Source organism: Sylvia atricapilla, chromosome 11, assembly GCF_009819655.1.
Source record: "Sylvia atricapilla isolate bSylAtr1 chromosome 11, bSylAtr1.pri, whole genome shotgun sequence".
NCBI classification, from domain to species: domain Eukaryota; kingdom Metazoa; phylum Chordata; class Aves; order Passeriformes; family Sylviidae; genus Sylvia; species Sylvia atricapilla.
In genome coordinates this window covers 11,702,913-11,991,270 of record NC_089150.1, presented here as the reverse complement: position 1 = coordinate 11,991,270, position 288,358 = coordinate 11,702,913, and the positions used below count along the sequence as shown (strand labels likewise).

The window sequence follows — 288,358 nt, the reverse complement described above, 5'->3', positions numbered from 1 at the left end:
TGTTCTTGCACTCACCTGCATCACCATAGTTGTTGTTTGCTTGAGCCTGGCTTCCGAAGTGCTCTGTATTCCTCCTTATCAGTGACCTCCCCTCTCCATTATTTGCTGTTTCCATCTCATCACACCACCAACAGACTACATCAGTGGTGATTTTACGCTTTCTTCCATGTCATTGATAAAGATATTAAAACCAAGAATACTGGAGGGACTTTGCTACAAACACAGCTGGCAGATGATTTACAGTTACATTTGGAGACTTGTCAGGGAGCCAGGTTTTAATCCATTTAAAGCACACCCTCTTGATTTTATACTGCTCTAGATCCTTAATCAAAATGTCATGTGGTACCCAGTCAAATGTCTCACAGAAGTCTTGTACACCACTATCACTTTTATCAACTAAACTAAAGAGAGGCATCCCATTCTATTTTCCATTAACTCATGCTGATTGGCATTAATTACAATTTTCATCCCTTAATTGCTCATGGACCCCCATGAATAAGGGCTAACTTGCACCACCCAATGCACCACTAACAGCATCTGTCTGACTTATCCTTGGCACAGCCCACGTGTATTTTGAGAACAGCAATCCTGTAAAACCTGAAGCTGGACCTGGGCACAAGCAAAGCTGGACACTGTCTGAAGTGGCACAATAGGGGGACCATGGAAACAATCATGGAAAGGCTGGAACAATCAGAAGGCTGGAAGGGCAGGTGAGCTGCTCACTGTGGACACTAAAAACAGGATATGAAGAAGGCTCTGTCAAGGGAATCAAGCACAACCAGTCTTTGAAATAGCACTGATCCACACTAGAATCACTTCCCCAGGAGTGATCAGAAGAGTCTTTTTCATGGTACAAGGGTGATACAAAATGTTTTTCACATTGCAAAGAGACCAAAGCTGTTTATTCAGCATACACGAGACAGAAACGTACTTCTAACAATAACATAGCATGTGTTATCTTATTATCACAACTATTTAGCTTTCTTCCTTGAAGGCTGGACATAACTCATTAGCTTACCACTGACTCACTGCCTTGGTTTTTTCAACTCTCCAATTGAAATATAGGAAGAAGTCCCACAGCACTTACCCACAATACTGACACATCTATGACCATAGATTGTTCTTATTTTATCTTTTAACTCTGCAAATCATTGTCTAAGGGTCCCAAGTGGAAGTAATTCCTCACCAAGAAACTACAGAGAATAGAAGGAAAAAAGAATTTTGCTTCAAACATCCAAATCATGTTGGTTTTCATTTTGATGTAGTTGGCATTTTTAAAAAATTTGGAGCAGAACAAAAGTATTGGATTAATTTTAAACTTTTCCCTTTTTTATGAGGGAGGTACTTTTTAAAATTTATTTAAATAAAAAATGGAAGGAAATTTCTAGGAATAAATGTGTCATGTTTTGTGAGAGAGGACAGAATATAAGCTGAATACAAGCTGAAGTCCTTCCAACACAATAGCACAGGCACATCAAAGTGAAGTCACAAAACATTTCAGCATCACTAAAACAGCATTTGTTTATTTCCTACAAATACCTTAGCTGAGGGATTTTTCAAATCACCAGTCTTGGTCAGTTACTACCAGAATTCAGCTGCAGCCTATCTCCATTTCAAGTGTGCACGCCCTAGTAAAGGGTAGAGATGAAAACCTCATTACTACCACAAAAAGTAATTCCCATAACAAGGCCTGCTTGGATGGAATTGAAGTACCTGATGTAATTACCTAGAAGGCCCTTCTGAATCTTGAGTTTGGAGGCCCATAAATCCAAGTGCCAGAAGCAGAGGAGGATGGGGGATGTAAGATTGCAACTCCCCAGACAGGACCATTCTCAGTGTTTTTTTTTTTTTTTTCCTTTTTCCACTTGTCCCACACAGAAGAAAATGACTGCGCTGGACAGTAGGGGTGCTTCTCTGCTCAGTGGTGATTATACACAGGCTCTTCTCTGTCCCAGGGAACAACACAGCAGACAGCAGTTTTCAGCTGTAAGACACTCTAGTTTTCATCTTTTCTCTGCTTAAGGCAAAATCTTGGCAGAACATGCTGGAAAAAAACAAAGGGTATTGCAGTCTTGGGGTTAATGGATGTGCTGCTGAAAACTTTGCAGAGACTTTGACTTATCTCATTAGCAAGCCAGAGATCTGCTTTGACATTAGATGTCACCTATGCATTTGGAACAATCCTCAACATCAATAAATCTCGGCAAACATCCCCTCACTGCAACCCAAGCGCCTGCAAGGGTGCTAATCCCCAGCCAACATTCACTTGGCTAAATTATTTTTAAAAGATGATGCAGCTAATACTCCTTATTCCAGAGAATCCTGCATTGTTCTCCTTGTAAATTGCTCCTCCAAAAGGATAAAAGCGACAGCTTCTCACTTTCCACTTCAAAATAACCCTTCTCCGCTGGAGGAGCAGCCTATGAACTTCCCCAGGAAAAGTGAGATGCATCTGGTGAGTCTGAGCCCAGTCCGCAGCCACAGCCACAGTGATGGCCAGGGGCCGTGGCTGCGTTTTATCACTCCTTGCTCTTTGCGCTGCGCCTGGCGTTTCTGTCTGTTTCCCTCCTGGATTTGGACGTCCCTTCCGCCGGTGGGGCTGGGGGGCAGGAGCAAGGCCATGCAGGAGTCAGCGGCATTGAAGGGCTCTGCACTGACAGAACAATGAGTTTGCTCCAGGCAGAGTTACTGACTTTTAACAGCTCTTTGCCAGTAACCCCATACAGGATTGCATCATGGAAAATCCTAGTGGAAAGCCAGGAACAAAGGAAAGATGTCAGGCTGCTTTTAAAAGGAACTTGTTCTCAGGGCAGAGGAAGCCCTTTGGTGGCCAGAGTGGGAGGCTCAGCCAGAGGAACCTGAGCTCTGTTAAAGACTGGAGGCAAATCTGGAGACATACACCAGATGGGAGAGATGAGAAAAGGGCAATGCTCAGGAGGCGACAGCTTTGCCTCACTTTGCGGCGTTCCTGCATTGTCTAGGGATGAAGTGTGTGTGTCTGTGTGGAAAAAATTCCTATGCAGATGTTATGTCCCTTTATTGAATTGTCCCCATGGTCCCTGAAGAGTCCAGAGTGCCGGTCAGGACAGAGGATGCAACAATGCCCACAAGCTACTGAGCTCTCATCTCTGATCCAACATCCCCAGAAAAGGAGCCAGGCCAGAGACATGTCCCTGAAAACCAGAGCTTGGGACACTGCCTGGACTCTGTCCAGGCTTGGGTAGCTGAAATGCACCCAGAGCTGACCTTATAATACATGACAAGAAATTTTGGTCTCAAGAGAAGCTCTGTTCTTCAATAGAGAAGCACAATGAAAGGTACAAACAGAATCACCACTCCATTTCTGAAGGGATCACAGCTCTAAGTGGTATCTCATTGCAAGCCCAATGAGAAACCTTTTGATGTGGGATTAGAAAAGCAACACTACTTCAGTAAGTATGGAAGAAACTGCTCATGAGAAGAAGGAAAACTCCCAAGGAGAGCCCAGCAAAGGCACTCTACACTGCCCAGCCGTATACCATGTGACTTTGGCTCTGATGTGATATCAAACTTAGAAAGACAGACCTTCTTCTCTGCCTTTCTTATTCTACACTGGTTTTTCTTTAACCCTCCAGGGACAGCATATGGAACGATAGTGCACAGCAGGTGCTTGAGAAACTCTGCTTTCTACTTTGTTGTTCTACTCAAAACACTCCATTTCTCATTGGCAACACAAAGACAACCCCACCAGCCAGTGTGATGCACTTAGATCACATGGCAAAAAGAAGGACACTTGGGTACCATCCATAGAAAGGAAGCAGCAGAGGCTGTAAGCAAGCCTGGAAAACACATTTGCATTCTCATTAGCTGTATGGAAAACAGATAGGAAGATTTTTTTTTTTTTAATACAGCTAGCCATTGACTTACTTGGCTGAAAGACTGATGCCAAGGAACAGCAAAGCAAAGCAAGAGAGTTGGCCTTGAACCAAGGGATTTCGCAGAGCTCTCATTTTGCATTCATTCTCCTTCGTCCAGGGGTCTTAAGTGTTGTCAATTTTAGGGCATGATTTAGAAACTGGATTGCAGAAGGAGCTCTTCCCTATTTGCATCAAGTGTTTCTCCCTTTCCTTTTCACTCTATCCTTGGCCAAACAGTTCAGATTTTGGACAGAAAATCCTTCCCAAACTCCAATGCTCCCATGCTTGTGAGTGTACAGGGCTGGCTGACTGGAGTAGGATGTGGAGCAGAGCTGGCCCTGCTCTGGCAGCATGGTCACATCTGCAGTGCCTGGCCAGCTCTGCCTGCTGCTGGCTGGGGATAGCTCTACTGCCACTCCTTGTCACAAAAGACACGCTCCTTGCTCAGCCAGCGCTGCTGGACACTGCTCTGGGCTGCTTCAGTCCCAGTAAAACTGGCAGTGCTGCTGGATGATAAATAATTGAGGCCACAGCTCCCTTGCCTGAGAGCCCCAGCACGGACTGGATATTTCAATCCCCTTGACCCAGTCATCTCTAGAAATGGCAGCCACAGCAGGAACAGCACACCCCTCTCCTGCCTGTACCAAACACCACGATCAGGGACACAATGGCCCCATGCAAACATCATGGAGCAGCCTATCCCAGGTTGCCAGAAGACTGGGAACGCTCCTGGTTTTCCAATATTGTGGCATTATGTGGGACTTTGTTTGGAAAGGTTTGCTGCTCTGGGTTGCCCTAAGATATCCTGATAAGAAGTTGGAAAAGAGTCAATCAGTATCAGCTGTGAAGAGAAATCCTTCTTCCAGCAACTTCCTTTAAGGTTGGAGGTGGTTATGTATCTCAAACCTTTTCCTTCCACCATCATTTCAAATAAATGGTTTAAATTTGGTCTGCCTGCATTCACAAGCTTTAATGTTTGTTTACTAATACTATTCTAACAATGGCATTTACTGTCAGGAACATTTACCGAAATGGCAAATAATAGAAACCTCAGAAATAGAGCAATTCAGACCAGAATCTGGTTCTGAAAGTCACGTACTAGTATTTCAGAGAAGAAACAATGCCGTGTGAATGTTCACCTAAGCCAAAGTCACCAGCACAGCTGAGATTTCAACCATTCACTAGTAACAGGTTCATTATCAAGATATATTGCCTGAATTATTCTTAGATGCTATTCAGAGAATTATTTCAAATAATTAATATATGTAAGAAAATTACTGGCTCTGAACAGAAGAATTGAACTTGTCATATTAGAGCTGAATAAACGCCCTGCAACTATTCACTCCTCTCTTTTGGATACACTAATTTCAGATCCAATCTTTAACCCCATTGGAGCTGAAGGAAAAGGTCTCCTATAGCTCTACTTGCTGTGGTTTGGGACACAATCCCCAGAAACTCCATCTCTCTCTGTAGGGGGACTGTGGCCTTGTCTCACGGGCTCTCCATTGTTATTTCAGGGAGGAGAGTCATAGTTTTACCTTTCACTTACCCCAGGATAATTTCTGTGGTCTTCAGCAGAGCTGTGGTTACACGTCCATGCACAGGACAAGAATTGCACCAGGTTTAATCTTGTCCACAGTTCATTGTTTCAGCACCTCAGAGGAGGTGCAGGAAACACTGTGAGCAGAGGGAGGTGCTGGCAGGAGCCGGCAGGACCTGGTGGTCCACTGCCAGATGGTGGGCACAGCCAAACCAAGGCAGGTTGGAACTTGTGCTTGGATGTCCAAGAAACAAAGGAACCTTGACTCTATTTGGGCTGGTCTTGAGAAAAGTGAGCATGACCAGTATGTCCAAACATAGATATGGGAGGAATCAGATCCAGAAGCTGAAATTCCTGATTTGTGCTGTCACAGAAAAATGTGGTGGTAAGAACCAGAGATTCTCAGCAGCCATGCATTTTGATAATACCTTTACCACGTGTTGTGGGGTTTTTTTGATTGGTGTGTTTGGGTTTTTGTGCCTATGGTACGTTCCAGACACTAAAAACTTCTGTAGCTCTCTGTTCCAACAGAGCAACACAACCCCACCAACCTGCACTTGTACCCCAGGTGACTTGTGTACCACAGTTTTTGTCTTTCACAGTCACACACTGAATTCCTGTTACCTGTAAGAGCAGCCTCATGCCTAAAATCCCTCCAGGACATATGATGGAGCTTCAGTATTAAGGATGCAGGGTCAGGCTTCACATGGAGAAGAAATAAAAATATAGAGAGACATGTAAGACAAGTAGAATAACTAAGGGAAGAGGCATATTTACATGGAAGTTGTAAATAGGTGGCTTGTTAACTGCATTGTGGCATTGTTCCTTGTCCTGTTATTCCCAAGGGCTTGATCCCTTCTCATGCAAGCCCAGGACAGGCTTAACTTGACTGAAGGCAGGGCCTAGGTTTTACCGGGCAACAGAGGTCAGTGTGGGGAAAGAGTCTGCCTAGCAGGGTTTGAAGAGGGATTTGGGTGAGGAAGGGGCCCAGGGTCACAATGGGATCTTTTGCAAGACCTCAATGATGCAGCTGATGGCATCCTGGCTACCAAAAAACACACAGAGCCTCAAGACCCAGAACTTTTCTGCATCAACAATCAGCACAAAAAGTAGTAGCAATAACTGGGAGTATCTGAAAGGGGTTCTTTGCTATTCTCTCTCTCCCCCCCCTCCCCATTTCCCCTTTTTTTATTTGCCTGACTGACAGAGGATTTAAATGCAAAGTGGATCTAATGCACACCCTGAAGTCGGCTGGCAGTATGCAAATAACCTGTCAGATTAAAATCTGAATGAAAGAGATAACAAGCTTATCTTCATAACAAAAGACTCTTACGGACAAACTATTTGACGCAGTGTTGATGTTTGTTTTAACCCGTGGACTTTGGGCAGTGCAATATTTCAGGGGCATCGCTCTCCTCACTCCCCAGTGCTTGCACGCCTGTGTGTGGTGTGTCCGTGTATTTGTATTTGCACTGGCAACAAAAGGCAAGTGCTGTGATAATAAAAGAGGGAGGGAAAAAAAAAAAAAAAAAAAAAAAAGAAGCCTGGTGAGGGCCCTAACAGTTGATTTCGGAGTCTTTTGGTGGGGGGGTGGCTCTGCAGAGCCAGTGCCAAACAAACCAGCTATAGGTCAACTCACGCTTGCGACCAGCGCTACAGCTGCAGCGAGAATAAGCAAACACAGCAGCAGGGGAAAGAATTAAAGGGGGGGCTGGGGGTGAGGCGGGCGATTTATCCTTCTGGCACGTGCAGAGGGGCTGGAGATGGATCAGCTGTATTTATACTGTGAAAAGGGGAAAGAAAAGGTGGCAAAAGAGCAAAGCAAGTTTCACTGCATCAGAGAAAACAAAGATTTTCAATAAACTCCCCATTGCCACCCGCTCCCTCGAAAAAGGGGGAGAGGAATTAAAAAAAAAAAAAAAAAAAAAAAAAAAAAAAGGGAGAAAAAAAGCTGCAGGTGTTTGCGAGCGGTCTGTATAGAAGCCGTGCAGGGAATTAGCAACTGAGGCAAGTTGCCTTTGGAAAAGGAATGTGCCCTGAATAGATTTGCATTTCTTAATTTAGGGATCATCAGCAAACAAGAGCCAGAGAAAGCACCCCTCTGCAGCACCAGGGCCTTCAAAGTGAGGCGGGCGGTGCGGCGGGCCGCCATTGAGGCCTGGCGCCGGCCCGGGGCCCTCCGGCCGCCCGCTTTATCCGCCCGCACAACAGCGGAGGGCGAGCGCCGAGCCTTCCTCGCCCAGAGGAACTGCCACCAAATCCTTCCCTGTCAGGTCCTTCCCGATCCTCTAAAGCCCCTCAGTTAATGCCCCGCTGCTCTGCTCTCTGCCTGCTGGCCTCAAACCACCAAGCAGTATTTACAGGCTTTCCCCCACGTTGCGATTCACCCTGATGCCGACCCTTTTGCTGTAGGGCACGGCGGAGATGTGCCCGTGCCACAGGGACAGTGGCAGGAGCAGAGTCCTGAGATGGAGCCTGGACCTGAACCACCAAACCAAGGCTCTCTGCTCCCCACAGTGACAATGAATTCCAACTGCATCCCACACCCAAACAATTTCCTATTATTCCTATATGTTCTTGTGTAAGGGCAGTCTTTGCACGGCACACCTTCCCATGCATGGTCTGTCGTGCTCCCCAGGCTCAATCCTGCGCTACAGAAATGTACCTGCTCCGAATTGCTCTGTGGGAAATGGACTGGAAGAGAAATCCCACATGCAGTTGTCTTGGATGAGACTGCAGAGTGTGAAACCACAGGCCAGAGAGAACCCTCCAGGGCAGGTCACTGCACTCCATGAAAGGGCCTTTCAATTCTGGAATGGAAATGCAAAAAGAAATGTTACATAGATGTTAAATGGGGAGGGATTTGAGCACTGTGAAACTTAGCCATTATACCCCTCACAGCTCTGGCTGAACATGAGATGGGACTGCAGCAGATGAACCTGCAGATGCAAGAGAAAGATGGAGTGAAGTATGTCAGAGATACAGAGCCATAGAATTATTTAGGATAGAAAAGTCTTTTCATATCACAGAGCTCAACTATTTACCCAGCACTATCAAGGTCACCACTAACCCATGTCTCCCAGTGCCACCTCTACACGTCTTCTAAATACCTCCAAGGATGGTGATTCCACCACTGCCCTGGGCAGCCCAGTTGTTCTAGTGCTTGACAGCCCAGTTGGTGAAGATTTCTTGCTAAAATCCAATCCATTGTACCTCCCTGGTGCAACCTGAGGCTGTTTCTTCTTATCCTATTGTTTGTTACTTGGAAAAATCTGCGCAACAATTATAACCAACTTTTATGGCTATGGAGCATCTACAGGTGGACTGGGATTGCTTGAAATTTGTTGGTGGCCATTTCCAACTCTCACTTGCACTGTGGCTACTGATGTGCTGCTTAGTTGTGATCAGGGATGACATGGACAGGGAAACAGCTTCTTAGCTGGATAAGTAGAACTCCCTCTCAGTCCTGTGGGAAGGGTTGAATATTCACTGATGTCAAATCTACTCAGCACACACAGGAAGTTCCAGTGAAATATGTGGGTACAAACAGACAGAGGAATCAGACAAGGGTAAAAATGCAGTCAAAAGGGGTAGTGAAAAAAATTCCAAACTTCCAGTCTTAGAACACTTGCAGCCATATTTTCCATGTTCTGGCAAATGGTTTTGCTGGGCCTTCTCTTCCACTCTTTGATTGTTGTAGCTGTCTTGAGACCACAAGCTCACAGTGAGCTTATACTACACAAGGTTTTCCTGCTGCTTCAGTTTTAGCTTTCAGAGGCAGCAAATGAAACCAGAGGGATTATCACATAAACTGTAACCTTAGTAACTAACTTTGGGAGGTTGGTCTCTAAACGGTCCTTTCAGAGGAGCATGAAGACCTTAGGAAGAGTAGTTTCCCCATTCAGGTCCTAAGACAGGTGTCTCAAGGTGAGTGCTACAAGTAACCACATATTCCTCAACAGGTAAAAAGAGTATCTACCCTTCATTGCTTTGGGAAAAGGGTGGAAATGTTATTTTTTAGGTACCCTTACGGTTTCAAAAACAGAAAGCAGGTAAGAACCGCCAGCAATTAAATCAGCTTTTTAAAAACCTTCTTGCTTGCAATCCAAGGTCATTGTTTTGCCTGAATGTTGGAATTGCAACCTCTAAATCTTGGATAGCACCACAGCAAGAAAATAACACATTTTTCAGTGACTCAACCCTAGGATTTGCAAAGAAGTGTAGACCACTCTCTTTTGGACAGGAATCCTTCACTGCCAAGATTAAGCCTGGAACAAAGGAATATGTAGGAATGTACAGAAAACTTAGCTCCAGGTTGTAGGAGGCTATTTTTGTTATATTTCCAACAGCAGGAAGAGCAAGTGTTTGACCAGTATGTCTGAGTAGTCGTAGGTCCATTGGGATATGCCCTCGCTAAAGAGAGGCACCTTAGCCAGCACAGCTCTGCAGTGCTTAGGGCTCATGCTCACCATCTGAGGCTCCTCCAGGCCAAGACTTTGCCAGCAGATCCAAATCCTGTTGCCTGCTGAAGCTCTGTTCAAGGCAAGAATGACCCTTAAACAAGGAACTTCTTGGGAAAGGGTAGTCAAATTGACAACAAAACTTCGTCTCGCTTAATTATATTCAGTATTTCATGCCACCATGTCTGTTAAATGCCTTAAAGTGCCCTACCCAACTTCAGTGCTATATAGACAGTAAAAGGGCAATGAATACATTTCTCCCCTTGTCCTTTGCATCATTTTTCTGTTAGTGATTTTGGTTTTAAGAAACAGCAGTGAACAAAAATCTGTATATTAATCAAGCCTATGGGGCACATAAGGCAAAACCTCCCTTGTTCTGGGCATTTGCTTTTGGTCTTTTCTCAGCAATAAATCGAAGCAGCAGGATCCTCAGCTGGCATGACTCAACACAGCTTATTTGAACTCACACAGTGACATGCTGCTCCTCTGCAGCACAGATCCTGGCTCCATCTACATAAGCAAGAGCCTGTGTTTGCTCCAGAAAGGTAAGATAGGATCTAAAGAGATGACACTACCAAAATGAGGGTGGGAGGGTAAAGCCAGTCAGCTGAGACAAGGCAGACAGTCCATGACAAGCTGGAATTATTATATTAATTTTCTTTTTTTTTAAGGAAGAGTCTCCACTGATGAGACACCAGTGTTTAGTTGAGGCTGGAGTTCTCTTTGTCACAGGCCCGCATGGAGAGCCCTTGAAGTTTTTGGCTGTGCTCATCCAAAAGGAGTTTTAAGATTAGTTGCTTCCAACCATATTTTTTCTGAGAAATGATCCATGTCTGGAGCATCCTGCTCCATCAGAGACCAAGCTACAAAACCTTAAACTCATGAGGCACACTCTCTTCCTCCCCTTACCTCCTATGTGCTGCTGATGTGTGTGGAGAAGCTCCATCAAGTGAATAATTTCTGGGTTGCTCTCCCATTGTCCTTGTGCATGGGGAACATCTGCCAGTGCCGTGGCAGGGGAGCCCTGGGCCCTCTTTCCAAATCCTCCACTGCTTCACTGGCTTTCTTCATTCACAAACTTCAAGACCTCTCTGTGCCTCAGTTTCCCCAAGTATAAAGCTAACAAAAAAAGAAACTCCCACTTCCCCATGTTTTTTCTTTAAATTATTATGCATTCCTTTTACAATGGCAATGAACAGACACAGCCAAGATAAAAATCACAGAGTAAAAATATACAAGAAAAGGCAGTCCTGCTCCAGACATGTCTTTGAACACAGACTGCAGTCAATTTGAACTGGCTCTGTTCATGGTTTTTTGCCAAAACATCAGCACTTTGTAAATAATGTTGTGATTCCCCGCTTCCTAAGGTTGTTTTAAATCCTCGGTCATTTTGTGTGGAAGAGCAGTGTGAGCATCAGCCTTTCCCATGCGAGGTAGTTCATACTGTTAAATCAGGGCACATGGGAATAGACTCACAAGCATTTTACCTATACCTTCCATGGATTGCTCTGTTTCCAGCCAATGCCTGTTTCCCCCCTTTGGTTACATAAGGATAGTGGTCAGGGGGAGGTTGCTGGCAGCGTAGAAACAGCTAATATACAAAGCCAGAGATAAAGAGCTTTGTGAAATAAAAAACAATACAGAAAATCCCCTTGCATTCTTGAATGATCAGGAATTGACTGGCTTATACTCTTAGCTATACAAGTATGAAATAAATAAAGATGATGTTGTTCATTTTGTGCATCTAATCCTATATTCTCAATAAAATGCATTTAGCCTTGTTCCTTTAAAACAGCTCTGGACAATCAGAGTCATCTTTACAGAAGACTGTGTCTGTTTTTAAATTAGCTTTTTAAAATGCAGCAATTCTCTCTTTCTCCTTTTCCAATTCCCATTCACACTTGGCACAGATAAACACAGACAGGCCAGAGCTAGGAGCTCTCCGAATGTTTAAATGGAAACCACACTCCAGAAGAACAGTGATTTTCCCCCACAGCAAGTACACAGTTTCCTGTCTGCCCAAGCCATAAGAGATTCAAAAGTTTTGTTTGTCAGCAGCCCCTCAAATATAAAAAAATTAGATAAACCAGCTTGCAAAACAACTACATCAGTCCATGGGACCACTCGGAACACACCTGGGAAATAGTTTTACATTCCAGTAATACCACCGAAAGCACCTTTCTCCCTCAGAAACATCACTATCAGTTCCTGGTCAGATCTATTTAACCTAATTTTTCCCTATCCTGGCTTTACATCCAAAAGTCAAGTCCAGCTCCCAGCCACATGGGGAGTTGTTCATGACACTGACCTTCATGTCAAGCACAACTTGGGAACTGGTGCAGAATTTGACCTGTAGCGTTTGTTAATAACCTCTTTATTAATCGTCTTTGTCACTTCTCCAGTGCCTCTCCTCTGGCTGCAGGAGCACCTTGCGAGCCACAGCGAACTAAAGTGATGGTGTGGGTTAAGAAGGGTATCTCCATTTTCCACCTGGGAACATGGAGCTGTGTAATTAATGCTCAGGAGATGCAGGCTTCTGGCATTCCAACAGCTGCAGATAAGTCCTGCCAACACACAAAACCCGCTCCCACTGTGATCCTGAATGCACAGGGATGTCCTCCCATGTGGGGCTGTAGTGTGGGAGAGGAGTCACAGTGGTGCTGTGCTGGATGGCTGGAAATGATACAGGAAAATTAGCTCATTTTGTGGTCAAGGATGGCATGTGCTGGGTGGGGGAATCACAACGCAGAAACCATCAGGGAAAAAGTTTCCATCCTGCAAATGCTGGAATTGAACCATGCTTATCACTGAGGTTGTGTAATGGTGCACTTGAATGATCAAATTATTGTTCTGTCTGTGAGCTCAGGTTAAAATCCCAGCAGAGATGCTGTCTAGCTTTAGCACAGGGTTTTGCACTACTTACAGGTAGCTCAGGTCAGGCAGGCACCACTGTGCAGCTCTGCTGCAGGTGACACTGGCACAGCTGATGAGACCGATGTGGGAGGATATGCCTTGGTGACACTAGCAGGAGCCAGCAGCCAGGACCCCAGTGCCTAGGGCCCCTCCTGGGCTCTGTCTCTGAAGACCTTGGACCAGCAGGTTGGAGTCAGAGTCCTAGACAGACCCAGGTAAAAGGTAGTGTTACATCCAAGTGTGTAATCCCAGTTTTACCACAGTGAGATTCCATCCTAACCCCTTTTGGTCCCGTATAGCTTTGGAAAAATAAGTGTTATTCACTTGATGTATTTCATCCTCACATTCAACAGCAAAGCAAAATCCACAGTGTGAGGTTTTCCCTTTTATTAGACCAGCTGGAAGCACTGGAGGGGAAAAGACAGACAAGTTATCAATGGCTAAGCTCCTCTTCAAACAGTGTGCATAAGAATATTCCAAACTGTGGTCTGCAACTGAATTTTTGCTGATTTAATAATATCCTAGACAGATTTATTATGTTCTTAGTTGAATATTTGTAGATCAGTACTGTTTTGCATGTCTCAGGAAAACAGCCCCACAAGTTAGCCATGGGGGAAAGTGCTGAAGGAGCCCTGGGTGGTCACACATTACATTGCACAAAACCATACTGGGAGTGAGAAAAAAGGAACCCTTACATGACAAAATCAGCTTTTCAAATAAAAATGCTTTTCAAACAAAAAGTTTAGAGTTATATTTTGCTTTTTAAGAAAAAAATTTAAAAATTATATTGTTTTCTCAGTACCAATTCCAGTTTTTAATCAAAAATTGTTTTTTAATGCTAAAAAGTGCATTGTCTTCTTCTGAAGGACTGAAAAAAATAAATGTTCCTTTAAACTTTTAGGGCAAATGCAGTATTTCCCCCCCACCCCCAGCCAGCAGCTTTCAGTACATTTTTTAAATGCAGGGGGAAGCATTCAGCAATATGTATTTTCAGTAACACTAGCTTTATAGTTCACCTTGGAAGCCTCAAATTGCTGCTCGAGGCAGCTCAGATGGCAGAGCACCAACAGCAGAGGTGCCACTTTGTACAGACAGGCTGGATCATATATCGATCAAATTGGTCTAAGTGTTCAGATTAAAATTTGTATTATAAGACATGGCAGGGAGGAAAAGAGCTCCTAATAGCCCCCAGTATTTAAGAAAGGGCAGATGATCTTGCAGAGAAGATGAGGCAGAGTATGGGCAGGGTTCTCTGGCTAAGCTCAAGCATCTCTGGGCTCTTGCACCATTTACTCAATGAGCTCCTGCTTAGCGCTGCTTTAAGGTGGAATTAACTAGGAGTTTTTCCACCCTGAAATGTACTTTTAGTACAGCAGGGTTTGCACAAACCCATGCTTTAGAAAATGGGAACAGTTGTCTGTTTTTAAGGGTTGTTAGGGTAAAACTTGGGCAACTGGATGGGTTTGATGAGCAGGGTGCCAGGGAGGTGTTCCGAGACCTGGATTTCATGGCTGACTCCACGCACAGCTGGGGGATCCCAGTCAAGTGCACACATTATCTCTGTATCTCACTTTCTGCAGCAGTAAAACAAGAGCATTTCTCAAGACCATTAGGAGGTCAAATTCACAAATATTTGAAATTTGCATTGAGATCTCTGAGGGACAGGATTGTGGCGTGCAGCACTGTGCACGTTGGATGTACGGTGCATGTTAGCCAATTAACTGCAGATTTTTATGTTTAGAGGAGTTAAATTAAATTACTGAATTCTGACCTGGTACTGCCAGGAGGGTGAAACAGTCCCTCTGCTGTGTCAATATCACCCCGAAGTCCATTAGTGCAGGGTCTCTGTGGTGCAGAAAAGCAGAGCCCCACACCAACACCATTCAACAATTGGTCATGGACAAAAACTGTCCCCACCAGAGGCTGGCTGGGGAGAGCTGGGGGAATTTGCCTTTTATCTGACCTAATTCTGAGGCTCTCAATTCTTCTCACCCCCAGTGTTTCCCTTCAACATTCTCTTCAGTATTTTGGGAGAGGTGAACATAGTAAAGAGCACATCTGATCAAGAACTGTCACCCCTAAGTATTTGCTTTTCCAGCCTGCCCAGCCACAGTGGGAGCAGTGGTCAGTTCCCAAAGGACTGGATATCTCTGACTCCAGGGGCAGGAATCAGAGCCATGCAGATAAGGCTGTCATCAGAGATAACAGCAGTCAACAACCCTCAGTGTCATTATCTCAGCAAAGGGAAAAAGCAGGCAGCCCCCCTTAATATACAAAGTGCGGTCGTTATATATGTCTCCTTTACAATGATAGATGGAAATGAATAAAGGGAGAAACCTAACAGAAAGCCTTCAAAGCCAGCCTGCTTCACATCCTCGCTCTCCCAAACTGGAGCATGCTTCCATAAAAGCAGTAAACAGCCTCCCCTCAGCCCGCACCCACGCTCGCCCAGCAAAGTGGCTCCAGCAAAACAATTTCACCAACATGGATCTGAGCAAGGGCTGTTTTCCCCTCCTTTGGTTAGCGGAATTTCTTAAGACGGAATAATGAAGCAGTGATTGTCAAACAGGCCTTACTGGAAGGCAAACAAATTGCCTGGATCAGGCCTTTTTAATTCGAAAAAATAAATAGAATAAACCGGAATTTATTTGCAATGGTTTGATTGCTGTCCGAAGCCATTACATTGTTAAGCTCCTTTTCGCCCCGTAATCAAACTACAGGAACATAACACTCTCCAGCGTGTCACTGTGCTGTGTGAGCTGCCCCAGGATTTACCCAGCTGCATCCTCCCACAGTCCAGTACAGGGGCCAGCACTTCCCTGCCACAGCTGACTATTTCCAGACAGGGACCTGCATGTCACCGTCACCAAAACCTCAACACCAGCATGACATGCAGGCCAGTTTGCAAAGCCCCAGGCGAGCTGATCCTCAAAAAAACACCTTAATCAAAGTCAAAGAGGAAGCAGGGCAAATTAATAAGTAAAGACATAAGGAAAAGTGGCAAAATCCTAAGTAAAATGTCTAGGTCTGATTTCTTTATGTGCATTTCTGAAGTGAGAAGAAGCGCACAGAAGGGCATTTAATTAAATTAAAGGGTAAAGGAAGGGGTTGCGATGCAGCTTGCTATTATGTTACAGTTCACTAAAATGAAAACTTATTTTTAAACCTCTGGTATTAATTTGAGATTATTCAGATACTTAATTAAAAGTGCAGCATGTGTTAAATATTATTTCAACAAAGATTATCTATCATCAAAACCCTATGTAATAAGATCCTTCCATGCTTAGAGCGATATTTTATGCAAATTTTCTATGCCTCCAAATGAAGGTCTCTTCAATTTTTTCCCCCTTCTTCATTTGCTTCAGCAAAATGTTCCAGGCAGGTGAAAAAGAAAAAGGTTTCTAGAATAACAAGGATACTGCAGATAATGCAGTGCAACAAATAGCAGCTCGTGGTAGTCACATTTCTGTGCTCAGCTCCCTTCCTGATACCACTCGGCAATAAAGGACGAGATCAAACAGCCTCCCGTTAGAGCTAAAGGGCTGATTTTTGCTCCCACTGAGGTTACAAATGGCGTAAGCCAGGAGTAAATTTGCCCTGGCAAAACCCTGTCAGAGTAAGAAAGGCAGGAATTTGCCCTTCATGCATCGGAAATGAACCAACAGTACATACCTGGAACATATAAAATAACAAGGTTTTCAGGGCAAAGAATATGTTTTCCTGTGTGGGATTTCTCCTGTTGCTCCTTTACTCCTACAAATGAAGTCAGTGAAGTGGATGGGAACTAATCCTGTAAGACCAAGGTTCAGTGCTAAGTTTTTGGTGTCGTTTGCAGAGTTTGGTTTTTTTTAGAGAAAAAGATTAAATACTTGCTCTAAGTGACACTATCCTTCCTGAAAACCAGCAAATGAAACCCTTAGGAAAATAATCAAATACTTACATGGATTTCACTCTTATTTAATGGCTGTGTCAGTCCTGCCACAAACTTCATTTATTGATTAGGGCCAGCATTACACTGATTCCCTAACAAACCCAGGGCTATTCCTGAGCAAAGACCTCACTGTTTAATGCAAACCTAACAGTGGCAAGGAATTGCACATATTGTTTTGAACATATAAAACACTGATACTCCACAATGCAGAACAATTTAAAAAACTGTTTTTGCTATTTAGTATGCACTCAAGACACTGTTTTTCTAAAGACTGGGAAAGACTTCCATTTATTAGAGGCTGCTGTCAAGATATAGGAAAAGCAACTACTTTCAGTTTGGGGAATAATTCAAGCCATCATCAAAAAACAGAACAAAAATCTTCCAGAGAACCAAAAATCAAAAAATAACATTTTCAGTGTATTAAAGAGTCTGCCCACATCCTACACCCCCAGCACCACACACAGCCTCTTTCATGGATTCTTCACTTTCATGGCTGTCACGCAGTTGAAAGCCCCCACTGAAACGACAAGCCATGTATTCTGCTGAAATCACAGCCCGAAAAACCTAGGGATGGGAAATGCTGAACTTATGTTATAGCAACTGTTAGCCAGCCTCAGATTGTGGTTGGATGTAAACTGCACCAGCAACACAAGTAGGAGATAATATGGAAGAATAATTAAAAATATCCAAGTCAACAAATCAGAGTAGCAGAATGCCAGCCGCGGCTTCAATCTGAGAGCCTGGAGGGGGATTCCTCTGCACTGGATAAGGATTATCAGTGTGGCTGTCCTCAGAACAAACTGCAGGAAAGGTGCAATAAAGTGCATTTAAGATGAAGAGAAAATTGTGGAGCCGAGGAGCAGTGCTCGTTTGTAACCATTTGCTCAGTCCTTCCTGCAGCTCGGTCAGTGCTTCGCCAGCAGCAGCGGCTGTGGCTGCAAACTCACGCAGGCAAGGAGCTCGCCCTTGTACTTGCCAGAAAAGTTCAGAACTGGCCAGTGATGCTACAAACATCCGAATAACAAATCCACATGGGATCTAAAAGGATTTCGGTTTAGTTTGATTTTTAAAGGATCTTGTTAACAGGCAAAGAGAGAGTTATAAAAAATAATAATCACAGGATTTTATTCCTGAGTGTGCATGTGCTGAAACCAGCAAAGTTAGAAATGATGAAATAAGAGTTAAAAGATGTTCCATCGTAAAATCTACCCATAGCTATATCTTGAAACAAAGATCTAAGCATAACACGATATATCATCTTGGGTTTCATATGGACTCACATAGAAACAAAAAGCTGCTTTTACAGGAACTTACATATTCTATATGCATATTTACTCAGATGTACTTAGGGCTATATTTTTACACAAGCAATACAATATTATTTCTAGGTATTTAAATGGTTGGGCTTTTTTTGTTTTCTTTTTAATAGGTCTTTAGGTTTGGTTTTTTGGGTTTTTTTTTTCCATTATGGGGAAAGTTACCTAGGACATCACACCAGGGCCTCCTTGCTCCGTATTGCAATTATACACGCAAACAGAGAAAAAGTAAAAAACTGAAGAAAAAAAAACAAAAAACGAAAACCCCAAAAACCAAAAAAACCCCAAAAAACCTCAAAAAAAAAAAAAAACCCCACAACCCAACAAACCCCCTAAAAACCCCCAAAAAACCAAACAACCCAACCAAACAAAAAAAAAAATCCCAAAAAACTCCACCAAAAAAAAAAAAAAATCACACACAAACTCCTCCCGAACAAACAAACAAAAAACCCCCAACTAACCCCCTTTCTTGCAGGGGGCTGTTGCGGTGACAAGCAGGGATGCCGTGGCTCGGGGCGGCAGCGCGGGGCACTTTGCGCGGCCGGCGCGGGGCTGGCGCGGGCTTTGCGCGGCCCCAGCGGAGCGCGGCCCGAGCGCAGGCGGCTGCTGCCCCCTATGGGCCGAGCCGAGCAGCGCCCCGCCCGGCGCGGAGCCCGCGGCCCCGGAGCGGCCCCGGAGCGGCCCCGGAGCGGCCCCGGAGCGGCCCCGGAGCGGCCCCGGAGCGGCCCCGGAGCGGCCCCGGAGCGGCCCCGGAGCGGCCCCGGAGCGGCCCCGGAGCGGCCCCGGAGCGGCCCCGGAGCGGCCCCGGAGCGGCCCCGGAGCGGCGCGGCTCAGCCGCCGCCAGCCGCCCGACAGGCCGGACAAAGCCAGGCTGGCAAAGAGCGGCTCTGCTGAGGGCATCGGTTTTCCCAGCCTCGCTCCCGTCTGCTTTCACTATCTGGACTGTTAAACAAAACTCCTGGCTTTATCGCGGGCTCTTTAGGTTACCGCTTTATGGTTTCAAAAAGGGATGGACACAATGCGGGAAAAGAAGATGGAGCATGAGATTACCACAAGAGCAGCTGACTAGGTATTTAAAAAAAAAAAAAAAAGGTGAAGGGGGACTTTTTGACCACCAAAGTGGTGGAGAATAGATAGAGCATAGCAATGCATAAATATTGACCTGTGAAGCCCCACGCTTTGGTGCAGTCATTTCTCAGATGGGCTGAAAGTTGCACCTCACCCAGTCCCTTGCACAAGTGTGTCCACGCAAACGCTCACCTTCATGGAGCGCAAGTGCTCCTCTCAATCCTGTCCTCATTTCCACTGGTTTTGAAAATTCTGGAGAAAAGCCACAAAATTAAGTTAAACCAGCAAGGGTTTAGAATCAGGTTTCCAAATATAGTAATTTTAAAGGGTGAACTTGCTCCTCCTAATAATGCATAAAATGTTGGTGTCGGTCCTGTTTCCATTTAAGCCCTTATAAATACTCATATAGAAATGGCGTATAATAGGATGTCTAAGTAGGAAGAGAATCATATATGTGTGTGTATCTAGACGTATTAAAGATAATAAATATGCATATTCTCTCTGCCCAAAAATGCATACTGGGGTAAACACTGAAGCATACAAGAAAGAATATATTTTTTTTCAGGCAGTAGAAGTAGCTAATGAGACCAGGCAATGAAAAGTTATGGAGAAAAATTTAAGATCATGGTTTAAAGCAACTAAGATTAGATCAATCTTTTCAAAAAATAAGTCAGATATCAGCCCCAGATGTCGACATCTCCTGTCTCTCAGGTAATAGCTGAGAAACATAAACCAAACTGTGGGGTTTGTACTAATCTGAATGTGTGCGGGTGCTTCTCTGATGGGGACACATAACTGCCTCAGTCCCAGACCAGAGGTAGTTCAGAACGAACTGTGAGGCAGGTCAGAGCTGAACAACCATCCTCTACCCAACACTGTATTTCATAAAAACCAAACCAAATTCTCTTCCTTAAGGTCTTTCAGCCTTACCTGCACCAATCTGTTAGTTCATGACCGCTGCAAGGGTAAAGGCTGCTCTTAATTCCCATGTCTGGTGTAAGGCAGAGGACAGAGCTGGTTTTAAAAAGCAAGCCATGGTGAGAGCATGCAGTGCGATGAAAACTGAACAGGGCCAGTAACACTTTGTGATATGCTTTGCAAATTTTATCCCGTCTTTTTATTCTATTGCAATTAGAAATAAATTAGCTTGCAGAGAAAGCAGGCAATGATGTGCAGCTGGCCTAGGGGGCATGGTGAAATTTATTATGAAGTTACACAAGTCAAGATTTCCATCACATGGAGGTCAGTGTGCAGTGCACAGACACTCCATGAGCATGTTCTGTGGATCATGTTTTTATCTTCCTAAATGAATGCGTCTCTACAGTAACCGAACGTTTGTTTGCTTGTATGGAGCTCACTGCAGCTGGGTCATACTTGAAATCCCAGAGTTTATGGCATTTGCAGGGGAAATAGTTTTTCATATGATCTCTGGTCCTGCTTCTCTGCAGACATTCAGAGCCACCCACATAGCCCACATCCCCCTGCCAGCCAAGCTGCTTAACACCAATCAGTTGGTGTTTTTAAACTACCCATGTCCATAAGCAGCTTGCCACTGACCAAAATGATGGCTGTTAGTTTTCATCAAACTTGAAGGGATAGCAACACATCTAAAATACATTGGTCTTTTTTTTTGTTGTTGTTGTCAGAAACAAAGCAAGGAAGAGCCACAACTCTGTTCAGAAAAAGAGAAAAACTCCAAAAGAGCAGCATGTTTGTTATTGACTGACTATGCAGTGTGACACCAGGTACCTGAACCTTCTCTCAAAAACTTTCTGTGTTCCTACCTTGTCTATTAATTGCACTGAAAACTCCTTCAGTTATTTGAAGCCCTCAGTTATCCAAAATTCTCCCCTTCTCCACCATTATGTTCAGATAATTGAGGCTGTGTGGGGCACACTTGCAGCCAGTTAGAAGAGCAAGCATTATCTTTCAGCTGATACAACTATCAATAGCAAGTGTACAGCATATACTACAAAGGCTTTATTGTGCATATGTAGGGAGATAGAGATGAGATACGGTTCCGGGAGGCAGTTTGTCTAGTGGTTACAGTGCAGAGTTGGGTGTCATGAGACCAAAGTTTTAATTACTACCTCTGCTACCAACTCTCTTACTCAGATAAACCACTCGCTGTCTCTGCATGCCAGCATCTCACCCTGCAAAAAAAAAAAAAAAAAAAAAAAAAGGTGCTGTGAGAATTACCCACCTTTGTCAAGCACTTTGATACCCTTAGATAAACAGCTTTTTATGTATAACTGCTGAGTATTACTGTCCATTTAATTGCATTTCTGAAACTCTTTGGAAAGAAAGGACTGAAAAAAACCAGCTGAAAACATTTGAGAAGCATAACTTTAGTTGTCAGAGACTGGCACAAAGTTCAGCAGAGCTGTGCTGACTTAAATCAAGGCAAACCTGGCCCTTGAGACAGTTTGCTGAACGTGACGTGACCGGTGTGAACAAGCTGTACCTGTGCTAGGTACAAACTACCAAATGCAGATTCATATGTATTGCTGCAAAAATCTTTATGTCTTACCACAAACAAGTACCAGTACTTGGTATTTGAACAAGAATAATTCAGCACTCATTAAAGCAATAATCTTTGTGTTCAGTGTGCTCTGAACAAAGTAATTTTGTTTAGAGAGTCCCAAAACTTTCCGCATAGAAAGGTCGGCACCGGTGTGTGTCCTCCTCTCAGATGAAGTCAAGCGATGCGCAGCACATCACACACTGGCACCAGGAAAGGTGCCAGGCTCAAAAAACACATCTTAAACCGTGGTGCCATTAATACTTCCAGCACACAAAATGCACAAAGATAATAGAAAACAAAGGTCTTTGAATAGGGATAAACCTCCTGATTAAAGGTGAGGGACTACACAAGCTCCTTGTACAAAGCTGTAACTGCACGTACAGTACACCCGGATACGGTGCAGACACATTTGTAATCACCATCCACCAAAATCCTTAAGAGCAGGCAGAACATGACCCTGTGAGGTAAGGAGAAGGCACCTGCCACTCTGCTATCTTTCTGCTTTGTCTTATAAGCATCTGAAATTCTGTTTTAAGGCTTTTCCATGTGGCAATTTCTATAAATCACCCTTATCGGCTGGAGTGCTGAGGTGAGGGGAAAAAATCCTGTGCTCACTTAAAGCCTTTTATTTCTCTTGTGACATGGACATCTTGGAGAGCAGATTAGCCAAAGGAGAGAAAAAAAAAGCAAACAGAATACTGTGACCTAATCCTTCCTCTTGGAAAAAGAAAGGGGAAAGAAAGCCTCTTGTGATCTCCAAGGAGTAACTTGCCTTGTAAACTAGTCTCCTGTTTGAAATGGAAACAAGAATGTGAATCCTGATACAGAGAGGCTACCAAAGGCAGGGAACAGCTTAACAGACCAGAGATTTTCCCTTTCAGTGCAATACAGGGTATTACACTGGTCCTGCCTACATTAGAAATACAGGCAGCAAAAACGTAACAGGTTACAAGATCCTTTGGCCACAAAGACATCCAAATGCTGTTATTATTATACACTAGGCAGAAGCATAATCTGTGTCCAAGTTTATAAACTGTGGGCTTGTAGTTTATTAAAAGGATTCTATTACTGGCTCTCCTGTCTTCAGTTATTGCATCCAACCTCTGTGACATGCACTTACAGCCCTCTCAAGCCTGCCCTTCTATAAAACCAGGAATGCTGCCCCTGCCCCCTACTCCCCTTAGGGAATGGGGGCAATCAGCATTAGAGTAACTAAATATTTGAAGAAGAGATCCATTTTTACTGGTAAACATTATTTGGAATAAAAGTTTGTACTTCCTTAAGTGCTTAGATAAAAGGGCACGAAGGCAGGCACACTGGCTGCCATTGTCCTTTTTTATCAGGTGAGAAAGCTGAGATCTGGGGTAAACTCATGGCAAAATTGAGAAGAACTCCTCAAAGCTCCCCAGGCCCCTTTGGAGCACCAAAGTGGACAATTGGCCCACTGAGCTTAGTCTCTTCTCCAGCTTCAGCCAGCCAGATTTTTCCTAACAGCCAATTCTTGAAACAAATTTAATTTCCCCTTCTGCATGCACATGCCCATGACTGGGCTACTTACACCCTCCATTTTTCATTGTCCAGAAATACTTGGGGTGGTTTTTTGCAGCTTTGAACATCTCACTCCATTATCAAGAAGCACTGTGAATATGCTCTGAGCACTGTGTGGCATCACTTTTGTTCCTCCAAGCAGAGGATCCGAGTATTGCTGACACATAAACACAACTGTCATGAAAATCTTCTGGGAATACTCCGGTGTTTATGTGCTTGTTTTACTCTGCAGAAGCACAAACATTAGTGAAAACCTGAATGTCAAGGAGCATATGCAAACTGAACTTCATCATGGCAACAGCTAATTCATCTTTTAAATTCCAGGTTTTATCTTCAGACTTCTTTTTTGGCATCCTTCTCCAGTTCCTATCCAAGTATCCAATGTCCATGGCTTCCTAAAGCATGGTGGCAGATGCCATTCTGATAGGAAACCAGAAATTCCTTCCTGATCCAGTAGATTACATCATGCCTCTGAAATGCAAGATCAAATCCAATCCAGCTACCTGTCCATCTCCACAGTGCCTATCAATTAGCATTAGACACTAATTTGATTAAATCAGTATGCTGAAATTTTATTTGATTCCACCTAAGGAGTGTAATTCCCCTTGCACATTCTGGGTAACCCACTAATTTTCCAATGGAATGGGAAACACAGGTTGGGATTTGGAGGCTAGTTCTTCTGCTTGTTAACATGTGAGCTTAAAACCGCAGTAAAAAATAAATCCATGCAACTTGGTAGAATGAGACTTGCCAGTTTAAGAGAAAACAGCTTTCTATAGAATAACCCAGATGGGGGAAAAGAAGTATACTTTTAACTCTGAAACCTGAAGTGTTCTTTGAGGGAAAACGAATACATTTTAGCCTTAAAGGGATCACAGACTGCAATTATATAATTCTTGTCAACTGATGTTAAAGATAGGCTGGAAAGAATGTATGCTGAGGCCCTGCAATAAAATGAGCTCCTTTACTCCTTTCAAATGTTTGCAAGCCTTGGAGGTTATCCAAAGGTCGAATACAGGAAAAGTCTTGGTGAACAGAAAACATAATCATGAGCTTTTTTAATACGAGCTCTTTTTGTAATAAAATAAAATTATGGGAAGGGAAGGGAGGGCGGGCTCTGTCTCCTCAGATCTAAGGCCAGGGGGGCTGAGTTTTAATCAGAGGCTGCTGTTCTCTCCTCCTCTCTCCTCCCCACCCTGTCACTGCACAGAGAGACAAGCCAGCAGAGGTGCACAGGCACTGGGTGCACTGCAGAGGGGCAAAGGCACAAGCCTGCCCTGAAACCTCTTGGCTTTGCTGCAACTGAAGGACATATTTCCCAAGAGGGAGATGGATCTTTGTGGCCAGCCAGCTTGCACAGGGAAGCAGCAGATCTTCCTCAACACCTTCCTCACCTGGGGTCTGTTGGAGAACAGCTCCATACAGTGCTGAAACTAATGTGCTGCCCCTTCTGGGGTGCACCAGAACAAATGGCATGTTTCCCACAGAAACACCTCTGGAAGCTGGAAGTAAAGTATATGGAGAATATCACATCCAGCTGCAACTACACAGGAGTTTGAAGATGGGTTGTCAATACACTCGTGGATTTTGGGGTGGAAGCCAGGGCTGCAGTCTTTAGTCTTTCCAAAAGTGATATGGCTTTAGTTGTGATCACCTGCTGTCAGGGAGCTGGTGTCTGTTTTACTTGGAGTACCTGGAGACATTGCCTGGTTGCCCCACATGGGCTATGGTCACGACTCACACACAAGCACTTGCATCACCTCCTGCATTTGGTTCAGAACTTTTCCATCCAAGTACAGATTTGACCCCATCCCCTCGGTCTGCTAAACACAAACTTGGAGCAGCAAACCATGAAGTATCTGGAGGGAATTCATGAAGGGGACATTTGCTGAAGGCATCATGCACTTCTGACTTGTGATCATCATCTGCAAGAAAACCATGAGACACCCACCAAGAGGGGCTTTGTTCTAATCCCACACTCTGTAACACTTTATCACCATTTATCTGTTATGGTGACTGCTCCATCATCCAACTGTTCCTAAAACATGTCTTACCTGTACTTCACAGGCTGAGAAAACAATCTTACAACAAACAATATTTTTTCCTCTCAAAAATTAGAAATCTATCTAAGTGATCTATCTGTACTGCCTGGGAAATGTCGTTCTTGCTGACAAGTCCACCAGTTTCAGGTAATTTTTTCCCGTTTCTTGAATTCCTTCTGGATTTCCTCTGCCATCGCATAATTATCAATCTGGATGGAGACACCTTTCCCATTCCATGCTTCATATGAATAAATAGAATAAGGGAGGAAAAAAAGGAAAAAGAACATACCTACCATTCCTATCTAGACAAGAAGCCCACTTCAGAGCTGGACAGAGTTAGAGCAATGTGAATTGACTGGTAAATGCACCTGCTCTGTTAGGATTTGAAACTATTTCACATTAGCAGTGCTCCCATGGACCATCTCTCAGCCTACAGACATGAAAACATGGCTGCATATTTAATGTAAATTTAAGCCTTGGGGGTATCCTGTGCAGGGCCAGGATGTGACTTCGATGATCTTAGTTGGTCACTTGCCACTCAGGATATTCTATGATTCTATGAACGTATTTCTTTTTTATGTCATTCCATGCCTGTAGTATGTTTTTTGTTTTGAACAGCACATTTTGTTCTCCCTCATCTTTGAGGAATAGATGCAGAGCTGCCTTTCACAAAACCAGGAGACGAAGACCTTTGACAGACCCTCAACATTACTGCATGCAGAATATGCCATGTATTTATTTTTAATAGTATAGTGAGTCACAAAAGAGATGTGATTGTCAGCCCTATTGCATTCCAGGAGTGATGGTACGAGCCCCCCATTAGGAGGTATGACCAAGAACATCACCTCTCCATTTCATTTCACCTCTCCCTCTTTCATCCAGTCCTCTTCCTGCTGAGCGATGTTCCTTGGCTTTATCTACATGTTCTTCCTCTTCTCTTTGAGCTGAAAAGTCAAGAGAAGAAATACATGAGCACTGGAAAAGCCACTATAAAGCAAATTGCTGATTTTAAAAATAAAGTACATATTCACAGGCTGATTTAGAGAATTGTTTTGGCATGTACCTAAATGCAGCTGATTACAACATGTAAAAATGCACTAAAACTCAGACACTGAAATTCAAACAGACATTGAGAAGCCCTTCCTGGGTGAAGCTGCTTGCCCAAGGTGAGGGATAAGTTAAGATATCCTACAGAAATTCCATGTGCTCAGGACAGCTCTTGGGCCCAAGAAGCAGTGATAGCAGTAAGCTGACCCTGCACATCAAAATGAAATCAGAGCCCAGGGAGATGAGATCCAGATTTTCCTCAGAGCAGAAGGTGGATGCTCAGTGGTGCTGCAGGCAGGCAGCTCTTCAAACGAGCGCACACATGGGAATAAACATGTCCAAAGGCCTCACACCCAATGGGAAGCTGCTGGGTGCCAAACACAGCTGAAAATCTGGTGCTCAGAGTGGGCACTGAGCCCTGGCAAATCCAACCCCCATCCCTGCTGAAAATCTGTCACCACATTGTCAATGTTAAAAGACAGGTTTTTCAAATGGGAAAAGTGCATTTATCACCCTCAGCGAACTCATGAACAACACAAGGCATAATTGCTCACATGTCAAATAAAAACGCTCCTCTGAGCAAACACCACGCATGGACCTTTTTTGATCCCCAAATATGAATGCTTTAGAACAGGATGAGCATGTGGCCAGAGGGGCTGGAATGGAGAGTGCTTTGTTAACCTTAACTACACCAGGCGTGATAAAGTGCCCGCTATCATGAAAAAAAGCTCATCTAAAAGACAGAGGGAAACCAGATGGGAAAAGAACACAAACTCTCAGCAGGAATTTCAGGGAATTTTTTTTGAACATTGCTTTCAATTTTTCCAAAGTAAAAATCTCTTCCCATTGCTTGATGCCAAGTAGAAATATGGTCTGATCCACCTGAGGCATTCTGAGGGCAAGGGTGAAAGGTCAGGGTTAGCTCTAGTGCTGGAGCTGCAGCCTCCCATGCCATCAGGATCTGTGAGCCCAGCCTGGAGGAGTGAGTACTGCCAGCCCCTCCACCCCTTCAAGCACCTGGGGCTGTAGGAGTGCCTACCTCAGCTATTACTGACTGCAGCACCTTGGCTACTTCTGATACTGCAATTCTTTCTGCTGCCATGGCAAATACTTCAGCAACCCTTTCTGCCGCTGGTTTTTCTGATGCTCCCACTACAATCGCCGCTGCTCCTTCAGGAGTGACCACCTTCCTGCCCAGACCTGCTCCCACTGGGCTTTCTGCCTCTGGCATTGCAGCTGCTTTTTCTGCTCCTTCCACCTCAGCTTGTGATGCTGTTGCATCCTTCCCTGCTTCCTCTGGTGCTGTGACAGCCAGCAGCTCCATGTCCCCTGCTAGGTCACCAGCAGCCAGTGCAGCAGGAGGACCCTTCCTTCCCTGGGGACACCACAGTCGTAGAGCCTGGAACCTGTTGGTAGAAACAGAGAGCGTGAAGCAGCACAGCTGTAAAGAAATGTGTGTGTATTCTGGTGTCACTACAAGTGGACCAGTGACAAGTCCTGGAGGCAGCAAGGACAGCTTTCCCATGGCCTGCCTTGTCCATGGCAGCCCAGAACAAGAGACTGGGACTCACAGCACTTGTGCAGTAGAACAGCTTTGAATGTCCCAGCCTCGTGTTCTCCTGTGGGTAGCAGCCACTTTTGCATCTTGAACTGAGGCCAAGCTCACACTGTATCCCAAAACATCTCAATGCCTCAAGTGGTTTGTGTAGAAATAAAATAAAAAGAAGGCTGACTCTAACCCGAGATACATTTTTGCTTAATATTCCAGGAAAATACCCAAACATTCTTTACAGAGAAAACAGCATAAAATCCGTGGAATGTGCAAGTCAAAATGTTTTTTCAATTGTCATATTCTCCTGTGAAAAGGATCTGAGGGTCATGCCCACACATCAGGAATAGCAGCCTTGGGTTAGACAGACATGGTGTGTCTTGTCCCAGGGTTTCTGCTAATGCATCTCACTTCTGACCTGCACCAGCCTCCCTGCTGCAGTCTGTGCTCCCCATACACACCTCAGCTGTTGGGCTTCAACATCTCTTCAGTCACACCAAGTTTTCAACTGGTATGTTTGTCCCAATGCCATGGGAGGTATGGGTGAAATTTTGACAATCCAGCTATCTTTTTGGTAAATACACAAGGGACATTGGTAGAAGAGACCCGTTAACTGTCTAATATGCATGTATTAATCAACTTTTGTATTAGAAATATTCTCTACCAATTGTAGCTGCTATCAGGTCAAAATATAGCTTGCAGTGAAATAAATGAGTAATTCCATAACAAACTATGAGTGGAGATGTACTGTAGATGCTGCTGCTCTTCTCTAATGATACCTACTCCAGTCTAGAAGTCAGGACAAGTCTGAGAGGTGATTCTGGATGGACTAAATTGTATGAATTCACAGCACAAGTTAAGGAATCAGAAAGAGCCATTGAATCTGCTCATTCCCACTGACTTGGGCAGAAAAAAAAATCACCATTTGATTAATTCCTGCATGTTTTGTCCCATCTCTCTTACAGAGACCAACTCAGGCACCCAATTAACACACACATAACTTTTTGGCTTTGACTACATGGCAATAGAAAGAGATTCCTGCAGCATGGAGGCATCCTCACGTTGGCTGTAACCTTGCCAGCATAACACCAGGGTTTGGCACAGCTCACAACCCCCTGCACACCTCCACAGGCCATCCTAAGAAAAGGACAAGTAACACTTGACAGATGTGCTGAGAAACTGAGATCGGTAGGGGACCCTGATGCAAGCACGAGGAGGATACTGGCTGTTCCCACCTCACACATGCTTCATAAACCACTGGCAGAAACTTGGGCAGGCCTGATGAAATAGTGATGACACCACTGTTCAATGCTGGTTAGCATCAGTAATTAAAAAAAGAGAAGGAAAAATAAGGTGAAGAGCTATGAGAGGACAGGATGGAATAAATAAGTGCTAGGGTTGAAAAAAAGACAATAGTAGAGAAAAAATGCAAAAGGAGAGCAAAGAAGGTAGAGGGGAAAGAGTGGAGAAGTGGGAAATGGGATAGAGATTGTCACTGCTGAGTTTGTGCCTAGCTGCACTTAGAGAGAAGGCAGGGGCCGAAAGCCACCTGAAATGTCCTGTCACACACACCTACATCCTTCTGGACACAAGTCAGTCACTTGCTCACTGAACAAGTTACCTGCATATCTGCTTCATTAAATAGTAACCCCGTAGGTCTGCTGACAAGAACATACTTCTCTCTCCTTTGGTAATTAGCCCTGAAGGCTGGTCATGCTCACTGGCCATGAAACGCTGCAACAAGCAGCCTTTTCATGCCTCGAGCTTACCTTTGTCCCTGTCTATTCCTGTCAGGCTGGTAAAGGCAGGCACGATGCCCACACTGGTGCTCCTGGGTGCATTCAGGCTCTCACCCTGCCCAGAGGATGCCAGCGTCTCTCAACAGGGCAGATATGAGCTCGCTGGGACAGTCATGACCACAGAAACCAGGAACTTACAGCCTTTTCCTTCTGCTTGGAAAAAACCCAAGGGCAGACTCAGGAGCAGCAATTTGCTGCCAGTCAGCTTGAGACAGCTGCAATTCGATATGCTGGGGAGAGGAAGGGTCTTACAGGGCTCCAGAGATGCAGGAGAGGAAGCACAGGGTTTTGTGTCAGAAGCTGGGCAGGAACTGGAGGCTCAGCCCTTCTGCAGAGGCTGGGCATGCTGTTTGCTCAGCAAACCTGGAACTGGGGTGGAGCAGCTTTCTCTCACTTTTGCCACCAAGGGCAGGACTTTGCTGGCACAGCTCTGGCCCCGGTCTGTGGCATAGTCATAAGAGCAGTAAGATTCCTAAACACGTTTTAACAAACATAAAATGCCTCCTAAAGTTCCTGCAATGTGGGTTGAGTTAAGCTAAAACTGACATGAGCTCAGTGTAAGGGATTAAAATGGTTTTGGGATTTTTGGGTTTTGTTTTTCTAAATTACTTTTCTTGTCAAAAAACAAAGAAGGCAGGTTACTAACACTTAGCCCTTTCAAACCCGTTAGGGGCCTGAAAAGAAGCATGCATAGCCCAGAGCTTTAGCTTTATGATCACATTTCCCCTCCAAAATATTTTGGAGATAAATTCCAGGCACTTCAGCCTGGAGAACTTCACTGCAGAACAGTGCAAAGATTAAAACCAAACATTTGCCAGTAATTCCTGGCAGTGTGTTCCAGCAGTGAGACCGTGGACCTGGGAATGAACCTTCAGCTGTGCTCTGACTCAAGATAAGACCTTGAATAAGTCACACCTGCCTCTCTGGCCTGCCATACTCTGCAGGGGCAATGACTGGGAATTAGCAAAGGTTATTCCTTATTTTATAGTGTCTGAGGTCTGGTCACTGCAAGCCTGTTTTTTCAAGAAGCTTGCTGCCTGCCTGCACAGTTTTTGTATATGTACATATTAGCATTTTGACCCATTTGCATGGGGGCCAATTTGACCTCCTAACCTCCAGTCTAACCTCATAAATTGCCTCTAAGCCACCAGAACATTACCCTGCTGTTCCCCTAGAAGAGCAGACTGGCAGGATTTTGGATCAAGCCACTCAGCTGCACCATACTGTCAAAGTCCATCACCCTCTGCCCAGCTCACTCTGATGCCAGACCTGCATTGGTCCCAACCTGACCTGCTTTTCCCAAGCACTTGCATGCCTGGCTCAAGGCTGCTATGTAAGTAAACTCCCTTGTGCTACTCAAGCACTGTTCCTTCCACCAGAGACCATTTCAAGGTCTGTTTTCTGCTCTCCAACAATTCTTTTTGTGTAGGGACACAGTTTGCAAAGCCCCTCTTTAAAAATCTCTACCACCATTTGGCATTCATCTAATCTGCCCCCAGCCCAATTGTTTATGTCTGACATAAATGTTCATTGCTTCAAAATGAGTTTGAAGCTAGTGCTGTGTCTACCAATTAAATGTTTGATGGAATGACATCAAAATCAAAATAGACAGAAAAAAAGTATTTCACTTTGATATGCTGACCACATTGTACAAAATTCACTATTATAAGACTCAGGTTGCTTAGAATTTTGACAGACTTTAATCTTTTGAATGAAAGCTTTTGATGCTGGTTGTCTGCCCTGCTGGAATTCAGGGTGCAAATTTCAGCTAATGCAGTTCATCCACTACAGGAAAGCTTTTTACCCCAGTTATAAAAGGAGAAAAACAACAAACAACTGATATCTTGTGCAAAGTTTTGGTTGAATAGTCTCAGTGCTGTCATTAGGAGCTCTGCTTTCACTTTTGGCAGGAAGGTCACAATGATGCCAGGGAATAATTTTTAGAGGAAGATTAATGCACCTTTGGCCAAGATATAAGCTCCTGAAAAATCAATTTGCATACACCCTGTAGTGATTTGTGATAGGCAGCAAAAAGTTTTTTCAAAGTCCCAGTTTCACAATCTAAATATTCTTTTTGTGCAGTTTTGGTTTTTTTTAATGTAGTCTATAAAAATAGCCAGTGACCTTTAGTGACATCTAAACAGGCTCCCAGTTTCCTTCCATGGTTTGAAGCCTTAAACAATAGTCCCAAAGAAATTACTCAATACCACGCACACATGTACTTGATGCCTGGGAAATTGCTGGCTGTTGGTCAGCAAGAACAAGGAGATTCACACAGCTCCAGTGCATGGCAGGTTCGGGGAATTTGGGGAACTCAAGGCATCAAAGGCCTGAGATGCAGGAAGCCAACACCCCCCCCCAGCCACCACTCTGCCCTCCAAGCAGTGTGAGGATGCCCATGAGTTTTGAGTGAAAGATAATGAGGATAAAAAACCTTTTGGAATTCCATGGGATGTTGTGGCTCCACTCACTGAGCCGCCAGCACAACACTTTCCACTTGCTGAGCTCCCAACTTCTTAGCACAGGCTGCTGATGTCTTTCAGTGTGGCAGAGTGGAGGATTTGTGCTCCCAAATCAGTATATTCCTGTATTACGGCAGGAGCATTAAATTACCCTTATTCTTAAAGGCAGAGGAAATTTCAGAATCCTATTACGCAAAATTCACCTGACACCAGCTTTTAACACATCTGTGTATAAACCCAGACAGAAAGGAACCTTTGACAGCTCAGCTGGTGTAACTGTTGCCTTTAGACCACAAGCAAAATGCGTGAAACCTGAGAGAGGAAATTTGCAGGTTTCTGAGCAGCTCAGGATCCTGTTAGTAGGGTCAGCCTTCTGGCTGACAGTCACAATATGGCAACCACCAGTGTCCAAGACAGTGGGCAGTTTGCAATGAATTATGTCATTGCTCTGAAACCTTTGTGTCCTAAGAACTTCTTTTAGATATACCTGCCAAAGCTGCTATTTACCCAACATAGCCATAGCCTTGGGTCATTAAACAATACTGATGGCAATGCCCAGAGAATTCCAAGCACCTATTGTACTATCACTGAATTCCTCCTTTGATCACCATGGTCAGAAATATCTGATTTTTATCACTCTTTAATAGCTTCCAATCAACCTTAAGAAGTTACCACAATGCTCATGGCAGTACCTTTGTCAGACCAGGCTAATAATTGACAAACCCAGAACAGCAGATCTCACTAGCTCCCCACTGTCAGTCATATATGACCTTCTCCATGAGCTTGAAACCCCAGGGATAGGGTCTGAGCTTCCATGTTGAAGATTACTCTGCCTGTGTCAGAGCAAAAAGAGCTGTAAATGTAGAAGCCTTTTCTCCAGCGTTCTGCAAAAGCCCACAGAGAATTATAGGGAAGAAAATTTGAAGTGCATTTAAGCAATCTCAGAAGGACACACACTCCTAAGCAAGAAATAGGAACTTTTACGTCTGTATTGTTACTAGATCACTCAAGAGAAACACCTCTTTCCCATACTAACGCACAACAGGACTCTTCCTTGTACAATTCTGCCACCCTTCACCTGTGTACCAGACCATGCTTACAAATAATCTGGCAACATTTCCCAGTCACTGTTATGACCAAGAGATATCTACTCTCACTACCTTCCCCTCACTGAGATAGTCTAATTCACACATATCTAACCCCAGGCAGCTGCTTATTCAGCATCTGCTTAGCACTGACAGCTTCTGGTTCAGATTTGGAGGGCTCATGTGCCTCAAAGTTTGCTTGAGCTCTCCAGCCTTGCTGCTCCATCTAACAAAAGACACTGTCGCTACCTACAAGCCTTGTCCAGCACTAATCAGAGAAATGAATCTTGTCTGATTCCAAAACTTGCCAGTTAAAAGGAAATGAAAACCCAGTGCTCTGATGAATACTTCTGAAAACAAAATGGTCAAAAGAAAGGAATCTGAAATCAAGTTTGTAAATTATAGAAGTTAATATTATTTTACAAATCCCTGCTTTCTGTATGCTGCTAATATTGCTCCTGAGAGGCTTATTCTTGAAACATAGGGAACCCTCAAGAATCAAAAACACTGGAAGTGAATTTAGGACCAAGACTTCTCTTGGTGAAGGAGATGTGCATCAACATCCATGACTGTTTGTTTCAGTGAAAACAAAAAGAGTTATCCTTGGGTTTGGATTTACTCTGTGAAACTAATGAAGATTATAACCCAGTTGCAACATATTTAATGAATCATAATAAGCAGATGACAAATTTGCAGCAGCCATTTGAAGAGGGAGCATTTTTAGGTAAGTTATATAATTACATGATTAATGTTCTAATTTGTAGTTAGTCAAAACATGGCAATAATACATATAACAACATGCTTATTCCAGCACCATAATGTGCAGTAGTAACCCCATGTTCAGATAAGAATTTCTCTCTTTATTACCTGCCTGCTGATCTACAACCTGGAAATTCCCGGATTAACACTGGAGCACCAGCCATTATCTAGAGGCAATACAGTGGATTCAAGGGACAGCTGTACAGTGTATTGGCCAGTTTGGGTGACTTTCTAAGGGGTTAAACAATAACGAGAATTTGCAAGACTTGGATGTTCCTGAGGAGTAAGAAAAAAAAGGGAAAATCATGTGTCTAAATGAAACCTTGAGAGTAGGCATGTTGGTGTAAGCTACCTGGGAAGATGAAATAAAAAGCGTAGATTGCATTCACCTCACCCAAGAAGTGGCTGCGTGTTCTGGTGGAAGTGTTGGTTTCCTGCCTCTAACATATGCACACATTCATGTCCCTCAGTGGCAGATCACAAACCTATTAGTCCAGTTACTTGATTTGTATAGTTCATGAAATCATAAGGGTTTTCACTCTGGTGTATTTTGAGAATTCTGCAGACTTTCAGTGCTCCTACTCAAGTCAACCACACAACTAGATGATTTAGCTAAATTCAATTAAAACAAAACCAAACTATTTTATTTGATACTTAAACAAACCCACTGAGCTCTAAAACACTGAAGTGTTATTTAATGACCACTATGGCAGTGTGACAGCCAGATGCAAGCTGCTCTGTGCTGTCCAAATTCAGGTTCCCAGGGGTGATGCTCTGCATGACACAAACGCTCCTAGCAGTGAGTCTGACAGCACAGAGCAGCTCCACAACATTTGAGTTCTTCACCCAACACACAGCCAGGGACAACATCCATCTCCTCTTGCTCTGGATGAGACAGAGGGGCCAAACTCCCCTTCACAGAAGCCTTATGTTACATTATCCATTAAACTATCCGTGGCTCTCTGCAGCAGCTCACAGAGTTCCTCTTGGGCTCTGTCTCTTCCTATTGAAGCCACTGGGCATCTTGAAAGGAGCAAATGGGAAGAGGCCTTGGACTATGCTTATGCTGTATGGCAACACAGTCCATATAGAACACACATATAGAATAACTGGAGCTTCTCCACAAAGCATCTGTCTCAGGCTTAGAAACCAATGTCTCTTTACTAATTAGCCAATAAAGAGATTGAGAGTTACTAAAGAATAAATACCCATTCTCTCAGAGAAACCTTTCTAGAATATATGGATCCACCAAGCTTTTCATTTGGTGAGTTCTAATTACTGAGCACCCCACAAATGCAAGTAGCCAGACTGTGCTTAGACTCTCTGAGAGACACTTGAAAAGCTCTCCTCTAATCACCACACTGCATCAGAGAAGCACAGTTGGAAAAATTCAAGCAAATCCCTTCTGGTTTCTCAAAGGAAGCTCTTATCCAATCCTACATCTACTGAGAAATTCTGTTTTTGAAGGAAAAGGACCTGTCTCCCATCATGAAAGTTTCCTCCAGAATCTGAGCTGAGCCAAGCGCAAATGAAACCTTGAACCTATGCCCAGAATGATCATCAAGAACTGAAACTTTTGAATTAGGACAATGTAAAATACACCAATAAAAATTTCTTTACTGCAAGTCCTGTTCTGATGTATAAATCTTGCCTCACGTCCCTCCCAGCCCAGCTAAAACCTGGGCTGTGTAAAAAACCCAGGGAAACCCCACTCACAGTATTTCTGACACAAGCCAGGGAGCAGTTGAAATTACAAAAGACAGTTCTCAGATCAAAGAAACCCACCTCAATTTGCATCAACTTTTAGATAAACACCAAAAAAAAGTTGAAAGTTCACTGAAGGACTGACTCTTTCCTGCAATCACCCTCACACAAATCCTATATTTGCCATTTGTCTTGATGGGTGGTAAGGTCTTAGGGCAGGCACCACGACTTCCTCTGTATTTGTAAAATACCAGCACCATCAGCCTCTGGTTCTAAATGGAGCCTGTGAGTCCTGCCACAGTATAAATAAAATTCATAACCTATCCAAGCCCTAACACGACTTCATGAGGACCCTCCCCTCCTCTATCCAGGCTGCTCTAAGTTACTGAGGTGAATTTTAGTGAGGTTGGAATGTAAAATTGACTCATGCATGGTATGTCCAAATGATCAGAGACTGGGAAATAAGACACATGATCAGGTCAGAAAATTTATAACAGAACTCCTCTCTCTCTCTCATCCCTCCTTTTCTTTAATCACCAGATGTTCTCCATTCAACTACCTGCTACCCTCTTTGAGATTCAAATTAGGCACACAGTACTCCTAGAGACATGATCACAGCACAGGAAGGTTATAGGAGAAACACATTTTTGCCTTGGCATCCTACAACTGGTAAGAGATATGAAAAGAACTAAAAATCCTGTGATGCAAGCTGGCTTTGGGCACCCTAACTAAGAGCTCAGAAATCTCACTCCTTCCCTTGTATTAGAGTGAGCAGCTTCACAAAGACTCAAACCCTAGATTATCTGCAGGGTTATTGTGAGGTGACTGCAAAGCTTTCTCATCAGGCTGCCAGTGGGGGGGACAAAAAAAGCACTTTCTGAATCAGGCCCTTATCATTTATAGCACATTACGATCCAAAATGAAAAATTACGTGCTCCAGATTTGATAGAATAAAGCATCTTGAGATACCACAGAAATTCCCAATTTTCAATAAAGACATTAAACCTAAGCTTCAAATAAGGAAATAATTACATCGCTTTTGCTTTGAGTTCTAAAAGTGTCAATTTATAAAACTAGGTAAACAACCACAATTCCTAAGCAGACTGCAGCTAATTAGACCCCTTTTGATCTTTTATTTTGCCTGGAAGCTTATTTAACAACTTTACACAAAACTCAAGGTTTTGACACACTAGTGGACTGGGAGAGGGAGGAGACCACAGAAAAGAAAATTTTTCTCTGCTCCTTGCTAAGGTGGGAGGCTGGTCTCTTCCTGAAGCACACTCACTAACAGCAAGCCTGGGAAACTTTCTAGCCATGAAAACAATTGCCTCTTATTTGAGCTGTCTTGATGGAGACATGATGCAGAACAAAAATATCAAAAACTAAATCAAAGCACAAACCAAGTTGTTACAAATGCTCCAGCTCTACACACACTGTTTGTGTGTGTGAGTTACTGGTTTAGATGAAGGAGAAGATGCAGAAGACCAAACAGAATGACTCCAGAGCACTGGGAGGGGTTTTCTTTACCTGCTACTGCAAATAAACTGAGCACTGGCATTGCAGTATTCCCCAAAAGGGCTGTGCAGTGCAGAGAGAGGAGGGAGCTGCAGTTTCCTACCTGAGCAGCAATGACCTGCCCTGCAGAGGAGGGGTCCAACAGGGTCTGGTGAGAGTAGGACAGGCAGTGCTGGTCAGAGCAGCAGAGCCCATCATGTGCAATGCTGCACCAAAACGAATTTTTGAGCCAGTTGACTCCATCTTGGGGCAGCAGAAAGCACTAGACAAGATCTCCATGTCCCTTCCAGCCCTCCTTCCCTAGAAGAGCTGACGCTAAAATAGCCATGGTGACACAGAAGCCACTAGGACTTGGGGACTTGTCACTTCTGTGACCACATCACATCCCCCTCCTTTCTGTAACAGGAGGGACAGAATCTCCCAGGACCTCACTGCGGCAGCAAAGTCAGGAGTGTTAAGGGCAAAAAGCTCCTTGTCCTGCCCTGAAGTTAAACAGCATCATTAGACTTGAAGGACTCGCGTCCTCGGGCTCATGCACCCAGAGAAAAGCAAAAGACAGAAACATCCTTCCCCCTCAATACAACTGAGACCCTTCCCCCTGTGATAATCCCCGCCCTGCCCGGGCATACCAGTGAGTGTCTCTGCAAACTTTGCCAGAGGATGAGAGTTCCACAGCATCCACCTGTACTGCAGCAGCCTTCCCACTCCCCTGGGGTGAGGTCAGCCCTTAAGGCAGGAACCCGGGCATGGAGAGGAAAGGGTAACACAGGGAGAGAGGGAGTGAGCTGCTTCAAGCAGCATAGCTGTGACTGCAGTGACACGCTCCTGTCTGCAGGCAGATCCCATCAAACAAGTATCTGGATAAATCTGAAACAACCATAACCATTTAGATTTACTGATTCAGCTGTGTTAATCCTCTAACAAACAAACCTGGGGCCTGGTGCAAACCTCAGTCCCATGTTAGTAACAGAGCTCCACTGTTTCCCTGTCACCACTTAACTGTCTTCAGTCTTGAGATGGGAAAATCTGAGATTACCTAGCTGAATTTACTTAAGATTCTTTGTTGAAACAGGAATAAACATGCTGATGGCAGCTCTCAGCCCCCACTGAGCTGTTACAGCATCCCCACACCCACAGCCAGGTACCACCCAGAGGATTCAGCCAACAGCCCTTGACTGTGTTTCAATTCCCCCACCCTAGGCTCACAGCCACTAAGACAACTTTAAAAATTGCCAATTTCTTGAAAAATTAGTCTTCCTCACCCAGTTCCAAGGCTGTCCTGGCTTGCAGCTTCACTTTCTTTTCTCCTCACTCTCCTGCAGGTGCATCAGCTGAATGATGGTTGAACAGAGGAAGGGGAGAAGGAAGTGTCCAGACGTGGTACCTGCACAGCAGCAGAGCTATTCCACCCTCATGCTACACATTGCAGTGTTAATGATTTAAAAAAAAAACCATTTGCAAAGCTGAAAGCTTAATGTAGGAACAAAAATCAATATTGTGCTCACTGAAGTCCCCTGATACTGGACTCTAAAGCATCATTCAGGTAGACAGCACTGGGCATTCCCTCCTTAACGACTGCCTGCAGATCATTAGAGGCAGGACAGTGCTTTAATTTATTCTCTTTGTCATACTAATATAGATCTTCCCTTTGTAAATGGAGTTTGTACTTTATACTGCAATCTGGGTTCAGAAACAGAACAAATCCTAAAAGCTGGGATCAATACATCCCACATTACTTTTCAGAAGGGAGGCAGAGAGCACAGCAAAGAGGAGAGGGCCAAATGCCCTGCTGGCAGAAATAGTGGTTTTTTTTGATGCTGCTGTTTAAAATATGAGTCAAAGTATGGACTCAAACTTAGTAGACTAAAAAAAAGAAAAAAAAAAAAGGGAGGAGTTAAAAAAACCCCAAATACCAAACCAAAACTAATTAAAAACCCCAACACAAACAAAAAAGCTATTCATCCCTCTTTTGCCCAGAACAGCTCTCTGCAAATAAGTCCAAGCCTTCTCCAAAATTTAATAATTTCTAATGTACCACTACAATAACACTGGCAAACAGTACTGTTGGGATGCAGAAACTGAGCAGAAAGTCTGACCCACGCAAAGCAACAAGCCAAAGAGATGAGCCAGCTCATTTGCCTGCTGCCCATGCTGCCTATGGCACAGAAGAATCTCTCCTCCTTTCCCAATACTCCATGCTATCCAGATACCTGAGAATTTTAAGAATCTGGAACTATTCACAAGTGAAACATAAAGGCTCCTTTTGCCTGCAAGGGCAAACTCTGTTTTAAGGTACAAAATATTAAGGTTCAGTGAATCCACAGAAATTATGATCCCTGGTTCCAGAAACTTCAAATGATGTGAGTCTGGTCCATCTCTTTTACAGAAAGGATTATTCCCAAGGTTTTCTTTTTTGTTTTCACATGCCAGACTCCTGCCCTCGGAGCAGAGGTGGAGCATAAGAAAGCATTTCCCTGTGTTTGCCACAGTGGGCTTGAAAATCTTCCTAAAGGAAGGAAGCTTTATAAGCAACAGCAATCAGTCCAACAAGCCTCCTCCTTGGCTCCCTAGAAAGGAGGTGCAGAAGGAAGTAGATTGAAAAAAGCCCATGCCTCCCAAATAAATAAGTGGAGGGAAGATTTTGAAAAAATGACCTGTCACTATTTCATTTTGGTCTGTACAACAATGAAATTCAAAGAATTTACATGTTGTGGGGTAATTCCAGAATGAAAACTCTTCTATGCGTGCAAGACTCATGCAGCTGTAATAGTTAAACAAGAACTAGCTCTGGACAGTTTATGGACACTGAAATGATGATCAGGCATGGAAGATGATCTCCAAAAGTTGCAGGGTTAGTACAAAACTAGTGCCTCTCTCCAAAAGAGACAGGTTAGTACACAGTGTTTTGATGTACATAAGTCACCCCAGGTGCCCTGAGGTGTCCCTGTAATCCAAAATCATTCATGCATTCTTAGAGGAGAGTGTGCAGCAGGCACAGAAACCTAACTGAAGTTTGTTTATTTCTGATCTAATTGATATAGGTTTCTCAAACTGACATTGCCTTAAGGGTCACAGATACTCTCTACTTTTACTACATACAGATGCCAGATCCATATAGCTCCATTCCACAAGAAAGAAATCACCAAAGATTCCAATTGTTTTAAATAAAAAAATCCAAGCAAATGAAAAAAACAAACCCTCTCCTGCCACCTACTCAACAAGCACATACAACCCTACCCAAACACTGCTGTTAATGCTTTGCAGTAACACTTGCTCAACACCAAACAAAAGCACCTATAAGTCACCAAGTCAGTTGGTAAAATCCTATCTAATATGTCAAAATATTTCAGTTTCACCCAAACAGTCTTGGTTAGTTAGTGCTAAATATTCATTCCATCTCTTAATCCTTCTGCTAGGCAAGCCAGATTTCCTGCTAGCAAATGAAGTCAAACAACGTGTCTGAGATCACAGAGGAATGTTGCCTGGACCAAAATAACCAACATCTCATCCCTCAGTCTGCCCTCCTCCAAAAAACAAGGGTCCACTCCTTCCACTTCAGGACATTTCACCTTGGCTTCTATCCACTGCTTATTCATCTAATTTCCTCTCACCTAGAATCCAAATAAATCTGCATGGTGCTAACTGAGTTCCTACAAAACAAACAGTGGAAGAAAGGCTTCTCAACCCCCTAATTCACTGAACAGCTCAGGCAACCCAGGAAAACGAGCTGCCACATGTCCCCTGGGGTCACGCATGGCCCTCAAGGTGACTTCTTTGGGGGAGCATCCACCATTTCCTCAAGGAAGCTCCTGCAGCTCACTCACTGTCCCTGCTTGAGCACTGGGGCTGTAGCCTTCTGTTGTGTCTTGCTGCACTGTCTCCTGGGTTTGATCCAATCCCTGGATATTTCCACCCATCCTTGGGAGCTGAGGTTCACCAGGGAGCATCAGGACACCTTTAAAAAGCAATGGCTGAAGAGTGTCCAGAAAGCTCTAGGAGTGAAAGTGCTTTTGTTTCCACAGGAGAAATGCCTACAGGGCTGCATTGAGGGAAAGGGCAAAGAAACATCTGTGTGCTCACAGCAGCAGCAGTACAGGCACAAGCTGCAGCTGCAAAGCCTCTCCAACTTGGCTGGTGCTCTCTGCTAACTGCTGGCATAAATATAGTAACAGGGTTGCACATGTGGCAGGCTGTTTAATTTTAGAAATCAAAACTATTGAGTGATTAAGTTAGTCATCCTTCCTCAATTTGGGACCAATACAACACTACCAGAGGCAGTGGTCATAACCACTGTGGTTTGCCAGAGAGAAGGAGAGTGCATGTGCTCCTGCAGCAGCAGGGAACACCAGAAACCCCATCCTACTCTGCTCAGCCTGGCTTCTCAAAGTAGGATCAGACAAAAGGAGGAAAATCCAATTTAAACCAGCCTTCAAATGAAAACTGAGAGCCTGCAGATTTGCACACGTGAACATGCACAGCCTGCAACATGTTCTGGATGGAGTGTAGCAGAACTGCTGCCCTGAACATGGTGCTTTCAAAAAGTGAGATGAAAGTCACACCATGCCAATTGGCCTCCAGAAGTGAGACCCATTCAAATCTCAGCCAGCGATTTGAATTTCCCAAAGAAAACTAATGAAGAGAGAAATGGGAGCCCAGTTCAGCCGGCATGGCTATCTGGGTGCAAATGCCCCTGGGTCAGGAGTAAGAGCAAGCTGTGTGCTGGGGCCCTGCACAGCCCCTTGTCACCAGCTGGCTGAGTCCTGCCGTGCTCAGCAGCCCAGCCTGTGCCAACATAAACCCACCCGTGGCCCTGATGCACCCCAAAAGTAGCTGCTCCCTCTGCAGAGCCTGTGGCTTATTCCCAGCTGCAGCATCAGTGGCACGAGGGGGATGCAGCCCTGCAAAACCAGTATCTTTCCCTTTCAGTGAAAACCAATGAATGGAGACAGCAAACAAGCCATGGAGGGATTTTCTGTTTCTCTAGACAAACATGCTAAGAACAGTTCAAAAGAGGCTAATTAAATTCCAAAATCCCTGTGCAAATACATTAATAATGATTTTGAAATTAGCAGTTAACCAGGGAACTTTTCAAGGTGGGAAGTGTTTGATACAGAAGAGCGTGTGAGAAAGAGCTGCCCAGCCTACGTTAGAGGCAATCTCTCTGCCTAGCACACGTGTTCAGAGGAGTGGGCATAGCAAATGGCCCAGCAACAGCAACGTCTCCAGGCTGCAGAGGGGCAGAGAAGCCAATCCCCTTAATTCTAAATCACCAGGAAGCCAAGCAAACACTGAATGACATGGCCATGAGTCTGAACTGTCGCTGCATAGCCTCACAAAAGAGCTCCTCTTACCCATTTCCAGGGTGGAGGAAAAGCAAAAGACCTTTTTTTCTCTCTTGCTGTCATTATAGGAAATTTCCAAACACCAGTTAAATATTTTTTGTCTTCCCACACAATCCTAGGCAAATCAAGTGTCTGCTCACCCTGTGCATGAAGCATGAAATGATGAAAAATGGATAACTTGTTATAATTGCTCTTATGGCAGTGGAAAAATCTGATATTGTTGCATGGTCTGCACTCCCACGGTTCATGGAACCGCTCAGTGTTTAATGCCATCATTCCCACAAGCAGGAAGGACAATAGTACCACTTTTCATTTAATGATGGCAAACCAAGAAAAGAAGTGATGTGAAAAAAACACAGAAGGAAGGTGATGTGCCTTTGTAAAATCCATTGCAGAGCAAGGACTTAAACCCACTGGCTTAGGCCCTGAGCACCAGGTCACCTCATCTTAGTCAAATCTCCAACCACGGTCACGAGATTCTCTCTCTTATTCTTTTCCTTTTATTGTCTATATGTCTTTTCTCAGCAAAATACAATTATGTTTTTTTCAGGTAAGATCTCATGAGATACTGATTCATATGCTTGTTAAAACCCAGGTCCATTATACCTCTTTTTGCTTTCATTCACTAATTTTATTGTCCTATTAAATAAAAGATTTTCTGGTGAGATGCATTTACTGTGCCGCCACTACTGCTAAAGGCATAGAGCTGCCATCATCTTCTGGAGACAGGTTTGTTTATTTTATAAATCCTGGTTTCAGTTTTTTGCTAAATACAGGAATTACGTATAGGATAATAAATTCCAGGATCATTCTTCCTTTGGGTCTGACAAATAGAACTGCAGTTCTTTCCTCAGCCCTGAAGTACCTCTTTAAAAGAGCAGTCAGCAGTCTGATAACTTTAGATAAACCATTTAATTTCCAGAAGGAATCTTGTCTGTATACACATGGTCTACTGGGTATTCTCCTTTCTCCCTGACTGCTCCCTGTTGGGAAGCAGAGGCTTTGGTTGAGTAACTGGCAGTCTCAGCTTTCTGCATCACAAAGCTGTCTCATTCAAAATTTAAGAATCACTTTCATGAACCATAAGAAACTGTGTTATTTACCTCAGCAGCAATCCAAGTATGCTGTTCTACAGTTTCACAGCCTAGGAGAAGAAGCTCAATGATTTTTGATGGGAGGGGTTTTTTTTGTGGGTTTTTTGGTTTTTTTAATATGAAACTAGGAGGGAAACTAGGAAATAAAGATAGAATAAAAATGACCAAGAATTGTGAGGGACTGGTTTAGGAGGGAAAACAATGAAAGAGTAGAAAAGCTATGCAGCTCTGACTTGTGTTTAAATGTTCCAAGAAAAGAGAATAACTTAGAGGTAAATCCAGTTGGTATAACTAGAAGAGAAGGAAGGAAGTTAACTGCCAAATTCAACTAGATCACCAGAAAAAGCTTCCAAGCAGTTTGATTCATTATGCCATGGTTAATGCTGTCTAGGGAGAGATTTCACATTTAAAAGCAGCTCAGATAAAAGAATCTGGAGGTGTGCTCACCATACATGAACACACATCAGCTACCTTTAGCTAAAACTTGCACATTGATAACGGCAGAAGCAGGACAGGACAGGACAGCTCAGTGCAAACCAGTCACTAATATCTCCACAACTTCAGACAGAAGTTGTCTGTCTTCCCAATACACACATTTCTATGAGAACTCTGTCTAACAAAATGCACGGAAGAGTCAAGATGGCAGAAGAACTTCAGGATGTCAAAGTTTATTTCCTTGTAACTGACTAATTCTCTTTCAAGCTTGCCCTAGGGCTGAGGCAGCTGAGCACAAGAAGGAGCTCTGCCCAAGGTGCTCAGGGTGGTCATTCCCACACACCACTTGTGTCCCCTCTTGAAATTTTATGTGGGTAAATCAACCTTTTTGCACAACTGCTGCAGGACACGCCTGTCTTGCTAATGTGGAGCTGCTGATCATCCAACCAGGAAAGTAGTCACCTAGAGAAGGGCTTGCATCATTTGGGTTTGCACTGGGGCCCTTTGAAGGGAACAGAGATCATCCATAGACAGTAGCTCACTGCCAGTGAGGGAAGGTGGGCAACAGGATTTCTGAACATGGTAATCTCTTAAAATGGCAAAAATATATTTTGCCCATGCTAATGATTCTTTTTGTCCACCTGAAAGTCACTAGGAACAGCCAGTGTTAAAAAGTGTAGAATAAGACCCTATAAAACCTCCTGTCTAGAATCTAGGGACTATTAATCAAGAACATCAGTGCTTTTGCACAAAAATGTAGTTAGATTTTGTTGTCAGTACTTTTTCATGCATCCTTGGGTAAGGATTTCCCCCCACTGTTCTCACAGCAGCTAACAGTACTAAACCCCTGAGAAGGTATGGTCACAGTGAAGATCCTCACTGCAGAGATTTTACAGTCTTTTCCAAATCAATGACTAGAGACATACCAGGTTAATCCTGATTAGTAACAAACACCTTTGCTGTGATTATATTGGTAATAACCATTTAAGGCTTCTTTTGTCAGGTGGACCTTATTTCATTCTCACAGCTGTGTCTGGTATTTTAGCCACTTTTCCATCCTTTTTCTCACTTGTCCGTTCTTCCACATATTTCTATAATTGAAGAAAAGAAAAACGGAAAGAGCTAGGAGTGATTATCAGAATAGAAGTCTCCCACTACCACTACTTCTCCCTCCAGCCAAGGATTGCATTCCTGTTGGCTCTCCCTTTCTCTAGGTGAGCTTAGGAGTGCTAAGCCAGCCTTAAAATCCTCCTTGTTAGAACAGGTCCATCATATTATAATAGAGTGAAAACATAAAAAATCCCAGACCAGCACGGCTGAGTTGCTGGGAGAATCGTGCTATGCAAACATTTCAGTACCTGCACTACACAGGTATTTATACACCTTTTGTGCTGCTCCTAGAGGCAACAACCCCAGGCTAAGTGCCACTACACAAGGCTTGGGATGGCAGGTTGATCTAGCAGCATGGTGAGTGTGCAAGCACTCAGCTAGACGTTGTGGAATAGCAATGGAAAGAGCTGGCATATGCAGAGCATCAGTTATTTGAGAACAGAGACAGCTCCTTGGCTGTGCTAAAGGTTGCCATACCTCAGTAAGCCCATTTGCAAGGTGGCTTTCATCATATGCAGTACAACAGTGTAAAACCCCAAGAAACGCTCCACCTGTCTGCAAGACGCTGTAATGAAAGAAGACAGAGGTTACTTGCTACAGACACCAAGCACAAAGAAGCATCTGCTTTAAGCAGCTGTCCTTTTTATCAGAAGAGGTCTGATGTCAGAGATGAGGTGTCTGAAGGTCGGCAACATTGGTCAGTGGGCCAGAGCAGGGCATCCTGGCTCCCGTCCTCTGCTTGGAAGGGTGCTTTGTCTCATAGTCAAAAGCAAGTGAACCAGGATCAAGATTTTGTTCCTCATTCAACACTGACTCACTCTGTAACCTTGAACAAAATCCTGTGCCACACCTTCCCCACGTGGAAATGGTACAACTTATCCATTTCCCTGTGCTTGTGTGCCTGGTGTAAGCCGTGCCCATGAGGTACTTTCAGGTCACTGGCTGAAGGGTGCCAGGCAAGAACAGAACCTGGCTGTTTGAATGCATCCTGGGCTTACTCCACACAATGTTAGAGCCTAGGTAAATGTATGTGAACTTTTTCCAGCACTCCACGAGTTCTTCTGTATAGCAAAGTTAAAGCAAGCAAGAGCGAGAGAGAGAGAGAGAGAGAGAGAGAGAGAGAGGTTCCCATTTGATTGACTGTGACTAGTTGCAATTAAAAACTATAATTTATTACCCTGGATTATGAGTATAATTTCAATGCAGAGAATTAAGGTTTTCTTCTGAGATGGAAATAAAGATTAATTTTTAATTTCCTTTCTCACTGCACATTTAAGAGCAACGGACTCCATAGAAAACTACAGGTCAAAGTAGTTTCATGGAGGAATGACAATGTTCCATTGCCGAATAATTTAATGCTCTTGCTGCCTTTTTAATATTTGACTGCAGCTCCCTCATGCGAAACAGCGGCAGCAGATGCTGTACACGTTTGCTGCAGCACTCAGGTCAAAGTGACTTTGAAATGACAAAGTTTCACTGCTCAGGACATGGACAGCTTTTGGAGTTCCCTGATACAGGCAGCTGCCTTCCAAAAGAAGGGCAGCCCTTCTGTCAAGGCAGGCAGCTGGTCTGGGGATGGGGAGAGCAAAGGTGGAATTAAAGGCTGAGGAAAGAGAAGGACACTGAAGCCTGAATGGAACAGGTACACAGCAGGTGCATCCCAGCTTGGACATGGACAGGTACATTCAGATAAAGCAAGAGAAGTATTTCCAGCCTGGAAATGCTGCTGTAGGACAGCAGGATTCTGTGGGTTTGTCTGCACACAGACTGTGTTATTCTAGTCTGCACAGCACATCAGCAGAACACAGGGGAAAACTGGGAACCATGAGATCATGAATTCACTTGGTCATGGACCATGACTAGGTGACTGCTTGCCAAAACTGCTCCCAACCCCTGGAGAAAACAGCCTGGGAAAAGCTGGGAAATCCACAAAAAATCACACAGTACTGCTGGGTGGCTTGTAAAGGAGAATCCAATGCCACATGAGAAAAGAGAGTGGGGCTGTTTGCATCCATTCCTCCAAGAACAAGCACCTCTCAGGACAGGATTTTCTGTTGCTGTTCACAGCAGGCCAACACCAGCATATGCCATAGGCCTAATATTGTACTTTGGGCAACTGGCAGTGAACAAAAATGTCACTGAAATTCAGGAACACTTTAAATCCTTGCTCTGGTAGTAGGGAAAAAAACCAACCCACCAACCAACCAAACAAACAAAAAAAGCCCAACAACAAAAGCACAAACAAACAAACAAAAAAAATCCACACAAACTAAACAATAAAACCCTGCCATACTAATTGCTTGGAATTCAGTTAATTGAATAAACCCTGTGCTGATGGAACTGCATCCTCAATAGCCTGGTAACATAGAGTATAACCTTTCCATTGCAGGGTTTTTAAAATCTAATGGCATCTTTTACCTGGCATTTTGGGTTACAAACAATTAGATGCCTAAGTGATGCAACTGCTGAGCTCTGTGCAGGGTCACCAGGAGGAGCAGCCCCCAGGGACACAGTAGTGGCAGTGCTTTCAGTGTGGACCAGATCCTCTGGGTGCCAAAGAGCCCAGCTCTCTTGGTGGCCTTCAGATGAAGTCTGCTTAAGGAGGGGAGAGAAGACTTTTTGTGAAGATCTTTTCCCTGTGTGAAATCTGTTCCCATAGAGATCTTAGGGGAGATTTGGACAGAATAATGAAACAAGTTCTCAAAGTTTTGGCAGTCCCTCTCCCTCCAGGACTTCCAGGAGGCATGTAAAGTAGATTCACTTTTAGTACAGAACAACAGCAGAGCTAGAAGCCCAGCTTAGGATAAATCAACACCTGTCTGCTACTCACATCTTGGCTTATAAATTGATCCTGTGTAAGAGGGCAGTTTCATGAGGCATTTCCTCAAAAAAGAGTACAAAAATCAAATAGTGCTGTCATTCAACCAGAAGTCTACACAAATTTTATCTCAACCTTTTCATGTTAAGTCTCAAAATAGAAGAAGTAACACCCACAGACAGAGCTTCCTATATCCCTCACTGCCCAGGCAGCAGAACTGCTCTGAGTCTGCTGCTCCTGCAGGGACAGCTCCAGCCATTTGATGTACTTCTGCTCATCAGTCCAGGGAAAGGCTCCGTGAGCTTTCAGGAAAAATCAAGATGAGCAATTATTTGGAAGCACTCTAGAGAAAGCATAGAAGCCAAAAAAATTAAGGTAACTGAATGAGGATCGCTTCTTCCTTCTAGTCAGGGCTGCTTCCCAGACAAACCTCTTGCTTTGTGTGGCAGTTTGGAAAAGAACTACAGCCAACTGCAGGGACTGGAGCTGCCCCAGTGCTTCTTGCAGCAAGGGTGCTGAGTAACACCTGGACTGATTTCTACCTTGGGCATTATCACATCCTGACACTTTACAGAATTCCCTGCAGATTTCCAGTTGCCTACATAATTTTCTTGCACTGTCTGTCCTAAACAACTCTGTCTAGATATTGTTCTCTTGAATCAATCATGTTTCTATTCCCCAGTGGCTGACTTTCAGCAGCAACTGAAGCACTCACTAACTACAAGTTTTCTTCTGATGGCTGATGACCCACAAACCCTGCAAAGGTGACACACACGAGTCTGGATGTGATCAGACTTTGGGAGCGTCCAGCTTTATTCAGCCCAAAGCACATAGAATTCTGGTGAGTTTTTCAGAAGTACTTCCCCTTCCACTGCAGGGAGCCTTATGGCCACCTTTGCCAAAAACCCCAGATACTGGATCATTTGGGACTCCAGTTTTGGAGGTCTGGGGAAGCAAAGGAGACACAGAACCACCAGCTACAATGGAACATCTTGCTCATGAGCATTCTTCATCAGCCCTGTCTGAAGCAGCCCACCCTGGTATAACCAGTGCCTGAGTGCAAAGACTGGTGCGTGTCTCCGGAAATGGAGTTTAGATGTTTGTCTTATCTGAACAAATTCAGAGACTGAACATGCTGCACAAAGAGCATGAGTAACCCTGACAAAGCAACTGCCACCTCCTTATCACGGTCTCCAAAAGGACTGAACAGAATCAAGCATCAGAGGCTTATCTCTCGAGAGATGTTCAGTGCCCATGCCTGGCTTACCAATCAGCCCTCACTCCCTTTTTCACTAGGGTTCTTTTGCCTTGTTTTTGGTCACATAGGACAGTCTTGCCACTTCCTGAGTGTGGAGGAGTCATGAGGGGAAGTGGGGTGTGGAGGATGGGGCCCTTTGCCATGCTGTTTTTTCTTGCATTTCTGGATGGTGGGATGTTTTTACCTATGACAATTTTACCAATGACAATTTTACCATTGTGATATCCATAACAAACAGAAGAGTTTGGTAGCACAGAAGAGTTCTGAAGGTTTGTATGATGTCAAAGAAACAGCAGCTGAGGACAGGTTTTCTTGAAGCCACATTAATCTGGGGTCCTTCTGACAGCCTACCCCTGCCCTCAGAGCTCAATTTGAGGTCCTGTTGCCAGTGTGCCAGCTACCTGAAGGAGAAGTGATGACCCTGAGGTAAGAGAAGGCTCCTGGTTGTGGCTTACTCCCAGCTCTATATAAGCCTTTTGGGTTATGGTATTACTCAGAAAAAGCAGAGCTATCACAAGGGCCACTCCATGACAGTGGCACACGTGTGCCAACTGGCATTTTTGTGCCTGGATCTAGTGGCTCAACTCCTTATGTCAGAACCTGCCTGCAAGAAACAGGTTGAGGTTGGTCCCATACCAGCCCCATAGGTAATACTGTTATGATGGTCAAAAGCCTCAACTGATCTCCTACATTCACAATGCCCAAGATGGTACAAACTGAAATGCAGGAAATATCAAGTGTAGAGAAGGAGGATTCTGATTTTCAAGCACACCCAAATCTTAACCAAATTGTGCTAAACCAGGTCAGAACAGCCTACATCTACACCTAAAATTTTATTTGATCTCCTTTCACTGCCTCATCCCAAGTTCTCAAATTTCTACAAGCAAATGTATTGATTTATTTAGACCTAATATACAATCTTGAGACCACTCTGAGTTTTGATATTTCTTAAACATAAACATTTTTCTTATTGACCCTTTGTTCTGAATGCAGTAAAGGTCTAAAACTAGCATCATGCTTTATCCTTAAGACCACCAGCATCTCTCTCCTCAAAATGCACGGTGTAAGGCAGACATCATGAAAAGGATGGTGAAAACACCACAGAGAGAGATATTGCATTATTACCACTAAGTTACAGGACTATTCTTATTTGTCATTTGCCCACATGGGCCTGGGGCAGTGACAGACCTATTTGGGCAAATGTCATTGCCCCAGGCCTGCTAATTAACTAGCAGACCTTTCAGTAACTCTTCCCAGCCATGTTTGAGGACTGGGCAGAGCCACAAGAGCTGCAGTCTGGCCCAGTTTTGTTCCTACGTATTTGCACGCAGCCCTGAGCAGGTCACCTTACCCCTCACCCTCCCTCCACCCAGCTGTCTGTCCTGGCTGGGACTGTCTCAAGATAATAGTAGCAAGGTATATCTCCTCAGGCATATTCTGTACCTTGTTCAGTGAAGCCCTACTCTGACCTAAGGGCTCTAAACATTTCTCTGAGATATATATTCAATAATAACATTAAACGGTTGCTAACCAGTTGTGCAAATACCTCCATTCATTTCCATATTTTAAAATCTTCCCTCCAGAAAACCCACATAATCAACACAGATGTCTGCCTGTAATCATGCAAGGCTGAATTCATAACAGATGATGTTTATGGAGAAGTCTCACTGAAGAAGCTTTGCACAGCTAAAGTTCTTTTATCAGGCACTCCCCAAGCAGACCCCCTCTCATGCTGTGCTCAGCTAAACAGATACAACAGGGGTTGGAGGGGAACTTTCAGCTGGCAGATAATAACCAACAGTTGAGTCCCTTTTTTCAAACCTGCAGATTGCAGGGGTTTGGCACACTGGTCATCACGAGCTCAACTTAGCTCATGGCTTCACATCAATCCATGCAGGACACTGTGGAGCTCTGCAAGAGTTGCTCAGACCTCTCCAGCAGCTGTACCAGAACGTGAGCTATAATAAAAACTTCTCAGCTGTTTGTCATTAGGCTTTTTCTCTAGAAGGACATGGACCAAGCAAAACAGTGCTCCTCTCATTAGGGCTGCCCATTTCAAGCACAGTCTGCCACTTCTCACATTTGCCAGCAAACCCAAATGGCCCCTTCTCCAACTGTCCAGGAAAGAATTTCCTCAGAGAAAAGTGGAAAAAACTATTTATTTAACAAACAGAGTCACTCGACGAATGAGTCTTAGCCCACAGGCTCTATGCCACAAGGTTCAACATAAAATGGCCATGCAGCAGCCTCTGCTGCATAGCCCTGAAATAAGTTTAGAGATTGGATAACTGAGATCTTAAAAAAAAAAGATTCAGCAGAGACTGTAGGGAGCACTTGCTGGCCACTGGCCATGGGGTACACATGTTTCTTGGAACTCAACAAGAGAAAGGACTTTATCACAGCTGGGACCTACCAAACAGAGCTCTGAAGAAAAATACATCTTGTTTTCAAAGATTTTCCTCTAACAGGCATTGGATGAAGAGAGGAAAAAACCCAACAAAAACCCCAAGCTCTGATGAGAAAGATAAATTCTCAAAAACAGTGACAGACGCACAGTGCAGATACGAGAGGAAAAGTGCCACCAAGATCCGATAGCTCAGTGAATCAGCACTGTGGACAGTATCTCTAAACCAAACTACTCCTCCCTTTCCCCTCCCTCACTCTTCTTCCCATCATTACGAAGTCCTCCCAGCCCATAGCTCTCACCAAGGGTCTGGTGCTGTCAGTGCTGGCTCACACCAGCCCCTCTGTTGAGGCCAGTGAAGTCAATGCTGGTGTAGGCACTGGGCCCTTGGCTTGGGGTAGCTTCCCTCTCCACATGGCTGCTGATGCCTGCTTCCAACTTACTTTAGACTGCATTTGGGACAATTTCTGAGCTCATGCAATTGGAAGGGATTGGGTTGGCATGTAGGGAAAATATCTTTATGTGCAAGATGAGAATGTCTTCTTTTTATCCAAGGAAGACATGCAGTTGTTAGGTGATGTTCTGATGCATTTTCAGCCAGGGTGCACCACATACACCAACACAGGTTTCCTCCAGCGGCTCTTGGAAGTGTCTTAAGAAGAAGGAAATAAACCTTCTAGAAGGTTTGTTAACTTCATGACTTTAGGGTCTGGAGACTTGAGTGAAGAAGTGTCCTGTTCCCTATTCCAGTGATCTGGCCCTGTGCACTGGTCAATGATGGTGATTGAAGACACCACCAAGGTATCTCTAAGTCACCCAGTGTGCCATTTGCTGTGATTATTGGCTGGATGAGGAACCTGCACCAAGCCCTGTGAAGCCACAAGTACATGGGCATATTAGCTCAGAAAAGTTATGTGATTCAGCCACAGCCAAGGTGGATCTGCTACAAATGCTTTCCATCAGCTGAAGCAAGAGAGTACAGCAGCATCCAAGTCAAGCAGCACTGGACAGGCTGCCTCTGCTCTCAGCCTTTCCCTGGGAAAAGGAAAAACTACAAAGGGTATGAAGGAGACAGAGAATATTGCTCTTCCACAGCACTGAGTTTCTTCTTATCCCAGAGGGAACAAAAAACAATCACTGTGAGCCATAGTACTGACTGGAGCAGAAGCCATGAGAGGAAAAATTATCTCCAGAATAACCAATTGTGGTAAAAGAGCCAAGAAGCAGGAAGAGGAGTGGCAGGAGGATCCTGTCCTGAGCTGACAGAGGAATTCAGTCAGGTTTTAGCTATTTACAATCCCCCTGCTAATTAACTACCAGACCTTTCAGTGAATTTTTCCAGCAATGAGGCAGTTCCCATACTGTAAGCTGAGTCATATTGCTCCTGTGACAGCCAGATCAAGTCATAGTTTCCAGACCTAAGGGGCACCATTTTGGTCTCTCCAAACTCAAGAGACAAACTTAGGAAGAAAGCCTGGAGCAGACAAATACTGCAGCCTTGCCAAACCACTGGCAGCAGCTTTCCCATGTAAACATAAAGCTGGTCTCTATTTACTGCAAGGGGGCTGCTCAAGCCCCTGGCTGTAGAGTGAACCCAGTGCCACTACACACAGCAGCTCTCCCAGGCCTCCTTCTGCTCCATTCTGGGGCCAGGATCAGCAATATTTCTATGGAAATAAGGCCCTAATAGTTGCTCTGGGTCCAGCAGGAGGAGCTGGCTAAACACACATTTTTATCTTAATGTAGGGCCTAAATAAACAGTCAAGTAAGACCTCAGTTTGAAAAATCCCGTAGTTTAAAGGATTCCCTCAATTCTCAGTAATTCTTCTATTCCCATGGCAACTCATACGAGTCTGATCTGCAGCCCAAATATTTTCTCCTGCCTCCTTTTCTAGTGTAACTGGAAACACATACAAATTTAATGTTTGCTTGTATAATTTTTGCAAATACTGCAACATATTTATTCTAAGTAATTGGTGGAAGCACATTTCATTTTTTAAAAATACATATCAACTGCACTGATGGACAAGTAGAACATCTACATAACTGAGAGACCCAGAACTACTCAAAGGCTTCCTATGCATACATCTGAAGGCTGCAGTGCAGGGACTCAGTTAACCCTTACCTTCAGGACATGACAGAGTCCATTTGGGCAGGCAGGGGTGCACAGACCAGCCCCTTGGCTGCCCACACCAACTCAGCAGTCGTCCTGTTACTTCTGCACACTGACTGCAGAGCCAGCAGATTTAGCCAAATATCATCAACGCCATGTTTCCTAATAATCATCCTGATGATTATTAGGATTATTAATCCTAATAATCATCCTCCTTTCAGGCCCCACTGCTACTGCCATGTCATTTGGCACTTAGTGCCATGGTCTGTTTGACAAGGTGGTGATCAGCCAAGGGTTGGATTCAAAGACAGAGGTTGTTTCCAACTTAAATGATTCTGTGCCTTGGCAGGAACAGCTGTTTCTGGTTCCTCTGGTTAATGAAGGCCAAGTTCAACCACAATTAACTTGCCATGCAGGAACTGGAATCAAATGGAAAGACCCTCACTTTAATTATGTGGTTTAAACAGAGATGTAGAAAACCACCATCTCAGTCTTCAGGTCATCCCTTAAGATTTTGTCATCTGCTGGCCAAACTGCCGCGCTGAGTCCTCTTCAATTCCTACCCCATAGTTATAAGGAGTTTGCAGGGCTAGCTTTTTATTTGGCACACCTACCAATTTATTTAGCAGAGTTTGGATCACTTTTCAAAGGGTCCATGCTCCTGTCACCAAAATATACATTTCCTGAGACTCTTTAAAAGCTTTGTAAAATATCTTGCTCAGCACCTCCACCCCTTGTGAGAGTTCCACATCCCTTAAATAACAATGGAACAGCTTGTTCCCAAGCTGGGAGCAGGCTTTTCCAGGGACTAGCAGGGAAGTAGTAAGGACTTTGAAAAATTGTCAGATATGTGCACCTGCTTACGAGTGGATATTTTGTCCTATATTTTTGTAGTAGAAAAAGAAATCAGAGGTTTTACCTGACAGCTTCTTACAATCCGGCCAGTGTAAGGTATAATACAGTCTTTTTTTCCCTTGCTTCTCAGATCTCAGGAGCGTGTGCCAAAAGACTGTCAACTTGTTAAAAGTACATTAATGCAAATTCCAGAGCTTTCAGTTATGTTTATGCTAATAGAAAGCCCCCCCTTCCCGTGACAGGCCCAAGTGAAGAGTCAGTAACAGGAAAATTAATTCCAGCTGTTGAAATTGATTTAAAACTAGCTTATTCATAATAATAATAATAAGGGGAAAAAAAAGAATTCTTGAAATAAAAATAAATAAGGGAAATACAGAAAGCACAAAATCGTGTTTACTGCATGAAAGCAGAAAGGGTTCTCCTGTTGGGAAGAAATCTTCCAAATTTAATCAAGCCTGGTTAGAAGAAAGCTCTAGCTTGTTATCGGGTTGTAAGTGTAGATTAACATGAAAAGAATTAGCTATGTGCACAGCCTGATTTTGCAAAGGAAACACAAGGGTTTTGTGCATGTATTTTGTTTTATATTCCTTATGTCTAATCCACAGGCATGGAGACCAAATCCAGGACCAGGCAACAGGACAGGTAATATTTTAGATGATAATGGTTGCATACTGAAAACTCTAGAGCTCTGGTGGAGAGGTTAGCTCCCCAGGACTGCTGCGTTTATTCAGGGCCTTTACACACATTTCTGCTGACTCGAGTTCTGAGCAATTTCTGTGTTTAGACAACCCCAGTCTGGGGATCACATACCCCAACTTTGCTGGGGTTTCAGAGTTCAAACCAAGATCTGGTGAAACTGCTGGCTGGCCTGCCATTTCTCAAATGGTCTCAAACATCCATATCCTTGATCTAAATATCCACACCATTTTAATCTGAGTTTTTCTTTTTAATTCCCCATCAGTGATCCTCCTAATGTTTGTGTTGTATGTGTAGCCCTAAAAGCTGAAGGAACACAACACCTTACAAAATCTAGTTTTGATGTCAAAGGGGAGGCAGTCTTTAAAAATTTGTTCAGAAAGAGACTTTCACTCATTCAACACCTACAACTGGAACCAGATTTGAAAATGCAAGGTATTCTCATTTAGCCAAGAGAAGAGAGTTTCCAAAGCACTGGTCTCAGATTACTACAATCCTTCCTGAGTATAGGATCTGCCCTTTCCTGAGGAGCACTTCTGAAAGACCTGAGGTATTGTTTAGGATCCTGCATAGAGCCTTATCTTTTGCCACAGGGGCATCATCTGGTTAGGTCCATATTCCTTGCTGCTTTTGAAGGGACTGATCCAGAGGTCACTGAAATCAATACAAACCTCTCTATTGGCTCAGCAGTTTTCACATCCAGCTTTAAGGGACAGTCTTGCACTTCATTATTGAAACAGCTTAATAACTCCACAGAGTCTGTCTTCATGCCCTCCTCTCTTAGTTCCATATCCACACCTCGTATCTATTTGCATTTGCCTCAATTTTAAACACCACACATTTTTCACAGGGGTGGATGAAGGGGCAAAGACGAAGAGATGCCATGACTTACATATAACCCAACCAACTTATGACACTGAGAAATTTACACGCGTGGGTGGATGTGAGGATAAAGTGTTGGACCAATTTCAGCGAGAACATTTAGAGAAGCCAAGTCAAACCCATAGTTATGCAGGAAGTTAATGAAGGATGCCAGCCCTAACCCTATAAGGAAAGAAATGGGCTGAGGAGTTTGCAGGAAGTTGCTTCATTTCAAGGTAAGGGGAAGAGGGAAGGAAGTGTCTCTAGAAAGCCTCTTAGAATTTCAGACATTTGCCTCTTTATTGTCAACTACAGAGGATTAAGACAAACCTTAGAGTATGCCACTGCTCAATCAAACAATGAATCAGGCAGATTAATTGTTGAAAAGGAGACACCATTGGTTCAGACACTGACAGTGCCCCTGACTCATGCCATCAGAGGGAGGGAAAAACAGCAATAGAGAAAGCACAGGCTATTTCTGAGTGCACCCCATGACTTCTGCTAGCTCATGCCAGGAAAGAAGGACACTGCACATTTTCAGCTGAAGTGTGGGCAGCTAGAACCATCATTTGCACTTAAAAGGGCCATTCAATACTTTATTTACCAAAAACAGTTAATCATGTGGGGAAACAAAGCATCCCAATTTAAGTGAAAACCTGATTAATAAAGGAGAAGGAGGGGATATCATAATGTGCAGGACTGAAAAACGAGGGAAGTATGTGGAAGCAGGAAGGATTTTCTCTAAGGGCTGGTGTTTCCTTCCATGGCACTCACTTGGTCCTTGCTGACACCATTTTGCAGGCACTTGCACACCAGGCTGAACAGGCTCAGGCCATCTACAGGCAAACCAACAGGTTCTTGCTTCTCTGTTCTAATGCAAGTCAGGCTTCTACCTGCCTTCAGTTCCTGTGGCCCAAAACCAGCAATGCAAACCCAGGAATTCAAATACCATTCATCTGGGGAGGGGGTTGGGGAGTGTTTGTTTTTAATAACAATCAGCTTTGGGTTGTTTTTCTCTGGATCCTGAGTCTTTCAAGCATAACCAAATCACACTTTCAAATTACATGGGGAGGTGCATGGTGGGGTGGGGTTCACAAAAACATAAGGGCTAGAAACATGCCTTTGAAGTGAAGTTAAAATTCTCGAACAATTATTTAATTCCCAAAGACCAGACACTAAATAATAAAAACTATCCTTATCCTCACTAGAAAGCCTTGTGCTGCAAATCTCCTCCACCTACATATTTCTTACTCACATAAAGAAAGAATGACTTGAAGAAACTGTTATGATCCAAAATCTGTAATAGGATTGGATCTCTATATAACCACAAGTCTCTTTTCCCCAAATAAATGGGGTTTGCTTGAAGGAGGCAAGAATCCTGTGCTGCAAAGATTCAGGAACAAGTGTGTATAAAAGCCCAGAAGGAATATGCACACAGGTAATATTAGGAGGGCTTCTCTGCCTTGCTTTGGCATGGCTTTTGAGCCCACTGCTCTAGTCAGGATGATGATGGAACAGGGATTTGAGGAAAAAGTAAGTATCCTCTCAGCAGCATCCTGGCTGGACCAGTCTGAAACGATTCCAACATCTTTTGGGAAGACCCAAACTTTCCGGATCCCACATCGCACAGGGTCAGAGTAAAATTCTCCATGTGCTGCCCTGTTCCCTATCCTCCTGCAGAAGGCCAGGTTGGCCAAAAAAGCGGAAGTATTTCAAACAACCCTCATACTACCCACGGCTGACCAAGTGTTTCCCCAAACCCTCCCAAGGCTGTGCAGCACAAATACACCTCCTGCTGGACCCATTCGAAAAGCTGCAGCTACAGGAGAAAGGAGCTGAGCTCTTTTACAAGGCATTAAGTTTCATTTGCAATTACTTGGGATTTTATTGTACTACTGAATATAACAGGTTCCTTAACTGGCCAGCAGCGTTGTACCCATATGCTTTTTTAACAGAGCTTTTCTGTTATTGTTTCCTTATTGGTCTTTTCCCTTTTGCTACACACGGCTGGATTTTACTGGCATCCAGCTTGTGCAATAGGCCCCAGGTGGCTCCTCCAAGAGCCTTATTTGTTAATTTGATGGCTGAACCAGTGCATGAGGAATGAAAACTACTGAAATGCAATGCCCAAAATGCTACTTCACAGCAGTGGCAGCAACCCAGGAAATGTTGCCCAGAGTAAGGCCACTGGGTGAAGCAGTTCCTTGTCCAGTTCATCCTTGGAAGCATGACACTCCTTGATAAGACACCTACTTTTTTCTGCAACTGATTTGACTCCAGTAGGATGGACAATAACTGTAACAAATCACCCTACAAGAGCCACAATGTGCTGCACAGGGATGGAGCCACATGGAGAGACAAGAGGACTCTTGCTCCTACAAATATAAACTTCAAAACACCTGCAAGACTGAAGTGTACCTTGGAGAGAGACAGACAACAAGTAAGAAAATGCAAAAAGCCTCAGCATTTCCATAGAGAACATCACTTTTTTGGCAAAGATTCAGAAAAAAAAAATCTTGATTCAGTCCAACAACTTTCATTCAGAATGCAATCACCAGGTTTACAAAGGAACTCAGCACCCACCAGCATCAAGTGCTAAGTGGATTCAAGAACTCCAGCTCCTTTGAAAACCTGGTCCCCTGAACAAGATACCAGCAGCTGATGGCAGAACACGAAGGGTTCTACCATCAGGGTTCACTGTGCTCTCGCTCTTGCCTTGTTAAATAATGCATTTCTTTCTACAGTGGATAAGAACTGAAAAGCCTTGTGGAAGGAATATATCTGAAGGAGGCATTAGAAGAGAGATAAGTCAGTGGTGGAGAAGGAGCCCTACTTGCAGAATTCCACATCCACATCAAGATTTTTTTTCTGGAAAAACACCTCACGCCTCATCAGAAATTTCAAGTTATCACAAAGAAAATGTGTGTAAGAAAATACTGATTATATTCCTGACCTGGGGGAAATTGCAGGAAAGGTTTCTGGCTTTTGTTTGCCATGACTCTTAGTTTGAATGTCCTAATTTACGCTTGGAGAAGACTTGAAATAAAAATAGCAAGAACCAAAATTAGATGTTTCGGTTGTTCAGGTCATATGTTACCTGAGCCTTTAGGCTTTATGGTGGGGAGGGCTATTTTGTTATAAGATTTTTAAGTAGAGACATCACTATCTGGATTTAGGAGATTACTTGTTTTTGGCTATTTTTCTTGTCCTGAAAAAATCTCCTGAGATGGAAAATCATGGTGAGCTCTGTTCTAGACCCAAGTACAAGGAACAATATCAAAAGTCATCACTATCCGAGAGTACTTCCTTTTGCTGAAACAGAATCCCAAAACATTTGCTTTGCCAAGAATAAGAGAAAGAATAGAAACTTGCTGAGGTTACAAGCCACCATTAACAGATGAGAGCATCTTGTGCAGCTTTACTGACTCAGGGCTGCTTGAGTTGAGCAGAAAATGCATTCCTGATAAACCACAGCAGAGATGAGAAAATTTTACCTCTCCTCAGCACTTCCCCCTGCCTTGCCTCCTGAGTTTTCCCTCATGTCACAGATAACAGAGAAACACAGAAAAGGCTTGATCCAGGGAAAACCTATCCTGATACAACCCTTCAGCCCTCCCCACAAAAACTCCTTAACTCCTCACCTCTCCCCCTTCCCAGAACCCAGTGGAGCCCTGCCAGCATCTTCTCCACTGGTACCCTGGACACTTGAGGCAGTGTAAGGTATCTCCACATGCAATTCCACACCAAATCTGAACCCTTCAGTGCTTTCTGGAACACCCAGAGCTATCTTCAGAATCCCTAACAAATACATTAATTGTTTTCAATTTATCAGCCTCAAATCATTCCGTCTAATTACCATTCATCTAGAGTTTGTGTTTTTAATGGTTTATGGGTATTGTTGGTAATCTTTTAATTTCTCATTAAAAACAATATCTTGTACCCACTACGTGTGAAAAGCCCTAATCCGATAAATCAAGCAAGAGTAACACAGTTAAAAGGAAATCAGTGGAACAATATTTGGGTTTATATAATTCTGCCAGTCAATTTGTAATTAAAAGTTGCTGCTTTAAAAAACACAGTTGTTGCTGTGAAAGCCATTATCAGTCGGCATTTTCATATGAATACTGCTTTAATTAATTAGCAAAAGTAAATACATTATATATCAAAAACCGCTTTCCCACTGAACCCATGCGTTCCAGAACAAAAGGCTTAATAAACCATACAAAAGAGGGACAAATTAGCTGATCCTACCCTCCCTTTTCAGGTTTAGAGTCTTTTAAAGTTTTGCAAGGTTTTTTTTACCCCACACTTGGGTTTTTTAATACATTGTTTGTTTTTCTTTAGAAGTGGGGGAGAAGATGCTACACAAACACAAAACATGCCATTCAAATTAAATTATTTGGAAACCAGTTTAGCTGGTTCTTAGAAAACAGGAGTGTTTATGATTATTAAAACCCAAATGTAATTACGATCACATACAACACAGTCTCTTTGGAACACATTATTTGCTGAACATTAAGGGGTTGGAGTTTGATTCACAAAAGGAAAAGAAGTGTCTGAAAAATTCTTTTGTCTAGGGGCATTCCAGGGACTGGAAACAGCAGAAGAAAATTCTCCATTTTCGTCAACAAGGTGGAGAGAAAGTGTGGATGAGTAGTGTTGTTTCAGACTAAGGCCTATGATAAGAACACCTTGAAACATCAATGGCATCTCTTATCTCCCAGGCCCTTAACAAGAAACAAGAGTCTTGCCATCTGACTAGCAAACAAATCATTCACCTCATCCTGTCTCTCTCCTGCTGAAGTGCTGCAAGCAGAATTCATCTGTGGGTAAGTAGCAGAGAGGAACAAGTGTCTCATTTGGAGATGACTGTGGCAAGGGCTGGGCTCCCTCAAAACAACAGACTGGGCAAAGGCAACCCAGTCCTGGGACCACTCACGCAGGTGTAGAACCTGATCTAAACACAGAACTCAGTAAGGCTCTGAATGATGGATAAGACAGAAAATATTTATTTACACTTACCTACTGACCTGGACTTCACAGCACAGTGATGAACAGCAACCTCAGTAGGCTGATCCTTTTCCACAGCACAAACAAATACTGGTGAACAGGTGAGGCCAAGGAGTTACCAGACTGAAAGTGTTCAAGGCCAGGTTGGGTGGGGTTCTGAGTAACCCAGTCTAGTTCAAGTGTCCCTGCCCATGACAGGGGATTGGGACTAAGTGACCTTTAAATTCCCTTTCAACCCAAACCATTCTATGATTCCATGAAGTCCAAAAGGACTCAGTGGAAAAAAAGGAATTACTCAAGGGACAAATTTCCATGAGAATACTGGAGGTTTTCCACCAAAGCATACCTCCAAAAATAAAACCCAGCACTAAGAAGATGAGAATATTGGACTGGCTAATGGTATGGCTGTGTAACAACCCATGCAAACATCCAAAGTTTCACTAACATAGGAAAACCAGGGGTGCACTCATGCAAAAGCAGTTTGCAGTCACCAAGTCCAACCCTCTCCACCAAATTTCCTCTCTCATCAGATATTTCAACACTCCACTCAGCCCCAACTCCTAGTCATCTTCCCACTTACTAAGATGCTTAGCATGCTTCCTTGCAAAGTAGATTGCAAGCAATCTTCCCTCTTGAAGGAATTACTGAATCCTCTTCCTCTAATCTTGGATTCACGAAAGATCTAACAGCCAGCCCCAATCCCATAAATTCTGCTTTTTCATGCTTTCTCTTCCCTTGTATGCTTAGACTTCAATTCTTTGGAGAAGGGACAGTTTTTCACTCTGACTTACAGCTTTGTAGAGACAGACCCCAACAGGACTCAGAATTAATGCTTCAGGATGCCTTAAGTACCCAGATGATTTTGAAGATTGTCCTCCCACTCAGTCAATTTCTTTACACCATCACATTGCAACAGCAAATTTCTTCAGCCTTTTCTGACAGGCAATCTTCACCTTACACCTTGCTTCTCATCTAAAGGCTTCTGTGCAACCCTGTGTCCCAACCTGCATCCCTCATGCCTCAACTCTGAGGCACAGTTTGGTGAGACACACACCTGCTCCTTGGAGTCCCAGCATGACCTGTACATCAGAACCCTGCCACCTTTCCAGAGAGATGAAAGTCACACTACTTATCCATTGCTGGCTTCTTGCAAGGGCTGACAGACCAGTCCTGCTGTAATCCCACTGCAGTGGGATGACTTCTTGTTGCATTTGGGTGATTACTCACCCAGACATGTTTCTAGTAAGATTTGCACCTCAATCAGTGTGAAGTCTCATTAGGAAGGAAGAATTAAATCAAGTCAGAATTCCCCCAGCAAAGGGCACATTTGGGCAGGCACAGGGGGATGAGACAGCAGGTGGTGGTGTGCCCAGAGCTGCACTGTGCTGAGCGAAGTTTCAGCACAGAGAAGTGTGTGCTTCATGCACAGACATTCTTTTCCCTGCAAATAGCTTCATTGATTTTTATCATTGTTTTATTTGGTTTAGTCGCCCATCTGGAGAATTCCTGCCTCCCCCAGCCCCCATAAATAACCAAACCCGGCTCTAACCAAAGGCAGTTGACAGAATCAGCCCCATTGCCCTTTGGCAGTTCTTCCAGGAATTTTTAGGGTTTTTACCAGTCAGGAAAATGCTTTGATGCTTTGGAATCAGGATTTTATGAAGATCACTTTGTAGGGTTCAGCCAACTCATGAAGTGTCAAATGTGGGGCACGCTTTCATCTCATTGCTGGATGCGGAGAAGATCCTCCCTCTTACCAGAATGAGGACTGCAGAGGGGGGAAACAGAGAGATGAAGGTTCATCCATAGAGGGGAGGGTTTCCTTTCGCTTGATAGAGTTCACCCACCACATTCCCATCATACTGACTGCTGCAGTCCTATCTGTCTGCTTTCCAGGCTACATCAGATAAGAGGAGAACTGCTTGTTCGCTGCGGTTCTGATCCTGTGCTGAGGGGCCTCCCAGCTGCAAGGCCAGGCTCTTCCTCACCCTCCTTTTCCAGCTGCTGTTTTCAATGGCTGCTGCATTGGGAGGGATGCTGTCAGGAAACCTGCTGCATGCAAAGAATGAGACAGTAATTGAGACCAGCCTAAAGAAATTTCATCTTCCACTTCACACTCATAAACACCCATCTACAGAAGAGAGCAAGCAAATCCCTGTTCTCTCTCAAAATTTATGTGCAAATTCCTATCCTGCCATGCCTGGGCTGTTGAGGGCTTGGCCGCCACTTCCCCCTGAACCAGGCCCACTGTGGATAGCATTCACACACGGATGGGCTGTTCCTGAAGCTTGCAGCTCCACTGCCTCAATAACTGTTCAGAAGCTGCAGACACCAACTAATGTCTATTTGGCAGAATTTAAGGCTTCTGTGGTGCTGGGAGCTACACAGCTCATCTTCATGTAGCAGCTGATATAATCCCACCTGGTTCAGAGCAGCTGAGCTGCACAAAAATTGCTTGCATCCTCTCCCATGAACGGGCATGGCTGCATTGTTTTGGTTCACCTCAGTGCAAATACAGCTCCTTTGTTTGGGTACTCTGCTCAGATCAGACCACTCAGAAAGTATTTCTTTGCTGGCTGTCTGGCAAACACAGAAAGACCAGATCCATGTTAGGACATGGAAGAAGAGGGAAAACAGCAAGTGGGACATCTTATACTCAGAGCTTCCACTCCTCTTCTGCAAAGTAGAAGCCAAAGGCAATGTCAGCAACAGTCCCAAGGGAAATGACAGCAAAAATAACCCTGATGATCCCCTTCATCTTGCTTCACTCATGTTCACAACCAAATACAAACAGAGGCCAATCCAGGGTTCATCAAACTTATGATCCAATGCAAGGCACACAGACAGCCTGAACACTGGTGGTCAGGGGGCTGCTTCTGCATCTGCAGTGTTGCTGAGGTTTGACTGGGGAGACCTGGCAGAAAATGTTTCATAATGGTCCAACATACTGCTTTCCAGGGGCACAACCTCCACCACACCAGAGAACATGAAAGAGCTACTGAAAACAGCCAAGCAGTCTCACAGCCATTTCCCAGCCAACAAAACACCAGTGAGAATCAGTGTGAAATTGCCCTTTGGTGCTGTTGCACAAGTAGGCTCTATATATTATGTCTTTTGGGTCTAGTACTAAAGGTAGAAGGCAGGTACTTACAGTGCTGGAGTAGATCTGCCTCCAGTTCCCATCTCTGTATATATGACCTTGAAAAAATCATTCAACTTTTCAATGGCTCAGCCATTCAACTGCAAAACAAGACTTTTTCAGCTTTTGGCTGTCTTGTCTGTTTAGACTGTAAGCTCTTCAGGGCAGGGACTGTCTCCTATTAAACAATCGTAACTCTCAATTAGGGTCTTCTACACGTCCAGGGCCCTCACAAAAATGTCATAAAACAAAAGCTTTCTAATAAATTCTGGGGGATTCCAGATTGGGATCCAAAACTGCTCAGTGGTTTTCCCTGCTGAATATGATGCTGAATCCCTTGTTAGTTTGTGTGTGTGTGAGGGGGGAGGAGGGAGACTATAATTTAAAGAGATTGCATAAAAGACCATTTAAGTCCTTGTGGCTGTATATTTCTTTTAATTAGTTTATGCACAGTGCATTTGCATGTGAAGCTGCCCAGCGTGTGGACAGACTTAATTAGGAGAACAATACATTCCCTCTTAAGATAATGACTTGAGGATTATGAAAATTATTATTCCAGATCCATCCATGGGTCATTCGAGGTTCAGTATCCGACGAACTTTTAAAATGCATTGAGGTCAGCAGTTTGGATACTGTCAGTAAAGTCACTTGCTTTTACTGTTGCTTAAATGACTAATTATGAACAGTGGCTGCAGGCATCCCCCAAGTTACACAATAGCCCAAGGACTCACTGCATTTCACATGTGCCATCAGCTCCTTTGGAGAGACAGATATGCTGAATGGGGCTGTAAGATCCACTGCAGGCATCTGCCAGCAAAGTCTCCTTATGAACTCTTCCAACTCCCTTTCATCCATCCCTTTGCCTTTACATTCCTGGCTGGGGAGGCAAGAACTTTCCATCTCCTCTAAAGAATCTTTGCAGCTGGAGGACCAAGACAATTAGATGAGAATTTTAGGACACAGGTCAGTACCCCACATGAGATGTCACATGTCTCATTTTAGAGCAGAGCACCATAGGCAACTGAGCTGAAGACATTACCTGAGTGCATCTCAGCCTTAGCCCAATGCTTGGTGGGTCTTTAAAAAAGGTGTTGGGTTTTTCTTTCCTGCCTCTCTCCAAAGTCCAATAAATTTTCCCTACTCTTAGGAAAGCAGGGCCATCATGACAAAGCACAACAGTCCTCTTTGGAAGAGTTTCCACATGGACCATATTTCAGAGCCAACTCAGTTCAAATAATCGGAGCACCCATCCTGCTCCCCTTCTTCTGGAATGGTTGCTGTTGGGTGAACAGACTCCCCACTGCAGCAGGGCACCCTGGAGAGGTGCAGTCCTCTATCCCAAACCTCCAGCTCTAACTGTAAAGGCTATGGAAACTACTTTCCTCAAATCTGAACCATCAGGTGCAGAATAGATAGCAATCCCATCTTTCACCTTAAAAAGCAAAGCCACATATGCAGTTAAGGAGGACAGGGTCAGCTCTTTCCACATCAGAATCCATTACTCATTTAGGAATCATGGCAATCACACCTTGGGTATCACTTCCTTCCTCTTGCCCTATAATGATAAGTTTTCCACTCAAATGCAATGACTGTGAATTAAGTCACAGCAAAAACTTGGTGAAACCATTAAGTGTGGTGTTGCTTTTAGAGCTAAGGAAGCAGCAGTTCTGGAAGCAGAGAGGGCATCTTCAGCTGTACCTCCCCCACTGAAAAACTTTGATTTAGGCTGATCAAAAATTGACATTTCACATATGGAGGTGAGAGAAAAGTAAGTTTGAAGGAAACAAAAGAAAGAGACAGTTAAGGAAAAGAAATTTCAAAGAATCATTTTGTGGATTTAGAACAACTTAGTCCAGTGATTAAATTCCTCACAGTCTTTGTACATCTCCAAAACTCCAAGTCAAGAGAAAGAACAAGATAGGATGTCTGCACTCACATTGGCAAAGGGAAAAATCTGTGACTGGACCCAGCAGCTGCAAATATCCCTGTGCTTTTCCTTGCTACTTCCATTATATTAAGGCTTCCTGAAGCCACAGTAGGTGCTTAAGGCCAACTGTGGAGAGTGAATACCACAGAAAAAACACGGTTTGTACAGCAGGACATGAGACTGTGCCCTGGAGAGGGCACAGCTCCTGTCACAGCACAAACACCAGGCAATGGCTCAGCAGCACATCTCTGGCCAGAGGGCTCAGCAAGGTCCAGTTACTATTGAGCAGGGGGAAGAAAACAAAAGCATTATTAACAATAGCATGAGGAGAGAACAGCTCCTCAGCTCTTCAGGGTCAACAGACACGATTTGAGAGCATCACCCATTACTCAACCTCTGTTGCTGGTAACATGGCACCCAAAGCATGCCAGGCACTGTGCAGGGCAAAGAGAGATGTCCCTGCCCCAAAGAGATTGCCATCTAATTCTGATTTTACAGTCATATTTCAAAAGCACAGTGAGATCAAAGCCCTTCTCTCCTCCCCCGGGCACTCATTCTCTTTGGTGGAACATATCTCAATTCATAAATCAGAAGGCAGTGATCTCAGTGAGCACTGCCGTTCAGGACACAAAAGGAAACACTGAGATGTCAGAGGTAGTCCTAACACCATGCTTGCACACAGAGAGTAATCCGAGGTGCAAGAGGAGGGGAAACAGCAATTTTTATTTTTTTTTTTTCATTACCAGAGTAGATTTTTTTTGTCTGTCTGCAGCACAGACAGCAGTAACAGCACATGACAATGATCCGTGGCACTCTAGAACAAAAAAATGTAAAAAAAAAGAGCTCATTCTAGAAATTAAATGACAGTTCAGGAGCTATCAGGTGAGATGGTCAGAAAATACCTTAAGAATGAAAACAAACATTGGAATATGGTAGCACTCGTTTGGGAAAGGACACTGAATTAAACAAGCAATCCCTGAGGCAAATCCCAATGGCCACTGCTTTCTGATTCATCCACAGATAGCACCAGTAGCATCAGGGCACACTAAAGTACACAGGAGTAAAGCCAGTTGTCTCCCAAGAACTATCCCCACTGCAATATCTACAGGTTCCTCCCCCCTGTTCCCCCCAAAAAAATCTGCAATTCAAAACCTAAATTTGCCCCTGAACTGTTTAATCTGCAAGCTCCAGTGATCTCCTTGCAATGGGTGCACAGGCAACAGATGTTCAGAAACCAAGCTGGCACTTTGCACACCTGAACGTGTGACTGGAGCAAGACAGAAAGGATGCACATTGCCTGGGAACATCTGATAAGGCTGTGCCCTTCAGAGCCTGCACAGCAGTGAAGGGGCACGAGAGAGGCTTAGAAATAACCAGAACTTTTCTTCTTCCATGAGTCATTCCTGCTTCAAGGAGCTGCAGCTTTGATTATTAACTGGGCTAGTCAGCTAGATACTTAAATGATTCCCAAAAGTCATTAAGAGCCCAATCAGATATGCAGTGCCTGACTCTGTACAGGAATGCAGAGAGGGAAGCATTAGCATAAACTGTGCTTTAGAGAAAACCTACATGTATTTTATATTTCAGGGTACAGGGGAATCTGATTTAACTGAGTTAAAGAGCAGAAAAAGAAGCTTAAGCAATTTAAGGGAGCACATTAAACATGGAAGGGAGTAAAAAATATTAAATGAAAACATCAGCTACCTCAGGGATTAGGAATAAGAAAATATAATGTCAAAGCACTCTTCCTCTCTATTCTCTAAGCAACAGGCAGCTCCTTTAGATTTCCCCTGACTTTTCAGAGAGAAAATTTACACTCAAAGTCAAAGCACTGCTGAATGTTGCATGCCTGATCAGGAGATCTCATAACCCTGCTGTCCTCTGTCCCAGACTGAGACCAGAGATGTGAGTTGATGCAAAAAGTGAGGGCAGACATAGAAAGCTTACCTTTATATTTACCTGGCCTTCACTCCAGAACCATGACACAGACTCTCCATCAGCAAAATCTCAAAGCCAATCTTCTGTAGAATGGTTTTTTATAGGAAATATGGTGTGGTAAGAAACCCACAGGATTTGGTACCAAAAGACAACACCAAAACAGAAGCAACACCAGAGTACAGGCCATTTCAGAAACAGGCAGAGGGTCACCTAACTTGTCTGCAGCTTTTCTGCTGCTTTGTAACTCACCTCACATCTCTGTACATCCAACCTAGCAGGTAGTCCCTGCCACATCCTGCATGGAACTCAGCTCCTGGGATGGTGAAGTAGCACAGGACTCTGTGCAGGGGCTCATTCAGACAAATCATACCCAGCATGTTGCATTCTTGCTGCTTCAGGTTAAAGTCAGAGCCACTACAATCAAATCTGCAAGACAAAACCGGATTCAGGGTGGTTGGAAAGATGATGGAATTTATAACAAAAGAAGAAGGCAGGCAAAAGTGGTGCTTGCAAAATTGTGTGGGGGATCATCTCTTTAGAAGCAAAGAGCAATCAGCAACTCACTTCCTAGCCCTGCATTTCAGCAAAAAACTCAATGGTTTCTCACAAGAAGTCAGTAAACAGCATAACCAGGGGCTGGTCACTGAAACTCTTTATTCATCAGTTTCCCCCATCCATACATTGGGGCCTAAAGTATTTCACTTTCTTCTTTCCATCAAGGAATGGGAGCTGGCAGATGGAATGTGCTCGTGTCTGTGATACCCTTCTCAGAAAGAGACTGCCATAAAGAGGGCAAAACTGTGTTGTGACTGCAATTAGAAACCAAAGTCCTCCCGTGCAGTTATTTAATTAAAGCATAAATACAAACGGATAAGTGTCTAATGAGCCACCCTCTACACAGTGTATTTATATTCCTCTGAAAAAGAACAATGCTTAAACTGGTTGCAAATAATAGTCCTCTCTCCCAGCCTGGTTTTCCCTGCAATCAGGGATCAGGCTGCACAGTAGTTTGCTGACAAACTGGTTCGTGTTACAAAGATAATGAAGGCATCAAATTACTCCGCACTCCTTCCCCCTGGAAGCAGCAAGGCTCTTGCAGACAGCGATTGCCAGGGTTTTATTTGTGCCTGCGTGTGTGTGTCATTTGTGAGCAAACAAGCCCCAGAGGCCTGTCAGCCAAGGCAGGATGACTCCAGCCTTGGCTTCCTGGCAAACTCCTGGTGCTGCACTCACCTTCTGGCTGTACACTTGTCAGGCTGCCAGGGAGGTGACCATGGCAAAGAGCCACAGCCTCTGAAAGGTGTTTTCTTCCTTCAGCACCCACAGAGATGCTCCAGGTTGATCTATGAGAGGTTGCATGGGTACCACAACCATTTAGTGATGCTAGGGCAGCATTTCTCTTGCTATGGTACATTCAGCTTTCCAGGAACAAAGCCTAAAGCAACAGATCCAGCAAAGCGTTTAACCAAGGAGCTGAGCAAGGTCATCTCCAGAAGAAATAAAGTATTTTGGCAGGATCACAGTCCTTTTAGACACTGGCTCTGGAATTTTTTCTACCTCTCTTTCCCTTTCTACCTGCTAAAAGGATGCTTTAACTCCTTCTTTGTAGAGGTTCCTGGAACCCAGGTGAAGAAAGATGGGAGAGAGGAAAATATTCCCATCCTGAGCTGTTATTACTAAATATACAAACAGATTCTGAACAGGTAACATTTTACTAAACTGGATCCAAATAGCCTTTTAAAGCTACTATGGGCACCAATAAGCCAAGAAAAGCTTTTTAGTGATCATAACAAATGTGTCAGGCTTTACCCTGCAATTGATTCACTTTTGGTAACATAACTTAAGCTTGAAATCTATATTTCATATATAATCAAGTAGCCAAAATGGCCTTTTAATATGGAATCCAGGCCAGCTGCTGTGTCTTTATCTCAGAAAGCAGGAGAGCCAACAAACCTACGGCCAGGGAAGTGACAGTTCTTCATTATTATCCGCCCTGATCGCACCCGACTTCTCATTTTCCCTATCAAATTTCTGGGCCTTTTTGATAAAAAATAATTTAAGAGTGCGCTCCACAGGAAGCACACAAAGGTTACAGATTGAGCAATGCCTGGGAACCCCTCCTTAAAAGGAGCAAAGAGAAAAAGGGCCTGAGAACAGGGGCTGCACACAGGGAGGCCAGCGTCAGACACTCTGGGAGAACTCTCTTCCCTTCACAGTCATGAACAGCACGTTCTGCTGCTGGAACCCAAATGAGGGGGCTTTGGAGCACTGTGCCCAGTACTCTCTGGGCAGTCATTGGTGTTGCTTGCTTTCCTCATTCTCTCCTCCTCCTGCCTTGCAAAGTTTCCCAAAATGGCCCACTTCACACTGTTCAGACAGGTTGAAGAAGACTGATCTTCAACTTTTTTCTTATGAAGTAGGAGTTCGGTTGGATTGGGGTTTGTTTGGAGGGATTTTTGGTTTGTTTCCCCCCCCCCCCCAAGTACTTTCTTCAGCAGAACAGTTTTCCCTGTTGGCTGTGTTTTCCTTTTTCTTTACACTGCTCACAGAATTTTTCTCTCCTGCTTTGCTAGGGCTACAGTTTCATGCTAGAAATTTGGTGGGAATTCCAGGTTTGAGGATTCGTTACTGAGTGCCTCTGCCTTGCAACATGCGATCCCCTCTGAGTGCTGCTGCAGTGGTCCATGACATCAGCCTGGCTGGAGAACTGATCCACTGCAACAAGAAGAACACAGGACACACAAAAGCAGGATTTTTTTTTCTTTTTCTTCTGCAGTTGGATCAGTTCCCTAAGATATTTCGCTGCACTGCCTTATAAAACCACATGGTCACCACGACAGGGATGGCTGCTGCAGGCTGGGAATGCCCCAGCCTGTGATGCCAGTGAGTTCTGCAGATGAAAGCAGAGTTTGCTGTGGCTGCCTCATGCCTCGCTTCATACTTCTGCAAGTGAATCAGAGTGCAGTGTCTCTGGATCAGCAATTATAGCTAATAATAAAACACAGTCAATTTGGTGAATCCAGGTTTTTCTTTTAGATTTCTCTTCTGGGACATCTCAGATTGAAGCTTCCCACAAGGATCAAGGAAATTTGAGGATTTGGTTTAGATGCTCTTCATAGCCAGCCACAGAAGTGACAAAGGACTCCACCCACCTATGAAAGATAAAATGGATTTATGTCCAAATTCACTGTTTGGCCCTCTGTGACTGCTCCACAAATCAGCATGTTTTTCACTTGCACAAATAACCCACAAATCAACATGCAACAGGAAATTTAGTGTTCAGGCTGGCACCTCCATCCATAATTTACGCTGCCAAGGGGAAGAATAGGAGGAAAAGACCTAAAGGGCATATTTTGCGTATCTGGAAAAAAGGGTTCTGCCAGTCATTCACAACCTTATTCCACATGGACCACGTCTCTGTTACAGACCAGCAAACTACAGCACTCGTATTCAATGAGCTGCACTCACAAGTGCCAGTCCCTGAAAGCCAGATCAGCAGAAAGGCAAGGATTTTTGAGCTTATCTCTTAGCTCTTGTGCCAATTTCCCACCACTGCATTTTGCTTGCTGCCCACTACTTAAAACTGGGTTGCTTTACAAAGTTTCTACCTTAGAATAACAATTCAGTGTTGAAGTTAACACTTTGAGATACCAGGTAGCAACACTAAAATGCCATTTCCATGAGCTGCAGGGTCCCACCACAAATATACAAGAAAAAAGTATTTTTCCCTCTAATGAGACAAAGGCATTTATTTAATTGTAGATTATTATGTTGCAGAGCAACTTTGTTAGAGTTTGAACTTTGCCAAATTCAGCCTGGAATCTTTAGTTAAATAATTTCACAGGATGTGACAATTTTAGCACTTTCTATACCCCAAGCGAGACCTCCTAACCTGATATTCACAGAGGAGTGGAGTTTGCTTGGCTGTTGAAGGTTTTCGCAGGGTTTTTGTTTTGGTTTGGTTTTTTAAGCATATTTTTAAGCTTTGCCTTGAAGTACCTAGGAAATGGGTTGACTGGCAAACACCTGCGAGTCAGGGTGATGGCTCAGAGTTTTCCAGTTCAAGCCAAATCATTTTCTAAAAGATATAAGCCACGATGATCAGAAATGTATGGAGTCAATTAGCAAAGTAGGATTTTCTCAAGTGAACTTGGATTTGGGAGACCTCAATTTTTACGTTACTAATTTCAAGCATTTAAAAATAACCTAGTTGCTTAAAAAGAGGGTTTTTTTGCCAATCTCTGAAAGGCACTCCACTCCAAGAACCCAAAAAATGAGTGAGTATCCCTATGCATTTTTATGCATTATGCAAAATCCCTATGCATTTTTTAGAATCTTAGTACAAATATGGAGGAGATTTTATTTTCTTTTTGAAAGTAAATAGTACTTATGGCCCTGTATTTGTTTTTCCTATGGTTCTCCTCAATGCACCTCCATCCTGTCTTGTAGGGTATTTTGCTTTCCCAGCTCCAGCAGCTTCCCCACATTGCACCAGGGCTGTTTCAGGCCAGGTATATTCACAAAAAAGTCTGTCAGGTTCTTGGCTGCAACACATGAAGGGTTTTTTGCAATGTGCTTAATAGGATCTATTACATAAAAAACAATGAAATTCACTTCACTTCAGCTGAAATAAAATAAGAAAAGCTTATCCCTGAGGCTTCAACATCAAAAGCAGGGGGGGCAACAAAAACACAAGAAAACCCCCAAAACCAAACAGCAAAAATTATTTCTTGGTCTTGCTGTTTACACGTAATCAGTACAAGACTGCTCACACTTTATCCAAGACTTTCTGAGAGAACTGAGCACTCAGTCATCATACATTGCATATAGTGTAGCATTAACACCTCTCCTAGGCAGATGATTAAAATGTACAAAGGCCATTTAATTAGCACCTCATGCCATGCCTTATAACTTGCAGTCATCATCTGGTAGCCACCAGACAGAGCCACAAACGTGCTTACACATCCACCCGCACTGCCATACCCCAGGAGCACAAGTTCCTCCTAAGCAATTATATCTGTGTGCCCCTTAATTCTGATCTCTTGAGCATTTAATGCGTTTGCTCTGGGGTCTACACAATCCTGCTCTAATTTTGCCAGGGGCCTTCGTATCAAAGGCCTGAGCTGTGTGAAAGGTGATTTAGCAGAGATGGTGTCAGTGATTACTTTCAAAGGAACTGCTGCAGCACCACCACGAGGGACACTGCAGCCTCCAGATAGGGGGCCCTTATCATATTTTCTATTCTTAGATAAGATTATGTTTCATTTTTTTCATCCTCCTTCCTGAATGTTCTTGATAACAATTGGGGACCAGTTTAATCACCGAGGTTGAAATAACCAAAAGAGTTCCTGAGGTAGTGGTGGGGAGGGCAGGGAACAGGGCCAGGTGTGTGGGGAGGGGGGAGAAGCCTCACTGGACGGAAAAGGGTAAGAGCAACTAAGAAATAAAACCAGCAGAAATGGGGTTATTTCAAAGGGAACAGCTGTTAAACTGCAACCAAACAAAAAGCACATGCAGCCAGTGTTCTTGTGGTTGCCCATCAAAAACAAAACAAGTTGTTCATGCACCCATTTTGTGGTCTAAACAAATTAGAGTGAAAATAGGATCAGGACAGGAAGACAGATGACCTCAACACAATGAGGACAGGTCCTTTGTGAAACAGTCCTTTCTGCTGATGGTAGGGGGTTTCTAAACACTAATATCTTTATGATAAGATGAATCACTAGGGCATGATGTGAATTGGTTCCAGGGAACCAACTCTGACCCCTGGGATTTGATTCTATTTAGACTCACCATCAGAGACCAAAGAGAGCAGTGAGTGCCCTGTGTCACTGCCCAGAAAAGGATTCAGACTTGGAGTCAGAGGGGTGCAAGGAGTTCTGTAGGTCTGGCCAAGACTGTCCATTCCAGGACAACACAGTAATGTTACAGCATGGTGATTTCCCTGGCATATGTCCAGGGAGGTTAAATGCCCAGTCAGCACTTGAATGAGACTTTAAGAAACACCCATTTGAACTCCTCCACGACACCATATCCTCCAAGTCTGGTCTGAATCAGCACCTAAATGTTCCATCAGAGGTGCCAGGCTTAGACAGTGGCAGTTGAGGGGCAGAAGGTGGGGTGGGGAGATAACATATTTCACATGGGTTACAAATCAGAACCATCCATCACCTACTGCTGTTTAGCATCTCCCCCCTCCCATTTTTCTACATTGCAAAAAAGTGAAATATCCCATTGTGCCTTGGGAGCATTACACCCAAATAACCCCTCATTCACCAGTGTCTGTTGTGTCAGTGCCATCACCCCACCTGCCAAACCACAGGGGACTGTTGGCCCATCCCTGTACAAAAGGAAATCCTTCTGTCCTTACAGACTGTTTGCAGTGAGAGGCAAAGCGTATCTAAGACACCAAAGAACCTCTCAAGGCATGCCCTATTTTTCTGAGCTTGGAATGATTCCCTAGGGGCAGCCTGGACAAGAAGAAACCATTGAGACACTGCCACCACAATATGACAGTGGTAGGGACGGGCCAGCAAGAGCCATTTTGCCCATTGTCCCTGCTCAGACCTAACAAAAATGTCTGTGTTTCCAACTGCAATGTTGGAGGAACCTAGAACTGCCCAGGGACCAGGTCACACACGAGGCTCCCAAACACAGGTGGGTTGCAGGAGCCCATTGTCCAGGTTTTGGCCACTGATGTCAGAGCTCTGTTCTCTCCTGAGCCTGGCCTTTGAGGCTGGAGCCAAACCTTGGACCTACCTTCCTCCAGTGACAACCAGTTCCAACTGCACTTGTCTTCCAAGACACTGCCATGCAGAGTTCAAAGCCAGGCCTGTGTGACCGTGAGGCAGCGGATGGCAGCTTACCACAGAGTTCCTGGTAATAAACTCTATTTGAAGACTCTCAGTGAAAAGTGTGTTCCTAATAGAGGATAACATTTCATGGTCATTATGCGATACACTTAACTTTGAAAGGAAGAAAAATGCTGAGAAAGTAATTTTCTGAAAAGGACTCTCGGATTTCATTACTATGGGTCAAGTGCCTGGGGAGAAGAATTAAAGAAAAACACGAACTTGTGCACAAATTAATTAAAGATATTTCCACTAATAAATTGTCCCCATATCCCAAGGCAGAGCCTTCAGTTTGCAAAATGGGGTAATATTCAAATTGTGGGTTTTCTCCACCAGGCAAGCGGTTCAGCAACATTTAAAATCAATGGACAGAGTTGGGAATGTGGAGTTTGGGAATGAAAGGGGGTTTGTTTTCTACTTCAGCCCATATAAAATTTAAGGTATTTTAGTGCATTTCTAAAAGAAAAAACAAAAACAAAAACAAAAAAACCCCACAACACACCACCTTGTTATTCCCCAAGACTACAATGACCATTTAAATTCTTATTTTTCCTTGATGTGCCAGATTCTCTAAACTAGCCTCCTCTCCACTCTTTCACCAAAATTGTAAAGGACTCTTCCTTTTCATGCAAAGGCAGTGCCTGTTGCTTTAACATGAGAAAATTGCAGCACAAGGAGAAGGAAAACAAAACAAAAATCCCAGAAGGGAAAACAGAATTCACCGTCAGCAGCTTTGAGGAACAGGCCTAATACAGCCCAGTGTTAGTGACCCCCTTCCAGCTGCAGGAGCAGCTACACGAGAGGGGCTGCATTTAAGCAGCTCAGAGCAGCAGTGGGATGGGGCAGCTGAGCACCCTGGGTCTAAGCTGTTTTCAATACTTGGCCAAAGCTTCTTGGTTGTCTTGAGAGGCTTAATAACATACAGATCCACTGCGGGGCAAGGCACCCCCAGCTGAAGGTCCTGGGCTGTGCTGCAGCCAGAATGCATCACTGCATGGAAATTGCTGGCTTGTGAGGTGGTTGGCACAAGGGGTAACAGCTGAGTGCTCAGACATGCCTTCTCATTTTTCCTTGTAATCACAAAAGAAAACTGAAGCTGCACTTGATGTTCTTTTATTCCTAGGACACTATCCCATTTTGTGGTGTTATTCACTTGGAGGAAAGGGAGGTGGGAAGATTTGGAATCCTTTAGTAGCACATCTTTTGCAAAGACCACCACTGTCTTAGATCACTACTGGCCTAGTGACAGATGGGAAGAATTTGGTTTCCAAAGGAGGTAACAAACAAATCAAAAGAATGAATCTCTCAGATACACAAATACAGCTAAATACTCCTATCCTAAGAGTTGGGAGAGTTTATTTGGTTTGTATTGACCTGGTCCCATTTGAACAACTCTGTTCTCACACTGATCAGGGACTGAAATGGAAGGAAACAGCTTCAAGCTTCTCTTTTCCTTTATTTTTTCTTCCCTTCTCCCCCCACCACTTAAATTTCACAGGCACCTGAATCTGATCACAGCTTCCTCTGTCCAGTGTAAAGTTTAGTCTAAGAGAGTTTAGTCTAAGAGAGTGCACATACCACAATACATTGGGATAATATTAATGTATAGTATTTGAAGCCCCAGGGCCTGTATGTTTCATTAATTTCCTCCCCATTAAAGTAAAATGAGCATATCCTGTAGAGAATTGCAGTGAACCATTTGGACTGTGAAACTCGTCCTGACCCTGCTAAGAAAAACAGACAGAAGAGGAAAGAGCAGCTGATCACAATATAGAGCCACCCAAACGAAACACAGGGGCTCCTTGCTCAGCCCTCTCTGCACCACCACCATGCAAATATTTAGCTTAACAGGATGTGAAGAGCTGGTCAGCAAGCATTAAAAAAAAGGCACTGATTTTTATTTGTTTAAAATGCAAAACATTTCCCCTACATTCTTTGCAGTGCATTAACCTCAGGCGCAATTTCCACTCTGGGATTGAGCAAGCCAGGGACCTGGGTTGCACACAAATAATTCAGATTACTGCATCTGTTTGTGTGTGGTAGGAGCCTGCATACCAATCCTTTCTCATTAACCCAGTGCATCCAGGCTGTGCCAAACCCTTGAGGGCTGCCATCCTAAAGGAGGCATCTCTTCCAGGACAGCTGGCCACTGTGGTGGTGAATGCCAGCCCAGGAATGGATGTCAGCTTCAGGACAAATCCAGCAGAGCCCAAGGCCTTCAAAAGCACAATGATATATCCACTCTTTACCATCCTGGTTCTGGTGTTGTTCCTCAGCTGAAACCCCTGACCCCCTCTATCCAGTAAGCTTGGTCCTCACACCCTACACCACAGCTTACCTATCCCCCAGCTCACTTGGCAATGGATAAAGGAGAAAAGTTCCCCCTTTGGACTTGAAAACCGGGTGTACACACATGGATTTCATAAACAGGAATGGTTTCTTTGCAGAGGACAAGAGCAGCCATTCAGCCAAGGTTCAAGTTCTACCAGTTTCCTTTTCACCTTTTTCAACCAGCTCTGTCCAAATGCCTGAGCTCCACTGCTCCATGGCAGCCAGTGAGCCAGGCGAGATGGGAGGCAGAGCTGTGACCCCTCTGAATATCACTGAACAAGTGAAGAGACCCAAACAGAGCTTGCTGCCTTCATTCTTTGGCAGGCACCTACCTTGCTCTGCAGGTTTTCCTGTTTGTCCAGCAATCTTCACGTCATGCCTGAAGTGATCCCCAGGAAGGCAAGGTGAAGCCTGGGGACCAGCCCTGCTCAAGGTACCTGCCAGAGACTGCACAGCCAAGGAACTTGCACATAAACTTTCAGTTGTTCTGGGAAACCAAGAACCTAGATTGATCTAAATTACCTTCCACTGACATGAGACATGCTTCAAAAACACATCTGGGAAATTAATTTCCTCTTTGTAGCCCCTTCCAACACCAACCCTTTGAAGACCTAATTTCAGCCCCAAGTCATGGCACTGCCCTGGTCCCAAGGCTGCAGGTTAAAAAGCCTATTTTGGAGGCAGTGTGTGTCCTGCCCTGGGGGAAGGAGGCAGTTTGAATTACCCTGAACTAGTCACTGTGGATTGCTAACAGACCTGCGTGGCCAGGCTGCAGGGGATGCCCTGACTGTGCCTAAGAGAGCACAGCTTGTGATGCATGGTATGGGTTGAACCCAGATTGGGGCAAATCTCAGAAGACTAGGAAGGTGTCCTTGACCACTCTACAAAACAACCCACAAAAAACCAAACCAAAACCAAACAAAAAAACACCCCCCTCCCATCCCCTAAAAGAAACAACACCCCAACAATAACAACAAAAAAAGAAAAATTCCTCTCCATGCTCCTGCCTGTGCATCAGGGTACAAGTCCCAGACAACTTGACCTCTCAATAACTTCTGCAAATGGTGCTGACACTCAGGGGCACAGAGGTGACAGTCCTGCAGGGTAACATGTCCCTCCAAGGCAATAGCCAGTTAAAATCATCCCCAGCAGGCAGCCCCCTGAGATAAGAGTTAAGACTCACAGAATGATTAGGGAATTTGGTTGACTACTCCCCAAAATCTTAGTCCAGCACCTCACTTGCTCCTCACAAAGGCATAATTCTGACTGATGGTCTTGACTTGCAAACCCATTGCCAATGCACCTCCCATGCCAGAGGCTCATAAGAATTAGGTATTTGTATTTGCTCGAACTCTAAAATAAATCCTATTCCAGATAAACTCTAATTCCCTTATTTCCCAGCTCCAGTTATAATTTACTTCTACCAGCTCCTTCCAACAAATCCCAGCATATTCTTCTTCCATGTCACTCCACATTTGCCCTTTGCCAGCAACTTTCTGCCTCCTTCTACCCCAGAAGCATCTTACTCTTACCCATTGCCCAGCACATAATTCAAACACTTCCCCGAACTAGACCTGGGTCTAAAAAATGAAGGTCAAATCCACATGTTGTGATGTTTCTGTGGCATTTGGCTCCTAGGCAGCCACTTGGGCCGATTTCTGCTTCCAGGGCCCTAAACAACATGAAGAATCTGACCTCTGGACATTACAGGAATGCATATAATAATTAATCACAAAAGGCTCCAAGCACAACATATATGCCTGCAATCCCATTTGCACCATTTAAGATGTGAAACAAGGACTTTTATGCTCATATTGGCTTGTACAGCGCCAAGCTCCCATCTGAAACTGGGAATGTATCATTTTCTGCACGGACCAAGCCTTCAGCCAGCTCTCATCACGGTGGGGGGCACAGTCATGAGATAATATGCAACAGTCCAATGATCAGTAATGTTTCTTAATAAAAAAGCACATATTAAAAAACCCAGCGCTAAAAAAACACAGCCCCCAGCTCATTATTTGAATAAGGAGGAGGGAAGAAGGTGTGGGGGGAAATTGTCTTAATTAAAATTCTCCCTTTCATCCTGGTAATTACATTCAAACAGGCGACAGCGGCAGCATCGCTGTTTGTCACCATGCCAAAAAAAGAAATTGATTTGATCACTGGGACATCGTGTTGCATAAAATGAAATTCTTAAAAATTTGCCAGGTGTTTTTTTTTTTTTTTTTAATCTGTAATTACTTCTAGAACACTGCAAAGAAGGGTGAAAACAGAGAAAAAAACCTAAAAGGAGACCCTGTGGCAGATAATATGCCAGTAATGATGGAAACACCTGTAAGCCAGTGGAGATCTAGCAGCTATCAGCTCTGGCTGCATTCCATATTCATTAGCTACAAGAGGCAGCTTGGGCTCCAGGAGGGTGTTAGCTCTGACAACTGGTGAAAAGCTGATGAAAACGTACCAAAGGGGCAGTCGTGGCGCTGCCATTTGATAAAGAGAGAGAAAAAAAAAAAAAAAAAGAAAAAAAAAGAAAAAGAAAAAAAAAAAAAAGACAGAGGAAAGGGAGAAGGGAAAAAAAAAAAGCCAGGAGTAAATCAGTCTAATTAATGGCTTTGCTCATTTATCAGGGGCAAATGCTAATTATTCTTTTTAATCAGTTTTCTGCCACAGTTGCTTATTCCCTCTGATTTTTTTTTCCCCTGCCAGCTCTGCTTAGTGAGAAAGTCTGGAGAAAAGCAATCCAAACCTCTGGCTTATAAATAAGGAAAGCACAAGAGAAAATAAAAGAATGGATAAAATTGTTCTATGAAATCCTACCAAGCTGATCTAAATGTAGAAACTCCCCACACCCTTACTGGTCTCCTACCTCCTTTCATGACCTACTGGGTAAAAACCAAAATGCAAGAGCAATACTTGATAGAGGCTAAAGGTCCTGCAGACAGCTTTTAAAGCCAACACTTCAAACTCTGAACTTCTGCTCTCATAAAGCACATTGCTGTCCCTTATTATTCACCAACACCTGCAGCTTTTGTTCATGTGAACCAGCAGGAAGCAACTCTCTGTGACAAACCCAAGAGCTTCTGCGTGTGAGTACCAGTGTTTAAATTTCCCTTCTGTTGTTTTATCCAGGACGCAAGGGCAGGGCTCTCAAAAGCAGTAAGCAATGGTGGTTGCTCATCTCCAGGCACCTCAAGAACTTGGCTTTGAGAAGGCAGCGAACACATCACCTTCCCAAGCCTTTTCCAACTGGTTACCCAAAAAAGCCACTAATTGCCACCATAAATCTTGATCCTATTCATCAAGTGGTGAGCAGAAACTTGGAGTTTTGGTGACCAAACAGTCCATAAACACAGGGACTGAATCTGAAACAAACCCACAGACTTAAAAAAATTCAATGAAACTACCCAGCAAATTGTCAAAAGAAGCAAAACCAAAAGCCTACATGCAGGAGCAAAAGCCAGACTGCAATCCAATCCCAACAGAACAAGACTCAATTCATGGCAGTCAGTTTGGACTAAGATGTGAGGAGCACCCATGAAGAGACAGAGGTAAACAATGACTGCCAGACATGACAGACTGTATTTGCAAGTGTATCAGAGCAGCATTGCTTAAACAACACAGACAAGACCTGAGATCCTAGTTTTTCTTGCTTTAATGTGCAGAAGGAAACAAGTTCCTAACCCCAGGAGTCAGGTGCATCAGCCTAACCACCCTTCCCATTAAGAGCAATGTTCCCCACGGCAACAGGATCTGGAGGTGAGCTGGAAAAGGAAACTCCATCTGCAGAGCAGCTTTCTTCAGTCACAGTTTAAAGGTCTCCAGTAAGAATTTAATTCAACAATCCAGTTACTGCATAGTAAATCCCCTGAGTACTAGATGTGTGTCTTGATAGCTGCTAAACCTCAGTAAGCAAGTCTTTAATCATCCATTGGTAATTAATTAGCAAACAAGAACTAATTGCAACGAGATAGCTTCTTAGATTCTAGACAGTTGTTTTATGTTAATTAAATATAGAGGTCTGTGAGCTACACAAATACATTCTAACAAACATACATGTAGGTTTCTAAAATGCATTTGGTTCCTAATGAACTAAACCCCATTAAAATTGTTCAAAGGAAGCACATTTCAGCGTGGTGCAAAGACTGGCACCTGTGACAGGTGCCCACAAGCACAGATATGCTCATCCAGCTGAAAACAAGACACCACAGAAAGGGATAAGCAAGCTCAGGAACTCAGAGCCCAGAGCCCACGACTCAGTGAAAGGCTGAAAAAGCAAGAAATGATAAATGAATGAGGAATTTGGACTCTACTACACATGTAGTCTGTTCTATGCAAAATTACTCCTGGAAAAATTGTTTGCCTGGATTTGATGCCAATCCTAACGACATTAAGTCAGACTTCTGTCACCAGTTTTGAAAAGAACCAAAGCTTTTACCCTGTGTTTCCAGACCTCACTTTATAACCCCTTAAAACAAGCAAAACCCTGGACCACGAAGTCATATTAAAACAAGAGAAATCAAACCCCCAGTTTGGCATTACCACACCAAAGATTTCATGTAATCAAATGAAAATTTGTGTCTCTTGCTCCTTCAGATTGATCTGAATTACAGGTTTTATAGACCCTTTTGTCTGTCTTCAAAGACTCTGGGACCTTCTTCTCCCAGCTGTGCCACTCACTTGCCAGGCAATATTTACCAGCAATTCCATGTGATGTCCTAACAGCCATTTATAGTATTAATTTTTAAGATTTGGTAAAATGCTGGGATTATGTCAGCATATCATAAGAGGGAGAGATCATTTTGAGTCCAGGCAGGTTATGGAGAAAATGAACTTGCACGGCTCAGAGTCTGGGGCTGCAGTGCACAGGTTCTTGGGCAGGGAGAGACAAGGAAGGACAGGTGACTCCTCATTGAAGAGGTATAAAAAAGAGAGATGAAGATGAAATTCAGGCAGATGAAATTCAACAGCTGTGATGTAAACACACAATGGAAAAGCAGCAACTAAGTGGTCTGGGATCCAAGTCCCAGATGCTGCAGCTCTTTGCTGTGAGGAGGCTCTGTCCCCTTGGCATGGCCTTCCCAGACACTGTACTATGCATGGTTGTGAGATAATTTCATCCAAATGTGCAAATATGCAAAACAGACCATCCAAAGGGCTTGAGCTGAAATGCATTAATAACTACGACATCCCAAACTCCCCCTGTGCAGCTCAAACAACAGAACCTTGCTGCCCAAACTCTTCAAAGGGACTAGCACGTAACTCCTTTTTCATGTCAGAGTGTGGGGGAGGCAAAATCTCTACACTGCAAATGCTTATCTGTTCACATTTACCCACCCAGCAAGAGCTGGACTTGAACGGAAGTGAAGGGACAGAAGGTGAGATTTTTCATCTCAGCTCGCAGATTTCATCTCCCTCAGCAGCCTCTTAGCCCTGTAACACCCCTTTTAGGCCCCTGTATCCCTCTAAAACACACGCACTGAGCGCCTGATTACAAACACACCATTTATATGTGAGTCTCACATGCTCCCAGCCAACACACCAGGAGAGAGATTTAAACAAAAAATATGTCTTTCTCTAAAGACTGTATGTTCCTCTGGTCTATTCATTTCATTCTGCTTTAGCTATCAAAAATATATTAACCCAAAAGCCTGTTTCCATCAAAGTCTCGATTCCACGAACATTTAAAGATAAGCCTTATCTTATTACTGGTGCATTAACAACAGAAATCTAAAGGGCTACTGTCAATCATCTCCTTTTCTCTGTTTCTTTTTCCTCTCCCCTCAAAACAGCTTTACAGAGCACCACGGGGAGCTCACAAGGGTTTTGGCAGACACAAACACACACAGGCACCAACAAGCACAACCCACCCCTGCTCCAGTGAAAAGTACCATGGAAAACACTGATGGTTTGACCAGGGTCAGGCATGCACACATGGAAAAGGAAAGAGAGCAGCATCAGGCAGCACCTACCCAAACCAGGAAGGAGCTCACATGAATTTCTACAGACAGGTCCTTTCATGCAGAGCCTCATGGCAGATAATCTCAAAGCAATTTTCACGAAGGTTTTCCATGAGAAATTAATTACTTGTAAAATCCAAGATCATAGAGGTCATATGCACTTCTAACTCCATTGTATCTCTTGTTTTATTACAACAATCTTTTTCCCTTGCCATCCTTAATTCACTACTTTTTCCCTCTACATTGTCTTCCCAACATAATTTTAAATTATTCTTATTAGGATATTTGCATCAAACTCAGGCATCATCCAAGTAACTTGGCAGAGATGTTTGTTTGAGCTTTTAAAATTAAAAGGTTGTAGATTACTTACAGAAAGCAGTAATCATTTTCTACAGTGATCTTCTGGGGCAGAGCAAACGCTGCAGTGGACTGCAATTCCATGCCTCTGGGGCAATTAAAATATCCACCTTAATTTTGCAGCAATGTGTTTTCCTTCCCTTGCAATTTTTTTTGCTTTCTAATTAGAAGTTTTAATTCTGCAATGAGTGTCACTAAGAGACTGAGCCAAAAATAACACAGCCTGTTCCAAAGGCCCTTTGAAAAGCTTTTATTTTTAAAAGCCAGAACAAGACAGACAATCCAAGAGTGATAAATCCAAGGTTTCTGAAAAGAGCTGAGGATAGCAGGAGGGCAAAGAGACAGCTAGGGATGAACAGCACGCAGAGGGCAGCTCATAGTAAAAACAAGCTTCTTCTCATACACAAAACTCAACTGCACAAGTAAATTTCTGTCAGAGATCCTACCAAGCCTTGTTAACAGACCAAAACAGCCATCACTGAGGACTTTCAGACTCAAGGCCTGATCCCCTCTTAACATCGGCAGCCCCTGGACTGGGTTTGCCATCTTATTTCTCCAGATGTAGGAGAAAGCTCAAACTTTGAATGTCTTTGCCTGAGGTCTGTCCCCTGAGGAATATGGGAGAGCACAATTCCTTCAGCCAAGAAAAGGAATACTCTTCCAGAAACATGGCTCTGGGACTCTCTGCCATGTCCCTCCAGCCAGATGAATGCAGTGAAAACATTGCACATGGTCAGTAGCTTCCCAGCCATTTATGTCAGATCAGTTTTACCTTTACAGGCCCAGCACAGCGAATCCACCACAACCAGAGCCACAGATGTTCAGGACTGTCCCACCCTCTGCACAGCTGGAAGCTGGGACCAGACTACAATTGCTACAAATGATGCCTGTAGGAGAGTTTTATTGCACCTTCTGTTCACACCTTTTTTCAGCAATTTATCTGTTGTATGCCCTCAGTTCCAGGAAACATCTGATCTTCAGGTCAAAACTCCCACTATAGGAGGCTAAAGAAGCAGCAATGAAACCATTATCTAAGGATGATGTTCTTTCAAGCTGCAGGGATTTCAGGGTGAACAAACCTGATTTTAACTGTGGCTGCACATGGTCTAGCAGAGATTCATAGAATCACTCAGATATTGGAAACCATCTAGCATCAACCTCTGCTTAAAGAAAAGTTATTTCAAACCCAGCGACTTTATCCAGGTGGGTCCTGAAAAATTTGCAAGAATAGAGATTCCAGAATTTGAAATGACAGCCTGGTCCAACATACATGGCTTTCCAGACTGAAGCACTGTCCTTTCCATCAAGTGTACTGAGGAGGAGAGACAAGGTTAAATTGTGTGAAATAGTTTAACAGGTCATTGCTGGAGACAGAAAAGCATTTAGGTGTTTCTCTGAAGTACTGTTTGTTATATCACATAAACTTGCATTCAGATAAACTTGTCTACAGCATCAGTCAAGTCACGGCCAGCAGCTCAAGGCAGAATTAAAATCAGGTTACATCTTATGGATTCTGAGAAGATAGAAAAATGAGCTGTAGGTCTTCCAAAAACACTGCACAGGGACACGAGATTTTAACCAGGAAAACACATCGGATATTTATGCATGTTAGGTGTTTATTTTTCAATAAGGTTCATGTGCCTGGACTGTGACAGGATGTTTGAACTGTGCACATCAGGTCTTTCACTCACTGTTTATATGAATGTCTGTTGTGTTCTGTTAAGTTATGTTATAATGGTTTCTTCCTTTCTGCCCTCTCTGGTTTTAAAGAATGTTATTTCCCCAGATTGTCCCTTTCCCTTTTCCTGTCAATCCCAATGTATCATTCCCAACCTCCTCCCCTGAATCCTGTTTGTCATTTGGTCACCCTTCCTTGCTTCTAGAAAGTTTGTGGAAGGGCGAGTGACAGCACAGGAGCAGGGGAATCCCCCCCTTACTCTCCCAGTGGATCCCTGGACAGTCCATGTTATCCTCACCCATTCCCATCTTGCCCTGATTGTTCCCTCCTTTGGTACCTCCCCCATTTATAGGTTGCTGTCCTTCCCTGTCACAGGCGCTCAGCTGGAGCAGCTCCCCTGAGACCAGCAGCTCCCTCTGGGACTGTGATAAAGGTCTTGGATTTCGCCCTCAGACTGACTCCTTCCTCCACCAGTGTGGCAATCCTCTCCCACATCAAGGGGAAGGATCCCTTGGCCTCCCCTCGGGTTCTGCCAGTCCTGAGGAGTGTCCCTGGTGTCAGGCTGGGCTGGGCAGGCAGAGGCTTCGCTCTCTCTGAGAGACAGATGACAAATATCATTTGCTATCAGGTCTCCGTGGAAGATAAACAGATTAAAGAGCGATGTGGACATATCATAATTTTGCATTGCTTCCGCCTCTAACTGTGCTCCTGGCGCTACAAGAAACAAAACCTCTTGACCAGAAGCATGTCAGAAAAAACAGAGAAAAGGCATTGGTCACAAACCAGGAGGCAGAGAATAGTGCAAATCAAAGACATCTACACCAAAATGTTTAGAGATGGGTATTCTTAAGACCATGGGACACCCAGGGCAATTTTCCAGGTGTCTGAGAGCAACAGACACAAAGTAGCTGACACTAAAAAGACTAAAAAGACACATGGCCAAAAATATTCCACATGCACACCAGAGAGACTTGCTAAGGGTACCAGGATGGCCAAATCCTTGCTGACATTTCCATCACTGGTTTTCTTCCTCACTCCAACACTTGTGAAGTTCCAGAACCCACAAAGTCAAGCAGTAGGCTTGGATCTATGCATGCTGCAGGGAGAAGGACTTAAAGTCTAATCACAAACTGCATTATTCTTTGATACTGTGCAACACCATGGTCAAATTGACAAAAAACATGGGCACAAGCTCTAAGCCAGTATTTTTTGGTGGAGACATCCTTGCCCTGTTTTTGCAGTGAATCATCCCACGGTTTCACACACACCAGAAGACAATATCCAAATGTATTCAGTGGTCTGTGCTCATGTTCTGCCTTCCTTAGATGTTTTCCCTTAATTTTTCCCTTCCTCTGCAGGAATACCAGAGTTTACTCTGTATGTGAGGAGAGGTTTAGAGACTACTGAACAGAGTATGCCCTATAAAATAGGAGGTTAAATCCATGTAATTCAGGGGAAAATGCCCTAACTCTGTTGGACCAAGGTCACCCCTGCAGCCATAACAAATCAGGTAGAGCAGTTTGGTTTGGGCTGTCAGCTGCATGCTGTAGGCACACTCCTACCCCTGAAGTTAGCCCTGAAACTCACTCTGACTGTTTTAAGAGTAGGTTTAGGATTACTGCTTCTGAAAATCCCATTCATGGGATTCTGAAAATACCATTATCTTCAAAAGGTAATGAGAATAATGACTCAACCAATGTGCCCAACCCAGGGCAGACAGCTAAGAGCAAAAGAGATATTTGCAGCACTCATTTCTATGTTCAAGCTTTTAGAGCACAAATACTATCTTGGCTGTTATCTAAAGGTCACTTACACTGACTAAAGATTGAGACGAACAAAAGGCAGATGATATGGGGAACTCTCCCTTTACACATTTTATAACATTGCCTGATAGAATTAACAAGTAAGAGGATAGCAAGACCATGTGCAATCCCTCAACAAGCTCCAAAACTCCAGTGTTACTCTTGGGTAGCTCCTAGACACAGATCGCAAAAGAAAAGAGCAAATAACAAAATAGCAGCATTTAGTAACAAAATGAGGCTTTAAGCCTGTGACAAATAACTTGATGGCTGTACCAAATAGTTTACTGAAAAAAACTGTTGGTGAAACAAAGGGAGAGAGAAGCAGCAAGGACGGGGTAAAGGTAACAACTTCTGCCTGGGAGAACCAATAAATTCACCACTCGAATATCTGCAAACTCAGAGTGGAAAGACCACTTCCCTTGCATTTGAGGTACTATCATGCATTTCCCTTCAGGCCACAATACCGTGAAAGCCCAGTGTACTTCCTGTGTGGCACACTGTCCCCTAACTGAAGGACTGTCTTTTGAAAACATGAAAACACCAAATGCTGGGTATTTCTCATGAAGCATCCCTAACCCCAGGTGTTTGAGATGCAATCTCCTTCTGCTGCAACATGGGGATAAAAGTACATATAACCCTTACTTTCTGTTTCGTGAGCAATCAGAACATCAAGGCATCATTTGAGCAGCCACATTTACTGGAAGAAAATGCTACAGGAGAGCATAGGACTGAGCCTCCTTGGGGCGGGTGAGAGGACAGTATGCTGCTGTTTAAGGCACTAATCCATGGGTAGACCCTATAACAGATTATTGCCCTCGTTAAATTAGAGTGGTAACTTACCCACACCTTCCCCAAGGTTTGGAATGAAGATTTCCAGATGCACACCCCCATGTCACTACCTGGGGCCCACACCAACACCATGCATTATTTCCCATTCCTACAGATGAGCCCCAATGCTCACTTAATGCATTGCACTCAGTGAGTTTCCCACATGCCCCTGAAGGCAACCTTGTGTCTCTGCTCCTCCTTGGAACCACAGCTGCAGGGTAAGAACTCCAAGTCCCAGTTTCAACCTTTTTGTTTCAGAGTCTCATCATTTCCCATCCCGAGCTGGGTGGGGAGAGATAAAGGCCATCAGTCTGTCTGCAGAACAGGCTGGCTCTGTTTGCCCCATGCCCCAGCCAACAGAGATTGTCGACTTTTAATGGAGCACTCAGGTTTCCATTGATGCCAGCTGCAGATAGAACAGCCCAGCAGCAAACAAATTCAGTCCTTGGGGGCTGCTCAAATTCTCCTCCTATTTGTTAGTTTACCTGTAAAATACAGTCGGGCTAATTCTTGCTAGTGTGGTTGGAAAGATATGTTTCCCTCCTCTTTGGAGCAAGTAGGGGGGAAAACCAAGCAAGTGCAGCGAGGCTAATGGAGTAAGAGAGCATTTCCCATGGCTTAGGAAACAGCAGGCATTTTCTGCTGGGGATTGTTTGCTGAAGACCCTGTGCAGAGGTGAAGTTGTGCAGCACTTTATAATAACTAAGACCTATTCAATACACACAAAGGTGCAGGAGGCATCCCAATATCTCCATGTTCAGATGGGCTGAAATACAATACCTCCTTCACGATGTCAGCTGTTGAATTTATTATATGCTTATTACAAGGTCAAGAGGGGAGAAGGAATTATCAGCAAATGTCTTATTTGATTTTTAAATGTTAACAAAAAAACTTTAATCACACCTGAAAGCATCATGATGCTGAAATGGATCACAGTGCTAACCTGTAATTCAAATCCCCACTTTTTCCATAGTGAAAATGACCCTGAATGTCTCCTCAGACTCCTGGTAGGATTCACCTTTGTCACCAAAGTGCTGTTTAATTCAACTGCAAAATTTGCTGCTTCTTAGCCCTGAAAGCCTTACAGGCTGTGATTTAGACAGAAGCCACGAGAGAGAAATGCTGCAGGGCTTAAACTGGGTCCAGGCTGTGTTCGGATGCTTGGCACCTGAGTGTTTGATGACAGCTCTGGTTAGGGACTGCAAGTGCAGAACACTTAAACCATGCTGTGGATACAGTCTTGCACGTCAAGATTAAAATGCACCTAAAGAACAAAGATAACTTGCATATTACGTGTGTACAGTGTATTTTGCACCAAAGCAGTCCATATTCCTAAGCATCCTCTTACACACTACAAATTTAAATTTTTCTAAGAAAAATGGCTTCTAGTAAAACCCAAAAATAAACACATGCCTTGGGGCAGCAGGCTCCACACAGGTCCAGTTTTGCAGCTTAAGTCAAATAAAACCAGAGTGAATAACTGAAAATATCACCTAGAACATAGGTGTAGGGAGTTTGATTTAGGAAAAACTTCTGACAGTTTTCCACAAGATATTTGCATAAGCAAGCCAGGGAAAAATCACCTAGAGAAACTCATTATAGGCTGAGCATGAGACAGTTTGGAGAACATTAAGAGAATAGTTATCGATGGTACGATGTTTGGGAGGGTGTATTAAGCATGGTTCACAGAAGCCTGTCCTTGAACTAATTCTCTTCAATATTTTCATTAATAATCTCAGTGACTCGACAGATCAGTTAGGAATGAATATGCTGGAGGAATGGACTAGAATTTGAACCCAGCAAACTGGGACAGTAGTCTGAAAATATAAGAAACTGTTTAAGAGCGGACGTTGAAATGTGTAAGTACAGAATGAGAAATGAAAGCCTATATTAACAAACCTACAGAGAGGCATCGTGATCTGAGCTCACATATTAAACTCAAGGCAATAAACTAATTGTGCAAAACCTACAGACAGGGAAGCATAAACAGGGAAGATATCCTGAGACACCCCTGAAAATAAAATCCTACTTGAATTAGTCAACACTCATGAGGTCTTAGCTAGATAACTGCCTGGCTGAAAGAAATATATTTAAGGAAAGATGCAGACTGTTTGAAGCAACTCAGGAAGACAGAAACAAGCCCAGGTCCAGGAAACACAGCCCCCAAGAGGAAAGATTGTACCAACAAAGAACATTTAGTCCAGAGAAAAGATTGATCACATCCATGCTCACTCTTCAAGCATATAAAGAATGCTGCAAAGTGAAAAAGAATAAACTGTTCTCTGTGTTATCACAGTGGATAGGGATAAATATATATATATATATATATATATATATATATAAATAGGCTTACACTGCAACAAGGAAGATACTGGGAGAAAAAAAATCTGTTCCCTTGCTCTCCCAAACAACCCTTATGATACTGAAATCCTGTGACAGCTAGTAACAAAAATCTCTAAAACCCAGCTAGCTGCACCCCAGAAAATAACATACATACAAATGATCCTTCCTTTGGGTAGGGAGAGGGATAAGATGACTTTAGGATTTCCTTCAAAACATAATAGTTCCTGCCAATCTGTGTACATCTAACAGATGACAGCTCCTCACTGAAAAGGTGCAGAGATGCTTGTCAATCACAGATTCTGAAGAGATCTTGCTAATGGAATAGAAAAAATGTTTGCTCTCTTAACATTTTTATATTGATAACAAAGTAAGCCACAGGATTCCAAGAAATATATGGAGATGTCAGAAACATAGTGGAAGCTCAATACACAGTACCTCAAATGGGACTTGGTGCTGTCTTAGGCACTATAGAATTGACATTCAACTCATACATGTAACTCCTCCTCTTCACAAACAAATGCCACAAGCTAAAATGGATGTGGCACTGCTGCTCTGTAACTCACTGTGCTATTGCTGACCACCTCTCCAAGAAAGGCTGCACACCTGTGCTAAAGTGAAGGGATTTTCTTATTCTGAAATGTGCAAGTCACTCACCTGGATCTGATATTTTGAGCTCAGAGTGACAGAAACTCCAGTACCACAAGCAGAAAAAAGTGAGATTGGCCACAAACCGAAAGACACCTAATTTGCAAGCCAGGAGCCACAGGCTGTTTACAGCAGAATGTCTCAGCCACAAACATTTAATTACATCAGCTTTTTTTTTCAATCATGGCATGTTTTCTACATCTCTGCTCATTTTCAACTTGTTGCAAAGCCTCTCTTGATGTTCCTTTTTAAGACCCTGAAAAGCTGGACTCAAAGTTACTGCAACAGGCAGGAGCCAGGAGCAGCCAAGTGCTGAACAGTGACACTGGATTTGCTTACCCACTCTTCAAGCACTGCCCACCTCAACATCCACAATATCTGCAAAAGTCCTTCCAGCAAAGAACTCATTACGTGGTGCTGACAGTCCTAGCTTAAAGTTCAGATGATAATTAAAATTTCATCTTCACAAACTTAAAACAGAATCTGCTTTCACTATCAGGTGACAAACTCTAGAATTTGTGTTTGTGATCTAGAACTGCTCAGCAAAAAGTGGAGATGCTCAATAACATTCATTATCAACTTAGTCACTTCTATTGATAGGTATAAAAATGACAAATTAACTAAGGAAGCAGAAAATTCACAATCAGCAGAAAATGACTGGAAAATGCTTCACTTATTATTGACAGCATTTTAAAATTATTTACACACTTACAGACACACATGTCTTAACTACAGTAAATTACCAGAGTTACCACTTTAAAACAGAACTTACAAGGAATTACAGACCAGTGTCAGCTTACTTCAGTGTCAGCTAAAAGCATGAGGCATCAATCAAAACCAGGCTGGCCAATCATCCTGATCAATGTCATTCACTAAACACCAAAGAGAAAAGCCAAGGAAAACTGGATACCTCTACTATACTGGAATTGTACACACACATTCATAAACCATTTCGTTACCAAAGACTTCCTGCAAGAAAAGCAAAGAAAGAAAAGGACAGAAGTAAGAATCTGGCTTTAATCAAATGAAAGATCAAACAAGTGCTAAAAAAGGTCCACACTAACTCAGTGTTGCTTAACTAGTGACCCTCCAGAAAGGCAAGAACTATAACTGGACGTGATTTGCAAAAAGCAGAAGGTTAATTTAGCTGGCAGGAAGAGGGAGGAGGAAGAACTAAAGTACCACCCAAAGCTAGGCTGAAATTGAGTACAGAGAAGCGAAAGTTCACCATCAATAACACGTAATTTGAACTATGTTGATACATTAACAGTAGAATCCAAGATGAAAGATCTGGGCATCGATGTGAACACTCGATAGAAAAGGGACCCTGCACAGCAGGACTCTGTGGGATGATCCTTAAAAGGGACAGATAATACTGAAATTATTAAAATGCTACTTATCAATCTTCATTTGGGAGAGCATATTGATTGACTAAAGCCATTAGAAGCATGCATAGCTTTCTATTCCAACAGAGGTTGCAAAGATTTGCACTTCTGAAGACAGATGACATCTGATAAACAAACTAACAGCAAGAAATAAGGGAAATCACGACTTCTGTTCCAGCAGAACATGAAATCAACTCAAAATCTCAAATTATAATTGCAGTACCGTAATTAGCTTGTGGGTTAGAGTGCCACAAGGTATCTTGGAAAATGCATTTCAGCAGTTTTTTAAATGATTGTGTATTTGTCTGGCTAACAGAAAAACCCACACTTACTCTAGACAGAACAAAATTATGGATTTTCAGGCCCAGAGGACACAAGATATCCAACAGTTGTGAGGAGACTCAGAAAACAGTCCCCTTATATAGTTTATTCCAAAATTATCCATGGCAGTTTTGTACTTTCCAGGAGTGTGATGCTGGAAACATTAAAAGTTAATGTTTAAAAATCTATCCTATCTCCCCTTGAATCTGCTTTAAAACAAGAGAGAAGAAAAATGAGGTAAGGGAGCTTGAACAACTCCAAACACATCAGCCCACAAGGCTCCCTCACACCCAGCAACTCATTATGAAAGGTGTGTTACAGCCCAGATCAGCAGATCAGGGATGAGGAGATCTCTTCAGGAAGCTCTTCTACATTACAGGACTGAAAACTGGAGCTGCAGAAGCCAGCTGCCAGCACAGCAACTGACCTCCAAAGAGAAGGAACTTTCCTGCACTGGTGGCAGCACAACTGGAGTTAAGTGGACAAAGGTGCTGCAGTGAAATACTCCAATAATTGACCTATTTGTAATTCGGGTTTGAGGCTTTGTCCTCACACCTTGTGTACAATCTGTGAATCTGCAGCTCTTCCCTAAGCTCAGGCTCCTTGGAACAGACAGGTCTGATCAGGAAGATGAATGCTTCCTACCTTGAGGAACATTTCCTGATGATCCGACTCAAGAAGCAAAACACACCTGCAGGCAGGAGGTGGGAGCTAATCCCTGTTGTGCTGCAACCCTACAGAGAGAGCTGATCCTTCTGCAGTTCCCAACTGCCAGTCAAAGCTTTAACATCTTAATACACAGCATGCTCTAATTAAAATTTCTAATTAAGGGGGGAAAAAAACCCACCCCACACTAACCAGCAAAACTAATGTTGCAAATTAGCAAGCCTTATGTACAAATTGAAGGTGGTCTTTGCTGCTCTTTCATAGAAGACTTTAATGTTAGTATTTTAAGCAAGTAATTGTGGACAAAGTCACCACAAGTTCATTTCTGCCAACTTTAGTAGTGGGACACAAGTACCAATTCCTACATGAGTCTTCTGTGTTAGGGTGTGGCAATCCGCATTTAAGCACCTCCCTTTGGAAGACAGATGAAACCAAATATGGACCATATGGACAAGCTGTCGGCATTGCCTCAGTGAAAGATAAAGCTATGACAGATTTCCTCTTACTTTTGTCGCAGGCAAGAGATGTTCTGAGGAGTCCAGACTAACTACCCTCAAGGCTGCCAACAGCAGACTCATCAGTGCCCTTCACATGGCAGCAAGGGAAATGTGGGAAGAGAAGCTGCAGGAGCCACAGTCTGAAGACTCAGGTCCACCCCCGTGATATCCTACATGTGGCAGTGGGCAACTGACCAAATTCATTCTCCCACTTCTGTACCCATCAGTTGGGCATCAATTCACTGCACAAACACCTAAGTGAGGGCAAGTTGAAGATAATGATGTGGTTTTGAGATACATTATATACCAAAAGCAAAAACTGTCAAATTGTGTCAGCACTTAGTACTGAGAAATCAAAATACTCTGTAAGAGCTTTTCTCAATACTGATCTCACAACAACTTCAGCTTTAAAAGAAATTGTATATGTTAAACTGTGATGCTTAAACATTAATATACTTGTTGTAACAACAGAATTACTAAATAAATGTACTCAGACACCATCATTACAGCAGTTCAAGGTCTCTATAAATACAATTCAGCCTAAACCCATGCCCCTCCTGGAGTTTTGTGTTCCTGACAGTTCTATTTTCATTCCAATCTGGCAAACCTCTGTGTTCTTCCACCGTTCTAAATTCAGACCTCTGTCTGAAACTGCCCAGTCGTGCCATGCTTTGCCAGATGGCAAATGAGATTTACAGCTCAATTTAGAACTGGATGGAGACCAAACTGTCCACTTACCCACTGGGGTTCTAAGCACAGATCAATCTTCACAGTTAAAACACACCCCCTCCCCCCAACACTGAGGTAAAAAGTGATTTGCATTTATCCCCAAACAAAATGCTTCTCTTGCCAGAGCTCCCCAGCAATATTTTTAAAAGGCAAGATGACACACCACCATCTCTTCCTTTTCCCTTCCACATCCATCAGCAATTGAAACCTACCTTAGTTCATCTCAAGACAAAACGAATTAAGATGCACATGAGAAAACTCACTTCTTAGATGACTGATTTTTTTGTACGGAATAATTTTAGTTATTCCTGCACAATAAGTAACTAAGTAGTCCATCTGCATTTCTACTGTCCTCACAGACAGCACGACCAGCACTCTGCTGAAAAAACCTCCCGTATCTATTTAACAGAGGCGCGTACCAATGTAGATAATATTTCAGTAACTTAATTGTCTAGAAGAGCTTCTGGAATACCTTGATCCTTCCAGGTAACAAAACTATGTTCTCAGAGAGTGCAGAGTTCAAGTCAGCTTTGGTTGAAGTGAGGATTAAGAAAGAAAACTAGACGATGGATTGCTTACTTTAGCAAAAACTAAGAAATTCAGGCAACACCTCTGTGTGGGGTCTAAGTTTCAGCTTGTCCTGATGAAATGCTGTTTTGAGAATTAATTCACCATGAGGGCATGGATCACTCCTAACTGTCAGACTGAAGTTATAGGCACTAAAATATCAGCTTTCATAGAAAATAATACAAAAGAACTGGCTCCTGCACATCTGAATGGGGGCCACATACAGCCTAATAAAAGCAATTCCGTGGTCCAAAACGGATGGAGTCTCTCTGATTGGCATGAATGAGGGCCTTGAGAAATCTCAGAATGATCAACCAAAACTCAAGAAGACTGCATGACTTCCACTCAAAGGAGAAGAAATTGATCTAAACAGAACATGCTAGAGCTAATGAACAGCCTAGCTTTCTGAAAGGATCAAAAATAATCAGATCAGTTTTAGTGCCAAATGCCAGTGCAAGGGTGTTAGCAGGCACCTCATTCACTGCTGGGGTTGTCAGTTTAGTAGTACTTGATCCAGACCTCAAATTACCTTTTGGTTAAGAAATATGAATTAGAACAGGCACAACTGGCAAGTATTCAAAAGTGAAAAAGACAGTCTTGTTTTTAAGAATGTGCCTTGCAAAGCAGTGCAGGGTAGAGATTTACCAAAGATCTTGCAGTATTTTCTGATTCTGTTCAGTAAGTTTCTTTCACAGATGACTGTGAAATATTAAAAGAACTTGACAGATTATCTCTGCTGTCCTTTACTAGAAAAAGTATACAAATGTATGCTTTGTATAATGTAACAGAAATTTATAATGCATCAGAAATGTATGGCTTAAATGCCTCTTAGAGGACTCTGAAAAGCAACAGTCACCTTGAGGGGGAAGTGGATGATCCGAGTCTTGCAGACTGATTACACCATATTGGAAAAGCACTGGTATCAGACACTCAAATGAAAATAAAGAACTGTAACACTGAGGAATGGAAACCCAAGAACTGGAACTTCAACTAGCACAGCATGCACAGCAGGAGATGTGAGAAAGACTCCATATTCTGGCATTGGCCATGGGAAATAAGCAGATCCACTGTACTCTTTTCTCATATACTGTCAACAGCATAAACTGACGTTTTTAACCTGTTTTTGCACAGAACAGCAGGAGAATTTGTGGGGAATCCCAGAAGACTGCCAGTATCTTGCTTAAACTCAGCCTCCCCAAGCCCCTGGATTCCTTCTGTGAGCCCATCATGTAGCAAAACTGGCCTTACCACAGATTGCAGTCATACAGTCGTTCCCCTTCTGCCAGGCTTGGCAGGTTAGCTCCCAGTGCTAGGCTCTATCTTAAAATAATTCTATTTATATCCTCAACAAGTTTGTTTAAAATTCATGTGTTTGTAAATGAAGAGCTTTCCAGCTCACTGTGGATATTAAACTAAAAGGGAAACATAAAGGGGTTTTGAAACTGCTAAAAAGGTAGCATTCCTCTGCTGCCTTTCATCCTTCATTTCATAAGATCCCAGAGCACTTTGCAGATGTAAACACAGAGCTGCTCTCCCAGCAGAGAGAGGCAAACAGTGCTGGGGTGGACTGTGGCTTCACCACTGCAACTCCCCAGGAGCTGTGATGGGCTCTCATTTTGCTTTACCATCCCGTGGCTGTTCAACTGCAGAGTCCAACAGGCAAAGAAAGTGCTACTGCCCAGAAGGAGATGCCTTGTACACATCAAGAACTTCCCTGGTGTAGATGGCTCACTTTTCCACAGTCAGTTACTTGCAATCAGCTAATGCAGGATTGAAGACACAGAGCTATTTTCAGCTGAGCCAGAAACATACACAGAAAGGACACTGGTGCCTCAGGCTTTGGTCAACAAATTGGAGTTGATGGGTCTGTCCCAGACATCAAATGCACTGCAGTTTTTAATAGGAGCTGTTCTTTAAGAGCTGGGTTGCAAACCTGATGCAAACCTGTCTGTCTCAGTTCCAGTGAAAACCTGCTTTTTAGGTGGGGAGACTCAGCTTTGATTCCAAGCAAAGGATGCCACCTACTGAATCCTTCCTACCATGAGCACAGCTTTGACCCTCCTGGCTCCAGACCTCTGGCATGATCACACGCCAGACCGCAGTCCCAAAATAAATTCCAAGGAAAAGCAGAAAACAGGCTTGCAAAAACAAAGCTTTTCTCCCTGCTACTCTCCCCACAACCTGAAGATGTATTGCTCACCAAACATCTGCACAGCCACAATAATTTCTAGTTTTGCAACACTGACAACCTTAACAGTATTAAATAAACTTACATTTTTATTCCATTTGGGCTTCATTATAATACAGCCTGACAATATATGCTAGTGCAGTACATTCTGCAGCATTTAACCCACGTCCCCAGTTGCCGTTCTTAACTTCACGGCTTAATGACAGAGTCAGTAGATCACAATTTGACCCTGTTAATATTTTTTTAATGCCATTTTTACAAATTGCAGCATAATGCACTGATTATGAGGATGAAAGGAAAGTCTCTACGTCTGTCTAGAAACCAAATAAAAGAATGTTTGAACATCTGTTCATCCTACAAGTATCTTTAAAAGCTTTGATTTTCCCATAATCATTTTGTTCCACCATTTCACCCTTTTTCAAATGTATATCCAACAGCCTCAGGACAGCAGCCAGAGATCCGCTGTAATAGCACATTATAATCAAAGTTCTGGGGCACACTTAGGTTCTCTCTTTGGAATTCTACATTGGGAGAAACAAAAAACTAAACCCCAGTTTTCAACAGATCACTCCCCAGCTGTGTATCCTACACAAACCTCTGGAACAAGGAGAAAATGAGAGGATGAGGCTTTGTGACGAGGCTTTCCACAGAGGATTCCAAGGCACAGGGACAGGGTAGGGTGGCAGGTGAAGGCACAGTCTGCTCCTGTGGGTCCATCAGAGCTACTCAGGGTCAAAGCCTCAACAGAGGCAGCTCCTCAGTGCCCACAGGAGCTGGGATGAGCTGTAGGGCAAGAGCCTTTCTCACCTCACTGGGCTCCCAGCAACCCTCATGGGAGCCCTGCCACAGATCCCCAGGGCAAGAGCAGAGCCAGGGCAAGCAGAAGCCATGAGCAGAGAAGGAAATGGGAGCACTGAGGAGGAGATGAGGTCATAGACTGAGAAGATGGAAGAAAAATGCCAAGTTAGTATGCTAGACTGGAAATTAAATGGAAGACCGGAAGATTTAAAAAATATGTTTACAAGAGACTGGATGAAAAAGGTATGTAGGTCCAACTCTGGAATTACTGCTGCTCACTCCCTTGAAGTACCCCAAGCAAATAAAAGCATTGGACTCCTGCACTAGGAGTCCTTTCAGCCAAGCAGAGCGCTGCAAATCTAAGTGTTCAGGATTAATGAGTTTTCAAAGGGATCAGGTTCCATCACAATAGACCTACTGATCCTGTTAAGGGCAATCCACGGTGTGGGGGGAGAAAACATTCATCTGATAGGTTTTTGTAAAATTACATACTCCCACTTACACTGACAACCTCCTCTCCAGAACTACCCAAAACTGTCTTAGAAGTGAGAAAGACCAAACCCTGTAAGTGCAAGGATAACTCTGGAAGCATCTTTCCTGATCACTCCCATTTTCTTTCCAATACTCCATATTAGCAATCCATTTAAAAACTGGCAAGGACACTAGAACTATACAGATATACTATAACTAGAACAATACAGATACAAATATAAGATCCTTAATAACTAGGAGTATTTAATTAGGTTTTTTTTATACCCATAATTTTTAGACTAACTTGAGATGATAGTAACACTGTTCCTTCAGTGTGATCTGTTTCTCTGTGTTCCATCACTGCAGTATCTTAGGCAGAGGTAACAGTGCAGAGAACAAAACAGGATTTGATAACAGCTTAGAAGAAAGATAACATTATGAATATTCTTTCCAAAGACTGCTTTTGGGGGTGTTTGGGAAGAAGAGAGAAATGGGGAGGGAGAGGTGACAGGGGTGTGAAATGCACTTTTTCATTACAGAAGGATACATTTTCCAGCAAGGCTGGCAGCACAAGTTACGTTAAGCCAGTAGCTGAAGTTGCCTGCCTAATTCCTCTGGGATCACAACGAAAGCATACCCCATAACCTTAAGGGATGTGCTAAAGCTTTGCTGCGATTCACTCAGCAGAAACAAAGCACCAATTCTGTTCTGATTTAAAGGGGGACCATCAGCCTAGTTTAGACACCAGGCTTGTTCTGTCTCACAACTGTCCAGCTGTAAATATCCTCGCAATAGCTGATAGCTTTGCCATTTGCAGCCACTTTGGCTACCTAGAAATTAAAAGACTGGAAAAAAATCAGGATCATGTTAACATGATGGACTCATGCCCATCAAGGGATATAACAATATGATTAGTAAGAATGAATGTAGCAATTATTTACCTCCATGTGCAACTAATGCTCTTACATTATACATACGGCCACCATCTGCAGCTGACTTCAGCAAACAGGTCTCAGGCTGCTACTCAGCATCAACAAGCAGGTACTCTTTCTGTTCAAAAGGCAGGAACTAATATTTGCCATGCTGCCAAGCTTGAGTCCAATTTCTGTTCCACACTGCAGCTTTCGTATCTGTTGAACTGCTGTTAGTTTTCATGTTAAGGTGTTCTATACTTTGTATGCAAGAAGGAAGGGATATCACCACTGCTCTGCTTTTTATGAGCCTAGGACACAAAATTGAGAGAAAGAGCTAAAGAAGCCATGAAATCCCTATTAAAAACTAATGGTTTCTAAAGCATCTTGGAGACACTCATTTTACAAGGCTTATGCAGCAATCTTCTATCATTATTTTAATGAAAGAAAGCTCTTGACTATTTCCAGAGGCAACTTTTTCTTTCACACACCAAAGGCATTTTAGTTACAAAAAAAAAAAAAGAAAGGAAAAAGAAAACAGTTTTGGAATAGGATTCATTGCAGCACAGGCAGGAAAATAAGAAAAGTTACGTAAAATGTCACTGAAGATAAATTCTGAACCTTCGGAACAGCAAACAGAAAAATGAAGACTCTCAATTAAACAATTATGTTTAATATGAAAAACATTTCTAGATATAAATCATATCTATACAAAACATGCATATCATCTCTCAGACAGCATCTTACATAGTTGCAACTGAAGGAATGGGAAACATCCATTTTAGGTTTCACCTATTAAATAGTGGGCCTTCTGTCTCCCACTCTGCTCAAGGAAGTAAGTCTAGAATAATCAGCTTCACTTTGTGGGTCACATGAAATTCACATCTTGACTTGATTTAGATTAATTTTGGCAGCAAACTTCTAAATCAAGAAAATCTTCAACACAATTATCCAAGAACACAGTGCAATTAGAACGTACACCCCAGTGCGATCATCTGGCAGGTGAGATTCTCCAAGATGCCATAAAGACGCACATCACAGAGATGACAAAATTAACAAATCTGAACAGAATAATATGAGATTGCAGAGATTTTGAAAGGAGGCACAGTCAGCAGAAGCTTCCAGGCTCTGTTTGTGAGGAAGGAACAGGTCTAATGTGTTTGGATATTCCACCTCAATGCATTTCAGGGTCTGGACTTTGAGGTGCAATCAGAGGCCTCTCTTGCTTCCTCAGGATTGAATCATTTTCTTCTGTGTGTCAAAAACATATCTTTTAAAGATAAGAGAGATAGTAACAGGTAGGGCTGAATCATTCTTGCTGCTTTCATCCTCTTTGGTCATATCCCCTTTCCCTCCCTTAGATTTCTTTTTGGAGGCAGCAGTTAGCACCATCTTGGTATCTGGCTTCAGCCCATCTGTAAAAGAACAAGAACACGCATGACTAACACACTCAACATCACATTTCAGAGAACTAGAAAAAATAAGCAGGCATGTTTTCATTTGAAATCAACCCAACAAAATAAGAAAGTATATCAGATGCATTAAGGAAGTCACATTTCTGCATAAGACTCCTGCAATACGGTAATCTACACAGAAAATAAGAGAAGTCTTTAAACATAACAAAGTTCACAACAGTGATACCATAAATCCAGTGCAGTATTCCGAATCCTTCAGTGTCCATCTACAGCTTTTAAAGTATTAAACACAGGCAAGAATTTAGGCAAGCCAGAGCAGCTTGCCTGGTCTAAGTCTTTTACTATTACTTAGACACCCAAAGTTCCTTGTTATCACCAAGAATATTTATAAAAATAAAAGTAATTAATAAAAACCAACCGGTAAAACACTAAAATTATAGAATATCACAAGACTAAGAAGATTCTTGAATTTCTTTAAGTTTATTTTCTGGATTTACCAGAAAGCAGACTCAGTTTTTTTATAACTTGCACTTTGTGAATTATACAGGTTTTGTGTTTGCTTTTGTCGGGTTTTTGTTTTGTTTTTATTTTGTTAAGACAAAGAATGTTTAGGGGTTTCAACCTGCTTATTGCTTAGGGACACTAGAAGTAAGCTGCATAATATTTTGGGGATCTGTTTCTCCAGACATTTGTGCCAAACAAAAATATTTATCCTTTTCTTCCTAAACGGCCAGGGTTTAGTACACCTTTATTTTTTCTTATAACTCAACACACTGGTAACATTTTAGATAAGAAAAGCAAGACAGAGCAAAGTTCAAAGAAATGCTATGAAACAAGAGATAGGCAGCTCCTAAAAGAGCATTCCTGAAGAAGCATTGCATAAATCAGAAAGCAACAAACTCCTTGGAAGCTTTTTCAGTACCACCAGAAGATGTTGCAATGTGGCTTTCAGGCACTGGGCCAAAACCAGTTCAGGTATTTTTAACCTGTGGTGTCACATAACCGTATCACAAACACTTAATCAGCCTCTCGCTCTTAATACTGAAATTCGGATGCGGATTCTCATATCACGGCCTGACAAAAAGACTGAGATGCTTATGATTTACTGGAGACAGGAGGTCTATGGGCAGAGATTAACTGCTCCAGCTCAGGCACACCCAGAGGCACTCACAGCTGGTGGCAAGGGGATCCAGCCCCAGAGCCCACCTCCTCATCTGGCTGTGTCAGGGAACAAACTGTTGCAGCAGCATTCCCACCGCATGGCCAAGGGAAGGGAGGAAATGAGGAAGTGTTGAAGCAAAACCAGGAAACTGCCCATTTGCCATTTCACAACCAGAGGCTGTAAATGATCCCTAAGGGGCTGCAGTGGGGATACTTTGACAGAGAGAGGTCCTTTTTTTGGGGGGGGGGGGACCAAACCAAACCAAACTACAAAACCACAAAAATACCCCCCAAAACAAAACAAAAAAACCCAAACCAAAACAACGCAAAAACCAACCGAACAACAACCACAACAACTCCACAAGAAAAGAGGAAAAAGTGCAAAGGTACAAAACAGGAGAAAAGCAACATGTTTTGTATATAACTGAATTACAGCCCACACTAACGCTGCAGGAGTCGAGCACCAAGCAGAATCAACTTTGTACAGTTCTGCAAGATCATGCATTTCACAGGCATGGTAGCTCCAGTTTTCTCTTTCCAGATGGCAGGACACAAAAAAGCAATGATTATTTCATTGTGAAAATAATTGAGACTGTTCTTCCTTGATGGCTGAGAAGTCTGATAATGACTATCTTTGCACATGTGAGGTTCAATTAATCAAACTAGGTAATATGGTGTGGCAGTACCACATATTTATTATATGATTTTATTACATTGTAGAGTCATGTTTGATGCAGCTGTTTTGATTTTTTAATTGGATGCTTTCATATAAATCCCATTAATATCATTACTCTTACAATCACTCCATCTTCACTACGAAAAATAATTTATCACTACATGAAAAGCAACTTATTTCCGATTAGGAAAGCTCTAAGAGCATTGTGGGTGCTGCTAGGAAAAAAAATAGCAACAGCCAAAAAAGAGGAATACAAAACCAGCAAAAAAGTGACCTCACGCAGCCCCACTTGCTACCTTCGCAGAATTTATTTAATAGTTTATGTTTTCTACTGTTTTGATCAACCTAATTGTAACTATCCCTGCACAGGGTTTCCTCCGCTTTCCTGAGATGACCATTCATTTTCTGGACAAAGAAACATTTCATTTTGGTTTCAAGTTGGTTTCCCTTTCTGAGTCTTATCACTATTACAAATGTTGCTGTTACTGGCACAGCACTATTTAAGAAAGATGTTTAACTAAATCCTTTCAGAAAGACACATTTTAATTAAAGCAAACAAATCCTAAAACACTTTTATTTATGTTAGCAGGCTTTGCGAGACTCTAATTTCCAAAAAATGCTAATTGGCGGAAAGGAGAGAGGAAGGGAGGAGATGTGGCATTAAAATTGCAGCCAAACTTTTCCCTTATGGGTATGTGAAGAACCCAGGCTGCCTCTGCAAGCCCTTGCCCACAGGGACACAGCAGTGGTTGGCCTCTCACCCTGCAGAGACCCTCAGTTGCAGCAACAAGTCAGGGAAGTCTCAGCCACGAGGGTAAAATAACCACTGTGGATAAACTGAGCTTCAAACCCACCAGTGACATCAGTTTGGATGGCCCAGCACAACTGAAACCTGCCACAGCATCTGCGGTGTTCAAACAAAGCATCTCATGGCTGAAAAATTTTGTTTTCAAGAAAAGAAGACATGCTGCATATGGAACTCTGCTGGGGAAAATGCATTTAGAACTGAGCCATTTCATGTCCTCTACCCTATCACTAACTTACACATGGAAGAAGTAAAGGTACACCTCAACTGCAGCACTTAACACCTATTTGGGCTAAATAAGGTATTCCAGGTAAGAAGTTTACAGAAAAAATGGCAGAATATGGTAGTTCCTACCAGTGAAGTGACAGGCTGACAGCCAAAGGCAGCTCAGGTATTATTAAACTCACATGGTATCTAAATTACCTAATCAGATCCCATGGCCCTCATTCTGCAAACAGATTAGGTGGCTGGCATCACAGCCTGACAAATGGCATTTTCTGTTTTTCTGCTCTGGTGCCAGCAGGTCTCAGGGCTGAGGAGGCTCTGAGACAGGGAGCAGCACAAAGGAGCAGGCAGAGAGAGACAGGCACAATCGGGGTTTCATCTACCTCCGTGGATTTCTCACATTACACACAATGCATACTTTACATTTCACAAAACCAAGGAAATGAAGGGAAATGTATCTGTCACCGAAGAAGACATCAGAGCTTTAATAGCTGAAATGATGGATATTTTTAGATGGAGGTCTAGTTTAACTTACTTACATTAAGGGTCTAATCTCTGCTGAACAATAGCTGTGTTAGCTTGAACACACAGTGAGAAATCTGTTCCATTAATTAAGTGCTGCCTGTACTACTCGAATTTGTAGCAAATGTTAATAGATTTTTTTTCTTCCTCTGTTGGACAATTACTTTATTTTGGCAAGTTGCTAATGGATTAAAATGAAAAGGTCTGTGTATTAAAAAAAAAAAAAAAAAAAAGACTTCCGCTTCAAAGTTCTAAAAAATGCCTTGCATACAACAATGGAAAATACCTATGTATTAATATTATTAATGGCCCATCCTCAAAGACACATAAGATATGTGAAAGCTTAGCAAATTCATCCCTACCTATCAAAACCATGTCTGTAAGAAGTGCCCAGACAAGGTCTTATGCAAAAGGTACTTTTAGCATCCACTAACTCAGGTTAGATACAAAAATATAGTTGTAAAACAGTGTCATCTAATTCATTCTTTTCAACTACTGTTAATAATTAAAAAATAAAAATACAGACTCTTTAATACCCTTTGTCTCAGAATGGCCTGAAGGATTTAGTCCAAACTGATCCATTTATAAATGATATTAACAAAAAAATGCATGTTCAAATTTAAATGAAAAAGAATACCACATCAGGAAAAAAATATTTTTCAAGTCTAAAAACAATTTCTCATGCACGAAATAAAGGAAAAAGACAGTATTTTATACAATTTCCACAAATAAAAAGCTAGCAGCTTAGTGATTTGCATTATCTTACACATTTAAATGAATGGTAGCGTCAAGTTTTACAATTGCTCACACAAGAAATTTGCATAGAAGCACAGAGATTTTAACCACTTCGTACGGAAATTCCACACTAGAACTCTGGACCCCTTCTTGCGTATAGGTCAAAAATCCAATTTTATCTATACACAATGACTTCAGCTGCCCTCCCTCCAGTGAAGTTACTCCCACGGACACAAGTTTTGTGCTCAGGTTAAACAGGATGTGGCAGAGGCAGGTGATGAACAGCACAGATCCTCTGGTGGGCCCAGGACAGGCTCCACATCAGCCAGCCTACAACACCAGCCTGGACACAAACCACAACACCCACACACAGCACCATCATCAGGTTTACTTTTGCTTTGTTTTTACTACTGCTTCAGCTGGAAGGAGGATGAAAGCTGACACAGTATCTGCTCTCTAATTCTTTTTGCTTACCCAACATCAGGGTGAAGGAGCAACTCTGTGCTTTTGCCCCATATGAATATTTATTTCATCTATTACCTGTAACCTTGGACTCTACTTTGCCTTTTACACTTTTAACTTCTCCACTACACATCCTCCTTCACTTAATACTGTCATTCCTTATCAACATCCCATGTCAGATTTGTTGACTTTTTTCCTTATGAGCCTTCTGCTTCCCTGCTTCTTCAAAAGGTCTCCAAGGGTGGTCTCCATTCTTTCTAAAGTCCAGCTCCTTCTTCCTTGACTCACAATTGCACTTGCTATTCAGCCCTTCAGGAGTTTTATCTCTCTCTCCCCCTTTTCCAACTTAATTTTTCAGATTTGCCATCTCTGTATTTCCATTTCCTATTTTCACAGTTCTCTTCAATATTTAGGAATAGTCCTGTCTCCTTCAAAGCTAATGAAACATTGTGTTTGAATGTAAGATTTTAAAGACTGAATGCCAGACACACTTTAGATGAGAAACAAGATAATACAGTATCTCCCTGTAGCCCAGCCAGAGACAGGAGCAATTTTTAATCAACTGATAAACCCATCATTGAAAACAGGTGTAATAATACAGGTGCAGGGCATGCTTTCCAGCACAGCCAGGGAGAATAATTTACTTTGCTGAACTTCAACAACTCCCTTCTCCTGTGCATACTTGTAAAAAAAAGCCTACTGTTAACTATCCTGGTGAACATGGAAGTATTTGCATGGATGATTAAAAAGTTTTCTTACAGCATAAGAGTTGTAATGGGAAAAATAATGTTAAAAGATTTCAATGCTCCCAACTAATGAGAACTTTGCTTTCAGGCCAGAATTAAAAGTTCATCTACCTTGCATTGGTACTTGCTATGGTTTGCTGGCAAAGCACTGGCTCAGAATCCTCACCGTGCCGTTAAGAAAAGGCACATTGAGGCTACATCAGCAGGTACCCTGGGAATAGAAAATATTCCTTTCTGCATTATATATTAAGAAATTGCTAGACTGTTTTTGACTTGCTGATACTATTGCCAAACCTCCCATTCCATTCAGGAATCCGTGAGCAGAGTTTCAGTGGGAAACTGAACTTGCTTCCCCCTTCTGTAAACAAAATATCCTATTAACTAACTTCAAATGCTGCAGGTAGAAGACTCAGCTATATGCAACTTCTTGCTTCCTGTCAAGATTCAAATGTTAAAAATTGACTGAACATTCGAGAACAAGTCAAGGTAGCATATTTAATGTTGGAAATAGTTTTTATCTGAGGCAAATGTAACCTTTAAATATGACAGACAGAATTTTTCTTTCCTCCTGAGGGAAGGAAAAAAAGAGCAAAACTTGAAAGAGGCAAAGTGTTGGGGATAATCCTCACTCACACTGGATTATTCGTAACAGCTGGTTTGCACAATTTCAGGATTTCCTTAAATTGAACTCTCAGAACCTGAACCCTAATTATCCAGTTAGAGAGTGTGTGCACCAACTCTTGCTAACAGAGAGTACAAAAGCTGGTTGACCTGAAAATCAGAAATAATTAGAGGCCCAGATGGAGACATCCATGCCACAGTCTGATGCAGAGGGGCTTCACTGGAGAGTGTACAAAGACCAGCCTCTCCCTCAGCTTACTGCAATGATGGGCTACTGAAAGGAAACAGAAACTTTTTGCCAGTACTGCAGGACTCAAGAATCCTGTATTTCAGCATAACATGATCAAAACCTACATATATTTATCCATCCTTAAAAAACACCCATTCTTAAAAAAAAAAACAACATAGCTACCTATGTCCAAAGAAGGGTACAAGGTTCAAACAGATCAGTACTCCCATTTGTTTCACATTCTGATCAACTTTAAAATAAGAATAATAAATTCATCATTGGTTTCCAGCAAAATGAATAGAAATACCAGTGTTTTAAGAACTGATTCTCAGAGTCTCACAATACAGTGGAAAGCACACACTTGTTTTTCTACTAGTCCCAAAACATGTCAGCAGCTCTACAGAACTGTTTCTATATACCATAAAACTTGAAAAGCTCATGCAACATCTCTAAAGTAACACTCCAGAGTTTTGATTTAAACAAAAGGCAGAGGCATTCCAAAATGAGAGGATCTGTTTGCCCAGCCTCTCGTTACAGTTATCTCTGCAGTCAGGCAGAAAGGACAAGAACAACAAAATAAAACATCCTGCTGCTTCAAACTCCTTACATGAGTTAGCAACTCTGCTTTTCTTCTCCTCTGCTAAAGATACCTCAACTCTTACCTTTTTACTTTATTAATGCAATTTCACACCTTCAATATCCCAGGAAGAACAAAACAAACAAAATAAACCGAACCAAAACAACAACACAAAAAACCCAACAAAAACAACAACAAGGAATAAAACCAAACAAAACAAATTAAAAAAACCCCCAACCAACCACCCACCAAACCCAAAACACCAACAAAACAAAAACCCAAACCAAAAAAACACCAAACTGATCAGGAAAAACAAGACCTTTGTGAGCCGTCCAAGGACAAAAGTACAGTGTTCCTGTACCCATAAACACCGTAGTATGGACTCAAATGCACCACATCGCTTCTAGTGCACTGGATGCTGGGTCATCTAGAGACTGCTGATCCTATCCAGCTTGGCATTACATCTGCCTATCATGAATATATTGTGCTTTAGAAAGAGTCAAACCGTGTCCCGAGCTAACTGGAGCCCAGGATCAGGCAGGAATTCTCTACCTGACATCAGGGTCAACACCTATACAACTTTTCCAGGCAGAAGATTTAAGTTCTCTTACAGGAGCCAATCTACTCTGTTCCTAGATGTTCATCACCACGATAACAAATATAATATGATTACCGAGACAATTTCAATGTAATAGTTGACCAGAGATTCACTCAAGAAACAAGGGATACTCCTTCCCTTGCTACCCTCAGGAGCTCAGGATTTGAGCTTCAATTACTTTCCCAGATGAGGCAATGAATTTTACTTATGTAAATCCCTTCACAATTCTCCAGTAATTCTATTTTGAATTCACGCCACCTTTCCCACATCTCTTGTCAGCTCTCTCAAATATTCTGTTAGAGTTTCAAACTCCAAAGAAGAGTAATTTTTCTTTTCTGGCCAGTACAAGATCAGTTATTATCACCTTACCTGGCTTGTGAATAGTAATAGGGCTACAACAAGAAGGGAGCAACCAGCCTCCAAGAAGACAAGAAAGGAGACTCCTTCCTTCCAAATGTGCTAAATCTTCAGCATGGTATTTGGGATCTACGCAAAACATCCATAATTCATTGTTTGTCTGATGACAGAGTCAAGAAAAAATAATCTTACAGCTAATTTGAGCAGAATTATGCTCCATGTCCCAAACAAACGCTGTTGTGACAGCCGGCCTGCATCCAACAGTGCTATTCCTGCAGTTTTAGCATGGCAGACTGCTTGGAAATCCTTAAATAAAACATAACTTGGGGAACAGCTGCCCTGTACCACATTAGAGGGGGCTGCAGCTCAGTGGTGAGCAGGATTGAGTCTTGTGTATCAGTTTAAGTTTATACAGACTTTTGAACTGAATGACATTTTAAGAAGTGGTACTACTGGAAATAACATGGATTTCTTTATGAGCTCCTACTTCACAGGGAAAGAGCCAATCTTCCTTGATGAGGAAGACAGAAGCTGTTTTAATTTAAGAAGCTGACTTGGGTGAAGTTCAGGCCAAAGCTGTGTTTGGAAAACTCTCCCATCAAGCTGGACACAACCCTTTCAAGCTCAGTGCCAATTCCACACAATGGCTTGAACTGCACTCTCCAGCAGTCCTTAAAGGCACATTTTGTATCTTGGCTTTTGCTGCAAGCAATCAAGAAAGAATGCAAGAAAACAAAACTGTTTCCCAAGCACTGTTTGCTGGTGCCATAATTAATATAATCAAACAATTCCACAAATTGCTTCCAATTGTTGGCGTCACTTTCATGTGCAGAGCCAGACTTTCAAAGAAGGGCCCTTCTTGTCCTACATCCTTACACTGGTAACCCTTGCTTCACACAATAGTAAACAAGACCTCACTAAATAGTAGAGGGTAATTGGTACTGTAATAGGTCCCCAAGGCACCATGGACACAATTTGAAATGCCATCTAATTTTTCTTTTTAATTAAAAAAGCAGTTACTATATTTAAGCAACAACACAAAGAGGTTCAGAGGGGACAGATCAGAGTTTCCCACAGCTCTCTGGGAGTTTTTTCAAGGTCAGGAAGTTTTATAGGCTCAACTGGTACACATTTTTTTCTTTAATTAGTCTGCCATACCTTCTACATGAAGTCAGTGTCTTGATTTTCAGTCTGATATTTTTCATATTGCTAAATTGAGCACAAACTCCAGCACCACACCGTAGCTGCTGAGTGAGTATCAGTGGTGCACTCCTCTGTGCTTGCCTTGCCTGCCCCTTCCCTCTCCTCTTCATCCTACGCCTGTCATCCACACTGAGGACACCCAGCATAACACAGAGCATTGAGTATGCCAATCATTCAGCTTTATATTTCTCAATTTCCAGCAAGATGACCAGGATATATTATCTGATTTCCCAAACTTACATAGCAGGATCACATTTTTAACCTTGTTTTTCAAAAATAAAATGCAGCTATTAAACACCATGTACAAATGGACCGCTGTCATCTAAAGTGGCATAGCAGGACAGATTTCAGAACTTGACAAATCTCCATGATGTATCACACCACAGCTCTGCATCCACCTCATTACTTAAATAAATCTACACAAGCCCACACACACTTTAGAAGGATATTTGTAGTTCCCACAGTGGGTTTTCCAAAACACACCCTAATCCAACATACCCTTCAGCCCTAAATGACAACATGAAGTGACAAAGTCTTCATTTCTTGGCCAGCTGGCCATCCTTCAGCAGAAATCAGCTGAGGCTACCAAACCTGACACCATTTTACAGGCCAACACAGCTGCTGTTGCACAGTGCACCACAACCATTCCTTAGCCAAGTCCTCCTGGAGCAACTTCCCCAAGAGTGGAGGACTTTCTACCCTGGAACACAACTATGAATTGTATGCTCCATAAAACTTCATCTTTCTGTGCAGCAGGGACTAACCTTAGTACAGGTTATAGGGAGACACCAGTGCACCATGCACTAGGTCTAGGCTACACAAATTAAGTGTACACACAATACAATGGATCAACTGTCAGAGCTAAAAGACAACCACTGTGATCATATTTCTCGCCTTAAATCCAACACTGTTCCACTAGCTTAGAGGAAATTTTCAGATTAATTTCTCCATGGGCTTTCAGTAGAGTAACAAGATTACAGTTATGCCAGCTAATGTATCATACCAACAGTTATTAAAATTCTGCTTTCATTTGATGGCCACTGAGGGTCCACAAAGCCATTGAGATCATGTGTAAGTGCTGTACTTGCTCTCCCAGTACACTTGCAGGGAGAGGCACCACTCACACTGGTGCTGGGATTTCAGTCCACACATTGTTCAAGCTCCCTGAAGCAAAAAACTGAATGCATGAAAAATGCCCAGTGCATAACTGGAGCAACTGTGAAAAATTAATGGAACTAATAAGGAATCAAATTATTAGTACATATAAATGTAATGTTGGAAGCTTGGGATTATAGGCAGGCTCTTCTTACAATTCAACAGTAGAAAAATTACAGGCAGATCATCATGAAATACCCAAGACCATTCAAAACACTCAAAGTCAGAACAGGGCCTTGAAATCACAATTACTATCACTGGATCTCCTAAGTTCTCTCTCTCCTGGCAGAGTACTAAAAAACATGCAGATATAAACACAGAGTAGAATTTGGAAGAGTCTATGACAACTGTTGAACAGCACAGATTTTCACAAGTTTTATTGTTGAGGTAGTCCTCGTTGATTAAATTCTCAGATCAGAGAGGAACTACGTCACAAACATGTCCCCGGAGAGTATAGTTACATATGCAAAAATAGATCAAGGAACCAACTAAGCTCCTGTGCTTTCATAATTTTAAAAACCATAGAATATCTCTTTGGCACTAAATTGCTATCCAGTGAGGAGTTTATCAGACAAAAGCCACTCAGCAGTGGGCCAGAAGGCACTTTGGATTGTGTTTTTGTCAGCACTCCAGTACCTATTAAACAATAACTGAACAAAACCAACAATGCTCATGTTGTGTGCACCAGGGTGAGCAGAAACAACTAAAAACAGGTTTTGCATTCAACACAAGGGACTAAAATTTCATCATCCTAGTGAAAAGGTAACAACAACAAAACCTGCATCAGTGCCCAATATCTCCCACAGCAGCATCTCAGAAACGCATACAATGCAGAAGTTCAGGTTAGCAGACCTGACACAGAATCAAAGGCAATTCATTACAAAGCAGCTCCAAATCAAAGTGCTCAATCCACAAGCCTGTCTGTAATCCTCCCACCTTGCCTGCAACTCTTGATGTGCAGTAGCCAGTTAAGCTGGACCAACTCCTCTGACATATCCCAGGCATCTGCTGCTCAGCACTGGTCTAGAGTCTAAGTTTGGTGATATTCATCTTCCCCCAGGCTGCCTTTTTGAAGTAATCCTGAACAATGGGACTTCTGAATAAAGACTTAAAACATTTAAATATTTTTTAAAACTTCTAGGCAAGGGCCTTTAAGGCGATTAGAAGGGGAGGAGGATTGGATAGCAGCTTTTGTTTTTTCATGTTATGTATATTGTGTGTAAACAAATATGCAATTTGCTTTAAAAAGATAAGGTGATTAAATTTTTGTTGGGCTTGTACTCTGTTGTCACCACAACAAAGAGAATTAGGAGGAGGAAATAAAGGCCTTTTTATTTGAATTATGCTCTTACCAGAGGTTCTCTGCAGCACAGCTGTAAAGCCACTCAATGTTCTCCAAACAGGCCCTTTGATTGCATTTTATTCAACTTGTTTGCATTTGGAGCAATCGAAAGGAAAAGAACGCTCAACATTTTGATGTCTTAATGTTCCTTAATACCTTCTTTAATTTACATTAAGCTTCTTAACTAGGGTGATGAATTCTTCAAAAACAATAAAGACCTAGTGCAGAAATCTTTCACACACCATGAAAATTGAAATTATAATGTATTCACGGCGCTTTTTTTTGTTATAAAAAACATTATTTAGAAGAAAGATTTAAAGCATATGAAAAAAAATCCCAAAGTTGTATGAAAATTACTTGATCCAGAGAAATAGAAGAAAGTTAAAACTAATTATTACAAGGGAAATAAAATGTAGGAGGTGGAGGAGAATAAATAGCACGAGAATTTTGGGTTACTATGAAGTTTTCAGTCTTTTAATAAACTACAAATTTCTTTTCTATTATGGCTTTCTACCAAAAAACCCCACCCCAAAAATCACAAAAACAAACAAGCAAACAAACAAACCCCCCAAAAATACAAAAAAAGACAAAACTCAAAAAACCACCCCCAACAAAAAACCACCCCCAAAACCACAAAACAAACAAACCAACCCCCAAAAACCAAACCCACAAAAAAAAAATCCCCACTAAAAATTCGCATAATTTTGTTTTACCAAGACAAAATCAAATGTTTGCCAGTTCTTTCTCCTTTATTATTCACATACTTCTTCCCTAAGGTGACTCTTCAGAGTTCCACAGTGTGTTCCCCTCCCAGTGTCTTTCACAGTCTGCCAACACTGAGCCTGGTGACAATCACAAAAGGGTACTCAAACACCCTCAGATGCAGCAGCTCCATGAGGCACACACAGGTTCCTGGGTGAGGTTCTCACAGCCAAACTTCATCCACAGGGGGATCTCAGTCAAACAGGAGGGAATGCCGCATGAGGAAAGCAGGGGTACCTCAAGAAGTAGAGGCCACTTGAGGGACAAGACTGGACAGGTTTGCTGTCACAGGCATTCACTGTGTTTTCCAGTTATAATGGATGCTCAAACACTAATTACCTGGCTCATGTATCAAAACTCATTCTCAACAATTCCAATGTTCTTAAAAAAAATCCCTTCTGCAGAAAATGAACTCAGCTTTCAGTGAAAGCCCATTATGGATTTCTATACACAAATTATGTACACACATACCAATGTATGCTTTTTATGCTTTACATAGAAAGCAGCCTTAGCAAGGGACATCCAAAAGGGTGTACTTTGTCTTTGCTTCCCAATTTGGCTACTATTTTATCTTTCTTTTTACTTGAAAATCATACATTCTAATTCAACTGCTTTAAGTTTTCAGCAAATTAAGTTTTAAGCAAATTCCAGGAAAGCAAAGTTTAAAACCTCACAATAAAGCCTGCCACGCTTACAAAATGTCTGTGGAAAAGCTCACTTAGCTGTACCAGCAATCAACTGGCCACAATAATTAAAACAATTAAAAACTGACATGCTGCACTTACCACAGAATAAAACAGTGCTGATACTAATCTAACACCCTTGGTACCCTGGCTGAAACGACACCTTCTGCTCCGGAACAAGTCACACCACACCAGCATGGAGCAGCAAAACCCACGCTCAAGAGTGACTATGGATCAACAGATCAAAACTGAAAAACCTGAGTACCAAGAAATTGCAGACTGTGACTACAGCGTCACAAAGCAGCTTTACCAAAAACCACACTGGTGCCTTCTGCTACAGTGGAATGTTTTCTTCACAGCTGTCCTGCAAGGCAGTCACTGCTTTTGCAGGAAACAAGAGAAAGAGATGATACAACACTAATATAAACAGTTATTGAAGCACAATAATTATTGTGTAACAGGTAACCACAGCTGTATCCCAACTATTTAAACATTCATCTGCATTTTTAAGGGAGCAAGTACAAAATCTGCATATCCCAAACAGTATTTATGTATGTAACCACTTAAGTCTTAACTGCTGTATCTATAAAAGCTTGTGCCTTTAAGCACAAATGATTCATGAATTTTAATTTGTTTTAAATGTTGAAAAATTCCATCCAAGTAAATTGAGTCAACAAGCCAAATGATGAAGACATGTATCTGGCTTTTATTTAAAAAATAAAAAACTCTAGTCTATAAATTTCTTAGTCACCCACAAATCTGCTAGCAGTAAAAAATACTTTCCAATAACTAAGTTTCCTGCATTTCTTTTAATTAAGACACTATGTTTTTCACATGCTGGTCAAACACTACTGACCCTTAACTCGATTCCCTTTGTATTATTCAACTACAATATTTCTAAATGTTCTTATAGAAATAAATTAGTCAGTGATTATTGGGAGGGGGCAGGAGGGGAAGATCTGCAGAATGGGACTCTGTAAGCTGCTTCAATATCGTTAATTTAAAAAATGCAAAGTCATCAGTCCACTCTACAAATAAAAATGCTTAAAACTGATATAAGCATCATTCTAAAGGTAATAATTTATTTATATTTCCTTCCTAAATATCAAGACCTAGTTCAATCTTTTCATGCTTTTTCTCAGTAAATACAAAGACCAGAAATAAAACTCTGAATATAAAAACGAATGTTTTCTAATAATTACTTTATAGTACTCAGGCTCCAAATAAACAGCACTGCCAACCAAATTGAACATAAGCAGTGATATGTTTATAAAGGGACAGGCACAGTAAGTCAGACTTTATATGAGATAGCACAAGCTGCAGAGATACAGTGACACAGACCTAGCACATATTAATAACTTTATACCTCTACCCATGCCACAGCAATACTTCTATTTTTCTAGGCAAGCACCCAAGGGCTGGGTTTCCTTCCTCATTACACTCTTCCTGGGGCACAGACTGTTCTAAAACCCAGTCAAGTAAAATATCAGAAAACAGGTACAGCCTCTGTCCAAGTAAGCAGATCGTATTTTAGGCTGAAGGAGATTAGCTTTCCTGAACCATCACCCCAAAAGACTCTCTTCACCTTTCTGAAATTTCCAGGTGCTGATCACATTGTTTAGAAATAAGATGTAGGCAATTCAGAGGGCTCTGATGTAGAAATTATTAACACCTCATACAGGTGGCTGGCTCAACAGAACAAATTACAGCAAGGTAATGGACAAGGTTCCCGCTACCAGTGCAAAGCTGTTTGAGTGTCTGGGTCCAAATTCAGCTGTGAAAGGGAAAAGGTTCACCACTTATATTGCAGTGTGTTACAACAGCCAACCCAGCTCCCTGGAGTGACAACCTGGAGCAACGAGCCATGGCACATTCCCGACACACCAACTCACTCTGGCTTGCACTCCAAAAAAATCCTACCCTCCCAAATAAATATGGTATTTCTAGGGAGTGCAGTAAAAGGCACCATTGAAGCAGAGGAAAATTAAATTACGGAAGATGTAATATGACCAGCCAAAACACACAAACAAGAATAAATCAGCCCCATTACCAAAACCAGAAAGGCAGCATCTTGTGTGATGACTACTGATTTCATTAAGTTTGGGTTCTAATACAGTCCACTTCAGGAGCAGAGGCTGTGAGATCTGAAGACTTATTTTTCTTGACAAATAATTGTTAAACATTTGCCATGTATTAACATATCAATGTTTATGGTATCTTAAATTACTCAAAGACAACACAGGAACATATTTAGCCTATCATTATAAATAGCTTATAAACTAAATTATAAATAGTAGAGTGACCCAATGAAAGCATGGAGTATCTTTTGCCCACCGAGTTCTAGAATACTGAATTTTTGAAAGGGGGTAATTTAAGAAATACTGCTATTCAAATTACATTTTCTCTGGTAGCTCCTCTACATCTTCCTTGTAGTTCCCATTATGACACTGTTCCTCTGCACTTCACAGCATCCAAAAAGTCATCCAGTAAAAAGAAACCTTGTCCTTTCCCATACCCATTTGTGTTCTCTATTTAGAGACCTGATGTCTCCAGTTATTGCTCACGGCGGAGTTGATCGACTGCAGGGTCTATGATAGCAACCAAGAAGACATTTACAATTAACAAGTAACAGCTGTTACTGATTTTTCACCAGAATTATGGCAAATCCGTAGTTCAAACTCTTCCTCCTTATGAGAAGGGAGAAAACAAGAACAAGCAGAAAAAAACCAACCAAGCAAACAAAAAACCCACCAAAAAAACCCTCAAAAAACCCCCCAAAACCAACCAACAAACAAACAAACCAACCCAACAAAAAAACACCCCAACAAAACAAAATTAAAAAAAAAAAAAGGAAGGACTAGGAAAGTGTCATAAATAAAAGGCACAGCCCTGGCTAATAACAGCTTTGCCTGCGCAAACCTAGGAACACAGAGACTATTATATCATGTTAAGTCAAGCCCAAGGTCCTGTCTTATCCAGGTTCCTTCCTTAAAGACAGGCAAGCAAATGGGGACATCTGTCATCTGCAGCACACCAGAATATTGAGCCTCCTTCTCCTTCTAAAGCTCTCCATGCCCTACCGACAGAGGCACAGTGCAGGGCCACCTCAGGCACTGCACAAGGGAACAGTCCAGCCAGGAATCACATCTTCATCCAGTTTAATGTGCCAGCACAAGCACCAGTTCTGGCTTTATTAGGCTATTGCAGCTTTCAGGAATCAAACGGAAGCAACAGCATTCCCTCATCCTGCATGCTGATGAAGGGAACTCATCAAAGTGTTCATAAAAGTGTTTTACATGCAGTTCATCAAGGCTATGGATGTACAGGAAGTTTACATTAGTACTTATGCTGCTAAAATTCAAGCTCTAGTAAAAACTGTAAGGAGAAAGAAAAATCTGAGTGTTTACAAAACCTACCAAATGCACTCCCTTCCAAACAGATTTAAACAATAAGTCTTAACGAGATTTTCCCGAGGACAGCTATCCCTGAAATCTTGGAAGAAATATGGGATACTGTGAGGAAGACACAAGCCTCTCTCTTTGGAAGGTAACCAGGTACTCTGCCCAAGAGACAAGGCAGGTGGTTAGAATGTGGCAGCCTCTTCAACTCCCTCCCTCTGAAATAAAGGCAGCCTCCATGTCTTGAATGCCCGTATTTCAGACAACCTGAGTGGTACCCAAGGCTGCTCAATATGCAAGAGAAATCATCAGTCTGCACACAGAAATGAACTGGTCTTATTTCCTGTAGTAGGTAAAGAAAGCTAACCAAGGTCATTTTAGAAGAAGTCAAAAGACGCACAAAACAATTATTTTTAGCATTTCGTTTGTTGTTTGCATGCATCAGCTTTGACCTGACAACTTTTTATTTAAAAAGGCAGCAAGAATAAAACAAACATTCCAGGTGAGACCTGTTCAACTTGCAACTCCAAAGTGTACTTCTAGTGAACTTCCTCAGAACACCAACAAAAAAATTTAATAAAATAGCCTTAACATTAGAAGACTCTCTCAGTCAGCTGACTTCAAATGAAGGTTAGTTTGTGCTCTGCAATCTAAAATTATAATGGACAGGCCACTCTATTCCCAGCTTTTATTCAGTCCTATTTTACTACTTCAAACATATACTACCTAAATTTGTATACTCTTTAACAGTAGTTAATCTTCAATTAAAATACCTAGAGCAGAAACTAAGATAACTGGTTTAAAAGGTAAAAGCTTATTGACAAAAAAATGTATTCTTCATATTGCCTTTTTTTTTAAATTCAGCATATTAAAAATGTCATTTTTACGACTTGGAAAAAATCTTCAGGAATAATGAAGGCTAACAAAAGACTGAAGAGCAGTAATTTAAAAAGCTCCATATGTAGCATCCTGATTACTGTATCAGTCCCATTTCCATAACGAAGGGAGAAGTCACCAAACTGCTGCCTGTCCTTTCTAATGACAAGGAAAGGGCAAAGAGAACAGCATGTTTCCAAGGCATCATCCTTCAGGCTCTAAGGGAAGAACAAGAAGTCGCCTGCAGCACAAGATGTGGGAGTCAGTGTCCAGCGCTGTTCTGGAATACGGTAACCCCAGCTTTGGTGGTCCCTGCACATGTAGTTAATTTGGAAGCAGCTGGGTTCAAAAGTTTATCCTCCCTTTTTGACCTGCAAAGGTTTAGTGTGTGGGTGTGCCTGAGTGTGTACATCATACCACACAAGCTGAAGATGTGCAACCACAATATGCACGGTGTGTGAGTGTTTATGTGTCAGGGTTTGCACACATAACATGCTGCATCTTCCTAAATACCCAAACATCATTCAGTACACACTGGAGGGATGTGTACTGGATGCAGCATTCAGCCATCCCAGGCCAAACATAGCCAGTCTGCATTTCAAAAAGCTTCTGGAATTTTTAAGCATAATTTCAAAAAAACAAACTACTGAAAAAAAATTTTAATTGCAAGATTACCTACTTAGATAAATAGATTGAACATGCTCCAGATAAAGTACACTGACCAGTTCTGCAAGCCCGACCAGATCTACACACTAACATGCCCACCCATAGGTACACCCAAGTAATGGACTCAACAGACCAGGACTTCTCTTCATGTTTACAGTGCTTTTCATCACAGACCCTGCAGGATAAAAGTGTAAATGAAGCTGGGGTTCAGTAAGACAGGCAGGAAAAGACTGGAAAAGCATGAGGAGGCTTGGGATCACTAAACACAGTAAGTTCATCAGTAACAGCAACAGAAATAGAGTCACAGATTAGTGGAATATACATAATTTGGAAGAATTAATGTGTTCTACAGCCAACATCTGAGTATCTTCTTCAATTGCTCTAAAGCACTCTACAATTGCAGGCAGAAATCTCTGATCTTGGTGCAAAGGATATATTTTTCCATCATTTGTAATTTTGAAGCTCAGAGACAGAAGCAAGTCAGCTGAGCTTCAGTAACTGCAAAATGCTCCTCAGCACCTCATATTCGCTACAAAACATCTTCACTGGGATTTAAAGAGAGATCTGAGGTTATGAATTTATAGCACATTTATGATGGGGTTCGAGCACTCAGAGTCACTATCACTGAGATAACACACAGTAACTCATTAATCCATGGAAGTAACACTATAGTTGAGTGCAGCAGTTTTCTCAGCACTTGTGTTATTTTGAAATCTTGAATCAATTGTTTACAGAAGCTCTTCACTTATGTTCACAGCACTAAGTGCTCTACATACCAGTGAATCTTTAATACTTCCTTAGTTGCAGCATGTATGAAATAGTGGTTTCTTTTATTAAACCAATAAAAACTAGCACATAATGGATAAATAGTTCATGATTAGTGTAAGGCACAATTTTTTTAAACAAAACAAGCACTTTGTATTTGTTGATGAACTTGTAACTTTCAGTCAGAATTACATAACAATAACCCTATTACAAACCAGTTCCAAACACAACAAGGGGAAAACACTCTGTATGCAACAAAAATCAAGTAAAGTATGTAGGCATAATGACATAGGAGGAAAACAAAAGTTATTTAAGAGAAGAGCCCATACCTCAGCAACAAACTGGGAATTAAAACTCAAGATGGAGCCCCAGGGGGAACACTTAATACAAAGGCACTACAGAGAGTAAGTCTATCAAGACAAGTCTGCTTGACCAATGCCAAAAAATGCAAATCTCTCTTCAAAAGTTCCAGGGACAAAGTGAAAAGTTAATGTTCAAAGCTATTGTGATTTCAAACTGTCTTGTGACCTAAAAAAACCCACAACAAAACAAACAAACAATCTATCCAGCTTTACAAGGAAATTTCCAGTTTTTCAAAAAACTGGGTGCTTTAGCATCAGATGTGATGCCTAATACATGAAAAACAAAGGTAAAAGGTCTCCAAGAAAACAAAAACTGTATTTTCACTGCTATACAGTAATCCTAACATCTAGTCAAAGAAAACACTTCCTATTTGTGTTTCAACACAGTAGTGCTCAACTACCTAAAAAATCCCCAAACAAAGGAAATAAATAATAATTCCAATATATTCCATTAAAGCAGATAAATAACACTCCCATAGCAATAAAAGAGAGAAGAACAGGCTCCCAATGCCATGCAAGGCTTTGGGCTGACAGGTTTATGGAAGGGATACCAGCCCTAAATGTGTGAGAGGGACAGTGCATTTATTCTTTCGCAAGTAAAATCTATATTGTAACTAAAAACTGGGAGTAACTCTACACATTTGATGGTTGAAATGAGAGGACAATTGAACCAGTAACTGTTGCTCACAACAAGGAAAAGAGAGGGACAGATAGTGCCTTACAGAAGCCTCCAAACTGTCACACAACTTGCTCTCAAATTCTTGTAGTCCTAAGAGGCAGACATTTAGATTGGAAATTAAGAAACCCAGGCCTAGGCAGTTTTGCTTCTTTGGCTTCCATCAGTTCATAACATTATTTCAACCCTGTCTCAGTTCCCCACTCAGAAAACAGAGTTCCTAATGCTACAGTTCTTTACATAATACCTTTATGTATTTACATAATACAAGAGTCCTTTTTCAACCTGAAGAAAAGCTCCACATTCTGCGCAAGTTTACAAAGTGTCATTGTTGATGAAACAGACTGTTCCTTTCAATTCCATATTTAAACAACTCTGCTGAGGTCTGAAGACATTGATTTATTTCTGACTTCACAAATTTTAAAAAAGGCTTTCCATGGAGATGTAATTCATGAGTTTAATATTTCATCAAATATGCTTTTGTTAAGTGTGGTTGAGCAGGCACATTACTCAAGGTAATAAACTTTAAGTCAAATCACAGGCAAATGAGCAGCTCCTGTGCTTTTTCTATGGTCTCTGCACCTCCACAGAAGGCTAATTATTTTACAACAAAACTTGAGAAGCGTATTTTTTACCTCGAAGGCATATTTGTTCCTTGTTTCACTGTTTCTGTTTCCACAGCAGGAACTCTTGCCTGCAGTTCATACTTTCCCATCAGAACCACAGTGCTTGAACCATCCAAACACCAGCAAAAAGAATCATGTTGAAGGTAAATTACATCCTTAAGAAGCATTAACTTCTGAGTTATTTAAACCACAACAAAAGAAAACACAGACACAGAGTTCAAAAGTCAAATAAGAACCAGGAGTCTCTCTCAGCTTGCCTAGCTGTGGGTCTTTCCATGCTGCTGGCAAAAAACCCAAACCAGCAAACCAAAAACCTACTATCCTCTCACAACACAATCAAAAGTTACCAGAAAGAAAGAATGAAAAAAACCCCAAACTAGTAAGTTGTATTGGCTAAAAACTTGATCTGTTTGGGTCCTTACAGCTAAAGATGTAAATATAATTATGGAAAATTATTAAATAATCCAGAGAACATCTCAATTAAAGATAGGCTATTTCCTGAAAGTACAATTTTGATTGCCTTTCCAGATGCATTTACAATTCTTACGAATTAGACAACATCCAGTTTTCTTCTGAAGATTAATTCCCAACAGAGAATGAATACAGTGGATCAAAACACACTATTATGACAAGCAATTAAAAAAAAAAAATTACCAACAGTCAATGCCAACAGGCTCCTGGCTGACCCAATAACCAACCTGAAAGACAGCACATTGCAAAAGCTTCAGAAGATGGACTTAAATTGGTGCTAAACCAAAAATAGTCTTCTTCACTCCACTGCCATAAATTTGCTGGCAACTTATCTAATATCTCTACATCTCTGCTCCATGGCTTTCTAGAGGAAAAAAAGAATAAACTCCATCTGATATGAGACAGGCACTAGCTGGGGGCTACCACTCTCAAATGTCAGTGAAAGGACTTGAAACAGTTACAATCCATTACACTCATATTTACATCATGGACATAGCAATAAAATTCGCATGTGAATATACAAAGATTCAAACTGTCCAGCTTCGCCCAGAATTTTGCTGGACAAGAACTCTGCAGATAATGTGCACATTGCAGAGCCTTTGCAGAACCCAACAGTCTTCTGGGGAAAAAAAAAAAAAAAAAAAAGGCAGCCTTAACCTCTTTGCTTGTACTGAGGTAAGCACATTGTGCTGAGTTATTTTAGCATATAAGCTGTTTGAATTTATTTTTACATTGAATATAACTTTCTTGACTCCTGTAGTTTCTTTTTCTTCATCGGTGTCAAACTTGCAGAAAAAGAGTCCTGCAAAAGCAAACAGTTACATATTCTAAGCAACAAAGCTGATAGCTACAATGAAAACCATTATTATTGCATCAGCTCCACTCTTAGGACAAGCCCCAAGATATGCTGACACGAAAAACAGAAGTCATGGAAATACAGAAACAAAAGTCTCAGGGCATTGTTTTGTACAAAAATAGATATTCCTATTTTTAGAAGGAAAAAAAAGAAAACAACAAAAAACCAGTATTGCTGAACTGTGACCGGTCTGGAAAAGGGAGTTCCCTGACTATATAAATTGTGAACCTCACCCAAAATAAAGCAAGTAGGTTGTTTAGGGTTTTTTTGATTTTTTTACATCTGTTAGGATGAAGTGACCCTCTTAAGGGAGGTGAAGTCTATTTTAATCTCTTCAGTTGTCTTGAAGGTGTTATTTCATCCTTGTCAGTTCTATAGACTAGTCTTTCACAAGCAGCCCTGAACCCAACCTTTAAGTTGTTTCCTACTTGTGGCACTTTTCTGAGTATGCCTCAGGGACCAACAATCACATCTGCTGGAAAAGGGCTTCCTGCACAGAAAAATGTGGGGGTTTTTATCTTCTTTTCTTCTGTTAGAGCCGGGATTAAATGCTTGAGAGATGCAGGTTTTGTGTTCAGACTCATATGTTCATTAATTCTTAGCTATAGTACAGTCTCACAAGTTGTGAGTTCTAGATAACAAGGTAGCAAATGGCTCTGTCTCTATCTCTTTCCAAGGTCTTTTAAGCACGAATTGTCCAATTATGAAAGGACACCTAAATTATTTTTACTTTTAACCCAATAACCAACCACCCGTGGTCCGCAATGCGGACTTTTTTAGCCAATTACAAGAAACCACCCAAACCCATGAAGAAGGAGGTGAAAAATAAGAACCTAGCTTACACCCTAAACCCTCCATGTTGCTTTACATATATTACTACATACCAAAACCTTAAAATCGAAGTTTTCCACCCTGTGCTATTACACACTTCTATTCAAACTACACACCCATAATCCCAGTGCTATCACTCAATTTTGGAAGCCTATTCCATGGCCTCAGGTCACATGTGGTGTTTTCTTGAGGATCAAAGCCTGTCAGTACAGAAATTCTGAGCTTCCAGGGTTCCAACAGAAAAAGACTCACACCCCCAAAAGATCTGGGATGAGACAAAAAAATGCCATGATACAGTATCATGTGCCAGCCATTTGCTATTCAGGAAACCAGTCTTGGAAAGTAGTGTCATAGAACACAGCTGCACAAACAAAAAAAGAAGTCCCACACTTTCATTCTAGGTATTACAACTGTCTCTGGTAAGAAAAGAAGGGAGATCAGCAACTGTACTGGGAGACAAAAGAAATCGTAACATGTAGTACTGCTCCAGGTGCTAAAAGCATTCACTTTTCAGGAGCTGGAACACATGGGGATCATACGTGGCTCTCTCAGGGCAGCCAAAACGCACACGCTGTCTCGAGTCAGTGCTTAGCAAAAGCCCATTCTGAAATCCATGAAACCTTTCTGGACACAACACAGTGAAATCAAATGGCAGGGATGCTCAAACTGCAGCTCCATCTTCCTCCAAGCACTAATACAGTGTTCCTTTGTGTAGCCTTGGCTGCAAGCCCACTGGTTAACCCACTTAATGCTTAGACGAGCTGTAAAGCTTTTATATTTGTGGAAGCACATTGAGAAAGTGCCTGGAAAGTGCCAGTACATGTCTGAAATGCCACCAGCCTGTACCATCTTAAAATTACATGCAACATTAAGAAAAAACTGGTAAGTAAGACTCATATAAAACAGGTCCAACAAACCCAATTTAATAAAAGAAATTAATTTATAACTACTGCAATCTTTCTCCTTTCATGATGACCAAATATGGGTGCACAGCATCAGCTTTCAGCAAGGCTGGGGGAAGGGGAAAGACTTAACAATTGGTCACATTTAGTGAAACAAAGCTGGAAGGAGGCAAAAGGGTAATAATTTAGTGATGAAGAAACTCCAAAGACCTAGAAAAGCATGGCAGCCTCCAGAGATGGAGCTTGCCAAAAGGCTATTTTGGGGATAGATAGGGCTACAAAGCTGCTATTAAGCTTTAAGCCTTAAAATAAGCCCATAAACTCAGAAAATATTTATCTGTAAGGGTGGCAGCCCAATAAAAGTTTTATGAATGTTTTAAAACTGCCCTGTCAAGGGGCTAGCCGCTCAGTCACCTCCCTCCCTTCTAAAAAACAACACAAGCAAGAAAGTTAGGCCCATGTGTCAAGGTTCCCAAGCACGAATGACAGAACAGTCTGAAAAATGGCTCTGCACCTCCTGCATCCTCTCATGAAGCCAGCAAAGCACACACCTCCCTGCTGGGAACAGGGTCCTGCCACAGCCTTCCCTCTGCTACTGCAAGCACGTGCATCTCTACCCCATCAGCCAGCCCTACACACCGCCTCGGAGATCTCTCCTCCTTCTCCTGACTCACTGCATGTTGGGGAAGGGGGAAAAGGAATCAGTATATATGAACAAGGAACACCACGGACAAGGGGAAAATACAAACCCAATCTGGTTTTAAAATTTAATTTCTGAAATCTTTTTGGATCCAGAGATGGTATTAACATTTGGTTTGTGCTGCCCAAATGAACTGGTCACTGTTAATTTGGCACCGGCTTAGAGATGGACACTGAGCCAAATGTAAAGGATCGAGAAAACTCCACTCTGGACTTCCCATGTGTCCCATTTTTATTAACACCTAAAAAAACTTCAGAGAAAAATCAAGCAGAAGTAAAACAAACAGAGTGAATTTAAGTAAAAAACCCATAATATTCATTTACAAAACTGTGAAGCCTGGAAACACCAGACGGAAGAGTGATGCTGCTTCACCCTCCTGCCACATATTTTTTTCCTCTCCTATTCCTCACCATCATCAAATCTAAAACTCCACATAAGGCTTAGCCAGAGCTTGGCACATTCCTCAAAATCCAGGAGAGGAAAAATCAGTGGCAGCAAAATCAAAATGGGATGACAGATAAGGAAGGAAAAATTGTTTGCAGCCAACCAGACTCTCAGTGCTCGTATGTAGAATTTGCCATGACAGTAATTAGGTCCAATTTAAAACAGCTTTTAAAAAAATGAACTATGGTTTGTTCACACTTAGTCCACTCTTCCTAAGCAGCACCATGCTACATGGTTTCTTTGTTTTCAAGTAAAATGCTTATAGATTAACACCAATACAAAATGTCCCCCAAAAATAACCCAAAGCTCTGTGGCAGAACAGAGGGCCTGATGTGCACTGAAAAATGGAGCACACACAGCTCCCAGGCTGGTGTTGCAGATGTGAGGCTGTGACCAGACCAGGGATAGTTGGCAATGCAGATGTTTCCTGTCACCAGTGTCATGTTTGTGCTGTTACAGAAGTTTTTTTAATGTATTGTATTACTCCATCTAAGTGAATTGTCCACCTTGTAAAATTCTAATTATATTATTTTCTTCTTGTTATCTGCATTATCTAAAATTATTTATACTATTATAACCTTGGTTTCAAACACTGGTTATAAACATTGTTACAACAGTTATGAGATCAGGCTTCCTATACACACACACACACACAGACAAATGATTTACTTTCTAATTGCTCTGAAAAGCTGGAACTTGATTTTGTTTCCTCAACACACTTCTCTAGCAAAAAAAAACCCCAAAAAACAAAAAACCAAAAACCACAAACCCACAACAAACTAGAGGGACAAGATCCAATCTGTCTTCCCCTGGGATCTCAGAGCAGCAGCTTTCCTGAAGATGGCACAACACTGTCTTGTATTTGAAGCTTTGTTGGCCACTTCTTTCTGGGGGCACGGAGCAGTTGCTGAGCCAGAGTTTGGCAGGAGTAAGTGCTCTGTTAGATTAAATTTCAGCATAATGTTCTTGACAGGAATCGGAGCACCATCCTTAAAGTGCAATGGGAGGGTAAAACGCCAGCCATCAAGATGGATGGTTTGTTTTTATTTTTATAGAGATTTTCTAAACCTCAACTTTCACCTCTTAGCCCCCTCCTCCTCCTGTTCTCAATCACCTCCAATGCTCCATCTGTCTGCTTCATTTAATAGAAACCTATATTTCCTAGCTAATGGATGCATTTGGCTAAGAAGATAATCTCTTTGTGTTCGCTTCAGTTTCCACATTCCTGTTATCATATTAATACTGATTAAATACGAAACCCAACATTGAAGTCAGACCCCACACATTATTTAAAAGTGACAAGATGTTCTTATTTTGGCACTTTGAAACCTCAGCCAGCATGGAAGTGACCTCTTCCCCCCACTCTGAACACCTTTCAGCTGGGATGCCATCCATATGGATTTGTACAGGAGAGGATACTTTTAAGAGCATTGTCCTGAGAACACCAGACAAAGTTCAGGTTTCCTGAGAAGCTCTAGGAGTGCACAAACTCATCTCAAGGAATTGAGGACATTGCAGGTTACAAGACAGGAAGAGTCCATATAGATCTCTGCTCACTCAAAAATGTCCAGTGGCCACTAACAGCCCTTGTTTGTGCCTCAGTTTACCCATCTGTACGAGAGGATATTTCACAAGCTGTGCTGTAAGTGTGCAGCCAGACATTTATTAGTGTCTGTTTGGGTTTGCATGGCTACAGACTGAAGGTGCTGCAGAAAAATAAAGTACAAATAACCAGACATCAAATCAGCAAAAACTAATTCAATAAATTCTGGGATTTAAGCCAACTTCATAACATGTCACATTTTATAATCAGCCAGTCCCACATGTGATAAAGCACACTTCTAACTCTGAGCAAAATCATCCTCTAATTCCAGAACAACTCTACTCATCAGAACTATACTGCAATAAGATGCAGATGAATTTGCACCATTCCTTTCTCATTTCTCATGTGACCATCATCCTCTGTGAAGGATGAAAACTGGGACAGAATAGCTATGGAAATCAGCATAATGAGATGCACGCTTTAACTCTCTGTATGGTTCAACATGAAATCATCGCTAATTTTTTTAAATAAAAAATTATTAACATAACTATTTATTTATTTGATGTTTATCCCATTCAATTTAATGGACTACCACTGCCAAGTCAATAGAAGCAGGAATTAGTAAGACAATCTCAAAGTTCTGGTGAACTTAGGCATGTATGTCACCGATTTCTCAGAACTGCAATCAGTAAGAGACCGAGTTGCACGTTGTAGGCATCTTTGTGGGCAAACATCAAGTCTCAGAATGAAAGCACCATAGTTACATACACTACACATGCAAATTATTTATGAGTTCTTGAAGACAGACCCAATATTCCAGCCACTTTGATTACATCTACGTTTCTTTGAGACCAGGTCTGAGCTGCACACTCCATTCAGGCAGTACTTTTCCTACAAGGTGATGCGACGCCTCCTGAGCAGCTTTGGAGCAGACAAGGTTACAGCATGGTCAGGAAAGCTCCCTCGGGATGTCAAGAAGGCTAAGCTAACCTTCTGAGATCCGTATAAACAAACAACTGAACATGGAGAGCCTTGAACTGAGGGACTGCTGTTTATCTAACCCCTGAACTGCAAAAGACATCAATCCCTGCCTTATTAAAGAAATGCATACGCTGGCCAGGCATGCCTGCTTGATCAGCTCTCTCCCATTCACAGCTTCTGCAGGGTTGGAGGAAGTTTCAACAGGCCCTGCTCCATAAATAAAATCCTTCTGGCTGGCGATATCTAAATTGTATTAAGACTGACTCAGACAGCTTCAATTAGAAATAATCGGCAGGGACGGACTGAAATACCCTCCACTGATTTGCTTACAGATGGTCTTTTCCTCCCCAAGCCAGGTCTACCTGCTTCAATGAAGTAGCAGGGAATCCAGAACATGCTTCCACTTATTCTCTGTGTAATCCATATGTATATGTGTCCTGAAATCAAGACCTAGCATCTAATATATAAGAGTAAAAGCTTTAAATACAGAATAATCAAAAGGTGTTTAACAGAAGATTCCCAACCATCAGCAAGCAAATCCAGGAAATTTCAGAGACTGAATAACACAGACCTTTCCCCATGTTTACAAGATTTTGCCCATTTCTTAGCCACCTAAAAAGCAATCATTTGTGTATACTACAAATCCATCCTTTCTTTATGAAGATTAGAGAAAATAAGGTTATTCAACCAAACTCATTTGCAAAACTCCACAGCATAGTCTTCTTACAAGAATCAGTATTTATTAAAGCTCAAAATCTTACAGAGAAATTACATTTAAAATCTGTTCTTAATCTACCTATTTTTTTTCCAAATGCCAAATAAAACTTTTTATTCCTGTGCTTATAAGAAATAAGTTCCAAAAGAGGCTCGCTCTTGCTTTTGCTCCAGCATACATTTACTGTGAAATCTAATCACATATTTAAGATTAAACACTAGCGAATTGCACAATGATCAATTGAACAGAAATAGCCAAGTTGTTGCATTTTCACAGATGTGAGAAATTAATTTGATTTTTTACAGGAATAAATTGTCAAATATTAAATTTTAGTATTTTCCCAAAAACCTTTCTATTTGGCCTTGGTCAATGGAAAAATATTCTTAAAAATATTCAGCTTCTCTTAAAAGGAAGAGTAGTTCAACAGAGAGCCTGGGTCAATAAATCCAAGCTTAATTTCACTGCAAGTAAAAACCAAAACCACCAATAATTTACTAAATAAGTCAATCTTGCTCTCAACATGTACAATTTCAAGACAGAAAAATAAAACACACAACTAAATCCAATTACATTATGTCCTCAAATTACTCACTTCAGAGCATAACAAGGAAAACATGAAGAAAAACTAGAGGAAAAAAGTCTGGGATTGGGGAAGCAGGCAACAATTTCCACACGAACTCCAAAGGGACTATCATCTTTGAACATCTTCTGAGGAGGTACTTGCGAGAACAATCGATTGCAATGAGCCATGAAAAGAAAATCCCCAGTTCATGATATACAGCCTGCTCTCCTGTCAGCAGGAACTTGCATTCTTTAGCACATTTTCAGTCCTCAAAAAACATCTTCCTGCTCTAATGCCTGGCACATGCTGCTTGGCCTGTGTTACCATTGCAGGAGCTTGAAAAGATAATTCATTGCAATCATAAAGAAAACAAATGCATATTCTTCAGGCTGCATTCATGTTGTAATACCAATCCTGATGAGCTGATAACTCAGCAGTCAAGCGGTCCTTTGCCTAACACATCCATACATCAACCAGCCAGCTATACTAGGGAGAGAGAAAGTTGCTCTTTAACATACAGAAAACTGAGAAGGTAAACAAATGCACTGAGGAGTAAATACATACCTGGCAGCAAACTTATACTGAATTAAAAAACTTCGGGTGCATAACAAAAGCCACACAAACAACGTTCTTCATTTACATACAATGACAGTTTAGGACAGAACAACAAAGGAAGTAAAGGGATGGCACAGGTCCATCATCTTGGTTCACGGTACTGCATATATATATATATATTTATATATATATATATACATACACACATATCTATACATGCATTTCCCTTAAAAAAAAAACCACCAAAAAAAAACCCAACTAAAAAGCAGCAGAGGCTGCTCTGGGTTGTGTAGGAAAGATCAGAGGAAGGGGCTGCAGAGGTAACAAAAGGCAAATGCCCAAACCAAGAGGGAATTGAGTGGGGAGGGGAGAGTAGAAATGGACTGGACTTCAGAAAAATCAAATGGGGTAACTCATCAGTTGTAACAGGAAAGAGTAAGTTCTCTGAAACACCTAACTGGTGATCTGGAATAGTTTTTAATCTGGAATAGCTGACAGGGATGAGGGGCAAGTGGTGAGGGGAACTGAGGGCTCAGAGATTTAAAAAAATATTGTCATAAAACCCATAGCACAAAAGCGTGAAGGTCTTGGGATTGAAGTTCCAACTTCAGATTTTACATGAAAGACTTTTCTAAGCAGGATAATGGTATTCTCTACCTTTCCTGTAACTTTCATTCCATGTATTAAGTACTTTTTAAAGTATTTTTTCAGGTTTTTTTAAATTCAGTAATACTGTAGCTACAGGCAGGAAATGCTTTTGTTGTCTATGTATAACATTATACAAAATCACATTACAGCAGAGCCTCCCCTATGAAAACAGGTCTATTGAAGCTCCAGTTATTTCCTATTCTTTATTAAACACTCAAATCTCTTTGTGAAAACACAAGCCAAAGACCGCTTCACAGAGACTTCCTTGAAATCAATGCACACTATTTAAGAACAACTATTTTTTTTTGTCCCCAAACTCAAAACATGGCTCTCAAGGTTAATGTCTTTGTCACACAACAGTTCTCATACACTGTGCACTGGCCACTGTTGCGAGTCAATACTTCAAATACTCTACGATTTGCAAACCACAAAGCTCTAGGCCTCCAGGAAGCCCCTGTGGCGTATTTTTTTACTCAGACTTCAAAAAGCTATCAGAACAAACACTGGTGGAAAGGGAAGGTGAAAGGCCCAGGGGATGAATGATCAAAATCAAGTAAAGGAGCACAAACAGTTTACAGAAAGGGAGAGAAATTTCATGGCGAGAGGGCAACCTGAATGCACGAGTGACCCTTGTGGAGACTTAAGAAGATCAAAGTTATGTAAAGGCCTGTAACCTAAGTATTTTCCACCCAAATACTGCAAAGCTGTGAGGGAGAACTGTAACATCCAAAAACTAGCATCCTGTTTTGTACACAAGAAAGCAGAAATAAAGATGAAGGAAATAATTCTTTCTTGGGTATTATATAAATACTGAGAACACAAAATTTGGATGCATGGCTTCCACTTCCTTTCTCTACAGAAACAAGAGAGCTCTTGGAGAAAGCTGCCCACTACAAATAGGACAAAGCAAATTCCTCCTGACCAACTCATCCTGAAATCTTTGGTCCACCTGTCTACAGTCATCTCTCACCAAAAAATGTAACCCTTCAAAGTAAAATTCCACCTTAAACATCGAAAGAAGTAATTTTAAATTGTGTATATCCCCTGCATTATTTTTTGGAAAATTTAAGGATCACTTTAAAAAGTTCCTTATTTGGGCAGTTCGGTCATGTACCTGAATCTCTCACATTTAGCTATACTGACATCAGCTAAGTCCTAAGCAAGAAAAAAGGCCCTTCCTATCCAGAAGGACAATGCTTAACTGAGCAGCAGTAAACCAACAGAAATGTTTATGACATTTTGTAACTCTTCAGAAGATAATGTATTTTGTTCTTTCCATATATTTTTCCAAGGCACTCAGTGAAGCATCCCAGACTTGCAAAGAACAAGTATATGAGAATGAAATTTAAAAAATAAATATACATATATATTCTCATTTGTTCTAAGAGATACAAGATATTACCAAATTATTAATTTTTGATGCTCTAAGTTTGCTCAGCCAAACTGTATAGACACATAATAAAATCCACTGTTAGTTATATTCTTTTTCAAGAAAAAAAAAGTTTTCACATTCGAAATTACAGCAAGCATGTACTGAATTTGCAAAATTAAACATCAGAAAAGGACAACAACAAAAAAAGGATAGCCAGAAGGCAGCACATGTATCCTGCCCTTATTTGCAGGATGTGTGGTACACTAAACTTCTGTACTATTTCATGAAAGTAAAAGCAATTGTGTTGTTCCATGCCATGATCTAGTCCAAATTGTTTGCAACTTCAGCAGCATAATCCCAGTGAAGCCAAAATTAAATTAACAATTTGGTCTGTAAGGAACAGGATATTTGGATTGTAGTGACTATGCAAGGCAACTCCACTTAAAATGGAAAATATCCAAATTAGAAATGCAGCAGAAATTTTAAAACCTGAATATTCTGCAGCTGTGTGCTTATGGAACTTATCACATATGCAAAACAGGGTAGAACTACTTTTATAGGGGAAATAAACTTGTTCAGCTCCTTATTTTGAATATTTAATTTTGCCTCCTACCTACGTGTTGGATTTTTCCCTCCTTTTTTCTTCAAAAAAGCAACCTTCAGTAAAGGAGCCTTGAACAAAGGACTTCCTAAGCACATGAAGCAAGAGTCACAACAACCCAATGGGCAGTTTACATAACAGCAGCATGGAGCCAAAATGTATTAGGTAATTTGGAAATGTTGTCCAAGTAAGTTAACGGTGATGTGATGGCAAATACAAGCACAGAACAAATACAGGCAAATGGAGCAGTCTGCTTGGCCACATCCATTGCAGACATGACCTGCCAGAGAGCAACAGGCTCCAAGAGTTTACAGCTGCTGTTATAATTACTCAAAATTCGGCAAAGTAGCAGCCCTAAATGTGCAAGATGCTTATTTTCTCCCAGGGAATGCAACTTCCCACAATAACTACATTCCCTCAAAATAACAAAGCCTGGATTAACTGGAAAGACTTATGATCACAAGAGACTCTACACAGAAGTAAGGTTATTATACACAGCAGCATTTCCAGTGCTCAGTTTTACCACAAATCTCAAGATAAGCGCACCTCTTTTGAAATCCCAGATCCTAAAAACATGCAACTGAGTGCTAATCTCAGTTTGTTTAATTTATGTATCTAGCTCTTGTGGCTTAAGAGAATCTTATATATGACCTGAGTTTATCTAAGAAAAGAAATAATGTTTACGGATTTTTTTTTTGTTTGCTTTAATAAAAGAAAATCATTCTTTGTGGGCTTACTATCATGAGTACTTTGGACAGCTGACTACCAATGTCACTGCCAACTGAAACAACAACTGGTCTGTTTTAAAAATACTTGTAAAAACCCACAGTTGCCTCCCAAGCTCTTCCCACACTATCAGATCCCGATTTTATCCACAAATTAAGATAAATTCTATTAGAGCATCTTTCTACTTTGCAACAGGGATTTGAAACTTAACTTCAGGATAACTAATAGAGCAATTGCTGTTCTTGGAGGCAAAAAAGGAAACTTAATTGGAATGCACTTGAAGCAGACTATTTTGGCAGCTCAATTCCCAACGGCCTCCATCTGCAGACTGGATTTTCCCTTTGGCCCTTCCTTTCAAGAGCTCACAGTACTGCAGCACCAGAACATCCCCAGGTCAGAAAAATCACCTCTACCTTGCACATCACTACAGAAGCCTGAAAATGCTGGTAGAAATATTTGAGGGCAAACCAAGCTGTTACTGGCATCCAACTTCAGGGACCAAGAAAGATGGGCAGGAGACGCAGTAGCAGATGAATAAAAAGCAGGACCAAAGAGGAGAAAAGGAAACCATTAGCAAAAACTTAGCCAAAGTGAAGGGAGGCTCCATTGAGATTGGAAGCATATAAAGGAAAGAAAATGTATGCAAGTGATTACTAAAGTGGGGTTTCTTTTGGTTGTGGGTTGTGGGTTGTGGTTTGTATTTTTTTTTATTTCCCAAGTGGTAGAATCTGTAGAAGTTAAGATACCCTATGGTCAAACGAATCCCATTTGCTGGAGGTTGGTGTTTTTTTTGTTGTTGTTGTTGTTTTTGGGTTTTTTTGTTTTTTTTTTTTTTTATTGATAGGATTTTTTTCCATAAATAGTGCAATTAATTAATTAATTTCATATTTACATCAGGACTCCAGTGAAATGCAAACAATAAAGGAGCTGATTACTCACTGAGGAGAAAAAACACCCCTCAGTACAGGACAACGGGTCAATTACAAAGCATCACTGAAACCAGCAAAGTTTTCCTTGTGTGTGTGTCAGTGTGGGGAATGTAATCACTCAATTAGACCTGGTATCATAATGCATCTCACAATGGAGAACTAATTAAGATATTCTTTTTTATATCTGAAGTTGTAAATGCTTAACTTCACCAACTTGTCTTTTCAAAGTAATTGTCTTTATAGACTGAGGCAGCACTTACATCCTTAATGCTTTCCACATTCAAACAGTAAGCTCAGAATAACATGCTCTTTGGACTTGCAGAAAAATAAAGACAAATTGAAGAGGCAGCAAAGCCCAGAGTGAAAGCTCAGTTTGCTTTGGGGCTGAGCTCACACTTTCTGCAAGTGTGAGTTGCTTTGCTACTCAGGAGAACAAAAAGGGTTCAATACAGACTGCTCTTTACTGCCATGGCAGTACTGGTCAGAGAGCAATAGCACTTCTTCCTGAAGGCCACCCAATAGCCCTGCCCTTGAGGGGAACGTGATAGTCACTGATGTGGTGTGGTCTGTAGGAAAGAAACACTGCAGTTACACCATGGGGTACAGAACCCCCAATGTTCCTTCTGTCGCACTACTGACACTCACATTAAGCTCCTCTTGCACAAGAATAGAAAGTGTGGGTTGAAACTTCCGTGGATCCAAGCCCAGATGATCAGACCCCTTTGAGTATCTTCAGGACTTGGCCCTGTGGTGACTTGATGGAGAGAGACACAACAAACAATAAGGTGTCCACTGTACTGGACCAAACCGGACCAAGGCAGTAACAAGGGGCAAAAGGTGTGGTCTTGGGTCAGACAGGGGGACTTATCCACCCCAGTGTGGGTGGGGAGTTAAGGTGGAGTCTGAGGGAAGGGTTCACTGGGGGATAATGATTAAGAATATTAAAATTCCTGCACCAAAAATTAACCTACGGTAATACAGAGAACAAGGAATCCTCTAGTAACATTTGCACACTTGAACATGTGAACAAGCTTCTTGCTTATTGCATTTTGAACAGAGTTTCCCAAGGCATTTTTCCAGGGTTTTCTTCTACCCTGGGAAAACCATCTCTACAGTGAGTGGCAGTAAAATAAAAGATAAAATTAAAAAGAAGTCCCTCTCACTCTTTTCAATGACCCAAGAACCGCTATGCAGCCCATACTGTACTCAACCCAAGGGCTTACACAGGAGCTGGACACTTTTCTTGCAGATACACCCAAATGCTGCTAACATCACTTGATGCCTGATAATTCCGTAATCCACGTCTGCTTGATCCCAGAGAAACAACCTGCTGGACAGACACTCCAATGGAAACTTCAAACCCAAAGGAGAGTCATTACCTCCCCTGGGAGCAGCATCTGCTCTAGTGTGCAATGACCTGCTGCCTGTGAAACCGATCTTACTATCAATACATCCCCCCTTCAGAGCTCTCAGTTCAGAGACTCAATGACTGTGTCATTGCAGACAAGACCAGGATCTCCCAATCCTATCATGAATGAGGCAGACAGGCAGTTGTAAGTCAACATTTCTTCATTGACTTCTGTTTTCATTCAGAAGGAACGTACACAAATTTTGACTTTGATTCCACAAGAATACTCTAAGGTCGATAAATCTGGTTATTTGGCTTCAAAGGTCAATACAGGTTTGCATGATGTCACCACTCAAAAGGTAGGCTTCCAGGCCAACCTTTTTGTGCAAATGCAGTATATATTCCTAGTTCCTATGTGGTCACCAGGACTTCCACATCACTACAGTTTAATCTGCTCAAGAGGGGATCATACAACGAAGTGATGCCTCCCTGCCAACAATCCTCTCCCAGCCTCTGTCCATGCTACACCAGCCAACTTCCATAAAAAGGAGAGAAGGAGATTTATGGCTTAAGTACCCCTTAAGGATTTTAGGTTTTGTTTGGTTTAGAGGGTAGGGGAAAAGAGACTGTGAAAGAACAAGCAGAACTAATCTCCAGCTTTTAAATAAAACACAGCTACACAGATTTATTTGCCCTTGGGCTTTTGTTTTTCCTCTTGACTGAAATCCTGCTCAGCCTCACCTGACACTGACAGGGATGGCAACCCACCAGACCCTTGCAGCCAACAATTTCTTATTTTCTTTTCTTAAAACAGAAGCTAGGCTGGGAAAACAAGGACATTAAATGTACCTAAATTCCATTTCGCCTAAGAAAAGATTATCCTATTCTAATGCAACACAAGCAAAGAATTCCAAATGTCAAGATCTCCCACAAAAAAACTATGCTGCTTAGTGACAGGATGTTTAATTATTCTCAGGGCAATGAAAAGCTTTAGGCTACCCCATTCCTACTGATGTCAGTAAGGAGTGCCCTCCAAATCACAGAGTTGGGAATGACATTTATCTACAGTCAACCATTCAAAGCTTGTCTCCTACAGTTAAGAAAAATCCAACTCCCTGAAAGTAATATTCCACAAATGACAGTTATATTGGTGTGTTGAGACCTACCTGAACAAAGTGACATATGCCTTGAATAATGGGGAAAAATAAATCAAGTATCAAAAAGAATACAATTAAGATGGCTCTTAAGGAGGAGGCTACAGATGACAATGTGATACATAAACTATTTTACAGTTGTATTTTTCAATCTTCACATAACTTTAATTTCCCTTATGCTATTTAACCTCTAGTCAACATCTTTGTTTAAGTGTAATGCTAAAAAATACTGAAAAAAATTGAATTCCACTTTTAAACCCTCAGTTTTTATCTGGAATTGAAATCATGCAGAGCAGTTCTGTTCATGTACAGCTCTTACATCACAGCTCTCTCACTACATCATTAAGTACTTTGCAAGCCAGTGTGGGATCTCACTCAATGAAAAAAGTGGCAAAACATAAAAACACCAAAGATGCACCAAATCCACAATATGCTAAGGGGGGAACATATTCTGAATTTCTACCCTTAATTTCACATGTAAGAATACAAGGAATTCTCAAGAATAAGACACTTTGCTGAATTCTGACCACTTTATCTGCAGGATCCCAGAGGTACTGTGTCCCAGGTTAGGGAGGAGATCTGTGCTGTTATTTCAGAGCAGACTTTTATGGCACATTCAATCCCTCTTACCATGACAAGCAGTGGAAACAGTGAAATGAACTTTTCTCTCAAAAAGTTACTGGCAACAAAAGATAAAGTTATAAACCAGTTTGTTTTCACCTGTTTTAAGAAACTTAAAATTTTTGTTATCCTGTATGACTAAAAAGAACAGAGAAGCCACAAAGCTTATACTCCAATATTCTCATTTTTATCTCTTCTTATGAAAAGTGTCTTTTATTACACTTAAATTTACTCAATTCAGAAATGTGTTCAGTTCTTATGAGTGTTAGATATGGACTGCTTCTTTTGCATTAAGAAATAAGGTAACTCTTAACTAAGTCATGTACAGCAATTTTTAGTCAAAAAGAGGAGAATGGCAGTCACATTGCAGTGCCTCAGAAAGGATGAACACTTCACTAGAAATTAGACAGAAAGACGAAAAGAAAGTGAACCATGCCCAAAATATTACACGTGCTCCAATTAGATTTTAAAAGTTGCTACATTTTACAAAAATCAAGCACAAGACAAATGCAATGAGCTAAAACCAAAGAAATGGGCATATCTAAAGTCAAACTTTTGAAGATGTCAAGACACACAGCAACAGATCATGATTTTGCAAATAAAGCATAGTTTTACAGGATCAGTTCTTAGGCGAGAGACAGTTAAATAAAATCCACTAGGTTATTCAAATGATTTGCTGAACTTTCCTTTAAATGTCTTACCAACTGGCACAACATTCCTTGGTGCAAGGTATGTTGAAATAAGCATCTTCCAAAGACTGCCATTGTTAGTTTTTATCTTCTTTAGAATAAGACACTTAAACATACAGTTCCTGCCTCCCCAAACTTGTTCTTGAACAATACTTTTAACTCATTTACCCTATACTGTGTTCCATTTACAACTAAAACAGCTGCCACAAATCACCCACCTTAGCAAGCACGTCCCATCAGTGGCTCACTCCCTCATCCACACAAAGCCTAATGTTAAAAGCAGTGTAGTTTAAACTGTCTTTCAAATCCTGTTCTTTTTAAGCAGCTTGTTAAACTATGCAAAATTCTCTTGTGAGAGAGACATAGAGATTATGTCCTCCTTTTTATGCACTTGATCCTGCAACGAGTCTAGAAAGGAAGCATCACCCTGTCAATTAACAGGAATTGAAACTTTGTCTTCAGTTAAAGCACAAACAGCTCCACAACTGAGTCCTACAAAACAGTAGATCTGCCAGCAAATACTTTTTTTTTTTTTCTTTTAGATGCTGCTGCAAACATTGTAGAAAGTAGGTTATACCTTGTCATTCAAGCAATAAAAGCATGCCTGGATACAAAATCAGAAGTGAGATGAAAAATTAATTGTACTTCGACCCACTATCCTACTGCCTGCCTGTCTTACCCTGCACTAGCAAACTGAACATGAGTATTGTCAAACTGGAATACATCATCTTCCTTTGCAAAGATAACATGGCAGTGCAAGATATCTCTCCTAAATAACATCTATCAATAGTCAACTTACACTTAGCTTTGTTTCATGTTATTAAGCTTTGCTTCCACCTCCTTGGACCACCCCAAGGGATTCTTCTCTGTTATGTTCTTCAAATAATTGTGGATAATGATATCTCCCACTTAGACATCATTTAGCCAAGTTTCACTCATTCTTTTCATCTTTTTTCCCTCATAAATCAATCCTTTCAGCCTCTCCAGCATTCTTGCTGCCTACTTCCCTGAATTTCTTCCAAACTACTGACATCTTTCAGCAACTGAGGAACTTCCAATTCCATGCTGTACTCTAGATGTGCTTCTTGTACTCTAAAGAAAGATAATTACATTTTTCAAGAAATATTAATGCACTAAGCCTGGAATAAATTAAATCAAGAATTTCAATATTTTGGGGTTTTTTTCCAGAATGGACAGTAATTATCCCCGTCTCACAAAGCAGAAGACCAGAGAGAAGTATCTGACCTACTGCTGCACACAAGCAGTGCCAGAGTAAGAAACAGATGCATATTCTGCCATTCCCAGTCATGGTCTGCCAAGTTTCAGCCCACAGATGACATTAGACAATGTTCCCAGGCTGATCTATAGCAAACACAAGTGAGTACAATAGAACACTTGGGGAGTCCAACACTTGCTCATGTGAGCATGTGGTGTTGGGAGCAATGGGACCACCATTAAGCACCCGAAGACATGCCATGGTCTATTATCACCTTTAGTAGTCAAGACACAAATCTTTGACACATCTTCTTGAATTTTACTGCCATGGAGAGGTTTGTTTCTAAAACCAGCCACCAGCTATCATCAGGTCAAGTAGCTGAACAAGTTAACTCTGTCCTAGAGGTTGATTGGTTTTAAATTCAAGAGGACTGATGAACTGCCAGACTGAGGCAGTACAAGGCAGTTTTCAACCTGGACATTTCCTTCCCTCCCACTCTGTGATACATTTCTGAACGAATCACGGAAAAAATAACTTCAGAAAAATTTAATAAAAGGTCTACCCAAAAAAATATGTAAGAGACTGTATGAGAGGAGGCAAGGATGAAGAATGGGGTGAGGGTAAGGGCGAGAGAAGTCGGACCAGTTAAATTTAAAAAAAACCCCAACCCACAAACAGGATGCAGACACATTAAAAAAGCAACACTGATCTAACAAAGGAATGTGAACTGCAGTTGACTCAAGCAGTATCAGAGCAATGGCTCTCCCCCTACACACAAATCTCTGAAACTCTTAAAGGGACAGGTTTTTAGGCTCTTACAAATTCTGTGCTTCTTTACCATTCCTTGATACCCTCAACCCAACTTAATTTAACTTACTATCTTTTCTTTCCAGAAAAGAAGAGCACCCTAGTTTGACCCAGGCTAAAGCAAAGCAAACTAACTTGTATTATTCTGCCTACTTTAGAGAGGTATTAAATTCTAGTATTCTGCTACATACACCTCTCATTCAAAGAACAAACCACAAAGGATCCCCTGTTTCAAGGTCTACTGTTAAACATATGATGAGTGTAACCAAGATTAGATAATGAACACCTTGGTGAAAGGTACCATTTCTTCCCACTAACTCAACAGATAGAGAAAAATGCCATTATCTAAATCTATATAAAATTTTCCTAATGTAACTGCTGGTTCACAATTACAGTTCCTGCTTAAATCCACAAGGGTGCCAGAGACGCCTTATAAGGCTTCTCTCTGTCCCACGAAGAACCATTTCCTCCATCCAAAAATGTAGAAATAGCAATGGAAATGCCATCCTCCCATCCTTATTGTTCATCGGGTTTTTGCCTCCAGGAAAGAAAAGTTACTAAGAACATTACATAATTACATTTTTAAGCAAGACACCATATTGATCTTTAGGTTTTCAGCTCTAAGATCATCTATACATCATTTCATCTTCTACCTAAAGGTACCTTAGTGAATCCCTACAATTTTTCTATACCAGAAAACTAAAAGCAAACACGAATCTGGTGCAATCTTTTTTTTAAATGTGAAGTATGCTTGCTAATTAGGCTCTCAGACCTATTTGCAAAATCTAGCATTTGGTGACAAAACTACAAGTACAGCTAGGATAGAACACATGAGATATTTTATACAGTCAGAAATTCTTATCTGTAATAGGAAGAAGAAAGGAAACTTGCAGAGGGTCAAAATTAGAGCAGTTGCATCACACTCTAAATTAAATGGAAAGATAGTCCATCTTCTGCAAGGAATCGCGAAACTTCACCTTGCTTTGAAGATCAGTTGCTATGTTGACTGTTTGCAGCCATAGAATCTTATAATTTCTTTTCTCACTTGTTCAATATAAGTAATCTTGCTCATCTGCCTAAGAGGGCAGGTGATTAGCTAGTGACAAATGGGCCAAAGACAAAACAAAAATACAAAAGTACTGCCTGGTATCCTTAAAATCTTATCCTGCAATCTGAGTTAAATGCAACACCTATTACTGCCTTTTGAAAAGGCTCTCAGAACTACTCTCCTGCCTTAAAAGAAGAAAGGATAAAAACCCCAGTAAATGACACTTATAAACTCTAGCACTCATCATTTCCCATGCTCTATCCTAAGGAAGCATAAATCCTTCCTGTAATTCACCAAGGATGAAAAATACAGTCATATATAATCTTATAAAACCAGGAGACACAAGCAATAAAAAAACTCTCAAGATGTCCAAAACCCCATTTATCAAGCAGTTTTTGCTTGAAGGCAAGTTAGGTAATAACATGCAGAACAGAGCCAATTTAAGGAACTTGCATCCAATATACTATATTTAATAAGTAGCTACAGGTAAAAATGATTGCAGGTTTGCTTTCTTTTATTTGTTCAGAAGTGCTCTGGTGCAAATCATACATACATTAAGAGAGGAGAGATTACCACAAACCTCTCTGGGCACAGCATGATTTCTGTGTTACTGCCACTTAGAAAAGTCATTTTGAGACCTGAATTTGTTGACACAGGGGATGTGGCTCCAGGCCATTTGGTCTCACACCGTCACAGTCACCATCATGTAATCAGAAGAGGTACAGCACCCACAAGATCACTGCTGCAACTGGGTATGAGCTGATTTCAAAACTTCAGGAGATTACTGGTATCACTTCACCTTGCAACATGGAAAGATCCTCTACATTTGACACAGATTAGTATTTGTTAACTGCTAAGCACCTACCTGGAATTCGGATTTTAAATTTACCACTTTGTCCAAAACCACCATCTATTATTCCATCTTCTCCTGTAGACAGTTTCACTTTGAGACCCACAAAAATCTGGATGTTTGTTTCCTTTTTAAACAATGAACGACCAATCACACTGTAATCATCCATCACCTGCAGAAAAAAACACAGGGATTCATAACTCTACAAGCTAAAGTGACAAGAAATTATCTGTGTTACATGCTGAGTTTGGCAACTTCTACCATTCCACCTTTGACAAGCAACTTACCTCTAGATGAGCAAAACTCCGGGCGAGTCATCTAAATTGTTGAGTTTAAGGCAATTTGTGTCTAAGACCATAGAAGACTTTATGAACTAACACATTTCTGCTTCTACCTCCCTTATGAAAATACAGGAAGAATAAAACCTATAGAACATGCTGTAAAGATCAGTTAAATAAAATACTTTTTCTGCTTTGAAAACTTTTCATGAAAGTCACTGAAGTACAAATGCTGACAAAAAGTTTATTCCATTATTTGTTCTGCAGCTAAGTGCATTATCACCTACATAAACATTCTTTCTCTTAGCTCCAGACCTGCACTCCAACAGCTACACTTCCAAAGAAATGACAGAGTTTCTAAATAGAGCCTTTTAAATACTCACCTTTACATAGATATTGATTTGTTAAACCAAGAGCCTTATGACCACTGTATCCAATTTTAATTTCAAGGTTTGTAGCCCAGTGGGAAGAACCATTCCAAGTTGAATTCTTAATTAAGCTATCAGGAACAAGAGACAGTGAGGTTGGTGGGTAAGGCAAGATAAACAACCCTCCCTTAGGCATTACAAAGTATAAGGTGCAGTCAAGTGAGCCTAATCCTGTAGGTGTGAATATCCTTGTACACCCAACGCCTGCAGTTACTCTACCTTGTAGACATGGAAGGAACATTTATTTATCAGAATAAATATGGGGATATTACTTAAATCTTTCCAAGATTGTTTTGTGGTAAAAGTTGCAGCTCTTCATCATATCTCAGGAGCCATTTTTAGCTACAGCTAAAAGGGTTGCAAAGATCAAAGCGACTTAGAACAGTAAAGAACTGCAATCAGTTCTGAACACTCCCCTTTACTCAGTTTAAATGAACTCAAAATTTTGCTGATTTATTAAGCAACTATCCTTCCCTGGTGCCTCCTCCATAAATTACAATGCCTATACAGGCTAACTAACAATCCCTAGGATTGTTATTATTTTGTTACATATATATGCCTCCATTTGAATGCCAATCTCAGTATGGTAGTAAATCCAGCATCAGAAATTTAATTTTTCTTTTATTTTAAACTGAGCTTACTTGCTCAGCTATAAACAGCCTCGAAAGGGCTGTGCAGTATTAGAGAGCACGGGTAGGACCCATCTGTCCCAGACCAGATGCAGGATGCGAAATACCTATAGCCCTTTTTGCTTCTGTCACATGGAGATGACAGCTCTAGGCTGGGTGCAGCCAAGGCTGTAGGCAGAAACAATCAGATGCCAAAACAACACTCACTGCCTGAACTCCTCATCTTTCCCCAAAAGGCACATTTATGTTTTTTTGTTGTGTCTGTGCTCTCCCACTGCTTCAAAATAGCTTGTGAACCATTGATGGCAGTATCATGACTTGGCAACATTCTGGCTTAAATGTAAAACTGAATAATGTCTTTTCCTAGAGCCCTTGATAATAGGTAGAGGTAGAGTGGGGAGATAAGCATTCAGGAACACTTGCCCTTCTTTGGGTCTGAAACAGAAGACTAGAAGAAAAAGAAGCTGTTAATTCCAACCTGAAGAAGCACTTACATTCGCAAAACCTATTTTTTTTCCAGTTGCAGTGCCTGGAGAAATCAAAATGTTACTTCATCCTATAAATCTTTTATTCCTGAAACAGGGATTTCAAAACTGTTCATCCCTCTTGTCCATTGCTGGCTGGTATTTCTTCCCCCTTTGTTTGAAATACAGATGGTACAATATGCTCCAGGGAGGATCTCTAATGTATCTATTATTTTTGCAATTATACCTCAAATGGCACAGGAAGCCAACTTTAAAGGCCAGCATCTTTGGAAACATCTTTTATTTTTTCAAGAGCACTTCAAAGTTATCTTTAACTTAATTAAAAATGGAATTACAGGATGAGCAATCATACTAGGCTAGCAAGGTTCAGTTTAGAGTCTCCCCAGCAAGGCTGTCAGAAGAAACTCCAGTGATTTCTGTGAACAAGTGTTACAGGCATTAAGTACCTTAGAGTAAACCAGCAATGATAACCTATAATTGAGTGTTAGAACAGAAACAAAATGTATCAGCATTTAGTTATGCCACACTCACTTAAAACCTTGGAATTAAAAACTCCTTATCTTTTATAAAGAAAGGTGCTTTTTAGGGTCATGCTCCTGTACATTCAGGATAGGAGAGTAAGCAAGGACTCCAGCTGCACTGTTCTTTTCACTCTAATGGTCACAGAACCACTAGGTTGGAAGAGACCTCTGAGACAGCGTCCAACCCATGCTCGAACACCACCTCAACTAAACCACAGCACCAAGTGCCACATCCAGGCTTTTTTAAACACATCCAGGGATGGTGACTCCAATGCCTCTCTGGGGAAGACAATTGCAGCACTTGATCACTCTTTCCATAAAAACTTTTTCCTAACATCCAATTGAAATTTCCCTTGGCGCAGCTTAAGACTGTGCCCTAACATTCTGTCAGTTCAGAGACCAGCCCCAACCTGACTACAGCCACCTTTTAGGAAACTGTAGAAAGTGATACGGTTGCCTCCAAGTCTCCTTTACTCCAGGCTAAACAACCCTGGCTCCCTCAGTTGTTCCTCACAGGGTTTGTGTTCCAAGCCCCTCACCAGCCTCGCTGCCTCCTCTGGAAGTGCTCAAGTGTCTCAATGTCCTTCCCAAACTGAGACACCCAGAGCTGGACACAGCACTCAATGTCCTTCCCAAACTGAGGGGCCAGAACTGGACACAGCACTCGAGGTGCGGCCTCAGCAGTGCCGAGTACAGGGGAGGAATGACCTCCCTGCTCCTGCTGGCCACACCATTCCTGATCCAGGCCAGGATACTGTTGGCCTTCTTGGGGGTTATTGTGGCCAAAATGCAGGACTCAGCACTTGGACTTATTAAACTTCATCTTACCAGACTCTGCCCACCCATCCAACTGTTCCAGGTCTCTCTGCAGAGCCCTCTTACCTTCCCAGCTTAGTGTCACCTGCAAATTTACTAGTGATAGACTCAATACTCTCATCCATGTCATCAATAAAGATATTAAACAGAACTGGCCCCAGCACAGACCCCTGAGGGACACCACCAGTGACTGGCTGCCAGCTGGATACAGCACCATTCACCATGAATCTCTAGTAGGCCTGGCCATGCAGCCAGTTCTTAACCCAACTTGGTAAAAAAAATCCCTCCTTTAACCAATCAATATGTTCTGTAGGTATCACCATGATTCCTTGGGCATCTCTACAGGCCATTAGAAACAAAACCACTTTGGTGGTGCTGAGATAGTAAGTGATCAGTGACTTGCCTGACTGGCTGTTTGGAATAAAACCTCTGTGACCTGAAGTCTCTGTCTCGCTCACTAAATGCTACACACCCCATCCTGTGCTATCCACGCCCTCCCGTGAGCCCATCATCAATTCATCTCTGACAAAGACAAAATAACTAGAGAACGCCTGTTCCTAACGGGAACTAACATAACTGGATCCGTCTTTGTATTAAAATAAAAGAGTGGAGCAGAGAATTGCTATGAAGGAAAGCTCATCTTCTCAACTTTAAGACTGTATTAGAAAAAAATAAAAGGAAAAATTATATTTTTGGTTTAGGTTTGCTTTGTAAAACGGCAGAGAAACGCATGTAGTTCTCTCTAACTGAAACTCAACACTTCTAATTACTTTACCAGCAATTTACCTCCAATCATGGGATTTTAAGTTAATTCACTGAGTTCTCAGAGCATCTACAATGGCAATCACTTTGCCTATTAGCTGAACAGGCTTTCAGAGGAGCTTTCTGCTTTTCTCTCAAAGACTCTTTTTTTGGTATAAAATATTATGAACTTACAAAGCCAAACGCCACAAAGACAGTAAGGGATATGCAGTCTGCTCTGAAGCAGCACCAAGGGGCCTAGCGATGAGGGCAGACTAATTTTATTAACTTCAGGGAAACTTCAAAAAGCTTTAGGGCTTTAATGCCAGACAGAGACGACCCCAAAAGTCAGTTTAAGTGCTGCATAAACAAAGGATTAGGGCAAGAAAAAGCTGAAGGCTCCTTGCATTTCTTGTTTATATTTTCATATGACCTACTAGGAGTGGGAGAGGGCTGCCTCTCTGACTTTAATCCCCCATGGTGTACAGTGGCGTTTCAGTTCACTGACCTACATTACGATAATATTTTTTTAAATTTATGGGCAGAGGTGCAGCATCAAACTCACTTAAAGACATTTGAAAAAAGAAAAGAAGTAGGATGGGAAAAATACCCAGAAGAGAAATTTTCTGGCTGGTATAGTCTTCCCCTCTCACTTAGGTTAGATCAGCAGCTTAGAAAAGGATTTCAAGTTCAAAGGGAAAGTCTCTGTTACTCTTGTTTTATGGCTTAGACCAGAGGACACAATAGCACTGAGTTTATGAAATATCCCTTCTTACTTGGCTTTTGTGTTTGCACAAAAAAAGTAAACAGTGCTTTATAACTGTAGTTGAAGTATGTGCATCTCTGGCATATAACCCTTGTGCTAAAACCAAGAAGTTCACATAAAAAAATAACCAACCCACACTCCTCATCTCTTCAGTACTTACCCTGCCTCAGACTGTTTGCAAAACCACAGTTCACGTTATGTGTTGGACTTCAGTGCAAACCACAGTATTCATTCCAAGGAAAAACAACTCCAGGATGCCCCTTTGAGCAGGGTAGCAAGCTAGGGTATACCTTCCAGCCTGTTAAACAACCCTCCTTTTTAGGATCATTTAGAAACTACTGTCATCTGAACACCCTCTCAAACAATCCATCACACACATTTTGAGAGCAAATAACCGTTATCTTTTAATGTATCTGAAGGAAAAGAAAAGTGGATCAGAACAGAAACACACAAGAGGAAACAAAGTATGAGAGGGAAATAAGGAAAGGTATGAGAGGGAAATAAGGAAAGGTTTAAGACAGAGAAAGTAAATGCACTGAACAGTAAATACTAGAAAAGATACAGAGAAAGAGAAGGAATAACCCTTCCTGATTTAATAAAAAATTACATGAGTTTAAAAAGAACATTTTTAATGGCCTAAGTATTATTCTCAGTAAACTGATAAAAAGTTCATTGGAACTAAAGCAGAAAAACAACAGGAGAGGAAAAAGAACAAAAAGAACCTGTGACTAACACTGAAAATACAAAGTATTTTTATTACTTTTTTGTACTTCAGAAAAAGTACACTTGAGACATCTTCATCATGACCAGTGACAGCTCATTTATTTCTAGAAAACAGTTTCCAGCACTTTCCATTTCTGTGTCAGAAATGGGAATATTTTTGAGGCTGCAAATTCCTGTTCTTTCTTAAAACAAAGTTCCACGCATTGAGACAATGATGGTACATGAGGCCACAAAAAGGGTGAAGGAGAAAGAAACTGATACAACTGCACCAATGATCAGGTTTACAGCTTTTTTGACTCTACAAAGATTTCTAGCTGGTTACTGAGAACTAGCTGAACAACTTGGTACAAAGAAATAATGATTTGGTCAGTCACAACTCTTCCTCCTCAAGAGCTTACTTACAGCAGCATAAAGACTTTTCTTTCTGCAACTCCCTCCAGCACTAGAAGCCCTCAGCTTCACGTCTCATTACTGCTGTTTTAATGGAAGCCATCACATTAACATCTCCACATACCCATTAACTTGGTTTTCAGACGTTCATCCCATCTCTCACCAACCTATGTCTCTTATATCCAAACTGCCTTTCTGAGTAAAGGGACAGTTGTTTGGGAATATTTAACAAGCAGCCATAAAATGTCCTTCTCTTTGCTGAGCATGGTGCCTCCACTAGAGCCTGGTAAAACCTTGCATAGCAGCAAAAAAATGGGAGTGCTGAGTACTGAGTCAGGACAATGAGTAAGAGGTGCACAACCAGACTGCTTCAGGTTCTAAAAGCTCTACACCTCCCCAACAGCATTCTCCAGGAACATACAGGGTTCCAACAGGGCACTATTCTTTCATTACGCATCTTTATAGCACAAGTTTCCTTCATCTCTGTTTAAAGCTTAGAAGAGTGGAATCCCGAAACAAACACAGGCACTGAATTCCTGACATAGTCTGAATGAAAACATCAGCTCTACCACATGAGAAGAAACTGGTTCATGCTATGAATTCATTTTTTATTAATCTATGCTGCATTCCCATTACGTAGGAAAAGCAACATCAACAGATACGGGAAAGAGGAGGCTCAAGACTACATCCTACACCGTCCATCTCTAGCCAGCCCTGGCTTGCTACACAGGTTAAAAACCCTGCGATCCATACTATCCAAGAAAAAAAAACCAAGACAATGCTGTTCTGTAGACAAGATGGTATGTGCAGGTCTTGATCTGGCTTTGTAAGCATGACACAGAGAGGACTGCTAAACTGAAGAGGGCTCCTCTTCCTGGAGAAGGTTCTGAGCAGCCAAGAGGACGCTGGTGGCACCTCCATTTAAAAACCCACAGGCAATTTCTTAACTATTTTAAAGTATTTTAACTGTGGTGATCTCAGGTTCTTAAATCCTAAACATCCAAAAGGAGACATCAGTGGGACATGGCAAGTTTCATTTCGAACATTGCACAGACCTGGCACATAGCAGGAGGTCAGCTACAGCGATAGTAAGTGAAATTTCTATCTAAAGGAAAATGCCCACAAATAGCTTGAGGAGGACAACAAAGAGCAGAGGCTTATAAAATCCTCACTGGAAGGAGGCAACAAGGACAGGACAAGCCTGGAAAGAGCTGCCTGAGGCAAATGATGCTGAAGAAGAAGAGAGAGCTGACTCTGACAGATTTGCATTCCCCTCTCACGACAAAGCATAGACATACAAATACCCCAAGTCTGTCCCCTCCCCTGAGGATCTCTAACTCCAGTGTGTGGACCCACTGCCAAAAGTCACCTCCTCTACTGGGTGGTGACTACAGCTCCTTCTGCCATTTGGCTAACAAAGGTTGTGCTATTAAGAAACACAAGCCTGTGCTACACTGTTGGATGTTTGTAACTGCAGCCCCAGTGAAGGTGTACAGTAAAGGGGTAACTATGCTTCAGCATTACGGAGGTTTACTTTTACTTTATCTTTCAACTTTAAAAATACCTAGGAAATTAAATAACTTGGGTTTTATATAAATCTAAGTTGCAGAATTGGGCACTTAAGAAGTTAAGAAATGCCAGATGTCCATACAACCTTATCCCTGTTCCTCTTTGATATGCCCCATGATATAGTCTTAACACGACCACATCCAAAAAAATTTCAGAGGAACCCTGCCTTATTAAGTGCACAGGGGAACAGAATTAATGTTGCATAAGTAACTGTAAATCTCATATTTCCTAACTTTCAAGTTCTTGATCTTGCAACCTAAGCAACATTCTTAATTTATTTTTGTATCCAATAAATAAAATGGTGTATTGGTTGCCTTGCTGACAAACTGATTCCCCCACAGGTGACTGTTACACAACCTCAGAAAAATCAAGACCAGCTGTCCACACACTTGCACGACTCAAAAGCATGTCTGCATTTTAAATTTAATAATATAAATAACCATAGGTGTTACTCAAACCTTGCAAAATTCTACTACCCATTCATGTGGAGTAAGCCATTCTTTTGCTGCTAAGCGAACAAAACCTTTTTTTTTCCTATGGGTAAGAAGGCAGATTCTGCAACTTACCTGGTACACTTTTATGACAAATTTATTGTACTGTGCTAATCCACATGCTGAGTTAGGAAATATTGGGAAATATCACCATCCTTTTCTCAGCACGGTTTAGGAGAAATGGTATTTACGTTTAATTGGCAGTATGCCCTCCCTTCTCCCTTCCCCCAAAAAGCTTCTCAAATTCTTTTACTGAAAAACTGAATGAGCCAATAAATAAATGCATCTTTTATATTCCTATTTTAACTAGTGAATGTGCTGTGCACTTTTGTCCACCTGATTGCCTTCGTCTCTGTATTATTACTGTATTTAGCATACCATCAGCAGCCAAGCAGAACCAAACAAACTCATGTTCAGACTTCAAAGCAGGAAAAACAGTAATTGTGGCGTCTGCATGTTTACAGTAGATGATGGGAGTGACATCCACCACTTCTCCCAGCTGGAGTCACACGGGGTTCTGCAGACAGCCCAGGTCACTGCTGGTGCATGCGTGCAGCACTCAATCAGATCTCACAGTCTGGCCTTGTTACACTCACATTATGCCCCTATCAGTCTGCACACCGCATCTCAGTCACCAGAAAGCACCTGGCTGATGCAGGGTTTTACTTGCTATGCCCCTGGCACTGCACTGTCACTGTAAGAAAAGAGCAGATGCAACATTAGCTCTACTAAGACAATGAAACATCCTGTACCTAGAAATAAGTCAGATGGAAGAGTCTAACTATCCAAGGTGGTAAAATTTAATTATCTTCATCCACAGCAGCACCATGCAACCATACAAGAGAAAATGTAAGGAAGTTATTTCTGTCACATATACTTTGAAAACAGTCTATAGGCACAACTCAGAAACAAATTCTGGCATTACAGAATATATTAAGATATCTGGAAAGGATTAAGTGAAAAAAGTACCAGTGTTGTTTATAAATGACCCACTAGCCAGGAATCTTTCCAGACAGGAATACTCTGGTACTCCTATACTAACCTACTGCCTCCCCAAACAAAGGGGTAACCTTCACAGAACTCATCTCATCCCTTAACTGAATCACATCAGATGTTCCTATTCACTCATGGGCAAGTCCCTTTTTCCTCCTTTGCAGACTGCTTTAGCAGTCTGCTTAAGTGTGCGGCTGAGCTACTACAAACTTGGCATGTGCTCAGTAACTAAATGGGCTGTTTCCACTCAAATAGTGCTCATAGTTTTTAAAAAACCACCATTTTTAGAACTGCTGCTTTTGAAAATGTCTAGTTCCCTAAGGGACAGTCTGGGTCATTGCTGGTCATCAACAAATTTAATATCATTTTCTCGTAGTTCCTGTAGTTGCTATACTGGCACTCACTCATCTCCGCAATACCCTATCTTTCTGAAAGGCCAGAGAGATCTGTGAAGTGATGGTGACGAAGACCTTCCCTTTGACCACTCAAGTAATGCATTTGCTCTGACAGAGCTCCTCCTATCCTGCTGGAAGAAGAGAAAAGAGCCCAACACTTTTAAAAGATGCTGAAAGACAAGCTTTCTCTCTACCATTCAGGTTTCAGAAGAGATGCACTGATCAAGATCTTGGTAACTTACCCAGCTTCCACTCCTTCCTCTTCCAACGATGTGTTTCTCCTTGGTGACACTTAGATCACACCAATATTCAAACAACTAGTAACATGTTGTTAGTAAGCAACAGGCAACCCTAACAACTAAGCGTGCTGGCTACAGGATGGCCTCTGCCCCCAGGAGAATGAGAACAGCAAGAAAACTCACTATCCAGCAACCACAAAACCAGTGAACAAAGTGGCTATGAACAAAATCAGGACATCATTGCACCGTGATTACCATCAAATAAAGCCTAAAGAGGAAAGCAAATAATGAGAAAGACCCATTAAAAAATTTGAAATAGAGAGAATTAATTCCTCAAACTGACAGAGGAAGACAGATAAAGTAACTTTATAAAAGACAAGTCATTAGGGTAGGAAAGCATTCTGCTTAAATGGAAAACCATTCCAGCCAACACATGTGTATTTTTCACTACAAAAGCCTGAAAGTGCAGAAGGTGCTGCTCACACTGTGCAAGGCAGAGTTTTCCTTCTCCTTTTGTTTCTGCCACAGAGCTACGGATTTATGAGTACCCGTGACAACAGGACCCTGTGGCAACCATCCTAAGATAAATCCAGCTCGTGCAAACATTTTCAAAACAGGCAGAATATCTGAGTCATGCAGGAAAGCATGATGCACTCCTGTGGTTCACCTTTCACTTGAAACTTTCTGCACTCCAACCTGTATGTTCATGGAAGCCAAAGAGCAAATAATGTTACAAATATAAAGGATTTATTCCAGGAACTGAGTAACTGCTTTCATGAGTCAGACTGGAATTAACCTGCAAGGCTACAAAGAGGTTCAAATACGGTATTTCAGAGATGATGTTAGGATTAGTACAAGTCTCTTTGCCCACAGAACTGTGAAGAGCTGAACGCTGAACAGCCGGTCTCCAGAAGCACAAGACCAAGGACAACAGTTGCTGCTTATATTTGTAATTTGTCTCCAACTCCAGGAGCTGCTGACCTGCTGCAGTTCAGCAAGCCCACATCCACCGCCAGCACTGAATGTCAAATCAGAGGGACAAAACTTCCTTCACACACATTTGCCCTTTTTTCAACCAAGATTCCCACATCACGGTCCTTAGAGCTGCAGTGGTGTTCACAATAGCAGTCCTTTACCTTTTTATCAGTACAAGCCACTTGTTGCCAGCCTAGCTTTTTCCTATTGAAAGCACATTTGTCAGGCAGCCAAGGGTTTGCAAAAATGAAATGTCTAGAGGGCGACAGTCTCTGTCTCCACAGCAGACATGCTCTTGACAAAAATTTCCTCCCACTGAAGTTCTCCCCTCTCTCAAGTCCTCTCTGAAAGAGAAAGCTGGACTAGTATTTCACACTGTTTTTGAAACCATCAAGTTAAGCAAATGCAACCTCTGCCACTGTCCTCTTAGTTCTGATGAAATAGAATATTTTGATTTTCCTTAAAACTTACATACTTAAACACAAAACCCCCCATGGTCTAAAGCAAAACAGCATTCACACATTTTTGTGACAGCTCAAAAATATCAAATGGTTGAATACCAGATAAAACCCATCACTGCAGTAGAACCATGCAACTTTTTAGTAACCAAGATGCAATCCCAGCACCTCAATTTCATGGACTAAGCTGCACCTCAGACAACACTGACTTCTCACAGATCATGTAGTAGATCACAGAAACGCACATTCCCCTCTACCCTCCTTCCCTCTGAAAAAATCAGTAGATGAATTAACAAGGATACACTGAAGGCAGGTAAATGCAAAGATTCTGATGAGCAACAGTAGTCAAATTTCAGCACATGAGAAAAAACAGGAAGCTTAGGCATGAAATTTCAGTAAAATGTACTACTTGAAGATGGTTTGCTAGCTAAAGTATGATTTTTTACAAATATTGTGTAGTAAATGCCATATTTTCCATGGATTTGATTTCTACGTGAAACAGGAAAAATGTCACGCTTTCTTGCAGAAAGACAAAAAAAATTTGGAGAATAAATATTCTTGTTTTATTAAAAAAAAATTACCCTTACAGTCCAGAAGGGTGCCATGCACAAGGGGCACACAAGAAAAATACTGTGATGCTGAAACTTAATGAATTTACAGTTCTTACTATTCCATCAGTGCTTGGAAAGTAATCAGAATAGGAACAAAAAGCCAAACCATAAATGCCTGATTTCTCCTGGGTAAACTCGTAGTTAAACTGCAGGGAATTTGTTTTAATTCCAGCAGCAAGCAGGGGGGCTTAGGAGACCCCACATCAGATTAGCAGCAGTGTTTTACAAATGGCACTATTGAATAATTCCACCCCATGCCAGTTGTGGAAGCGTGTTTGTACCGCGAACCCGGGGAGGAGAACGTCACAGCCCCTGCCTCCCTTTCTCCTGGCTTTTCAGGAAGCTATGAAGCTAATTTTCCCCAGCAGAACTCTCTGAAGGAGAAGTTAACTTCTTGTGAAGGTAACGTGTATTTTTTTAATTATTATTATTTTATGCCTCTCCAGGGAAGGTGAGGCGGGGGGAGCTTCCTCGCTCAACAGAGAAAGAAATTTTCCTGTATCAGTGCCAAGGATAGACACCCTAAATTCAAAAAAGTGATCCTAATCTCCAGCCATCCATCAGCAGCAGGGTGGGACCAGCTGATTCAAATTTTCTATTAGCTGGTGACTTTGTGTACTAAAATAAGTCTCTGTACCACCCAATTGTTCCTGCTGCTGTGCTCTGCAAAGCACAGACTTCACCAGCAGCTACCTCGGCTGTAAGCACTTCACCAGCAGCCCCTTCATACCTGGCACAATCCTCTACCAACCAACTCTTCCAAGTCCCTGAGTGCTCCTGGGACTTTACACCATGAGCCTTTCCTACAGTATTTGCTCCATCATCCCTTCAGAATGCATCAGAAAAACCGCCAGCTCCAAGCATCTGCAGTACCACGGGAGGCAGAATCTGGGTACAAACAAAGCTGCAGAAACTACTCAATGGCAACTGTCCCTTTACAGGACCAATTAGCATCCATACACACAGTGATCAAGGCACATATATAGGGGACACTGTGGTATAAAGGCAGGATAAAATACTAAGCCTCCCTGATCTACATGTTAAAGGGCACAGGAAGATAAAATAGTTCATTAACGTAGCATAATAAATTATTCTGTTCATCAAATATTAAATAAAGCATGTCCATTGGTTATTGTCTGTGCCAGAAAATAAAGTATGTGTAATTGATTCATGTTATTCCATTATTTACACAGTAAAATCAAGAGCAGAATATAAAAACTGGCAAACATTTTGAAAAAAAATGTTCGAAAAAACGCAAAATAAAACCAACTGAAATTGTATGATTAGGGCTAACAGCAAACTGTTAATTTCATTGCATAACTCACACAGTTGGTAGTCTGCAAGTTTTTAAGTGCCACAGATCAGTGCCACGTATTTGGAACAAAAATAAAGAATGTGAGACCAATTCACCTCAGTTAGAGAAAAGCATCTGTCTCCACGGCTCACACAAACTTCTGTTGCCAATATACCTGCTACCAAAATTGTGAAGAGTGACTGCAGATTTTGGGTGTTTCAGGTAACTCATATAAACAAAGATAAAATTCAGAAAGCTCAGAAAGCTACAGACATTCCCCTCCTACCTCCCTCCCTTTTCTAATGGCAAAACTGGAATTCAAAACACCAACACAATGCCATAGGTCTGTCATTCCTTTGAAATAAAAGGCCTTCAAAATCAGTAGTAAAAATTCAAAGGAGAAGCTCATTTTTTCTTTTTTTTTTTTTTTTTTTTTTTAAAGAGCTAAAAATTCAACAAAAACCTCAGGGAAAAAAGGAAGAAATACGAATTAGTCGAATATGAATTGATCAATTAATTTAGCGAGGCCTTTTGAAGAACCTCAGTAATCATGCCCTAGCACGGATCTTCCTACTATTAAATTAGTAAAGCGAACAAACAATATTCAGGGAGTCTGCATTATACATAGCAAACACAGTATCATATGCCAAGTGTTTAGTCTCCTACAGCAAATTAAGGAGAGATATTATGCAATCCTCAACTCAGCTTCATGGAATTTTGAAAAAAAGAATGCTAAACATTTTGTTCCAACAATGAAGTTTTGAGTTAGGAAAATCGAAATTAAAGGAGTTCTTTAATATTTAATATTAAATATTTGACAGATCACCTGTCATACATCAAGGAAACAAATGCTGAAGTTTGCATCAACTGTGTTTACTAAGGGGTAAACAATTAAGTTATTTATACATTGTACATCTCCATCTATACCATTCATCATGAAAAACTCCACTATGCAATGTACAAATAAGTGATTCTCCACTGTTGACTGAAGGGTAACCACCACCAAGGCCAAACCAATGCCAGCAGTTAACACCAACCACTACAGAGTGCATCTCTCCCAGCTCTGACAGCAGAGTACAAACAAATCCCCTTTAATTTTCACTGCAGCTCCTAACTCCTCCAGAAGGCATCTCTGTTTTCTGCCACACTGAGATGGGTCAAATACAAGCATGATAGCAGATGATGATGATGATTATCTGTGACACAGCAACAACATGCATTAGGCATGGCTTAAGTTTTCCATGTCATGAACCTGATTCCAACTTCAACATGCTATCACCTGTAAAGCACCCTGTAGGAAATTTCTTTATGCCTACTAAAATAAATGCTCTTATTTATTAAAATGTAAAGATACAAAAAAAATAAGTACTTGTGTTATTTAACCAAATCATACTTTGTTGTCCATTGTCTTTACATTTTCAATATACTGCAGACTGTGTAAAAAACATCAATGGAAAACTGGACTTTTTGTCACTTAAGAAGGTGCACAAAGTCAGTCTCTGAGAGGAACACAGTGATCAGACTCCAGAAGGATCAGTGAAAAAACAGCACCAAATTACTGAACACTGGATTGCACTGAATAAACCAGTCCCTTCAAACAATGATTCCTGTTTGCAAGCAGACCAGGTGTAATACACACATTAGAAAAACCCATGTAATGGCCCTGGAACATAGCAGTGACAATTCTACATCCCACCAACATATGCACAGGAAAAATATTTCCAGTTCCCATACACAGCACAGAGAGACAGCTTACCCTTTCCACTTGTCCTTCTTTGTGCTTCTGTTTGTACACTTTCAGCTTTGGAAGGAAAGTCTCTGTGTAGTTCTTGTCTTCCATGCCTTGGAGCAGTACCCCATGGAAAGCCAGCCTGCAGGTGTTGGCATGAATATCTGTATCCAGCTTAGAGCCAATCACAAGGCACAGTTTAGGACAAGTGACTGGTTTTTCAAACTCCAGTAAAGCCCACTGTTGTTTTGGGAGCTGGACTTCTCCTGCCTGGTCATTTTCTTTGTTCTCCTCTGAAGAAACTGAGTCCTTGGATAAATATTCCTCTTGATAAAGATAATCTTTTTCAAAATCAAAAACATTTTCTTGAATTTCATCATTGAAGTTAGCAGGGGCTGGACTGAAAAACATCACTCTTCCCATAACTGTTTCATGACCAACTGTGATGTGGAACTTGGCCTTAGTGTGAAGAGCTCCTCGAAAATACTGAATTTTCTTCAAGGAAATTATGGCAGCATGGATGGTGTGAAGTGAATCTGGGGTGCAAATCAGGCCTCGTTCCAGCAGTTTGGGATCAAACTGGGTCACACAGACACCTACTCTGTCACCCTGCATTGCGTAAGTCACAGGAGTATGGAACATCTGCATGGACTTGACCTTCTTTGTCACCTATGGATGAAAGGGGGACAAAAATTGCATATGACTGCATTATAAGTACTCACATACATGTATGTCACATGATATGTGCTTATATTGTGATATATTAGACACACATGACACCCTGTTGTCTTGTAAGACTGATCTTCTAGAAGAGTCCACAACTCAAAAAGTAGAAAGCCAATAGTCTGAGAACTCCATCACTTAAAATTATCACCTATTTGAGCCTCCTAGCTTCTTCTTCTGTTCATGAGACTGAGGATTATCAATGACCTCAGTTATGTTGACATTTACATCATCTGTGCTGCAGTACCCACAATACTATCTGCAAATAATCAGGTATACCCACACTGTGCAATAGTTTAAATATACTCCCTCAAGCATCTTCCACATCAGAAGTATAGCACTACAATACCCATTCATGCACCTAGGTGTCTGCTTTCCCACCCCTTCCATGAAAATCCTTTCACACACTTCTTTGACGTGGTTGAATAAACTGTAAAATATGCAGAGAAAAAACCCTCACATTTGCACAGCACCAAGCACAATGAACTCCCGTGAACCATCACTACAAAATAATCAGTAGTACAAAAGCCCCCCTTTTGTAGTCTACAGTATTCCATATACTAAAAAAGAAAATCCTCAAAGCTTTCTTAGGAAGATTTGAATGTTCATAAACATATAGCTAGCATTGCTGTCACTAAAATGTGGGGCTCCATATCTCAGGAATATTGTAGGAAACGGGAAACACAATCATTACTAATACTAAAAGTTCCCAGATGCTATCAAATTCTGGCCTTAATGAGCTTGCTATTGCATTACTTATTTCAAGGAAAGAATAATAATTAAGCTTTTAGAGATCAGTCTAGGCTCAGCTTGATCAGACTAAACCAGTTTAGCTTAAAAAGGATTCATTTTTGTCTTTTTTCCTTTTCCAGTTCAGCAAACCATCACCCTTGAAAAGCACACCCATCCCCTCAAGTAGCATATAACCGAAAGTTTTATCTGGTAATATATTCATAGTGCCACCTGTTGCATTTGTACTACTGCTGAATGCTTGGATAGGTAACCACTCTGCTTCAAGTCCCCACATTAGATAGGTTTTAATACTGAAATTGTATCTTTGGCATTAAAAAAATCTCCAAAATAAATATTATGTACTCAGACAAGAATCCTTAGTACAGAAAAGTTAGACACAGCATTTTTGAAGGGCTGAAACCTCAACATTCTGATCCACCAACTGAACTCTCCCTGAGAATGCTTACTTCCAAAGATAATTTTTTTAGTATGTTTTTATCTATATACAATAGATAATACTGTGATGTAACAACAACATTGCTTGGACAGATCTCAGCTCTCAGCATAATTTCTTCTTCCGTCTCCCTTTACTTAGCATCAATTCTACAGTTATCAAAAAGGCTCATGCCAAATGTTACTGTGCAACTCTCAGCATTCAAGCCTTTAATTTCTTACTCAGCTGAAACTATTCTCAAATCAATCTCCAACCACTGCATGTCCCTTAGTAGGCCATCTTCTAATCCCAGTCCACCCAATTACCTTCTAACTCCTGAAAATAAAAAACCAAAATATGCAAGCACTGATGAAGAGAATTCCAAACCAAAGGACTGGACTCAGCAGAGCTGGGCTTCATCCTCAGATGCCACACAGCTTCAGAGCCCAGCTCTCTCCCAGGAGGGAAGCCCTGCACATCATGGCTGTGCTCACTCAGAGCTCCAAGAAGTACCTGATTTCCTTTTAGCCGGGTCTGGCTTTCAGACAGGTCTGCTTGTCCTCAGACACAAGTAGGAAATGACATTGCAGCACTCAACCTACTGAGAATCACCACTTCATGCTGATCTATCCAGTACCTGCAGATTATTAATCAATCCATCTACATTGGCTCTAATTAGTGTCTATTATTGTATCTAAAGTTTCCATATACCTATCAGAGAAAGAACACATTCAAGCCAACTGTTCTCAGTGTCAGAACTGTCAAAGGAGCACACAACGCAGTATCTTAACTGACCATAACCTCTGTTACAAGAACATGATGTTTGTAGGAATTAGAATCTGACGACTAGAATGCCAGAGTGTGACTGGGGGGTGGATTAGATCACCCAAAGTGAATTGAAGTTCCATCTCCTTCAAAAGGCTAGACATGGAACCAGCAGAGAAGTGAGGGAGGGAGGTGGTCTGCACCCACTGCATCAAATAACTAGAGCCAGAGTAGCTTTAAATCACTGACTTCCTGTTTTCTGAGCAGACCATGAACATCAGTACAGCATTTCGTTCCATTTCACTCCTGATCCTGACTGACAGACATTTGCTCATGGTTTAAAATACTCCAAATGTAGGGTTTTTCTTCAAGAGACTCAAGTACATCAGTAAAATTCATCCGTATTTTGTCTGGCCTTTAAAATACAAACCCAGAAGCACTGAAAAGGGTGCAACTGACCCCCAGTATTAGATTTGTTTTTCTTATGCATATCTAGTTTCCCTATGTAAGGGATCCCTACAAGGTGTGACAGAGTTCTAAGCTTTCACATATTTTCTTTAGCTTTACAGCAATGGATTTTTCAAGCAGGCAGTTGGGGTCTGGATCACTCAGTCCACACCTCTACCACCAGAATGAGGTAAAATACTTCACAGCACTGCCCTGAAGAACAGGAATTTGTAACTGAGACCAGCTATGACAAATATCTTTGGCATGTCTTTGCATTTATTTCAAGCACCCCATTTTAGTTCTCAAAATGCTGCCTGGAAAACAACTTCTATTTTCTATTGTCCATGAAAATTATGCAAGGCACATTTTAGCAATCCACTCAAAGTGGGAAAATTAGGTCTTCAGACATAGAAAGTGAACAATATGAAGTGCAACTTTAAAGCAACAGGCTTTACTGCATGTGAAACATGTAGTTAAACATGGAGAACTTGGGATACCATTACAAAACTTTGCTAAGAAATTCACACACGTTTTCTTGTGGCACAGGGGAATAGATTATATGTCAACATATAAATCAAGAGCCACATGTTGAAATCTTACATCATTTGCAGAGATTTGCTTCCTGTTTTAAATTTTAGTTTGTATCATCACATTAATGTTCCTAAAGCATTATGCAAAAAGCCATAAAAAGGGTGAGAAAGAAGTTTATATTCAAATACAGATTGAAAAACACAAAACAGAAATCTAAAGCACCCAAACAGTTCAGTCCTTGAGATAAACAAATATATCCAATATATGAGAACCTCTTACTTTAAGACCAAAGGAAAAGCCCACTAAGATTTTCAAAGCAGTTTACTACAGACTAATAGAAAATAGGATACAGAAAAAGTCCACTAATGACTTTTTGCACTGATATGTAAGACTTTTTTCCTTTATTTATCCAACTTCCATTAAGTTATCAGCCATATGTCATTGCTCATAACTTCTTTAGATAAAAACTAGTCATCCTACTGCCTCTCAATGCTGAGTGCATCTTTTTGATATGAGATACAGCAACCATGCTTCCCTGTAATGCTGATGAGAAACTGCCAAGTTAAAATAATTAGTCTCAGTAATATGATAGAGAAAACACTGATTATGAGTGCAGTACTTAAAAAAGGAGTATTCCATATACATTATAGAAATTACCTGACTTCAATTAGGGAGGACTCCAACAAGTTTAAAAATAAAAATCACACTTCAGAGCCCAGTCACTAAGACCTGCATCTTTAAACTTACATCGAAGAAGGAACTGAAATTAAGAAAGCATCATTTCAGCCCTGAGGTTTAAAAATACACCAAGTGCAAGCCTGCGTGAATCAGTACCCAAGGAAAAAAGTATAAACTGGCCATATGTAGTAGTAAAGTGCCAAATACATGAAGCATCACCTCAGTATCATCCAGAAGTACATCCTTCTAAGCAGAAGGGGAGCAGCAAAGTTCCAGCTTCATGATTAAAATGCATCCCATATCTGCTGCTTCTGAAAGCGACAACTTCCTTCCTCCCTATTGATCTACTATAAATTCAAACAAAGAATAACGTATATCTCATCTTTTCTCTTCCAGTATACTCTCTTGGTGGCCAGAAGATAACAAACTACACTGGCCTCTTGCCTGAAAGGCTACCAAAGAGGCTGAAAATTTTTACTTTTCAGTCAGCCTGTGTTTAAGCACTTCAACTGAAATGAAGCAAAGCTCCAATTCAGATGTAAAACTGCTCCCTATGTGTAAGCAGATCTTTTTATAAATTCTCTTCTAAACATGAAGAATCTTGCATTCTTTGCTTTATGAGGGATGGCAAAGGCAAATCCCATAGATGAGCAAGCAGCAAGTATTTAATAAAGCTGGCAAACCACTCTGTTCAAAAGCATTAAAAGGACATATGGGCTGTGAAGGCACAAGAGAGCAACAATGAGCCATCAGAAATAAAAAGTCACATCCTCCATCAAAATTTAAAAAACTCTTTCATTTTAAGAAATAATGTACCAAGTATTTTCTAGATTCTCTGAGACGCCTTTGTGGTTCATGTAGTAACTAGGCAGTTCCAAAATTTTAACCAAGATTTCAAAACAGCATAAAATGGAGATAAAACAGAAGGTGTCAATAATACAAAAGCTGACAATAACACGTCACTGAACAGCAAATCACACAATGCAAACTCTGCCCACTGCCCAGGTGGTGGAGTGCTTTCTCTTCTGAGTCAACATCACAAGAACAGCTAGGACCAGCTACAAAGTGTAGAAACCTCAAAGAGTCAGAAATAATTCCAAGTTTGTGTGTTCCTGCGGCCGCGCGGTGCGTTTCTTGGGGCTTTCACCCACCTTCCCTGGCTGGCTCTGGCACTGGCACTACAGGAGAGGTGCAATTCAGTGTCCTGGAACACATCCTTGATCCAGTGGGTCCTTGCCTCGGCAGAAGCGTGAACAGTGGTGAGAAATAAAGGATGGACTTTGGTGGGGGACTTCAGCTGGGTTTTATTAATTCCATGGGACTTTGTTCCACCCAGGAGTCAGCCTGCCAAAGCCAACTGAACTCGCTGGTTCTCACCTTAAATATGGGGGTGGGGAGGATACAGCTTGGAACCAATCCAGAATGGGAAGGGAATGACCCTGAACCTAAATGAGAACAAATCAAGGAACAAAGGGGAGAGGAGAACCAGGACCCTGCCAATCCCTCGATGTCCTCATTAGAACTTTCTTGGCTTCTGGGCGAGGCTGGGAAGAGACGGACAGGACCTCTAATTGTTACTGACATCGGACAACCACTGGGGTAGACTAAAAAGGGGTTTAACATGGGGGCACAGGGAGAAACCATTGTGAAACAGTATAAACAAACAGATGCATAGAGAAAACTGGTAAAACCCTAAAACACACCACTACAGGTTCCAGCAAGATCATGTGGTTTAGTAGCAATTTGCTGAAATACCTTGAATATTTCTAGAATCTATTATTTCTGCATGGCCTCACCTCCTTGTGGGAAAGGAATATAGCATCTTGAGAAAAAAAATATTTCACATTGAATGATTCTTTTAACTTATTTTTTTAAACGTGAGTTTTAGAAGAGCATTCACCGTATGACCACCATGGTGCTTATGTAACACTACACGCATGCTATGAGATTTTATTTAATATATTCCTCCTTCTGGATAAAGTAACATCAGAGCCTGAAGAGCCTGCACTGCAACACTGGAATAAAGCAACATAAAAGGGGATACTAAAACCCATTTGGGTTATTTCTTTTCCCAGCATCTAAAATATGACTAGGCACCCAGTAAATAAAGAAGCAGGTCAATGACCTTACTCTCATGCTACTCTGCTTCAATACCATAATTTTAATTTATATTACATGTATGCTGTATTCATGCAGACAGTCACAAATCAGAAGATAAAGATTTTGCAGGTAAACTTAAATGATCTTCTGTGCTTAAGCAGTCTCCTCTAGCCTTTAAATATATAAACTCCAGTGTTTTTCAACAGAACCTAATCTCTCCCATGTACAGGCTGGACAAATTGCACTGAATAAAAACCCCTATCCTCTCTTTATTCTCTTCTCATGACTGAACTGTCCAGAGTTTATTTTTTTCCTGTAAACCATCAAATTCCCACTGTATTACATGTAGGCTATCTTACTAGAGTATTTATTTGTTAAACTCCAGTAATCTTGTCACCCTTGTGATATAACATGGCATTATGCCTCACTGCAGATAAACTCAACTGCATCATTTGTCACAATCCAAATTCTTAAGGGGAAAAAAAACACCAACTAAACAATGTCCACTTTCTTAAGAGGAAAAGGCTAATTTTTCAGAATTATTATAATGTCATAGCAATTTTCCTCATCCACAGTGAAGCTTCCAATAGACTTATCCATTTCAGGCAACTTTTAACTCCCACCAACCCTCCTGAATCCACCTCATCCCTCCCCAGGTGCCACATGAGAATGTTGTGAGATGCTGCCCAAACCTCACTCCAGTCATGACGACTCCTGTCTCTGCGTTCTGCCCCAGAACACAATCAGGCTGCTCAAGCACCTTGCAGCATTTCCCAGTTACACAAGTTCTTCACACACTCATTGGCTCCTACCCCTCACCTCTGCCAAGCCCCACTGCACTTTTATTTTCTCTGCTTTGCCTCTTCTAGATTTGGGTCAATCTTTTCACACAGGAGAGGACCATTTTAGTCCTCTGGCCAAAAGAGCCCAACAACCATACACATCAAATGTCTGGAACAGATCCCTACATTCCCTGGAAGTGTAGAAGGATGCAGAAGTCAGATACCTACCATAATCCTTTCATCTCGAAATGACTAAAATACCTCAGGGTTTTGGGGCTTTTTTTGTAACAAGAAAGGAATATTAAGATATCAAATATCCTAAATTAAGTGGTACTCTTTGTGCCACCTATCACTACAGATGGCAAAATACGCATTTTAAAAGCATAGTATAATGCTAGTGAGTTGAAGTAGCAAGCATATATGCAGAGGCTGTCAGACCCATAGTAAAACTATGACACAGAAGCAGCTTAACATTTACATTCCAATTAAAGTTTCTGCAACTTATTAAAAATATTTCAATAAAACATTTTTCAAAGGAAAAAAAGAAGTCAAAACCAATGCAAAATTATAGGTTAAAGAAAGGTTGTCTGGAATTTTCTTCTTCCAACAGAACAAACTGAATTATTTTTTTTCCAAATAGATATAGGTTTAGAACAATAATAATACTTTTATCTGAAGACTTCAAAGTCACATGCAAAAAAAAAAAAATCACAGTAAACACAGGGTTGAAGGTTTTATAGAATTTCTACAGGCGTTTTTTTTTCCTTCCTCTTTAAAAGAAATTTGTTTACTACCAGTCTTTGAAAAGCATAAAAGGGAGGAAACTATAGGGAAAAAAAGTAAAACTTTTATGTGTAAGGAACATTTGGAGCTTTGTGAGAAGGCTAGTTTTTACAGAATATGCGACATGTAGCCCAATGTGAGTAATATTATATCTCAAATAAAAATCAGCCCATGAATATACATAATCCAAAAGGTAATTCTCCCAATCTCTGAAATGTAATGGAGCCACTCTAGATCACTGAGGCATGAATATTTACTGTATTCAGGCTTTACTGCTCTCGATCTGGGTTCAATTTTGCAAATTAAAATGAAGGCTCTGTGGATAGAGAGATTAAAGAAGAGCATCCCAAAGCCTGCCTGTTTCCTTGGTGTGGTAGCAGTGATCTGGTTACCCTTCTGTTGGGTTATTTCTTTTTACTTATTGGAGTAGTTCAAAAGCAATTGAGAGTGGAAAAGGAGGTCATTATTGGGTCACAACCTTAGAGTTAAAGGCTCACTAAGGAAAACAAACAGAGAGTGAAAATAAAGCTGCATTTAAAAATAAAACCTGCAATGAAAAATAGTATTTTCAACTCTTTTCCTTCTATTTTGAATGGCCAAGAGGAGAAATAAGAAAAAAAAGTTGTTTTGCTCCTTTCTTTCTCATTACAAAGTTCTCCTGTCCTTTCTCTAAAACAAGCTTGTTAATAGAAGCCATGATTTACAAAATGAAACAAAGGTGATGAATAATTGCTGAGAGATCTGATAGGCTTCATTAGCTGTGGCAAACGTTAACATTTATTGTGATGATCTGTACATTTTCTAGGAAGCGCTTGGAATATAAATACAGCAGCACTCCACTGCAATACAGCAAACAAGCAAACACAACACACACAACAGTACAAATCAAATTATATGGTGCTATTGCTGCTAAATTCTTTCTACTAATTACAACCAAAACAAAGGCTACCTCTCCTTGGAGAAGAAAAGAAAAAGGAATTCATTACGATCAGATGAGTATTTTTTGCAATACTTTTTAGTTTCCAAAATAAAAAACAATTGGCATACAAAATCTTTATAGTTTTCCCTCGAGGAAGGATTTTTTTAGTGGCAAATTTTAAAGAGTTCAATTGGAAAGCAATTTTCTACTACAAGTCAGTAACAGTGATTAAGATTAGAGGAGTAAATTTATATCCTCTGCACTTTTGCAAGTCCTAAGGATACTTGCAGCTAAGGAAAGAACAAGTGGATTTATCCCTGCCACCTTGGCTAATTATAGTAAACTATTAAAGAAACAAAGCAGTACAGTGAAAAGTTTCACGCAGAAAAAAAAAATTCTTATGCAAAGATACCTGGTAAAAAAAAAAACTCAGGTTTACACTAATGATTCTGATTGCAGCTGCATTTACTCTATAGAGGTGCCATGTGATAGCTTAGGAAACAAGAAATTTACACTCTTTTTGCTTCTGAGCTACGTCATGGTACCAAAGGGTTACTGTGCTTTGAAACCTTCACCAACAGCCTTACTAAACATTTAATATTTTTCTTTCTGCTTTCTTAAAGGCCCCAGATGTGTTCTTGCAGATCAAAAGAGACCAACTTATAAAGTTAAACGAAATCAAGGGCTTTTGTTCCAAGGCATCACTGCTGAACTAATTATTCCTGGATGTTGTTTAATGAAATACCAGTGCCATATATTAAAGCAGTTAACAGATGAGTTGTGTGAGTTATAGGAAAGGTCTGATCTGGGATTATAAATTTTAGGTTTTCTTCAAAGGATATGAAACAAACTACTCACAACTCCCCAGTCCTTTCTGTCACTGAAAGACTGAAATAAAAGAACGCAAAAATGTATGAAAGTTGAAATATCATTCTACATATTTACCTTTCACTGAATGATAGAGAACTAAAGATGGGGGAGTTAAAAAACCTCCTGAGATTCTCTGAGATGGGGAAGATCTAGGTTATCCTATCTATTCCCTGAATGCTACAAAGCACAAGTTAAATTAAATATTGGTAAGTCCTAAAAGAAACTTCATTTTAGACATACACATGCAAAACAAGAAGGACTCCTATCTTAAAGCAACCCAACACAGTTATGAGAGCAATTAAGTGTATTTACTATCAGAGAAAAAGGCAGGAGGGTAGGTAGACAAAGAGGTATTCCAGCATCAAATTATTAGCAGAAGTAGATCTTTTACATTATTCTGCAGCCCCCTGCTGCAGTACTATTTTTATTTAACTATACAGTTACCTTACTGAGAGAAACAAAAGACCCTTAAGATCCCTAAGGACATCTCAGGCTAGGAAGGCAACTTTTCACTCTTACACATTGAGACAATAAACACTTGACTTCCCTACTGACAGTCTCTTCTGTCTTTGTATTTTACAGCCTGACACAGGCCAACCCAACACTTGACACCCAATTAACAGACCTAGGAGCTGGAGGTGTGTATATTGATCACACTAAATGGGATTAGTGTGAAATAAAAAGTTCAAAGGGTCCTGACCAAACTTCACCACAGCCCAGCTGTGACAGCTGCTATGAATTTGTGTATCCAGTGCCTCACGTTTTTATTAAGAGGGTTGTGGTGCACAAGAGTTGGCAGTAGCCTATGAGATCACGAAGGCTAACTAAAAATGTCAGGCTCTGTAACTGTAGTGACTTACCAAAGAAAAAATCCTCTTGCTTGTTTGCATAGGTCTTTTTGATTATCTCATGAAAAGGGCCCTCACCTCTGACACAACAAGCATTTACAGTAGACAAAGAGTTTTGACTTCTCTGCCTCTCGAGGATTTGTTCACTTGCTATGGAAGAGCTGTCCAATTTGAAAAACCTTAGGTTTGACTATAAAAGAAGTAATTCCTTATACATGCTGCAAGCACACCGAGTATATTCTGACAGTGACAGACAAGAGCTGTATTCAAACGACAGAAGTACAAACTATTATCTTCTAAACACTTCTAATCTTCTATTATCTTTCTATTTGCCTAAACCTTTCAGCTGTCATCAGGTGAATAAATATTTCTACATTTTGCACACAGGCACTTCTTACTGGCAGTCTATTGACATGATTTTTAAAACCTCCATCAAGATCCAAAGAAATTACAACTATCACCAGCGTATTTTAATATTTCTGAGCACCTATGCAAATCCATTTTATTTAAAACAAGCAGACTCATTTTCTAGTATCAAGTATCGCTGACACCTGTAACAAACACAGGAAATCCACTGCAGCTCAGGGAAGGGAACAAGCCCATCGTTCAGAGATGTGCAAGTACCACTCAGGGACAGTGAATGCTCAACAGGATTCTCTTGGCTGTTATGATGTTTATCAAAATATTCACAATAAACTATGAACAAAATGCTATTTTGCTTTTGTTGGTGGCTTCATTTTTTTAGAACACACTATCAGAATATTTTGTGAGAAATATCAGTTCTGGGCATATCATATCATGGATGATAAGGAAACAGTCATCAGTCAGGAGAAAGACATGATAAACAGCTGTCAATTTATAAATAATTTTAATTCATTATGGGTCTTTTAAAAGGAACCTAGATGCGGTCCATGAGGGAACCTTAATAATAGGCTCACTGGGGTTGCAACATATGTGTTTAACAGAGGAGGCAGCTTCAGAGCCATCAGCAAGAACACATGACAACAAATCACCAAGGAAAGAAGCTTGGTAAAAGTAACAGGCAACTTGAAACCCATGAAAGAACAGTAGGCTGTTGGCACATAAAGGTGTTTCACAGAGTAAAGAACAATTCTGTATGTAGTATTGCAGCACATCAAAAACCAGTTTTTCATTCCCTTTTCATTTTTTTTCTATGTATGTCTCTTCTGCTCGATTCCTTTCCTCATGGAATCTCTCACTTCCTGACCTTTGGGTCTCAGGACTGGAGCTGCCCAGTCACACCTCCTGAGACAACCTTCACTAAAATGGCCAATGACATTTCAAAGTACCACAATCAGGCTTCAAAATTAACGTTCCAGGACTCCGAGAAGATTTCACATATGACTGCTCTGCCTGCACTCAAGACTGGAAAACTGCAACTGTCACTCCCTCCCAAACCCTGAAAGCTAGAACCTTTTCTTTTTAATTTAAAGTTGAAATTACATGTAATCCAAAGTGTGCAGGGCACAAAAAATTCTATGAGATTACTAAATCCAGTCCAAAGAAGCTTATCTAGCCTATCAAGCAATGCAAAATTTTTCCATTATTAGAAACTAGATAGTTAGGGTTGGGTGTTTGGATTTTTTTCCTTTGGTGGTTGGCAGGGGGGGCAACGTGTTTTTAAAAGTTTCATCAGATTTTTTAGAAGTACTTCTTCATGATCAGGCTTCCTTATCTGCAGATTTTTTTCATCATAGTCACTAGCTCTCATAGCTCCAATATAGCAAAAAGCACTGTGCCTTCCTGTGCTATCAGTTTATTTTCTCTGTGTTAAAAGTTGCATTAATGTTCATCTACAGTAAATATAAATATGGAAAATACATCACAGTGAGACTGCAATATCATGGTGATACTGCAATGTTCAGTTACTTGGAGACTGCATAAAGATATAATTGGGATGCACTGTCTCAGTCCTGTATGCCTTTTCTAGCACAATGCAAGGGGTTTGAAAAGAAAATACAATTTCATTCGAAGTGACTGAGCACATTTTGAAAGTAAAATGTCTACTAAAAACGCCTATGACTAAGTCCAGAGTGAATCTGAAACTAAAAACCGACCGTATCATTTGAAAGAAAAACATCAATGTTAGAAGCTCTTGCTACTAGAGCCAATGTTCATTAGAGGAAATTAAGTCAGCAAGTTGGTACAACTGGTGGAAGTTTTATCACTGTCTTTCAACAGCAGGAGTGCAGGAAAGATAATTTAAACAGAGATGAGGCCAAAGATAAACATAAAAACAAGAAAAGCTTTTAACTTGGTCAGTAAGCCAAGTTTCTCAAGTCTCTCTAAGGAGACCTTTGCTTCAAACTGAAGAGGCCAAGCTTCAAGAATCAGTAAAACAAAAATGAGACAAAAAATACATGTAATATTTAAGCATACATTTATATCCCACTCTAGATTCTATGTGTAATATACGTACATTTCATATTCCTTCAGAAAATTTGATTTAGAGGAGAAAAGTTTTTACATGAAGTTCAACAAAACAGCCACTATTAGTCACTTAATAATTTCACTTTTCTATCTGTCTGAAAAAGCAAAACATCACTGTACCACTGAAATATTCTCTATTCAGCCATCACATCTTTTTGCATCCTCTTTGGATATCGTATTTTAAAGCTATGATAGTTTTATCCTTTTTCTACAAAAGGTAGGTACCACATTGCCTTTGGGGTTTTTTTTGTTTTATAAAAATGGAATAAACTGTACTCATTGTTTCGAAAACATCCCATCCCCTTATTTTTATGAAAATATTATTTAAAATCCTGAAAGGACACTAATATTTACAAAAAGCATAGGGTTAGCCTATTAGGATACCACGTCTATTTATCTAAAGTAAAGACTTATTTCAATCATTTCAGAAGAAAAACATGAAACCCCAGTACCTTACCAACCATGCAACAATAGAAACAAGATTGCAATGAATTCCAGTCTAAACCCTCCAAAGTGGATTCCAATTACCATGTTCACAGGAGAAGAAAAAATATTAACAAAATCTAACACCGTTTCATCAGGTAAAGTAGTGAATGCTGCTGCAGAAAACATTGCACAGATGTAAATTTACAAAGAAAATCAGGTTCCCACTCAAACTTCACTCTTTTTAGTCTTGGTAGGGCCCTGCTACATGAAGGGATGAGCTCTCACTCTGCACAGACACAAGGGAATGGAAAAGGGATACTAATGTGAGGTTTAGCAGCAAATAAACAGCTCTGCTGTTATAAATTTTAAGTAGAAACATTATTAGTTAAACTTAGTGGGCTTTGTGGTTTAATATACATTCAGCACAAGTCATTTTTCTACAAGCCTTTGGCTCCATCTGCTGACTTTTAATATTAAAAATAATTGACAAGATTGAAAATATTCATGTTTTTGCAACATGTAAATCACCTACATTTTTGTAAGTGTGGTTCTAAAGGTATAACTAAAAACCCCAAGTGTATGGTCTTGCAAGTTTTTCAGTTAAATTACCTTGAAGCAACAACATTCCAGCTCTGAGGAGAAGTTACTGAGTGAGCCTTGGATGTACAAGGGGTAAGTAAGTCTTGCTTGGGAGACTGGCTGGAATCAGATTTAAACAACAGGTAGACATCTGGATGTTTATGCCACAGAATCACCCAGCACTTAATTACAAACCTGAGAAGTGAGATTCTGAGCAGACTAATAAAAATAACCCTTGTGAGACCTCATTGGAGACATTTGCTCAACACCTGCCTGTGTTGGTTTAAGCTTCTCCCATTGGCAGAGAGATGTCTGCTTCAAAGAATCTAAAGCTTGTTTTATTTATGAACAAATAAAAAAAAAAGATAAAAAATAACCCTGTAGGTTCAAAAGCACACATATTTTCCCATTCCAACTCTGATTTATTTTTTATTATTGCAGAATTCTGATTATTATCAGAGCTCTACAAACTCAGTCTAGGTAGAATTGCCATATGAAAAATTGCATATGAGAAATGCATTTAATATGCTCTTTAAATGTAACAAGGGGAAAGTCTTCATCCCAAAATAAAACACATTTACGATACTTCACTTGCCTTTTTTACAATTAAGCAACTAAATCCATCATTAAATCACAGCAGTCTGCTTTATAGTAACACTGAGCAAATTATTTGACTGGTAACCGGGATAATCAGCATCTCTGGGAATTTGTTTTCCTTGTAACTTAAACTTTTAGTATCTGTATTAGAAAAATCTAACAACCACACTCTCCCAACCTGCCCCCACAAGAAAACAAAAAACCCCAACACACTCAACTTTTCAAGACTTGCTGTGGTATCACTATGCACTCTGAAACCTTCCTGTTACTATCACTGTAAGAGATAAATTCAGCCTCTCAAACCCAATCCCACTTCTTGTAATTTCTACATAAGAAGATTTTTTTCCCCCCATGCTGTTCTCAGTTTCTATATCAACCTATTGGAGTCTTAGTAGCTGACTTACAAACACAGGTAAAAAACAATAGATGGAATAAACTATGTTGGCAAGGGGATTTAAACATGGAATGAAATCTTAACTTTGTTAAAGCTAAGATTAAACAGAATCTGAAACAAATCCTAAAAGTTCAATCTTTACCACAGAAAAAGGATCATTTCGTAGCTCTCTAGAAAAAAAACAACTCTTTTGAAATGAAAGAATAAAAATCCCTCTAAAAAACTTTTTAAAACTATTAATGTTTATAATGTCTCCTTCAGATCCAAGACTGAACCTATGAATCTGAGAAATCCACTACTTTCAAAAACCTGAAACACAGGAATCCAAATTCTCAATAAAGAGTATCAATTATTGTTACTGGCCTACATCAGGAAGACACAAAATCATTTCTACGTGGCCATGCTCAAATATAGGTATGGCTCCAATATGCTTAAAACTATATTTATGCAAATACTAGGGAAAATTATCACCACACAACTGAGACTGGGGGAGACATTAATGAAAACTTAAAATATAATCACATTTAAATATAAATCTAACCTGAAATTTTGATTCTTCATATGTAGGAAAATCAGCATGTACTTTAAAGCACTTCACATAACTATAAAATTTTAAATCACATCAACGAGTTTTCTGTTGAAGTGTATCTAAATCCTGACTCAAATAAAAAGCCCTGGTGCCAGCATCACTAGATGACATGGAAAAAATGAAAGGCAGGATTAAAACTTCATTTCTGAGCTGATCAGAAGGGGACAACCTTCAGGGTTGTTCCATCGGGGACAACAAAGTAACGTAAAAGAAAAAGCAGTAATACAAGGTTTGATTTGCGGCGTTACGCTCCCTGTGCCAGAAAACATGAACATTACAGATTCAGAATAACATTAACTCAGCCCACTCCTCATTCTGGGTATCTAATGGCATGTTTTTACAACTGTTTGTAATGTACGTGTCACATGGACTAAGTCTTTCTTGTGAGTCACACGATAACCACAAAACTATGCCTGAGCATTAACTTTTCTTTCTCCCCTACTCTATTTAAATCTGACGTAAAAAATTTCTTTGAGATCTCTCTCCCCATACACGCACCTTCAAAGCATCTCACCAATCCTGAACACATGAAACCCTCAGACAAGAATTAGAACCACCCTTATTTAAATAAACAAAACAAACAAAAAAACCCCAAATCCCCATCCTCCTGAAAATTAAAAAACAAAAAGCTGCAAAAAAAAAAAAAAAAAAGAGAACCAAACACCACCAAACCTCACCAACTAAATTAATAGAACCTGTACCTTCACTTTCTTACTTGTGTGTTTTTACTAGACAATTACTGTCATTTTTCAAAAATACTGTCTAATTTCATGTGAAAAACACCCCTTCAAAAATTGAGAAAAAGCACCTCAATGTTTCTAGTAATGCCCCAAATAATTTCAGCATATATATGTTTTACAGAGGGTAAATGCTATACTGAAGCCACAATTGCCTTCCCTAAACATGTTCTCCTTACTCTTATAACCCCATTCTCTCTATTCCCAACAGTAACTCTTAAGTTGCGAAAAAATTCCCCCCTGACACAAAGACTTCAAAATCTCCAAGTACCTCTCCAAAACTGCAGCCAGAGTCTGTGAGCTCAGCTCTGACAACCAGGGATGTGCTACATGCACAGATCACACATCTGGAAAGAGGATTTAAAAATGGAAATTCAACTACCTCCACAGGAAAGATGAGTAGGCAGGAAAAGTGAAGATGAAAACAAAGCAAAGACAAGTATAAGGAAAGACCTGAAAAAAAGATTTGGTACTAAAAAAAAAGTGCTTGACCACAACTGAATTTTAGAACTTTTGATTAATCTTTTAGTGATTTCTGCAAGAAAGAAAAGCAGACACAGATTTCTACCAACCCAGGAATTTTCCACCATTTTCTTACTATTTAGGGAAATACTAAAAATATTAACAAACCAGAATAAATTATGCTGAATCTTATATAATTATATTATTATAGTATAAATCTTATGTATAAATTATGTTTAACCTATATTATAAATCTTACTTATAAATTATGTTCAATCTATATTATGAATCTTATGTATAAATTATGTTCAATCTTACATAACATCTCAGACTCAGAAGAAGCTGAGGCCTCACTCTGTATTCCTGTGTTGGAGAACTTTCTCCATCTCCATAAGAGATTAAAGACCTACCCTGGGGGGTGGTGAAGCTACCTAATAACCTCCTCTAGAGCCCAAACAACAGAGCAGCCCTGACAAGACTGGAAAGAAGCATTAATATGAGGGTCCTTGCCACTTTAATACACTTTGTACACACTGCTACTTCTCCTCTAACAAGAATGTCATGTCAACAACAGAAAAGGAACATTTGAAATAGAAACACATGTTGTACAAAACATTATTCTTATTCAATCACCACTTGACTCCAACTCTCTCCTAAAACCGAATGCAAAATAGTTCACAGTGGGATCTACTGTTGTATTTTACTTTATTTTACAGAGATTTGCATTTAGACAAAACAATCTGGTGTTGCTCTGTGCTGACTCAAGGCCAAACTGGACATTTATTTTAGTTGTATTGAGCTTTTACTCCAATCCTTTAGTGAAAATACATACTTTCAAGCTTCTGGTTTTTTCTGTGGTTTCATTTTGAGTGTTTGTGGTATACCTGCATATTACTCACTCCCTCACGACTTTAAATCGTTGTCAGCTAATCTCCACAAGCAGAATCAGTGTCTTCAACTAGGCAAGAAAATACCTCATCAATAATACTCACATTTAAAAAATGAACTGATTTATAAAAGTACATATTTTTTCCTTAAGCAACCATTCAACTTCTTGCAGTCCTGTGTAGTAGGTATTGCACATCAGACAAAAATCTCCTCTAGGGATGCTTAGCCTAACACTCTACTGAAATTCATTATATCATTAATATTAAAAAAAGCAACTACAACACAGTAACTGAAATGAAGAAAACAAAAGCAAATAACTTAAAAGAATACCAAGAAAGAGCAGAAAAACTTCTAGACATTCTGAAGCCCCACACAAAACCTACACAAACATATTTCTGACTTGTTTTCCATACCTCTACCCCTTTCCTGTTGAAGAAAAAACCTTGACAGTTGTATATATACACACCTGGGTTATTTATTTCCATGAGTTAATCTGTTCTCATGGCTGATTTCTGCCACCTAAACTGCACAAGGATTAAGGCCACCTCTACCATTCTTCTGCAGAACCTCTTACGTACCCTACATACATATATTGAGAATATATCTTAAATACAGGTTACCTAGAGTGAAACAGCTCAACTACTACATCTTTCACAAAGACCTGACAGTTTTTAAGTCTACAATTTTAGTATTTAAAATGTATTATTAGCTACAGAGACTCTTTAAAACGCTATTTGACCTTTCCTTGTTATTTCTAAAGTGTGAAATGTTTATTCTTGATTATTTATTCATTAGAGGAGCAAGCAAGAGAAGCCAATTTTATGTCATATGCTTTGAAGCTAATCTTTACTCCCATGAAGAGCCTGAGAGTTTGTAGCTTTCATTTCAGAGAGCTGCAAATGAAATTTTGTATCTAGGCATTCATATCATGTTCATCACAGTACTATCTGGGCAGCTAAACTAATTATATCATTCCAGCTGATACTGTAAATATTGGCTCTCTCTAGTATTAACTTTTCCAATTCGAGTTGCACCAGCTATTATAACATGAAGTGATGGGAATGTCTTAGTGAAAAGATGCATCTCACATTTAGTTTCAATAATACATGTTATTGTCACAGGCATACGACAACAGATTCAGGTGATGAGCTGAATAAACATTTAAAGAGCAAAGTAAATTCTCATGTAACTTTCATGGCAGTATCAAAGAATAAAATGTAGAGAGTTCTCTAAGTAAAGCCCCCTCAGAAACACAAAGTACAAGGCATGAAATCCAGAGGACTTCCTATGGTGTTACAGCAATACCTCAAGAAAGTACTCTGGGAATAAAGTAAATACAAATTTTTGGGCACTTATGCACTAATTCATTTTTTTCTGTCTCTGGGTCATATTTATTTTCAGCAGCATTGGTTAAGCAATGTTTTCAATATTCAGATCCTTTCTTTGCCAGTGGCCAGAACTGAGCAGAACTTTGTAACATACAGACCGCAGCTTAGTTACTATGCCACTTGCTGAGCTGCTCTGCTTCTAAAAGCCGCATCAAACGAGGAATTGTACAGTGTATGGATGACCAAGGAAGAAGAAGAATGACATTCCCTTCCTTCATTCTGGTTACCAAAATTTTGCCAAAGCCTCCAGCACTTGAATTTGAATATTTAAAACATGAGAGTTCCTCTCTGCCCGAACTAAGCCTTCTAACACTGTTACACTCCCAGCAGCAATGCCATGTGAAGGCTGTACCATACAGGAGGTTACCTTCACAATTACTGTTCAAGCATCCCACTAAGATTCCTGCTCAAACGGTTTGTGTACGTGCACGTGGGTCTGCTTTCAATTAAACTTCATTGAGAACAATTCTACCTGATAAATTAAAAGAAATAAAGTCAATGACCTGGCAGCGGCAACGCTTAAGCAAACAAGTTATGCAAATACAATTCCATCATCCTTTGCTTTAAGGAGTTACCATGAAGTTAAACAAAAAGGCATTTGGATGAAACTTGTGAATACTACAACGTCCATTAACCTAGTTTTAAACTGATCTTGAACCCTGGGATACACAAAACCAAGAACACAACACTTGATCCCTGGAGCTGCAATGGTTCAAAAGGAAAGATGTTACCTACTAAGTCCCAGGATAACACATACCCTTTTGTTCAGCTGCATCCCAGTCACAGCTCAAAATTGCAACAGCAGGTGAGAAAACGCAAGAAAAAAGTTTCTTCAATCTATGGTACAAGTAGGAAAGACCTATCACTTTGAAGAGCAAACTCTGAGACTGGAAAGGAAGCTAGAAATGCACAAAATAGACAGGCAGTAAAAAAAGTAGTGAGCAGATAAAGGAAGTTGAGACAATATAGAAAAATCTAGATGCCAGGAGTAATCTTAACAGCTCATTAGCTATCTAGTTTTCTTTTCAACCTCATTTTGGAGTAACAAACCTGTATATTTGTTTATCCTCATGTGTTGTTATACTACAGCCAAATTGCTCACTCATGTAGCATTGAAGAACATAATCCATTTCTTCATTTTTGGCACACTTGGGCACTGGGATTTGGAGGATTTACCATTAGATCCTGCAACCCAGTACGCTGGTAATTCCAAAAGAGCTACAGAATACTGAGCACAAGAGACTACACATGGACATCACCTCTGCCAGCAGTCTCCAGGAGTTCAAAGAAGACAGTAATGTGGCAAATTAGTGTGGAGAACACCTACATACATGGGGCAGCATGTGCAGTCACTAGTGGAACTATTACACTTCAGTGCCAAGACCAACCTCAGAACAACTCTGCCTGTATCATTGTCCTGTCTGTACAATGGCTCCTTCAGCTCAGTTTCTTTCCCACCTTGTATTTGTCACAACTTTCTTTAGCTTTTCCAACAGTTCTCAAGGGACAAAATGTTTACTGAAATATTGACAGAAAAAATGTATCTTGACTTATCTAAGAAAATTGGTGATCATATCAAATAGAAGTATGACATTCATATCACACAGTATTTTTTTCTACTTAGAATCAAGATCATCTTGCATTATTTTTTCACTTTAAACCCCACTGAAGAGTGTACCAGTTCTTAGGCAGTAACAGCTCTCTGCACTAGCTAACTATTAAAACAAAATTATCTGCATGGCAATGGCACAAAATACACACTCCAGACTCATCTCATGCATTAACCACTGCCAGTCAGCATTACAGATAACGCTGCACAAGAAAGCAGTGCCATGGATATGCTGCAGAAGTTAAATCTACATTGGAGAGCAATATTGTTTCCAGCAATGCTGCATGTCCAGGTGGAACCTTGATCCCAACAGTCATTTCAAGATGATTTAAATAGACAGAAGTAACACATAAGTTACAAATTTCTTCCTTTCCAGATTCACTGTAGGAAGAACCTCATATGCTTTGCCTTCTAATGGATGAGAACAATTACCCAATCTTGTAGCCCAACTGTCTCTCTCTGGCAAGGAGCACAGCATACACCTAGACCTCCAAGAAAAGCTGCAGATGAATTTCAGTATTTGAAGAGTTAATTGGACAGCACTGACTAGGTCACTTTTCTGCCTACAGAGATCACATTAGACACACAAGCTCTAAAAATACAATGTATGGTTTGGATTAGCACTGCTCAGGTTGGCTGCTCTGCCCTGGCTTTCTTCCCTTCTGCTCAGACCAAGTAGGAAAAAAAAAGCCCCACAACATATATCAAGACCCATTTCTATTATGTATTAACCCTAATTCTGAATGAAACAAACCTTAATGCACAAAGTCTCTTTTATCTTGCTCCCTCACTTTACTGTACCTAAATAATACTCAATAAAAAATTGCAAGTGATTTGAACTAAACATTCTACTTCGGTAACAGGCAGCAAATGAATAGCAACATGCAAATCTCTTGCTGAACACTTTCATTCCTGAGGGTTTTTTGTAAGTTTAAAGGTCTAAAGTTAAAAAAACATATGAAATTGTAGTTAATACAAACTTAAAATGGATTTTGTGCTTTGCAGTCTTCAGGCTTTGTTGGTGCTTTTTTGGGGGGGGTTGGTGTTGGTTTGGGTTTTTTTAAAATGTGAACTAAAACAGAAATGAAAAAAAAAAAAAAAGAACACCAAACCCTAAAAAAACCCAGACAGTAAAAAGTTACAAAACCATACTTGAAAATGAGGGAACTCAGAAAGAGCTCAGCATCTGCTACTCTTATTCTCTTAAGAGATCGAGCCAAAAAGATTTGAGAAGTTTTTATTGCCAGATCTACATTTCATTCCACAGGCACAGGATCAGATCTTTCATCCTTTATTTAACCACAAAGAACTGTGCAGAGCAATTTAGTTCTTCCAAAACAACTGATAATATCCTAAATGCTCAAAGCAGAGTACTTTCCAGTATAAGCCAAATCCTGCATATTTTGCTTTTAAGTAATGCCACAGCAGATGCAAAACCAGTAGGATTCACACTGATGTCTTCTAGGAAAGAAGAAAATCTCAAAAAGACCATAACCCATGCTTCAGAAGCAGCAGAAAAATAAGTTTAATTCTCGTACTGAATTAAACAGCATGTATAACATTATGTTTATACATGTAATTTATTGCCTAAAGATTTAAGATTCTTACATTTTTGCACCCACATCTTTTAATATGCACCCTGAACTGCCTTTCCACAATTTTACCAGCTACATTTAGGTGAGTCTCCTTCAACCTAATTCTCTGAACTGCCCTTCTTCACAGCATTCTAACGAAAAGAAAATGCTGAAGGCAAGTAAAACTCCCTTCCCAGCAGAGGACCTGTTGCATTTGAAAGGCTGTTTGTATCAGTATTGGGCAAGGAAAACCCAAGCAGCACAGGAAGAAACAGATGTAGAAACAGTGTTCAGACATACTATCAGAATACACAGCAAGGGTTCTCTCTACTCACAGTGCTTAAAGCAGTCAACATTGGCTGCAGTTTGGAAGGGGTGTATCAGGAAGCTCAAAGTGCTCAAAATGGTAAAAGCAAAAACTTAAGATTGCACCATGAAAGTCCACATAACCAATGTCTTCGTGATCCAATTTATTTGGGTTTGATCCAAGCTTGTTTTCTCAGATTTAAGTGTCCTCTGACAAGGCTTAACTGTGAACTCTGTGCAAAAGTCCTTAAATAAACTAAAATTAGTTCTTTCTACATGTATATACATACTAATGCCCACTAATCAGAGGTCTGGGGACATCAGATAGACTGGAGTACTTACATGGACAAAAGTAGACCTCTCTATTACAATTTTAAAGCTACAACAGTTTGAAGGAAATAGTCTTGCTGATACTACTTGAGTTATTCTATCAGACACTGGAGTATTTTTTTGTCATACTAGCCATAAAAGCCACAAAACATTTGCCAAAACACAGACCAAGGTTATCAAAAAAAAATAAAAAGCTTAGAAGAAAACATCTTTTTTCATATGGTGAAAGTATATGAAGCCATGAAGCTTCTCAGTATCATGCAAAACTATGCTTCTTTAAAGTTCAAAAAGTCAGTAGAATTTGACAGCCTTGCCAAGACAGAATCACAACTCATTTAAACTAACACTCTCATTTACTAGGAGACTTGACTAGATAAACAGAAGCAAGTTCCTTACATTTACCATATCTAAGTCTCACACAACCTCTTGAAAATTCACCTGAGTACTGAAACTATCTATATGACTATTCTTCAATACTCCCCAAATGAGGGGAGCATTCCATAAATACGTTTGCAACTTTTGAGACTGACATGCTCCACACAAATAATGGCAATTGACTACTACCAGCCTCCAGGATGGCCAAGGCTGGAGCTGGTAAGACTATTTCTCTTTCCTTTTAATGACATTTATTACACAAGAAACAACTTCTTACCATACAACACCAGATATGTTAATTCAGACTCAGCAAGGAGAGAGAAAACACCCCCCCACATGATCCCCTAGAGAAAAACATGAATGTAAATCAGTCAGCAGGAACACAGCTACTCAGCACTGAAGACACTCACAACTTCATACACAGTACAAATGGCAGCACTGGACTTTACAGAAGCTCCAAGTTTATTAACCTCCAGCAGCCACTCAGCTGGCATCAAGATGCTCCAGCATTTGTCAGCAATTCATTAAAACAGGACAGACAGGATCCTGACTATAAGACAAAGAAAAGTTTCTACTTCTTACAGTTCCTGAAATAAGGCCCCAGCAGTGGTCTTCATACTTGGCTGCCACATCCATGCTCTGGGTCTTGCACACCCAAAGCCCCAATCACAGGAAGACAATGCCAGTGAACACTTCCAGGGCAACCAGATCCATGAGCTGTGTATATCTCTCCCTGCTTCCTCACCCAATTCAGACTTGACCTTTTCTTTGATCTTTCTCACCTGGATAGGCAGGCAAAAGATACCTTCCCACCACTGAAAAGAAAACACTTTCCTTTTTCAGTTAGGGTGCTAAAAAAAGACCCAGCAGCACTGGATTTGATATTCATCCTCATTTAAACTAAAATCTGTAAACAACATATACTTTAGATATCAGTAAAATAAAAACCTATCAGTAAAACAAAATGAAACTGAATTGCAAAAAATCCTTATTATTCAAACTCCAGTAACTTAAGCAGAAATACAAGTGCCACAAGTTGTTGCAGTTTATAAACACAAAGACTACAGAGATTGAAAGACCACTGAAATAATCTTAAACGACATTCAGAATTCTGCCAACACTATGTTTTTGCTGCAGAAATCCTAGGTTCATGCTCTTCAAGGCGGATTTCAGGTGCTAAGGAGCAAATAGTACTAACTCAATTGGATAGTGAACTGTTTGCTGTGTCAAAGCTTTTTGCCAAACACATACATATAATTTTTCTTTAGCTATATGGATAATCAACCCCAGATGGCAATTTACATAGGCAAAGCATAAAGGAATCCATGCACTGCTGGCGCTCTCAGCCTCAATCAGAGCAAGCATGGGCATTTGAGAATGTCACTGTTTATTTTTAATTGCTGTGTCCCTCCTTTGTGCAGGTTCAAGCGGTCAAAGATGTCGAAGTCCATTAGTAGAACTGGAAGGTGATGCCACTTCACTTGGTGAGAGGGTTCTTCAAATTTTTAAAAAACAGCTAGTCTGTAACGTCCCTAAATGTACCAGCTGTCAATCTCAGTTACCATTGAGTCAGGGCAAAAAAAGGTCAGACAGAGTCATAAACCACAATGTGTTGTGAAATGTGCTTCCTCTGTTACCTTGTAGGCCTGAGAAAGGTTTGACCTTTTATAGGTATCCTAACCCTGCTCTGCATGATACTGGCAGGGGTAAGTACAACACACAGCTCAAACTTATAAACATTGCTTCCTTTTACAGTGCCTTGGTTTCTGTACCTGTACAACACAAAGGTGATGTCCACAAGTTGCTAGTGCCAAAACAAAACTCTGCCCACTGCTATTACTATCCAGAGGCATGGACACATCTTCTATTTCACACACAGCAGTGGAAGGTTTAATTCATTAACAGCAACTGGAAAAATAACTAAAACTGAGGGAAGTTGTTAATGCTGTAAGAGACAAGTGATCTGGCTTTTCTTTGCAAATGACCTGTTTACCTGCTAAGTTCTCCATTACTTCAGTGACTACTTTCCCAGCCACCTGGAAGAAAGCTCACTACAAAAGTCACACTGAAAGGCTTTTCCAATGTTCTTTTAAACATCAATTTACAAGTTATTTACTATATTTTTGTCATTTCATATGTATTCTCAAAATGTAGACTTATCCCTAAATATATTTCTTCAAAACATTCTTGGACTACAGATGAAAAACAGAATAGTCATTTCCAGATATAATCTAGTGATGCATTCTTTTTTTGCAAGGAATAATTACTCTCCCCTGTCTCCCCCATCTCCTCCAGCACAAAATGACAGGAAGTTTGGCAAATGCTATGCCAAAAAGAAAGCAGTGAACTTGCTACGCAAGGCCCTGTTTGGGCAGGAGACATCTCCCAATTACTTGCCCCTCTTTGGACCCCAGGCACAGGCAGGCCCAGGAGAGAACAGGTCACAACAGCAAAGGAAAGAACACTGCTAAGGGGAAACCAGGAGAGGTTGAAGCTAGAGCTTCAATCCCAGCAAGCATATTCTGTGCAGTAATTGAAAGCATGGCTCCCAAAATAGGCTGCATGCAGTAAATAAGAATATGGGCAGTGAGGAACTCAACTGGGGAAGAAGAAATGTCAGAGCAAATATCATAAAAATCACTTCTATGCAAAGGACAATAGGATATAAACTAGATGGCCACAGGTATTACTGAAGATACTGGCCAGAAATTGTCTGCTATCAGCCAAATACTTCAGGTGAAATACTTCTTGTCCAAACACTACAGTCAAAAATGAGAAAACAGCATGTTCACTCAATGAAATAGTAAGGTCCTTACAGTAAAATGACTTGAAGATAATGCTGACAGCATGAAAAGAGTCCCATCCAGGCTTGTTAGGCTAAAACTTGCCTGCCCACACAATGTAATCAGCTGGGTCCACTTTTAAGTGGTGGCTGCAAAATAGTCCTCAAGTCTTAATTCATTTGGGCAATTAATACCAAGGGAAAATCAAAGCAGTGATAATCAGCACCTGTGAAATAGATGTCCCATGTTCCAAGCATAAAGTCATTTGTTTTCTTTTACAGGATGAATATATTTTAAGGAAATTAAATGGTAACAACGTTGAGCATTTCAAAGGCCATTGGAAGGTCTCTGACTTTCTACAAGTTCTCTGAAGAGCACAATGACAGCAAGCCACCTACTACATCCCAGCAGTTCTCTCAGAACATGCTGACACAAATTAAAGCTTCAGGAAACAAAGAGAATGTGCATCAAGCATTTTGGTGCCCTCTTCTTGTCATTTCCTTTGCTTTCAGACATTTTTGGAAGTCTACCTACATGGATTCTTTCGCAAACCCTCTCAGTGCAGCATATCTCAAATGAAAGTAACCTCCCTCAAACCTTGTTCAGTCCTTGGGCACACCCCATCTTGGAAACATGCCCACTTTGCTTCTCTGAATTTGAAAGCCTAACATGCTAATCTAGATCAGTCTTCTCTTCATCCAACTAAATTATTTGAGAGGGTAACTTTACTGACTGACTTTTTTATAAATCACTATGCCTCTCACTGTTATAAGCTGGGTTATAATAGAGTACAAAAATAAAAAATTAAAATAAATGAACCATTTCAGATTGGATGAGAACACTCTCTTCTTTGTTGAGTGTCTCTCTCTATCAGGAAACCAGGGGGAATGAAAATGAGAGACTCACCTTCAGGGCAGGAATCTCCACATTGTCACCAAGGCTAACAGAGCCAGAAAGAATAGTCCCTGTCATCACTGTGCCTTGACCCTTGATAGAGAAACAGTGGTCGACTGCCATAAGGAAGTGTCCTGAGGGGTCTCTTGATGGCAGGTAAGCCTGAGACTTCAAGACCTGAAAAAGAAGATAAAAGCAGCACCATGCCTGTGTGAAAAGTCATGACAGCAACACAGCAGAATGCAGGCAAGCAGATGATTGATTGAACAAGCTTGCAATTTGACTGATTTCAGGCATCTCCCAGTGAGCTTAGAACTCACCAATGTCAAATTAACTGTGTGTGCCATAGAGGAGCTGCACACTTAGCAGCAGGAACAGTTCAATTTTCTGCCTTAGATTTGATGCTGCACATTTAGTTTGGTTAGCAAAACCTCACTGGCAATAAAGTTGCTGCCAAACTCAATATAAACACTGCAGCAAAGCAAAGAGGAAAAAAATAACCACCTGTACGTGTGTCATCTCCTCCTTTTTCCTCCCTCTCTCAAAAGTAGAATTTTACAGTGCATTTTGCTACTTCAGCTTTTTTTTGATCTTGTGAAAGTGAACTTATGTACAGATAATAGTGCCCCATAAAGCCCATCTCTGACTTCCTCTCAAGAAAACTGTAATACTGGGTTAAGTTTTCAAATTCAACTTCCCCTTCAGTTTTTTGTTTGTGCTTCTTGAAGGATCAATCCATTAAGAAAAAATTATGCAAGTATCATTTTCTAGAGAAATTCTCTGAATTTAGCATTTGTCTTTCTTAAAATATATTATCAGACAAAAGATTATTACTATAGAAAGGAAGTCAAGTACTCAACAGTGCTTCAAAGGAACTCCTTCACTCCTGTCTCAAATTACTTTTGATCTCTGTCTCTATTATATCACCTGCATACACACTTGTTATTGCCTTTAAACATCTGTTTTTAAGGTCAAAAACTGCAGTCCAAGCTCAGGTTGTAACGGCAGAACAATGGAGAGTCTCTTAGGAAGGACAGAAGGGATAATAGTTCGAAGTCCAATGACAGGACTCACACAGCATTTGCCAGTCTGTCTAATATTAGATTTCAGTTGACAGAACAGCTGCAATGAGTGTTTCCTTTAAAGGTTTTAACCCTGGAGAACATGCCAGTAAATCTAACAGGAACCAGATAAAGGCAGAAGTAAGTACCTGCATATCTCATTTCTAGAAACTGCTGGGGGCAGATTGGTCCTGGCTAAGTCTAGTCTAAGGCCATACTACATCCCATCCCCATGCCCGTCTTGTCTCACACGAGCCAGGGAGGTCATACAGCATTCAGTGCTCAGCCTGGCTGCCCAGAGCCAGGCATCCCTAGATTTTTTGATGACTAATGCTGCAACTTAACTTCAGCAATTTATGAGTACTTTAAACCTGGCAGCATCCAAAGAATGATGCTTTTGTTTTGGGACTCCTTTAGGCTGTCTGAAGTAACAGTGACATCCCTCCAGGGCAAAGATATTCCTTTCCCTAAGCTAATTACAGAAAGAGGGACAAGTCTATTGCAACCTACAAACTGCTCTCAGTTATTTTGGGTGTCCTGCCTTTCACAGTATAAACATCATGTGGTATAACTAAATGGTCTGAATATCTGAGAATGGATTCTTTGATGCTATTATTATGTTCTTCAGCAAGTACCTCAATTAATTCAGAAACACCCAGCGGATTCTCAGACTCTGGGGCTTCTGGTCCACCAGGCTTTGCTGCAACAGCAACAATAGGACACCCAGAGAACCTGAAAGAGAGAAAAAACTTTCACCATTAGACCACAGATCTTGGACACATGGCAATATAAAGAACTTCCAGGCTCATCTGAAGGCCAGGAAACTCCCTAAAACTCCAATTTATCAGCTCTTCCCTCAGTCAGTGTGACTGACAATTTCTTCCTGAATTACCAGCAAATCAGCACTAGTGAACTTCAGTATCAAATCTTCAGTCCTGTTTCACATTAGCTACTGATTCAATGCTGTAACAGTCAAATGAAAGATTCAGTTTATTTCAGAAGAAAGGTCTGAGGTTTGCATCCAAAGTCATTTTACCTGGAGACTAGCACATTTTTAACTTTCATTAAACAATTAAAATTCTAAGTGCAAAGTCATAACCTTCAAAACAGGAGCCAAATGCAAGATGCCTCATGATGCCTATCTGAGTCTGCAAGATCTGTAGACAACACAAAAATCTAAACCTACTAAAATCAAAATCTGCAAAACTCACAAATGTCAAGCATGCAAAGGTTCAGAGAGGAGCAGTACAGCCAACTGACCTCAGTCTACCTTTCATTCTACAATCAGTTTTATTCTTTTCTTCAAGTCTTTTACTTACAGCAGATTTTCTCCTTCTTCTTCTGTGGGTTTTTTTTGTTGTTGTTGTTTTTTGGTTTTTTCTTTTTTTTTTACAAATTCAGTCAGCAGATTTAACTTTTGGTCCCTAAAATACAATCTATTGGTTTTTACTTCATTTTTTCAAAAATCAGAATTAACCACATATATATTAAAGTCATGGAATAATAATCAGTAATTACACCAAAAAGTGGCTGGTTCTCATAGGAACTTAATTCTTATGGAACAGATTCAGATCAAAATTAATTATTTTGGCCATCCTCTTGACACCCACCCCTCACTGATTTTCTCTCAAAAGGGAGCAAACTGGTGGGAAGACGCAGTGCCTTGCTAAAGAAAAAATGTTAAGTTCTATAAAGGGAGCTCCCTCAGTGACCCAGCTGTAATCAGGCACATGAGGTATTTCCTTTGTTTATATGCCATAAGCCTAAGGCATTTAAGGACAAAGGGTAATAAAAATATGCACTGAAAATTCCTGTGATTAACCATAAAACTTTTGGAAATTTATTTTCATACAAGTATTTCAGAGCACTATATTGCAATAAACAGAAATAGACGCTGAACCAGATGCTTTACTCCTTTTTCCATACACCAGAACAAACTGGAGTAAGTGTATGGTGCATTTGAAGGTACTTCTAAACGTGATCCAGTCCTACTGAAACTCTTACTCCACCACACCAAATTTCTCTCAGCAGAATTTAGATCTGGCTGGACAAAGAGAGAAGCTGATGGGCAAAAAAAAAAATCTTTAAAAATTGAAATTCCATTCATAGAGACAGTTTGCTTTTAGTTTTGGTATCAATTCACTGAAAACCAAGTTTTGATTAGGTAAATTGACAAGTATCAAACTACTCAAATATACAATATTTACTTTCCTCTGCCTTTGTTGTTTTTTTGGTAGGGGTTTTGGGGGGTTTTTTTGTTTTTTCTTTTTTGCCTTCCATACAATTTCCTGACAGCACTACAATAATTTCCCCAGAATTGGCAGCAACATCTACTCTACAACTGCAACAGCCTTCAGCTTTGCTTACTGCTATGGAATTCCACCTCTGTGTGTAGTGAAAATATTTCAACAAGTAAACTACTTGAAAGAAAAAAAAGACCACAACTGCCATTAGAGGCAATTGTCAAATGGTATCGGCATATATTCTGCTAATAAGAATACTTTAGGAATAGAAAAGCACTTTAAAACCCCACATTTGGAGATTCAAAGTCAAGTGGGAAAAAGGCTGTTGAGAAACTCCACATGCCCGAGATACAACAGGATAAGCACTTTGCACAACCAGATCAGCAGTGCTTTCAAAGCACCATCAAGCACAGACTGCACATGCGAAAATTAAATTTTGGTGCTCTCTCCTCTGTACCCTGAATCCTGTTCCTTAGATTCTTCAATTCAAAATGTGACCCAACAGTTATGTCCCCTTATATCCCTGAGCAACGCAAAGATACACTGCAGTTTCTGTAATCACACCAAACAGTTCTTCATCTGAATATTCTGGCTTTGTATTATCCTATCCAAACTCCAAGTAGCTCTTTAAATTGAGAAGCTTCATTACATGAAAATATTTTTCTACACATGATACTTGTAGATGTGAATCTGGAATTGCACCTGAGTTTCTGTAAATCTTTTCACTCTTGTCTTTCTATTTTTGCTGGATGTGCCAGTATGTTAAGAAGCATGTTGGAAGAGAAATGCAGGTATTTTTTGCCAAACTAGATTTTGTGACAAGTTACCTGTTAGTATTACTATTCACTTACTTGGTATTTTCCAAGGTCTTCTGCATCTTCTTAGTCATCTTCTCAATGGCACTCTGTCTCTTCCCCTCTGGAAGGAGATCTATTTTATTCAGAACTACCACCATCTTCTGGCAGGCAATTTGCCCAATTACCAAGCACTCTGCTGACTGTGTCTGCATCCCTTTTGTCACATCTATCACAAGCATCATTAAATCGATAATCTGGGCACCTGGAGGAGAACTCACAGTCAGTATTGCCACAGCATAAAAAGATTAAGGATCATTTTCTCAAATCGTTTCCATTTAAAATTGTCAGCATATGTACAAATGCCCAGAAAGACAAACAAAACACACATCAAAGTAAGCAGTGAACGTTATAGCCCTTTTGAAATTAAGACCTTGGGAATTCAAGCTATTATAGGCTACCATCAAGTCATAAGAACCAGGGAAGAATGTGATAGTTCAAGTTTAAGGTTGTTAGCACTGTCTTTAAAAAACTACTAAGTAAATTAAGATTGTAGCAACACAGGCATGACATTTTCCTCAATTAAAAATTATAATATAAGCAGGCAAGAAGGAATCTGATACGGCCAAAGAAACACAGAGCAACACTGGAGAGAGTTGCACACTCAGAGCAATCCCAACAAGATCCAACCAGGTACACCATAACATCCACAACCCTCAGTCCCTACCTGCTTCCCACCATTTTTCTTTCCAAGTCCAAAATTTCATAAAAGTGAAAACCATGATCACCACCAGGAATAGGTTTACTGCAAGTCTAGAGAAGAATCCCTCAGTGTTAGGAAGAGGCAATTTAAAACCTGCAATGTATCACCATTCACTCCTAATTCAAATCCCCATAAACTTGAACAAGTAACTTCAAACATAGGAACAGAGATCTGATTCCTAGATCTTTTTATGGAAAGGCTTCTAAATTTTAGGCTGACATTACCTATCAAACTTATGGATTATTTTTATTTTTCAAGGCATTGTTTTCATGAACCCATAATATTTTGATTGAAGCAAGCTGAATTTCATGGATTTAAATTAGTTTTCAAGGAAGCTTTGGATGAACATTAGGCCTTTCACTAATTACATTCAGAATTTTCTTGTTTCATTTGAGATAACTGAAATACTCTGAATACCAAAATAGCAAAGTGCAACAGACTCAAGTGCTGAAAAAGTTTAAACATAAAAAAGTTTAAAAAAATTAAAGTTGAAGTCCTAGAAAGTTGTATGCCAAAAAACCCACATTTTGAAAGATGATAAAAGCTAGAAATCATGTAAAATTCCAGCTCTCAAACTTAAGTACTTTTAATCTTGGCCTTAAGATCAGAAGAAATTATTACAACTGTTCCTTGTTTCTTCACTCTCACCAGCCTTCCCCTTGCCTTTTTTTGTTTCTAAGGCTTTTACAATGGCTATGACAACAGCTACCCTTGTTCCTAATTCCCATGAACTCAGGATAGGAAATCATTCCGAGGTTGAAGTGCATGGGTGAACGAGCGGGTGGGAACTACAAGAAAAAAAAAAAAAAAACACCAAAAAAACACAGGCTACAAATGACTATTTCAACCTACCAGAGCTTTTATCTTGTAATAATGAATGTTAAGCCCTCAGAGCACTAGCAGGATAATTATGATATTTCCAGTGCTCCTGCAGAATTTTCACCAATCATTTCAAATACCTCTCCCTGACAAACCAAAGATGGGCTTTCAAAAGTAGCTTGCATTTTTATTGTTTTGGGAATTGTATCGATTTAGAGCTTGCTTAAATTTCAACACAAACATCATCAAGGCTGTACAAAAGGCTTGGACTTTATACACCACCAAAGTGCAAACCTAAAGGTCAGAAACCAAGGGAAACAAAAGGCATGAAAATAGTTTGAGTGGGACAAAGCACTCAGCAGTCAGAATGGATCCATTTTTTGTGAATACATACAACAGGACTGTTTTAAACTTAATGCACATATTGTGTATTACACTATTCTACACAGTTGACATCCTCCAAAGGAATGGGAATAAATAATGAAAACCAAACCACCAAGTCCAATTCTTTATTTATACTATAAAAGGGACATTCACATAACACAACAATGGTAACACAACAATGCTGCAGCTTGAGCCTTACCAAACATTACTGTGACCACTAAAGCAGAATGATCCTCATGCTGCAGAACTAAGGCAAAGCAACCAGACCCAAACCTGGCCTTGAAAAGGGTGACTAAAAAGATGCATTATATACAGTGTGGTATCTTTCCCTCCAAAAGAACACAGAATCTGTACTGAACTGTAGTATGTAGTTTCGGTAAAAGGGGTCACTTTACCTCGAAACTCTAAATCAATTGCTTCAAATTCATTTGTTATAAAGCAAATGCTTGCAATTGCTGTATTTATCAATCTATCACCAACACTTTAGAAGAGCCATAAAAATCATCAGTCCAGTTGCTAGAAGGTCAAGAATGTCTGCCTTGGGGCACTGCACAGCAGCAAGAAGATGAACAAAGAAAAATAGCCGTACATTCCATGGAAAAACTCCAGAAACACCAGAAGACATACCACGACACTCCAGACAAAAAACACTTCAAGTCAAAAAAGCAGCAGCACACAAGTTCACAAACATGGTCAGCACAGTCATTGTGCCTCCTCCAAAGCCTCAACGTACTGATTGGCCACAGCCCCTAAGGGATGGCACAAGATGGGACAAAAGGCATGGCTCTCATGCAGAGCTGGCACACGAGCACAGTGGGAAGCTGCTGCCCTTCAAAGGAGTCATGGAGCCAAGGCAAAGATCACAACAGCATTGACAGAAATACTTGAACTGCGTTCTCACTGAGGCATGAGGATGTTCTGTAACGGTTTGTATGTGTCTACTTGTGCGTATCAAGGCAAGAGTGGTCAAGTTTGTAGGACCCTTGAGTAATAAGGTGAAAAAATAATGCAAAAACTCAGTTCCTCAAGTTCCCTTCTTGAGATGTTTAATAAACTCAGCTTCTTCCCAATCCCCCATCATCTCCTACATAATTTTACATCTTGGTTTATTCTAGAGCCCATTTCCTTCCCTGCCCATCAGCCATGCATAAAGTTCATTAAATACTAAAATCAAATAATGTAGACAAGTATACAAGGATTCACCAATGTCATATTTCAAATGAGGAAAGTTGGCAAGATGACAAAAACTGTAACCCTTTCCCACCTACCATGGAACACCTCATTCAGTACATTTTCTCCTCATAACATATAAGTGGTAATAAAAGACTTAGAATATGTTTAATTTCATATTCTCTACTTAAATAATCTCTAGTAAACAATCAACTCACTATCATATCAGAGTTCAGTCAACAAAAGGAACAATATTTCTGAATAATCTTCTGCAGCAGAGTAAGATTTAACAAGGGAACAGAGAAGCAAGGATGGATTGTATCAGTATTCCCATGAATATAATGTCACTTGGAAAGATTTTTCAATTGGGATATAAAAATGTTGCAGATATACTATGCAGAGACTCAAAAAAAAGTAACAAGAATAAAAAAATGTGAAAATATCACTCACACCTGCACTATCTGACAACAAAATATCAGCAATGGTGTATTGTGCAAAATGGAACAGAAGAACTTAAAGAACAGAGAACTGAATTCATCAGAAAAGGAGACAGAATATGGGCCTACATAGTTAAGAAGAGTAACAGGGAAGAGATTATGGACAATTTGAATACTCCTCGAGCCTTCAGAGGAAGAAAACGGCTTGAAATTACTTTGAACAAAGCAGAGACACACGCAAAGGACAGGTCTGCATACAAGGAAGCACAGCAATCAAAAATATTTTATCTGCTCTGAAGCAGGTCACACAGAATCAATGAAAAAGTTAAACTAAGATACTCAAATTATTTCTTCTACAGAGAAAACAGGGGTATAACCTTTTATTTGCCACTTCATCTATCAAAGACATGTTCAAGAACATTGAGAAAGATAAATCCTGACATGTGATTTCTCACTTTGCTTGAAAATGAAAGATCAATTATTGGAGTACCCTTTGTGTGATGACACACAGCTCAGATGAAACCCTGTAAAAAGCGAATGAAATAAACAAGTTGTCATCAGAAAACACAAGGGGGTGGAGAAAGATGGGAATTATACTTCAAAGATAAGCAGCTAAACCACAGCAGAAATAAAGTAGATAGTCTGAGTGAAGAAAAACAAAGAAGAAAGATAAAACATGAACTGAGAGATTCTGGATGACAGCCAAATACAGAAAAAACATAAGACCAGCAGCACAGCATCACAAAGACTGCAAGTGCCAGCTAAACCTGGAGGCAGCAGCACTCATTTGTATCAGAAAAGTGACAGGGAACACAAAACTCAGAAAATAAGAAAAATACCTTCACAGACAAGATAAAGAAAAGGTCCAGCAACTGCTTAGAACATGCAACTCATGCTAGCTCCTAAATTTTGAGGAGTATCCAAATATAAAACATCATCAAGGAACTAATTTATTACTCTTTACTCAGGAGACTAGTTGAATTACAGATGTCAAAGATTATGACAAGTTTCCAAAGAGCTGAAGGCAGCAACTCAAGCTTCCCTAAAGTGGCCATCAGCTCAATTTTTTCACGGGAAGAACAAAATGATACTACTTGCAACATCATTCCTAGCTTTCACTCTTGGATCCTGAAAGAACTCACCAGCTGCTGTCTGAGTACACTGAGAAAGAATAGAATGCATTTTAAAAGTGTGTATTAATGAACTTTTAATCTTTAGGAGAAAATTCACTGCATTCTCTATATTTGCATTATTTAATATAATACATCTTCATATCTTTGCTGAAGTAGGAAAAGAAGCCTGCCCAGAGTTCTAGGCAACAAGGCTGCAGACCTTCATCCCCTCCATCAAATTCACTCCTCATAAATGTGTTCAATGTCACACACAATAAGTAAAATCCAGCTCTTAGGCCAGTGCTCACAAGGAAACATCATGGGAGTACCCAAGACATCAGATGCATTTTCAAAAACAGTAATGCACTATAATTACCATGCTTTATTCTGGAACAGAACACTGCACCTTAAATAACAAACCTCCTTCAAACCTCAACCACAGAGGCTGTTGCAGTTCTGCATGTACATGAACTCAAAACACCTTCCATTTGTGCAGCCTGTTGCATGCTTGTAAATTTTATACCTGAACTCCCAGACTGAGCTGTGTCTCTACAGCAAAATTTAATATTAACTTTAATTTAGAAAAAGATGACATTATTAGATCTAGGAAGACAAACAAACACTTTAGCTTCATCTGTTAGTTTACCAGTTCCAAAAATGTATTACTATTTTATTATACCTGCACTGAGGCCACTTTCAGAACCATCCAATTATAATCTCCAAGCACTAAATTAGCTAGTAATTCCTTACTGAAAAGCTCACCCCAAAGGTATTTCCAATGAATAAGCAGAATCAAAACTGGTTTGTCTTTACCAAAAGTAGATCAAGAATATTAGAGCATTTTTAAGTTGTATTATTTTGGCATACATAACTGAAGTATTGCATTAGATTCCCAATAACACATCAATATAAAGTTGACATGGCTTCAAAAGGTAAAACCTGGTGAGTGGAGGGAAAAAGAGGGGATCAAGTCCCTGTGTGAACAAAGGGGAGGTTTTGCATGCCACACAAACATGGAACACAGGCACAGATTCTGAGTGCTTCTTTAAGCTACTGTGTCCTGTCCTGTTTGTGGTAATCTTTTTAGCTGACTTTGCACAAACAGTACAACTCTTGTTCACAGGCAGCAAAAGGAAGCAGAAAATGGAATTTGAAAGGTAAAAATAAAATAATTGTGGGCCATGGGCTATAATTTGATTTCATGCTCTACAAGGAAATGAAAGAGGACTTCCTTAAACATACTTTTTTTTTTTTTTTAAATATGTTTTTTACCATGTTAGGATTTCCTCTAGTGTAGAAGAGAAAATAGGATTGTAGAAAATGTACCGTTCTCAAGTATCATTGCTACTCAAGGGCAGAGCTCTGTTTTAATGTGCACTTCCCATTCTGGGGAAGAGGAAATTCTTCAATTAATAAACCGGGTGGACTGAGGCGAGTTTTTAAGGCTTAATCAATTTCATCTGCTCACAGGATAAAAAGACCAACTATTCTACCATTTTTACCTCCGCTATTCCACTTCCAAAAAAAAAAAAAAAAAGAAAAAAATTAAATCAATGTTTTATTTTAAATTCTTTGAGGTTAGTATCTCCTGTCTCAGGAAATATTGTCTATATCATGCAGTGAGTATCCAACTTCCCCTTTCACAGCCCCCCCCAGCTCACTTTTTTTTTTGCTAAGAAACTTTATTCAGAAACAACTAAATTATTCTCTGTTTTCATATAAAGCTGCACCCTGGGAGATGTTACAAGTCACACAGGATTTTGCTAGTTACCTTAAGGGAGGCACTGTGATGAATAAGGAAAATGTTTTACAGGATATGGAACTCCCAAAATTCAAAGAGAAATAGGAGGTATAAGGCAGGGAGAGGCATGCACTCAGAGCGGAACATGAATTACACATGAAGAAACCTTCTGTAAAACAATGCAAATCATAGATCAAAACTGACACAACTCCTGTTAGGAAACACTTTGAAAAGGAACTCATGGAGTTCAAGCATCCCACCATCATTTCCAAAGCAGGTCAGCAGCAGCTCAGAGCACAAACAGGGAGCTGTGCAGCTTCAAACTCTGCAACATCAGATAGAACGCATCAGACTGGCAACCCACAACATTTCTAAGTGCACAGTAAAGCTGAAAATTAGAGGCATTATGTCATTGCACTAATTCTCTTCAGATGAAAACCAGCCACCATGGTTGGTCTGTAACTGAGAGCTAGAAAGGGAAAGCAGTGTGGCCATAAGGGCATAACTGGAAGACGTCCATTTCTCATATGTCAAGTAATCCATCTATGACAGTGACTTATTTGTAAATGTGAGTTCAAGTAGTAGGTGATAACTCCTTATAAGAAATAAAAGCGTTCTTTTGCAAAAGATGCCACACAAGAATTCCCTTGAATATATTTTATACTTCATCTGCCAGAAGAAACAGTGTGCCATATTGTTCTGAAGAGGATAAAGGCATGAATGCCTCTACCATCTCCTTTGTCAAGTCATCCAAGGATCTATCTTGTTTGAGTAAGTTCGAACGTGTCAGAAACAAGTCTGTATTCTTCAAAGGGAAGAAATGCCTGTAATGATTAGAGTATGTCAATAAGCTTGATCAGCCATGCTGAAGTAGTATGAACAAAACTGATACAGTCTCTATGAAGGTCATGGTAAGAAAGACTGAGGAATATCTTCCAATAATTAATTATATGCTGGTCTAGCTATTGCAATATTGTACACAGGATTAAGCTTATATGAAATGGATGAGTCATTGAGAAAAAGAGTCACAAACAAACGTTAAAGTGAACATGTTCTCAAAAAATGCAGAACAACACAGGTAAAAAGGTTACCAAGAGATCCTTTGCAAGGATTTACAGAATGTAAGGAGTCCGATGTTGTCTTCAGCCTCTTCAGAGGAAGGCCAAAAGCACAAGCCCGAGTAATGTCTGAACAGTTTGACAGTTTCCACCACTTTCAGAATAGAGTATTCTTAAACAAGGCAAGTACAGGATGCCCTTATTGCAACCAGACTAAATTCACTGGTTAAACACACATTAAAATTGCACGTAGTTTTGTAAAAAAATACGTAAAAACGTAGAGAAACCTTCCTCCAAAGACTTCCAAATAGAAATTCACTACTAAAAAGAGATTGCTATGAATCTTTTTAATTTAGGTAACATACTAATTTCCTACACTTGTCCTCCCCTCTCCCCAACAGAAACAGAACCTAAGTACACCTCACCTCCTCCCAGCCTGAGCATAAGCTAGAGCAGTACAAGTAAAGGCCACTGCTAAGGACACATCTTCTCCAGCCAAGGAAAGGCCATGAATAATATCCTTCACTTCCACTGTAAAGACAAAACACGCAAAGGAAAAAGGCAATTTTACCCGTGCGGTTTCAAGCCAGGACAATCACACGTTTTACGGTTATTGTGCCGCTCTACATCACTACCTTTACAGAGGCAGCAATCTAGAAGCAGTTGTCAATGAAATACAGTAGTGAAATGGTTCTGGCGCCTGGTCAAGGAGGAGGCAGCTCCATGAGCTGCAAAGTTCCTGCTCCCAGTTACACTTCTCCCCACCACTGTGTCCATTTAGGCTTCCCACAGCTTATGGAGGGTGTGATGAAGGGCAAAGTTGAAGCTCACACCAGTCAGTTCAACCCAGCCAAACCAGAGAGCTCTCCCTGAGACTGCTGAGGTGACCCAGCTCCTGCAGCACTCCAGGGAGAGCCAGAGCTGGCACAAGGGAGAACCAAACAGCCAAAAGCTGCAAAGGGAAAAAGGAAAGAGCAAGGCAAACCTCCGGTTTCTAGGGACAAAACCCCTTGGTTCACCAAACAGCAGCCTGAGCAACTACAGAGAAACTTAAAGCTGATTAAACAGTCCACATATTGTTAGGAAGAACTGAAAGAAACTTAAGTACATGTGTATATACACAAAATTAGTGCAATTATTTCAGAAAATTCTGAAAAGATACACTCATTAGATGCTAGTCAATGCAAAATTGTTTTAAGTTTAGAAGCAGCAAAGAAAGGTAAAGTATTAGACTTTGTCTATATATAATGTAATATTGAAATAAAATACTGCATTTTTATCTGGTCACTTTCTGGAATAGGAATTTTAAAGATAAAGTAGCTTCAAAGAAGGAAATACGACAAATGCAGTTAGGTCCCTCACAAAGAAAAGTCCATGTTAACAGCACACAGTGACAAAGGAAATCATGCTGAGCGAAAGAAGGGAAATAAAACACCTCTAATAAAAGAGCACAATCAATTATATCATTTTAAACAACATAGCAATTCAAATTCAGTGCTGCTAAATACCATTTGTCTTTAGACAAATAAAAATATAGCTTTGATATTTACACCAATAAGATTTTAAAACTATATCCAGCTAGATGAAACTTCATTTTTAATAAGACATTTATGATTTTATTCTGATTAAGAGGTATTAAGATGAAACTTAAAGAAAAAGATACTTTATTCCATCACTGACTTTCTTGGTTTATCCTTCAAAAACACTCATTTCTACCAGGTCCAAAGAAAATGCAGGAAACCAGATGAGTGACTACTAGGGTCTGGCATTTAAATTCCTGTTCTTTAAATAAATATTTCTGTCAAAAAAACCAGAAAATCACCCCAAATGAAAATCCTATAGACAATGAGGGGAGAGCAAAGCAAACAGTTCTTGTCTTGTAACATGAAATGCCATGTAATACATAGCATGTGTCAAAATGGAGGTAAAGCACCACATGAGAGAAGACGTCATCCTTCTTCCATATGTATGGAAGTTCTTTTCAGTAATATTATCTATCACTAAATCTGAATTTCTATATTAACAGGGCACAAACTGGACAGAGTCCAAAACAGATCTCTACTTATTTTAATGCTGAAAACATAAACTAGGTACAGTTTAAGAAAGCCTACATATCTTGGAAGAGCAACAATCATTCTGAGTGGACACAGATGACTGCTACAAAAAGAAGGTAGCATTTGCTGAATTACTCAACACCGTGGTATTTCAGCTGCATTAATTTCTTTCTTGGCTTGAAGTCAAAAGTGCATAAATTGTGAATTAGTTAGCAAACATTAACTTTTTAAAGTGTCATTCATATATATGTATATGCAAATACAGACACCAGTAAAAGCTGAGAGGTTAAATATTTCGGATACTGCACAAAACTACAGTGAAGTCACTTAGCATTTTAGACTGAATGTCATTATAGAGCTCATCAGCCATGGAGTACAACCTGTGGCATACAGCAAGAAAAAACTATTATTTCACAGACTTGAAAGCAAAAGAAAGCGTGGAAGAAAACAACTGGGCTATTACTATCCAAGCAGTAAACCTGGTTTTTCTGGAGGTTTTTGGTGGGATTTTATTTGTCTGTTTTTTGCACTACCAGTCTATATTACACCTAGCGGAAAAAAATTTCAGTTTCATATTTTGCGATTCAGGCAAAATACTTCAGGCTATTTCAATATTTCTAATTTCCCAAATGTCATAAAAAAATGTTACCTGTAGTTCCACCAATCCATATCAAACCCAAACTTAGAGATCCGCAATGAAGTGCCTTGTTCCTTTTGCCTGGAGTTGTTTAGTTCATAAAATAAGGTTTCTGAAACAATGTGACAGTAAGTTGTATAAGAAATCAACACTTTACGTTCATGCTTCAGGAAAAAAGCAAAAAAAAGGAAAATGGATACTTGTAATACCCTGCTTTGACCTCCCTAGATGATATTGTGTGCTCAGGGCTCCAGCAAGCTTTCCCAGTGCCTAATGAGTGATTAGTTCAAGTTTCAGACTTGTTATTCAGAGGTATTTTGTTTTGGTATCAAGGCCACATGTGTTTTTGCACTGCTCTGAAGAGTGAAATGCAAGGTAACATTACACTTGGGCCTTACATAGTGACCATAAATGGTCCCTGATGGTCCATAAAGTCTTTACTGTAAACACTGAAAAGCAAACAGGTCAGAGGACCAAGGAGAAAAAAAACCCACTCTTTTATAGTCTTGACCCATATCAACTTTACATTTGCTCTCTACAAGATCTCCTGTCAAGTTTCAAGAAAATAAAAGTAATTATATTTGCATGTGATAATGTTAAATACGTTGCAAAAATTACAACTACAAGTATGACCATTCTGTCCTTTGCATCTTTCAAAGATTACAGACAGAGATCATCTTTGAAGCTATTTCCAAGACCTGAAAGAGAATATAGTAGCTTAGCATTATAAAAAGAAACCAACATCTGGAAAAAATGCAAAGGCACTGGACCTGCACCAATGAGGACATGAGCCCATCCCCAGTTCTGACTGACTTCCACACATCTGGAGTCTTCTGCTCTATCTCTAATGACTCAGTTCACACCACACAGAAACAGACTATTGCCACCTTCAAGAATGTTACACCTGAGCTTTCTCCACTGAGCTAACTGGAGTGTGGAGACAAATACTGAGTGAAAGCCTCTGTGGTACTACAGCCATGGAAATTCCTGCTATGTCCCTGATACTACAGGATGCTCAGGCCAGAGCTCACAGCAGCCTATGCCAGTGATATGAAGGATAAATCATGCAAAACCAGGTTTATACTGGAAAGAGAAAAGCGGTACAAAAATTACTGGAATAACTTGATCTATTTTCCAAGACTGTTTAAGGGAGAGAAGCACATAAACAGCCACCAGTGCACACATGTTCCCTCAGAGGAGTGAACTATTTCAGAAAGTTAACTCCTGTATTAGCTTTTCAGAAAATTTTACACTCTGATTTCCAAGAACACACCAACTGAAATATTTTCTAACTAACGTGTTCATATTTCTGTCCATATTTGAATCTACTATTACATACAAACCCAGTACTGGACTCAGAGGGGGCAAAACCAGACTCATGAACAGTAACTACAAAGTTTCTGTTAATTCTGTTCTTTATCAGCACTACTTAACACTCAGCTCTTCAACTTTCAAGTTCTTCTAACATCTGTACAAGATGGTATCTTTCCATTAGCGTATCTAGGATTCAATCACCCCCATGCTGTAACACAAAAAGAACCAGCACATCTCAGAAATCCTCACATAAGCAATACATAACCTTAATACTTGAATCTCAGGATAAAAAGAATGTGCTATGTTTGATGACCAACTATTTGTTCTTTTCCTTCCCAGAAGATTGGAGAAACTGTTACGACAGTGCATCTATTGCCTCCCTCGTGGTGCTTTGGAGAATTACTGAATTATAAACATCTTGGCACATGTCAGAATTTCTTTAAGCATATTTTTATCAGTTTAATATTAGGTGACAAGGAGACATTTCTGCTATCTTTTGCGTTAACTTCTTCAAGTCCTGCCTAGCCAGAGGATATCTCACTGTAAATTCTTGTTCACTCTTCTGCCATTTCTTTGAAAGATCAGTCTAAAGGAAAGTTCCATGCAGCAGTTCTTGGAGATAAGGACCATCACACACCAAATGTATATATCTGAATATACATTTAGATATGCAACTCCAAACTTCCAAAACCTATAAACGGCAGTTTGCATGCAGTCAAAAACAGGTATAGATATGAAAATGGTACCTGAGAGATACTGCTGAATCACCTTGAAATTCTTGACTCCAATTAACTTGTCTCTACTTAAATTCAATGTTTTAGGCCAACTACTCTGAAAATCATGGAATTCACTGGAATCTTCAAGAAACACAAATTATCACCCTGATCACAGAGATTTGCTACAGGAATTCTCCTCTTTCCACTCCTCTGTCAATTCAAGGACACTAATCACATAGTGCACCTGCAGCTTTAGCTAGCTCAACCACCACCAGTAAGAAATTTATTTAAAACCTTGTACAGATCAAGAGCATATTTCTACAAAACTACCAAAAATAATTTTTCCTAGACAATTCTGTCACAAAGTCACCAAGCCCAAAACTCCAACTCACCAGATTCTAAATCGTTCTTCTACAAGAAAAACAGTGTTTTGTACAAAGCTGAGAAAAAAGTATGTGATTCTGCTCTTAAACCTTTACAGGCCCTAAGCTACCTTGCCCCTGTCTTTGAAATAAAATAAGCAAAGGTCTTGCACCCTGCATTAAGGAGCTTCCTTCATATTAAAATCCACTCCTATTACGTTTTCACAACACTGCATGCAACACACTGTCCTACCAAAATAGTCATGGTAGAGTATGGGAGGATATTTCTCCACAGCTCTCAGATGTGCTTCATCTAAGAACGTGAAACAAGATTTAAAAAAAAAAAAAGTTTACATTTTGCTTTTTCTTTTTTTTCTTCTCTCCTGTCCTCAAAATAAAATTGAAGATTGCTAAGGGCAATGAAAATTGTATTCTTTAATTTTCTGTTCACCCTCTACAATACTGAAATAACATCAGTCAGGGTTATAAACATCTGTAATTGCCAGGGGAATGCACAATACATTCAGAAACTCCAGTCCTACATATCCTGTAGCTCTGCACTTCACAAACAAAAGATTGGGGAAAGAAAGAGGGGGTGGGGTGCAGGGAATAAAGGCTTAAAGATTAAAGTCACAGGCAGAGACAGACGGCTCCGTTTTTTAATAACTGAAAACACTAGTTGTGCCTGAATGTGCTCATTGTTTTATGGTAGGGGGGAGAGTCTCCGCATGCTGGACTGGCTGGCGACAGAACTGCCTTTGCATCAAAAATAAGATTTGCAAAAAAAAAAAAAAAAAAAAGACACCAAACCCATGCCCTAATTTCCCCTCTTGCAATGGTTAATGACCTAAACTGCTTTTAGGTAGCAATCAACAAATTATCCCACCTTATCTTTATTAAACTGGCGAAAGCTTCATGACTGGAAGTCTTACCTGATGGAAACAGTGTAAGAAGATGGCTGAAGGTTTTATGTTGTGAAGGAACACAGACTACAAACAAGAACAGTCGTACATAATGAACAGGCACATCTAGGGAACAACAAGCTTATAGATCAATTTCTGATAGGTTCTTCACACAGTAAAACCAGTGCTGCAAGACTGAACTATAGTATAAGCAGAGTTTTATATGGTTTCAAGAAGTTTAGCTGTCATGACGAAGTTCTTAAGTCTTTACTTTTTAAAAGCATCAGGTATACTTGTAGTGAATGAAATGTTTCATGAGTTGGGCTCACTCCAGTCAGTAAAAAATGCCATTATCTTAAAATACTGCACTAGAGCATTAAAAAATTGAAAATGTTTCTTTTAGGCTTTAAAGTAATTTTTCTCTCAAAAATTTAAGAGTACATGCACTTGCACACTACATAGCTACTCAAAATCCATGATTACAAATGTGTATTATTTTTAAATTGCATAACATTACTTTTTCTATTCCAAATAATCTAATACTTCTCATGACCTATTTCAGTGGAAAAACTTTTGCAAGTAAGATCTCACTAGGGCCCAGGAACCCATCTTAAGGTGAATGTAATGAGGTCAGTTCTACTGATCAGTGCCAATGGACTACAGGCAAGCAAGCAGTTTCAACAAACATGGGTAAATAAAAAAATATTAAATCATTCTTTCACTTTTATTCTAGTCTAGACTCAGATATTACCATAAGAGAGCTTTTGTTTGACTGTATCTTTTTTTTTTTTTACCTGCCAACTTTGCTTTAAATATAGACAGAAAGGAGATAATTCAGTAAGACAACAGCTCTTTCATCTAAAACCATGAAACTCCCAGTCATAACTTCTTGGGGAAGCCTAAAATAAGGAACAGGGAGCCACACAACAGGAGTCAATGAAAAGTAGTCTCCTGCCCAAAGCAAGCATGCTGTGCTGGGAGGAATCAGTGGCCACAATACACAGCCCCTCAGCCAAAAATGTCAGACCTGGAATGCTCCCGCTATCATCCCCTCTTTGTCGATGCAACACTTTTGCATCATCAGCCACTGGACATCTTGAGATTAAAAATATCATGGAGAGTTACTGTCTGTTTAGAAAGGAAAAAAAAGACAAGAGCCCATGTCAGAAAGGGAGGCAAAAGGAAAAGCCAAAACATGAGCTCATAAGCCTGATGTGGAGAATAAAGGCAGGCTTTGTTTTACCTCGTTCATATAAGTACAAACAACAGACTCATCGCTGTTTTGAGCTTGAACTGCAGAATTTGATTTATATGCAGTATTGCCAGTCTTTTTCCTCACATAGCTCAACTACCCCTCTTTCTCAAAAATAGCTCAGGTGATGCTCCTATCAAGCATTTAAGTCTAGATGAAACCTGTATAGTAACAGACTCTCATTCTGCCCACACTACACATTCTGACACTTCAGAAGCACTTGCGAAGGCATTCTTCCATGGTGAAGACCAGCCTTGGTTATATCATTGATGCTGCCCTAAAGTCCCCATGCATTCAAACAAAGTAACTAAAATTAAAATATGGGAATATTTAAAAGAAAAATCATTTGAATGAGACACTGGCTATCTAGTCACACTAAGAATTAGGCAACAGTCATTAAACTGGAGATATGTCTTTCGGCAGGAACTATTAACTATTTTTAAGCTTCCAAATGCAGAATTCAGTTCAAAAATACAACACAATGTTTAAAAGGTACGGTCTTTGGAAGATTCGAGGTTTAATAAAACCAACTAGAAAGAAAGTCTGTCCTCTCACAGAAACACTACCCACCAGTGCTGTCCTAGAAGAGCTCATGGGCAATAGCACAAGGCAGCATGGGAAAGCAGAGTCTCAATTCTCCTTTCGTGCTCTTAGGAAAAGGCGAAGAGGGTGGTAATTTACCGTATACAACCAAATTGTACATGAAAGTTTTAAAACAGCCGATTAAAACTAACATTATGGAATGGAACTGAGGTCCGAGTGGAACACATTAGACACGCATTCCAGACAATGGCTCCAGGGTCTGCTCGAGAGACCAACACTGTACAAAGTACAAAGGGTCAAGAAGCTCCTCTCAAAGAGAGCCCCAGCTCTGACCAGGAGTCAGGACAGCTTGCCCAAAACACAAACGTGGTGCCCAGCTCCACAGTGACACCGAGGCTGCAAAGCCATCGCCTGCACTGACAGATGGCTATGGAGAGAGTTTGAAAATTTGTCAATCAAGCAAGGCCAAATCTCACTACAACTGAGAATCAAATGGTGGGGGATAACAAGGAACAAAGAAGAACACCCCTAAAACTAACAGCAATAAACGTGCCTTTATCACTTAAAATCTCTTACACATATTGCTTTCATACACTCAATTACAGCTTTGCTTCTCTTAAGCAGGTCAGTGTAGAATGAGTAGAAGAGTTACTAACACCTAGGGGGAAGTTGAAAGACAACTATCTCAAGTCAGCAGGACTATGTTACATTCTGCCTTAGACTCTTCTGTACATGGGAGCACAGTGAACCTCAATTTTGGTTAAAGTTTCTGGATTTCTGTGACAGTAATAAAGAAAACTGTAGTGTTGGTATTCCACTGCAGAACATAATCAAATGGAAATACAAAAAGAGAACAATTAGGTTACTTCTTGTGTCTTATATTAAAACATACAACTCCACACACATGCGAACTGGGAAACTAATCCATTGTCATGATACAAAATTCTGTGAGACTACCATTCTAAATCTCAAACCTTCATCATCTCCAAACACCAACAAGAACGATAATCTTTACAAGAACAGTAGTTGGATCAAGGATGAAAAACAGATCCATGTCAAAAAAGTAAGCCTGTTTCTCAAGAAAGACGCCCTGCAAACAATCTCAATTTTTATGTTAAACTTTATTTCAAGCACCCACATTACTTCACAGCTATAGCAGTGCAGCATGCAGAAAGAAATCTCAAACAAATCAGTCTTAAACACATTAAAGATGCCAGTTCTGAGAAACAGAATACTTTCATTCTCTGCAGTGTGCACAGATAATTAGAGCCAAAGTAAACAAGCAATACGTTGGAAAACAACATTTCTGGACACATTCTAGCAGCAGTCAGTTATCCTGACTTGCTGCCATGCTAAAAATTAGGTGCTTTACTAACCTGCAAATTTCAGCAGAAGGGTACTGAAGAGTTAATGTTGCCAATAAATCATTCTGGTTAAGGTTTTAAAACTTCATACTACCAAGGGAAGTTTTTATATGGAAAAATCACCACAAACTTCTCACTTGAAAACCACAGTCAAAGCAGTGATCTATTAGTTTATTCTCAATTCACTTTAACAGAGTTTTCAGTATTTGTACACAAAGGATGTAACTTCTGTTTGTCTTAAAAGATAAATTGGATTCACCACTCAAATTTCGTTGAAGATTTATTTTGTATTTAGTTCTCTGGCCTTCAGTCCATGGCAGACATCAGGCCCTGCCCAACAATTCACTACTAATCATGACAATAGCAAGCATTTTGCATAGTTTGTCATTCCACTTAGTCACATCACGTTGTGCTGGAGACCCTTCTCAGAGGAGGCCATTATCCAGCACATGGTACTATTTCATCTCTCCTGCCAGGCCAACACAAGGCTTCTGACAGTGCATATATTTTTATTCAAATTTTTGCTGACTAGGATTGCACAAGACTAGGATGGCACACACCTCATTTTGGAACAGCCCCAAGGGGTCAACAGTCATGCAAATCTCACATCCCAGTACTTCAGGACGAAACAAACTATATCATGTGGATATGCTATCTAAACTGCCAACAACACAAAGCAGTCCAGAAATTGCAGGGTGTATGATATTTGTGTCTCACATTATTACATTCTCCATATAATTAATAAAAGTCCACTAAAATATAAAAGGTGATGTTCACTGTAAAGGAGGAAAGTTTAATTACTAAATAAAACAAGGAACAATACTTGCCGGGATTAGAATTTATACTGTGTTAAGAGGGGCTCAGATTTAATGATCTGTAATACTGAGATAAGAGACAGTAGCAAAGCCTGAGTAAATGTTTTCCATAGTATTAATAGGAGGCAAGGTGAAAAATCTAAGTTATCATGATTTATAGCTGGATGATTTCTTAAAAAAATTTTACAGCAGAGTGAGTGCCAAAAAGTTATTCCAAATTTCACTGGTAGAATACTAGTTTAAAAATAAATACTTGAAATGTTTTGAATTATATAGTTTATTATTTAAAATTAGATAGTCATGTGAATGAACCTTTACAGCCAAGGAGCAAAATACAGACCTAGTCCAACTTCATACTGGTTTGGACCTTAACCCTGCAGTCTTCTTGAGTTCATTCCTACAAGGCTTCATGGATTCAGAAGACCCAGCTGGGCACTGAATTCTTACTTCTACAAAGCTGGGCACTGAATTCTTACTTCTACAAAATGTGCATGGCACCTCACGGATAAATACAAAACAAGGCCCTAGGTTTACAAAGTTCACAGACTAAATTTAGACCCCTTGCTCTGTAAAATAATTCAAGTATTTTAATCTCTGATACAACCATGTTATTTTGTTGTTTCAAGTTTTATACTTAGAAAAACATAGATCTTTGTGAGGTGCACACATAGAAACCGTCAACCTATATTTATGAGGGCTTTTATCTCTAAAAGCCCTCATAAATATAGAAAAAAAGTTTTCAATTACGTATTTTGAAGTATTTCCAAAATTGAAGTTGTTCAACACAACTCAACACAGAAATTTCCTAAGACAGCTCAAATGCTATATAAACCAGAACATGATTGTCTAATCATAGATATTTCACAATGTAATTCACAGCAAGTCCTTCTAGCATCTTCTCTAAGATGAGCAAATAGCTGCATAAAACACAAGTGTGGACACAAAGGCACAAGCATTTTACAAGCAGCAGTGGCAGTTTGTGTATGCTGAGTTTGTGAGCAGTAACACCTGTCAGGTAAGCAAAACATCACTCAAGATGAAAACCTTCCACAAGAACAGAACTGTGACAAAGGAGAATCATCATAAGCAAACTAAAGCAAGTCTCAAAGTTTTGCATCCCCCGCTCACCCCTCTGTTTCATTTAATCATTAAAACCCAGTTTTTTAATTTTCAAGTTAAAACAAAGGCTGACAGCATCCCCAGGGAAGTGGGAAGAACGCCTACAGAAAAGAAAGTCTGCTCAGAATACACATTACTCTGCCAGGCTCATGTGACTAGCTCTCAGGAATGCTGGCACTGGTCAAGTTATTCACTCGAAATAAACAACAAACAAAAATCCTGAATAAACAAGAAAATAGCATGGAGTGCAAGGCACTAATGCTGCAACTCAAAAGCTATAACAGTATATTTGCATTTAACTGCATGTTGCAAGAGAACACCAGTCCCAGCAAATATTCAGAGCAGCAAACGCAGGCACAGAGCCATCACTCTATAGCTTGGATGGGGTTCTGGAAAAGAAGTGCCCAGAAATCCAGTAAAGTCATCTGCCCTTGCTAATCTAACCTCTGTGGCTAAGAGAAGAAATTCCTAAGTATGAATACAAAACAGGATCAAAAGCATATCAAGTATACAAAGAATATTTAAAGATTGCACACTTCACTCTTTCACAAAACCCCTGCTTGGATGCTCTTGCCTTGTACAAGCCTTCTTTATATTTTTAATTATTGCTTTTCACATTTTTTTACGTCTTCCTTCCCATTCATATCTTGTAGACCAAGAGAGCACAATGGATTCTAAATTGAACTTCCTGACAGCAAGAACTAGAATTACAGAACAAGGGATGGAAAACTCAGAATGAGAATTTAATTTCAAATGAACTTAAGTAAATATACTTAATTTGTTATCTAACCATTTCGGCCTTCGCCTCTAATGATGGAGACAACTGCTGTTGAAGAATCATATAATAATAACGGAAGAGAAATACAATGGAACTTTATTAACTATATTCTTACTGACAATTTGCTGTAGACTTAAATTCTGTTAGAAGATTTCCTTAAAGTATTTCCAATAAATTATTTTTATTAATTATGTTTAAAATGTCATAGTTAACTTGCTTTTGAGGAAAAATTATCTTGCCATTTTGTAAAAATGTAACATTGAAATAAAGCATATAAAGATGAAAAAAGGTATGTAGGTACATAAAATGAAGTCATCAAATGACTGGTGTACAGAGAAGAACAAAATCAAATATACACAGTAATGGATATTTAATTTTTTTCCTCCCTTAAAAAAGCAATAATAGCATATGTGTTGATGCTTTTTACCTCTAGTGTCCAGCTAAAAGCAAGGCAGTCATTGGGGCAGGAGAGACACCTGAGACACCACACCAGGGAAAAAAGTTTTTAAAAGTTTTTTCATCTGTAAGTCACCACATTTTAAACATACCAAATATTTTCTGTTACTCAGAAAAACGAGAACTCAGCATACAATGAGAAGATTTGCCTCTCTCCAGGACCCAGATTCTGTTGGTCTATGGAAAACTGAATCACATCATCTCAAAGTACACAAGTTTTAGGAAGGGCTATACCAGCAAAATGAAAGCTTTGACATTCTCAGTCCCAAGAGATCAATCTCTTCAATCTCACCAATGTCTTCCCTCTGCAGCAGCGCGGAGCAGGCAGAGAAGCCTATTTCACTGCAGCTGTGTTAATACACTGGAACCAGGCTTGGATACTGTTAAATCTGGAAGCAAACCGATCAGATAATTTAAAAACATGTAAAGAGAAAACATGAAACAAACAGAAGTGAAGCAACATGGGTTATCAGCAAACCAACTCCTCCTGCCACAAACCACTGTAACTCTCAGTCCAACAGTGCCCACTTAAATTTAACCCCAGTTATGATACAAAACCTACAAGGGCAGTTTTTAGAAGTATCAAGATCCTTTTCTTCTCCCTCTTTTTCATACAGGCAAGGATACCATGAAAACATCAAGAAACTGGTTTTCAATCCCATTTCACACTACACTGACATCCCTTTAGGTAAATAAGATCTTTTAATTCATTTCTGGAACTGCCAGGTTATGAACATAGAGAAAAATCTATTCTAAGCACAAGCTTCCACAGTAAGCCTGCTGCAGAACTTATTACCCTGTAACTGAAAGAGATACACTATGAGCCATTGACGTTCTGCAGACAAAGCCCATGGAGATGGACTTCAGAAAGGAATTCTAAAAGTCCAAAGCAGTGGGAAAGAAAACAACAATAAGAAAACCAACCAACAACAAAAAGAACACAAACAAGACTAATTTTTTCCTTTTTTTCCCCATAAAAATCAGATAAGATTATAATTTAAAATTATGCCAAGGCTATAAACGCCTCTCTACGGCTTTCTTTCGTGTTCTTACACAGCAAGGAAAAAAATCTGCTGAAATTGCTTGGCATCAGCCAAATTCAATAAATCAACACTATCTAACTGTAAACGCAGCACTAAGGTAAATGAATGCATAATTGAAGACTACTAATCACTCCTTAATGAAATGCTGAAATCACCAAGAAAGAACACAGACTTAGTGATTAAAGCTCAATTTTTTGGGGTGCTCAGAGCTAACAGAAATAGAAAGAGAGATTACAACTCATGCATTTAAAGTATTTTACAATGATCATTACATCTTAGTGGGAAAACATTTTCAAAAATGTATTTAATTTTGAAAAACTGGCTTGATATTTTGCTGACCTATTACAAAATCACACTTGCCACCGGCAGACTATACCCAAGTACCCCATATTTCCATCATGACTTAACAACACAACTCCATTCCTATGGTAAGTTCTTATAAATGGCTTCTGGCAGCTGAGCTCACCTTGGCTGCTTTTACTGCATCTATTCTGTACAATGCTTCTGTCCCAGAAATTAATTTGTTATTGTTAGAGAACATCAGACTCCACTTTAGCATCCTCTTAGCAGAAACATATTTTTCATTCGCAGAACGTATTTATTCTGCTTATGAACAGTGCATAAAGAGGAACTGAGCCCAAAAGTATAACACTTTTACATAAAACTTCTAAATAGAATAACAACATCCCCAAAATGAGTGCATTTTGATGATTTCATTGTGTCATCCTGAAAATTTTCAGCATCCAAAACCAACAGTGAATACAGGTGCACCCGAGATGCTACAAAATCCTTTGCTCTCCAACAGAAAGAGAAACTGTCATATGCTACTAAAATAAATATTAGACAGTTTCACTTCAAACATTCTTGTAACTATTTTGTTCCAACTGTTCTTTAAAGAGCTCACAAGTTACTGCAAAAAAATTTAAAACAATAAACAAGCCTTGAAAGGATACTGTCAACTAATTTAAATTTCACGTTAGCAATTACTGGTTTTACCTAAGATTGACTCAATTATATGCAAGAATAGAACAAAATATTCCATAAACCTGACATCACTTTCTATGTGATCTATTCTCTTCCTAGCTACACTCCACCACTTTCTTAATGGGACAAAAATAAGTATCTTTTCAATGCAAAGGAGAAAGAAACAAATACAGTGACCAAAATAGCTTTCATCCAATGCTTCAATTTGACTGTAAGTCTTAAAAAACCCCAGCATTCTTTTACATAGTAAGTTTAGGACTCACTTGTTTCTTCATGCAATGTAAGTAAAGAAACAGCTAAATTTATCTTCACTTTCATTTGTTTGGCTTTAAATTACAACAAAGAAAACATTAAAACCCACAAAAGCGGGGCTAGCTGTTACTAGAATAATGAACTATTTTATAATGTAAATAAAGGAAAAAAAAAAAAGTACTCTTAGGGATATACAATGAAAGAACTCCCAAACATCTGCCTCCGCATAATTTGTTAGTGAACACAGTTCAGTAATGAAAGCACCTCTGAGACAAACTTTCTGTAAAGACTGAATTTTCAGTCACTTGTTTTGGTTTTTTGGGTTTTTTTAAAAATAGAATTTAGCTTCAGTTCAAAACTCTTTTGTTCCCTCAACCAGAAAATTATTTTCTCTACACAAGTTTGGTACAGTTCAATTTAACCAAACACACTTCTTTTTTTTTTAAAAAAAAATTTCCCCTAAAAGCACTATGCAGCACCTCAAGACAGGTGAATCTCTTCCCACAAGAGACTCCAGTTCAACACCGGTTTTAGACAGACAAAGCCACCATTGCTGGATATGGCAATGCACACCAGAGAGAGTAAACAGAGACATCAACTACAAACACACGGGCCAACACCACCAGCACCACAACTTTTTTTTTTTTAATCACAGCACCTGAAATAATGGGAGAATCTCAGTTGTTAGTCAGGTGAAATACACACTCAGGCAAAAAAAATACTCATGATGGTCCCTCCTGCAGGGTGAAAACACATCAAACAGCAAGCAAATCCAAAGGACAAAATTACTTCCTTAAAAAAAAATTATCAGGGGTGTCTGACCTGTGACTTCTTAAATTTTAGACATACACAAGAATAAATATTTATTTCAATGGTTTTATTATTTGCTTTATTCACACATATATAAACAAACATATGTAATTTCAGTGTAAAACCTGGCTTTTCAGGCTGTAAGGAAATTTTTTTAATTAGGCATATGATCATATGATTTGAAGCTATAATAGAGCCAGATAGGGGCCAGCTCCACGGTCAAATGCCCAAAGCTAGTTCCTTAGGTGAACAGCACTGCTGACACTTGGTGGCTTTTTGTTGATAATTTTTTTAATATTCTAAACTGAATATTCATCATCATTTCAGAGATCAGAGAAAGATTCAATGCTGAATGCTCTTACGAATTATGACGTTACAGGATTTCTTTAGTCTCTAAATGCAATCTGGACACCTAAAATTAGATACTATTTGAACCACTTTCCTTATTCTCTGATGAAATGTGTCTTGGTCAGTTCTTTTGATGTCTTTAAAGGATACTTCCTAAATTAGAGTACAAACTCAAAATGTTTTCTACTAAACACACAGTTCATTGTTCTTTTCATAAATCTTCAGTTAGGGGACAGTACAGTCCCAAAATCGTGTACACACAGAACTGCACACTGAAGCCAAATAACAGAAAATACTTATCTGAATTTGTCCATCACACAGCAACAGTGCTGCACACGGACATTGCAATTTTGCAGGATGGGGCAATCTACCTCTACAAAGTCATCTAATTCATTCACACTTATGCTGGGTTCCTCCACAACCAGCATCATCACACTGGTGCCATCTTTGAAGATGCTGAACACCTCCAATAAGCACTGAGGGTTAACAGTTGCACTTGCTGATGAGTCCTAAGCCCTTTGCACGGGATCAATCACAGAAACCTCCCTCAGCCCACATTTATTACCTCTTCCCTCTGCTCAGCAGGTGATCAACACACAAGACCTGCTGCTGTGCCCACCTGACAGTGACAGCACAGAGCCAGAGAGGACCAAGCTGTGCCACACCGGCACTCTGCATGTGCACTCGAAGCCACTCTTTAAATCACCTCACACTAGAATGTCAACGTGGATAACCACTGCCAGAACACGACACAGAATACCCCCGAGTCAACCACAGCTTCAGGTAATCATGACCTCTCTTTTTACAGCATAAATGCATAATTTCCGCACCACTCTTTGATGAAGGGACCACAGACTTAAAAAGAGGAAACAATTACTGTCATTAGAATTTCACCCAAGCGTGAGATTTAATCTCAGGCCATGGTCTTGCCAGTGGCTGTGGGGATCTCAATGGAGACAAAATTGCTCTGTGGGAGAAAAAAAATGCCTTGATGATGACATTAGTCAGCAAGAGAGACTGAGCTTTGTCTTCATCCAACAGCACAGTCAAATACAAGGAAACCATTTTCCCTCCCCCTCTTCTTGATCCTAAAAAAGAAAACTACAACTTTGTTTTTCTCTCTGAAACGCAGTAGTTGCATACTTTCAAAAACTTTCTTCCCCAAAGCAATACTGCTGAAACGCTAGCTTTTAATATAAGAGAAGCAGATTTAAGCATGAATAAACATCTGTGACAAAAAAAAAAAAAAAATCGTATGACTATCCTTATTAATATCATAGGATATTAACTCTCAAGCACTTCTATAGCTTTTTTTTACCCAACAGGTTCTTCATGACCATTTCAAATTTTACATATACAGGAGAAACATATCTAAAGTACATTCACCTGCTCTACAATGCATTTAATGGAAGCAAGACTGGTAAAACTTGGCCGAAAAAAAAATTAAGGCAAAATTTAACAACTAAAAAGAGCTCCTGAGATCCAAGAATATCAACTTACTGTCATACACCAATCACATGTTGGATCCCAAATAAGACGGAAAACAAAGGAAAACATAAGCACAAAAGACAAGAAAAGTGCTACAGGCAACTGTATTAAAATCGTTTTTGCATTACTGCAGAAAAAAACAGATCTGCCATAGACAACAGTCATCATCATCATCACCCCCCCTATAACATGAAGTAAAAAAGGAGATTTTCAACAATACCATAAGCCCAAATGAATCATATCTTCTCTAGAGCCTGAGGTGAGGCAGCCTGGATTCTTACCCAGATCAACTTCTATAAATCTCAAAATTCAAATCTCAATTTTTATTCCTCCTTATCATCCTTTATCTCCATGATGCTCCTGAACACAATTTCCTTCATTTTCATTTAAGCTACCCCGTCTATTCCATTTCCTCTCCTTCTGCTGTTACATTAAACATAAATATATATTTATTATTTATTGTTTGTCCGGTACCAACTACCCCCAGTACTGGTAATGCTGATAATTACAATCTAACATAGGATTAATCAACCTAAATTTGAAACCGAGATCATAATTCAATTTGGAAGCCAACACTAACCATTTCATGTTCACTTGAAGAGAGTAGATAGACTGCATGAGAGGACTTTGGTAAAATAATTGATGAGATGGGAAATAAGAATTATTGGTATTTGTTTAGCCTGCAACACTTTCTGGAAGCAAATAGTTTAAAGGAAGCACTACAGAACAGCTACCTAATCTAAATTTTACAGATAGCACAAGTAATATTTTCTCACGAAATGCCAACTATCTCTGCAATCCCAGCTATCGTACAAGCTGTTCAAGTCTCCTTGCTTGCACTCAGTTTTACCCCATTATGAGCTGTGACCCACAGAACACGACATGTTCAAGAATCCAGCTGGAAATTACCACTGCAAAATATCTGTCCTTGCTCTTCAACTTTCCAGGCCAAACTTAGGGTTCCAAGGCAGAAAACAACTCACTGCCACAAGGAAAAACAGCTTTTTATTTACACTTAAGGGATTTCAGCAATGACAGCATGCAGGTTTGGTTTGCTCACTTAGCAAGATCTGTTGCATGTCTGCTTTACAATTATATGCTCAGTTTTTCCATCTGCATTTAGTTTTTCTAGGAGTTTTCATAAACAGTACTTTACAACAGCCATGCAAAAACAGGTTTTATTTTAAGTACAAAAAAACCCAAAACAAATATATTAATGAAATCCAGTTCATGGCTCCACCAAGCTAACTAGCTATTAAAAATTAGTTTATATATAAGCAAGATATCATTCTGCTTATATCTAGCATCTACTAATTGCAGACAATTTCTAAATCGAGATGCAGAACAAATACAATATAACCTTATAAGGCTGCTTTGTCGATTAGTAGACCACTGAGTTGCCAAATTGTACTATTTAGCAAGTGGGCATATCCATCATGAGTAAAAATGCTACTTTGAAAAATATGCTTTAAATTTACTTTGATAAGGATGATTTTAACTATAAATATGCTTCATATTTTACAGTAAGTTGTTCTAGATTTTATGCAGTTATTTATAATACTTCACTACATTAGCTGATATTTTAAAGCATCTAAAAATTGATTAACAAAGCTTCCCCGCTCTTCCAAACAGCTTACAAATTAATTTAAAGCAAGAATAAACATGAAGCAAAAGCAAGAAGTGGTTACTTTATGAATCTTTGCACACAGTATGCTGGAACAAAGAAATTCTGTTTTTAAACCAATAGGAAAAATGATCAAACAGACTTGAACAGCACCACTACAGAGCTTGGTTATTAAGCTTTCCTGAGAAGCTGTCATGGTTTTGTGTCAAATAGCACAGTTTTGTTGTATGCAAGCAAACAAACACAACCACTCAGAAGCTTTGTAGAAAAATTGTCATGTATTAGCAAGGGACAATTTCACATTCAAACAACTTTCAATAAAACCATTCCTGGTTAAAATCTACTTAAGATTGAGAATTCCATTGTAAATTTTTTTTATTTTTTAAATCCCACACAGAAACCAGTACATTTCTGACAAGATTCTAAGAAGCAGAAGAAGAGAATGTGATTATTCACTATAACTTTTGATATCTTCCCTTGCTCCTTGTAAACTACTTGACACAGAAAATGAACAGAAGACTCCTCCTGCTTTGGTCTCTAATATTGCCTAAGAGTTGTTGTTTAAGTTTAGAAAGTTGCAGAATGTGTAACTTTAACAGGAAAATCAGCTTCAAGTCAAAATTGCAGAAAAGGGCATAGAACAGAAATAACAGCAGCAGTCCCACTGGTGCATCACTCACAAAACTCACAGAAACAAGAAGCAATGCAATACATAGAAAGTTAGAGCCATTTAAGTTATGATATAGACAGGTAAAAACTTCACAAGACCCATATTTTAAAGTACCCTGATACATCCCCCCAAGTTTCATTCTACCCAATATCACACAACAAATCCTATTTCACACAGTAGTGGTTCAAAGCAGATTTAGTACAACTAGCTTCCTTTTACCCAGTTATTAAAAGACATGGGGAAATGGGGAAGGAAATAAAAGACTTGTGCCACTAAATTCCATGGTTCCCACATCAAACCAGGTGTTTTTTCTCACCTTTTACCTGTGTCTCCTGTCATGTGTAAGACAACATCCCACACGTTTTTATTGCTTAAGGTATAAAAAGCATAACCCAAATTATAGATGAAATAAGACTAACCTTCCTTAAAACACAGAGGATGTTTTCTTTAAGAATGAGAAAATTAACCCAGAGTTGTATTCCAAATCGTCTACTTAATTCTGTTTCGATTCACAGTGAGGTCACTCCCCCCATGCTGACCTGTTACCCTGAGTACTTGTCCCTAAGATCCTACATTGTAAGCAAACACTGCCCTCTTGTGCACTGCAACATCCAGGAGACAAAGTTCCATTTCGGGGGTTGTGGAGACCACGCAACAAAATTTTCATACTGGTTGCCTTTCTTGATGCATAGCTCCTCAATTAAAAAAAAAAAAAAAAAAAAAAAAAAAAAAGTGGCTTTCATTTTAAAATGTCAATAAAAATACTCCTTCGTGTTGTCAGACAAGTATCTGGCACCAGCCAAATTACAATGACTAAAAAAAAAAAAAAGACACTTTCAATTTCATCTACGGAAATAAAGTTTTTTTGAAATTTTAATGTAAAGCAGTGTCAGCAATTCACAAGTACCATGAACCCAAAGAGTCTAACGGCTTTTAGAAAACATTCCCATTGATGCTAGCTGAAGTCCCTTAACCCAAGAGTACCTCCACAACACCAACCACTGCATCAAGGTTTGTGGATAGGAATTACATTACACAAGAGTTGTATGTTGATTTTTTTAACATGGATAGAGTTGCATGTTAATTTTAATAACAGGGTTCATTATGTTACTCTCACTTCAAGCTGGCAGGCAAAGATCTCAAGACTCTCTAGTGACTTCTCTCTGACTAGAATGATATCCACTAAATACAAAGCACTGTTTCCCCCCATTCAACACCTGTACTCAACAGCAAGTCATCCACATATACATCTACAGCTCTAAAACTCTACTTGCTCACTCACCTAAAATAGAAAACAAAACAAGTACTGTCACATCTTCACAAAGGTCTCAACAAACAAAAGCTCACATCAAGGGAAGCATGTTTTCATTGCAGTAATGCAAAGGTAACTCTAAGTTTACAAATCCTCTTCAAAGCTTATAACAAACTCAGCAAAACAACTAATCTATGATAAAAGGGGGGGGGAGGGGGCATGTGATATGTTAATCTTACAAATAATCTGCATCTGACTGAATTTGAATGCTGGTAGCAAGACCACATTTCCCTTGATCTCACAAGCCTGTTTTCATTGTACTCATTTGCATCAGCAAGACTCGCTTTTGCTATGCTCATTTCCCTCTCTCCAAGCTCCAGTGAAAGTTCAAAAGTCTTGGCCCCTCCAATGTATCAGGTATGAATTAATACCCTTCCTTAGCCGAACACAGAAGCAAAGTGGAAACAGACACTTGCAAGGCAGTCTTCTTTGAAAGGAACTGCAGGGACAAATGGTGACAATGAAGTTCCAGTTATAAAGTAAAAAGGTCAAAGGTTCATACAGGCATAAGGATTACAAAACTACAAGTTTGTCAGAGTTCCCCCCAGCCCAGGTTTAAACAACCAGGGTCAAGCAGTAGCTTTCCAATTAAAACCCTATAAATGGATACTCTGTCCTTTGAACTTCATTGGAAAAAAGAAAAAAGAGACAATTTTCTGATTTAGAAGTTCTTTTGAGGACCCATCTTGAAATCAAAGAGATAAAGGGCATCTGACAACAGCTCACCTAAAGCAAACACTCCGTATCCCTTGGCTGCCTGTGTGGGGGAAGTTGGGATGAGGTAATCATGTTCTCCTGTATTAGTGTGCTGACCCTTTGTAGGGCATGAAATTAACCATCAGCAAGGAAAAAATCTGCTACTGCTTAAACTACTTTGCTACGCAAAGTGGTCTTAAAATGAAATATGGGGATTGAATTTCGTCTGGCAGATTAACTTGTCTAACCTCTCTGCAGGCATCCCTTCCTGCTGAACTCATTTGAGAAACTATTCCAGACCCTACTGATGCACAGGTCTGTGAAGAACAAATGTAAAAGCAACTCTTATTTTATTTCAATGACACTAACATCAGCTTTGTGGAAGATCAGGAGCTCAACATTAACAAAAGAACAGAAGCATTAAAGACTCCACAGTGCTGTGACAGAAACTACCCCATCTCAGCGTGGAATTGTATCAAAAATTCCACTCTACATCTCTACAACAACAGAAGAATGCATTAATGACAAACATCAGTCCTGCATCTTGAGTCATTCCTGCAGTGTACAAATCAAGTGTAAGGCTGGATGTGGGTGCTTCTTACTGCTTGGGATAAGATAAGAATTGGCTCTTTAAGTTCAGTTACTCAGGTTCGTTTGCTCTCCTTAGAAAGTCAGGCACAAATGGCTCTAAATATTGGTTTTGTTGCCTTGCTTGAGACAAGATCCTGCTAAAGCACAGGAAAATTCTGAAATTGTGTTTTAAAATAAAGAGTTCTGTTCTTATGGTTTGAAAGAGTAAGATAGAAATACATAGCACAGTCCAAGCCACACAGCTACTCACAATAACTTAATGCCTTCCTGCCAGAGACACACAAGAGCCTTAGAAGAATATAAACCCATATGGTTTGAATACAAGTGAAAGGCATGATGAACTGTACATCAAGTGACTATTACTTATTCCATTCCAACCTTGGCTATCACCTTCCAGCTAAAACTTAAATAAAACATCTTAGGTGAAACTGCCTGCAACATTTCAAATTCCCAGCATGCAGGTTAAAAAAAAAAAAAAAAAACAGCCTCACCCAAAACACAGCACTTTTGATTTAACACTTGATACATTTTGTTTTCAAGGACAAGCTTTGCAAGAAAAGTGTAGCCACACAGAATGAAATATGACTTCTATTTTTCATTCCATTTGGTTACTGCTCAAATATTCTGCATTCATTTAATCCTAAGGTATTGTGTCTGAACAAGCATCTTGTGAGTGACTGCGAAAAGTATTCACAAGGTCAAGCACTACCTGGCACAGCATGACAAAAATGCAGTACTAGATTCTGACATGAAAAAAGACACTTCAGGAATTAGCTACATAGAGAAATGTGTTAAAGAGTAGCAAACAGTAACATTTCATCTGTGAGCGAATTTATCAGATTTGTACAGCAAAGGAATTAACCCTTAGCAGCACTCTGGGAGACAGTTACAGGAGAGATAACTTGGGACATCACTGGTGAAAATGGCACTTTGGAAGAGAAGAGCCAGAAAGTGACTCCTCAGAAGGAAATCCTTGAGCTCCTCATGTCATGGGAGACCTGAGTGAACAATTCTGGTGCTACCCAGCCACAGCAGATGGTGTTTCCATGAGCTGGGATCACTCAAGGGGAAGCCAACCAGTTTAGCCCACCTTCAGTGAAAAAAGAGAACTGCAAACAAGAAGATACAATAACATTTTCACAGCAGTAGCTTCTCCTGCAAACCCTGCATGCACATGACTAACAGAGTTCTGAAGCAGCCCTCTCATCTCTGCTGTCAGTCCATCTTCAAAACCCTCACATCCAGCTCCCTTGCCCACAGGCATCCTACCTCCAGTTTTTCTGCAGATCAACTCCCACCTATAGCTACTCCAGGATTTGAATTCAGAACACTGATATCTTAAAGAGGTACGGGAAATCTGAGGTGCAGAATAAACACAGGAAGATAAAGTACTTTGCACTTACATCTGATTGAAAAACCATACACAGAGAAAACGTGTAGTAACACAGAAATCACAGAGTCCATCAAAAAGTAAAAGGTAGTGGCATTCCTGGTTCCAGAGAAAATGTTTGGAAAAGTCAACCCTTAAAGCTTAGTGATGAGGAAGTAGATGAAAATAACCTACATTTTTCAAGTAGCATTATCTGGGAGGACTCACTTTCCATTTCTGAAGTGATGAAAAAGTTGGCATTATTGAAATGCACATAAACACCAAAGAATGTGCCTGTTACACAAGACATGCTACACTTCAATTTGAGTTTCACCAAACCTGTAAGCACCCAAACAGTCCCACAGACACAGATCAGGTTTTATCATCAAGGTTTCACCTTTCAAACTTGGTAGTAAAAAACCTATTCACTATCAAGATACATTGATGCTATCAAGCAAAAAACTGAAGTTCCTAATCCTTTAAACTATTAACACAATACTGTATTTTCTCTACAACCCTTTTTAACACACAGAATTGCAGTAAGTCACACTAATCAACTGTTTTACTTCAGTAAGATATATAACCTGCTATAACTGGAACTAAGCGAGTCTGATGTACTTATATAGACTAGATATTAAGAAAAAAATTTTACAGAGAGGGTAATAAAGTACTGGAATGGTCTGCCTGGGGAGGTGGTAGATTCACCATCTCTGGATGTGTTTCAGAAAAGACCAGATGTGGCACTTGGTGCCATGGTTTAGTTGAGGTTTGGGTTAGGTTGGACTTGATGACCTCAGAAGTCTCTTCCAACCTAATGATTCTGTGATTCTGTGTCTGAATTATCATCTATAAAGAATTATTTTTGCTGGGAAGAGAACTCTATTGTCATCTCATCCCATTCATGCCTCTCTTCTCCCTGCAAGGCCTCACAATAAGCAAATCTGAATAACTTATTCAACTGACAACTGTGACTAAATAGTTCGAAGATCTTCATAAAAATAACAGAAAGCAATGAGAAGTCTGTGTATCAAACAACCACCCCAAATAAGTGCTAAAGTGACTGAAAACCAAAACTAGTTAAAGCTGATTTCTAAGTTTTCCCACGTCCCCTTCATGAGAAAGTTTACACCATTCAGATTCATTGCTTCTGGCAGAAAGGAATGTCCGACTACAAATGACCCCTCAGTACATTCAAGAAAGAGCTGCCAAAGTCAACTCTGCTCTCCAGAAGATAATCAGGTGGTTACAATTACTAAAGAATGATAAGGGACTGTCAAGTACAAGAGATGACTACAAGACCACAGGTTTCTGGAATAAAGCACACAGCCACTCCTCCCTTGCAGCTGTGGAACACACATTGATGATACAGAGCATTTTACTGCTGGTGAAACCGACAAATAAGTAAATATTTATTATCCTACCCACAAGAAGCACAACTTAAAAATAACACAACTGTTCAAAAGGGGGTTAAATTCCTACATCATGACAAGTAACTCAGCCCAATCTCAGTATAGCCAAGAAACACTGTGTTACAAAACTACGACCACGTTGTCATTAGACACTGGCAGAAGAAGCGCAGAGGAACTGAACTTGCAGGCTGATCACTGCAGTTGCATCAACCTGTGACTACTTTAAACTCCTGCAGCTGTGACTCCATCGTATCCTTAGTCAAGCACCGACCACCTCTTACACTCTCTGGAAGAGAAGGAAGGGGCAGATGGAACAAACTGAACTAATTTAAAATGAGTCCTAATGCAAACCAAATTAACTTGCTGATATCACCTGTAAAGACTAAAATGAAGAGTTACCAAAATCCACGAAATTATTTCTAAGCCTAAAATTATCATGCTACAACTCCCTAGTCCTCCCAGACAACATGGGCATGTCAACTACATCACAGCTCTCAACTTACAGGCAACGTCAAACTCTGACAGCTTTAACAGGCAAAAAAATAGAAACTGATAAGGCTCTTCCGTGCCATTAGTAAGGCCTCCATACACAACAAATAACACATTTTTTCCGATTAGTGTAAACAACCTGAGCGTACCCGACCATCCAAACAGCACCCCAAGAATTCACATTGTAAAAAGTGCTTTTCTATGAGCGCTGATTTTTATTTAAAGAGCAGCTACGAGCAAGCGTAGCGCAGTCACAGGTCCGCGAAAAGCTGACCCCGCCCCGGCGTGTCGGTGTGGGCACGGCGGGAGCCCCCGAGCGCAGCGGCCCCCGGCCGAGGCTGCAGCGCCCCGGGAGGCACGGCAGCCACCGGGGCGCGCCCCCCCGCGCTCCCCTTACCGCCGATGATGGTGCGGATGAGGGAGGCGTGCCCCGGGCAGTCAACCAGCGTGAACTGGAGCTCGCCGGGCCCCGGGCCCAGGTGCGGCGGCAGCGCGGTGCGCAGGCAGGAGAAGCCCAGGTCCAGCGTGATGCCCCGCGCGCGGCTCTGCGGCGCCCGGTCGAAGGCGGCGGTAGAGCCGGTGGTGCTGAGCGCCCGCGCCAGCGCCGTCTTCCCGCTGTCGATGTGGCCCAGCACTCCCACGTTCACGTTGAGGACGCGGGCGGCCATGGCGGCGCTGCGCCCGCCCGGTCCGTCCCCACAGCGCCCCTGCGGCAACGCGGGCCCCGCCGCCGCCGTTCCGCCCGCCGGGGGCCCGTGCGCGGGGAGAAGGCGGGCAGAGCCGGCGGCGGGGAGCTCGCCTCTCTGCCCTGCGCTGCCCCGACCGGGCACCCCCTGCAAGGAGAGGCAGCTTCAGTGGGTCACTTTCATGGCCACATGCCCCGCGGCTGCGGCCCCTGCCCGGTGTGTGCCCGAGGAGGGCTGGGCGCCCGCCGCCCGCGGTACGGAGCTCTGTATTGGCCCTGAGCACCCGCGCCTCGGCTCGCATCTCGCCGGCGCTGACCGGGCGCTGCAGGGCCGCTGGAACCCGCTCACCGTCACATCTCCCGCTCCATTCGGCCGCCCCCGAGCAAACCCCGGTGCTGCTGGAACTGTGGTGACCAGGTTGGATTTCAAAGTCACATGGACACTGCAAACCCGCGTGAAAAAGCAGGTCGCGTTTGGATCGTTTATTCTTCTTACACTTAATAAATGCTAGACTGGCATAATTCATTTTGCTGTAAAGGGATATTTAAGTTAGGTCAGAAGCTGCTTTAAAAATCATATCCTTAATGAATTAAGAATCCAAGATTATAACAGTGATGAACAGCTCTCATGAGAACCACCACTACCACCACCAAAACCGACAAGAAGGTGAACACTGGAGAGCCTCAGGGCACTTCAGAGGCTAAGGGCATGATTCCTTCACTGATTCAAGTCACTTCACTTTACTGAGAGCCCAGGGAGCTAAATGCTCTACTGGATAAAGCTTAACACTTGTGCTCGGCATTTCAATAGCGGCTAGAGAACCCAAAGTACCTCCCAATGATTACAACTCTTTACAAGCCAAGAAACCATCTGTGTCATGGACTTCCCACAAGTGTCAAAGTGGACTAGACTTGTTCTATATTCTACTTTTTTTGGGTTTTTTCCTTTGGGAGCAGTGCAGTTGCTTTTCTGCTCACTCTGCAGTAATACATATTTCTCACAGTAATAACATTCACATCTGAATAACTAATGAATGAGCCAGAAGTGTAAAATTACTCGCCTAAGGCTACCGTCAAAATCATGGATTTGGTTTTTAGGCTTTGACTCCAAACTCCAGGCTTTTTCTTACAAAGAAATCTGCTTTATATACCAACACTTTCAATATAAAAGAGTTTGGTTTAAAGCTGATGCAAATTATTCCTCCTTCCCAAACATATGGAAGTCAAGATGACAGAATCAATGACTCAAATGAAAAAGGGGAGAAAATTGCATTTCTTCCTAGCACTCAATGCTATTTGAGAGACAACTGTCTCCCTAAAGGAAAGATGTGAACTCTCAAGGAATACTGAGCTAGCCTAGCTAATCAGCTTCTCGAACAGAATAGTTCAGCCTGATGGAAGCTCTGGCATGGGAGCCAAATTAAGCATAATGTCACTTTTCAGACCAAGTTCCCAGGCTTTGAATAGTTTCCTGTTAAACCATAAGGCACATACACACTTCCTTGTGCTGAATCTGTTACATCAATATGCACTTGCAAAGGGAAGGGAAAGTTTACACCAATTCCCATAAGGCCCTAAAAAGTCAGAATCCTCACAGAAATCCCTGTATCATATAACCTTATATACCCTATACTTCTTTTCTTTTAGCTTTATTAAATGAGTTCAGAAGGAAGAGGTGGGAAAAGGCCTGATTCTCAACCAGCAAAGGTGGTATCCAGAAGTCCTCCCAAAACATCTAAAATAACAGCTATTTTTCAAGAAGCCTTGACAATATAGAAAGGTCTAAAACTTTCTACAACTCTTGAGAAAACTTGCAATGAGGTCAAAGAGGTCCCATTTCAATACTCATAGAGTAAGAGGCCACGGCAGGGCTCATGTGAGATCCATTTTGGTCTGCCAGCTTAACAAAGAGATGCGTTTTGCTCAGCCAGAATTTAGAGGGATACTGGATAGAACTTACGGGATGAAAAAAATGCAATTCTTTCTGTTAGGGAAAAGTAAGGAAGGAAAGTAAAAATCCACAGGAAAACGGATTTCATTCCACTCCTCACGTAACAATAGTGGCTCTTCTTTTACTCTGAGTGACCTGCAAGGAGGAGTATCAGGTAGAAATGGAGGTTTGGTTTTCTCCCTTTAGACACAGAAAAGATTTGCAACTTTCTAGGTAGGGAAGCAGTTTCTTCTCTGTAGAGGGAAGGAAAATACTCAATGCCTACAGCTTTGTTGTTACCACTGAGATCATACTTCTTTCTCCAGGGTTTTAGAGCCTGTGGATTTGATTTTGCCAATTATTACTTGAGGAAATCTTACAGTGCACATAGTATGTGTGAAATTAATAACTTCAGTCACCATTATCAAAGAAGAAATCTGATAAAGACAGACACAAGCACTTTTACTCAGCATTTAGAAAGGTCAATTATGTTAGCTTGCAGAGTTTTAGAATTAATTACAAATTTGGAAATTAGGGTGTGGCATTTGGTAGGACACATCACTCCTATTGCTTTGAAGAATAGAAAAATAATCAGCTTCTTTTGCAGGGAACAAAACATGACATGACCACTAGCCCCATAACTCCCCACCCCTGCATGAAGGTCTTGGTATTACTAAGAGGGAGAGGGGAACCTGGCAAAATGAGGGAATCTCAACTTCTCCAGATTTTTCTACATATCTCACAAAATTTGTAGCATTTAGCTGTTTTCCTTGTTTTCCCCTAAACTAACCATTCTTCATCCCAGTTGTTCTCTCCTGTATGGAATTTCTTCCTTAAAACATGTTCACTTTAATTGCTAAAGTTTGTGGACTCATGGGAGAAAGGGCAGGAAGTCAGACTTTTGGGATAGAGTAAAAATGTAAAGGTCATTCACACACTCACACACACATACTCTCTCTCACTCCAAAAATAATACACTATTTGACAGTTTCAGGATTCAGCATGTCCCACTGAAATTTGAAAGCTTATGTGAAACTAGGCTACGTCCTGTAACCTCAAACATTTAGTCTAGGAAAACAGCTCTCAAGTCTCCAGCTCCCACATCGGGTATCGCATGACATCTGTGCCAAATAGAAGACCTCAAACCAGGGGGCAAAAGAAATGTTGGTAAAATGAGTTGATTAAACCTGGGGAATAACAGTTCAGACTGTTAGTGACAGGTATTATTTTTTCTGATTAGCTGGCTAGTGAAATATTAAATTATACTCAAAGCATCCATAGAATGAGCTGGGCAGAATGGTCGCACAACCATTATGTTCCATCTGGTGGCCTGGACAAAGGAGAAAGAAGTAATGGCTTGAAATTGAATTATTTTATCCTCCCTCTCTAATATGTTAACTAGTCAAAAAAATCACAGAAAATAATGTAAAAGTTGAGGCTTTATATTTCCTCATACTGATGCATCACAACACAGGACACCAGCTATAAAAGATGACATACAATATGGAAGTTCAGTTCTAAACTTCCCAGTAGTTCTACTTGTACTCTGCTCTTTCTGGGGAATAAATAATTAATCCTGTGTGGTCTGAAGGATTATTGTTTATTTTCCCTCATCTGAATGTCCTCTTTTGCCCCTCTTTTAACTGCAACTTCAGGACAACGCTCAAAGAACATATGGAATGTGTAAAACAATCAATACAATGAACAACGCCAAACCTGGCACAGTTAAGTAATACCTGTGAGTAAATAAGAGGGAGAAGTCAGCCTTACATTTATCCAGCAAACTACTTTTTACTTTTATTTCTATTGAGGTATCCTCTTCTACTACAAACACAAACCCAAATAATTTTATTCATGTTTTCTGCAGGTCAATATTAAAATTGTACCTTCATTATGGCAGCAGATTTTATTTACTGAACAGCAATGGTCAATAGCAGACAGAAGTTTTAGGCTCTAAATTCTGAGTTTGAGACATCTTATTGCTGTAGACAAACACTTAACACTATTTCTTATCCACTTTAAGCAGGCAAAATCTCTAATCAGTATTTCCAAAGTTAAATAATCTTATGTGGCATATCTGATTTTTATAGACATAGAACATTTCTATCCTTCCTCCCAGTTACAGTGAAGATTAACAGCAATTCTCTATTCCTACCATTTACGTTCCTGTATATTGAATTTAACCAAAAATAAATAGGCAAATACTACTAAATAGGCTTTGAAATACCACCATCTCAAAACCAGGTCTTGTTGCAACACCAAACAAGATAACACGGACCATATGGACAGGTTTAAGTCTAAGTTAACGAATTATTATGTATTTCAGCCTTTTGAAAAGGAGGGTCATACCTAGCCTGAGCCCCTTGATAGCAACATCACTGCCTTCAGAGCTCTTACCAGACTTGCTAATTATTCTTCTAGAACTGGCAGAAACTTGAACTCTGACCAGACTTACCCACAGCACTTGCGGCAGTTTAATGCACTGGAGAAATCAAAGTTGTATATTTGCTCTTCTACAAAGGAAGAAGTCTGCAGCTCAGTACCTATTAGGCATTTGTATTCTGTGACTAATATGACCCTGAGAAGATGTACACAGTCTAATGGCATACACACTTTTCTAATTATTTAAAGAATAGCTCGTATTTGTTAGTCAAATATTCTTAGCTGAACACTTGTATAGCAGGATACCCATAGAAAGGTGTTGAACCACACATGTGTGCAATTATATTGTAATTACAATTTTAAACTAGAGTATGTAAATATAACCTGACAGAACAATTAACAGAAAAAGAAAGCAACAATAAGTAAAGTCTTTTCTTTGCCAAATTACATTTACAACAAAACTAACGGAAGCTCTTGAACAAAGAAGGAATGAATAGCACGTATGTGGTTTACTGGGCTTTTGCAAACTGAACTCCCATCCTCCCTAAACTGCTCTCCAAACTAGCACTGTCACAAGACTGCTTTTGCAATTCCCCTGGCAGTGCACAGGAAAGCCAAGTTGGCACCAGACATCAGCCCTGCTCCATACCACAGTAATCCACTGGCTTTAAACACTGCAGATACAGCAATGGTTTTATAATCACAGAAAACTCTATATATCCATGGGAAGAATCCCCTGTCTCTTTTGTAGGAGAGATCACAATATCTACAAAGAGAACTCACTGGAACTGCAGGTTCCCAGATCCCACCTAAAATTTCAGTGTGAGTGATCTCCATATTATGCTTTAAACCCCTCACAGAAGGTGCAGCAGAATTAGCAGTAAACCACAGTTAGGAGCTGTAACAGCCTAGAAGCTGCAGCATCACAGACCTCATGAAACATGGATGTTTCTGTGAGGCCATGAAACGACCTGCTGAGAAGCTGGAGTGTTTTTACCCGTTTCAATTCCTCAAAGCTCATAAGGAATACGTGTTGTAGGTGCAGCACATGTCACAGCCTCAAATGCTTACAGGAAGGCTTTCAAGATGCAGAACAGAATTATTCTGCATTTTCACTGAACACTAAAAACTAGTGAGCAAAACTGAGCACGTATGAGACCACCCTTACTTTCCTTGGCAGGAGAGTTAGACTAGGTGGTCTCCAGTGGTTCCTTCCAACTGTGAAAAACAAGTTCCACTCTCTTTTAAAATTTATAAGTTTAACAAAAAAATAAAACCAGACAATTAGGAGACAGAAAGCCCCAGTTTCTCGGCCGAGGGCGCCTGGCATAAAATCAGCCAGCAGCACACTTTCACTCCCTCAGACTTCTACTTTTAAAGATGCTGTGTTACAAATGCATGGTTTTAACATTTTTTTTGAGTTGTCCTTAATAATTTTATCTGATGGATTCATTTGTGAGTGACTCCACTCTGTCTGGTAACACGGGTCTCATAAATCTTTTTCTTGAAGTTTTCTGGTTGTTTTTATTTTGATAAAAAGACCCAGAAATCCAGCAGCCTTCATGCAGGGCTACAAGGTGACGACCCTTCCCCCATAATTTCTGGCCTGGTCAATTCAGAAAAAACCCCAGTCCTCTTACGACTTACATTATGTCACAATCAGAAAACACACTCGTCGCTTTTCCAAACTCCATTAACAAAACATAATACAGTACAATTACACATACAGTATTCATTCGAATATTTGCGAAAAGCCAACTTCATAATATGCATTTATAACACAACCTTAACGATTCTCTGAGTTTTTGACAAAGTTTTAGAGAACACCCTTAGAAAGCCTCAGCTTATTTTTGTGAGCTGAAGCCAGCCGAGGTTTTGGTAAGGCTCTGGATCCCTGGCGCACTGTCAGCGGCTGTGGGTGGGCAAGAGACAAGACACGGAGCCAGGGACACCCAGGGCTCCCCCAGCGGGGACAAACGCCGCCTCCAGCGCCAAATCGACTGCAGGAAGAAAGAAAGTGCTTATGGTGCTGCAAGAGTAAAAAACCTGCGAGCAAGAACGATCTGGTTCGCCCCCAGGAGAGCTCCGCTCGCCTCTGCCCAACCCGCCCCCGCCGATTCAGAGAATCGCAGAACCACTCAGGCTGGAAAAGACCTCCGAGATCACGGAGTCCAGCCCGTGACGGGTCACCACCTTCTGAACCAGACCCTGACACCGAGCGGCACGTCCAGTGTTTCCCTGAGCATCTCCAAGGACACTGACTCCGCCGCCTCCCTCCTTCCCGGCCCTACTCCTCCGCGGCGCCCGCGCCCGCCCGGACCGTCCACGCGCACCGCACGCGGAAAGGGGCCGGGAGGACCCTAAAACCCTGCGCTCCTGCGGCTGACGGACAGGCCCCGCACCCAATGAGCGCCGAGAGTGCCGTGGTGGCGGCCAATGGCGGGGCGGGGGCGGGGCGCGTCGGTGCGCGCTCGGAGCCCCGGTAACGCGTGAGTCGCGTGCGAGGAGCGCGGGGCGGCCGGAGCGGAGCGTCCCCTGTCCTGCCGCGCCATGAAGATCGAGGAGGTGAAGAGCACCTCGAAGACCCAGCGCATCGCTGCCCACAGCCATGTCAAGGGGCTGGGGCTGGACGACAGTGGCGCCGCCAAGCCGGCGGGGGCCGGGCTCGTGGGGCAGGAGAATGCGCGGGAGGTGAGCGCGGGGCCGGGCCTGGGCGTCTGACAAGTCCCCGACAGCGAGTGCGAGTCGTGGCCGGGTTCCTTCGTGTCGCTGCTGCGGTGTGAGACGCGGTGGGGGCGGTCGGGGCTGTATTCGCTCTGCTCCTGCTTCGCGCTGCGATGGTGACGGTCTCCGAGTGTCGGGCATATAAATTGGGGTGTTACAGACAACGGAACCCACCAAAAGTCTACGGATTTGATGCAAATAGGAATTGGAGCATCCATTTCAATGCGATGGCCGGATAAAAGCATCATAGAATCATAGACTGGTCTGGTTTGGAAGGGACCTTAAGGATCATCTCTCGTTCCAGCCTCCCTGCGGTGGGCAGGGACACCTTCCACTGGACCGGGTTGTTCGGAGCCCCATCCAACCTGGCCGTGAAAGACCTGTAGAGGATCCGCGGCCCTGGCAGCGAAGATTAATTTCTTGCTTTACTTTCAAACCTTTCTCTGTGCGTGGGACTGCGGGAGGGAAAAGGAGTCGGAGCTCACAGACTTGAGTCTTGTTGTCTGTGGTTTTTTAGTGTCTGTGATTGATTGTAGAAAGTACGTTTTTCTGATCTTGTCCTTTCTGTGTGCATGAAATTGAAATCTTTACTTTTCGTAAACCCTGTTATTTCTAAACACTTTAAGTAATGTTGGAACAAAAGATACTATAGCGACATTTCTGTTAACAGTATGAATACTTATTTAATTTGTAGGCATGTGGGGTTATAGTGGAGCTAATCAAAAGCAAAAAAATGGCCGGCAGAGCAGTGCTCTTGGCAGGACCTCCTGGAACTGGCAAGGTACAATTTTTCTATTTTTTACAAAGTAAAGTATTTCTAAATCTATTATAGTTTGTTGTCAAAACTGTTTTAGGGTAGTAGTTACAAAATGTTTTCATATACCAGAATTTTTTTTCAGTCAATGTATTGATGTAGTTTCCTACTTCATATTTTTACTTTTGCTGTGTAATCGACACTGGCAGTACCCAGTGAGTGCTGTGTTCAGCATCTTTAATGTGAAACCACCTCTTGTAGGTTACTAAACACATGGGTAACAAGGGGTCTGAAAAGGTTTTAGAAGTTACCTTTTTATTAAAAGCCAGACTAGTTTTTGCTTGGTTTACTTTTTTTTTTTCCTCCATTCTATTTCAGGCATTTTGCATCTGTATCAGCTGTCAAATTCAAATTCCCAGTATTTTGTCTTTAAGGTTTTTTAAAAGTCGTTGGATAAGGTTACCTGTGTTGGAGTAGGGTTGTTATATGTGAGAAATATGTGTCAGACAGAATAGTCTTACCATTAAATTGGTAGTTGATATATAGAAGCTGAAATAATGAGGAAAGTTAACTTTGTGCAAAAAGAATCCTTCCTTAATTCTCTTAAAAATGAATGTCTGTGTTTTGTATTTGGTTTTGTTTATCTTTTTTTTTCTTCTTTTAAAGACTGCTTTGGCTTTAGCTATTGCTCAGGAACTGGGCAGCAAAGTTCCCTTTTGTCCTATGGTTGGCAGTGAGGTCTATTCCACTGAGATCAAGAAAACAGAAGTTCTAATGGAAAACTTCCGACGTGCGATTGGTAAGTTTCAGGAAAAGAAGAATTAAATGTTTGCATGATACTTACTCTGCTTTTTCCCAGCCATCTAAAAAAGAAAAAAATTTCAGTGGTCATGATGTTCTCAGATTTTTGTATGCTTATTTTCTTCAGTGCTGATCCTACTTTAGTGAATTTCTTTCACACTTAGAGGAGCCAGATGTTCTGTTTACAAACTGTAATTTAATTATTGTATTTTTGTTTATACTTCACCAAGTTCTTTCATCCTCCACATTCACCTCTCCATTTTGCCTGTGACAGAATAAAGCTGAAAGAAAAATTAATTTTTAGTTTCTTACATTAGCAGAAATACTTGTAGACAGAAAAATGTTCCTCCTGTTTTTTGTTTTAGTGATTTCACCCTACTAAACAGTCTTAATCAGAGGCTCCCAAACAGCAGCATTAGGCTGACTTACTCTTCCAGTAAGCACAGAGAAAGTTCCACACCAAGTAAATGAACACTTTAAGTTAATGTCTTCCTCAATTCTATGGTGCATTTACAAGTTTGACATAAATTGGCCTGATTTCCAACACAGCCTCAGTGATTATCTAAAATCTCTTACACAACTACTGCTGACAGTTGATAAATGCAAATAGAAATGGCCCTTGTTTGTATGAGGATTGGCTAAAGTGAGCCCAGTTGATTTTATTGTAATAGTAATTTTCCTGTTTCAGTACCAGGTTTCCTCTTGGAGTTCATCTGGCAGCAGCAGGGTGAAGAAGTCTCTCAGTTCTTCAGTGAAACAAAAGTATTTCATTGACTTTTTAAGAAAGCAACTTTCAGTAGTCTCTGGTCTTCTGGTTACCATGAAGCTGGCAGGGCCTGGGGGAGGGAAGCCTCAGTAGTCTGCAAAATTTCCTTGAGGTGATGAAGTTCCCTGTCAGAGATATAGAAACCTGACCCAAGAGGTGAAACTCATGCCATCCATGTTGTCAGTTCTAGAGATAGCAGAGATTTAACAGCCAGCTACATTGTTAGTTCCCTGCATTCCCTGAATGTCAGTAGAGAGACTCTTCTAAACAAATATTCGTGTTAATGAAGGATGGAGCGTATTTTATTTCTTTCTGTTGAATTCCATGTCACGTTTTCATAATACAGCCTTTATTGAATATTTTTGTGGTTGTAAAAAAATTTCTCTGAATTACTTTAAAGGACTAGTAACCACCATTTCTTGTAGTGAAACACTTTCCTGTTGGGTTTTAATCTGTAGGTTTTAGGTTCCCTGCTTGGTAAAAAAATATTTTACAAGGGTGCATTAAAAAAAAAAAAAAAGATGCAGTGTGGTTGAGGCTGGGTGCAAGGGAAGCATTAGCTCATGTGTCCATCAGTAAAGTATGCATTTAGGTTCTATTGAATTTTGTTTGTATGTCTCCTTGGTAGCAGGTTCTGTGTACATCATCATTGCTTATATTATGCATTTTACTTTCAAGGGGTTTAGCCACATGAATTTTTAAAAATTTGCAGAGATGTTAACATCAAATTTTTTACTTAATTGTTGGTGTTTTTTTTCTTGGAAACTAGAGAACCTGACTGGTTTGGACCCATTACTTTATAAGAACGCGGGAGTTACTCTGAGTTTACAGAATGTTTATTGTTGTGAGTCTTTTGATAACAGACTTAACATAGTCTCATGGCCAAGTAGTGTTTCAGATGCAGTAGAAAGGTTATAATATGTAAAAAACATAAAAGGACAGAGTAGGAAATGAGGAGATTGAATTGTTGTATAGGTTAAAAGAAATTTAACCTGAGAGAGATTAATCCAGTATAGAGCTCATTAGCAGCTGGTGAGGGTGGTAATAGCAGCTAATGTTAAGAGCTCAGTTGCAGTAAAAATAACTGCTGCATTAGCCACTTCAGTGGTATAACTGTTCCTTGTGTTGCTAAGTAGTACTTGCCAATGAGTCAAGCAAGCACTGTTTAGCTCCATGGAGTGCTGTTGAACCAAAACATAAAATAGCCCACACTTGCTGCCTTGGATTTGTGTCTGATTTGGAGGTAAATCTCTCCAAGAACCTTCTGAGAATGAAATTTGTGGTGGACACATACATGTTAATTTGAAATCAAAGGATAATCAGCAGCAAGTTCAAAGCATCAATTACTTTTGTTCAGATCATGTTCATCTGTAAATATTTTCTACAGACACATCTCTAAGAGCACATTAGTCTGGATTAGAAGAAGGCTTCTGAAGCAAATCCCTGGGTTTGCCCTTGCTGACTTGGCTTTGACTTCTGTTGTGGAACAGAGTGAGCATATGAACTGGATTCTTTCCAGATGAAATGGAACTGGAAGATTCATTGCATGCTTCAGCAGCATACAAATCATACCCCAAGCACAAACTGGCTGCCATGTTTAATTGCAGAGTAGAACTTGTGCTGGAAGTTTAAAAGCAAAGCAAAGAGAACAAGCAAACCTGGTCCAGTTTGTGACAATAGCAGTTTCAATGTGCAGGTTCCCATATTGCTTCACACTCATTTTATATGAGCCAGTGTGATTTAGCCTTGTCCAGGTCAGTTCTATAACTCAGAAGTTCATTAATTTCTGTCTGGTGTTTTGGCATACCTGAAAAACATTTCAAAAATTACTGAAATTAACTTTGTACACAACTTACGTCATCTTAAGTAAGAGGAAGCAAACTTTTCTTACCAAGAATTTGTCATGTTATCCACAGTTACGCTGTCTCTCACATTTCAGATCCTGGTCTGAATTTGGGCCCAGTAGAGGGAGACAGACTCATATTTGTCAGTTCTTTATGGCCCCTATCAGCAGCTCAAAATTACTGCTGAAGTATCTGATCTCTTTCAAAGCAAAATGAAAAGTTACGGAACAAGGAAAGGTTTATAAAGTCACAATACCCTCAGACTGGGCAGGATGACTTCCTTATATCTTGTTACAGCTCGTTCATTATTTTTGGTGTGGCATATGTGTCTCGTAACATACTACATGGAGTTTCTTAAGATGTGGATTCTTTGAACTATGTAGTTAGAACATACATAATTGTAGTGATGGTGGTAATGATAGTAGGTTCACTTTGAAACAGTCTGCCTGTAAATACCTTCAGCTCTAAATTATTTATCCATTTAAAATAACCTAGTTAATTACAGTAGTTGTGACTAGAACAGAAGATAGCCAGATATTCTGATGATTGCTTGTCTGTCTGAAAAACAATAAATTGTGGATGACATTTTCAGCTACTTTGAAATAGCTTTAAATTTCCATTGTCACAATTTCTTCTAAACTTCATCTAGCTCACCTTTTTCTATTAACTTGAAAAATATTTTAAATTATACATTAACCCTTTGGTAAATTTATGATTTTCTAGCACAATACCTGTTAATCAATTTATGTTATATTTTTTACTCAGTTGCTGAAGTGTAGAGTTTTTAATGAAATTGCCTTTTTTCTCTTATCTTTTTGTTAACTTTGCAGGGCTTTTTTGATGATCCAAAAATTGTGTAAAATCTCATTGTTGTATTAATGTCACTAGTTTCATAAGATGATCTGTGTTTCTGGCTTTAGCATAGGGGAAGAAATCAAGCAAATTCCCTCTTTGTGGGAGGGAAAAGAGACAGAGGATCCTAACATTTGCTTCAAGAACTAGTAATAGTAAATAGAAGAAAGTAATTTCTAAAAGTTTAATAAACTTCTTAGCAGGTCAGAACTTGGGCTGAGCTTTCATTCTGATACACAGGATGAATATTCTCACTTAATATTGAAGAAGAGAGTAATAATTCATCTTTCTGCCTTTAAAACATGACCATGAAATTTAACACACCCTCCCTAACAATGTGCTACATTTCTGCAGTAAAGCAGCAGACTCCTGTGTGTATACTGAAACAATTTTAAACAATTTCTTTCAGGGTTGAGGATTAAAGAGACCAAGGAAGTTTATGAGGGAGAAGTCACAGAACTAACTCCATGTGAAACTGAGAATCCTATGGGGGGATATGGCAAAACCATCAGCCACGTAATTATAGGACTCAAAACTGCAAAGGGAACCAAACAGTTGAAGGTATGTGTGGTAGTCTCAGAGATTTCTTAAAGTATTTTGGATTTTCACCTTCTGTTTTTAGCACTTCTTGCTTCCATTTCAAGCTCCTGATCGCCATCTCTGTCAAGTGGTGCTGCCAGAAAGCTGCTTTCTTTGGCTAGACAACTTTATCCTCTTTATCTGCTTTATGTAGAATATTTAGATATTTGTCTTGTGTCCTACTAATTGAAATAGGAGATAAACCCATCATCACTTGGTTAGCAGCTGCTGTTATTTCTCTGTTTGGCAGCACACATCTGTATGTCTTCAATGACTTAAAAGTGAGTTTTAGTAGGAAGAGATCCTGATGCAGTTTTGTAGATGACAGGTACCACAAAAAATGGGCTGAGTTGGCTTTTGAACTTTGTTCTTTCTCAGTCTGTGATACACTCTGACCCTGGCTATAAATTAGTGTTCATGGTAATAAACTGATGAGAAAGGCCTTGTTTGGTTTTGTTTTCCTGATTGTCAGGAACCAAATTTTTGAGGATGGCTTGGGAAATATTGCCTGTTTAAATATCAATTGTTCTTTCTGTCATCTTTTCTTTCTACATGGAGTGTCATGCTCTAGTGAATATATGATAGAGAACTGGAAATTGAGCTGGTGTGTTGCCAGCTCAGACCCACTTTCCTTTTGTTTTCTTGTCTCCGTTCAATTTCCCTGTCAGACTTTGAGAGAACTGAAAGCTGTCTCTGTTGTTAAGTATCATCTTTCATTTGTTCACTCTGAAAACAAGGAAATGAAGAGCAAAAGTGAATAAACATGTATCAAGAGAAGCAAAGGCAGCTAATATATTCCACAGCCACTCTCCCACACAGAGCTCCACAGAGGATAAGGACTCAAGAAATAAAGGAACATAATTCAATGCTGTACCCAGATTTTTTAGAAAAGTTTCCCTAGAAAGCTAGAGAACTGCTGTTTCTTAGGTATAAGTACATCGTCACCTTACTCAGAGGTATGTTTTATAGCTGGTACCATTATGTTTCTGGCACTGTCACTTCCTTTTGGATAACAGATGTTTTTGTAAGACAGTAAGTTCTGTGCATCATCCAGATTTATTCACTATCCCTACTCCAAATGTTACAGCTTTATAAAATCCTAGAGGTATTGTCAGGGTGAGTAGCAGTTTTAATTTCATCTGATGGGAGTCAGCCTCAAACTGAATTTCTTTACCTTGATTACCATAACAATATGGAGCTGTTTAGATCAACTGTGCTGTTTACTTGTCTCCAGCTGGACCCGAGCATTTTTGAAAGCTTGCAGAAGGAGCGAGTGGAAACTGGTGACGTTATTTATATCGAAGCAAACAGTGGAGCTGTCAAGGTAAAAGAAAAGTTCTGTACTTTTATGCAGGTGTATGTTTTTGCAGACCTTTCTCTGACTTTTTCAGAAGGCTCTCTGATTTATTAACCTTAACTCTGACATGATAAGGTTACATGGAAATTTTAAAAAGAGCTCAGTGCTTTCCTTATCTGGAGAGAAAAGTCTTTTTTGCACCCAAAGAAAGTGGTGGTCTGGTTCACAATTAAGGTCATCTGGCAAGGAAGCTATCACTGATGCTGTCTGGATGAGTTTTCTTTTCTGTGAGATCAAGGCATCTCTAAGAGAAGAGGGGAAGAACCAAACAACTTTAGTCATTTTCAGGCTGACATGTGCAGCGTATTTAATCTCTTTTATCGCTCTGGTATTTTCTCCACAAGATATATACATGTAGAAGGGAATACTGCATTAGTTAGCATTCTTTTCATATCTGATTTAGAAAGTAGTGTATAGTGATACTTGCTGTTTAATGGATGAGCATAATATTTTCTATCATATAATAAATCACCCACCTACAGAGGAGGTTCTCCCAATCTCTGGTTAATCTGCTGGATTTGTCCTTTAGCAAGAATTGCATGCAGTAAAAGAAGGGGAGAGGAATGGAATATTCTTGCCACTGAAAATATCAGGTGTTTTTCAACAGAGTTTTTGAGGTTTGATCAGTAGATAGGGTATGCCTATTACTAAGCAGGGAGTGGGATGTCTGAATAGTCAGTTGAAGCTTGTCACAGATGGAATTGTGAACTAACCCTGTTACCAAATTCATGTCGCTCAAGGTTTTGGCACTGAAATTAATTATATACCTGGGTTTCTCTTTGCTGTTCCTCAGAGGCAAGGCAGGTGTGATATCTATGCTACGGAATTTGACCTTGAAGCTGAAGAGTATGTTCCCTTGCCAAAAGGTGATGTGCACAAGAAAAAGGAAATTATTCAAGATGTCACCCTGCATGACTTGGATGTGGCCAATGCTCGACCTCAGGTATCTGACTTCACAGATGAAGCCTTTACAGAAAAATGTAAAGAAATGTGACTTGACAGATGTGACAGACGTTACCAGAATCATTGAGATGTAAGAAGTTGAGCTAACTCACTCACCCTCAAAGATTCCACTGTAGGAAAAGTAGTAGGTGTTATACCTTGAAGGCCAGTCTAGTTCTCTCCTCAGGGAGGTCATGCTGGAGCTGGTTGTGCCTCAGGGCCCTGCCATGGAGGTTAAAGAGGCAGTTGCTTCCTTATGATTCTTGCACCTGGCCTTGGAATACTGGTCAGCATAACAATCCTAGCACTATAGACAACAGTCTGGGAGTTGTAGAACAGCTTCCACACGGGTATTTGGGATCCACCACTTTCACAGTTAATGCATAATCTAGACTCTGCTCTGCTCCTGTCCACCACTGTGCCCCATCACTTGCAGAAAAAGAGCATTGTAGGCTGTTGCCTCTGACCAGAAAAAGAGGTTATTGCTTTCTCTCCAGAAGAAAAGCTGCCTACAGGTGTGAGCATAAATTTCATTTACTGGAAGTTCTGAGTGCAGTTTAATATATTCTGATTTGTGCTTATGGTTTCATAACCATGAAATGGAAACTGAAAGGACTGTGATAAAAGGTGTCTTAAGTATTTTTGACTGCTGTAGATTCTGTTGATGTTCATGCTTATTTCAGAAGTGTTTCATAGCGACTTGTTAAACTTGTTTGTGAATTTCAGTAGAGCTCTGCATGTATTACAGAAAAAAAACCTCAGAAAACGAAAGAATTATTCCTTGCCGTGTCTTAATATAAATACACTCTGGAGAGAATTCTATCTGTGTCAAAAAACGGAAGTCATTAACAAGTTTAAAGGCTGGAATTCCTACAGTAAAACAATACAATTCTTTAACTTACTCAATTTCAAAATAAAGCTCCTTATTTATAAAAAATAATTTATTTGATAAAAAAGCATGGTATTTAAAAGTCATAAAATTTAGAATAATTCTTCCTTTGTTGACAGGCTGAACACCTACTGTGCATGCAGGCAATCCAAATCTCTGTGTTCCCTGACAATTTAATTCCTTAAGAGTTCCTCTGTTACAGTTTTTTCAAGAGAGGATCTCTCATTTTGATTTTTTATGTTCTCCAAATGAGCAAGGATGAAGGGGTAGCTTTGTGATTATATTCAGAATACTCCTGTGGTGAGGTGACCTAAACTTTGACATATCATCGAAGACTGCTGATATAAAGTATCAGGTTAACTGTAAGAAACACCTTTTTTAACCAGTTCCTGATCTATAAAATTCCCAAGGTGTGTGCTTACTACATGACCTCAAAGCTGATCTGTCACTTTCTTTTCCTAGGGAGGACAAGATATCCTTTCTATGATGGGACAGTTGATGAAACCTAAGAAAACTGAAATTACCGGTGCGAAACCTGTCTGGTATTTGGAGATGATATAGTCTATGTGTTTTCCAGTTAGAAAAGGATTAAAAATAGAGTTACTATATTTAAATTAATACATATATAATACATATTCATAAATACTCAAATTTCAAAAAGCAGTGATACAGTTGCTAGAATTGCAATGGCTGGAGACAGTACAAGTTACTGGTTCATGCATGTATACATATATGTATATATATTCATGCATATATAAAATGTATACAGTGCTCTGCACCCGTCTTCCTGGGAGGAGGTCAAAATGCCAGTGCCCATCCCACAACATTCCTGCCACAGTGTGAGGTTCAGGCTTTCAACAAAGAGCCAAACTGAACAGCAGTAATACACAAATTCTAAAAATTGTTGTAGCAATTATACTGAATTTTGGTGGAGAAGAAAAATGGCACCTCTGTAACAGCTGTCTAAGGACCTGATGTTCCACATGCACTGCTGCTCTTCCTACCTGCAGGTCTTTGGAGAAAGCAATATCTACAGACACATCTACTCTCCTCTTTGTTTTGAAAGAAATGATGCTTCACCAAGTTACTATCTAAATTTAAATCAAAATCTCTTTCAATACGTAACAAAATATTCATCTTTTGAGGTATTTTGTCTGTCTCAGAGGTTGCTTTGCTTATTCTAATCCCAGATATATTGATGTAATATCTGGCATATCTTTGAGAGCAGTAGGTTCACAGAAACTTATATAACCTTTTGAGCAGCAAGATTTCATTCTTTCAGTGATGTTCTTTTCAGCCATACTTGGAAACTTTAGTAAGTTTTGTGTTTAAAATGAGGTTTGGCTTGACTTCTCCACCCCCTACCAAACTCTACAAACCTACAACAATCAGTTTTTCACATATGTGAATATTTCAGTTAGAAATACTTTGTTGCACAGATATCTCCCCAACACAGTATGAAATGTCACAAAATTTTAGTGTTTGATATTTCCCTTGTGTGGCAGTAAGATATCAAACCATGGAAAAGCTCAAGGAGAATTGTCCTTGCTTCAAGCTTTACCCTCTGACCTATAGTTCACTAGCAGAACAACCAGCAGTTTCTTTTTGTTCTCAGATAAACTTCGAGGAGAGATAAATAAGGTGGTGAACAAATACATCGATCAAGGCATTGCAGAGCTAGTGCCAGGTGTGCTCTTTGTGGATGAGGTTCACATGCTGGATATTGAGTGTTTCACATACCTGCACCGAGCACTGGAATCCTCTATTTCCCCCATTGTTATCTTTGCTTCCAACCGAGGAAACTGCATTATCAGGTATGATGTCTAAACTTGAATTTTCCTGTTTGCATTGGTCCATAAACCTTGGAATTAGCTGTGCCAGTAGAGTTACAATCTTCAAAGGCTTTTGTCTCTGACACTGACCCGTGTGATAGTCCTCAGCATGAGTTGCAAGCTGCATTGGTATTCAAGGACTGCTCATGAGCTTTATGATAGGACAAGCATTTAATGCCAGGCTGACTGTTTCCCCTAACACATCTCTCCTGCTCTAACAGTTTCTGAATTGTTTCACTTCCTGGGTGATCTGTGACAGTTACCATTCTCATTGTATACCTCAGTACATCTACTGCCTGCACATTAGGGACATCAAAAGCACCAGAGTGACAAACCTCTAATATTATTGTTTCCTGCTTCTGGATTATTTTGCTGCTTGCTATCCCAATTCCATCAGACTTCAGCTTCTTGTTCTTACTGGTAAAGTGTGTCACAGTTCAGCCCTCTCCCTTTTCCTGCTGTTGGCTTGGCTTTTTGTGATTCTTCAGTCTTGCCAGCCAACTTGTTTTTCATCTTCACTTCACTTTGTGCCTTCACTTTGATATTTTGCACCCACAAAATGCATTCTTTGCATATTCAGTAAAGGTCCTCTCCTGTTCAAAGTTTTCTGTAAGTTCTACTAGTTTGTGGTCTAGCTGTCTAACCAAGCTGTCATTAGCAATGGTTGCTACTCTTTGAATTGATTTAATTCAGATGTATAACTAACTTGCTTTCCCTCATACCAGCTTATTTGGTATTAATCTTTCTCTATTTGCCTTGCTTAGAAGTGAGAATAATAAGCCCTTCAAAAATGTTTAAGGTGGACATTACTGCACTTTTCTTTGCAAAAGTACAAAGAGGCTGTCTTGTAGAAGTAAAAGAAGTAGAGATGGATTCACTGCAGATCTTGTTATGAAAAAGCTGTGATTTAAGAAAGGAATTTTTCCATATAATAGTGGCATCTAATATTGGAGAACCATGGCCAGAGCTGCAGTACCTAAATATTAGCACTGAACTTAAAAGTGTAGTTCTTTGCAGCACTTCACTGTTTTTACTGAAGTCTCTGTAATTCTCATGAATTAAATCTGGGTATCTTTCGACTTCACAGCAAGTTACAGTGGTCTTGGGAAACCAAGAGTACATGTGTCTGCAGGCTTTGCTGTTAGGTGTTGTATGTCAAACAAACAAAATGGTTGGAGATGTAGATCCTGCCCTATCCTTCATACAGAGACCTAAACTCCTCCTGGTTTGCTGGATTGCAAGCATGGGATATAAATGGCTGAAGTGTTCACTGGAGAGACTGGAAAAAGAATGGCTTTCTCAGCAACAGGGGATCTTCTCCAAATGGACGATAGTATATATAATTTCTGCTGACACTGCTAAACAACTTAGTAAGAATGATTTGTTCCCTGCTGGAAGATACCTTGAGACATTAGATAAGGCTGTATGGTGAGATACAATGCAAGAAAGCACTCTCACTGTTTTTGAGAGGCATGCTCTAGTAATAGAATTTATTTCCTTGGGGCTGTCTAGAATGAGCCTTAGAGCAGAATGTTTCCTGTCCCTCACCCAGGGTATGTGTCTCTTTTGACACACAACAGTTGTAAACTAGTGTTGTCACTTTTTACTGATTTTAACCAAGTCAATGTACTGAACTCGCAGTAGTGTCTTGATTTTTTTCTGTTTGGTTTCTCTTCTAGAGGCACAGAGGATATTGTGTCTCCTCATGGAATACCACTGGACCTGCTTGATCGAGTAATGATTATCCGAACCATGCTCTATACGCCCCAAGAAATGAAGCAGGTGTGTACAGGATTTTAAAGAACTTCTAACAAGTCCCCAAAGTTGTGCATAGGTTATGCTTGTTCTGTTACTGTAGAGCTGTTTGACTCTGTGGTCACCAGGGCTTGTGCCAAAAAGTTTCCTGCTTGTTAAAAGCCTGCTTCTCTACAAGTTAATACAGTGAGCTGGTTAAAACTGTGCATACAACTTCGCTGACTCCCAGCCACTGAGGAGTTGCTAAGCACATGGATAACTGAAAGTGGCTCCTCACTTGCAGGAAGGCATGAAGTGTTAGCTGAAGCAGTATCTTGCACAGATGTGCTTCCCATAGTTTGCAGACTTCAGCAGGGAGTGCTTTTTCAGCTGGTGTAAGATGAAGTGTCACATCATGTGATCTTTAGTCCCACACCTCAGGCTTTTCCCTCACATGACACATGAGAGGGATTGAAGAATACAACCTCATGTGCTGCGTTTTTGCCTTTATGCCCTGTACTGTAGCTTTAACCTACCGGGGCTGTCTCCTGAAACCGGGAGAAGAATTTTCATGCTCCTAGTTAAGTTTGGAAATGTACGCACAGAAACTGTTACAGAGAGATCCTTCCAAATGCTTGGAAGTTTTCCTGTAGGGCCATCACAATGTATTGTGTATTGATTATAATGCTTGGTGCCATTATGATGCAGTGTCAAAGATCCCCCCTCATTAGCGTCTTAATGCTGGGAAGTGACACAATGCAGAGGACATTAGGGTTTACCATGTCAATTCTTTGTATTATTTAAGAGATAGTGTCAATGGAGGAGAGCATTGTCACCAGATAATGGTCTCCTGCTGCTGGATAAGTGCCAAGGTGATGTGGACACATTTATCGAATGTAAACATAGAGGCAAAGCTCCATTTCACTTGGTTTGAGGAGCTTTTCACTGATGGTGTCCTGAGCTGTTCTCAGGATGATTTTTTTTGTACATAAAGGACACTTTGAAGCATTGTGGTGTAGATTGAAGTAGAAGCAGTCCAGTGATTTAATAATACAATTAGGTTTAGTCTCTTTACAAAACAAATTTTCATGTGTGACTTTTACTCAACCTGGGGTATTAAAGACTGTCTGGATTTCCCTGTAAAGTGAATTCTGTGTAGTTAGTGCTGTATTACCGTGCAGGTAAGACAGTTTGTGAATGCTGATGTTCAGAAAAGCTGGGTAAGGTGCTGTGGCTTCCACCATCCCCAGGGCTGAAGGAAAGGAAGTGTTCACAGTATCACTTCCTACAGCTAAAAATAGAGTCCAGACATTTGGCCCCATAAATCATGTTCCCATAGTCAGATAATCTCATCTTCCCTTAAATTTTAAGGCTTTTGAATGGCAACTTCTCATTGGAAAAGAGGAGGAGCAGCTACACTTTGGCTTCTGACTAAGTACAGTTGGGATGGGGGTGAAAACAAGGCATATGTAGGTTAGTTCTCTGTTTTTGCTCTCATTTGTCTTTCATGTTAGGAAGAAGTTTCTGCTGCTGATTTTTTTTGTTTGTGAGACTCTTCACCTTCACAGTTGATTCTTTTATCAGCACAGAATCTGGTCGTGTATCAATTGAAAGTTTGTTCGTAACAAGTTCAAAGCCTTGTTTTATGTGTTGATAAAATAGAAATCTCACTGTGAAGTGCTGCTCTGAGACAAGACACACAGTAACCTTAGTGCAACCAGAATAAGGAAAAAATTCACTTTTATGCTTATCCTAGTCAGGGGTTGTTGTAATCAAACTTTTTTGCATATGTGCCTCCTGTTGGATATTAGAGGTTATAACTGAGATGTTTTGTTCCTAATGTATTTCAGCTGATAAACACTTGTTTTCCTATTCCATAGTAAATGCATGCGTAAGCAAGTGGTGGATTAATGGCTTGAGCCTTAGTCCTTCAGTAAGGTTCTACCAGGCTGGTAGATAAAAAGTTATTTTAAAAAACATTGTTAAAGAAGTGGCATTCAATACATTGTTTGTAGCAGAGGAAGAAGGAAGTGGCAGTGTTTGAATGAAGGGAAGGAGATGTCTAGGTGGTCTGCAGGTAAAACATCTTCAACCTGAAATTGCAATTGTCAGCAGCATTGCTAATATTCAGTGCACATGTCTTAGCACCAACTTTCTGCCATTTCAAGCCTCTCTCTTACTCTGCTCCCTACCCTGGCTCCCTGAGCGCATTTTTATGGCTTTAATTTAAACGAGTGCTTCTTGATATCTTGTTTACAAAGCTGCCAAAGTGAAAAATACCTGTATTATATGAGGCTTGCAGTTCCGGAGTTATCTCTGCACTACAACACAACATCATTATCCAGTCTGCCCCTTATCACTCAGCTGGTAATACAGACTACTGAGAGACTTGTTCCAATTTTGTTACAGCTTTATATGCTCAGGCTTATTGGTGGTATCTTCCTCTCCAACTTTGTAAAGATCTTCAAACTGGTACAAGCCTGAGACTGTTCTTGAAAGATTAGATTCTTCTTAGTGATTTTTTTTTTCTTCTTGAAGGAATAGGTGAATCATAGAAAGTAACTTTTTGGTTTATTTCACTATCTTCTTGTCAGTTGAATAAAAAGTGTGTTGTGAGCTGCTAAGGAAAGGGTGTAACTTTCTGTAGGGCTTTTTGGAGGGCTCTGCTCTACAGCATCAGTGATAAACTGCAGAATTCAGTAACTGCTGTGGCTATCCAGAAGCCTTCAGCTGCCACTAACTTCTAACATACATTTTCCATTTTCTTGTATAGGTTCTCATATTCTGCTCTTTATTAGTAGGCTTTGCTAACCATGCAGAGTTACCATAAAGGGTTAGCAGTCCAGATGTGTTACTTCACCTTCATTTTGTGATAATAGTTTTTTTTTTTTTTAACATAATATTTGCCTGTTCAAAGATTTAGAATTCTACAAATTCTGGTTTAGTGATAAGTTACACCAGGGTAGCTCCGCACACCATCTTGTTTTGTAGCATGTCTCATCTCTAGGCTGACAGTTTGCAGATACTAAATTAAGTAGTTAAGCATGTTAATTGTTTGGGCATGTACCTCACTGCTTACTCTTCCCAACAGATCACAAAACTTCGTGCTCAGACAGAAGGGATTAATATCAGTGAAGAAGCTCTAAACCACTTAGGGGAAATTGGTACCAAGACAACTCTAAGGTAAGTTGGGCACAGTTTTCTATTCAGCATGACTGGGTCTAAAAGCCACTCGCTGTAGGGTACCTCACTGCTGGAAGCCAGACAATCCTCTCCTTTACAATGACATGGTCTGTTAACAGTCATTAAAAAAAGAGTGGTAATGCTCCTCTTTTCTTCTTTCAAGAATGTATATGCTGGAGTGCTTGCTGACTTTTTCATACTGCTGGTAGAGCTGTGTTTCCTAGCAAATGTCCCACCTCTCTGTTCCCACCTCTGCATCATCAGTTCCCTGGGATGCTCTGAATTGTAATTACTCATCTGTCTCTCTTTGATCACAGGTATGCTGTGCAGTTGCTGACCCCAGCTAACCTGCTTGCCAAGATTAATGGGAAAGACAGCATTGAGAAAGAGCATATTGAAGAAATAAATGAACTTTTCTATGATGCTAAATCTTCAGCAAAAATCTTGGCTGATCAACAGGAGAAGTACATGAAATGAAAAGCTTATCACGTTAGATGCTTTGAAGTAGCTTTAACCCTTAGCCAGGACTGGCTTAGTTGCTGAATGAGAAACGTTAATGGTTTGTCTCTTTTGGGACTGAAGAATATTTAAATGTTGGGCTGCTTTGTCAGGCCAGAATTAACTGTCGAGTGTTCCTATTTCATTATCAACAATAAGATGCTCTGTGGTGTATGTGTAACATCTTAGTCTCCCTTTTATCAGTATATGTGAAATTGGTAGCTCTTAAGCCATCAGTTTTGTCTTTAGATTTTGTTACAGAAGAGCTCCAATTGAACTTGATGCTTAAGAACAGTTTATTTTCTTTATGAATCCTGTTTTAAAATAGTTTCCTTTTACAGATGAGAACTTTTTGGTTTTGACTCAAAGTTTGTCTGAAGTGCTTTATAATAAAACATGTCAAGAATATTGGAAGTGTGCGTGTGTTCACTCTGACCTAAGAAACAGTCAAAATAAATTGGAATTAATAAAGCCAAGTATGAGTGAAATGGATTTGCAACACAAAACTAGATTGCAGCAAAGATAGATTGGGACCTTTTAAAAGTGTTTACTTTGTAGAGTTTGGGTTTTATTTTCTGAAGACTTCCTTTGAGGATGGAGAAATACCTAACAGCCCAATTTAAAGCCTTTCCCCCAGAGTAAATTAAATTTTCTTTGGGTTTTCCTAAAGCAGAAAAAATTCGTTTCCATCATGATTAGCTAGTTTTTGCACTATCCCTACTTTCATGATCACTCAGAATCAGGAAAGATTTTCAAACTTAGACTGAAATCCCACTCTGCACAGACTTTGGGTGAACTTCATCTTAGTCTCGTGTTCACACTCTGCTTCCTTGTTTTGTGAAGCATGGATAACCTGATTACTTCACAGCACTTTGAGGTTAAATGATTAATGATTTAGATTCTTGTAACACTGAAATACAAATCTGTAACCACATAAATGGATGTATTGGAGAAAAAATGTTGAAGCCTTATCAAGTGACTAACCTCACATTCCTTATTAGAACCTTTAGGGATTTAAAACTCTATATGTACACTAAAATAAGCATTTCTTGGAGTAGGATGGGAAAAAATAGTTACTTATCAAGGAGGCCAGTTTTAAATGTCCTTTTTAGCATCTGCAAAGTAAAGAGGATGAGTTTTCAATTAATACTTTTAACTCATCAATAATTTTAATCTGTGTTCCTGAATGAGACACTGCCTCATAAATACCAAACATACTCAGCCTTCCATGAATCCTTCACAGGAAGTCAGTGGTTGTTCATGTGGGGAGAATCTCAGTAATGGCAAATTAGGCAGACACAGGCAATTGCCTTTTTGAGGGGTCTTCGGTTGTTTTGTTTTGTTCTGTTCTTAAAGGGGAAATCTACCTCTGTTACTCATTTTGCTTTCCCAAGAGGTTTTCTTCTGAAACTTTGTGGTAGTTAAAGAAGCTAAAATTATCACAAAGCCATAGCATGCACATTTGTATAAAGTAATTCACATAGGTTGATATATATCAAATGTAACAAAGCTCCCTTGTTAAATCAGGGAATTCTGCCTTCTAAAACACGCAGGAGCTCAGTCATCATCTCCTTGGGGAAGGAGTGCAACTGCTAAAAATCTCTGTCCTCACTTCTTTATGCTCTAGGGGCTTGTCTCTTCCTTCTACTGAAGTGTTGTTAGTGGAAATTGCTAATGATTTTTCAGCTCCAGTAACTGTGGACTGGGAGCAGAGACTGCTGGGGAGAAGAAAATAGAGCTGGAAGGAAGCTGGGTGGTTTGGATTAAATAATGTTTTGATTATATTCTACCAACTCAGTCATGTAAAAACCTGCACTATTCTTCAAAGTAAAATTCAGTACTCTTGTCAGCCAGTCCTAATTAGCTTTTGTACTTTAAATAACCTATCTACTCGTTTCTCTACATCTGCAAATAAACAATAGTGATAGACAGATTTAATGAATGATTTTTGGTTTATCTGAATATTTTTGGCCAAGGAGCATTCCTGCTTTCAAACCTAAAAATCTGCTCTCAAACTACCTCCAGATGAATAAAGATTGCAGCTACGCCATCAGAATAATTTTCACGGTGCTTCTAAAATCTCTTTTTACTGTGGCTGGATGGCACTTTCTATTTTAGTGCTGTGGCAGCATAGAAAGAGACACAGTGGATTAAGCTGCTGCATGATCAAAATGGAACCTTTTTTTTTTTTTCTTTTGCTGTTTGAAAGTCCTTCTTGGCAATGATGAATGTAGTTATTTAAGAATGTAAGTACCATTTTTCTTTGAGTTTTCTGAAATATCTAACCAATCAATTTAGAAAGTTTAATAAGCCCTAAATAATTCTGAATGCCACAGGAGTTCAAAGGCCCAATCAACATTTGATGGCACTGACTTTTTAGTGATAAATTTGTATCTGTTCACTTGGCAGCAAAAGACCTACTGGGACGGTGCAGGGTGGTACCTCCTGGAATACTGAAATCTTGAGACCTCTGTTCCTACTTACCATCAGCAGGAAGGGGCAGAAACTCTTGTTTCTACTTTAGCAAGCCAGTTGTTTCTTTGCTTACAAAATGTTCTTTATAAAAATTCAAGCTTTACAAAACTGGGGAGAAATACCTGTTCTCACAATGAAACAAAGTGATTCTCTGTAAAACTCAAGCTGGGTAGCCTGTGGGACCTCAGATACAAGCAAAGACCTGGGAAAAAGTGAACTGTGCCACATGATGCAAATAAGCAGCTCCATCCAGCCCTGATTTCACAGCAGACTTCATGACTGATGACACCTGTCACTTGAGACTGACTGCAGGTACAAGTGTACTTTGGGAAGAAAAGAAGATCTCAAAATACACACGGCGGGAAAGCAGCAGCAATCAAACTAAATGGGTTTTCCCAAACCTTGAGCAATTTAAAAAAATAAAATCATTACATCATCATGTAAGACCATCCTTACATCTGCCAAGTCTGTGGCAGAGCAGTGGCCAATCCAAAAGAATCCCCAGAAAGGAGCAAGGACCCTTCTAACGGGCAGAACTTGGTGCAGATGTGCTCAGGAGGGGCTGCTGTTACCTGCAGGTTTTGCTCCTAGAAGGGGCCCACTTTTCCCTTCTGCACCTTCATGTCTGTACAGCAAACAAGCCCTTGCCCTGCAGGAGCTGCCCAGGTGCCACCTCTCTGGTGGCCAGTAAGTGCCTAGGGAAGGTGTAGAGCTGTGGTACAAAGGGAAAGCCCTTCCACTCTAAATGGCGAGCCAATGTGTATCTAGCCTATTAAGTGACGTCCAGCTGACTTAGTAGTATCAAAACTTTGCCCATGAAAAAAAGTCTTTCATATTACTGTTAAAAATAGTTCTGTTGAAAGAATCACTGCACCATATACAATAGGTGCTGCTGAAAGATCTTCAGAAAAAATAGAAATGCTTCTGACACAAAGCTGCCCCTTGAAGGGGGAAGGCACAGACAGCAAGGAATATTCCCACCAAATAAGTTTGGTTATTAATATTAAACATGAAAGAACAAACTATTATTTTAGTTATTTTCTTTCTGTTTTCCACAAAGGTTGCACTTGATGAATTAATCTTCTCAGCGAAGTTTTTACGACCGATTGCCTACACACTATGAGAAGTTTCTCCATCCATTACTCGCAGGGAAACGGGTCCTGCTGTATAGGAAAATATTTGTTACATCTTATCAGGGTGACACATAATCTAACAACAATTACAGCAAGCCTATATTTTGTACTATTTAGTTTTCAACGTGAAAAATAGTTCTAATATTAAGCCTGGGGTGGGTGTGGGTTATAGTAACCAGTTGAATATTATAAGCTGTGATTTCCTTTCTTTGTGGAGCGATGCCACACTTGGATCCTGCTCTGAGACAATGGATACACATAAATCCAGTGTACGTGCCTCCTATACAGATGCCATGGTCTGGTAGTACCTGAAAGTTGATTCCTCCTGTTTACACACACCAAGGGCAGAAATTGCCATGTCTTTGGTTTTGGTGTAGCCAAAAGCATTTAAAGCACAATTAACCTTTATGAGGAAAGTGGGAGAAAGTCTGAAAGCTGACGCAGCCAAAAAACCACCACTGTCAAGAAAACTCGAGACTACACATCCTGAAAACTTCTCATATCAAACATTGGTCCAGATGCCCTCAGTGGAAGAAACTTTGATTCCCTTCATGCATTGGCTGTTACCATTTGAAACTGGGGTACCCACAAACAGCACCAGGGTGAATGCAGCACCTCAAAAGCACAATAAGAGTTTTGCTGTGGGTCAGCAGGCACAAGACACAGGTACAGCCTTACCTTAGGCTACGGGATGGCCAGAAGACGTGCTGGTGTTACACCAGAGACCTGTTTTACACCCTGCAGGGCCAGCAAAACACTCATTTGGCAAACACTTCCTCTGTATCCACGCTTGCACACACAGTTGGGGTGTGAGATGCATCAGTGTTCCTCGGGGTGGGAAACACTTCAGAGAGGTGAAGATGATGACGCTTTTTATTTCTTTTGAGAGAAGGTACCCTGGTATTCAAGAGTCATTACCAGCAGGAGTTTAAAATAAACTCCACTGTTCTCATCGAGCCTGACAATCCCCTGAAGCAAAGAGGAGCTTTTCCTGCCTTACATTTTGGTATCTTTATAACGAACAAACAAGTGTCATGCTCTGCACCAGCTCTGGGAGCTGGGTATAAACACACTTTGAGCTCTCAGTTCACAATTTGTATCTCCTCTGCCAATTAATAGCTTTGAAGCCTCTGCATCCACATACATTTTTAATTGTGCATGTCCAAATGAGTCATTGACACCAGCAAAGCCACAGCACTAATATCCTGGGAGTTACAGCCACAAAATCTATTTAGTGGGAACATTTTGATAAAGCAAGCAGGCCAGGAAAAAAGCAGACTTTTCTTCCCTTTAACAACAAAATTAGGAACGAATATATTTTCCTAACAAAACATTGTAAACAACCTTCATATGGGTTTTTATTTTGGGTACACATTAATATTTCCAAACAGAAGAGGACATAACACTCACTTGACCTTGTAACTGTGCAGCCTGCACAGCACTGCTGGGCTCCCAGTCCCCAAACCTGGCATCAGCCTCCCAGCTCTGCCACTGCCCATCTCCACTAGCTGATGGCTCATGACCCTGCCAGTGGCCAGGGGAGGTTGTGATGATTTTCTGATGGTTTCTGGTTTTAAAACTAGGCAAGAAAGGGGAAAGAGCAGACATCTGAACACGTTTCAGACTGGAAACCAGGCACAGAAGGGGTGCAGAGACAGCAAAGAAGCAGAGAGCACGCTTTAGCCAGCTCAGCCAGCGCAGCTGGGCAGACACGGCTCAGAGCACTTTGCTCTGTGGGCTTTGGTGGGCACAGGCTGGGGACAATGACAGAGAGGGTCTCTGGATGTGACCCAGGAGCATTTCCTCTCCTGAACAGCCAGTAACAGACAGACCCCAAATGGGGCACAGCAGATTACAAACAGAGGGGATTCAAGGGGCAGGTAGCAACTTTTGACCAACAAGGAGAGGGTGTGAGAGGAGAACAAGGGACAGTTTCATACTTCAGGAACTAAGTGGAAAGAAAAGCAGTGGAAAGAAAATTAGTTACATGGACCAATGGAGCATCGTGTATTAGGGGAATCCTCGGAGCAGGTGTTGAAAGGGATTGGGCCAGTGAAAGACTGACTTAGAACATTCAGGAAAAAGGGGTTGGGGTAGATACACTGACAGCTCTGGGAGTGAAAACAACTTTTGGGATAAACTCATTAGCTCAAAGGAAACAGGGGGATACAGAACAGTCTATTAACCATAAAACTCAAACAAATTACAACACTTGCTTTCTTTCCCAAAGGAAGTTCAAATTCCTGAGTTTGCAATGAAAAGTGGGAAAATGGCACAACCTGAGGTTTTACTGCCAGCTCAACACGGCCTCTGATCCTACAGCCTCATGCAAACCATGCCTCCTGTGGGAAGCTGGAATCCACAGGGGTTGTTGAAGGCAACTGCCATGAAAACAACATCCAGACTGAGTTCAAGCAGCACAGGAGACAGTCAGCAAGGCAGCTCTGGGCACCTGGGCTTGAGGAACACAGCGGTGCCAAGCCCATCAGGTCTGCCCCTCATCCAGGCTTGGGCAGAGCTCCTGGCAGAGGCTGCTGCCATGCAGGCAGGGAGAGGGGGTGGCACTGGGCTCCCCTCAGCAAAAGTCATTTGCCTGTTCAGGACATTTGTCAAGCAAGTGTCAGCAAGGACAAAAGCAGCATTCCCAGCACATGCCTGATGCCCTAAAACTGGGGCACTGTCCCTGCAATTGTCACCCCTCCAGTGCACTGCACTGCACAAGCTCTGCCTTACAGGGTGCACAGCACACTTGATACGTTCTGGGTCAAAAATTCCTCTCCTTGATGCCTGGCTTGCTGTTTTCTGGCCTGGGGTATTATTCCCCCTCAAAAGCAGTGGTTGTGTGATAAATAGGTATGATTCGTGCTGATAAAATTGAAACAGTAATCAATACTTTAAAATAATAAAATAAGTAGTTAAAACTGCAATGCCAAGAAGGGGAGGGAAGAAAGATCCCCCCACTTTCTCTTGCAGATGTTCAGCAAAAGTAGAACACAGGAAGAAACTAAGATAACGGTAACTAAATTTATCTGGGAGACTGGAGACTTGGGGAAACTCCAACAAAGTGTTAATTATATTGGATTTATTGCCTCAGTGTTCCAGCAAACGTATTCATATATACATTATAAGCTTAATGTGCATGTGTAATTGGAAAAGGTTATTTAAAGGACATAGAGGAAGACACTGAGCCTTCCTCCCTGCGACCCCCGAAGGTGAGGAGACCCCCCAAAAGGGGATGGTGGAGTATGCACAGTGGAGGCAGGAATGGGCGGTGATGAGGGTGGTGATGTAGATCTTACAAATTGAAAATAGGAGGGGATGGGAGATGACACACAGTATAAAAAGGTTAATTTTGGAACATCTTATTTGTACGGAGGACAGGGGACTAAGTCCTGCTCCGTACCTCACCGGATGTATTCTGCAGTATACATTTGCTTTTGTATTATTATGGATTTTAGAAACAATATATTATTTACTATTAGCAAATTATTGTAACTTTTAAGCTGTTCATATTAAAACAGCTGTTATATTTAATTTTGTTTGGGGTGGTTTTTTTTATAACAGTAGAAACCTTCAGGGATCAAGTACTTGTGCCAGGGACGAAACAGATTTTGCTTTCAGACAAATCTGTGGCTTCCAGAGATCCCATCTGAAGCCACTGCTGCAGTCCAGAACAGCGAGACCAGCCCTGCCAGATCACAGAGACCACAAAACACTCCGGATTCACTTCCTGAAGTGGAGACATTGCTCAAGGACAGCAGCAACTGCACACGAATCCCCAACACTCAAGGACAGGGCCCTCATGTACACCCACTGTGCCCCTGCAGAGGCTGCTTCACCTGTCAGAGCTACCACCCCCCAGAGCTGCTGTGGGGTCCTGTGACACACAGCTCACCCTCAGGTGTGCTCAGGTAACTGAGCTGAGCCCCAGAGCATTGCAACAAAGATGAAGCAAAGCAGGAAAGTTTTTTTAAACTATCCAGTAACCTTGTATGTATCCTGAAGGGGACATCTGTTGTTCAGTTTTCAAAATCGTCTTGGGCACTTGTGTTAGATGTCCCTGTTCTGACAGCTCCAGGCCATGGACTGCAGAAAATGTTACCAGACAAAAGAATTATTTACTCATTTTAGCGCCAGCAAAACATATCTGAATATCTCTGCAGAGTATATATGAAGGGTTCATCTTTTTAAGCATCTTCTGAAGCTCCTGCATGGACAGACCAAACCAACTGTGCAGGACAAGTTTCCTCTCCTGTGAGCCCTTGGTAAGATCTGCATGAAGACCAGAGCTCTGCTTCCCTGCTGAGCTGTGCTTATCTATTCTGGGTTCAACTCCTCTGTATGCATGAGGGAAACATTCCTCAAGGACTGTTTTCACCACCCATTATTACCAACATTTATCCCAGCCATGTGGTTCGCACACCCACCAACCGCTGCCTGCAGAAGTTATCTGCTTCCATGGAGAAGACAGGGAGTAATCACCACTGGATTTTTGGAGACCAGATAGAACAACTACTTCTCTTGGAGATGCTGCCTAACCCTCCCTGCTTTTCTGCTGATCCTGTGGGATTTGAGACTGTGGACCACAGAGACCAGCACCCCTGATTTTACAGACAACCTGTTTGATACAGATCTTCATATAATCCCTACTTTTATTAGGATGAAAACAAAACCAGATGCAGATTAGCAAATCATTTGTAGGGACAGGAGAGCACACATTCAGAGAACCACTGCCAAATGCTAATGCTTAAAGAATTCAAGCCCAGGGGCTTCATACCAGGGAGGGACTGACAACTGCAGAGCTGGGCAGCCTGGAAAGCCGCTTTAAACCACAGGAGATAACTGCATTTGAAGACTTGCTGCTTATCCCTTAGATTAAAATAGACATGTTCCCTAAATACAACAAAATGAGCTCCCTCAGTGCATCTCCCCAGCCCCCCAGAACAGGGCTGACAATGTCTTTTACATCTGGGGTGGAATATATTCCCACAGACTTCCCCAGCTGCCTTCCCCCCACACGATTGTTGGAGGAGCTGATGAGTGTGCTGGGCACCTCCTGTGATGGCCCTGGGCACAGAACATGTGGACAGTGGCTCCAGGCAGCACAACACTGCAGCTTGGTCTATTATCAGGCTTCAGGGAGGCTTTGGGCTAATGCATAAGGAACCCCAAGGGCATGTGAGCCAGGGGCAGCCCTGCTGCAGCCTGGAGACAAGGGCATCCTGCCCTGGAAGGCAGAACTCCTCTGGGGAAATAAGGCAGTTTCTGCACAGTGCTGCTCATGATGGCACTGTGGATTGAGTCTGCCTGAAACAGAAGGATGGACCAGAGTGGGATGTGAGTAGGGCCCTGCTGCAGGGAAAGTCACAGAACCACCCATTTCTTCCTCCAGGCTGCAGAGGTGAAGAGACACCCCTGTCCAGCATAAATCCACACACAGTGGAGTCATTCCAGTTCATACCAAGGACTCCCAACACATGGGACTACTTGCCAGTCCCTGCCACCACGACCAGCTCCGCCATGCAGGAGGATGGTGGCTTTCAAAGTTGCTCCTGTTCAGGGCTGGGCCAACAATCCCTCTCCCTTCACAGAGGGGGCCCCAAAGCACTGAAGGCCAGGAAACAAGACAAAAGGTTCAAATCCGCCGCTGGCTCCCCACTGGAGGCACAGCCACCTCAAGCAGCCAGCATCACCTCCAACTTCACTTTTAGATTAATGTTCTTCCAAACTTTCCTCGGCTCCCCGCGCTCCCACTTTCTGTCACCCTTCTCATTACAGATGTATCTTTGCATCAAGGAAAGCGGGAGGAAAAATTGTTCTTTCAGGGTGACAGCTGAGCGAGGGCTATATTATTAAAGGTACCAATCATAGGTGCCGAGCTATCATCGCAGGATGAATGCACTTGTCAGGAGCCCGCGGCAGCCGGGGGAGAGAGGGAGGGAGGAGAGAGGTGGTGGGACAGTGGCTCTCGCTTCCCTGCTCCTCTCCTCCCGCCCCCCGCTCTCCCTCTCCTTTAATGTTGGCCACCTCCACTCGCCTGAACTTGGACCTTCAGCAGCGACAATTTCTCTGGCCTCGACAGCAGGATTAATTTCTCCTGCCCTCGGCGGGGCCTCCGAGTGCGGTGGAAGTCCAGCTGGCCTGCTGCTGATAAGATGTACCTTTTGATTTGTTTTGTCTTTGATTGCCTTTTCTGTCACCTACAATGGCTGGCCGCCTGGAGACCTCCACATCGCCTGACTGACGGATCTATTTATCTATAGGCTGCTCCCTGGCTTCTCCTCCCCCTCGCTCCCCTCCTCCCCCAAACCACCACCTTGTACCACTGAAGTCCCAGTCTAATAGAAGCCATGAAGGCTCATCCACCATAAAATACATCTGCCATCCTCCTTCTCTCCAAGATAAAAGCCTGTCAGTGTTACTTTCCAATTCCAGGCAGCTTGATTAATGGTGAAAAGCCACTGCAAGATCGACTTCTGGTTTTTACAAGCGCTGTCAGCTAGCCCAGGGTTATGCGAAACACACTCATAGAAAACAAAACAAAATGAGAAAAGGTTGGGTGGGGAGGGAGAAGAGGGATGGGAAGGAGGGGGCGAGGGTAACCAAATCATATTAGGCTCAAGACTAAATAAAATAGGAACCTGGAGCCATCAAATACCTGTCAGTCGGGTGCAGAAATACACTCTGCAGCTCATTGTACCAAGGCAAATTATGGCAATAATAAATCATTGTTGAAGGAAGATTGTTGATAATTTTTTTTTTGGATGGTGGCATTCAATAGGGGCTCTGGGACACCTGCCACTGGGCTTGGAGCGAGAGCCAGAGCAGGTTATTAGCCTGTCACTCAGTCCTCCTCCTCACACCCCACAGGAATCACAGGCAGTAGGACTAGAAATAAAAAGTCTGGAAAGAGAGATATTTAAAAAAATTAATTACATAGCTGAAATACTCCTACAGGAAAAAAAATAAGAGAAGGGAGGGGGCCAAAAGAATTGCAGCCCTCTTTGCAAGGCTCTTTTTTGATATAGAATATTTTACAGTGGCCCAGCCTAGTAGTGCTTCAATTACTGCACTTCACCTGCCATCAAGAGACAACCATCTCTAGGGTGAGATATGACTGATGGAGCAAGGTAATGCCATACGCTCTGGAAAAGAATGGGAAAATATACAGTCTGGAAAAGAAAATACGGAATATTCCTGAACCACTAAGACTGGGCTTGAATGGTCAGGAGTGGGAATTCTTCAGGCTCAATCCTAGGACCAGCAACACCATGAAGTGTGAAAATGTGAGTGCTGTGAGGGTGGATCTCAACTGACCCACAGTACCTCTCACAGCACAGGACTCTCTCTGCTGTATGGGATGATCATCCACATCCAACAGGAAGATCAGCAGATAAATCATTCACTGCAACATCTCTACATCTGAGGTAAGTTTCCCATCTGAGATGACTAATTTCAATATTTCTTGAGGGATGAGGTTTGACTGGCTCATGGGACAAGGTGCACATTGCCTAATCAAATAATCCCAAGTCCCTGCTTTCACCAAGCATGGGCAGGGCTCAACATCACTTTTTCCAAACTGGAAGGTCAGGCTGATCAGCAGACACCACCTCTCCTCTACCAGTGAGAGAGGGAGCTGGGGAAGCTGGCAGGGTAGATGTAATTTCCAATGACCTCACACAGATAAACTCCTCTGTTCGTTTTTAGGATCCTATTTGCCCATCACACTGGACAGAACCTCTGGCCTGGCCATGGGACTTCAGTTGAGACACCCAGCAGAAGACAGAATGACTGAAGGAAAGGGCTGATAAACCAGGAGCAGACACTGCAAGGGACGATGGCAAACCTGTGAGATACAAGGAAGAAGAGAATGGAAAATAAAATTCCATGAAACAGAAGAAGAAAGTGTGAGGAAGAAGAAAGAAAATCTAGAAAATGAGGAAAGAAAAAGGCAGAAAGATGCTAAGAAAGGCAAGAGAAAGCACAAGCAGAGGGGAGGAATAAACCCTCTGTATAGCAGATGCAATCCCAGAGAAAGCAAGAGGAGAAGCCCATGTGAGATGAGATGTTTGAAAGAAGGTTGTGCATCACAAGAGCAAGGAGAGAGAGAGAGGAAGAGCAGAAAGATGAAATGGAGAAAGCAAGAGAAAAGAGGAACCCCCAGGAAATGCAGCAGGCTCTCTGCCAACCTTCTTCCCAGGATGCCAGTAAACAAATAGGCGGGGAGGGAAAGGTGGAGTAGAGAAGCAAATCCACCAAACCCCCAGGTTTTACTTCAAGTTATGAATCGAATCATATATTCAGTTCATATTAGAGACACCTTCTGGGCCACATGCCTTCCCCATCTGAGTGCACGGCGGACCTCAAACCCTGGACGCCTTTTATCACACCGCGCAAAACACTCAGTTCCCCTCAATTATCTCACCAGCCAAAAGCTGCCAAAATTCACTCCCACCAAAGCTTCTCCCCGCACATCTGCCGCATCAGTCCCACGGCATGTGGCTCATGAACCGCCAGGTGTGGGGACACGGGGCTGTGGCCGGGCGGGACGGGCTCGGCCCCGCAGCCAGGGCACAGGAGCGCGGGTACAATGTCCCATTGTCCGAGGGCTCCTTGATGTCCCCGGGGCACGGAGCGGCGATGGGAGAGCCGGCAGCGGCTCGGCGCTGATGTGAGCGGGGCCAAACGAGGGGTGACAGGAGGAGGGACGGGCGGAGCGGCACGGCGGGGACAGGAGGAGGCGGCCGTGGGCAGGGCCGGCACCGCGGGCGCGCCTCTCGCGGGGGAAGCCGCCGCAGGCTGCCTTCGGAGCGGGAGCAATGGGACAAATTCTCCATCCGGGTGGAGTTAATGACTTCCACACTTGAGCTCTTCTCATCAGCCAGCCCGGCGAGCGGACACAGCCCTCAGCCCGCCGACATCCCGCGGGGGATCCCGTCCCCGGCCGTCCCGGCCGCCCTGCGCTCCCAAAACCTCCCTCCCGTCAGCGCCCCCAGAACTGCTGCACCGCCCGGAGCCAGCCAGACAACACCTGCCCCCGCCTCTCCCAACAGCAGCATCGGGATGTCGGAAACAGCGAAGGCTCAGCCGAGAAAAACAAAACAAAGCATCAGGAACACGTGGTTAGGAATTAGCAGCGTGTATAAAAATGTATAAAAATACGTTCATTTTTGAAGTGATAATGTTACTTCTGCACTCCACTGCTTGAAAAGGAAGCCTCCTATAAAATGAGTAAATACTTCAATTTGAGTTAAAACATGTTAAAACAGATAACTACAACTCCCTTTTATTGTTGGCCAACTTCACTGTCAGTCCTTAATATTGTACTCTCTTAATTACATAAAAAAGAATCCATATTGAAATCTCACATAGTTTTTCCCCGGCTAGTTCTTCAAAACAGAAGTTTTTATGTATCTGCATTATTATGTCTGGATGTAAGGTCCACTTCAGAGCCACAAGATATAACCTTTCCTGTATACACATTAGCAATATTGATGCTTTTTATTTTCAATATTTTATTCTCCCTTCTTTTAGGAATAAAAGTATTTAATTTCTCTGTCAGTGCAAAAATTTTTGCATGAGATGCCATTTTATTTCTAATGTGGCCTGTATTTTGACTATGACACAGTAAAAAAAATAACAAGTGCTCCAGAGATACGACTATTTTCTCTATGTTATCTAATTGCATCACACACTCTTTTTCATCATTAGACAAGAAGAAAAAGTTTAGCTCAAACAGTAACTACAGGAAATATTTCACTTTTCCTAAGAAACCAGGGATTTTCCTCCAGTCACAATATTTTCTTGACTCAATAGTTGACGTCACTTAAAAAAAATTAATAAAATTCAGAACATTTTTCTGTGATTATCTCACTGCTCTGTGAAGCTTGAATGTCATGAACATTCAAACCTGGCAGACTGTTCCTTACTAAACCAGACCACGGGAGCAAGATCATCTTGAGCTCTGAACCTGGCTCAGAGCCTGTCACACATTGCTCTGCACTCACAAAGGCGTTCTCCTGTGCATGTGGGGAGAAAGGCAAAAGGATCTGCGGTGCCATCACACCTTTTCCCTCCCAGGGAGCACAACTCTGTGCCAGTCTGGTGCAGAGCAGTGGCTCAGCAGCATCACTGCCACCAGAGCCCGGCTGTCTCAAGAGGCAGACAGAGATGGATGGCCAGGACTGCCTGATCAATAGACCTTTTGTCCAAGCCTTTATCACAAACAATAGGAGCTGTAACAATCCAAAATATATTTAGGTAAATACTGGGAACTAGCAAGCCAAATGCTGCCACAGAGGTCAAAAAAAAAAAAATGCCACAGAGGCCAAAACCAATACCCCAGCACCACCTTTTTTGGGTCCCAAATGGGGACTGTCAGGATCCTCAGCCCTGCTTCAGCCTGTCTTTTCTTTTATTATCCCCAATGCTCTCCAGGTCTGAGAGCTGCATGTGGTTTTCCAGAGCAGTGACTGCAGGAGTGATGCATTCAAACTCACTATTAATGTAAAGAACTCTTGCAGCAGCTTTATTGAATGGCTGCAGCCCCTCTGGACATCTGTATTGTACAACTTGGATACAGGTGATAGGCACCTAAGATTACAGAGACTGATAACTATATATTCCTAAAGGGTCCTGTCCCTCTGGGTAGATTTTTTCAGAGGATGAATTTGCTTTGTCCAATCCAGAAGGCAGGATCTTGCCAGAACTATCCACACATATCATCACTTGTCTTCAGAAAAACCAGTCACCTTCCCAGAATCAGAGCAGGCAACTCCATCCAACCAGTGCTAGGGCAGCAGGAAAGCAATCATCAAATGGTATTTAAAGATCAGTTGAACACACACATAGGAACAAGTGAGAAAATAAAAAAATTACATCCAAGAATTGCTAAGCCTTTTAGACAGAAATATAGCAAAATAGTTTTACATGGCCACATGCTCTTGCTATTGTAAGACAAAACCAAATTGTGTGAATCTCATCTCACACCCATTGAAAGGTCATGTTGGACAAAGTCACAAAGTTCCTGTGCCCCATCTGATTTGGCAGCCAACAAGGCTCTTGTGCCTTCCAGCAGACAGAGGTATGTGCACAAAGCTCTGCTGCACAGGGAAAAAAGGTTATCTCTGACCTCTGCTGCCTGCCTCTCAGGGCATTCATCCTGCTCCTCAAACTCCTTGGCTCTTCCTACCCTGACAGAGGTATTTGGCAAGAGCCAAAGGATTTGGCTCCTGCCAGAGGACTTACAAGAGAAATGCCAAGCTGCACTTTATTGCTGCAGTAATGGCTCTGCACAGTAATGGAACAAAACAGCATCTATTCAGATGACAGAGGTACCTGCTGAGGGGGCTCCAGGTAGGGGAACAGAGTGCTCCCCAAAGTGTTTACATTTGCAGCAGCACATTATTATGGGAAATCTGATGTTTGGACAGTCTAAGGGTAACTTCCACAGAAGGACTGAAGCTCTGACATAAGAAATACCTGTTTTGTGCAAAGACCCCCCAGCACAGATCCACTTGTGGAATACAAGGAAATAAAACAGAGGATTTTGCTCAGGTCTTTCAAGTGCGGGCTGGAGCCTGGGCTAAATAAAGAAAGTTTTTTGTTTTTTGTTGTTGTTGTTGTTGTTTGTTTGTTTCTTTTCCTGATGATTAGAAGGTGCAGCTTCGTTAGGCTCACACAGAGCTCCCTGAGCTGAAGAAATATAACAACCTTCAGGAAACTTCATTATGTCTCAAATAACACTTTCTAGAACCCAAATAGCATCAATCTGTCACCTCTGCTTAGCTAAAAGATCTAGATTTGAGTCAATTTTATAGCTATTATGTTTAACAACCAAAATCATAGAGAAATGGTTTTGTCTTCTCTTAGAGTAAAGGTAAAGTGTTAAACTTGATGAACTGCAGGCACTTAAAGATCTGATCATCATTTAATGGATTATGCATAAAGGAAACACTCTCTGGAGTAGCAAAAATATTCTGCAAGGGTGAAATAATATCAAGACCATGGCATATCAGGGATTCTGCATAAACAAAGGAAAACACGACCAGGATGGCACATGGACCACTCAGTTCTCTGACCCCCATTCTCCTACAGATATGAGGTCACTGCTCACACACTGATTTTGGGATGAAGGACAGAATTATGACTATTATTTCATTAATTAACTGTTGATAGTTATGTTTTAAACACAGCTACTTTATATACATACATGTATGCAGTTTGTATATAGTGACTGCATTTCAGTCATTACACAGTTAACACTTCCTCTGGTGCTTTAAGGAGAGGCAACATCGGTAGAAGAGGCAAGCAAAGAGGTGGCAGACATTGTTTGAGCCAGGACTCTTGTAATGATCAGCTCTAGGACTGGGGCAGGTCCTGTCCTCCTCTGCAGCTTTTAAGTGGGAGGGATTTTTTTTTCAGAGTGTACAATTTTTTGGAACCAAAAATCTTCATGATATCATAATTACAGCCAGTACTCACAAAAATGACAGTTCACATGCAAAAGAAACAACTCCTGCAACACAAGTAACAGATGAGAACCCACTTCATATAACTGGAAACAATTTTAGTCTATTTGCTCTGCAACTAGAACCCTTCTCTTTTTACATGCATCCCTGTTACCATTCCAGTTTCATGGATCCTTCGAGCTCCCAGCTATCCTCTACAAAAAGGTGGACAGACACCGGTGTTTAAACCTAAATAAAAATTACTTTAATGCACCTCAGTTCCAGAAAGTAGCTTCAAACTCCCTGGCTTGTGCTACTGTGTTCCATCACTAAATTAGGTAAGTCTTATCCCAAATGTTGGCCTGTTTCTGCCAGCCTGCACTCCTTAAGAAATGGGAAGCACTGAGATAAGAGGCAGCTCTTTTCTACCCACTTGAGGAAATCATTATGTCCCCCCAATAAATCTCTCTTCCTTTCAAGAGTGACTCAAAGCAAAGGGGATAGGTTAAAAAAATAGCTCTTCTAATAACTTAAAAATCAACAGTTTAAGCTTTAGCCTCAAACATCCAAGATAAAAGGGCTTAGAAAAGGAATTATTTTAACAAACACACTTTCCTATCTTACAAGTTTCTACATCTGCAGAACACAAAGAAAACTTTGGACAGTGCAAAGGAAACATGAGGTCAGTCTGGGATACCAAGGTTAAACAAACCATTGATTTCTATAGCACACAGGTATTCTGGGCTTGTCTGCCAGGGGAGATCCAGCAGGCAGCTGCCCCTCTGCATTTTAATCACCATCCACAGCCACACAAGGCACTCATAATTTGTTGTCAGCAGTCTTCAGAATCCTGGAGCTCAAGAGCCTTTTCAGATACACTGGTTTTAGGTATAGGCACATCATACCACCACATCCCAGCCTCATGAGGGTACATCCCCTCACTGCCTTGGCTCCTGCACTGCTTCTTCCCACAGTTCCTTCATGGCCTCTGACCACACACCCACCACCAGTTACTTTCTGCAGCTGAGCTCTGTAATCCAAAAAATAAAATCACACTTATATAGCGAAGTTAATCAGGCAGAATGTTCTGCTCACTGTTCCCTGTTCCTGTACGTTTGGAGCTGCATTTTTTTTTTCAAAAATCTTCACACCACAGGTATAAAGAAGAGACACATTAGAGCTGTAAGAACATCAGAGAGCTTTAGACATGCTGAAGATTAAAGTGGATAATACTCATCTGAGATTTCAGATAGCTAATATTCCCCAGCAGTGCTCACACCATTTTTGGAACCATCCACTTTAGCCTTAATATCTAAGAAGGGGAATCTGGGATTTTATATGTGTGTCATGTATCCCAATTTTCTTCAAAGCAATATAAAAATACCTGAAACAGCTTCTTAAAAATATGTAGCCTTGCTGTTCTGTTTGTTCCCTCTGTTTCAAGCTCACAGTTATCCCTATTTCTGAGAAATTGGCCCAGTCTCCTTGTTCTTCAGCAAGAAATATCTCAGAGCCAGCATCCCATGTCTGACCTTGTCGGCCCCCTGTGCGATGACAAAGTGGATCATGTCTGTGCTCCTTCAGTCTCCAGCCCCTGTGATAGGGCTGCCAAAGGAGGGCCGAGTGTCAGGGTATTTCCTTTCTGCTGAGTGCTGCCAGCTTGGCTGGAACCACGCTGCCAATGGCCAGAGGATTGCTAGAACCTGGCCCACAGAAGAGTTTCAATTTTAGCAGATCCATCCAGGAGCATATTATATACCAGCAGCTTAAAGTCTAGCTGGCTAATTAGGTCCCCAGCTTAGAATATTGATTTTGGTTTAAAATGCTTCTTTCATTTTAAGTCTTCTTTCCAATCCCATAGACTGTCTCAGTCTAGGCTTAAGTGGCAGAAGATGACAACTACCCCTTGGCACCCAGCATGCTTGAAATATATTAGAAAATATTATAAGTATTATAAATGCTCCAAAAGATTATTTTCAGCGTTTCATCTTAAAACAACCTCAATCCTGGCCGCAGCCCCGGGAAGCACAAATAAATATTGGCAAATTCTGCTGCGCACTTTTTACATTGCAGGACGTCCATCGGCACAGTAGAGAAGGCAAAGGACGGACACACGTTTGGAAGATATTTGATCCTCCTTTCCCCGATCCGATGGCACGACTCGCAGGGTAACACTGCCTCCCGGCGGGCAGGGGCTCCGGGCCGCGCTCGGAGCTGCGGGCGGCTCGGCAGAGCTCAGGAGCCGCTCCGGAGCCGCCGACCTTGTCCCAGCACCTGCACAGCCCTGGCCGCCGCCCAAGGCCACCTTTAGGGGCAGGAGGCCGCCGAGGGCTGGGGGGTCATGGCAGAAACCTGGCAGAGGAGCGCCGGGGAAAGGGAGGTGAAGGACAGGCAAGGCGCACACCGGGTACAGCAGAGCTGTCACCAGTGTCCCTGCCCAGAGTCCCCTTCCCCACCGGCGGAGCAGCCCGCAGGGACCTGGAGGGAGGCAGCCGGGCTGGACCTGGCAACGCCTGGGGAGCAGGGCTGGGATCCAGGCAGCGGGACTGCCTGAGCACCCGGCCGTGTCACAGCACACCCCTGAGCAAACAGCTCACAGGAACCGCGGAGCCTCCCCACAGCAGTGGGAAAACAGAGGCCACCTAAAGCTCCATATTCTTTGCAAGGGAGGACAGGAAAAGCAGTTCCTGCATCACTCAGCTTCCTCCTTTACCAAAAGCTAGCTGAGAAGCTTCTTGCACAAATCAGTCTGGTTACAGTATGGGAAGGGGTTATCCCCAGAAAAAATTAAGGGAGCACAGTCATGAAACATTCAGACTAAAGCAACAACCTTTCCAGTTGCAGTCAAAAGGAATTAATTTTTAAATATAAAAACCCAACAACAAAACATTTGAGAAATTAGGAAGTTCCTTTGCCATCTCAAAATTACATGGCAATAAATAGGCCTAGGAACAAGTGAAACAGAATAAACCAGACTATTTTAGAGGCTTCCTGAATGAATGACAAAAGGGACAAAAATCAAATACCCAGCACATATATGCTAAAGAAGCTTTCACGTGAAACCTGCAGTGCAGAAGAAAAGGACGTGTCAAGAATTTTGCACAAAACACCCCCAGCAGAAAAATGTCAGATGTTGTTGCCCTGCTGTTGGTTCTCATCCAGCTCTCTTGCACATAAGTCATCACATCTAATTGAGTGACCTCAATTATTTCTGTGATCACATGTGTGATGACATCAGATTCCCAAGACAACCACAGTCATCAGTGCAAGTATCCTGGCGAAAAATAAAACAGCAAGGGAGAAATCAGGCTACTGTTTAGAGTGACTTCAAACACAACCAAATTTGTGGCTGAACTTCCTGCATCCAGTAACAGTATTTTAAGTAAATTAGCTTTCAAGTACTGGGATATTTCTATTCAGAAAGAAGGTAAATTTTCCCTGTACTCTCTAAGTTTAAAAACTCAAAGGGCAAAACAATATTGGGAATATCATCACCTTTGAGTTTTGTTGTCTCAGTTATCATACTACAAAAAGACTGGCACTCTATCTCTCATAGAAATGGTTTTCGTTAACGTGATGCATCATTACTTGTGCATTGCCTTTAAAATTGCAACTCAAAAAAGAGAAGCCCAAAGGAATGGTCAAGGTTCAGTTATTTTAGCAACCCACTACTGAGAGACCTTGGAGCAAATACAAATTGTCTTTATTTCATCCTGACACTTTGATAAAGTGTTTTGAGGGTAGCACTTTCTCAGTCTCATAGGTGGGTAACCGTATTCTACAAGTGTTAGAATTGTAACAGTATCCAAGCACCAAAAACCCAGCACTAGCTCCAAAGATGCACTTTATTTCATTATAAAGCAGATTTTTTAGGCATTATTTCTTTTTGTGAACATCCACTGTATGGCCAGCAGGTCCTGCTTTGAGGACACAGCTGTTTGATAACAAAGATTTACCACCAGACCACAAAAATACAGATGCACAGAACAACTGCTGCTTAGACACTGAAGAGCAAATGGTCTAAACTGCAACCAGTCCAAACAGATATGACCAAAAATACAAATACAGCTCCAGCCCAGCCAGAGCAGCATGCACAGAAGTGGAGTCTTATATATCAAAACAAAGTTTGTATTCTGCTTCCTGGAAAAACAACAAAAAAGTCCCCAAAGCAGAATTGTGTTAGAACCCTTTCCCTCTCCTTTTAATGCTGCTTTTTAACTGTCCCCATTTCACGTCACAGTTGTGCTGTGGTACACTAGTACTTTATGAAAAACAGAAAAATGATTGAATGTAGTGTGACATCATAGTGAATGGCTGACAGTGATCATTTCAAGGATACTTCATCCCAATTCTTTTATTCCTTTTCCAATCATGATCCTCACCCCGGGCATTTGACTTTCATTGAGAGGTGCATCTCATTCCACATTTGCAGATTTCCCACGTGTTTGGTATCTGAGCTCAGGGTATTAACAAGGGTTTCTGGATGTCATCTGTGTTCCTTGGGTGTGTAACAGAGTCCCACCACTCCAGCAGGAACAGTGACTCACATACTGCCTGCTCAACATGCAAAAACACACAGAAGGCATGTTGATGCAGTGTAAAGAAAAGTTCCAGCATTACAACTCCTCATTGTGGCGTCCACGTTGTCCAACACTGATTGAGGAAAAGTGTATTTACAAGACTCATACACAAATATTTCATTTGGTCCTAGGCACCTGATTAGTACTGACAACCTAAATTAAAATGGAAAATTAAGTTTTATTCTGGTCCATTACAGCTTTAACCGCAAACTCTCCAGTTTGAAGGTGTGATCTTCAAAAAAGGGAATCCAAATACCTTCTGAAAGAGTATTTTCCTGTGCACCACTCAAATCCATGAGATTAGAGGATGGAAAAGCCTTCTACATAAGCCCCTTAGTGGAGTTATCTGACAAGGGGCTCGTATCTAGATCTACAGACACAGACAAGTAACATCCATTCTTTCCACTCTTTCATGGTAATGAGACTCAAAATTCACTACATATGAGCGATCAGATAACATCCTGATTGCTACGAGACCAGAATTCATTATCAAGGAAAGAAACTTCACTCTAGCAAAGAGCACAAGCAGATTTGCATCTAAGCAGCCATAACACTCCTTCCTTTCAGCCAGCAGCAGAAGTAGAAATACAGCCACTAATGGCAATGAAGATTAATTAGAAGACTTTGAAACTTGGTTAAACTGACTTTGTAAAGTCCCAACTCTTAGGCACAGGTTCTGGTAGAATCTGGATATACCTGAGTTTTCTGCTTGTGGGGGAGAGGTGGTGGGAAAGGACACATTCCTTTCTTACACAGAAACATGAAAACAGTCTCAAGCCAATACTCAACATCTGACAAGGTCTAGTGTAGTAATTACAAGACAAAACATTTGGAATTAATGATATCATTTAGTAAAAAGAAACAACTGCCTTTCAAATCCGCCATATTGAAAAAAACCCTGAACACATAGAAACACTATTTGTGTTTACTGCTGTAATTACAGAACTTGATAGAGGTTTTTCTCACCACTACTGCAAAGGAGCTGCAAAAACAAGTTAAATGGAAAAAAAAAATCCCTTCCAAATATTCATTTAACAAACATTAATTAAAACCTGTAAAGGCTTCAGGGTACTAAATGTCAAAGGGGCTCAAAAAATTTTCAGGAGTCATTGAACAAAATCCAAGTCAAAAAGCTGACTCTCCTAACACATAATTAAAAAACAATTTTCTTAAAAAAATTTTTTGCACATCTTCCTCATCAATTTACAAAATGCAAACAGTATGTTAGAAAAGTCTGAACATAAGGGAATGTGCTTTGGAAACATTATTAAAATATGTGTTTCTATAGAATGACACTATCAAGTTTATGATACTTCTTTTCCCCTCATTGGCTACACTTTGAGAATGTCCCTCCTCTCTTTCCTGGGTCCATGAGAAGCTAGGTTTAGAAAAGAAGAGCTCCCATACTGCCAACTTCACTCTGTTCCTTTACAAAAATTTCAAAGTACTGATAAATGATGGTGACAGCAAGCAGAATTCCAGTTCCAGAGCCAATTGCCCCAAGGAAGTCTGCCAGCACAGAGAGGGCACCAATACAGAGCCCACCAAAGGCAGCAGCTGTAGGGATGTACCTGTAAAACATGAAATGAAAATAGAAAAGGTGCCATTAGAGTTTGCTCAGGATAGTAATAGAAAAGCCAATGGCAGAATATGCTCTTCTCTTGTGGGTCTGCAATCAAAGGTAAGGCACATGCAATAATGCCAGTACACTGGGTAAGGAAATAAAATGCTCAACCTGACTGGAGAAGAAAAAAATGCTACACTAAGAGGAGAAGGTATTACAGTCAACCATGCAATTACACATGAATATTAAACTTAGGGCCACTGCCTCTTCAAATCATCTGTAGATTACTGAAATCCAAAGTTACAATAATACAGGATACACAGATCCTACCCTGAAATCTGAAAACCTGAAGACATTGACCCCTGCCCACTTCTGCACCTACTTGTTTTAGAAGCAAGGTCTGCATGAAAACAGTATTCAAGATGAGTAACACATGAAAAATTACAGTAAGAAAATACTTCTGGGTCAGCTTGAAGTAGCAAAGTAAACTGAAATGCTCATAATTAGCTGCTACCCTGAGAAGAATATATAAGTGAAAAAACAAAACAGGAAAATAAAAGGTCCAGAATTTAAGACAAATTCTTTATATGCAAGGCAAAAATAAGCTGTACTGTACATGTCTTCCATTAGTGAGATAATGTTCTATGTCTCATGCATGTAACATCAAAGCTGAAATAATATCTGTGTTCTAGGATCTAGAAAATGGAAGTCAAAGCAAACTTTGCCATGTGTTTGCCCAGAACACTTTGCATGAACAGCCAGTGAATAGGCAGCTCACCTGTTGAGTTCATGTACCATTGAGGTTTCTCTGTGGCCTCGCATTACCATTTGCTGTTCTTTCAATTGCTTGGCAACCTGTATTGAATCAAGGAATGGAACAAGTTTAGTGCCATTTACCAAGGCCATGAATTGTGCTGTGCAAGCACTGTGAGAAAACAGAATCAAGACATTGCAGTAAATGGTGGTGGGGTTGGGCACTTTTTGTATTGTTTTAGTGTTTGGGTTGTGTTTTACATTTTTCAACTGAGATAAAAATATCCAGTATTTTAACTTCAGATAAATTACAGCCACAGGCACTTTTCTACCTGTCAAATATACAAAGCTTTCTGGATAATTCTAGTCCTACTGAGAAAAGGAGAATTTGGATACTGGGAGGCTCTCATACACAAATCAATCCATGTTTTGCCATCTACCCTTCTCCTGATGAGGGCTTCGTAGATGTTGCAAAACCATTCCTTGAAGTGTCCATTCCATTTCAGTTTCCTGCATTCAGCTGACTCAACTATTTATTTGTGGAGCCATACTAGAAACCAGACCTAGAATCCCTTCTTGGAACATTATTCTTAAACTGGATTTCTGCAGCTGCACAGGGTTACAGCAGAGCCCTCCAAACACTCTACTAACAACTCTGGGTAACATGAAGGTGCTCATCACTGACTCCATGCACGGAGAAAACACACTTTCAGATGAGTTAGCTGCCAGTTTTCCACTACACAGTGAACATTTAAGTAATGTTATACCAACTTTATTTCTGACCTTCTTGCATGAATTTAAAATAATTTTACTTATTATCAGGGAAAGTATTAAAGTGTTAAAATCTGTCTGTTGGTTTACTCTGAAATAAAGATTTGACTGTACGTGACTGAGTGCCCCCCTGCATGCCTGAGAAGCAGCAGGATGCAAGTCCAAAACAAGAGAGTGCTCAGACTGTTACAGTAACTGTGCAATTACTTATTTGTTAAAGAATAGATTAAACCATTCCATTGGCTGCCAAACTTCACCTCCTACCCAAAAGTACACAATAAAAATATACCACAATGACAGCTATTTTTCATTTTGTTTTCCAACTCCAATATCAGGATGATATAGTTCCTGAATGTTAAATATCCTGTAGCAAATGGAATTTTGGAGAAGCTAGCCTCAGGTACATTAATGCACTGCACTATAACTCTCCACTGTCAGTGCTTTTAAGTTAAAACTAATAACCTCTAGTAAATTTTCTCACAAAGGAAGCTCAGAACTCTCTGTGTCAGGAATGGTTGCCTGAGCTTTACCTACAAGTTTTTAAATGGCAACTGCCTTGCACACAGTGCACCTGTCACGTGGCACTGAAAGAGTTTCTACCTCTCATGTTACTTTTCCTGCTCTCACACTGAACATATATTTCTATGTTCTAAATTTCTTAATTCTAATGAAAGCAATTTCAGTTTTGACGTTGTTTTGAAAAAGCAGTAAAGAAAACAGGAAAAAATTACTCCCATTCTGTCTTAATCTTTCCCAATTAAAAAGAGACACGGTCCCTGTTTACACAAACAGTGAATATTACCATATCAGCAGAACAGCTTTTTCAGAAGCAAGTCAATCTTATTCTTACAAATGACCATATGTTTTCATCATGTAAGCTTACATAATTTGTCATTTTAAACTTACATCTTTGGCAGAGGAGCCAGACACTTCAATCCATGTCTTAGAGAAGAAAGCACAGGAGCCCAACATAAATACGATATAAACAACTGCATGTACAGGGTCTTCCAACACTGAAGAAAAGGACTCTGGAGGTGACAGGTAATAACAGAGTCCACCAACTGGATAAGCACGAGCAGGGCCTCCAGATGATGTGTCCTGGAAGAAGGAAGCAAGCAGTCAGTCACCAATCTTCTCACTATTTCTTAGCCATTAAGCCAAGTCTTAGAAGTTTGTATCACCTTTGTGTCACTTTGCATCATTGTGTGCAGCAGCACACACATTTCCATTCATCACAGCAAGCCTCATATGCTACCAATTGATTCAAATTATTAATTTAGGAGTTTCAGTGTGCATGACTACCTATCAAAGCATGTCTTACTATTAGGAGAACATCTCTTCCAGCCCACATTCCAATGGTGCCCTTGCAGAGATGTATGCAAGATGAGAAGGAATACTCACAGACCAGGTGCCCAGCAGGCTGACCAGCAGGTTGCCACTGAAGCGGGCAGAAAGCATCTGGGAGATGACGTACAAGTTTGACACCAGGGCAGACTGGAGAATGATTGGAATGTTGGAAGTGTAGAACAACTTGATAGGGTAGGTGTTGTACTGGCCCCGGTAACGAGCAGATTTGATGGGAAGATCCACTCTGAAGCCCTGAAAAGTTTTCAAAAGAAAGTCCCCCATTACATCTTGACATGAACCCATACCAGAGATCATAAATTTCAAGTGCAAGGCCTTGACAGCAACAGAAGAAATCTGCAATCATTTTGTGCAAGTACAAACACTCTGCCCAGAGGGCTCTCCTCTCCATGAGGACACCCCTTCTGCAAAAGGTCTGCAAGCCTGCATGGTTGTCTAAACACACACTCACACACAAGAAGGTACAAAAGAATTAGACATCAGAAGAAATCTGAAGTTTCAAGAAGACTGAACAAAAGAAAAGAAACATTAAAACTTTCTATATTCTTCAGCAACAAACAGTAAGAGATACACAGGCCTAAATACTTCAGAGTATTTCTGAGTGAAAAGCAGTAGCATTTGAGTTAGGCAATATCACATGCACACATGCATCTAGGGCATTTTTACTTGGTTTTTTGGGGTTTTTTTCAGAGAACAAAGTAAGTTTCAAGTCTTCTGCGTGACTACAGGAAGTGTGGAAACTGATTAAGAGCAGGCAGTGTAAAATGAATATCCAGATGCTGCAGGTACAAAAATAAGCCTTGTGAATATATAATTTCTTGTAGAAGGAAGCAAATTTCAGACCTACTTCCATATAGTTTTACAACCCTCATTATTCCAACTGACCTGGAAGTAAATGACAATTGCAAAGACAAAGATGGTGGCAATCAGATTCATGAGGTTGGGAAGATTCTGACGGTAAAAGGCCTCACGAAGAGCTCGGACTTTGTCAGTGCGAGTAGCCAGAAGATGGAACAGAGCAATGATGGCTCCCTCAAATTCCATGCCTTGGAAAGGAAAAGCAAAAGGTGAGCTGTTATTATCTCCAAGCATGAGTATTTTGTCCTACTAAATAGGACAGGATTCAGAATGGGATTTCTCTGAGTCTTTTGCATCTTGACTATGTTCTTAGGCTTTTATACCGTCACCCTTCATCAGCTATGTTATTTCCAAGACTTTTTTTTTAAAATCCCCTTGTAGTGGCCTAGAAACTAAATCATAACCCAGCATGGGATAACTTCGTTGGTCTCTAGAAACACTAAAAAGCATCAAGTTTGTTCTTTCTTTCTTCTTCCTGATCAAAAAAAAAGCTTACAGGGAAGCATCAGGCTTTCTAGTGTCAGTTGTGGTGAGACACAAGTTACTGTTTGGATTACAGCAAATGGCATAACCTCACTTCTGTTTTCTACTATACAACAGCAAACAGGATCATCTCCAGTGGAGTCTGGAGAACAAGGTCGTTAGGGCAAAGCGTAAAAAAAGCAAAGAGCAGAAAGAAACAGCTAATATTTGGTCAGTAAGTTGGGCAGTAACCATAACACAATGGAGTCTATTACTGCTGACATTTAATGAAGGCACTGTAAGAAATTCAAGATCAGTAAATATCTTGTGACATACTGCGAACTGAGAAAAAATGTCTTTGTGCTTGCACTTTGCACAGCAGCATCAGCTGCATTAGCAGGATTCACCACACAGTCAAGATAGTAGTAACAACATTTTGCATTAACAGTGGGGAAAAAAAATGTTGCCTTTTTGTACAAGCTATTGGTAAAGAAAACAGACTGTGCCATATTACCTCGCCCAGTGTTCACTGTGGTGGGGCTGAATGCTTTCCACACAATGGTCTCACAGATATTGGTAGCAATGAAGAGAGAGATGCCAGAACCAAGACCATACCCTTTCTGAAGCAGCTCATCCAAGAGCAGAACTATCAAACCAGCAACAAAAAGCTACAGCAGAAAAAGAAATACAGCATTAGTTCCATGTCTTTATCATTTTGTTATAAATATAACGGGTATTAAAAGATTAGACTATATGTGAGGAAGCAGGTACACTTGGGCCTTTTTCTCTGCATATGTGACAGCCTGTCCTAAGGCTGCTTTTTTACCCTTTCAGGGGAAGAGTAATTAGAGAAGACTAGAAATTACCTGGATTGTGATAAGCAAGCAGATACCAGCACCCATCTCAGATGGGTCTCCGTACATTCCAGTCATTACATACACAATAGATTGTCCAATGGTAATGATCATTCCAAACACTACAGAGAAATAAAGAAAAAGTATGTATTTGTCCTGGAGATTCATGTCACTGGGCAATTAGAGAAAGAGAAATCACTTCTGTGTAGAGAATCTTGGTTTCAGCTGAGATAGAGTTAATTTTCTTTGCAGTAGCCGGTAGAGTGCTGTGGTTTGGATTTTCCAGGGGAACAATGCTGGTAACAGGCTGATATGCTGTTGTTTTAGTTGCTGCTCAGCTGTGCTTACCCTAAGTCAAGGGCTTCTCAGCATCCTCTGCTCTCCAGCCAGCAGGGGCACAAGAAGCTGGGAGGGAGCATGACAAGGACAGATGACCCTAAGTGGCCAGAGGGATATTCCATACCATGGAACATCAGGCTCAGCACACCAACTGGATTGGCCAGGAGGGGCTGATCACTGCTCAGGAACTGGCCGGGCATCGGTCAGCAGGCGGTGAGCATTGTATTATGCATCACTTGTAAGTTTTATTTCTCTCGCTCCTTTTTGTTACAGTTGCTGTTACTGTTGTTATTATATTGTACTTTGTATCAGTTTTTGAACTGTTTTTATCTCAACCCAGGAGTTTTAGGGGTTTTTTTTCTGATTGTCCCCTCCGTCTGACAGGAGGGAGAAAGAGCAAGTGTCCCATGTGATACTTAGTTGCCAGACAGGGTTAAACCGCAACACTTGGGAAGGAACACATAAGTCACAGGATGTTTAAATTCAAGAGCAAGTTAACTTTGTCGTCTGAAACCTGGCATTGAAAATAGAAACGCACAGATAATTCAGAAACAAATGCACTTAGAAGAAGTGGGTTTGGTTACCAAAGGCTTTTTAGATACTGAAAACTCTGAGGGTGTTAAGATATTACTGTAGCAATTTATGATTTTTTTCCAGTACACATATCAGTAAATAGTGTACAGCTTCAAATAGCTACAAAACACATAATTTTTTCTGGAAGTCATTATCAACTGACCCCAGAGATCCCTTACTGATGAGAAAGACCCATGCCTGGAGCTGTAAGGTACAAACAGCTACAACAAACATCTTAATCACTATGATATACTCAGATTAACTCTGCTCATTACAGTTCAAAAGTTGAGCCTCCACAGCCTCTACATTGCTTCACTTATCTGGGGAGATTACAGCAGCAATGCCAATTGCACTGACACATTTCCTTTTCACACATTTCTGAAGCTTAACAGCCAACAAGGCAGAGAGCTGTCAGTAACAGACCAGTGAAATACAGGTATCTGCAGCAGAACACGACACACAGCACAACAGAAACCCACAAGTCCAACTGCACCATTCATCCCATGGTAAATTCACACTTTCCACTGTCAGGGTGAGATATTCTAAACCACCAGTGCTCAACATGAACTTTTACTCACATTTCTGGGCTCCATTGAAGAGAGCTCTGTCCTTTGGGGTGTCACCAACCTCAATTATCTTAGCACCTGCCAAGAGCTGCATGATGAGCCCTGAAGTGACAATGGGTGAAATGCCCAGCTCCATCAACGTTCCTGCCAGACACAGGAAGAACAGTGAAGTTCAAAGTTAGTTTTTATCAACCTTTACATAACAATGGAGAAGATCTAAAACGCCACATCTCCATAAATGTAAAAGTTATCAATGATAACAAAAGTTTGGTAGAAGTCAGTTTGAGATGTAGTACTCCTCAGTACCTCAAAAAGACTGTGTTCACTGAAAAAGACTTTCACTGTCAAGAATAGATTTACTCTACATAAAACAAAGTATGAGAAAAACTGATAGTTCAAATCATGCAGAATGATAAAATGAATTCAGGAAACTGTCACTATTCTTAATTCATACTTGCATTAGAAAGCCTCTACAAGAAACTGAAATTTATATTAACTACTATGCATTTCAATCTTCTGTGTGACAGACTCAAGGATGGCACTCAGGAAACCACAGCACCCAAGGAATATGATTTTGAAGCACAAATCACAAATCTTGAAGATTGCAACAGCAGTAATGCAGGCAATCAGGAACTGTCTCTGCCCTAACCATTTCCCTCAAAAAAACCAACCAACCAAAACAACCAACCAACCAACCTCAATTTTTGTACATATAATAAATAGATTGCACACAGTTAACCATAAACTCATTTTGTCCAGAAAGATTTGCCTTTCTGAACACCACACTGGTTTATGACTTTAAATAATACAGAAAAATTACTTTTCTCTCTCCACTTCAGTTTTTATATTCATTATAATGGAATGGAATGCAAGTCCAAAACTATTTTGATTCAAGTTTAAAAAATGCCCTCCTGAAAGTCTGGCCATACCTCTATTTGATGCCAAAATCACTCTCATCCAGTAGAAAGGATCTGCAGAGTCTGATGACATAATGCCAAACAAGGGAATCTGCATTTCCAACCAAGAGATTAAATTAGAGACTTCATAGCATGCTTTAAACATTTCAGCTCTTCCTTAAAAAGGGAAGCAAACATACCTGGCAGCATACTAAGAAGATGAAGAGTGTGATAGCTGTCCATAGTACCTTTTCCTTAAACTGAATCTAAAGGGAATAAACACAAAACCAAAAATCAACAACAGATGATAAAGCTGTCAAGATAACAAGACTTAGTCCATCAAGCAAACTTTCATAGCAGCACACTTGACTTTTAGTGGAGGGACAACGTACACAATACCCTAAAGAAAATAATGCACTGTTCATCCCTTCCATCCCACATAAGACCAATGAAAGCTACAAAGCTTTACTCAAAATTTGTTGCAAATAAACAAGCTTATGTCAATGCAAGGTAATTCTAGTACTTCCTCAGAAATGAGTCTTACATTTTCATGAGTAAGAGCTTATGATGAGAAAAAAGCAGTAATAGGGAGCTGCTTATGTCAGCAAATAATCTTAGATTAGACCTTATAAAGTAAGATTTTCAAGTTGCTGCTTTAACTTACTCTAGTTTACACTTTAATCCATACTGTCTTCAACATCTCACCATGCACTGCTGGGACATAAACAAATCTGCCCAACTGCACTTGTTCTTGTACAACCACATTCACATGAGACACACCATACATGCACTCCACTAAAAACAACTGCACCTAAAACTGCCATACTCCCATGAGGGAAGAAATGCCAAACTCCACAAATGCAAACTCCAAACATTTTATATCACACAAATACAAACTCAGGAAGAAAATTTTATTGACCTACCTTCCGTTCTGGCTTTTGAATTTCAGGCAAGATAACACAGAAGGGCTTGATCACTTCAAGGAATTTTACTGTACGGAAATAAGTTAAAAGACAAAGTGAACACACAGATAGAATGAACACTGGAAAAAGCTCAAGCTGAATTGAATTTGGACATGTGCTTCACATAATAAAAGTCCCAATTGTTGCGATTTTTTGGTTGGCCATTTTGGGGCAGGGGGTGTGCTTTGTTTTATTAAATTCTTATCTGTTCTAATTACCCAGAGATTCAGCTAGCGTGTTTTAAGTACAGTATGGACCGGGAACAGAAATAAAGAAAGTCAAACATTTTCCCATTTCACTGAGTAGGTTGATGGCACCAAAAAAACTCTGTCATTGCTTTACATGAGTTTATCAAGACCCCAGAACTTTTACTTCATGGTAGTTTCTCCCCAGCCTGATATTAGAGAAAAAAGGGCCTTGGGTATTGCAAACATGTTACTTTTGAGCCATACAGTTTAAGAATTCCTACACACTTTTGGGCCATACAGCTTATGGCCACAGTTCCTACCCATGCAACTCAGAAGCATCAGTTCAAATTGGTCTACAGAACATCTCACGCCATGATCCCCTCCCAGCCAAAAAGACACGTCCTTAGATCAGAAGTCTGTCTTAAAATAAGCATATAATGAAGACGGGATTTGCAAAGTCACAAGTTCTCCCATAAGCAGAGAGCTCTGATTTTGAAGAAGAGTTAATTCTAAATCTGCTAAGACAAATCCAAGGTTGTATTTGAACTAAGAAGAATACAACAATGCAGAACTGAAATTACTGGTGCCTTTCCACCTTTTCATGGAAGGCTGCAACTTCAGCGGCAACTTAGTAAAGCTTTAAGACCAGCCCACAAAAAAGTATTTTCTTAATTTCAAACGATTACGTCTGAAAAGTTACATTGGACCGCGATATTCAATTTAATGCAAATCAAGGATCTCTCCAACATCTGCAGTAACACAGCAATCGACTAAGACGCTTTCCAAGCGGCTTTTTCCCGAGGTCCGGGATCCTGCAGATTCCCGCAGATCGGATCACGCCGGGATGCAGACAGGCCCTCTGACAATACCCCTGGAAGGGTCGTGCCCGCGGTGACATACCGCCCCCCCACCCCGACACCGCGCCCGGCGCCCTCAGCCTGGCACGGGGCACACGGCGCCCGTTCCTTCCCCGGGATGAGCTGCCACCCGCAGGAACGGCGCTTTCCCGGCCGGAGGGGAGAAGCAAGAACCCAGCGGAGCCGCTAAAGCAGGGGTGTCCCGGTACTCACTGCCCATGGCGGCGCCGGCCGAGCAGCAGCGAGCGGCGGCCGCGGAGGGAGGGACACGTCAGGCTCCGAGCGCGGCCGCCCCCTTCCGCTTCCTGCCACGCGCCGCGTCCGCCGCCGCGCATGCGCCGGGCCTCGGCCACATGGCGCCTCCCGCCTACAGCTCCCATCGTGCTCTGCGGGGAGAGAGGAGGATGGCCTCCATGGCGGCGCGCAGCTTGTCGGGAGGCTGCGTAAGACCCGCGCGTAAGACCCGCGCCTCCCGCCATCTTCATGTGGTACGGGCCTGGTTCCTGTGTCAGGCTGTGTCCAGGAAGGCCTGTTCTGAACCAGACAGCGTAGCGCTGGTTTAAGAGATTCCAACAGATTAATACATAAATCAACATATGAAATTAGTTTCTTGGTTATGACCAAGACGCTGTAGGCCTTGCTCTGCAGTAAGAACCGCCTTGCGCCCGCCACAATACGTGCCTCAGACGGTAGAAAGAGTGGCTTTGTCTAAATGCCTCAGCTGCCTTTGGCCATTTACAAGTGAGGTGTGTAGGTAGTTCTCTGGACTCTGGTCAGTGGAGATACAAGTGGAGAAATATTTTGCTTACCTTACATCTCTGGAGAAATCTGCTTTTCTCATGCAAGTTTTCAGATGAGATGAATCATCCTCCAGAGGTATTTATGTGTATTTATTTTATAGGGAACTAAGGTGACAACTTCAGCCTAGATACCTGTATTTTAGGTGTCTGATGTCAGCTCCAGGTGTCACAGTCCCACAGTCACTGCCTGCTCATGTAACACAACCAGATCCAGCTGGGCTTTAATAAGATACAAAACTGGTGAAAATGTGAAGCTTTGGGCCGCATGTCACAGAAATCACGGGACATTCACACATTACTGTGTCACCTGGTGGCACCGGCAAGGGAAATGTGCTCGCAGCAGCTGATTGAAGTGTTTTTTTCCAAGAACCACTCAATATTCTCTGTATTTTCCAGGCCTCTACACGGAGAGTTAGCAGCAGTCTGAAAGGGAAGGTAAACAGAACTCAAAGGAAAGATTAAAGTAAATAGAGGTGCTAATACTAAGCAATTAAAGTCAGCAATTAAATTTATACACTCTATAAAATGCATAATGGCTTCCACAAAATCTCCCTGACAATTTCTGAGCACTTAGGTATGCTTTGTTTGATTATTTCATCCGTACTTAGAATTCTGAGATTAATTTAAAAGACCAGCAGTAATTACTGTGTAAATTGTTTTTCTTTTACTGTTTTTTTTTATTGTTGGACTGTATATTTGCCCTTCTCTAGCCTTCTGAAACCATGCATCTCATCTGTGAATTACTGAAGACGTCTGCCAATGGGCACGAGAATGTTTTAGTTGTCAACCAGGGTTGCTCATTTCAAAACATCCAGTTTATTTAAACTGTTTTAATCCACCCATTTTTAATTAGAGATAAAGCAACTGCTTTCCAACTGACATGCTGTCTCTCAGAGTTGATTTGATCAGATTGTTTTGACTTAGTAATGTGGGCACTATGCTGGTTTATCAAAGCTGATAAGTGGGAAAGGGAGAACCAGCAGTGATTCTGTGGAAGTCTGGATAGGGAAGCACAGTAGTGATCAGGGGATTGATGGTGGAAGCATGCAATGAGATGCCAGAATTTGCACAGTCACACATGCTTTTTGTGCTAGTAAACTTTGTGCCATAAGAATAGAGAAAAATATTTCATAAGCTGTTATTTGCATAGCTCACCTGTCAGACCTGTGGTTTTATTTTTTAAAATAATTTTAGAAAGTAAGATAATTATCTTATTTAGATAATAAGATAATTTTGTTCTCTACTGTAAAAAAATGTATAATTACACAGAATTGTCTACTTAGGGAAGATGAAAACTCATTAGATTTTGCCTACCTCTATTTTGTTCATTCTGAACACCTTCACATTTTGGGTGAAGAGTCCTACAGGTGAAATTTACTGTTGAAGTTCAGATCTAGGTAGAAAAGTGGTTGCTGAAAGCAAGCTTTCCTTGGATCTTACAGTGAAAAAAAAAGAAACTGTTTTGCCAACTGTGGAAAAAAAATACACTGAGAGGAGACAAGTTCGGCTCCTTTGTATAATCAGGTGTTACTCTGCAGAAGTAAAGATCAAAAGAAACTGAAGATACAGTTCTTGGAACATTATTACAGTAAAGCCATGTGAGACGCTGAGTCAAAATTTGGCCTGGTATGACTCCCTGACCTTGACAGTTTATCCTGGGGAATAATTATCTCTTTCGGCAGCCAATTGTAGACAATGTGACAAAAAATGGAATTTTATACACTAGGGCTGATTTTTACACTGTTTTGGAAGCACCTACTACTGCAAGAGGACACAGTGTTGAGTGGTGCTAGCTGGTACAACTGGAATGATGATGATGAAGAGGAGGAGGATAGCATATAATTAATAAACTGCTCTTTAGAGAACAGCAATATCTAAGAAGCAGACATAGATTTAAAACAGCTTGTTCTTTTTGTGTTTTGCTATTCTTCAAACCAGATCAGTCTCTCCTATATAACCAAGCTAATCCTGCTTCAGAAATAATGTAATTTAGGACCATTAAAAACATTAGCATTCACTTACTGGCACTGAAGTTTGTTCGCCAGTGTGTTCCACTGTTATACACAGTGCAAATCTTCAGCCTTTAGTGCAAAATTATATACCTCAATATACCTCTATTGCATTAGTGCAAAGCTGATATTTAATTACTGCTTTTCAAATCAAGCTTTGTTCTGTGGCGACTGACTACAGATGCTGGACTTAATTGTGCTACATGATTGCTTCAATAGCCAGAGGTAAAAAGCAGAAAATGGGAGCAGAGAGTAGAAATGGGGAAACCAGCATAGATGAATTTGTATCGGCCTTTAAATGGTTCCTTTTTGTTGTAGTCATTGCTTGCAGAAAGCAGCTACAACCTCTCATTGAAGAAATCACATTATTCACATCTGTGACTTGCTCACGCCCTGTTCCCACACCGGTGTATTTTATCAGTGTGTCAAGGCCTTTCCTTGGCAGGGAGGTTGAAGGAGTCCTTCCAGCTGTTGGGATCCTGGTCTCAGAGCAGCTGTTGGCTGGGATGGCCAGAGGGCATTTCAAAGCTACTGTTTTACACACGTGCGTGAGTGCACACACCCCCACACACAGATGTTCACCTTCCAAAACAAGGCTGGCTCAGATATATATTTCATCTGTCTGCAAGAGGGGTCCTGGACAGCAGTAGCCCTGCACGGGCTGGGTCTGTTTAGCTGCAGTGTATTCAGTTCTCTGCCAGTAGTTGTCTGTGCAACCACAAGGTGGAAGAGCTGCTTTATTTATGGTGCCTTCTCAGCTTGCATGAAATGCACACAACTGTGTAGGCAAGTTTTATTAGTGTCATCATTTAATTGTTACAGTACATCAATGCCCAAGGGCCACTTTCAGACCAGAAGTCCTCGTGTTAAGTGTAATATGACAGTCCACAGTCCTGCAAGGAGCTTCCTGCAGACACATCCCTGGGCCCCACACGGTGTGTCAGGAGATCACTGTGACCTCTCGGCAGAGTACAGCTGTACTGCAAGGCCCCTTAAAAGATCATCACAAAAGATCATGGGGAGCTCCATGAGATCCTGCTCAGATGAAGCAGCTGCATCTGCAGTGCTCTGACAGAGTGTTCCAGGGACCAACCACAACTGTGACATAGTTGATGTTCCCTTTGCCTGCCTCCCCCATGCTGTCTCTCAGGCTATTTGACAGGTGCTTATTAGATGTCCCTAAAGATTTATTTATGCAGGTAGATGGGCTCCAGAGGTGCTCGCATGTGTGAAACAAGGTCACTAAGTGGCAGGTCATGATCTGATCTGAGCACAGACGTAAGGATGACCTTCAGGAAACCCTGAGCAGACAACATTCCTAAAGCAAATTGTTTGCTACTCACCTAAAAGAGACAGCTGCTAGCTCCTTTAAACCAATAGCCAGACTCCATTGATTTCCACAGAGCTAGAATTTCCCTTGTAGTCTATAATCAGGAGACAATCTCCCAGCTTGCCTGAGGAACCCCAAGTGGTGTGCTCCAAGGCGCCACACTGGGGCCAGTTCTGTTTAATATCTTCATCAAAGATATCATCTGGTCAAGGGGGTGGAGGGCACCCTCAGGGAGTTGCAGATTACACCAAGTTTTGGTGGGAATGTTGATCTGCCAGAGAAGACACTACAGAGGATCTGGGCAGGTTGGACTGATGGGCCATGGCCAATTGCATGAGGTTCAATGATTGTGAAGTGCTGGGCCCTGCACTTGGTTGTTTCATGCCTGTGCCCATTTGAAAAAAAAAATAAATTTCAATTTCAATTTCAATATCTAAAATAAGATATCCAAACCACTGATTAAATAGAATACATCCAAAGAAGTAAGCTTAACTTCTCTACCAGACATAAGTCCAAAATTGCAATGCACAAAAGCATTTCCAGTATCATTATCAGAGCATGAGAGGTTAACTAAATATCTTGCTACTGCTTTGCATGAAATGGTTTGAGTCCTGAACTCCCTGAACTCACACCCCTGTTTCTCAAATTTGTTCACCCAAGTGCTCCTCGAACATAATTTTATTCCATGTATTTATAGCAATGCTTAATAAGGTATCTTATTAAGGTAGAATACTGTGTAACACTGTACCTTTAACAAGCCATGCTTCCAGCTGGCAGCATTACAGTAGTGCTTTCTCAATAACAAGGATCCTGATTTCTGGCTCTGATAAAAAAGACCTTCTATTTAACACACACTTTATGTACCACTAAGAGTCAGTGGCTAAACCCTGATCTTGTCAAAGAACAACAACAAAGCTGCAATAGGAGTAACGTTTCATCCTGCATCTTCATATGAAACCTCAATATTTTAAGTAGAAACAAAAGGTGATGTGTAGTTTTGCAATGAGAGCAGCACTATTGATTCAACAAAAGCTCTGTAATAAAGCTGTTTTCTGTTTGCTAAACCATGCCATGAAGGGGACAAATTATGACAAATTATGGTAAAATTATGCAGCCAGCAAGGTCAGATACCACCACCAGTTCATGCAATAGGGCAGTTGAAATATATGCAAGAATGAAGTGGTTTTATACCCTTTGCTGAGGGATGCAGTGTTGGTGACTGCTAGCCACAGAACCTGTAGTAGTTGTTCTGTGACTAGATTGATAATGGCTGGTTCTCAGCTGACAGCCTGCAAATTGTACCTGTTCATGGTGAACCAACAGGTGAATGGTTCAGCGAGACTGAAAGGCCTGCAGCTAATACAAGGTTAAAGTCCCTGTACGATCTTATCACTCTGTAACTTCCTGAAAGGTGCTTGTAGCCAGGTGGGAGTTGGTCTCTTTCTCCAGGCAGCAACTGACAGAACGAGAGGACACAGTCTTAAGCTGCATCAAGGGAAATATAGGTTTGATATTAGGAAGAAGTTTTTAATGGAAAGAGTGATTAAGTACTGGAATAGTCTGCCCAGGGAGGTGGTAGAGCCTGGAAATCACTGATATTAACCTAAGAGCCTTTACACCTTTGCAGAGACAGTTTTGGCAGAGTCCTAATTTCATCTAGAATTGTAATTATGAAGCATTAGCAAAAATACATTTCATGCTGCAACACATTGGACCTGTATTTGGGAATGGAAGCATACCAACAGAGGAGGCCTGTTAGGTTTTCAAGTCAGCAAATCTTACCTGATGCTGGGTCCCTCTAGTCCAGGAAAGTGCAGACAGTAGTCAAATAACAACATGAACATTGGACTTCTACTTCAGCTGTTGTTTTTCAAATCAGTGTTTGGATACTGAATTTGAATAACTTCGTGCACATAGGGCTGTGGAGTTACATTCCCCTCTTGCACACAAAGCTGTACTAGTGGGGTGCACACAGAGTGAGGCAGAGCCTGTAGCTGCATAGCTTTTTCATGCAAATTAAACATGTAATACACTGACATTTCTGCATGCATTAATTACCATGTGCATACTTGAAAAGAAAATGCTGTACATGTAAAATTCTGCTTTTCATCCTGGAAATAGAACTGATTTCTGTTTATTTTATGGATATTTGAAGCTCTTGCTGAATAATTCTGTGATTCTTTCAATTTTGATCTCTTGACAACATCAGCTTTTAAATCCAAACTCTTCGTAAACTACATTTTGAGCAACTGTCTTTTTCTTTCTTCTGCAATTCTGAGCAGCAGCAGAAATTCATTAAGTAAATTATTTTCCTGGTTTTAAAACCAAAGCTGAAACCTGAGCTGTTCTGTTTGGTATGTAGTGAAGGGGCTTTGATTTGATTTTTATTGTATTTCATTCAAACTTTATTATAAAACATCTCCCAGGGACACTTGCACGAGAAACACATTGCAAGTAAAACAGCATTGTATTTCCAGTCTCCCATTTTTAAAGGTTATTGTAACATTTTTGTCATGCTTGCTTATCTCCATAATAATCCACTGTATGGCAGACAACTGCAGCAGTCAGGTCATAGAGCTAGATGTCTCTGTAGGTTTTTCTAATGGATTTTTTCCCCAACTACAAAAGGGTTTCAGTGTGTCATTAACCCAGTGACCAGCACTTCTGCAGTCAGACTGTGGGCTGTCCCCAGGCAGCTATATTTCTAGTGTTCTCTGACTCCAGTTTTGTCTCAACTGATTTACTGATGTGGAATTTGGTGTAGATTTGAGATCTGTCAAAAAACTATTATGGTTTAAATTGAGCAGATGATCGTTATGGATAAAACAGTGGGGTTTATGTTGATCCTAATATCTAGTTACTTTAGAATTTATCCACCCATATTTTTCAGTGGAATGATGGTGACTTTCAGCAGATGGATACTTTCAGGTTTGGATTTAGGTTGGGCATACAATGTGTTTTCTTGATCCTCTTTCTTTATAAGAATTGCAGTTTGAATCAAAACTAGATATAAATTACAATATATCACTTATTTTTATTGATTTTTTGATTACTATTTATCTCTCAGTCTCAGAGAAGGCTTTTTTAAATACTAACATTTAACAGGCTTGGTTTGGTGCTTCTGTTTCCATCATTGGCCAAAAATCCTGCTGGGTCACATCCTCTGAGTAGACATCCCTGTGGATCTCCTAATGCACTTTATAAAATGCATCCAGTAAATCCAATAACAACAGAAATATGATTAAATACACAGTGAACACATGGCTCCAAAACCAGCAAGTTATAGCTTCACTCTGAATTTTTACTTACAAAGATTTACTTTCCTTGTGAAAGTAGGCCACATAAATCTTTATCAATATTTACTTAGCTCAGCTAGGGAAATAAAACAGTAACTACACCCTGATCTGTGCAATATCAGAGTAGTACAAACACATTAAAGCCCTCCTTAAATGCAAGTGGGCAGGATGCTGGCCAACTAGGAAAAGCAAGAGAATTGCTAACACGCCTGAGTTTTACAGACGTGCCAAGAGGCTTAGCAGCCTTTAGTGAACATTGCTGTTACAGCAGCTTGCCTGGAATAAGAAACAAAGAAATCATATTAAAGACTGAGCTGCTTAGAGCAGCAGCATTAGTATGGCAAATTTCCTGGCAAGAGAGCTGTGATTTTGGGCTGCTCCATGCTGCAGTGCTGGGTAGCAGCGGATTCCTCATCCCTTCTGAAAATACAGAACAATAACTGTCAGGAAGGCTTTATCATCTGTGAATACTGGAAAGAGGGTAAATTTCCTGTCCTCTGGTTTTGTTCATCTGCCATTTGGCATCTTTGTGTGAGAGCCCAAGAAGCCATCAAGCAGTAAGCTATTTATGCACCAGCTATGACAAGGCTTTGGAGCAATTTCAGTCTTTGTATGGCCCTTAACTGTTTGTCCCCTCAGAGCACTCCAAAGAGCTGGCTTTACAGTGGGCTGGCTCCAAGCTGAGGTGAATGCTGGTGTGTCAAGGCACGCTTTGATTAGTGAATTTTCAAGTGGCAGTGCTGGCACAAGCAGCTGCTGTGCCACACACCCCTTAGTGAGCACTTGTTCTTGGTGCTGTGCCGGTATAAGCAATTTGTAGCTTCATGGCAACATGATCTGGCTGCAAAATGCTTTTTCAAATCCTGCAGATGAACTACAGATTTAGTCTTTTTAATACTCATTTAGGAGTTCTGACTGCAGCATGAGTGAATACCTTAGTTAGCTTCAGCTGAGCCTGATAATTAATGAGAGCAGCGAGCATATAACAGCTTGGGCTTCGGCATGGGCTGTCCAAGCCAGCTCGAGATAACACTGAATTGCTCTGACAGCTGGCACCTGCACTATTGAATCTTCGCTGCTAATCATTACATCTGGCTTGGGTACATCTATTCAGCTTAAAATCACATCTCACAGCAGCAAGATGGTCATAGCTTTGCCTAAATAAAGCTGTATTCCTGCTGACAGAAGAAGGGAGATGGAATCAGAAACCTTTAAAAGTCACTTTTCTTACTTTTTTATCTACTTACCTTTCCCTATACACTTTATAGTGTACCTGTGGACTGTTCAAGTACTTAAGTGGGCAACGCAACCTTAAAACATGTCTTTACTGAAGGATGATCAAGGAATAAACAAACTAAGAGCCCTTTTAAGTTTTATTTAGTTTTATTTCGTTCAGTAGCTGAGCAAATAGATGCCACATTGTTTCAACAATATTGTAAAACCCTTTTATGCATATTGTGTAGGTGACTCCCTGGATGCAGCAGGGCCTTTTAGTGGCTAGTTAAATCAGTCACAGATTTGTTACAGAGCTCCCCAGAGAGCTGAAGCTTTCCTAGAAAACATGTGGTAGATCATCTAAATTCAGGTCTCAGTTACCCAGTAAATCTATGACAGTTCTGCAAAGCACCTTCTCTTTTTTTGTTGCACTGCAACTGTGTCTAAGTGGCATATTTTGTTAAATCACATCTGCTTTGAGAAAAATACAGTTCATTCATCCTTCTAATTACTGCTGTTCAAATTTAGCCTCAATTAGTGACCTCTCAATTTGCTGAGATTAGTTCTGCCTGTGTACAAGTGAGACTGGCTATGAAGGTACACATAACAAGCCCTACATTCATTCTTCTACTTAACACATCAACAATTATATATATGGTGTTGCTTTTCTATGAAGGAGTTAACAAAATGCCCCGTTGGCTGCAAACACCCAATCTCTCTCAGAAAGCTCAGTTTTGAATGCTATGGACAAATATGTTGCCAAAAATCAAGGAGGTGAGAGCAGTGCAGCAGAGTTATTGTTATACCACTGTGGACCACTTTCTGATATGTGGATCTCAATATAACATTATAGAGGTGTGAGCCACTCCCTCTAAACACACAGAGGCGGACCCACAAAATGAGTAGGGATGTAATATTATAACTGTTTCACATGGGTGAACCTGGGTGGAGAGACCAGATGCCCAAGACTAGTAAATGGAGTAATTGAACTGAAAATACGCCCCAGAGGTTCAAATTTCCAATCAGTGCTCTAGTTACAAGACATCTCCCTGTGATCCTCCTCCTCATACTGGGAAGCCTGGAAAAGCCTATTTGAATGGGTATTATAGCTTTTTATGTTTGGATTCAGCAGTTGTTTCAGCCACATTTGAAAGGAATGAGTCAGGAATTTGTGTATGTGGGAAGTAGTTTCCTCTCGCATTACTGCATGTATGGATGAAATACATTTCCTCTACTATGAAGCTGCTGAATAAGAAAATAAAGTAATGCAGCTGACTGGCACTTTAGTGGCTGTACTTGGACCGTGATATTGAAAAGCCAATGGCCTTGGGAGGCTGGTTTGGACAATGCATTCAACAGAAAAGCTGGTGAAATCACTTGTGTTATTATAAAGAATGACTAGAAAAGGACAAAGTAAAGAAAAAATACCACTATTAAAACCTGATAAATTAGAGACCCAGTTCTTTAGTGAAACCTCGCCTGGCTGAAAATGCAGGAGGAAATCTGGCTTTAAGACATGAGCTATAATGCAATAATGAGGACACCTCCCTCTGTGCTTCAGGCAGTTTTTGTAGCAACCAGTGTTCAGGAATCAGAGATAATGATAATGGCTTGTGCCTGCAGTCATTACAGCCATGGCACGCACAGTATGTGAGGCATTTAATGTCAAACTCACCAGCACCATGCAGTGACATGGTGGCAGGGCTGAGTGGAACGCAGGTCACCTCCCAACCCCAGCCATAGCCACAGGATCTGCAGCATTGCAGAGCAGGCAGGATTCATCTGGCATGAGAATGAAGAGCAGAATTTGGGCTGGGGTGAGAACCTGCCCAAAGATGAGTGTCCACGGATCCAGGCAGGTGCTGTGATCTTCCTTGTGTCCTTCAAAGCTGGTTTGACACTGGAGCGATAGGCTTCTGTAAGGTCTGGAGCTGGTGGACACCCTGAGTGGCTGCTCCCAACAGCTGGGGAACTTAAGGAGAAACAAAGGAGTTTAAGGACTGGACAGATAAGTGAGCTGAGGAAGAAATGGGATTAGGGGAAGAGAAACAGAAGAGATTTGCATAAAGCTTTTGAGAAAAATCTGAGGAGGAAACTTTGAGAAAACTGAGGAGAGTGCTATAGCCAGCAAAAAATTGGAGAACAAAGAAGACATAAGGGAGTACTAAAAGACTTCCCCATTTGTTCCTTAGCTCAGCAAGGAATTTAAGGGTCTTTTTGACTTGAAGCCAAGAACAGTTCCAATTATTTGAAGACCAACACTTTTTTTAAGTACTTTGATGAGCTAGGCAGAAAACAGAGTTACCAGGTATGTTTTATAAAAAGAATTTTACTGCTGTCAGTAAAGAACTTCAAAAAATAATGTTATACATATTTAGATAAAATACATAGAACACTGTGGAACACTTAAAGGTAAGGTTTGAAGGTAATTCCTTAGGCAGGGTAGGGCAGCCTGTCAGGAGTCACAGCTCCACACCGTGCTGGCTCGCTCTGCTCCAGCAATACAAACATGCAGCTGCAGCCTGGCCTGTGCCGTGGGTACAGCCAGGGGTGATGAGGGAATCACCCCAAAACACCAGGCAGGGCAGTACACACTGAGGCATTCACCGAGAGAGAAGAAAAGTGTGCTTCCACCTATTTGCTATGTATATTTTTGGTATTTCCAAATATTTCCTTTGCTTTCAACCTCTACACATCAAATGATAGTAAATTGCAAATCTTCTAGTTCCAGCAGAGCACAACTGGGGGTGAAGTAGCTTTTCTTTGAAGCTGGAGATAGAGTCCACTTGAAAAGCTGTAGGGAGAGCTACAGACATTTGCAAAGGAGAACTGAATTTCTGACCAGGTGATTCAAAGCATTGTGATAGATGAAACTTATTTTCATAGGAGCTACAGAATCCATTAAGAGAGCAGCCAATGAAAGGGATCACCCCCGTAGCTGAGACAGTCACTAGGTAAACAGCTTATTAAAAGAATGTCATCATCTTCCAAATCAGCAGAAAAGCAACACAGATCTTTATGAATGTATCCTCACATTAAAAAAAAAAAAAAAAAAAAAAAAAGAAAATTAGCTTTTTTATATTTTTCACTCATTGACATATGATTATGGATCTCAGTACATGTCTCAAGTAGAGGAAAAAAAAAAAAGAATCAGGATCCAGGTCCAAATCCTTTTACTTCTGAACCATCCCTATGAAGAGATGGTGAGGATCATTCATCTCACCTTGGCTCCACCACATGTAACAATCTGGGAACACTTCCCATCTCTGTTGTCAACCTCTTTTATTGCTGCTCCCTTAGCCTCTTACCTGGAGCATTTTGGGAGTGGTGGTAGAAGAGCTGACAGCTCTGTGTGTACAAGGCAATTTTCTTTTGGCAAATCAAGGCTTTCTGAGTGGCCATGTGTGTCTGCTGGAACACAATACAGACACTGCCCCATACATTTCAATATTGCACACATGCAAAATGGGTGTGTGTTTTTGCCTGTTTGTGGGCAGGGACTGAGACACAGACAACAAACCCGAGCAGTGCTGTGTGAGGATGAGTAGTCAGATGCCTGATGGCTTCCTGTGTGACCACATGTATGAAAACAGACATGAGAAATCTGCAGGGATCTTTATGAAGTCAGTTATCTGTGGATAATTTCAAAACATTAGCTGGGGTTAAAAAAATGAGAGCTTCAATTAGCTTTTTGTAGCATTTTTTTTTTTTTTTTTTTTTTTTTTTTTTTTTTTTTTTTTTATTCCCTGTGTGCCACAGGACCAGCTACCATTACAACATTTTTCTTCATGTATGGGAACTAGTGAAGTATTTCACCACTTCAAATGAAACTGTAGTATGTTCTTTTGCTTCATAACACCCCCACTCATTTAAACAGTTGGTAGCTTCCAGCACTGCTTGCATTTTAGAGTTATGGATGATGTAAATTCAGCCTCGATGAAACACTAAGCTAACTGCTGCTCAGACAGAAAGGGGCTGCAGTAAAATATTATTTCAGTGAAACCCACACTTAGTGGTGGTTGGAGAATGCATACTCTGTAATTTTTTAGTTTTTCAGTGGGGCGTTTTGGTTTGGTTTGATTGTTTGGGTTTTTTTTCCATCAGGTTTTGTCA

At 41.0% G+C, this 288,358-nt stretch overlaps 3 protein-coding genes across 4 annotated transcripts; 1 reads left to right on the top strand and 2 right to left on the bottom strand.

Annotated features, from left to right (window-relative positions):
* Positions 1 to 99,894: 99,894 nt before the first annotated feature.
* Positions 99,895 to 225,447, bottom strand: EEFSEC (eukaryotic elongation factor, selenocysteine-tRNA specific). Of its 2 annotated transcripts, none has more exons than XM_066326669.1 (7): positions 225,269 to 225,447; positions 187,375 to 187,582; positions 184,916 to 185,012; positions 183,232 to 183,396; positions 156,254 to 156,895; positions 141,711 to 141,867; positions 99,895 to 100,898 (listed from the first exon to the last, which is right to left on the bottom strand). In XM_066326669.1, exons 2-7 carry the CDS (start codon positions 187,560 to 187,562, stop codon positions 100,714 to 100,716), a joined length of 1,434 nt encoding a protein of 477 aa, XP_066182766.1. In that variant the 5' UTR covers positions 187,563 to 187,582; positions 225,269 to 225,447; the 3' UTR covers positions 99,895 to 100,713. The 2 variants fall into 2 exon arrangements, with proteins under 2 accessions (XP_066182766.1, XP_066182764.1); XM_066326667.1 differs by lacking the exon at positions 225,269 to 225,447 and adding an exon at positions 220,596 to 220,892.
* A 2,217-nt stretch (positions 225,448 to 227,664) lies between these two features.
* Positions 227,665 to 244,358, top strand: RUVBL1 (RuvB like AAA ATPase 1). The gene is made up of 11 exons (XM_066326666.1): positions 227,665 to 227,886; positions 228,614 to 228,700; positions 229,340 to 229,472; positions 233,346 to 233,497; positions 234,750 to 234,839; positions 235,666 to 235,815; positions 237,166 to 237,229; positions 238,319 to 238,517; positions 240,215 to 240,317; positions 243,361 to 243,452; positions 243,770 to 244,358. The coding sequence occupies exons 1-11, from the start codon at positions 227,746 to 227,748 to the stop codon at positions 243,927 to 243,929; spliced, it is 1,371 nt and encodes a 456-aa protein (XP_066182763.1). The 5' UTR covers positions 227,665 to 227,745; the 3' UTR covers positions 243,930 to 244,358.
* A 19,476-nt stretch (positions 244,359 to 263,834) lies between these two features.
* Positions 263,835 to 275,897, bottom strand: SEC61A1 (SEC61 translocon subunit alpha 1). Its single transcript, XM_066326670.1, has 12 exons — positions 275,809 to 275,897; positions 274,512 to 274,579; positions 273,789 to 273,854; positions 273,622 to 273,700; positions 272,705 to 272,836; positions 271,227 to 271,336; positions 270,875 to 271,028; positions 269,926 to 270,086; positions 269,077 to 269,274; positions 268,582 to 268,773; positions 266,930 to 267,006; positions 263,835 to 266,158 (listed from the first exon to the last, which is right to left on the bottom strand). Exons 1-12 carry the CDS (start codon positions 275,813 to 275,815, stop codon positions 265,972 to 265,974), a joined length of 1,431 nt encoding a protein of 476 aa, XP_066182767.1. The 5' UTR covers positions 275,816 to 275,897; the 3' UTR covers positions 263,835 to 265,971.
* Between the last annotated feature and the right edge of the window lie 12,461 nt (positions 275,898 to 288,358).

Bases quoted from the DNA above. Each gene is read 5' to 3' on its own strand.
- EEFSEC (XM_066326667.1), bottom strand. From the start codon at position 220,866: ATGGCCGCCCGCGTCCTCAACGTGAACGTGGGAGTGCTGGGCCACATC. The intron at 187,583-220,595 runs GTAAGGGGAGCG...GTTCTCCTCCAG, and splicing joins CATCCGCACCATCATCGGCG to GTGCCCAGATTATCGATTTA. The intron at 156,896-183,231 runs GTGAGTCTCTCA...TTTCATCCATAG, and splicing joins TGGAGATTCCTGCCCTGAAG to GTGACAAAGAAGGTCAAGTC.
- RUVBL1 (XM_066326666.1), top strand. From the start codon at position 227,746: ATGAAGATCGAGGAGGTGAAGAGCACCTCGAAGACCCAGCGCATCGCT. The intron at 228,701-229,339 runs GTACAATTTTTC...CTTCTTTTAAAG, and splicing joins GACCTCCTGGAACTGGCAAG to ACTGCTTTGGCTTTAGCTAT. The intron at 234,840-235,665 runs GTAAAAGAAAAG...GCTGTTCCTCAG, and splicing joins CAAACAGTGGAGCTGTCAAG to AGGCAAGGCAGGTGTGATAT.
- SEC61A1 (XM_066326670.1), bottom strand. The intron at 271,029-271,226 runs GTAATTTCTAGT...TTTCTGCTGTAG, and splicing joins GCTTGCTTATCACAATCCAG to CTTTTTGTTGCTGGTTTGAT. The intron at 268,774-269,076 runs GTGAGTATTCCT...TCCTTCTTCCAG, and splicing joins GCCTGCTGGGCACCTGGTCT to GACACATCATCTGGAGGCCC.